The sequence below is a fragment of the Coturnix japonica genome, chromosome 4, assembly GCF_001577835.2.
Source record: "Coturnix japonica isolate 7356 chromosome 4, Coturnix japonica 2.1, whole genome shotgun sequence".
NCBI classification, from domain to species: domain Eukaryota; kingdom Metazoa; phylum Chordata; class Aves; order Galliformes; family Phasianidae; genus Coturnix; species Coturnix japonica.
The window spans coordinates 53,952,041-54,174,136 of record NC_029519.1 but is presented as its reverse complement, the minus strand read 5'-3'; the positions used below and the strand labels follow the sequence as shown (position 1 = coordinate 54,174,136).

Sequence of the window (222,096 nt, the reverse complement as noted above, 5' to 3'; positions counted from 1 at the left end):
CACAGATGACAGCAGAAAATATAGGGCTAATGCTCATCTTAGCATCAGCCTAGAGGTGTTTAGGTTCTGCACGCTGCAACATGCTGCCTGGCATTGTGGATGCACCATGGATGAGACTATTAATGTCTGATTAGTGACCCCTGTTGACGGTGAGTAGTGCCTTTGCTGTCCATGAAAGTGACGGCGCTATGAAATAAAGAAAAGGCACTTTTCACTTTGGGAGCAGAAGTTGGCATGGAGAGTCTGGATCTGCTCCTTACACTGCAGGACAACCCTGAACGAGGCACTTCCCAACTCCTTTCCTCTCAGGGGATGCTGTAGTGCTTGGGGTATCACCCTGACCCCATCTCACTGTAGTTATGACAGCCCAAGGTAAGTCCCACCAGAGCAGGGTTCCTGTAGCAAGCGCATTCATTTGCAGTTGCCTGAACTCTGCTTTTCTCAGTGTTAACTAGAGAAGATGAGTAGCCTTCCCTTTTCCACCTCAGCTCACTCATCTTCAAGTCCTTTAGAAAAATAAAATAAAATTCCATACTAACTTAATCATTTTGAGCAGTTAGAATTCCTGAGCAGGTGTTCCCTCTCTCTGGTTATTGTTTGTGGCTGTGCTCTGGGGGAGAACAAAAGTGTGTAAGCTCTCACAGTCAGGTTGCCCTTATCTCTGAAAATGTGAGAAAAGTGAATAGGGTTTAGATAGACAGCTGCCTTTTCATGCTGGAACCCAAACTTGAATGTCTTGAGAGTTTGCCTGTTGTGGAGGGGGGGGGGGAAGTCTTTTACAGATTTTCATCGCTTCTAGCAGTCTGTAAAGAAAACCATGTGTTCTAGCCCCAAACCTGAATGCAAGTTTGCTCCATTTACTGAACTGATGAGCAGATGGCTTAATACCTGCTCAGTAGGAAGAAAGTGAATTGCAGCCAAAATAAATAGCAACTGATAGTGAAAGGCACATTGCCCACAGCCTTCAGCTACAAACCTGGATGCATAACACTATATAACAGACTCAACAATGGTTGTCTCATCTGAAAATGTACAAGTATCTTTTCTTTTTTGTTTAGCTGTTTCTTTCATCTGACTTATAAACAGTCCTCAGTCTTTTCAGATAAAGAGAAAAGATTTGCTGAAGCTTGTATTTTGTCTTGTTTCTCTAAATATTGACCTTGATTTTTGTCTTTTTCAACACCTATTTGGGTACGGTGTGGAAAAACCTGTGATAACACAAATGAAAAATAATATTGACAAAATTTTCAGCCTGAGGAAGGGAGCACTTTGGATTGGTACCTCTTGGTAGCCAGATGAACATTCCAGTCCAAAGGGCAGTCAATACTCACATCAAAGTCCTGTGAAGAAGGCATCATGTCTTTTGTTTCTCATGAGGAGGGTCTTTTTTGTCTGTATTTTCTGCTGAAACAAACTCAAGAAAGACCCTGTAATGGTTTTATTCTGCAATTCTGTAGATCAAGAGAGTGTATTGGATTTATGTATGGGTAGCAGCTGTTTACTTCTAAATCCAAGTCAGGAATTATAGACCTGGTTCTGCCAGAAAATAAACGTTTACTTTTGGGTTCAGCTAGAACTGTAAAAATATGTATCCCAGATTTCATGAGAGAAGTCAGCACCCCAAGTCACACAATGAGCTGCCATGCAGACCATTGCCATATTCAGAAGAGTAGCAATACCTGGCATTTGTCTTGCCAAGGTGTGCTCTTGGATGTCCTGTCGGTGGCACACTGCACCAGGCAGGCCAACCTGCTGGAGGAGACATACTTAGACAAGTCCATGCTTATAGCCGGGTGAGGATTTTCTAACTCTTTTTAAATGGACTGTGGATGCTTGCCTGTCTTTGCTACAGTTGAAAATCCCAACCTGTTTATTGACAGAGTATTTTCACAGCAGATTTTAATCTTTTTCCAATGGCACTAACCTGCACCTGGGTGTTAGCTGCACACTTTAGATAGCAACGCGTCTCAGGTCATTGAAACTGCGGGGCTGGTGGCACATGGTTGTGCATCACATTTATCTGCTGCAACCTTTCTGCCTTGTCTTATCTCTCTCATGAAATTACATGTTTTGCCAGTATGGAAGCACTACCCCCACCTTGCTGTCTGAAGATTTCTACAAGATACATAATCATTTCCAAAGGCACAATCAGTTTGTCTTAATGCCTTGAGTTCCCAGGGTAGTGCTTGGTTTGAGTCAATGTAATCAAATCTTTAGGATTAAATTAATTAAATCCCTGATTATATTAGTGAGACGTTTGTGCTTCCTGAAAATTTCTTCTTTTTTAATCTTCAGCAGGAGATGGATGTTGTACTGGGGCTTGACAGGTTTGGCAAATGAGGTAACAACTAATAAGAATGGCAAAAGATTTGGATTTTAGATAGTGTGAGGAAAACACTGCCAGCATACTTGCTATCCTTGGCCAAGGATTTGCATTACTTTCCTCCGTAAAATGCACTGCTTACTTTTTGAGGCGTGTTTTTATTACAGGAAAAATATTTGAATGACAGGAGTCATTTTTTACTTGTTTTTCCACTTCTCTGCATGCTCAGTGTTGAGCCTTGGCTTTTATTGGAAATACAGTGTTAATGACCTTCTAGACGTGTGTGCGGTGGTATTTATTTTGGTGTGAGGACAACTCTCTTTGGTAGATAATCTACTCTTCCTCATCTTGGCATGGATTATATATCACACCAATATAGGTAAGGTAAATATCAGTGTTTGTGGACTCATTCAAATGCTGTGGAAGCAAAAATACCACCACGTGTTATTAGGTGAAATGGGGAAAAGTCAACGACTGATCTGTCAAGAAAGAGAAATTCAAGCATTTTCAGCGTAGATTGTGGGCTACTCCATGCCTGGGTCTGAGGGACGGTTTAGGGAATAATTCATAGATGATGCTTCCACTGTCATTCAGGGTTCCCAAAAGCAAAGGTACTGCCCCACAGTCACAGTTGTTGTCCATCTCCCCCAGTTCCTGCAGGTAGTCATAAAGGCAGAAACTGAAGGAAGTATTTGGGGCCAGCATAGGTCTTGGTAGTTTTTACTCATTTATGCAAAGGGCTGATGAAATTTATTCTTGGAAAAAATGGAATTCTTTGATTATGGAGATTTTTGGACATTGTACAGCATTTAACTCTGTATTGCCAAAAAGCACATAGGTCTTGGAAATGATATACTCTGAGCACTGCAAAGCTGGATGCCCAGAAATCTTGTTACGGTTGAGCACCTTTAGGTTCCCTTTGATAAGACTTTTCTTACAGGAGAAAGTTGTTACAGTGCATTAATGTTTTTATTGTGGTTCAGAAGGCAGCAAATGTATTTACTATACAGTGGGCTTCCCTTGGAACAACTCACTAACATAGTTTCCAGCATGTAACAGAAGGAAGAACTTGCTGACGATAAATGCCAAAGAGCCCTGTACATGACATATGCCTAAGACAGAGCATAGCATAGCACAGGTATTAGAGGTGAAAGCTGATGAGTGCAGGAGTTCTTATTTTTGTTCTCAGCATTTTTTATCTACTCTGGTTCAAATGGCTTTAGCATATCCATTATTTCCCTCTGCATGCTGCTACCTGTGCAAATAGAATTGTGCAGTCAGTGCCTCTCCATGCTGCTGGCTTTAAGTGAACTAGCACACAATTTACCTTACATGTTTTATGACCCATTCTTGCAGTGTGCCATTTGCTTTGTCACCCCAACTGCTTTCACCTGGCCTTTCCACTAACTGGTACAAGACACTATTTTCAAGGACTAACACTGGAAAATGAGGGTTGATCACTTAAGGAAAAAATGGTCAAGTGAGAAGGGTTTGAAAAGGATGTGATAATTGATTTGCGATAGTCATAATTATAGTGAATGAGGTTGCACTGGTGTTGCCCATAAAAGTTCAAGAGGCATCTACAACTGTACTCCAGTCCCCATTTTGGACATTCCCCTTGGAGCACTCAGTACCACTCAGACTGTGTGTTGGACGTTCTGAAGATGTGAGGAAGGAACTGCGTGAATGTGGAACTATGCTGGGATGGAAGCAATGTACAGTGTTTCCACAGGAATTTTATGGCTCCTGATGCTGCAGATGCTCTCGGAGCACTGCCAGGAGCAGAGCATGGGCGGCTGTGGCTGAAGCCAATGCAGGGCTGGTCCCGGATGTGCTAAAAATGACTACATGGCAGCAGAGGCTGCAGTGGCCCTTTCCTGATCTGTAAATTACTCACATTGCTGGAGATTTACTTGAGTAGCCAACACTGGGCTGAGGAAACACAGAGCACAATAATTATGACTTTGCGTATGGGGGGGGAAGAACTGCCTGTCCACCCAGGCTACACTTCCCCTCACACTCCTTCGTGTCTGCCCTACCCCAGCACGCCCTTCCTGGGAAACAAAAATAGGCCTGCAAATGGCACAGTGAGAGCACAGCACCACGAGCATCAACGTCTTGCTCTTTCCTGTGCAGGGCAAAGGCTCTCCTTTTATCGTTTTTCTTTCTCTATTCAGCAATGCACGGCAAGCATAAAGCTCTTTCTGATATAAAAGTGCATTCATTGAAGGCATTTAAAAACTGATTTAGCATGACTAATGCAGGGGGGTGGCAGTTTGTTTTTCATCCTATATCATAACCCTCAGTAACTCTTACCTTTTATCTTACACAGAGATGGGCAAATACATCACCATCAAAGGGTGACAGTCTACTGCTTTAAACAGCTTTAAAGGGCTTAATTAAAACCTTTTAAATAGGTTTAGCAAGTTTAAATAAAGAGAAGCATGGAGTCTTTGTCCAAGCAGGCTGGAGTGCTGATGAGCATGCTGAGCACAGTTATTACTTTATGGAGTGCAAATGACATTCTCGTTCCTCTTCAGCACATGGCACTGAAGATATCCACCAGGCTTCACACAGGAGCAGAAAATGCACTGAGGAAGCTTGCAGTTAGGAGGGCTTGGTTGTGGGAGTTTGTGCTTCTGTTACATACAAAACCAAGAAACTGGCCCAGACTTTGGTGGCCACGCATGCAATGCAAGGGCCAAAGTTTCATTTCCTGCCTCTGTTCTGCTCCCACTGAGAGAAATGGCTGTGGCTCCCTCCCTTTCCTTCCTCCCTTCTGTGACAGCAGCGTGCTCAGGAGCCCCACTGGAGGAGGAAAAGGCTGAACCTTAGCAGATCTCAGCATGTGTTGTGCGTGCCGTTAGTGTGCTGCTGAGAGATGTGAATGAAAGAGGGGCAGCAGGAAACAGGGCCTCCCTCCCTGTATTTTGCTTTTAGCACTGCCTTTAGCATCTGACTTCACCTCACAGGGCTTTACCTCAAATGTGACCAATGGTGCATTGCTCAGAGACAGTGTTGTCCTTCTGGTCAGTGCAGTAAGGTTCTCAGGACAGAAAGCAGCAGGCTGGAGAAATGCTTTTCAGTCCTGACACAAATCAGTGTTGTTTGGTTTTTGGAGAAGTGTCGTCTCATAATTTCTGTGTTAACAGAATATTTCTGATGAAAGTGGAGGATCTTAGGATTTTGCCACATGATGTAAAGTTCTCTGCCCTTAGAGCCACACGTCTTGAACCTGCAGTTTTCTTGGCAATGCATTTCTGTTCGTACTAAGTAGCAGTGTGGAATGTGGCAGATTAAGTACCAGAAGCTTCACCTAAACTAATTAAACTGCATTGTCCCACACAGCCTTACTGCAAAGGCTGTGCTGGGCTGTAGAAAGCCCATGTGGAAGGCTTCTTTTTGTATTGGGAGTTAAAGCCTGTGCTTGACCCCTAAATTTAATGTATTTGTGTGCATTTGGGTTCAGTTTGGATGTCTTGAGCGAAGTCTGAGCAGGTCCAGAACTTGTTTTGGCTGCCTGCATGTGGGAGTGATGTTGGTGCAATGGGAGGTTGGCAGCAGATGGACAACTCATTCGGGCAGAGCATTTTCTTCTTTGGAGGATGCTACACAAAAGTGCACTACAAAAGAAGAGAAATATATCTCAAGATTTCAGGCAGAAGGTAGTGAAGCAGGGAAGTGAGATGGATAAGGAGAGAAAACAAATAAGAGTAGTAAGAGAACTACACTGAGTCTGGAGGAAAAAAAAACAACAAACACAGTTAAGAGAATAAAGAGATGAAGCAGCAATAAATGAGAACCAAAGAGAAAATTTAATAAACAACACAGCTCAGAGGTAAGAGTGAGGAGGTTGTATAAGCTGTTTGGCAGCAGCAGTTTGTGGGGAGCTCTGAGAACGTTGGGACCAGCTCATGTTCTAGGCTGGCTTTGCCTTCCTGCAGCAGGGAGGTGAGGCAGACAGCCTGCCCATGGGGCAGATGGAGCAGCCATACAAATAGCACTTGATGGCTGTGGGGGTACTGTGTGCTATCTGGGAAAAGGCCATGATCTGTTTCTGCCAATGTGGAGAGACAAAGCAAGAAAGCAATCTGGACTTCTGCATATCTTGTGCACAATTGCAAAGTCCCAGGGTCAGACAGACAAACATAAAATGGAAAACACCACCTGCAGATTCCACAGTATAGCCTTGAAGCAGAGAAACAGCACATAAGAGCACTGAAAACCTGGAATGTTTCTAGTCCAAATTTCCCGTCTGTTACCTCTAGTTTAATCTTCAGCAGTTGCAATGACAAGCTTATTCTTTTGCTTTTCTTGCCACCCCTTACCTGCACGAATGCTGCTATCATAACTTCCATTGATCTTTTCCTCTCTAGTCTAAAACAAATGCAATTCTCATCATTCTTCCCAAGAGGTCTTTTCTTCCTAGACTCCTGATGGTTTCTACAGTCCATTACCCACTTGCTCCTCAGCCTGATCCCCAAGCTGGACCTATATCTTCAGCTGTGGCTACACCAGGGCTCATCTAAATGTGGAAGGGTGTTCAATACCAACATATCCCTATCAGCCTAGTGCAAGACCAGATCTTTAAAAGTTCAAACTTGAGTTAAATACAAGCTATTTCTGTGGGGATATTGACTTTTCCAATAAAAATTATTTTTTAATCAGATTTAGATACCAAAGCAGCCAGCACTGAGTAATGGAATATATTCAAGACATATTTTGAATAAGTCATTTATATTTAAAAGTGTTTACATTTTGATTTTTCACCATTCACTTTCATATTACCTGTTTCACGAGGCATTTAAAGCTTAGTGCTTTGTGTCCTGTAGTAGCTCGTAGCACACTAACAGCACTGCTGATGGAATATCATGCAGTCTTGCCTGCTTTTTTTCCCCCTGTACTTATTGAAGCAATAGCAGGTGCCTAGTTAACTGAAGTTAAAACTTCTTATCTTAGTTTTCCCTGTGCAGAGTTGAAAATAATGAGATAGAGAGAGGGAAGAGCTGGTGAGAGCTCTGAGCTCAGACCTTGGAAGTGGAAGCCCACATCAAACACTACAGCTTGAGGACAGCTGTGACCACTGGTCAGCTCTGGCTGAGCTCAGGAACTTTGGAACTTTTGAAGAAAGGATGTTAGCTCAGAGTTTCAGCCGGATTATTCTTAGATCCTATTTGAAGACCAGGTACAAATGGATTTACTATTGTTTTAATTTTAGAACAAATGAACTGTCTAAATCTAAGCCAGGGAGGACAATAAAGGCACATCCTCTGAATCTGAATGAGAAAAAAAACAATTACGGTTTCTCTTTCCTCAGATTGGCCTTTTGGTCAGAGGTCAAATGTTTATTGAGCTCTTCTCATTCCTTCATATCTTTTCCTGCTGCCCTTTTGTCTCACTGTCTCTGGGCCTTCCTGCCCAGACCTCCCATCTTCTTCCTGCCTTCTTATCTTCCTTCCACTTCTGATTTCTTCTCGCCTAGCTCTCTACTTTTAGACATGCTTTTCCTTTTCTGTGTGGATCTCCCACTGACAGCAAGCACACCGCTCTTTAATCTACCTCTTGTTGCATCTTAGCCCTTTCGTCACACATCCTTCAGGCACAGGACTTTGCAGGGCACTGACACACCTCTGGCCAAGAGAAGAGAAGGGGCTGTGTGAGGGAGCTGCTACCAAGGACGTGGAAGAGTTTCTCAAATAGCTGCATCTAAATTAGTCTAAAACTGTGCCGTTGTAACTTGTTCTTCATTTGAGGCCACAGACAATCTGACATGAGCAGAAAAACTAATATTCCTCTCTTTTCATCAAGCAACGGTCAGCCTCTATTAGGCCAAAGTTCCACTCTCGATCATTTATAATCCCTTGTTTTTCTTCTTAACATAGCAAATAAAAACATTATAATTTACCATCTATCTCTACTTTTAATCAACTGATGTCCCCCAAATCTTTGCTAACTTTAAGCATTTCTGCGTGTTGCTTTCATCATGTTTGTAAAGTATACTTATTTATCCACCATTTAAGGCAGCAATTAATTCATAAGGCTTCACTATTTTCTACTCTGCTGATCTAGTTTATCTCTGTGACAAAATCATCAACTTGTGGTTTGTATCAAAGCTGCAAATTAAGTTGGTTTACGTATATATGTTTAGTTTTGATTTCTTTAAGTTTTGCTCATAAAGCATTGCAGTGGTCTTTCCACAAGGCCTTGCTGACTTAGAGAAGGAGCTGATGGGCCAGTGACTGCCTTCAGCTGATGTCACAGACATTGTAGTTACTGGGAGATATTCTGCTGAGCCATGTGAAGTGTGTGCTTTGTTGTGAGAACATTCTGATTTGGAGCTATGGCCTTGTATGGGGGGCAATGGTAGCTTTGTCACAAGATCTTAATGACAACAAAGAGGAGAAATATTCAACATTCAGGGTATCTCCCTAAACAATGCCGCTTTTTGGTTTGCTTGGGTAAAATTTGTCTTCAGATATTTCACATGAGGAATATGAAGCATTATTTATATGCTTCATATTCATATTCACTGGGTAACTAAACTGCAGAAAAACAGTATTTTAGATGCTCTTTGCAAGGGTCTGAGCTTGGCCTGACTGCATTCGTGCAGTGGGAAGCAGGCCTGTAGGGAACCAGTGAACAAGTGCATTAGATATTTTTCTCCTGTATTAGATTTGTGACTCTGGCAAGCCTCGGCTGGAGCTCGTGAAATGTTAACAGAGCACAGCATGCTGAGCAGAGGGAACGAAGTTGACTGTTCTGCCCTGCAGCCAGAAGGCAGAAAGCATGCCAGCAGATATTACCATGAATGGAGTCACACAAGAACAGCGATGTGCCACCCTGACTCAGTGTTGCGATGTCTGCGTTACAGCGTGCTCACGGCATGTGGCAGGATGTCACACTCTGAACCAGAGGATTTGGCTATTCTGTTCTTACTCTGAGCTAAGCTCTTCCTCCCTATATAGGTCACACAGTGATGTGCAGTGCTTTGCAGAGAGCCACTGGTTTTGACTTTGTGGTTTATTCACTCCCTTAGCTTGTTAATAAAATATTTTAATATCCCAGAAGTGAGTCTGAAATTTTTCTTACTTGAAAGCAAAACTCAATGTAAGTTATGCTGTTACAATTTTTTTTACAGACAGAAAATCTGGAAACTGTTTAGCTCTTTGTTTGATAGTTTGAGGGATTTTTTTTTTGTTTTCCAATATTACAAATCAAATAGACAAATTTCACCTGCTGACTTGACCTCAGGTTTTAAAGATTGCCATTGTTTATTGCAGTAGAATAACTGGAGCTGGAGCATTGTCCCAAGGGCAATGTGTAAAGTCAATTGCTGCTCAAGGCAACGCTTTCTAAACTGTGTTGTGAATTCTCTTCTTTGCCTCACATACAGGAATCACAGCGATTCTGGAAAGCCCTCCTGAACTGCTTGCAGTAGCCAGGGAGACACTAACCACCTTTAGTTTTCATCAACAGGGATTCTCCTATTCCTCAGCTGGAAACAGACCTTGCTCTTGGAAGTAGTTGTTTTACCTCTACCTGAAGACTCATATCAGCTGTGGTTGTACTTGAGGAGAGGAGATTAAAAAAAAACCTACATTTGTTCCATTTTTTTTTTTTCCCAAACCAGTCAAGAAGTTGTTAAGACCTATTAGCAAATAACCTGCTATTCAAGGGCCACATCTAATGCTCCCCATTTAAGAAACCAGGGCAAAGCTAATAGGTTGAACAGCTTGTGATCACAGTTGTTGCTCCTGCTTACAGGCTTCTAAACTTGATTTTTCTATGAAATGCTTTTTATGAAGTGCAAATTTTACCCAGTTTCTATGAAAGTGCATTATATGCCTATGTAATGATAGGTAGATCTGGAAGATGGCTAGACTAATGTATTCTTTTCTGTGTTTGTTTCAGAAGATGAAATTTCAAATGCTACTGTCAATGCAAATGTTTCTGCATCCACACAAAAAACTGGTAAGAGTTTAAATTCATAGAATCGTAGAATGGATTTGGTTGGAAGGGACCTTTAAGATCATCTAGTTCCAGCCCCCTTGCTATAGAAGGGACATCTCCCACTAGACCAGGATGCTCAAAGCCCCATCCTGCATGGTTCTGAACACCTCCGGGGAAGGGGCATCCACAACCTCACTGGGCAATATGTGCCAGTGTCTCACCACCCTCACAGTAAGGATTAATTTCTACTTCTAAATCTATCTTCTTCCAGTTTAAAGCCATTTTCCCTCTTTCTGATGCTACCTGCCCTTATAAAAAGTCCCTCCCCAGCTTACTTGTAGGCCCCTTTCAGGTACTGGAAGGCCACTATAAGCTCCCCTGAAGAATTCTCTTTTCCAGGCTGAAGAGCCCCAGCTCTCTTGGCCTGTCCTCATAGGGGAGGATCTTATGAAAGACTGCTATTGACTGTATTGCATTTGTGTGGGCTAAATATCAATTCCTTTCACAGTTTAAATGTTGAAAATGGCTGCATTGAAAGTAATGCATCTGAGGAAGATAAACTGGAGATGGGACCGTGTTTTTTGATAACTGAAGATACTGAAGAATCTGTTTTGGAGCTGAGAGCAGTGGGATAATAAAGATGGATACATTCAGTGTTGTTAAAGGAAGAGAATAAGATGCAGCCACAGAAAGTCTGAATGTTTTTCTTATGGGAAGAATGCGACATTTTCAAATTGTGCTGTAGTTCTTTTATGTTTCAAAAACCCTGATGTTTATGTCTATTCTAAAAGCATTTAATAAAGAACCGACACCTCATTGTGAATGAGCTCTTCAGACGTTTCACTGAACTTCCCTTGCAGCTTTTTGTCACAGAGGAGAAAGCAGTAATGTTGTTTATGCCTATGAGCAAAGCATCAGAAGCCCCCAGTGAGGTTACAGCCCGCTGTGGGTGTGGAACAAGCTTCCAGGGAGACTCTTTCTTTGAGGCACTGTTATTCTAGGCAAACAGCCAGCAAAGCAGGAGGAAAGGGAGGCAGTTATATGTTCTGGTGCGGTCATTGTATTTATAAGTACTCCATACATGTGAGAGAAAGTGGCAGGTCATTATTTGTTCCTATTCTATCATATTTCCCATCTCTGAGAAGTGCTAGAAGAGGGAGCATGACAGGGCTTGGGTTGTAGGCAGGGATAGAAATGAGCCCCTGTGGCTGACAGAAGTGCTTTCTGCTTCTGTTAAGTGATGCAACAGAACTCTGGGCAGCTTTCCACCATCTCTGTGGCATGGCCAGCTCTGTAGCCCTCTTCCCATAGCAGTAGCTAACAGATCCCCGCTGCCTTAGGAAGCCCTTACCTCCGCCTTCAGCTCTTGCCCCTCTGCAGGAGGGAGCTTTCAGGAGCTGCTGTAACATGAGTGCTGATTTCAAGCCAGGGATTATCACGTGCTAGAAACCATTATTCCTCTCACTCAGATGTCCAAGGCTTGGCTGCACACTTTGGAGATGGGCCTGCCAGGCTCTTCATGACCGCCCAAAAATGCATACCTTCCCTGCAATGCTAATTGTGCATGCTCTGAGCCCTTTAGAAGCGCTCGTGGGCAAGAAGGGTCTCTGAGAGCCTGACTTGAAAGAGATACTCACTGCCTTAGTGAGAGAAGGCAGCTAGAGGTATGGGATGTTTATAATGGATAAATCAATAAAAATGCCTCTCTTGCAGAGGAGGAAGCTTTGAACACAACCACCTTAAGAGCAACGACACCGCTAGCAACAGAGCTGACAACCACTACAGCCTCAACTATGACCATGTCCATCACAACAAGGTGTAAGTGATGTTTTCTTGTGCTAACAGTCGAGGCTGGTCCGGTGGTCAATTAGGGCACTGAGCAGCAGTGCCCCATGGCCTGGAAATGCATTTATAGATGGTCACATCCTTGGTAGTACCTCCAGAGCCATCGGGCTCAAGTCAGGTCTGATAACTGTGCACAGGCTTGTGCTCATGAGGATGTCCCACTGATGGGGTTGGGTTTCCCTGCAGGGAAGGGAGTCTCGTTCCTGTTGATCTTATATAAAATTGACAACAAATTTTCAACATCCTTCCTTTAATAGACAATACAACTACTTCTGCTAATGCCACAGAAAGTACAACACAGCATACAACTGCGCAGCAGCCAGCACAGGTGACCACTACGGCAAGAACTGAAAGTGAGAACACAACAAATGGTGAGTGACATTCCATGGAGCCATTTCTGATTCACCATACACTGTTTCGGTAAAGCAGTATGGAGCAATAGGAAGATATCTAAGGAAGTAATTTGGATAATGGATTTTGAGCTATGTGAAAGCAGAGCTCTTCTTCCTATCTCTCATATCTCAATGAATCCTTCTGCAGAATCTTACACACAGAGTATCCTAACTTTAATTTGTAGTGGAGGTGATCTGGAGCCATTACATAGGATTTGAATCTTCCTGTAATTGGGAGGTCTGTACTTGGAGGGATTTTCATTTTTATTTTCTTCTGTTTTGGCAAGTATTTCAACAAAAATCATTGGGAAGGGATTCTATTAAAAGAAACCCCCCCAAAAACAAACAAACAAACAAACCCAACAAACCAACAACAGAAATACCTTGCATTAAGCAAATAGTTGGAATAATTTAAGCAAGGATAATAACATTCATATTAACAAAACATAGTGAAAATGGATGATGAATGAACTTACACCTAAAAGTAAGGCTTACTTGTTTCTCAGTTCCCTCACATAAACAGGAAAATTAAAGACACTGCCTGAAAGTCCTCCACAGTGCAGGGCTGGGACAGTCATTGTCCCTGAAATGAATATGGGCTTAGTGAGATTTTTGCTATTAAAATGGGTATAAAGTGAAAGCTGTCTGCTATCTCTGCTCTCTTTTTCCCTTCCACTCTAGCAGTCAGCTTCTCCCTCATTTTGTGATTGGCCTTAAAGAACTGAGGCAGGATTTGATGGTGCCTGTATAAAATATCCAAATTTTCTTTCATGGCACCTGGTTTCTAATACAACACAGGTAGGTATCTCTGCCAGTCTGTAACACAGGCCATCACTTCTCTACCTTCAGTCCTGGCTAGAAGCATCAGCAAATGATCTTATCCACACAGCAAAGATGTGACAGGGCTTCCTGTCCCCACTGCAATTTCTGTGGCTGCTGTCACCTCCCATTACAAATTCAGAGAGTCCTTCCATGCTTTCTAGCCATGACTGTTACATAAGAAGCCAACAATTAGACTTGCCTCCATATTTTTCTTATTTACTAGTACAAGATATCAAAGCCAAGAGTTCACATTTAGCCAAAAGAGTGACCTCCCTTGGACAGTTCAATAATTGCAAATGGTGTCACAGTACAGCAAGTCACACCTGTATATGGGAATTCATGTTCTGGGACGCTCTCTGTTATCAGAGGCTGCCAAATGAAAGGTGGTAGAAGGTTGTGCTCTTCCTTCCCCAGCTGTAGATCAAAGGTCAGCACTCAGGATATTAAATTGCAAACTCTTGGTGGGTTTGGGGATGTGATGCTTCTGATTAATCCTGTGCTTTTCCTGGAGGATGATGTATCATGATACACTGAAACATTAAATATTAGAAAGTGAGAAAAGGAGAGGGTGAAAGAGAGAATTTTCATACCAAACTGCTGATAACTAAGCAATAGGAGGGCGAGGCTAACAGCATACTGCTCAGCTGTCATTGGGTCTCTGTCACAGGCTGCAGGTACCTGTCATGCTTCTGGAATGCCCCGTGCAGCAGCTGGCTGCAGGATGTGCTCAGCAGGAAGCAGCTTCCACTGCTTTTGTTGCACTGCAATTTTTTGAAGCTTTTATTAATGCAGTCTTCAATGCAAGGGGTTTTGCAGGTTGTTGATTTCAGGAGAGAGATGTATATGTCACCTAACCAAGTCCTCACATTAGGGCTTTAAAGGGTTGGTGTTCCCTGTAAAGGAGTATCCTGGATTCATTGACTGGCCGAATGATGCTGTTACAGATGTCTGGTCTCTCTGCTGAACATCTGCTGCTTGTATGAAGCACCATGTGATGTCAGACCTCATTAGGCTGCAGCCTGCTGCAAGGAAGATTTAGAGTACTGTTGGGAAATGGTGAAACACACGTGGGTTATATGTAGGTTAAGTAGAAAATCCTGCTAAGATCAAGCAAGGATACGTGCTGAATTTCAGCTGGTTGAAGAAAATGAAGGGTTCTGGGAGCACAAAGCAAGGAAACGGCTGAGGCTTGGGCAGCAGCCCTGCAGGGCAGCTTCATGTTCCCCTCTTTGATTATTCTTTTGACAAATGCATGCCAGTGTGCTGCCATTTCTCTCATCAAAGCTTCTGTGGGGAGAGTGGTGTCACCTCTGGGGGGCTCTGCCTTGCCGCAGTCATCCTGTCCAGACAGCTATTTTACAGTCTTTACCATTTTATTCTTATGTTGTCATTTTATTCATCAGCAGTGACTGATAGCAGACATACTGCAGGGTGATTTGAGTGCTCCCCCAGTGCAGGTGGGACCCTGATTTCCTGTGGGATACAGTGCTGCCACTGCTGTACATGCATGCAGCAGTTGGGTATGGATGATACTGTTCCCAATGGCTTTGGGTAGAGAAGCCACAAGACGTGTCTGCTTACACCCTTCTGCATCGGGAGCTTGTTCTGCAGCCTCTCTTACCCATGGTGCATTTGATAGTCACCATCTTGCATGTAGTTATGGTGGGTTCTGAGGGTGGACACAGAAATCACCTGCTGTACTGTAACAGCTTGAATTCATCCTTGCTTCCATGGCCAGACGGTGTCTGTGTCTGGACACACCCTGGACAGCAAATTTCATGGCGCAGATGACCTCAATCCTCTACTGACTGTGAGGGAGGGCAGCAAAAAGGCACTTTAATTTTTCATATGCTAATTTTCAGGGATATATTATTTCTCAGACCTTAACAGCACAGAAAGAAGTAATTAACTCCACACTTAATTACAATCCTTACAACTTTATAAAGTATCCCATTACCGTTATGTGACAGTTGTGGCAGAAGCTTGTATTTGATTTATTATTATTATTATTTTTAATGAAGGTAAGTGATAGAAAGCAGGAAGCTATCTACGCCATCAACCTGGTCTCCAAAGTCAGTGTTGTCTTCTGGCACAAGCATGTGACTGTTGGATGGTAAGGATGCGCTTTAAAGATGCCTAAGCTGTGTCAGTCCTAACAACCTCATAGGGATGTCTCAGTGTTTGACAAAGGTTTACCTGAAGGCATAGTGCTTTCTGACCTGAACTATCCTCCATGATGGTGAGGGGGTTTGCCAGGGGACTGGCTCAGAAATCTAATGCAACCCTTCTACTGATATATATATAACTGTAATGATGATGTAACCATATGTCTGTCTGGTTTCCAGCTGTGCAAGTGCATGGAACACAGTCTGCACAAAATGAGAGTTTGAGTGCTACAACTACTAAGATGGGGACTTTGACTCCTACAGCCTCTTTACAAGTAAACACTACTGCTTCTGGAACCTCAGGTATGTTTTGAAAACACACACTTCATCTTCCTATACAAATAGTTCAAAAGATGTAAAATATCTTCATATGCCATGCGCTACCTTCTAATTTGCACAGGGTATGATGTCACCCCGCTATGAAGTTATGAGTGATGGACAACTTCAATAGATTCATAGGAAACTCAATGTCATTACAGAAGGATATAAATTAAGATAATAGAAACCTTATATATGCTGTATGTGGCCACTGTGTAGCGCTGACTGCCAGAGGAGGTCATTGAGATAAATTCTCTGGCTGCAAAGTGAAGGAGAAAACAGCTATGATTTTTACAATTGTTAATAAATCTGTAGGGCATGCTAAGGCACATGACCAAATTAAATGACGCTGTTCAAACTACAACAGTCACATGCAAGGTCAAAAAGGTATCAGTCCTTCCCTGTGCCTGTCTAGCTTTATTGTTTTTCTGAGTGTGTTTTGTTGTATTTATCCACTAAAAAACTCTGTGGCAAATGCAGATGTCAGGTAATGAGGGTGATCATTTATTACATTCCTAGCAGGCTGAATCACTTAGGTTTTCTCAAGGTCTCTTGAGCTTTTACTCAATACTCTGAGCTACACATACATAAGCCCAATAAGGACATTGACTGTGTTTGCATTTCCCAATTATTATTAATGTTTAACATGTCCAGAGGGATAAGAGACTCTTTATAATTCCCTGGTCTGTGTTTGCAGGAGATAACTGAGTGCTCAATAACATTTTGTTGTGCTAAAACTTAGCATCGTGAATGGGTGTTTACTGTGATTCTTCTCATAGAAGATGGGATTGCATAGTATATATCTGTATATTAATATCATATGCTGACTACATGCTAATAGTAATATCATATGCTGAGTACATGCTAAAATGCTTAGAAGCATTTTAGGGAAATTGAGATTTTTTTTCATTTTTATGCTATGGCCACTTATTTAGAGAGGAGTTGTTAATTATTTTCATAAACCTATTCCCCATAATACATATGTTGTGAGTTGTATTTAATCATGGAAGAAATGTTAATGCTCATGCAATGCAAATAGACTATTCGAGACAGTCAGCACAGCTTCACCAAGGACAAATTGTGCCTGACCAATCTGGTGGCCTTCTATGATGCATCAGATAAGAACAGATGACAGACCAGTGTAATCTACCTGGACCTGTAAGATCTTTGACCCAGGCCCACAAATCTTCCTTATTTCCATATTAAAGATTAGATGGATTTGAAGAGAGGTCTGTACAGTGGATAAGGAATTGACAGTATGGCCACAGCCGGAGAGCTGTAATCAATGGCTCTGGTGTGCCCCCAGGTGTCTGTCTTTGAACTGGTGCTCTTCAAAATTTTTATCAATGACGTAGACAGTGGGATTGAGTGCACCTTCAGCAAGTTTGCAGATGACACCAAGTTGAGTAGTGCAGTTGATATAATAGAAGGAGAAGATGTCATCCAGAGGGAACTAGGAAAACCTGAAAATTGGGCTCACTTGAACCAAGTGGAGTTCAACAAGACCAAGCGCAATGATGTTGGGATAACCCCAGATATGAGTGATATGGGAGAAGAATTCATTAAGAGCAGCTCTGTGGAAAAGGATGTGGAGGTCTTGGAGGACAAAAAAGCTGGACTTGAGCCAGCAGTGTGCTCTTGCAGACTGGAAGGCCAACAGTATACTGGACTACATCAAAAAAGAGGTGGCCAACAGGGAGAGGGAGTTTATTATCTCCTTCTACTCTGCCCTTTTGAGGCCCTGTCTGGAGAACAGAGTTCAGGTGTGGAGTCCTCAGCATGAGAAAGACATGGAGCCGCTGGAGTGGGTCCGGAGGACAGCCACAAGATCAGAGAGCTGGAGCTCTTCTGCTGTGGAGAAAAGTTGAGGGAGTGAGCATGTTTAGCTTGGAGAAGAGAAGGCTCCAGGGTGACCTCATTGTGGTCCAGTGCTTAAAAGGATCTAATAAACAAGATGAAGACCAACTTTCTGCACAGCCTGGTAGTGGTAGAACAAAAAGGAATGGTTTAAAACTAAAAGAGGGAAGATTTAGATTAGATAATAGGAGGAAATTTTTCACTCGAAGGGTAGTGAGGCACTGGCACAGGTCGCCCAGAGAAGCTGTGGATGCCCCATTCCTGGAAGCATTCAAGGCCAGGTTGGATGGGGCCCTGGGCAGCCTGATCTGGTAGGTGGCAACCCTGCCCATGGCAGGGAGTTGGAACTAGATGATCTTTGAGGTCCCTTCCAACCAAAACCATTCTGTGATTCTATTACTACCCTGTTACATTTTATGTCTTTTGGCAGATACACGCACAGTGTGGGAATCTTACCATTGGTACACTGCAATAAGGCAATAAATTACAATATTTTTTATGAAAGATTCTTTCTCATAGGCAAATTGACCAGGTTAAAATGAAATTGTAGCACATACATGTCTGTGGGTTCTATCTATTGAATTATCTGTAATATTATTTGTACAATTGCTCTTTACATTTAAAATATACCCAAAAAAGGTTTGCATCTTTTCCTGTGACTGTCTGTGACAGTCATCACCTTATTCAGCTCACTGTGCTGTAAAGCCAATAAATTTTTAGCTCAGAGACTACCCACGGAGCTAGCACTATAATTTCCTGGCTGAGGAAGGAAGGGCCCATATGTCCTGGGGGATTCAGCCTAGGTCCCTGGCATAGATGTTGCCCTGACTTCCCATAATACTGCCATTTCAAAATCACTTCTTCCTGCAGTGAGATTTTATCCTCACACCTTTCCTGCCTCCACTTGGGACTGACCATCTCCTTGTTGCTTTTTTGCAGATTAAATATTGAAGAAGTCCCCTTACACACTTCAGTGAGATAGGTAGCCCAAATGGGTGTGCCTTTAGACCATTTTTGCTCCATATTTTCTGTGTACATTAAAGTCTTCAGGGAAAAAAAAGAAATCTGCCTCCCTATAAGCAGATCTCTCTTTATATGTTCAGCTGCTCAGGGCCAAGGGAAGCCATAGGCTGCACCCTAATAACTTTTAAGGCAATGAAAGCATGAAGTCAGTTGTTTCAGGCTGTACTGAGTCTAGAAGAAGTGCTGACTCTTGCTGCCATGAGATTCTTTCTTTGCAGCATTGTGAAATTTCATCTTCCATAGGGTCTGGGTACATTTTGTTCACTGGAACAGGGGTGGTATGTTCGATGGGCTCATACTGCAGCCCTCAGGGGATCACAGAGCTTAAAAGCTGAAGGTACCCAAGCCTTATCTTCTGTGTGGGAAAACAAATTGATGTGAAATTCACCCAAAACAGAACATTTCTATTTGGTTTTCTCAATGATAATTCAGCTGATTAATCTCAAAACCAAAAGAATATATGTCACTTTGAGACCATTTTCAAAAAAATGTACGTTTTGAAAGGAAATTTCCAATCTGCCATATCAAAAGATCAGGGTGTGGGAGAAGTGCCACACAGAGCTGGAGAGCAACTGAAATGAGTGGGGGGAGCCTGTGAAGGAGCTTGGAGAAACATCAGAGAGCAGCATCGCTGTATTACAGAGGATTGAAGCCAGCAGCTGCAGAGGAGGGGCTGAGTGGGGCTCACCTAGATTGGGGAGGGGAAGAAGAGCTGTTTTTAGCAAAGAGAGCAACCAGCATGCGTGCCATTGAAACGTACACTACTTCAACTCTGGCTGTCATGTATCACATGCCTCCTACTCCTGCTCCACCTCCACAAAGGATTGCTTGTTAATATTTCATTTTCTCCTTTTGTTTAATTTGTGTAGAAGTGGAGATTTAATGGATCTGTCACAGACTAAATACTTCTGAGGAAGTGCAAGTTGACTTTTTATTCTGTGACCTGAACAACAAAAAATCCATAAAGTGGGATGAGTTTAAGTTCATCCACCAGGCTGGTAAGATCAGAAAATCTATTATAATAAGCTGTCAAGGGAATCAGCCTGCTGCATCTATCAATGCCTTTATTGCACTCCTCAAATTGTAAATCCTACTTACCTGATTCACAGAGGTGTCTCTTTGAGAAAGAACCTTAGGAGTAAGACAAGGAGGGTTTGTCTCTTTCTGTATATAAACTATACAGGAAAGCTGGATAGTGGTATTAAGTGGAAATCGCTCACCGTAGCTTTAGCTTCTCCGCAGAGAGGCACAAATGGAAGCGTCAGATAGATGGAAAGCATAACAAAGCCTCAGCTAACACAACTGCAGAACTACAGCACAGTCAGGGCAAGGGGAGTGTTTTAAGATTCTCGATTTTGCTTTGATTTATCTTGTGGTCTCCCGTCTGAACGATCAGCCAAATTTATTCACTTGTTTTGCCAGCAAGCATAGCTCCATATGGCTGCCCTCCAAAAGCAGAAGCAGCAAGCTGCAGGGCGCACAGGCTGTTCAGGTAGCAGAGCTCTGGGTGAGGTGAGCTGCTGGTTCCCCTCTCCATCTGTCAGCCTCCTCACCAACACTGCCATTGCTCAGGCAGGTATTGTCAGATCACCCACTCGTACATCAACCTCTTTATCTTTGTCCTCCTTGCCATACGGACAGTGTTGTACACCTCAATTCTTGTGAGGAGTCTTGGAAATCTTCCTGGATTTTTTATGCAGAATACCCACCCCCAGCTCACAGCCTCAGGGACATGGTAGGGGCCAAGCAGATGGCCAGAACAATACAGCAAACACTGGAGCAAGCAAAGGGCTGCTTGCCTTTCCGTCCTTCTCCCCTAGAAAAGCAGTGCCCAACTCTGCCATCAGAAAAGTTAGCTTTCTCAGCCAAGATGGTTCACTTTGTTTACAAGAGTGAACTATGGCAAAATGCTACATTGACATCTTCAGAGTATTTCTTAGGAGAGTTCAGCTCCCCTCAGAATGGGGAGGGTAAGGCTGAGTATCTTATAGGGACACGACCTACCTGAAAGACCTGACAAGCTCCTCTGCCTGTCTCCATGAATGTCCACGTTGTTTTATATTTGCGTGTTTAAATGTTGTTGAGTGCTCACGTTTTTTTTCCCATGGGATCTCACTCTCTGTAAGAAAGGCAGGGTTCAGCTAACAACTGATCATATCATATTTGGATGTTCCTTTGATGCGGGTGGGTGTCCTGTGGCTTTCTGTGCACCTTTGTTTGACAGGGAGCTATTAACTTCCTGAAAGGATTTCCTTGGCTCTTGTCATTTGTGTTGCCCAAATATGCAGTAAATGTCCCCTAAGAGGTCATCACAGATACCCTCCCTGAGCATGGTGACACTGTGCAGATGGATAGACAAGATAGAAAATAGCTTACATCTCTCCTGAATTTTTGTCAGCCAGTATGCAATAACTGTGTGCCCTCAGGATTTAACTAGCATTGCCCATATTTAGTATGTTCAAGGAGATCTCTCATTGCTAACTTGAAGTACTTGGCTTTTTTCTTGCATGTTTGCAATTAAAGTGTCATTAAAGCTCTGCCACACGTATTACTAGCAAAAATGATTGTTTGTATGCCAGTGGCTCAAGTGATTTCTGTTAATAGATGAGAAACAGCAGCAGCTGTACTAATGTGAACAAGAATTCACAGTAATAGAATAACATCTTTAATCCACATTGCAGCTCCTCTCACAAGAGCTGTCTCTACAAAGCACAGGAAGGACCATGGTGGGACAAGTCCTCCTGAGGAGCTCTCAGGATGAGTTGGATGAGCCATGTTCTTCATGGGTGATGTGCCAGGAACCAGCCTTGGAGGAGCCTGGAGGGAATTTTATGGTGCTGTGAAACTACAACTCTAAGTAAGGAGGAATTGCTGAGGACATAGCACCTGGGGGATGTTCCTCCATGGCAGCTCCAACAACCCAGCGAGAGGCATCCTCAGGCCATGCCCCTTGCTGGGCTCAGGCAAGCACAGAGGTATTGTGCTGCTATGTCACACAGATGGATGTTTTCAAAGACAAGGATGTCTGGCTTCTTTTGGCTTCAGACCAATCACGAGAGAGATTTAATATAAAGCAATAAAGTCATTGTGGGAGTGAGGTTTCTCTATCCTCCAGATGTGAAATATTCATAGACTTTGTAGTGTTCAAGCATACGCACCTCAGCCTAGAGACAAGCAAGTAGCATGCTGACATGGTGTTCTGCACCCAAATTTTCTGGATCAAAAGAAGGTTGCTGCCAGCAGCAAGACCATAAGTTTTGCTCACAAGGCACAGCAAGGTCCAGTTCTTCACTACTAACACCTCATTCCCACTGTTAAGCAGTCTGCTAGCCATGAACACCAGGGTAAATAATGAAGGTCTGTTACTGAGAGATAGCAACACTTGAAGATGTGACACAATTAGGTATTTGAGTTTATTTTCTTACAGAAGTTATTTGTCAGTTAAATACCAGCTCTTCACCCCAGGACATTTATTTGGCTTTGGTAGGAGGAATGTTTTTTGGGAGTGTATAAGTTAATTCAGAATTGTCTGAGTGGTCAGGTCCTGGAACAGGCTGCCCAGTGAGGTTGTGGATGCCCCGTCCTTGGAGGTGTTCAAGACCAGGTTGTACGGGGCCCTGGGCAACCTGATCTAGTAAAGGTGTGTGTTTGGTGGCCCTGCTAGGCAGGGGGGTTGGAACTACATGATCCTTGAGGTCCCTTCCAACCCGGGTAATTCTGTGATTCTGTGTGATTCTGTGATTCTGTGAGTTTCTTGTCCAGTTACTAAGCTCATCAATGGAGTCTGCCAGTTTGTATAATGTGAACACACCCCTTGCTTTCCTTTTTGCAAGGATCTCTAAACCAGTTAATAATATCTTTGTTCTTTCCATTTTCTTTCAGTCCTTTCTGTGAGCACCCTGCTAATACCAACAGGTAAGAGGGAAAGGAAATATTTGGAAGAGGGTAGGAGGAGGTGGAATCTCAGGTGGAACGTGACGCATAGTACATAGAAGGAGATGAGGGATGCTTATGTTGCTGCAGTGCATAACCTTGCAGTGAATGCAACTGAATGCCATGTGGTACCAGGAGATGATGCAAAGCAAACAGAGTGGCAGAATTCTGAATGGTGCAATAGGCAATTAATACAGAAACAGTGTTGGTCAGGGAGCTAGCTCTTGTCAGTGGCTCTCCTTCCTTTTCCAGTGGTTAGAAGCAACAGGTCCCAGGATAAGGCAGTCTTCATGTGCCAGTGAACCTGTAATACCTATTTCCCTTCCCTTGGTCTTGTCAGGGAGCAGTCACTTCTGTGCTGCTCTCTGCACCTCTTGCTGCTGCCACCAGCAGCCTGTCCCACCTGTTACTGTGATGGGTCTGTTGTTGTAATGGATAGTTATTTGGATCCCAAATCTTTCCCTAGCTGGAAAATATCTTCTAGATTCCATTTCCGGAAAGTGGATGGGATGGGCTGAATTGTGAGGAAAATTTAGTGGATAACATTGATAATCGAGTAAATGTTTTTAATACCTTAATCAATTTCACTCATTCAATAGTGCATCCTTTCAGGTACTGCTTTTCCTCAGTGATAGCCACATGTAGTTACAAGACTAACCTGTGGGTTTGCCTTCTCTGCATTACTCATATCCTGGTCATCTAATAGACGGGTAGGAAGATAGCCTTGGAACCCTCAGATTTTCTCCTGAGGATGTACTGCACAAGTCCAGGGGCACACTTTCACGTTTCTCAATGTAATTTGTTTCTGCTGACATTTTCAGTCAGTACTCAGAATAACTCGCTGCTGTGAGAATTGCCTGCATGCCCTGTGTATCTTGCAGTCTATCAGATAGGGTAGTGAAAAGGACAATGGTATTTCCCTGGGAGATCCAAAGCAATCACACAGAATCATGAATTCAGAAGAATTATTTCTGTTACTTCATGATGGCTCATATTTCCCTCCTCACATTATCACCTTTCAGCACACAGCACCACAGGAGAGAGAACTTTAAAGAAACATGATAGGATGTTCAGGGGCAGGGGTCTCAGGCAGTGATAGTTTCCTGCATGTAGCATCTAAATGTCTCAGCTGGGGCTAAATTGTGTAGACACCATACTACGTCCACACAGTGTTGTAAGTTAGAATCGTCTGACTTGTAGGTATCGGGAAAACCAGTATACTAGCATCTCTACTGGAAGAGCTGGCCCCTGGCTTTTCTCTTTTTACTCCTCTTATGTCAGGAGACAACATGCTCATACATATTGGAGTAGATTGGGATGTTATGAGCATGGGAATATGGGCAAAAGGAGAATGGAGAAAAAACATCGCCAAAATATTTAATCATAATGGAGCTGAGTTCCAAATCAACAGAGAAAGGAGGAGTCCTACAGATTTGGGACCAACAGTCACTGTTGGTTACTCTAATTCAGCAGATGAGAGTTACAAATGTTGCCTCCATGAAAGATTCTGTAAAACAGATGGACCTGTCATTTGGAGGTGTAGCAAATCAAAATTGCGGTTTAGTCCTCAAAATGGCACTGAGGAGTTAATTGTAGTGGCTCAGTTAATGTCATAGCCCCCACCCAACAAGCTGAGCCCCTTCTGTCCTTTGGAAGAGCAATGGAACCACACTGGTTTCAATGCATGAGCAGTAGGAGCTGTCTGCCTTTCATTACAACTTAGATAGATATCTTGGATAGCTGATACCCAACTCCAGTTCAGATTAGCACCTAAAGGCAGAAATGCAATCCTCTTAAAAATGCCCCAGAGGCTTTGACAGTCCTTGCTCTCCCCACGTGTAGGAGAGCAGGCAAACACATCACTTTGTCACACTCAACTGTCAAGAAAATGTCCAGCTATTTGTATTGCCCCTCTCTGGACTTACCTACCATTAGTGTTTTTTACTATTAGCAGTGAGATATTTTGGTTCTTCATCTTTTGAGGGCAGGTCTTAATTTCACACACTTATTTGCTTGCTTGTCAAGAGAAGTTGTTGATGTTGACCAGTACCTTAACCTCCCTAACAAATGACTGTAAGTGTCCAAGCAGATGATCCCAGAGAAGACAGCTGTATGACAGTCCATACAAAGTGTGAGTTTGTCCTAAAGCTTTTCCACCCCTCACGCTAAATTATCCAGGTGCTACTTAGGAGACTTACAGCTGTGGAGCATGTCGTGGCTCTAGAACTGACAACGTCAAAATTGTGTGGGGAAGATAATTTTTCTGGGGTGTGGGGGAAGTTGTCTGGAGAAATTCTGATACTTATATGTTGATATAATGTTTCTTCTGCAAATCTAGATTCTGGCAGTACTGCAAACAGTTCCGAAAAAACGAAAGCATTGGAGGATACTATCCATTACTCTAGTGAGTTTCATTACTTTGTTGTCCATCTTTTCAATTTTCAATAGATGAGCGTGGCTCTAGATGAGTGTTGGAGTCACAAAGAAACAAATCAGGCTGAGTTATTTGTCTGTACTAGGCCATAGACCCTCTTATAAACCCAATTTAACTCAGCTTAGCAAGCTGACACCTCTCCCACTGGAAAGCAGAATGATTATTCCCGAGGACTGAAGTCAAAGTGATAAAATAAAAAAAATAAAAATGTGAGTGGAGTCATACCCTGTAAGAGAAGACAAATGGAAATGTGAAAATATAATTTACATACCATTATGAATACTTGTTATATTAATATATTGTTATGAATATGTTATGTGAATATGTTGTCCACAGTGTCATGGGAGGGTGAGTGGGGAGAGAAGGGCTAGGAGAGGGTCCTCTGTGAATTGCTCAAGCAGTTGCTGTTTGCATGGTGCATGTTACTTAATTTTTATTTTAAAATTGCATGTCTCTGGGGCGAGAGTATAACTGCAGATCTGCTATTTCCTACCCAAAGCACTAGCTCAGCATAATACGTTTGATGTTTTTCTACTCTGAACTCGTCTCTCAGTTCTCCCTCTGGTTCTGGAGATGCACATTCATATGAATATTAAACATTAATTGCATAAAGAATCAGTGAAGATGCCATATCAAAATATGGGGCCGGCAGGAGGGAAGATGCCGAGGCTCTGCAGCCTCACTGACATGGGGCTAAACCCAAACGTGGCTGACTGCTGCCAGCAAAAAAAGATAAATGGAGAGAAGCTGGGCTTGGATGTTTCCCCAGGAAAGCTTCTCTTCATGACATAATTCTTTCCTTTTTGCTTCTTGGCTGGGAAATACCCGTCAGGAAATGGCAGATGGTGGGAAATAATAGAAGGGAAGAAACGACCTCATTTAAAAAGAAGATCTTGCATTTTATATCCATAGTTGTAAGTGCTGCAGGGAATGTTACTGAATTATGTAATTCCTTGGTATCTTTCTGGGTTTTCAGTGCTAAAAGAGAAATAACCGCTTTAGTCACTGAATTTCAGATGAGTCTTTCTTAAAAAAAAAAAATAAATAAATAAAAAAAATTTGCAAGTATAAAAAAACTGTTTCTGCAGTGGGGCAGTTTTTATAAACCTTTAAGGCCACCCATGCCAGGAGCAAACCTTGCAGGCAGCCATTGATTAGAATTACACAGGTCCCACTGTGGCAGGTGCTGAAGCCTGGGTGAAGGCATCACCATGGGGTGTGGGGGCTGGGGCCAGGAGCCTCTTGCCATGGTACGCAAGTGCCTGGGCAGAGGTAAATAAGGGATTGAAATGATGTTCTGCCTTTTCTTGCAGGCGTTATCCTGCCCGTTGTCATTGCCTTGATTGTCATTACACTCTCCACCTTCTCGCTGGTGGCCTTGTACAGAGTGTGCAACAAGAAAACTCCAGGTATTTGGTTGACCTTCTCTGACCAAAGGGAAGACAAAATATCAGTGTGCTTGTTATTAAAATGTCTCTGGAGGCTTTTGAGATTACCATAACTAGAGATACTGCAGTAGTCTGACAGGAAACCTTGTATTTCAGAGTATTTTATCTGAAGTGGGAAAGCAGCACTTCATTATCAAAATCAGTAGGAAGAACAGAGGGAGCAAAAATATCTGTGATCTTTTTTGAGAATATATAATGCCATAAAGATTTTTGTTTGGCCTTTTGCAGTTGCAGAGAGCTAAAAGAACAGCTGTGCTAACATGATCAGTCAATTGGATAGAAAAAAGAGAGTGAAAATAAGCTTGGAGATGCTGTTCAGCACAGTCACTTGATGCTCATTTAATCCCTGTTCCAAATAAAAGCAAAGAAACATCATTGCTTTCTTTTAGGAAATACCTGATACATGAGTGGAATCTTTTGGTTACAGGGTATGCATGGGTACAAAATGGCTGAGCAAACAGCACTTCCAGAAATAGTTGCTTTTGACAAATCGGCTAAAACCAGTATAAATTTCACTGCTGTCCATGAAATACTTAAGGTAATGAGGATGTAATTCCATTAGATCTCATTCGCCAGGTATTTCAGAGAGTTACCAAAGCTGGCCACAGGAGAGTGCAATTTTCCATTAAGTGAAAAAACAACCAAACATATCTGAGTCCTGACTGTGAGTTGGCATGAGTTAGGAGCTCTGTGCAGAGCCTCAGCAGTGAAATCACTGGGGCTTGGTATACAAAATCATAGCGGGGTGTGGAAATGTGGAGCAAGGCAAACTGCGCTGCAACCAACTTAGCCAATGGCATGGAAATCAGAGCAAAACAAAACGCAGAAGGTGTGCTGCCTGTTTAGGAAATTACTGCATTTTCAGGGTAAAGGACATTAGGTGAAGTTTGTTTTCTTGCCAGCCTCCCCACACTCAAATGCCATTGCTCACAGTATTGGCAAAGTAACTTGAAAACAAGAGGAGGCAGTGACAGTGACCTGCCATCCCTCTGTGTATGGGAGCTAGCTCTATGCACCCTAGGTTGCCCCACCGCATCCATCTGCCCACATTTGGGTGTAAGGAGAAAACAGGTTTGGTGGATGTTTCTTTTTGGAGAGTAGCCCCTTCCTCACTGACTGAGATGACAGGCCATGTTGCTAGTTGGGCAAATCCCACTGCAGCACACAGGCTGTTTTGTGTTCCCCCACCCTGCCTTCTGGATGAGTTGTTTCATGCTCAAAAACCACTGTCAGCACAGAGATCTTTTGGGAGGATGAGTTAGAAGACTGACAGTTACCATCCAGTTTGGATGTCTTAGCATACTTAATTAATCCTGCAAAATCACAACTAAGCCTTCTGCTAGCAGGAGCAATAGCTATGTTTAAGTGTTTTGCTTAGCTGAGCTCAAATGACCCTAGCTCTGTTCCTTTTTGCAGACAGACAAGAGAACGGCACAGAACAGTAGGTCAAATTTTTACTTTGCATTGCTATGAGATCTCTTGTAGGACACTTGTGAATGCAGCAAATTCTGCATGTCATTTTCTCATCTTTCTCTGCTTAAACATAACAAGCAGTTGCTACTGCAGAACGATGTTTCTGAAAGCAACATGCTTGCAGTTATTATGCAACTGTATGCACGATAGCAGACATCCATGATGGCATATACAGAAACATGCAACTGTCTTGAAAGAGATCCTTTTGAAAAGGATAAATGCCTTATGCTGAGCCCACTTACTTTTCTCCCCCTTCCCTTTCCTTTCCCCCCTTTTTTTTTTTTTTTTTCTCTCTCCTTTTATTCTTTGTTCCTCTCCTGTCATTACATATTCTTCTGTCCCATCTTCTCTCCACCTGCCCATTTGCACAGCCCTCTGTTAAAATACCCAGAGAGGTCATGGAGTCTCCTCCTCTGGAGACTTTCAGAACCCACCTAGATGCATTGCTGAGTGGCCTAAACCAGGTGTTCCTGCTCCAGCAGGGGGATTAGACTAGGTGATCTTTTGAGGTCCCTTCCAATCCCTGACATTCTGTGATTCTGTGAAAATGGTATTGGCATAAGCAGGAGAGTGAAATGAAGAAAGATACATACCAAAGGCTGTTAGGTCTGGATGTGGTGCCATTTGGGCAGGTGGTTTACTTGCTACCCCCTATTTTCCTGAAATCTAAGGTGCTCCTTCTTGCAGTCTGACACAGCTATAAGCCCCGTGTTGGCCAAGAAAGTGGATATCTCTTTCTCTTCCAATTCCAATTACTGTACTTCTTCTGTGGAGCACTGAATTGAGCCTGGAGTTGTGTGAGCTGATCTATCGCATTTTAAGAGAGGAGTCTTTTCAGAGCCACTAACGTATGGTGTTTGCCATCAATAAGACTCATGCACAACACCCTTTGCAACCCATCTCAAGCCTCCAGACCTTGATCTTAGAGTAGTATTAAACTGAGCCATGTGCCAGTGCTGCATGCTCACTGTGCCTTATGTCTTCTGTCACCAACAGGGCCCAGTCAGATAAAGAAGGTGTAAAACTTCTGTCTGTGAAGACAACTTCTGCTGAGACTGGTGAGTGATTCTTCTGTGCCACTGTGTTTGGGGATGTCATTTCCAACAGCAAAACCATCCTCACTTCCTCTCATGTTGAAGTCACTGCAAAGCAGCCAAATAGGTGCCTGTAGAGCTGCAGCACAGCTGCACTGTGTGCAGTCTCAATGTCTAGAAGTGAGAAATACAACTGCTGTAGGGAAGAGCATTTTTTTCTCTTCAGTGGTAAGCGATCTACAGCTAGGTATGTTTGGGAGTAACTAAGGTAGTGGTATTTATCAGTTAGATTTGGGTAGACAAGGATATTTGTCAAATGATAATATTCCAGTAGCCAAAAGGTTTGGGAATAAGTGCTGCAGCCTTGCGTAAAGTCAGCCTATACTTTTAAAATCCTACACTTCTCATAAAATTCTAGTCTTGTCCTACTCTCTCCTGTGCTTCACTGATCCAGTTTGTTTCAAAATGTGCCTGTAATAGAAGCTGGAAGGAGTAAAGGTTACAGTTAATGTACAAAAAAGAAATGAAAATCTCACCGATACAAGCAAGAGATGGAGGTAACTATAGGTTCTACAGGAGCAGAACAGCACAAAATAGCACCGAGGTGGAACAAAATCTGATCTAATCTTATTCCCAGTTATTAAAAATAATAAATATTATTTTTAAAAAATTTAAAGAAAAATGGAACTTCTCATGGTTATTCTTCTTACTGTTAAATATATGGCAATTCACTTTATCAGCTGCATCGTGCTACTTTTGTTCCCACCCTCCCTATTGAAGTAGGGAGGAACAACACTCTTACTTTATCCAACTTTTTAAGGTTTCTTCTTCCCCCAGTGGCATTTCAGAGGTTGCCCAATAGCTGCTTTCCTCTTCTTCTAAATCCTTGATGAGAAATTCCCTGTAACACAAATGTAAATAAAGCTCTGATACTTAAGCAACTGCAATTCAGCCTTGTGATTCTGGAAATTATGTATTTGTACAGTATACATCTTTCAGAATGGATGTTATTCTGTTTTAAGGGGTATGGAACTGTGAGCATGTTTACATTAAAATCATAACATCCTTTCCGAAAGCTGAGTGAAGTCTGAGGCTGGGATTCATAGCCATTTTTTGACTGATTCTGCCCTCATACCACTTTCAACAAGAAGGTAACTTCAGCAGCAGCAGCAGTCCTTGTGTTTTGCAGAGTGTAAATGAGGCAGGACCCAGGCACATTGTTCTTCACAGGATGAGGTCTGATGCTGTTAATCAGCTGCTGGCTTACCAAGTGTCTGAATTTCTTCCACCCAGAGGATGCTTGATTTTCTTCCTTACTGAAGTGTGATGTATGCATGTTATAATTGGAAGGTATGAGTCATAGCCACTTACGAGACAAGATTCTTGCCCTCTTCTCATTAATACAATTCATATTTAAAACAGCTACCACTTTCTCTTGAATTCTAACAGCTTTACAGGTTTCAAAATTAAATCTGTTCACTGAAAATGAAGTCCTGATTTTTCCCAGCTTTGGAAAAATGCTCAACTTCCAAAATTAAAAGCACTCAGAAAGAGAGGCCTGTTTCCTTCTGGAAACATTTCTCACTCATACGGGTATTTTCAAATATGTTGGGGTGCTTGCCCATGTAAATAAGACTAACTTGCTTTGTTAAAAAATCAGGGTTAAAGCAAACGCTTCTTGTACAGGCACAGAAAAGCATGGAAAAGCCTGACTCATTTGATCTATGATCTCTCTTACAACTTCTGAAACAATCGCTTCTCTACATATTTGTTTTCCTTTCTAGATGAGTAAAAGCCAGGTCAACTGAAGGGGGAATTCAGCTGTTCAGTAAGCGTATTATAGCAGCCTCTGGTTGCATGTGCAAACCAAATTATAAAACATTTTGACTAGTAGGAGAAATTTCTTAGAAAAGCCTCAGGCTTATAGCCAGACCCTTAGCATCTTCCTGTGGTCAGTAGGCTGTCTGGTCACCTGAACATGGGCATGCGTATAACAAAGTTCTGCTTTCATATATACTCAAATGAGGTTTTATTATAATTCATATTTTGAAATGTTTACTTCTTACAAACAGAAGATTTTGTGACTGTGCAATTGTTACAAGGAATGTTTAGAAAAAAATCTTATACACAAAGCATGTAAGTATACAACCAGGAATTTGTCTCAGAGAGGTAACCTAGAAAAACCCTGTGTCGGTGTTGTGCAGGCCATGTCCTGATCAAAGCTTGTGGTGAGTTTAGCCTTGTCTTATTTTCTACATCTAAACAACTGAGACAGTTGTCACAATCACCTAGATATGTGAGATACGTGACCAAAATGCTATTTATCCTATCTGTCTTGGACATGTATCTTGATTTGGACTTAGCCGACCTTAAGAGTTCCATTGACTACTGAAGAATCCTTTTTAGAAATCTGTCAGAACCTAATTTCATACTTTAAAAGAAAAAGAAGGGCTCCTTTTTCAGAAGCATAGATGAATTATATTTAATCAAGAATATAATTTCTAATACCTACAATTAATGTGAAAGAATACAGGAAAAGAAGTGTTAAATGTATTTTAATGGAGCAATATCATCAGGGACACTAGGTAGTAGTGAGCTTTATCACTCTTGTTTTTAAAAACTCTTTCTAGAAAGATGACTTCCTAATGACTATGAGCTCTAAGACACTACTCATTAAGAAGAAATCTAAAGCAAAATCCAAGGAGACAAAACCAAACACTTTGAATTTTTCATGCACATTTGGTAGTAAATTGCAGCGCTTGATGCAAGATAAGTGACTGTACATGCAACTTACATGAAAACTCAGCTTGGATATAAATGCTTAAGATACTGAATTGTTTTGAAAGTTTTGCACTAATGTGCAAGCACAGGACTTACTACGGTCATTCCCTGTTGAGTATATAGGCAAATTTAGGTCAGCTCTTCCTAGGGAAAATAAATTATCTTACACAGTACAGAGCCCCAAGAAAATCTACCTGCAAAAGTATTAATTATTCGGGATTCAATGTAGCCCACAGACCTGCAAGTGGTAGAAATATTACTATGAATATAATAAGATGAAGAATTTTATGTGATGACTAAGAGCTCAATACCATCATACATGGTGTTAGTGATAAAGTAATGCCTATCTTGAAGTATTCCTTGCTTTTACTGTGACAGTTCTTGCATATTTTACTGAAAACCAGATATTGATCGCAAAAAAATGCTGGGGGACAGAAGTTCCTTAGTAAAAGAAAGGCTGAAGAATAGGAATTGGAATAAGGCTATTCCATATATATGAATGATGTGTAATAGTGTCATGGTTTTATGGTCATCGGTATTCCACATATCGATACCTGAGTAATGATTTGGCAAGTTCATTTTCTGGCCTTCGCTTGGAGTACCCATTCTAAAATGTATTAAGGGCAGTCCACAGGTTCATTCTTTAGTATCTGGTCTCACAGGAATGTGGCAGGTGACGATATTTTGAAGTTGTTAAGAGTTGTCCTGGTGCCTTAGCAAAAGGTGATCCATTGGGGCATTTCCTGATCCATGTGTGCCTGTGGGCGATAGCAGGGTAAGACATGCCTTTTCTGGTTTTCAGAGGTGTTGTCTGTTCTGCATTGAATGTTCTGGAAGGATATTAAAAGTGTGCCAAAGCTGATGTGGCTTATATTTTGGTGAAGTGTTCTTAGAAGCACCAAGGCTTCCCAAGACACCAGCTGTTGACACAAACAAAAATTCAAGAATTGCTACTAAGTGAAGCTGAGAAAATGTCCCAGGAAACCATGGATATTTGAGAAGAGGCCTGGCCTGACACATGCAAAAGATCTTTAGCTTATTATAATCCTTCTGGAGAAGGCAATCAGTCTGCAGAGGTGCACTCTGATGGAGCTGTGCAAAATTGAATGAACTGAGGATGTAGATCAACTAACATTCCCGTGTGATCAGCACCTCTTCCAATAGCTACTTCTTCCTAACCTGCCATTGCAGTGGATGGTGGCTGAGCACTGAAATCATCACAGAACGAAGTAAAAAACCCTGTTCTTGTTCAGCACGAGAAATTGCTTTGGCAATGGAAATACACATGAAGTTCATCATCATGAGACATCCCACTGTGCTGTTGGGGTTTGGAGCTGGAAAATCCTATGGTCTTCTGAGATGATGAGGCTGAATTATGGCAACTTCATCATTGTTTTCCATAAACTTCCAAATGCTGACAATGTTTAATTATGCTGTTTCATACATCAAATCATTCATTTGACTGTAGTATACTGGGACGAATCTGGAGCTGCTGCAGAAGATTATTCCTCTTCAGTTTCTCTTACGCTGAGCACATCCAAGCATGGACCATGACTTTTAAGCAGGTAAGAAATTTTTGGTATTGCCTTATTAGGGGCTCAACCCAAGCAAGCTTGCTTCTGTCAGAGGTAGTTGGGCTGTGTAGAACATGACCCCACCACGGGGTTTCTCCACATCTGCTGGTAGTTTCATGTCTCTCTCATTTCGTCTAGGAGCCAGGTGCACGCATCCAGCTGTGTCTCTGTCACTGAAGCTTCCCTTGCAGCCTCCTCTCCCTTGCCAGATAAGCAGAGCAGGTCAGCAGAGAGCAGCTTGCTGATATGCTGCATGCTTGTGAGAGGTAAGAGCTGACGTTCCTTCTAATGTGGGGATATGATTTTGTTTATTTATTTTACCTTTTGTGAGTAGTATTCCCATTTTTTTTTCCCCAGCAGGTAGAAAACCTAGAAGTTGCTTCATAGAAAACTGTCCTCCACCGTCAAAGAGTTAGAGCAAGTACCTGCTTCCCTTTCCTTCTTTCTTATTTTCTCATACTTGACATTTTAAACCTTGTATTGTATAATGACCTGAAGTTGTAGTTTCTTTCATTATAGATGCAGAAGAATAAACGTTTCTAGCTTTTTACTTCTTATGGCTTGATTCAGTGTATGTTTACTCACACCACAAAGCTCTGGTTGCACACATTCCAGTTGAGAACCTGGGACAAAACTACAGTCAAAAATATTAAATATTGTGAACTCCATCTGTGGTTGCACTTCTAACTCAGTTTCTGAGCTATGCAGTTTGTGAGGTTTTTCCAAGCAGCCTTACAATCAGAGGCTGCTGAGGATGTGATGATGTTTGTGTCTGTGAAGCATTTGCTAGCTTTCCACGCTGCTTTCTGAGATGTTCCTCAGTCCTGCTGAAGGAGTTTGCAGGTAGTGCTGGGGTTCATGGGTGCAGCTGGGCAATGGGTCCCATTCAGCACTGCCCTCCTGTATCACTGGTTGCATCTCTGCGTGGTCAAGACAAGCATCCTTGTTATTGGGTCTACAGCAGTAGTTTCATATTTTATGAAAAAATAAGTCTTTTCTTCAGAATGCTTTATTTAATTCTTTGCTTTGAAATAGATTGCCTCTCATGAGAGATTTCTCAGCAGCAGATATTATAGTGAAATAGAAGTGCAAGTCATTTCTTTCTTAGACACAGTGTAATCTGAGATGCAGCACAACTTATTTTTTATGTCAAAGCCTATTTATTATATCCTTCTTTTCTTCCAGCCTTCCCACAGAAGTCAGAGTTGGCTTTGCCCACATCAAAGTCTTTCTATATTCATGACAATCCAACCTGTTAACTCTTGTTCATCACCCTGTTCTACAGTGTTTGTGCATTCTAAATAATATATTCAGATTCTGAATCAAATAAGGAAAAAAAAAAAAAGAAAAAGAAAGAGGGATTAGTGTAGCAGCCTTCTGTAAAAGTGAAACAAAGAAATGTTTGTTTCAGAGTTTCAAAACTGATCTTATACAATCTATAATTTCATCTGACTATACGCCCACTAGTTAATCACATACACTAAGATCAGGATGCAACATAGTCAGAAATGAATACACTTCTTAGAGTAAAAACAACAACAAAAAACAATATCAAATACTGCACAAGTGAAATTTTACTCCATCAGAAAGCCTCACATTTTCATCGGGGTGTTTTTGCTTTGCTTTCCTGGTTAAACCTTGAGCTTCACAGAGACCTCAGTATCCATTAGACAGTAGTACTATAGAAAGCAGATAGACAGTACTGTCTACTTCCCATGCACTCAGAACTAATACACTGAAGAGTCAGAAGCTACAAAGACCAAAACAATTCCTAGTCACTCTTTCCCATCCCCCTTCTGTTGAAGAGAGACTCCTTGGAGTAGAACATGTGCAGAGTGCATCCCCTTGTGCCCAGGGCTGAGCCTGGCAGCTACTGGGAATCTATTGCTGGGTCTCTCCAGGGGAAGTATCCTGTGGATGCTATCATGGGAGGCTGTGCATATGCAGCCCCCATTTCTGACAAGAGCTGGCACAAGATGTCTAGGAAAGATGAAAAACAGGGCAGAGGCACGTGGGTGCATCCTCCATTTCATCCTTGTAGCACTCCTAAAACAGAGGTTGTATGTCTAACAGTACTTGATTTTTACAGTAATTTGTCCTATCTCCTTTGGCATTTACAGCATCCTGTGGCAATAAGCTAGGCAGTTTAACTACAGTTCTGTCTGTTGTATTACACTGATGTTTAAAGACTTCACAGTGCCTGTGTCTTTGTGTTTACAGTCTAGTTTCAGACAATAATCAACAAGCAGATGCAACACTGAAGGATGAGAGAGAGTAAAAGGTTTGATAGAAGGATTCATTGATTACCTGCCCAGAAAAACTTACATGTTGGTATCAGTCTAATTTCATTTTCCAAATATTCTGTCAGAGGCTTCTTTCTCAACCTGTGCATCATGTCTTTCAGTTTTTGTAGAAGCACGGGATATATTTGAGGTTGGCTTCTCCCTGCCCTCTGCCAACCTCTCTGAGCTCACAGCTCCTCCTTCAGCAGGAGAAGCCCCACAGTCAAGGCAGGACTGCAGGTAACTTGGGTCGCGTTGCAGTCATAGCTCCCCAGCCAACACTGTTTGGTCACCGTACAAGCCAGTTGCTGCTGGGTCCCTTCGTCTCCTAGTTAATTGTTGACTTAGCCAAACAGACAAATATGCAGTGGTCTTTCAACCTCTAATCATAGAGTGGTTTGACTTGGAAGGGACACTGTAGACCATCTAAGAGTTCCAACCCATCTGCTGTGGGCAGGGACACCTCCCACTTAGACCAGGGCCCCATCCAGCCTGGTCCTGAACACCCCCAGCTTCTTTTGTCAACATGTTCTTCCAATACCTTACCACAAGTGAGTTATTGCCATAATATAAATAAAACAATCTAGTGTCAAGTGACACTAGATACAAGATGCTGTATAGCAATACTAGGAGAAGCTGGCAGTTCAAGTCTCTCTTGATACTTTCCATTCAGTTTGCAACACTAGACTTTGTGTGTGTTGCCCTTCACTGGATGCATAACTCAAAATTAACACATTCTAATTTTCCACTGTTTCTGGTGTCTGATGAATTTTGCACAACCCTTCTCTCTCATCACAGCCTTCAAAACATGTAAGTAATCTGTCTGCACTATTTGAGCACTGCAGTCATGCTGCATATATTCTCCTTTGGTTCAGTTCAGTTCAGTTCTATCATCTGTTCTAGGAAAACACTGAACACAAATGTTTGGTTTTCATTTCCCTCATGGGAAATAAGGTCTAATCCATTGTCTTTAGTGAGCGATGGTTTTGGTGGCAAGTTCGGTTTTCATCAGTCTTGGAATTTATTTCTGTCACTTACAGCTATTTTGAGATCAATAAAAATGTCTTCCCACTTGCAACTAACCTGAATGTTGTTCTTAATTTGCTCTTTGTGATGCAGCTGGATATTAAGCACAGTATTAAGGCACTGAGCCATTAAGCTCCGAAACTGGCCTAGATGCCTTTCTGTGTGGTCTCAAGGCATACTGCAGTCACATACCTAAAAATGTTTGTTACCTGTGTTACACCTGATAAGGGAACATCTAAGTGATTATTTCCTCCTCAGTGCATCATCATTCTGTCTTCACCACCAAGTGATTCACTGGCACTAATTATTGTAGACACCATAATGAAAATACCTTCAGACACATTTGCAATCCCAGAGCCTCCCATTAGACTGTCACTGACAGCACAGGGAGATGCTGACCACAGCAACAGTTGATGGCAGCTCACTCTACCCTTGAGCTTATGTGTTTAGCACCAGAAAATCCAGACAGACTCTGCAGCAGCATGGGACCCAATTTATGCTCTGATCCAAAGCCTATTGGCAGCAATGGGAAGACATATTTGGGGACGTGTCCTTAGACACATTGCTTTCCCCCTGTGCAAAGTATGTGCCTTTCATGAAAGTCTGCCTCAAAGCCCAGCAGAGCAAGCACCTGAGAGTGCAACCGATAGTACATTATTGATAGTTATTACAATTAGAGAATATTATCTTCCTCACGGTAAAATACATCAGTCTTGTCCAAATGTTTCTTTTTTCTTTCTACCAGAAATGTATGCTTTCCCATTCTCTTAAAATTTTGTATGAATTATTGAAGCAGTTGCTAGAGGCCTTTTTAATTGAAATTTAACACCATCAGAACTTCTGAAGCACTAATTTAGCAGCACATTCCAGCACATTATTGCTGAACAATATTCAGTGCTTGTCAGTGAAGTTTATTGTGGTAGGAACACACCATTGAGACCATATTGTAGAGAGAATACACTCTATGACACCCAGGGAGCAGTGAGGATCTACTGTGTGACAACTTTTGTTGCCTAAGCCCAACAAGGAGACAGGCTAGTGTATGTAGTGGCCAATGATGTGCTGCTGCTGGACTCATTAGTCCTCTCCCTGTATGTTTAACTGATGCAAAACATATTTTCTGTTTTTTAGGAGAGAATTCATCTCAGGGGAAGAATAAAACTCGACAATGTGATGATTCCTCTTCAAACTTCAGCAATAAATATGTAAGTTTCTTACTTTTGTCTCAAGTCCTGTAATATTAGTACCTGTTAGTCTGGGTAACGCTTGTTGGTCTTGGTACTGTGACATATAACTAAACAAAAGGGTTAAAAATACAGAACAAAGTGAGCAAGGACTTAAAGCTCAGCTTGCACAGTCCATCCAGAACAAGAGACCTGGGCAAACCAAGGCTATAGAAGTTCATGGCAGCTGAAGAAGCTGCCACCACACAGAGGTAGACCTTTATGGACTTAGCATGTGGCTTTAGCTGCTCGTACCCTCGCTGTAATCTGCCAGTCAGATTTCCTTTCTGTAATAACAAAATTACAAAAAGTAGATTTTTTTTAAAGGCAGTTGTCTATAGGAAGGGAACTTACACATTCAGCAACTTTGGTTTCATAACAAGGCTGTAGCTGTTCCACATTGTGCAAAAGCAAGTACTCTCATTGAGATACTTTATTGCCTTAAATTTCTTGACTGCCAACATGCAGAACAGGCAAGTGTTGGACAAAGCTGGTACATGTACAAGAGCAAGGACCATCAGAGCAGCTATGAAATCTGCTGTTTATTATATGGGTTATACATAACCCATATATATATACATTTTCCTTCATTCATGATCTTTTCCCCTAACACATCTGTCTGTTTCCCATAGAGCTGCTTCTCTTAAAAGGGAAGAAAAGATGAAGGATGTCCTGAGAAAATAGGTGTCAGAGCATACCATGGGAGGGAGTGGGTAGAGACAACAGTGTTGGGTCCAGATGAAGCCCAGCCTTGCACCATCACTGCAAAATAGTCCCCTAGAATGGGTGCCATCATCCTCCACTGAGATCTGATTGACCAGCAACACAAAGAGACATCTTTGAATCTTTTGGCTTGTTCTCATTCCCCTAAGGAATGCCCAAACTGAGCTTTCCTGATGCCAACAGCAAGGATAAAATAGGTGAAATCTGTCCCTTGAATTAGAGCATCAGAATGTAATGTCGCTATATTACTAAAAACCCAGAGCTGACTCTGTGTGGATGCAGGGCAATCTCCTGGATGATGGATTTAGTCCCTGTTATCTGCTCCATGCTGGATTTACTCTGTATTGCTCGCTTCTGCTTATTGTCATATTCCTGAGCAGTCTTACCTGGAACAATAATCTTGAGATACTGTTATCATTTCAGATGTGAAGCAGCCTGGTTTAAGACAACGTGCAGGAACATCCCACCAAGGTTGCAATGCCACAGGAGCTGTGGAGCAGCTGAAGCTTTTTGCCAGGCAGGACACTTGTGCTAATGACCAGCCCTTGACTTCTAAGCCTCAAGTGCCTCCTGTCCCTTCTGGAACGATGTGCTTTTTTGATGGCTTAATAACTGGTATATCATGTGTATTTATTATGTTCTCATATAGTAGAAGCAGGAAAACTCTCAAGAAGGTTGAAGAGCGTGTTTGCATAGTCATTATTACAAGAATCTTCTGCACATGCAGGAAGGAATATGTTAGCATACTTTGTTGAACTTACGGTATTTAGGGTTCTTTTAATTGTATGTAGCAAAATACAAACATGGCCTGACCCTTGAAACATTACTGGGCCAACTGCCACAGTGGAAGTTAATTCAGTGGTTTCCTGGAGACTCCTCACTGAAGCACATGCTTTACTTGTCATAAATGTTTACAGGATGGGATGCCTGGGTGAAATGCTGAAGCGTGTGCTTTATTTCTGTGAAGGGGGTGAATATGCTTTGCACTGATGTTTGTGTTCTTGTTTTGTTTTTTGAAATTCTATGAATTGCTGAATATGGTCCTTGTGATGTAGCAGACAACACAGTTAATTTTTTTCCTGTTCCTTGGCTAGCCACTGCATTGTGCATGCTGTGAATGACTCCTCTGAGCTGAGGTGCACAGTGGGGATCAGCAGGAAAAGCAATTCTGCAGCTGAACCCTGTATTTGGAGTAATACATGAGATTCCTGGTGGCTACCAAATAATGCTGGAAGTTTAAGGAGTGTTTAAGTGATGATGACAGACTCTTAATTTGTACAGAGCTGATGCTGCAAAAATATCAAGTAGTGCTTCTACCTGCATGTATCCTACTCTGCTAGAACTGTAAATGTTCAAAAATTGTATTAATGTGAGCATCTGCTCAGCCCCAATCCGCTGACTCTGGCAGTGTGCTGAGAAGCTCCATTGTTGTTTTGGGGAAAGGACAGGAGACAGTTGGGGTTGCAAATGTGGGGCTGAGAGCCAGGCCAGCAATTTGTGTTGTGATACCATTGATGAAATGCTTTTGAGGAAACTTCTCCCCCCAATTTCCCTCTGTGGGTAGATAAAACTTAAGTAGCAGTATGGCAAGATATTGAATGGATTTGTTAGTCCATATTTATGCACAAAGATAAAGTGTTAATTTCCCTACTTTTGACTGTTGCTCTTATTTCATCAGTGATGGATCTAATCCTCTGTCTTAGCAGCACCAAGAGAAATTGTGATGAAGTTTTGTAAAAGTTGAGAAATGAACAAGGCCTCTCCATGCTGTAGCTAAACTTCTATGGTCTGTTCAGGTGCTCCTGGATCACTTGGGTTGCTGCAAAGCAGAGAAGTTGTGCTTTAGAAAGGTCAGGCCTAAAATATACCAGATAGCATCTGGACCAACTCAGATTCCTGATTGCTGAAGTTTCCAATGAAAAAAAGAAAGCAATCATTGTGCATATTGATGTTGATTTTAAAATATTTCTGTAGCATGTTGCATCCTACTGAGAGGACAGTAGAAAAGACCAGAGAAACATTACAAAAAATATGTGTATGTGTAAAATTCGTTCAGTACATCATCCTCCATGATGTGTCAAGGAGAGAAAACAACTTCCTATTAAAAGTTATTATGTTTATTAAAAGGCTCTACTTTTTCTCTTTGCAGAAATGCAGTTCATTACCTGTGCCAGAGCTGGCCACTGCACTGCACTGCTGTGGCACGGGGTGAGCTAAACACATTGCTGTGAGCCCAGGCACCAGGTGCTCCAGGCATGGCAGGCAGGGGAGGACCAGGTCCAGCAGATGCTCTGAGGAGTGCAGAAAACTGCTACTTCTTGCAAATGGTGAGGGGAGAGAAAAGGGCTTGCTGCAAATCATTAGCTGTAGTACTTGTCCAAAACACCTGCTTGACCCTTTCTAGTCACTAGCATGGCCAAAAATATGTCCACAGGGCCCATAGTGCCCTTATGAAACATCAGCAAAGCTGTCTGTTGCATCACAGAGTATTCCAGTGGGAATACAGGAGCAATGGGAACAGTTTGAAGGCAGAATCCTAGCCTTCCTGCTCCCAGCCTGACCACTGTCCAGTATGGTCTGTAGGCTCCAGTAGGCATTAAGTACTCTTAAAAACCCCACAAGCAGCTCATGTTGGCACACTGGGCAGATGTCCACAATGTGTGCTGGCCATCAGCTGGCCATTTTTCTCAATGTTCCACTTGCTGCACTGTGAGACTCAACACGCCATGTCTGTGGACACAGCAATGTGCAGGCTGCTATAGCACGACTCAGAAAGGTGCTCAAATGCATAGATACCATCCAGAGACCTCTGTGCTGCCCAGGAAGGCTGAGCATTGGGCATGGTTTGGCCCCATGTCCCCTCCAATACTCTGCAGTTACGGGCAAAGAGCTCTCAGAGCCTCCCCAGCACCATCAGTTATGGCTTTTCAATTTCTTCAAATTAGGACTCTATATCTAATAAAATAAGTGAGCTTAAAGATTACTCTGTCAATTCTCAATTGAGTCAGATCTTTTTCCATTTATGGCCGAGGGCAACTCATAAAGCACAGACTTTAATTAACCCCAGTGAATGCAGCGGATATGAAACACCAACGCTCTTGAAATATGGCTGAAAGGTCCTCTGAGTGCCCCCACACCCATCCTGCAAGTTCACTAGCCCTAAGAAGAGCAGAACAGTGCCAAGATGCACTTCAGGACAAGAAGTCACGTACAGAGGGTAAATCCCATTTCTTTCAGCAGCAGCATTTCATCCAGACTCAAGGTCAAGACTTCAGACTGGCTGAGGGCAAAAATAAACCCATGGCTGGCAAAGCCCTTCTCACTACTCCGGGCATTAGGGCAGACACCCACTGCTGGGACCTCATCAGAACACTCCCAGAGCAGCACCAGGCAGTGAAATGATAACTCAGAAACATCCTCCCCCAGTAACTACATAAAACCATTAGGGGAGGACAGGAATACTGATGCTTTTCATCTCCCATTCCACAGCACTTTAAGCTCCCCCAGGCGTGGTGCTTTCCAGTAGAAGAACTGCTGTGTTCTTTTGCCTTTTATTACCATTTTCAACGTTCAGATTTCCTCGTGCACCAGCAGGACACCTCCCTGCCTGGTGTTCTTCTTCTTCGTCCCAGAGCGGCTCATTCTGTCCTTCCCCTCTCCACTTTCCATCCACACGCTTCATTGACAGCACTAAGCCTTCACCACCTCCAATGTCCCACGGCTGCTGTTTGGACAATGTTAAACATCTAAAACACAACACGATTACATACAGCATGGCACAGCAGAGAACAAAACAGCAAAAATCCAACCATGCATGATTCCATGGAGCCCGTGCAACTGTCCATTTCCAGCTCCAGGAGATAATTCAGCTTTTCTAAGGGGTAATAATTGAGTCTTCTGCATATGCTTCAGTTGTCAGCAAGGCCAAGTCATGTTTGCTTCATGCATGGACACACAGATGGGCTGGATTGTCCTCGTGGCTCCTCGAGACTGCCAGCTTTGCACTTTGGGGGGGGAGGGATGGATGGAGGGTGGGAAGGGCAGAGAAAGCTCTGGGGTCCCTGGTTAGAAATTGGTTAGAAATGTTTCTTCCAATCAGTGGATGGATGTGTCACTCTTCAAAGGGATCCCTTCAAGGTTCACTGCAGGTCTGAATTAACCTGTTCCTAATGCTGCTTGTACCTATAGACACCTGGGCACCTATGGCTGGGCTGCAGACTGACACCTGGTACTTGGAGCACGCTGATGAGGCACCTCATAAAATAAGGACAGAGAATGAAGGAACAAATGCTATTACACTGTATCCTTGCTTCCTCTCGTTTGGAGAGCTGCAGTTTTCCTGTGCTCCCTCTTGTGGTCCACTTTCTGAAAAAAGAATTGAACCACAAGGAGGGAAAGGCAGCCTCTCTCAGGAACACCCATGAAATCTGTGGGCTGAGATCAGCTGGTTGTGATGGGCAGCATACGGTCCTCCCACAGCCAATCCCAAGTGGGCACCATGCAGGTGGGGCTGTTTCAGTCTGCAGTGTCAGCAGAATGACGGTGGTTTCTAAAACCAGAAATATTTGATAAATATATATATATATATGTAAATTAAATGAGGGCACCTAACCAGCTGGTTTTCTGTGCCAGTTTTAGGAGCACAATCACTAGCATTCTGCTGCAGTGCTGTGGCAATGCACTAACTGTAACTGAGCCTCAATCATTGGGCACATGTGGGGTGTTTTAAATTATTTTCTGTAGCTGTGTCTGACATATAAAATCAGTTATTTTGCCTATGGAAGTAGTGGGGATTAATGAGGATTATAAACAATGAATCTGACAGAGTAAAATAAGGAAAAGGTAATGGATGTAATTCCTAGAGAGAGCATTCCAGATATTCAAGGTGGTGGTGTTTAGGGAAGGGTATTCAAGGTGGTGGTGTTTAGGGAAGAAGACCTATTTACACTTGCATGGGAAATACACTTCCCCATCAGCATCTGAAACTTGCATGTGAGCCCACAGTTCTCCAGGCCTGGACTCTCATTCAGGTTGATTTTCTTAATGATGCATTAACTATTAAGCAATACATAATACACAGCTAAGAATCACTCTGATGTTTAACACTCGATGTTTTGGGATGTTTTTTCCCCATTACCTCCCCAGTACTTGAAAATCCTGTTGAAAGAACAGAAAAAAAAAATAAAAAAAAATTAAAGGTAGAACAAAAAACATGAAGTAGGTGTGGAGGCTCCTGGGCAGGGAAGCTACAGCCCCTGAGGCATGAAGCACCTCAGCCAGCTGGCAAGATGGAGATGTTCTCAGGCACTGAAAACAGATCCTGTGAGAAGTGTGGGCCTTGCTTAGCCCTGCAGGCAATTAGACCTCTGCTTTCAGCACAAGGTTTCCTTCCAAAAATATGGAGCAGTCAATGCAGTTGGCATTTTCTTCCAAAGCACCGTGTACCTCCTGTGAATGATAGGACAGATTGCTGCCAGCCCACGATGGCACCCTGGGTCTCCAAGCTCCTGTTGGCTCTTTGTTTGCTCTGGAAATAATTCTTTCTTTTCACCAAGAGAGGTAGGTAATGGTACTGGTGATGGTGCTGGTGATGGTGCCGGGGATGAGCCAGTCTGTGGCCTGTCACCAGAGAGCTGCAAGTGACACCTCAGGAAAATGGGGCAAGAGACTGTCACCAAAGGCCCTCAACCCAGGAATGCATATGATCAGGCTGATGTTACCTTATAGTCATCATAAAGAACAGGTGGAAGTATTGTGAAAGTCCTCTCATGGCTACTTGTGACCTAGAGTGGTTTGGTTCATTTTGACGAAGATCAAATATTTTAATATAATTCATTGTAATTAGCGCTCAGTGGTTTTAGGAGCTCATTTCCAGCTCCGGTGAACAATCAGCAGTCACTGGGGCTTGATTTATGGGGAGGATGATGGGAATTCATCTTGCTTTGCCTTCAGCGTGAAAATATTATCAGCTCCCACTGTACAGAGTGAGGGCAGTTTCTTGCAGATTTCTCTGTTATTATTAACATCACTCTTAGTTAACTGGCAAATTGAGTATTTAAGGACAGGCGGAGTTGACTCTCTCTTTTCCCTAGGTCTGGAAACAGAAATAAAGTCATGTTTTAGCTATCACATTCATACCTTTATTTCTTATGTTCAGCGCCTGGAGACTGTTGAGTATGAGGTACTTAGTTATTAATATATTAAACATCTGTTTGCTCTTCTTCTAGCATTTTTATATCGCAAATTATATCTCCTATAGGAATTTCTTTAGCTAAGCCCCTGCCCTTTACGCCCAACATCTTTTGGAAAATAAAGATGTTTGGGATGAGAGGAAGTCCAAATGGTTTTACCAGAATTGGTGATGGTGTGATTTCTTGGTGATTAAAGGCAAACTAAAAAATAACCAGTTGCCAAAGAGCCCATACTTTAAAAGAGAAAATATGTTCTGGGGAAAAGTTGAATATTTGAAAGAATTTAGGGAAATGGACAAAATCAGAGACTTTCCCATCAAATGCATCTTATTTTGTATGTGGAAGTATCTTCAGCTGGCACATCGCAGATGGAGCATTGCTCCTGTTTGCTCTGCCCTCTACCCCCAAGTCCAGACTCTACAGCATCAGCTTAGCTGATGCTCACACATTTTGACCATGCTTAATTCTGATTTATGTTATTGTTGTCACCTTCAGATACGTGTTGCCTTCAAGGCAATTAGACAAAAATGTCTTACTTGAAGCCAAGCACTGCATTTATGAGGCTGTATCTCACACTGCAGAAAATATATGGAAAAGGACTATACTAAAAGACCTTATGGTATCTTACACAACGGATAGAGGGAGAACTGCCTCCACTGCAACCATGTTAAGAAGGGGGCAGCTTCATTAAACATCCAAGTAGATGAACAAATATATTTAAAGGTGCCTCTTGTGTAACGTGAGCTTAAGGGTATGCAATTTTCATCTCTAATTACTTGGCATAGTGTCTTGTAGGACTCCTTTGAATCAAAATGGCTCGCATGCCCAATGACAGCAGCTGGAAATTGCAGCAGTGAGGATCTCCATCAATAACATTGCAATGGTACGTGCCTGTGTGCATGGAAGATTTACAAAACCAATACTGGAAGGTGTCAGGCATATCTCCTGGGGCTAGGATGAATCAGCTCCCTTGACACAGGGAAAGCTCATAGGCAGAAGGATGGCACCCCCCTTCAAATCTTGTTCTGTTTGCTAGGTATATTCATTTTGGCCTTTCTCAAGTATTCAAGAATTCAAGTAGAAAGATCATTCTTGAGTCAGATTCTGCCTTGTTCATTCTCATTTCTCTATTCCCTTTGCCATCCATTAATGGTGCATGGTCAACTTTCAGCAGCCCATTTTAAGAACAATTAAAATAAAATGAAACATTATAAAAACCTTCTGATTGTGAGCAATAACGGTCCAGTTGGTCTGCAGGACAGTTATGTCTCTGATCTCTTATTTTTCCAGTTCTCTGCAGGATCTCAAAGCTCTCCTACATCAGCTTGAAAGCTGTGCAAGATCTGTAGTATGCACAGAACATGAGGAAACTTCTGTGAGTACACTTGTGGGGGAATGTGTATGTAAAGCTCTTTGGGCACTAACCAAAGTCGTATTATTTTTCAGTAAAGTTTACATTGCTTTTTCATACACAAAACCTAGTGTTTGGAAAACTCATTTACCTAAATTGCTTTCTCTGAAGGAAGGTATTATGTAGCGGTTTGTACAGAATTAGGCAAAAATTATTTTTAAGGATCGGGTCACTATGGTAACCACTTCTTATCTCAGAATCAAAAAGCAGTTATGATTGTAATTAAAAAATGTATGCTGCCTACCAAGAATTATTCTGAATTATAATTCATTTTCTGTCTCATATTTGAGTTATTTATACTGCTCCCAAAGGCATTGCCTTTTATTGTAATTCAGTAATGCAGCACTTCATACAGAGAAACTGTTTTGAATAGACTGCCAGAAATTGTGGTCAAAGTCTTCAGCTTCTGAAATACTTCAGAGAAACTCCAGGAACTGCTTTGTGTCCTTAGAAAGGGGAAACAAGAAGATAAATATATCCTCCTTCAAGCTCATGCTTCGTCACTAGTGGTTGCACATCCCAAGACCAGTCATAATGAGTTATAGATGTGAAACCCATGAACTAAGAACTCCCATCTAGAAGAAGATAGTAGGAGAGTGGTTCGGCTCTGGAACAGGCTGCCCAGGGAGGTTGTGGATGCCCCGTCCTTGGAGATGTTCAAGGCCAGGTTGGACAGAGCCCTGGGCAACCTGATCTAGTAAATGTGTATGTTTGGTGGCCCTGCCAGGCAGGGGGGTTGGAACTACATGATCATTGAGGTCCCTTCCAACCCGGGTCATTCTGTGATTCTGTGATCTAGTTATTGACTGGCAGCTCCTGGAGGATTTCCTTCAGCCTGTTCCCTTCCTTTCTGCTCCCTGCACCGGAGTCATGTGTGGATATCTGGGTGACTGCTGGACCATGAGGAGGAATGGCAGTGAAACTATTGCCTTTAAGAGCTATTAAAATGAAGAACAGAAGCACAGAGCTCCAAATCACTCTGATGAAGCTGCCTGGGAGCTCAAAAGGGCTTCCCGAATTCAATGGGAGCAAAACTGGGCTCGTGAGAAGGTGACCTGCTCCAGCTGGCTCTCACAGGCTTAGGCCCCACACTACTTAATGGAGGAGAAAATTGCATTTTTTATTAGATTATATTAAATATTTTCCAATAGCACTAGCTATATATCGCTTCCTCTCTGCTCTGGGTCTGCTCAGGAATGGAAAGCCAAGAGGTTATTAGCAGGATCTCTGGCACTCACCCCTACATTTCATTTTTTGGGCTACAACCTATCTACCCTTCAGCTAACGCATCGCAGAGCAAATATGTGCCGTGTTTTATGTAAATAGTAATAGGTTTGATTGCCTAAGTGTATCTTTTTTTTACACTTTCCAAGAGGGAAAGAGAACAAATGTTTATCTACCCAAAGCCTGTAGTTTTTGACATCATTATTTTTTTGGCTTATTTTTCTCTGATACAGTCGTGCATCCCCATTGACGACCAAATGCTTTCCCTTGGAAATGGATTTACTGCTCAGTGGCCACAATTATTCTAGCAGCACACCCTGGAAAGCCTTTTTAGTGTCTAAAATGAGGGGTTTATTTTTCCTGGTGAGGCAAAGCAGGCTCCTGTTCTGGGGAGGCCGCCAGATTAGGAGTAATCAGTAAGGTTAATGAGCCAGATACTAATCATTTGTATTCCTTTGGAGTTGCTCCATCGCCTCAAATGACTCGAGGTGCAGGGGAAGTTTCAATTAATTAACCCAGGGCCTCCCTTCCCCCTCCACCTCTACCATGGAAAGCCCAGAGGACCTCTGTCCCCACCTGATGCCCTGAATCCCTCCCAGAGAAGAAACAGCAGGGAAAGCTTTGGGTGTGAGGATGGATGGTGTGGGAAGGACTGATGCAGGTGGGTAAGGACGATGTCAGGGTATAAGGAGCTATGGCTGTGGGGTGGTGGTGATACCTCCTGCATGCTTTATCTTCATGGCTTTTGCTCTGGGTTTTCTTTTTTTTCTCTTGTTAAAATGGCTTGCTTCTACTGGAGCAGAAAACAGCTGCTTGGATTTCCCAGTAATGCAGCTTTGCTTCTGAAAATTTTTGGGTGTTTTCCCCCCATCAGGGAAGAGGAAATTAAGTGGTTTATCTGGGCTGATTTAACTCTCTCTGATCTGCTCTTGAAAGTGTCCTCGTCTAAAGAGGGTGATGTGCTTTCCTTTTAGCAACACACGGAGCCCCAACCCCCACTAATGCCATGAATTTCTCAGGTGCAAACCGATAAGAGAAATACTTATAGTGTCTGTAATGCAGTGGAGTGGCAAATGACTTCATTAAGTCTGTAGTGATAATTAGATTAATCAGCTGAAGTGCAGCTCAGTGCAGCACACTTCAGATGTGTGTGACATGGCAGGGGCCACTGCCACCAGCTGGGAAATCGTCCTCAGCCCCATGCATCCTCACCCAGGGGCTCAAGCAAGGTGTCTTCCTGCTCCTTCTGCTCTTTGCAATTAATTCCCTGCTTTAATTAATTCCCTGATGCCATCAATGAGGCCAGGCTGAGCTTCTGGGAGGAAATCACATCTTAGCTGTGGTTTGAGCTGTGGAAAAATGTTCTATTCTCCCCTAGAGCCCCACTGACCTCTCTGACTGAAACCCCACTGAGCTGAGTGTCTGCTCTGGGTGCGTGGTGTTCCTGAGCCCCACCAGGGAACAGTGTGATTCTCACTGTTGAGTTTCTCTTGTAGGGGAAAAAAAACATAGAACAGCAAACAGTGTTCTTCTGTTTGAAACCAGACTCAAAAGGAAATATGCTGCTTTGAGAGCATCTTTTCCCTGGCCGGCTGAGACAGATGCCCTTCTTCTGAGCAAGGACTAACAGGGTTGCTTTATGTTGATATTCAGGTCTTTGTGAAACGTCTTCGGTATCAGACATCACAACTGCGTCAGCATGCCAATGCAAGTGTTTTGACCTCCCACATCTATATCATCTTTTATTTTTTATCTGTGTTTAATTTTATTTCATTTTTTAATTGAGCAGTGTGAGAGACAGACAGTGTATATAATACTCATGGCTCTTGAGGACTTGCAGAGTTCCTGGCTTGCAGCACCTCCACTTGAATTTAGCTTGCTGGAGTCAGGCCACTGTAGACTACCTTGGGTTTTAATTCCATGATGGTTTTATTGCCAAATAATGCATTTGAACATGGTACTGCTTGTGGAGGTTGTCTGCTGCCCTTCTGTGAGATGGCAGCCTCCTCTGCTGTCATCTCATCTTTCTAGTTCTGTGATGGCAGTCACTTGCTGGTGTAGTAGAACCTGAGTGATGGGGCTGAGTGAAGAAGAGGGAGGGATGTACATCTTGGAAATGGTTTCAGAAAGCTTCTTTCTGGTTACTCCCCACATCATGTAAGAAGGGAAATGTGTGTGTCTATGTCATTGTTGCTTATTTTATCTTTTTCCCTCTGAAAAGGTGAGCTGTGTAACTGTGTTGCTGCTATTGCACAAGCACACTGTGGGCACACAACCTGGGAACAGCTGAAAATGCTGAACAGACAAAGCATCCTAAGTCAGTTGTTAATCCTGCTTTATAAAATAATGTAAATAATTTAGTCATGGACTTAAGTACTGTTCTACACTGAGGCTTCAGGACAGAAACTGCTGGATTCTGTTCTTGTGATCAAAACCTTCTTATCTTAACCAGATTTCTATCAGAGCTTGGGCAAACCTCTGACATTGCATTTGGAAGTCTTTCACAAAGATTCCATTGGCAGTAACCCAGACACCAGCATGCATTTTGGGAAACAAATGAGCGTAAACCAGCACTATATGGGAATTATATGGGAGAGGGGGAAATCAGCCAACAGGGGGGTTGGAACTGGATAATCTTCCAACCCAAACCATTCTGTGATTCTATGATACAGCTTCTTTTAAGGCAGACAGCCATGCCAAGGTGAGATATAAATGGAGGGTAGCCAGCAAGAGACAGCCACAGCAAATACTTTGATGTCCAGCTATTCATTCTGGAGAAAAATTGACAGCAAAGGGGATCTGGTCAGTGTTAAGTTCCAGCAGCACGTTCTAATGCTGTTGATCTGACTTCTTGCTGCCACTCAATTAAACAGCTGTTTTACAAGGAGCAGCAGATACCCCAGTGGGATGCTGCTGTCCCGCTCTTGATATGTCTTCTGAACACTAAGCCTGGTTTTCAGTAGCATCTAGGCACTAACCTTTCACTAAGTATTAACTTAATTCTGGACTCATTTGGAAGCTTCAGGAGACCTCGTGGCAATCAGCCTCTCAGGTTACTGCAGCATGGCATGGAAGAAAGAAATGTTTCCTTGTAGATTTTCACTGCATGCTCCTCACTTCAATGAGAGGTACTGACTGATCATTTTGGACAGTAAGCAAGGATTGTCTTTTAGATACAGGTGAAGAAGTTGCAATTATGTGCCTCTCTTCCCTGAAGAATTTAGCAGGATTCTACTAAGGACAAGAGGAATAGCTTTATGTTGCACCAGAGGAAGTTCAAGTTACATTTTAGGAATAACTTCTTCTCTGAAAGAGTGGTGAGATATTGGAAAAGGCTGCCCACAGATGTGGTAGAGTCACTGTCCTTGGAGGTGTTCAAGTAACATGGAGATGTGGCAGTGAGGGATATGGTTTAGTGGACAAGGGGGTGATGGATTAACAGTTGGACTAGATATCCTGGGCGTTCTTTCCAACCTTAATGATTCTATGATTCTACCTCTTTATGGAGGAGACATGAATAATGTGTTAGCATTTTAATGTTCACTCAGCATCAAAAGACACACACAGTAAAGCCAGCAGATTAATCATTTTTCCCCTACTGAAGGTCCTGCCTCCTTCCCCCAATATCTGGGATTTCCCGAAGATCTCAACTCACCACCTTCTCCATCTCACAGTGCTCTTTCAAAAGGATCAAAAGAAACCTGAGAAGTCTGAGAATTATGTTTGTTCACGTCTGTACAGTGCTAAGATGTAAATTTGTTGTGGGTTTTTGTTTTTGTTTTTTTCCCCTAATTAACAGAACTTAAAAGCAATGTTTTGTAAAGTGATCTCTATGGTTGGTGGTGAAAATGGGACTGTTAAGTCCCATATGGATTGGATAGTGGGTCAGCAGCCATGTGTGAGTGCTATTCTGGATCTCATGTTTGTCTCTGCCTTAAAATAAATTAAATCTCTCTCTATTGCTGTTGGTAAGCAGCCAAGAACAGCTGAGCTGCGGTGTTCCCTGCGACAAGCTGTGTGTGCTGTACGTGGCTGGCTTTGCTCAATAACTCCTCAGCCTTGGGCTACAAGACTGAGGTGGGGATGGCTTCTCCGGCCACCAGTAATGACTGTTTCACATGGGATTACTTTATTGGTGGATCTGGCTATGGGATGCGGCATGGCCTTGTTTTGACCACTGTGTTTCTTCATGTGTGCCTTATAGGGGCTCATATTTTCACAGCTCCTTCTGCCTTTTTCTACATCAACTGTAAAACACAGAAATTACAAGAATCATGTCTTTCTGTAAGGAATTTAAAAGATATCCTGTAAAATACTGCTGCAGTTCTCCCAGTCTACTCCTTAGCCTGTGCACCAGAGTCCCATCTGGAGGTACCTGTAAGGCATTTTTCATATTGTGAATAATTCCCCTGTTACACACATGCTGCATCTCCTTTGCTGGCTCATGAAAACCACGAGCTCCAGCTAAATTTTGGTGGAGGGAAAGGAGCAGGATCAAATGTTTTTGGGTAATGAGTTGTATGTGCATTGAATATTTTCCTGATTATGGTTTTGGATAATTGGGGAAATTTTCAAAGTAATTAGAAGCCACTAAAGGGACATGACGCTGCTTCAAGTATTAAGCTCTGATTAACTGAAGTGTGGAAAATTCACACTGAAAAAAAACGTCAAAAACTTAGGGTACCACCTTCATACTAATTAAGCCATTACAGCACTCAGAGATTTGTAGCTTATGCAGCCAGAGATCATCTATTTGTAAGGAAACCTCAATGTCAGAGACTCTGCCATTGCCCTTGGGAAGTCACCAGTGGGGCTGCACTTCTCCCTACTCCTCTGCATCTGGCTTTTGACTTGGTCCTGCTCCAAGAAGATTGATTTTGTCTCACTCTGTCGCCTGTAGGAGTTTTCCCTTGGGTCTGTGAATCACCCTGGCTCCTTCATCAAGATGGGTGCCTTGGTTCCAGATCCACTCCTAAATAGCTGTTGGCATCATGAGACCACCAGGCTACTAGCACGGCCAGTGGAGCCTGAATTGAGGTAATATTTAACTGCAGAATCATTACGTGGCATCTGTAATTATGCAGATTTCTGTGTCTTTGTAATTGTGGTAATAAAAAGGGTAAAGAAAATTGGCCTTTGAATGCTCATCGAATGGGAAAGGTTTCTGCCCAGGGAAGTGGTAGAGTCGCTGTCTCTAGGGGTATTTAGGGGACAGATGGATGCAGCATTTAAGAACATGGTGTAGTGATGGACTTGCAATGTTAGGTAGGTGAATGGCAGTGTAAAGGGGCTTTGGCTCAGAGCTGCTGCACTCTGCACTGCATGTCAGCATATAGGGAAGGGATCAACAGTCCTAAGGATAAGCTGGGAAACTGTTGTAATGGGGGAGGGGGACAAAGGACATCTTCCCTCAGAAATATTTTCATTGCATCAGGGAAACTGAAATGATGTGAAACACTTTGGATTTTATTGGCAGGGCATCCCCTGTGCTGCAGTCCCTTGTGAGCTATGGGCATCCCCTGCACTAAAAGTCCTAAATTCTGTCTTGGAGTGGCTGCCAGTAAGTGTTCTAGGTAGAACACTGACAAAGCATAAGTGCAACGTTCATCTCACATTTGCCCTGCATTAATCATTTCCTAAATACTAAAGGAGCCATCCCATTGTGATTTTCCCTTTTTAATCTGCTGGCAGAGGTGATGTGAGTAATCGTACGTGATGAACTAGGAGTGGAATATAGAGCGGCCAGGTGCAGAACACAGAAAGAGCAGCCCTTTTGAAGCGTGCTGCTGGATACTTGCACCAAACCACTGGTTTTAGCCTCAGGAAGGCACCTGGTGAAGGTCCCAGAGAAAAATCACACAAGAAGGAAAGCCCTGGTGACAGCACCCCATGGATTTGCACATCTCATGTCCCAACAGCCCTGCTCTGGGCCCTTGGCAAGGTGGTTTCTGCCTAGCTTTGCATCAGAGCTGTTTCACCCCTTGTAACAACACAGCTCACTGGCAGGTGGGTGGGTGTGGGGTTTGTGTTGTAAGGAAAAGCAGAAAATCTCGAGGGTATGTATTTTTTTTTTTTCCCTACAAAGCTTTTGAAAGGTCACTGGGGACCCCTAATGTTCGCCTCTTGCAGAAGCACATACTTCAGGGCTGAAGCTGCAGATGCTGCTTTGGGCATCTGTGGGTTTGGTCACGTAGGTCACTCAGTGGTAAAATTACCTTAGTACTCTGAGGTGCAGAGATCCTCGTGCTCTGTTCCATACCAGGGTATCATCCATTCATGCCAGCAATCTTATAAAGGGGAAAAAAAAAGAAAAAAAAAAAAAAAAGGTTCATAAAGAGGGTTGTTTGGAAACATGTTTTGTAAGAGGCACTGAGAGAAATAACTCTAGGAGGTTGTAGGGATACCCCCTAGCCCTAAGATCAACTCAATCCCTGATCTCTGAGCATCACTCCTTCCAAAAAGGCTGTTAGCCTCTTCCCCAGCTCCACGGCATCGTTGTTTTTGCGAACAAATATCAAATCCAGCCAAATCCTCATGTAGAATGTAATGCTTGCAACAATAAGCTGCTCTTTTTCACACCTCCAGCCCCAAACCCAAGAAAAACAGCAAAACCTGCACTTTCTAAGTGGCTTCTAACACACTGGAAGTCAATTAGAGAGATTAAAACAGAGCTGCTAACCACAGGTCTTCATCACTGACACGATGCTGGACGTCTGTTCGGTGCGGTTCCCAAGTAAAAGTGCAGGGAGAGGAAAGGATTTTTTTTAAGCAGCCAAATTGCCTCTAATTAGCAACACAACCGTAGTCAAAACATAATGTGAGGATAATAAATTGATATTTGCATAATGGAAACGCTACCAAAATGTACTTCAAATAAGCTGAATTAGATTATAATTAGAGTTGTGTTTTGGGAAAGAAAATCCTCCTAATTGCCTCTGTATAGACAGTGCCAAGGAGGAGAGGGCTGCAGCAGCAGAGGCGTGGGGCACAGCTGGGGGGGGGATGTGGGAGAGGCTCCAAAGGCAGGGCAGCTGGCATTTATTCTCTTTCTTCCTTTTTTCCTTTTATTTTTCTCTTTATTTCCTCATTTACTTTCCTTTCCTTTTTAATTTTTCCTTCCCTTTTTCTTTTTTTCCTGTATCAGGTAGAACTTCTTCATGGAGAGGATGATCAGGCATTGGAACAGGCTGCCCAAGGAAGTGGTGGAGTTTCCATCCCTGGAGGTATTTAAGAGATGCATGGACATGGCACTGAGGGTCATGGTGTAGTGCTGAGGACTTGGTATTGTTAGCTGACAGTTGGACCTAATGATCTTACAGGTTCTTCCAACTTAAATGATCCTACGATTCTTTCACTTCTCTCTTCCTCTCCCTTTCTTCCTCTCCTGTTCCCCTCTGCTCCCCTCCTCCATTCTCTTGCCTTTTCTGCTTCTCCTTCCTTTCTTTATTAGTATTTTTCAAAACTTTTGTTTGTTTTCTGTCCTTTTTTTTCTCCTGTGCTTTTCTACCCAAACCACACGGAGGCCAAGAAGCATTACCTCCTCCCCCTGCCCCTTCCCCACCAGCTCAGCTGTACTGGGGCTGGCAGAACACTCCCAAAGCAGCTGCTGATGTTCATGGCTGATTTCCTACAGCCAAAAACTACAGCTGAGCTATTGGCACAAGGAAAAAAAAATGCTTTCAGCAAACAAGGATGAGATCAGGACCCCGTGGCTGGTTGGGTATTGGCAGCAAAACAAACCTGTGCTTTGGGTGGGTTTGCTGAAAGAAAATTAGGGGAAATTCAACCTGAAAAGCAATCTGAGTGGGAGAAACTTGTGCCTGTGGGGGAGGTGTTGTAAGGACCACAGTGTAAATGCTGTTTCTGTGTTTCATGGGAAACCTGAGGATGTGGTAAAGAACTGGTGAAGCACTGAGTTGTCATAGGTTGCTCCCACTTCAGTCAATCAGCAGCTTCTGTTGTTGCTCAAGCTTGCTCTTATTTCCCAGCTCTTAACAAAACACTGGAAGGCACTGGATGACAAGTCACCAGCTGATCGTATGAAGCAATGGGAACCAGCAAGGCATACTGCATACTGACCTGGGTATCCCCAGCAGCAGCACTACTGCCAGCAAAAATGTTGTATGGCTCTGCAGAGTGAATGTAATTTCTGTCAAATGAAGGTCTTCCCACAGTGATTTTGAACCGAGGCCACCTCAAGGACGAAGGCAGCTTCCATTAAGATGAATTATATTTCCCCAAAACTGGCATAGTAATGGTGAAGTTTTTAAGCAATGACAGCTGTTACGTGATGATTTTATTTATCTTAACCATAATACTTTTCTTAAACCACTGTTACTTACGTTACAGATGACATCACTCACACACATCATGCTGACTAATGACAACAAAGCTTCAGTCATGACCATCTGTTGCAACAAATAAGCAGAGCAAGAAATAGACACAATACAACCACAGCATCAAGCCCAGGTCAGCATCTGGATCTAACTTAATATCAGCAGATGAGTTGCTATGAGGTGTGATATCCAGCTCATAATTAGCTTTCAATAAAGGTGCAGAAGGCGGCAAAGCTGGTGCAGGTGTTCATGGCATCTTTCTGCTCTTCTGAATGTTCTCCAAAAGTTCCTGAGCTTCTCGGAGCCCATGGGCTGCAGCCACACCAAGGAGTTTCTCCACTTCCCTGAAGGACATGAAATCTTCATCAAGAAAAACTAGGAGTTTGGGGTTGTTCCTATCTGACTTCTACTTAGCCAGGCTTCTATTAGAGAACCACCATTATTGGATCTGAAAGATTCTGTGGAATTCAGTAATTCAATTCAGAAAATTATTTGGTTTTGTTTTGCTTTTCACTGTGATCTGAGCATGTATGTCTAATTACTGGTGATTTCCTTGACCTGACTGAACCAAAGCCACATGAAACTCTTGAAATACATATTTATTGTACAACCAAATACATGAGTCTATCTGATTAATATGCAACAGGGGATCAAAATGAAACATGACGGCTTCAGCTCACAGGGTTTTGCTTTTGTAGTTTGAAGACTGGAGTAAAAAAAAAAACTTCAAGCAAAATAAGTTTAAAAAGAAGTAGGAGTAGCACTGTGATGGAAACTCACTGATCACTTTTGCTTCAACTAGGAGTGGCCCCTGGATTAGCCATCTCAGTGACTGTGCAGAAAGCAGTCTCTGACTGTTCCTCCAGTTGGGCACACTGCAGAGCACAGGAATACTGGAGAGAGTGTCCAAGCCTTTGTGGCTAACAGGGCACTGGTGGCCAACACAAGGGCTTACAGTCTGCTTTCTATGAGCAGAGCTGACAACACAACAGTCAGACCTCAAAAATGCCGATGCAGCTGCATTCATGGGATGCCTACAGCACAGGGCTTCCTCCCAGGAGGAACCAGATCCTTATCTGCAGTGGGAAGGGGCAGGAGCAGCTGGGTTACCTTTCCTCCAGTGCCGCTGTCATGTTGCTCAGAGCTCCCAGTGCCAGGTTGAAGGAGGAGTGCGGGTGGCCCTGACCTGCTGCCTGCCTGAGGGAGGAGAGGAGGCAAGGAGCAGAAAATACAGAAGAAAAACAACATTTGAACATTTCCCTAGCAAGGTTGTACTGCCCCACACAGCATGCTCTCTCACTGTGGAGGTATTTTTCTCACTGTGGAGGCTGCCTGCGCCTCCCAGGGGATGGCCCAGTGACCCCAGAGATCATTGCCAGCTTTGTCCCTGTGCCTCAGTAGTCTTTTCCAGCAGAAAGCTGTGCCATCTCAGGAGTTATATTTTTGCAGCTCACCTGAACCAGTGCATGGCCAGCTCCTCATTTTTTTCCACTCCAGCACCTGAGATAAAGACAAGGCAGTGAAGCCACGGCGATGACATAAAACACAGAGGCCAAACCCAGCATGTAGAGCCACATTTGAGATTCACATGCACGGATATCCACCAACAGCAATGGTTACCTTGCAGATACCTCTGTCCCACAATGTGCTGGGCATGGGGGTATCCAAGGTGTGCGTAGGCCTGCGCCACATGGAAATGAAAGGCCTGGTAGCACAGTGGGATGCTGAGCAGCAGCAGGCTGGCCGCCAGCACAGCCAGCAGCTGCAAAACAGGAAATGTGAGCAGAGAAAGGAGCCAGGGACTGGCTACAGCAAATACTCATATGAGCTATAGAGCCTCATGAGCGTGTTCCCCAAAGAGAAATGCAGAAGGCCTCACACAACCGCAGAAAGTCAAAGCAACCTTTGATTCAGAGCCACTTCCAGCGTTCATTTAGTCTGACAGGAAACGTCCAGATTGAGTCCCAAGTTAATATCACCTCATTTTTCAGCAGTCCTCTTGAAGAAAAATAATTATAAGCTGGGCTGAAGGCGCAGGCCTAAAAGTATTAGGGAAGAACTATGCAAAGTTTCAGTGCAAACGTGCCCCAAAGGAATCCATGAGGATGGTGTGTGAACCAACAGCCACTGTTCATGCCTATTCCTGGAGTGCAGACAGATCTCAGTAGTCCAGCCCCCCTTATGCGCCCTTCCCAAACCAAAGAAAAACAAAGCCCACACTGCTTAAAGTGGAGTGAGCCACAGTTATGAGCACATAGCTCTGTCTCAGATAGCAAGAGCATTGAGAAGCTCTCAGCTTCCCATCCAAATTGCTTGCTGCCATCCCAAGCCCCACACTTACCTCCCAGGTGTTCCATGCCAAGCCAGGGTGCTGCCTGCACTGTGGGGAGGAATGTCCTCCATTGGTGCTGGTGCTGCCCCTTCCCACCCAATGACGCCGTATCAGGGGTCTGATGTCTGCCATAGCTCCCTATTGCCGGGGCCTGAGCACTGCCAGCTCCCTGTCCTCCCTCACAGCTCTGTCACAGGTCCCCTTGCCTGGCTTCACTCCTGATTTGTGGCCCAGCTGCTTGGCTGAGATAAGAGGGATGGACATACAGACTATGCAGCACTGAGTCAGAGACTGTTCTCCCACTGACACCTATTGAAGCCGCTGATATTTAACACTGAGCCCAACAGGATGGGTAAATCATTGTATTGGACAAAAGTTGATGAAGAAAGGAAAAATAATGTGTGGGTTTTTGGTGTTTTTTTTTCACCTGCTTTTCTTGTGAGAAGGAAAGCATTTAATGATCATTAGTGGTGTTGCTCAGCACTGCAAATGTTGGACAACTTGTTGTATCAATTGCATGATCTCCTCTGGTTCTGTCAAGTAAATAGGAGAAGATGTAGCCTCAGGTGAGGAAATTAGACAAGGTGCGGAACAATGCTATCCTGGGACTGATTAAAAGGAGTTTGGCCAGCAGCAGGATGAAGGAGGTTATTCTCCTTCTGCACTCTGAACTGATGAGACTGTATGTTGAATGCTGTGTTCAGTGCTGGGCCCCTCAATTCAAGAAAGACAGGGATCTCCTAGAAAGAATACACTGACAGTCTGCAAAAATGATGAGGGGCTTGGAGCATCTCCTTTATGAGGAAAGGCTGAGGCCAAGGAGCGTCCAGCCTGGAAAAGACTGAGGGGATCTTATCAGTGCTTATAAATATCTAGTGGGTGGGAGTCAAGTGGATGGGGTCAGGTTCTTTCAGTGGTGCTCAGCAACAGAGCAAGGGGCAGTGGCAAAAAGCTGGAACATAGGAAGTTCCATACAAGCGTAGAATCATAGTATCACAGAATAACCTGGGTTGAAAAGGACCACAATGATCATCGAGTTTCAACCCACCCTGCTATCTGCACAGTCACCAGTCACCAGACCAGGCTGCCCAGAGCCACATCCAGCCTGGCCTTGAATGCCTCCAGAGATGGGGCATCCACAACCTCCTTGGGCAACCTGTTCCAGTGTGTCACCACCCTCTGAGTGAAAAACTTCCTCCTGATATGAGGATGTAAATCTCCTTCTCCGGAGATATTCAAAACCTGCCTGGAGGTTTTCCTACATAATTTACTCAAGGGAACCTGCTTTAGCAGAGGGGCTGGACTAGATGACCTGCAGGGATTCCTTCCAAAACCTACGAGTCTGTGATTCTGTGACCTTCTGACAACAAACTGTGTTTTGACTTCACAGCTAAAACACAAGGCACTACCTCCTGCGTGTTACAATTCCCACTCTAAAGCTCTAGTCAGTGTCATCTTCATTGGATGGCAGGTAGATGAGACCCATCTCTTGCAAGGGGCTGACCTTGCCTGGTTGCCTAACATTAAAAACCAAAAAGGTTTTTGTTTTTCTTTCCAAATTTACAGCAAGATGAGTCAGCTTAAAATTCTTACAGAAGAGGAAACCATTCACCCCTCTGCATTTGAGGTAACATTCTTATTTCTTGTGTTGTGCTGCCATCGTGGGGCCAATCTCAACTGCTCAGATAGAGCCACATTACAGTCAGATCCATCTCTATGCCCCTCATCCTCCTGATCGAAGTGCAAGGCATATTCACAGAATGTACATTGAATGGGAAGTTAATACCTGTACTGCAGGGTCAACTGCTTCTAAAACATGCCCTAAGAATGACTGAGGCTGAAGTGCCCTTATGTTCTCTTACCCATTTTGAGTTTTTAGCTACAATTCTTAGAATTTTATAATAAAGGAGAGAAAAAAAAATAGGAGGAAAAAAAACCAACAAAACACCAACTCAGGGAATGATTCTGCTTGGGAAAGAACTGATCTTTAGCTGCAGATCCATAATCTGGCAAAAGCAAACCACTGAGTCACTGTTACCATTGCTTATAAAGAAGTGCCTGTAATGGATTCATCCTGACTCCTGGTCCAGTTCCATCACATTGTGCTTTTATCTGCACAAAACAGGTCTTGGTGCTTGTAGTTCTTCATTGCAGGTGACTATTACTGGGAAAGTGTTATTACTAATTAACTGCACATTATCTATGCGAACCATGCTATTGTGCTGTAACACAGGTGCACTACAGGTTCTCATTTCAGCAGTGAGCTTGAGCCGCTTATCTACAAAAATCAGCTTATACCATGAGGAAAAAATGAATTGGGCTGTCAGTGAAAAACCAGCGATGGCCGTATTATCTGCCTCTGACCAGCACAGACATGATAATCACTCTTCTCTGTTGTGACTTTGGCACAGAGAGAACAAGGGGCAGCTGCAACAGATGAGCATTTTGATTGAAAACTAGAAGTCTGTCATGCTCAGGAGAGCACTACTTTCATATGTTTTTCACATCAAAAGTTTTTCTAGTCACATTGTTTCTCTTTTCCTCTTTGCTGCTCTGTCTGGAAGTGCTTTGATGCTTCCCTTCAGTTGAAAGATGGACACTGAAGATCTCAGTGATGATCTTTTCAGTGACCTAACTAACTGAAGAAACATGTAATCATTGAAAGAATGATGGAGGAAGGTTATTATACCAAAATAGGCCATGCTCCTAGCATGTTGCCAATTCAAACCAAACACCTTGACTTTACCACAGCACACAGAGCCTCTGTCTTGGAGTCTTGGTGGCCGTTTTGCCTCAGGGAAGTTTTCCAGGCTTCTCTATAGGGAAAATAAATTGCTACAGCCACACCGATAAAATTGGCACGTGACTAATTGAAGTGTCCTCTGGGCATCAGTAGCACAGGACAAATTGGATCCACTCTGAGAGTTCGCCAACTTGAATGTTGTTAGAGCAGTGCACACATATGGCTTTACAGGAAAAAAAAACAGTATAAATATCACTTATCTCTGGATGGAGCTCAAATACAGGAAGTGGGGAGGATCAGTCCTCCCACTGCAGGGAGGAGCGAGGCACACAGCAATGAGGCCTTCTGCACAGGGCAATGGGAAGAGTGGGCAAGGACTTGTAGCTGGCACTGTATCTGGCAAGCTCTCACTTTGTTTTGCCTAAATCTCTGGAGCTTCCTTTCACAGTTGTCTAAATATGTACAAGATAAAAATTTATTCAGACCAGACATCACAGCACTATTAATAGCAGATACAAGAGTGTACAATGAGCACAAGCTGGAGCTCACGTCTCTCCAGTAATCAGCATGCACGTGTTGTCTGCCGATCTATTATAGAGACATGTGAAGCCATTTCCAGATACCAGATTAATAAATGTATCTGTTAGAACAAACAACTGCCCCCATTCATCATCACACACAGCATGACAGTGCTACCAGAACACAGACAATGGCCTGACAGTGTGGAGACCTAAGGGAAACTGTCCTTTAAAACACAGCCATGGGCACTGGTGCTGATTCTTCATCCATTTAAAACTGGCAACTAGTTTTGCCTGGAGGTCACAGCCTTATTAAGTACCCAGACTATGCCAAAATAAAAAACACTTCCTGATTTGCTCTAGCTGGATGCTACCAACTAGAAATGCCAGAAAACAGAACTGAAAACTCATACGGTAAGCAAAAACTATGTCTACTGTGTACTTTCCAAATAGAGGAAAATGAATCCTGCAAGTGGTCCAATCTGATCTGAGAGACCTAGCAATGTTAACTGGACCAATAAAGACCAATTACTCTTCCCCACTTAGGACATGCATCTTCCCAACACCAGAAGGTTACGTTATAAAAGCTGGACAACATGTGTGGGGCAGTGTCTGCATCAGGAAGGTGGATGTGGTAAGAGCTTCCTTTGCGCACGTAGAATTGAGGTGGGAGTTATTTGCATTCATAACTGGGTCTAGGTTGCTTTGGGGTTATGCTGGGGTATCTGAGTCAGTTTTTATCTCTTTTTAACTATAAAGAGTGAGTTTAGACTGTGGGGCTGGCATGAAGTTATCTGAGGTGAGTCTCAAGTACTTGACACTTCCCTAATCCTCTATAAACTGCATTCAGTACCTTTATGTTAGCTTAATAATACCCACCCTGGTGCATGCTAAAAGGAGTCACATTTACTACCAGCAAACTTGGGTAAAGTAAATCCTCTGGTGTCGTGCTTCCTTTCCCATGCAACCCAAGCTGCCTGGAGTGGCCGACAGCATGCAGCCACAAGCTGATAGGGATGGAGGTCTGTGGTAGGGATCACCTCTACCTGGTAGGCGACAGTTTCTTCTCTCTCCTTTCTAGCAAATTATTGGAGAGTAACCAGGGAGAAAATCAGTCTTCTCCTACATCCCTGTTACCAGAGGGTTGCATCGCTCAGAACTTAGCTTCTCTTCCCCTAAGGGTAAATCAGTCCTTGCTAGAGGACTTGGGACAGAATCCATTTTTAAAACAGCAAGTGGAATGGAATCTTGACTTCTGCAGGCTTCAATAAAATCTTGGTTTATATTTGTACACTTAAGAAAAAAACAAACCTTTTTTCTTCTTGCTTGCTGAAGGACAGCATAAACAACTAATGCTTCAAATAGAGTCACCAGACAGTTACATAAAAATAAGATCCTGTATGTATGTAGGAGTGCCACTCTCACGTTGGCTCTGCCTCTTTGTGCTCTGCTGCTCTGCCTGGAATTAGGTTTCTACCCTGCAGCAGCAGAAGTTATCACAAAATGCCTGAGCCACAACGGATGGTGAAGACACAGACAAGGCCTCAGGCAGCATGGAGCTCAAACATGACTGAAGGAAAATGGAAAGTTGTGTCAGGAAGAGTAGCCCCAGTTTGTGCTGTCAGCTCTATCATTTCCCATAAATGTCTGTCTGTCTGCTGGAGAGATCCTTGTGTTTGCGACTCTTCCTTGTACAGCTGTTACAGTGGGTCCAGAGGAGGCCACAAAGATGATCAGAGCTGAAACACTTCTATGAAGACAGGCTGAGAATGAGAGTCTTGTTCATCCTAGAGAAGGCTCAGGGGAGACCTCATAGCAACCTTCCATTACTTAAAGGGAGCTTATCAGCAGGACCAAGATCAATCTTTTACATGGGCAGATAGTGAAAGGACGAGAGGGAACAGTTTTAAACTAAAAAGCAGGAGGTTTAAATTAGGTGTCAGGGAAACTTTTCACTGAGAGGGCGGTGAGGTGCTGGAACAGGCTGGCCACAGAAGCTGTGGAACTCCCATCTCGGTGTGTTCAAGGCCAGGTTCACTGGGTCCTTGGGCAACCCGAACTAGTGCCTGATTTAGTGGCTGGCAATCCTGCCCATGGCAGGGGGTTGGAACTAGGCTGTCCCTGAGGTGCCTTCTGACTCAAGCCATTCTATGATTCTATGATATGATTCATTGAATACTGAGGTAGAGTGGTGGTTTTGTAAATAGATTGGTATAGTCATGGCAGGTTGAACTTTCAAGGAGACAACTGGCTTTGACATACAAGGATTCCTCTGAGATGCTCGCAGATGAATCGGGTATCCCTGGGATCTATGGTATAGTGGGATGGCACAGCTAATGGTCAGTACTGCAGAACTGCAGGAGGCAGATCAACCAAGAGCCCCTGTGAATGAGCTGAACGGGTAGAACGCCTTTTTCTGAAGTGAAAAAAATGCTGATGGCGTACTGTAAATGTTATCTGAAATAACATGGGGGCAAGATGTCTTGTCAGGGAAACACAGACATGGACCTGAGTGCCCTGTCAATGCACTGCATTGTCGCAGTCAAGAAGAGACCTGAATTTGCTTCGTGGACCAAGACCAGGAGGTGTGAGGTGGGGCTGCCCTCAATACCGTGTGCCTCTTAAGATGGAGGTAAAAATAAAACCCAGTGCATGCGTGTGTCGATGCCATGAGGGCACCTCTCCCCCCCCGGCCCCTACAGCCACTGGATGTGACACACAAAGGGTGGCTGCCAGCCGTGGCAGCGTGACAGCACACATGTCTTTAGAAGCAACTGGTCTGTGCCAGCTGGGGCTGATTCCCAGGCAGGTTACGGCCCCACAGCCGTGTCCCCGACGCGTGTGATGGCGGCTCGCTCCCGTCCCCGCTCCCGGGGCTGTGGGCGCCGCTCCCGGTCCCGCCCCTGCAGCGCCTCCCCCCACCGAGGAGCCTGTCCCTTTAAATGGGGGCGGGGCCTCCCCGGCTGCGACATGGCGCGCGGCCGGCACCGCCCCGTGCCGCCATTGGTTGTCGCTGGGGCAGAGCGCCGTGCCTCCGCCCGCAGCCATTGGCTGGCGGCGAGGCCGGGGTTCCCGGATGCGGGCGGCTCGGCGGTTATAAAGCGCCGGGGGAAGGCGGGAGCGGCCGCAGTTTGAATCGCGGCGGGTCGGGGCTGGTCGGTTCCGTCGTCCGGACTCGGTGTTTGCGGGGCGCTCTTTTCCTCCTGTTTATCGCTGCGCGGCGGGCCGAATCGCGATGGTGAGGAGTCGCGGGGCGGGGTTGGGGCTGCTGGGCCGGGTGGAGGCCGCGATGGCGGAGGTTGAGGGACGGTGACCGTTAGATGAAGGGGGAGGGGAGGGGAGCGCAGGCCGGTGGGCCGTGCCGCCACGGGTGTGTTTGTGGCCGGTAGGCGGCGGAAAGGGGCGATGGGGGGAGACGGGGGGGAGGAGGGCGGCGGGGAGGCGAGGCGCACGCGCAATGCTGCCGACGGGGACGGGGGGGCTGCGCATGCGCAGAGCGAGCGGCCGCGCTGCTGAGTGTGGCGGGCAGTGCGCAGGCGCAGCATCATGAGTGGGGGGGGTTGGGGCGAAGCGTGGCGCATGCGCAGTACGGTCGTGCTGCTACCGCGCGGCTCCGCGGCCCTGGAGTGAGGTTGGGGGTGGGGGAGCGGCGGGAGTCAGCTCACGAGTGTGGTTTCGTCAGGCTGGTGGCAAAGCCGGGAAGGACTCCGGGAAGACCAAGACTAAAGCGGTGTCACGGTCTCAGCGGGCTGGGCTGCAGGTGAGAGGAGTGGGGCGTGGGCGAAGGGGAGGCGGGATAGTTTGTGTATCCTGGGCGTGCTGTGTGAATCCTGCAGTATTGTGTTATCTGAAGGAGTGTAAGGAGCTGTCTGGCTTGATCCTGTGCTTTTAGACCTATTACAAACTTCTGTGGCTGGGATAAGAGAACTGTCTCAGGCTTTTGCTGCTGCAAGGGGTGGTAAAGTTGGGATCCAGCTGTAAGAGTGAGCTGCCCGGTGCTGCAATAGCATTCTGTACTGGGGCATTTCTGCCATGTGCTTTGCAGCAGTGGGCTTCTTTCCATATGTCTGTGGTCAAGCTTTGCTTTACTCATGTTATTCTTGCAGTTCCCTGTAGGCCGCATCCATAGGCACCTGAAGTCCAGGACTACCAGCCATGGGCGTGTTGGAGCAACAGCTGCTGTGTATAGTGCTGCCATCCTGGAGTACTTGACAGCTGAGGTAAAGCCCCTGGGAGCAGCGTGTGCAGGGTAATAACTCCACAATGACAGGCTGAAACTGAACTGTGAGCTCTTCATACGTTTTGAGCAGGTCCAAGTGTCTGCTTCCTCAGTGAAATACATGCAGCTGTTTTACCTGTCTAAAATACAGGATAAAAGTCCACAATTTAGAAGAGGCACAGAAATGTGAAGCATTTAATGTGCATTGCAACACTTCATATCTGCTGTAAAACACTGTTCTTGGATAGAACTAAATCCAAAGCTCCAAAGAAGGAACCCTTTAGAAAGCATTGTGTGCTGTCTCACCAGCACATTTGGGTAGAGAATAGCTAAGTCTATGCGTGTGGTAGCATTTGATATATCTGACTTGCTTCAAAAATGCCTTTGTCTTCAGGTTCTTGAGCTGGCAGGAAATGCATCCAAAGACTTGAAGGTGAAGCGTATCACTCCCCGTCACTTGCAGCTTGCAATTAGAGGAGATGAAGAATTGGACTCGCTCATTAAGGCAACAATTGCTGGTGGTGGTACGTAAATCTCAGCAATGTTTGTGGCAATAAGTCTGACAGATAAAGAGGGAGCTTAATCTGACCTTTTTTAAGTGTGGGAGATGGTAAAACTGAAGAGAACTAACATTGTTTTAATTGTTTCTCCTTAGGTGTAATACCACATATCCACAAATCTCTCATTGGAAAGAAAGGACAACAGAAAACAGTCTAAAGGATCCCAGGTTCCCTTGTTATCTCAGGACTCTAAGTACTTATTGTCCAGTGTTGGTGATTCCAGTGGACTGTATCTGTGAAACACAGTTTGGCCTTTTTGTAACTTTCAGAAGCCGAGGCTCGCTTGAGCTTTCTCAAGAAACCAAATTTCTGCATTGAAGTCTTAACCGTATTTAAGTGTTACCATGGCTTCAAAGAAGCTATTGTATTTGCGGTGGGTTCGGATTGAGATGACTGTTTTTAGATTGGTTCGACTAAGTAAGTAAATGGCATTTGACGAAGTAAATGAAATGGTTGGTTTTGTACAGACTTTTCATCCACTAGAGTGGAAATATTCAATAAATGGTATATGAACACTGATGTGTCGTGCCCATTAACTATACAATAGTCTACCTCAGTCACGTAGCTCTTGAGCAGTTCTAATAACTGTGGTCCTGGGAGCTGTACTTGGAATATCCATAACAATATTCCTAGATAAATACCTTGGTAAATATCATCTAATGTGTCTTTGAGCAAGAATTGCTCTAGTTCAAGTTAGCAGAATGGAGTCTGGGATACACATCCATTCTTTGGCTGTGAGGCCTCTGCTGTTGGAGGGCAGCTCTGCTTGGTGGCCATTGTGTGTGTGTGGGTATCCCTCAATGAGGAGGAAGGTGAGCTGACCGCATAGTGGTTGATGTGCTACTTCAGCCCATTGCTTTTCTAAGTTCTGTTATTCTGCTCTTACGGTGTCTGGGTGCTGAACTGCACCTGTTGAGTTTCAGGATGGGGTTGTGGTTTACTACACGAGCAGCAGTCTTGAAGTATATCAAAAGGACTTTTAGTGCACCTCCTTTAGCTCTTCAGATTCATGACTTAGAGCAGGCTGCTGTCATGAAGATGCTCCTCTTTGCAGAGGTTGCATTCCAGCATTGAGGGCTGTGAGCTTTGTGTGTTCACCAGCAGTGCATTGCTTCCACCAGCCCTGCTGGATGGAGCAGGCTCCTGGCGTTTCGCAGCAGGGCCGTGGAAGGTGCTGACCTAGATGTCGTGCTCCATCCTCTGAAGGGCTGTTGGCTGCCGCCCCGCTGTGTTCCCGCGGTGCAGCGGTACTTTTCCACGGCGGCTCGTTCCGGGTCCGGCTGGCGGCGCTGTGCGCGGCCCTTCGCTCCGTGCCGAGCCGCCCCCGGGCCGGCTGTGGGCGCACGCGCGGCGGCAGCCCGGAAGGAGGCGGTGGGCCGGGCCGGCTGCTGGGCCGAGCCGAGCTGGGGCTGCGGGACCGGCGGAGCGGGGCGAGGCGGCGGGATGAGCGTGTCGGAGTGACGGCAGCCCTGGGCCGCCCCGCTGCCCGCGCCGCTCCGCTCCTCGCTCCGCCCCGCCCGGCTCCGCTCTGGCTTCGGGCCCCTTCTCTCTGCGCTGCGGCGGGCGGAGGCGGCGGAAGGAGAAGCCCATGGAGGGGAACCGGGACGAGGCGGAGAAGTGCATCGCGATCGCGCGGGAGGCGCTGGAGGCCGGGAACCGCGACCGCGCCCTCCGCTTCCTCGGCAAGGCCCAGAAGCTCTATCCCACCGAGACGGCCCGAGGTGCGGCTCCCTCTGCGGTTGGGGGAGCGGGGACTCACCCGGGGGGTCGCGGGGGCCGCTCCGGGGGGTGCTGGTGCGAGGGGGCCCGGCGCGGCCTGCTAGGGCTGCTCGGTGCGCTCGGCCCGGTGGGAGCTGTGGCCCAGCAGGCGGGCGGAGCGGCATGGCCGTGCGTGCTGGGTCAGCCTGAGCCCGTGCGGCTCCGTTAGAGCGGAGCTCCAATCCGCGCAGACCCGGTTAACGGCGGCGCGCCTCAGCCCGAGGCCTGGGCTGAGTGGTGGCAGCGAGCCCTGCGCTAACAGCTTGCAGGGGTTTTCTTGGCATTTCCCATTTGGCTGCACTTTGGCTGAGTAGGAGGGCTTAGCCTTCCTCGGGAAAACAGGGTACCTCGTTCCCTCACGATATAATGGGCTTTTCAGACTCTTCTTTGCCGTGACTCCAAAATAGTTAACATCTTTTTGGCTGTTGTAGCATCTAGAAACAGTTCTTTAAAAGGGGTGATGCTAAGGTTTTGGTGCACATTGTGCAGAGTGCTCCCCTGTCCTGGTGTCTCTGGCAACCTCTGACTTGTTGCCTTCCTTTCATTCTCAGCATGGTTGTCTGTGCTACCAAAGGAACAGGGAACGCTTTGGTGCTCTGTACTGACCTAAGGGCTTTGCTACAGGGTAATAGACGGCTCAGAAAGCTTCCAGTTGCGATTTCCAGAACTGTGAGGCCTGTATCTTCATTTGATGTCAGATGAAGAGATTCACTGAATGTTTTACATCCTCTCTTGTTTTCCAACTCCTTTCCACATGCAGGCAATGAGCCAGGTGTCCCCGAAAGACAGGATGGATGTTGCTGGTACATCTCCTGAAAGAAGCTGCTTCTTTGCTTGTAGCAAGTGTGTGGCACTTTTATTTTCTAGTCACTCGGCATCATGCTTTGCTGGAAAATGGAGCAAGCAGGAGCTTACTGTATCCCTTCCATTTCTATAGTTTGAGATTACGACACCCATGAAAACACATTTAGCTTTTTGGAAGCTGTTCTGATCAGGAGGCTGAGGATTTCAGTTCTGCTCCTACTTGTGATTCACTTTGAGTTCTTGTTTGTTGTGTTTTATTTTAAAGGATTGCCACTGTGCAACCACCATTTAAAAGCAGTCAGTGCAGGAAATAGATGGCTAATTAGGCTACTGTCTGTAGGACTCCTGCTTTATTCACTGTGGAAATGAGCAAAGTATGTCACAAGGTACAGATGTGGTGAAAAGAAGATGGTCTTGTAGTTCTGATAACAGACTGTAACCTGGGGATTTGTGCACTGACACTAAATTCTTCGCCGTATTTTTCTGTGACGTCAAATAAGTCACTTTGCTCTGTTTCCATCAGTGATGGCTAATTGTGCTTCGTTTTTCAGGTATTCTGCTTGAAACGAGGGCCTGGGTTGTGGTGGCACTTCAAACTCCATCTGAAGCTACTGAGAATTGCAGCTGCCATAGTACCACTGCAGGAATCAGGCTCTAGGCCTCATTTGAACTAGGTGCTTATGAGTTAGGGGACTGTAAACTCGCAGTGTCTCTGTGCTTCCAGAATAACACTGACTCATTTAATTTTAAGTTATTGAGGCACTTAGAGCTGTTACGAGTGCCATAAGCTGCAAAGGCACAGGGTATTCTGTTCTCTGGACAGGAGCTGAAAGTGGCACATTAAATTCAAATCAGAATTTTGTGGTGGCAAAGAATAAATGAAGTGACCATTATCTCATTGTCATGTCTTATATTGAAGTCAGGGGTCCACATGGAAAAATAACCCACGTTACTTCATTAGATAATTAAAATCTGTGTCACAGAGCATACCCAGGAGAAATAAACAGTGAAGACTTTGTGATCAGTCTTAATTCTAGCACAGTTTCTTACTTTACAGTCATAGTAGATTGATTTTTACATGGTGAAAGGACAATATGGAGGAGTTCTAGTTGTCATTGTGCTCCTCCATTTTCTCTTTAGGGTATGTATTAGAAGGGACTTATTTCCAGTTTCTCACTTGAGTCTCAGGCTCACTACAGGGCGTCCCTTTCACTTTTGGGAATGGTTGCCCCCATTTCACAGATGATGTTCTATCTGTGATAAAAAGCAGGAGAATGGTAGCGCTGAGCTTTTTTCACTGATGAGAGCTTCCTTCTGAACATATTATATTTGATTACGGAAGGGCACGGAGCAGAAGGTTTTAATCATTGTCTCTGAAATGACACTACGCACAGTTTGGTTTTGACAACATCTGCATTTGAAGTGCATTCAGCACTAATTTGGTCATCAATGAAGTTCAGTTTTGCTAAACAAAGCCTGAAATCCGCTGACCGCTGCAATGCTATTTTAAGGCTTTACTACCGTGAAATGTAAGGTCAGTGCTTGTTCAGTAATACTTCGCTAATGACTTCACAGGAACAGTGGTCATGTTGACGTCACTCTTTGGTAGAAAATGGATTTGAACTTCAGATGTACAGTCAAAACTTAAAGTTTAATTATGATTTCTGTTAGCGATTCATCCCACAGCTGTGTGGAAACCAATTACTTGTCTGGAAAAGTTTTATGAGTGGATTTAAATATAACAAAGATGATGCTCTTTTCAAAGATATGCTCTGCTCTGTTTGGAGCCTTAGGCAGCAGGTGACATTAAGGACAGCTTGATTTTTCAGCACTTCTCAGGATTGCTTGCATTACTTCTGATGATGCCTTTAAATGCTTCATTTTTTAGGGTGTTGCATTAGTTCAGAATTCAACAGAATTCTTTCTGTTAATGACAGTAGTTGTGGAGTCAGATGATGCAAGCACCTTTCATTCAGAAGTAACAGTACACACAAGAGAGCCTTTATACTGGGATGTGAGATTCATCGTCTTACCTGCTAAAAAGAAATCATTGATTCCTTGTATATTCTGTTCTAAAACACTTATGTGCACACTGAAGTAAGGCAACTATGGCTCTCCTATTTTCAAGAAACCTTTTTTCTTTGTAGTGCAAGCATCCCCTCAGTGTACAATCCAACATCTAAATGCCCACCTCTTCTTTATTTTGACAGTAAAAAATCTTATCAATGGATGCATCTTGCTGAGGCAGGTACGAATGCAAGAGCAGCTCTGAAATCAGCCGACATCCTCGCTCAGGCCGTGTGTAGCTATTTGTCTGCCTTCAGGATGCTGGGCCCAGTAAGCAGTAAGGAGGGAATTCAATAAAAGCAAACAGTGGAGGGTTTTAGGTAACTCTTAGTTGGCTATGAAATACAGTATAGTTTGCTTTTGTTTTCTGTCTTGTTCCAAAAGGCTCCCTCTTCCATAGATATACGCTATTTATTAATCTTTTATCCTATGCTATGTTTCTTGTGCAGTGGTACTGGTTGAGATGTATTGGTAAGGTGGATACCCCCAGAATGCAGGTTTATATCCAGAAATAAAAAGACAGCTCCTGTCTGATGATTTATTAAAGATGCTCTATCTGAGATCTCTTGGATCACAGAAGGGAAGAAGATTTGAAGGTCTAGCAAAGCATGCTGGCTTTCAAAATTCAGGAGTCAAAAACTGGGTATAGTTGGCTCATCTGGATTTCCTGGGGCAAACAATAGCTTGAATTTCAGCTTAGTGCTGCCTGAAAAGGATATAGAGCATCAGTTCATGGCCACCAATGGCTCAAGTTGCAAATATCTGTATAATGTAGCAGCTGACGTGCTGCTTCAAAGAAACCTCTGATAGGGTGCACTGCAATTTTCCAGTCTGACAAACCTGTGTCTTCATCGTTCTGATTCTTATCATTCCAGCCATGACTACGTTATCAATGCTTTCCTGAGACGTAGCAGTACTCAGTCTGTCTCCCACATAATGGGATAGGTTGTGAGTTAAGTGGTTCATTCTGCAGCTCAGGGCCTGAGCCCATGATCTAGGCTGTTCTTTGTGGGTTGCTGTCTTTGCGCTGTTTGGAAGCTTTATCAGTGCTACAGAAAAGCAGCTTTTTTGTTTTATTATTATTATTATTTTAATCTAGGATCACAAGTGTTCCCCTCATGTCTACTGTTGTTCCACAGTCAGGGTGATGCCTCAGTCTTGTTATCTGTGTTCCATTTCCTACAAGCGTGTACATGTGTTGTCATGTTTGAATTTAATCAAGTCATCTTTTGTTTATGACCTTATCTATAGATACTGAGGCAACTCCAAGGCTGCTTGCTAGGAAAGATAAGGAGCTGAATAGTCTTGTTCTTCTTAGCAGCTGCCTATGGAAGCATATAACACATGCAAATGATTCCCCGGGTTTTGATGAGATGCTGCAGCCTTTCCCCTGGAACAGCATATGTTGCTTGTCTATTCATTACAGAGGCTTGTGAGGGTGATGAGCTGCAAAAGATCAGGCTGTTTGCCTCTATCACCCTTTTTAAGCTTACCAGTGTAAGTTATGGGCCAAGGAGCATTTCTTACAACACCGAGATATCAGAGTTTTAGTCTGCTATTGGAGAAACGTTTCTCCACTGTCATCTTCGCATTTGGTATTAGTGAGGTATGAAAACCCATTGGTGAAGTGCTTCAAACCTTTTATTTTTTAAGAAACACTGGGAACGGATTATCAGTTCTGTTGGAGAGTTTATAATTCTTGTTTTCATGATCTGTTTACCAGACTAATCTCACCAAATCTTACTGTGTCATCAATATCAGTAAATTGATTCCCAGGACGTGTTTGTCTGTGTGCCAGGGGACACGACTGGTCTCTGTGTGGAGTAATTCTCACATTCTGTGGAGTGTCCGGTTGGATCTCAGTGTGAAGCAACTAAGTTTCAGCTTGTAACTGTGTTTACTCAACTACTTTGATGCTTTCACTGCAAATAATGGGTTTGGTATCTCTTTTGAAAGCATGCAGAGCTGAAGGACCTGGACATGCTCTCTCCAGTGTTACCTTGTCAGGGATGGAGGGATGTCCAGTCATGGATTTTGAAACTGTTCCCGTAGTTTTGCCACACAGAGGGGTTGCAGGCTGGCTTCGGGTGTTTGTGATACAAAGTGATGGTTAACAAGAACGGAGGATGCAGCAGCTAGTGTCTTAAATTGAGGTGCTCACATTTAAGATATGTGAGAGCCCTGACTTAATCGCTAATGCTTATAATGATGCTATGATATACTGTTGTTTTATAGTTTTGTTGGAAGCTATTACGAAGAATGGAAGCACTGCTGGGGGAGGCGCTTACTGCCGAAAACCAGCCAGTAGCAATGATCAAAGTAAGCCCAGTAGCACGAAGGAGGGCAATGCATCTGCTGCAGGTGAAAGTGGAAAAGGCTACACCAAAGACCAAATGGAAGGAGTATTCAGGTATGGTCTCGCTTAATACATCACTGCTTTTCATTCTGTGTGTTGTGTACCCATGCTTTCAGGTGTAGCATCTGAGGAAGCAACAGAAAATAGAAGCTTAGCTGAGAGTGGTTGCTTCTTTGGAATTGTAATTACAAGAAAGTGTTACTGTGTTCAGAAATGATAAAAGCAAGATGATGCTTTACTATATGAAGTAACGTGGATGATTTATAAAATGTACTCAAAATAATTAAGTACATTTCATGGTAAATGGATGTTGTGATGAAAAGTCTAGTAAAACTTGTGGGACAGTGTTACTATTAATTATTTTTATACTCACCTGTTTAGCTTTGCACGGCATGCTCACTTGCAAAGCTAATCTTGCTGTTCAGGCTGGTCGTAGACCAGCGTTAAAACTGTCTTGTTCTGGAAGTATGGTGTTTCTTCTGAGATGCACTGAAGCACGTAGTCTGAGGTGCATTTATAGACTGTCTGGACTTCATGCAGCCTTATGGTATTAAGAAGGGGCAACAGCAGAAAAGAAGGATGCGAGAGAAGAAATAAAGGTCAATGGAAATGTCCTTTTGAGACAAGTGGTTCTTAAGTCACGTTAACATTCCACTCTTCTCCATAGGAGTGAGAAAAATATTGTTTGGGGTGTGCTTTGGTTTTTGCTAATGAAATATTGATCTAGCCACTCTAAAACTGCACACCTCAAAACTTACCTCTGCTTTCAGATAAACATAAATATTTTCAAGAGAGTTCAAAGAAGGGAAATCCAAAGGTCCCTGTTTCCTAGTATGTGTAGACTGGATGACCCGTTGTGCAGAATGGACATTTGTGTGGTAATTTTTTGATGTGACGTGTGTTGGTTGTGTTACTTACTATCTTGGGTTCTTTTCCTGATGTGAATAAGGAAAAAGTTGCCCTTCTTTGTTGACAAAGCAGCAGTGCATTCAGTCAGAAAGAGAGAACAGTGTCTGGCATGATTATAGTTGTTTGTGTGGCTATTTAGTAAAAGTTTTCATTTACAGTCTTCTCTCTGCTTCATTGATACTGTTGACCTTCATGGTACATTTAAGTAAAATCTGAGTAAGAGTGTGAATTTTTGACCACTGAAATATTGACTGTGATCTGTGTGCGTGCAGATGTGCATGTGGACACATGGAATGGAATATCCAGCAAGGAGTCCTTCTGTTAAATGAGGCTTAGTGTAAATTAAGACATGTAGGCACGTTTTCAGAAAGCTGCTACAATTATGGCTGTATTACTGCCAGTATTCATACACCCGTGACATGCCATACTGAGCTACAGTCTGCTTTGACATCAGGCTGCAACTTCTGCTTTTTATTTGCTTGTTTATTTATTTTACCAGAAAGTTATGTTCCCCATTATGTCTGTCTTGCCTAAAACAATGCTGCAGAGCCGGCTTTCCTCCATGGTACTTCCTTCCAAGATCATAGAATCATAGAATTATCCAGGTTGGAAAAGACCTTGAAGGTCATCAGGTCCAACAACAACCTAACCAGAACCCTAACTCTAAAAACTCTACACTAAATCATATCCCTGAGCACCACATCCAAATGACTCTTAAACCCAATCAGGGATGACGATTCAACCACCTCCCTGAGGAGCCTATTCCAGTACCTAACTACCCTTTCTGTAAAGAAGTTCTTCCTAATATCCAACCTAATCTTGCCCTGGTGCAACTTGAGGCCATGAAATTACTGAACTTCTACTGCTGGGGACAATTTTATAAGCATAACATGTTTTTTAAACTAGTCACACAGACTGTCTCTTTAAGCAAGACCTGTTTCTATAGATTCATATTTTGATTGGGCTTTTTAGTTGGAAACGTGACAGTCTGCATCTGTTTTTGCTTCATCAGACCCCAGACTTTTCCAATTAAATGAAACATGTCCCTTTGGGGAGGATATTCTTCAGTGCCAAGCTTGCCACCACCACATGCTTCTGCCATGCCATAGCTGAGCAGTTTTCAGACCTTTGAATTGGTTACAGAACTGCAGTGTGAAGAAGGTAGTTTCAAATTGTGTTCTGTGTTTGCTAGCAAACTAAGAAGTCTTGGATTATTAATATTACTTCTTAGTCTTTCTATTAATTTCAATCTGTCAAACTGTTGTTTTCTATGCCTGTGATTTGAAAGACGGTTGTTAACCTCAGATATTCTTCTCTCTAGAAATTTTTTGTTTTGTGTTAGTAATTGAATATAGACTGAGAGAAAGCACTGGAGATGTAACTACACAAGCACTAACGAGCTCTAGGACAGGGGAACAGCGTGGGAGCTCTCTGACTTGGATTGGTGTACCTGGAGTTGGCCAGCAATCTTATGTTTGCTTGTCAAAGGAGATTTAAGAAGCGTAGTGAAGACACACTTGGAGCAGTGTCACTAATTAATCTGCCTTACTTTTCAGGGTTACTCTAGCAGTGCAGATAAATATGAGTACAAACAAGCACTCGAGTGCTGTTTTTACTTCTTTTCCGCATACACAGGGGACACTGATCACTAGCAAGCTGCTGCAACACTTCTGTAGAGCATTGCATGAGCTTGCAAACAAGTTACTCGGCAGGGAGAAGTGTAAGATGCAATACCTTTCTACTGGTTGCATAAGGGCATTGGAAGAAATGAGCTCACTAATTCAGTCTGACAGTTTGAAGGTTGAGGTATTCAAAAGCACTCTTTTTGGTTTTTTTTGGTCTCTTAATGAAATGCTTTGAAAATACCATTTTTATGCCTGCATCTTCATCTTAAATGCATTTTGTCCCCAAAAGCTGGATCGAGTAGCCTTAGCACTTGAGGTGACCTGCAGATCAGAGATTCAGAAATATGTTAGGACCAGCTGTAGACTTAATGTCTTTTTAGAGCAAGTGCTCTGGAAGTCTTTAAACAAATCCTATCTGAGCAATGTCAGCTTAAGTGCACAAGAATCACATGCCTGACAAAAAACCAGCCAAAACTTGCTTTTGGCTTCTGCAGTCTCTTACTTAAAGCTCTTCCTTAAATACTCAATGTAGGCTGATGGCATTTTTTGCTGAGATAAAGAGATGAAACCTCTGTGTAAGAAAGCAGATGTAAACCTTTTTCTTCTGGTTAACTGTAGAAGTGCTGATCAGGATTACAGTTGTCAAGGAGTCCTTATTTATAGTATCTACCTTCTCATACCGAGCGTGCAGAGACTTTGGAAAGGCTTTGTGGACTAGCATGAAATTAAAAACAATAAACAGCAGGCAATTGTTTTTTGGTTTTTGTTTTTTAATGTCTACTGTGTATTTTTATGCTTCCAAATTAGTTCTCTGTTGTCTGCATGATTTGAGGGAAAGAAAAAGAAGCTGTGGAGCTATAGGTAGGTTGCATACTTCATACAGGTTCCTTTTAAATGATCTCAGAGATCATACGATGTCCAGTGCTGCTTTTTAGTAAGTGAACTGCAGCGTATACTTCCATATTGGTTTTTTGATGAATGAAAAAGAAATGCCATGACTAGTAATATGCTGGAGTTGCATTGCTGTTTTGTGAAAGCTGTGTAGGAATGTTGCTTTTCCCACATTGCTGGTGCCTGCCCCATTAGAAGAGCAGAAGAATGAGATGCTTGTATTTGGATCTTTGAGCTAGAACCAGAACAGACTAATATAGGAATGGGTTCTGTAGGAACCTTGCAAGGCAGGGTTAAATTTCATCTAGTAATGGTCAAGAATAATCAGCAACTTGATAGGAATTCCTTATGTAAACAACACAAAGAAATCCCTCCACACATTTCATGGATCAAACTGTAAGGAATGCGAGCTGTGTGACCAACAAAAAAATGCAGACCTTCTGCAGACTTGTGCATGTTGAGCACAAATAGATACACCGTTACCTTTGTAACATGAGGTCGGGAAGGTAATTCAAATGAAATTATAGGTTCTTGAAATGAAAACAGCAGATAAACGCTATCACAAAGCAAAGGAGTCAGGACACACCTTCATTTAGGCTGCTACAACTACCTGGAATTGTTGACGTATCCAACTGAATGGTTAACATTAAATAATGTTAAATCACTGTCACCAGGTCTGTCATGTATTGTTGAATCTGGGTGTAAAATGGAGATCTTAGACTTCTGGGGCATAGGAGGGGTATGTTGATACCAGCTTGAGTTCCTCATCAACGCTGTGATGACCCCTCTCTTTGCAGTCTAAAAGCATCATTTTCAGACTACATTTCTGCCATCCACACTATGACTGGCACATTCCCAGTTCAGCTGCAAGACGCCATTTGCATCAGGCTTGCTGAGATCACTGGAAACTTGAGCCTATGCAGAAGTTGCTTTGTGTTTTACTGTATTTTTCTGTTCACTGGTGGGATCAGAAGTCAGTCAGTGTAGCTTCCTCTTGCACCTTTCCTCATTGCTAGTGTTCATGCTTCTGCTCACTGTGCTGCGCAGTTTGGGTTACCATCGGGATAAAGAATTGGCTCCAATCAGGAGTTTTTGGAGATTGTAGTAAAAATAATTGTTGTTTGAGTTGCCCGTGCACACGTGCACAGAGGTTTCCAAAGGCCCTTTGAAATACATAGTAATTCCGGCAGTCAAAATTTGGTAATGACTGATCCCTGCAGATATTTGATATGGAAATGTAAGCAGGTTTGGTTAACCTGATTAAAGCTGCTGATTCTGAGCTAATCTGAATTGTAGATTTGAAAAGCGAAACAAAGAAGCAGAGCAATTGGATCACATCGTTTTGTAGGCACAGAACAGGTGCTGGTAGCCCCGGAATTTCTGCTGGGGAAAGCAGACATTTGGGGCTTTTCTCTGCTTTCAGAGCTTGGGGAAGAGTTCAGGAGCAGACAGACAAGGCTGTTCCAGCACCTAGAAGTGGGTTTGACCACAGGTTTCTTGTCAACTGCAATATGGAATAGTGGAGTTTTCCCAGTCGTGCTGAGATACCTCAGTCAGCAGGCTGTGGATGAAAGCAGGCCATCACTTGCTGTGATGCATTTTGAGAAGTCCACTTTGAAAAAGTCAGATATTTTTTCAGGAACATCAAGCCCTGTGCTCCCCTAAAACTGCCAGAAAATCTGTTCATCGGGAGGACATTGCTGGGGGGTGGCGATTCAGCAAGGATGGAAATCAGCTGAACAACGTAAGTAATCTGAGAGTGATCTGAAACAGAAGTCATCCAGCCAGGAATCAAAAACACAAGAAACACAATTCCCCAAAATAAAACAAATCAACACGAAGCAGCAACCTTGAAATAGGCCAGAAATAAACAACAATAGTTGAGTACTAAAGGGGGCAGTTCCTAAGCAAGTGATGTGTAAATTGCAGTTTTAAAAAGAAACATCTGTGTGGGGCTTACATACAAGAAAATAAGCACTGAGGGCTACAGTGCCTTAAGAGACCAAATAGAAACAATAGTTTGAAATGTACCTTTTGGAAAGCAAGTTGCTCATGCTGAGATTGCTGCAGGAGAAAGGTTTTAGATGCAGATAAAAAACACAACATCAGTGATCAGCCTTTTCCGAAACAAATGCTGATTTTCCTTTAAGCTTTCCCAGCCTCTGCTGGTCTGTGATGTGTGGCTGGGAGTAGGATTCGAGTGGGAGGGGGAAGAATTGCAGGGGGGTTCTGGCAGAATGGAGAATCATACCTCAGTCTGCAGTATTGCTTGGCTTAGAGATAGTGGTGATGGATATGTCCAGTAAAAATCAAAGCTCAGAAGTTGGGCATGGTTTCCACCAGCTCTGAGCAGCTGGAGAGAAGTTTCTCATGGGGATGGTGGCAGTGTGGGGGAAGAGGACTGAAGCCTTGAAGAGTCCTTGCCAAGCCTATGGTCTCCATCTCTTTAAGGTGAAGGAAGGAGGCAGTGTGCCAGGTCCCAGCTGTGCTGGAGAAGCCTGGGTAAGAACTGAGCCATTAGCATGTTGTGATTGCCCTGACTTCTGCTCAGCAAGAGAAGCTGCTGGTGGCTGTTGCTGACTCTCTCAGTGTAGGAAACTACAATTATAAGAGTAGGCAATGACTAGATACCAGCTACTTGGAGACCAAGTAACCCGGCTCTTGAAGCTAAAGGTGAACGGATCTGTGGATAGTACCAAAGTTTTTGCTTATTGTACAAATTAACAAAGGTTTCCAGTAGTCAGAGTGTAATTGAATATATTTGCTTTCCTTTCCACTCCTTCTTGGTGATGGATTTGCTGTGTTGTTTTTAATTAGCATTATCAGCATCCTAACAGGAGCTTATTAAATGTTACTTCAATATGATGAGCTGTATTTATTTCACAAGATGTTCGTGTTCCAGCTGCCCGCATATGTTTCCTTCAGAGCTCTTGTTCTGTGGAGATTGCTGTAAATGCTGACAGTGTTTGAATGCTGAAAAAGGGATCCCCTCAAATGAAGCTCGATTTGCTCAATCTGTGAGCTCACACGATGACCACACACGATGGCGTGGTTGTAATTCTGATGCATTCCCTTAATTACACAGTCCCCATTCTTCCCTGAAGCTGCCAAATGCTGACTTACCCTCTTTTTTCCCACTTGGCTACTCTGTGTATAGTCACTGTAACACTAAACCCATATTTAGGTAGAAATGTGTGCATTTAAAAGAATGTGGACGCAGTTACAGCCATGTGAAGAGACTCACGCCAGCTTTTTAAGTAGTTCTGGATGTAATTTGTTGCTCAGACCAGCTCTTTCCTTCCGTTCTTCACCACACGTTAGCATGGGCCTCATTGCTGCAGCACAGTACTGTGGTGCAGCCTTTCCTTTTTCTTGAGTTTCTGAACTCTTCCCCAGGTAACTTTATTTACTTATTTCTAATCAAAATGTAATGAGATTGGTCAGTTCATCATACCTGCACACTGTTAATGTCCTCTTTATCCCCTGTAACTGCAGTTGTCCCTTGCTGGTATTCTAAAGCTTACCAAATCGAGGTTTCTAAGAGCTTTAAAGCATTCTACATTAAATTTTTGATTAATTAAATCTAATTACAGGAACTGGTCTTGCTTTTTGTTTTTGCTTTAATTTATTAGCAGCTTGCTAAGATTCAGGTGCCTTCCTAGTATTATTTCCCTCACAAGTGACTGATGGAACGATGCTATCCCTTGCCATTCGTTTGGAGAAGGGGAGATGTTTGGTTTTGTTTGCATTGTGCATTTACTGTTGAGACTGAAAGCAGGCCTTTCTACCTGCTAGTTCTGCAAAATAAACTTAGAATCTTTAGTTCATGTGTTATTAACAGCAATATGTGTGTCATTGAAGATAAAGAACTTCTACAGCAATTGCAGACCTTTGTCTTACAGCTTCTGTAGCTGCACAGTACAAGTAGAATGAATGTAATGTATGCACTAAGGAATTCTGAGTACAATACTTTACCGTCTTCAGCGTTGAGCTTGTGCAAAAAGGCATTCTTTGTTACTTGGGGGGAATACTTTTGTGTGTTTTGTATTGAAAGTGAGAATTGTACTGTATACTGCATCAGTGTAATGTATGGCCTCATTTGTGAGCGTTCTGACGTGTTCCTTTTTGCATCTTTTTGGTCACTCTATTTCATTTTCTTTTGCAGTATAAAGAAGTATAAAAACTACTATGAAGTCCTCGGGGTATCAAAGGATGCAGGTGAAGAAGACCTAAAGAAGGCTTATCGCAAACTCGCTTTGAAATTTCACCCAGACAAAAACCACGCGCCTGGAGCAACAGAGGCTTTTAAAAGTAAAATACCATTTTTACTTCAACTTTGTTTGATGATTGAACTCTGTCAGTTTAAAAGGAATTCATCTGCACTGGTGGATTGTCTTTCTATATGAAATTGCCCATGTAGTGTTTTGTAGCTAATATTAAACTGACCTTTCTTATCCAAGGAAATGTTTGACCTTTATTATCTTAGCACACACGTAGAATTTGAAATGGAGTTGAGTTTGGTTTCAGAGGATTGAGTGTAATTTTCAGGTACAGGGAAAGGATACTAAAACCTGATTCGTGACATCCAGTTGCAGTTTTTTGCTGTCATTCATTTGCACTAAGTGCAGTCAGTTGATTCTTACTGTCAGTTCAAGTTGGTTCAATATCAGTAGGTATGGTGTGATTATTCAGGTTAATTGTGGAATTATAGCATTTGCCATTGCTTTGGCTTCTGCAGTACTTGCATCAAGAATGGCTATTTGGGTGACGAACAGTAGTTATGTGGAGTAAATGTCAGTCCTTGACAATGCATTATTATTTTTCAGAGAGACAGTAGTACACTTAAAAGGACAAGTGATACTTAGTGCTTGCTGTGTTGCTTTAATTGGATATGGAGCTTATAGTGAATTGCTGTGTTATGAAACTGATTTCTAGTGTAAGCATTGATGTTAGCCTGTCAAAATATCCTGACTGAATATACAAAATGGCCGTGGGTATACGTAGTTTAATATTGCTGAAATGAAAATAATTTTACTAGGTATACACTTGAATCTGTGATGTTGGTATTTGAGACTAATAATAACTAAGTTACCTTCTTTACCTTTTCCTTATAAATTCTTGTATGCAGAATTCCTTGTGAGTAACTTTCTTTTTCCATACAGAAGCACTTACTCAGACATGCCCATGAGTAGTTCCCCTTAACTGTTTCTTTGGTCAAGATTTACAGTCTGATAGTCAGACTATAAGGCTGCCAAGCTTTGCCCTGTGCAAGGAGAACTGTGCAAGAAAAGCCTTTCGAAATGAACAGGCTTGAGTCAGATACAGATGAATCAAAATATGAATCTATAGAAACAGGTCTTGCCTAAAGAGACAGTCTGTGTGATTAGTTTAAAAAACACATTATGCTTATAAAATTGTCCCCAGCAGTAGAAATTCAGTAATTTCATGGCCTCAAGTTGCACCAGGGCAAGTTTAGGTTGGATATTAGGAAGAACTTCTTTACAGAAAGGGTAGTTAGGTACTGGAATAGGCTCCCCAGGGAGGTGGTTGAATCGCCATCCCTGGTTGTGTTTAAGAGCTATTTAAATGTGCTACTCAGGGATATGATTTAGTGTAGGGTTGTTAGAGTTAGGGTTCTGGTTAGGCTGTGGTTGGACCTGATGATCTTCAAGGTCTTTTCCAACCTGGGTAATTCTATGATTCTGTGATAATTCCCCCTTATTAGAAGCATTTTAAATAATCTTTGGAATCTTAGAAGTTGATGTCTTACTGTTTTAGCTTTTATTATCATCAGTACTTTGGTCATATTTGTGCTCTTGGACTCAGTTTCGCTTTTTAGTTCTTAATGGCTGAGTGCCTGAACGGAAGAGTTCACTGATGAAAAATTAATAAATGCCAGCACTTTTCTTGCATTGATATTATTGTCATCTTGTATGGCTGTGTAAGTGCATCATTTAGTTTGCCTTTAAAGGTGCCAGATGAGTTTCTAACATCCAGCCTAAGGAAAGGTTTCATAATAACATTTGAGGAAAAAATACTTTATTTGAAGGCAAGATCGTATTAGAAAATAGAATTGAGTTCAGTGTTAAGGCCCAGCCAAGTACTTTGTATGATGCTGACTAGTACTTCTCTTGTGTTAAAGAACCTTCCTTGAGGTCTTATTTTAGATTAAGAAGTTTGTGTGGAAATAATCACTTTTAATCTCTTTGAATCTCTTTTGTCTTTAAGTCTTTTATAAGCAACACTTTAAGTCTTGTATTAAGCAATAGTTGAATCCGTTTGGAGTTAGCATGAAATAATAAAAAGCAAATAGAAGAGCAGTATTTCTCACCTGATTAACATTTCATAAATCTTTAACTGTGAAAAAAAGTCTTGGTTATTTTTATTGACAATTATATCCTTTACCAGATTAATGCTGTAGCAATATTTGGTGTTATTAGTATATCTGAGGTGCTCTCAGGTTTCATTTCTTTGTGTTTTCCTCTCTGTTTCACAGAATTATTAATGATTGTTTCTAAGGGCATCTTCAAAGGCACAAAGCTAAGACTCATTAGTGGTTTTTTAGATTCAGTAATGTTGAAAGCATCAATTATTCAAAGCCAAAGTCTTACTTGCCTGCGTTGAGGTGATAATGCTGCACCTTTCACAAGCTTCTAATGACTGAAGGCTTTTCAACACAGAAAACATCATCCCTCTACCTTGTGTGGATGGGGTGCAAAATAAGCCTTTTTTGGAGAGACCTGGAGGAAACCAGAAAGGTCTTAGTGAACATACATCCAACTGAAGAGTATTCATTGAGTGTCAATAGAAGATTTCCTTAAATCTACAAGAGCTTTATGTCTATGCGCAACAGCTGGGGTCAAAGCTTGGGCGGCCAACAGACCTTGTGGTCTTTTCACAGTGATTCTTCCTGTACCCACCTGGCTGAGTTTGTCCCTTTCTGCTTTCAAAACTGAGGTTGGTCATGTGTGATAATGTAGCACAATTGGAAGCCAGACTCTCCAAATGTTGAGGCCATATCAGCCATCTCAGGAACGTACAGGTTCTCGTAACGCATTCATACTGCTGCTATGCTACAAAAAGCAAGAGATGCCTCAGACTCCTGTTGTACTATGGGTGATTAATAACGGACAGCAAAGGACATCAGGCCCTGCCTGTTCTTGACTTTGAAACTGTGTTTCTTCCTTGCTTCAGAAATAGGAAATGCTTATGCTGTGCTGAGTAATCCAGAAAAACGAAAGCAGTACGACCTCACGGGCAGTGAAGAGCAAACATGCAGTCACCCCAGCAATGGTAGATTCAACTTCCACAGAGGCTGCGAGGCTGATATTACTCCAGAAGACTTGTTCAACATGTTTTTTGGAGGGGCATTTCCAACAGGTATTTCTATTCATCAGCATAATAACAGGGATACAGTGGTCTTTCTCAGTGGCATTAGAGTTTTAGACATTCCAAAACAGTAAAACTGCCCCACACCCCCTCCCATCTCCAGCTCTAATCTGCATTGATTAGTATTGATAAATTCCCAGAACGTGAGTTTTGAGTTCTATAGAATTTCTGTAGTGAAATAGTAAATCACTTATTTTAGAGCCTAAAATACTTAAACTATTTTGTAATTATAGGATGTCTTAAAGCTGGTTTATTTTATGTATCATCATGTGACATTAAACTCTCTGTGTTGTTGCTCCTATATTGACCTCTTAAATAGTTTCTTTTACATTTCAAATATGGCTATTTCTTTCCATAGGTAGTGTGCACTCATTTTCTAATGGTCGTGCTGGCTACAGTCATCCTAATCAGCACCGTCAGAGTGGACATGAGAGGGAGGAAGAGAGGGGTGATGTATGTTTAAGCACCATTGATTCTAAACTGTGCATTGATATTTGCTTGTAGTTGCTTTCAGTAGAGTGATTGTGTAGCAACTCTGTAATACAGAGGAAAATTTATGCGTATCAGTTACATATTTGAAGGTGTTGGCAGGTGACAGCTGCAGTAAATAAAGACAGCTTTGGGAAGATAGTAGCATATTTTTGTAAATCTATTGTGTACCATTGTCATGCTAGTGACTGGTCACTAATCCTTGCTTCCATTTAAAAGTTGATTTAGGCTGAAGTAAGAATGGTGCTAATGAATTATATAGAGACTCGTACAGTTATATAGGACTGTGTCGATGAGACCAAAACATCGAGTGCTTGTGGCTGAATTTGGATATTAATTTAGTACTTGCTTGTGGCTACATGCTGATCAATGAACTCTGGCCGCATCGCACCCTATGAATATTGTGTATGCACTGGAAATTAAGGTAGCGCTTAATGTTTGAAGCTTTTTAGTTAATGTCTTATAACAGCCTTTGATACTGAAAATAGAAAGTTGTGCTTAGAATTAAATGTTATCAGTCATAACTGCTTACTTGGTACTGGTTTATGAGATGTCTGAATCTGTCTGTTTTTTTTCCCTCAGGGAGGTTTCTCTATGTTCATTCAGCTGATGCCTGTTATAGTGCTGATCCTTGTCTCCTTGTTGAGCCAGCTGATGGTGTCTAACCCTCCTTATGCCTTATACCCAAGATCGTAAGTAATGTTCAATTACCTTCATTCTAAACGGGGAAGGACACTGTAACCACCCTATCCCAGTTAGAAGCTTTTTAGGGGATCTTCCATTAGTCGGTCCTCTGTTTCCCACAGCAAGGGAACAGAGGGGAAGTATAGATGAAGCTGAAGTGAAGCAAAACAGAACTTTTAAGGTTAGCGCTAAGAACATGCTGTGCAAATGTAGCAGAGGTCAATGGTGCCTGAGTTTAGCACATCTTTTAGTATGAAACAAAGGTGTTTGCATTTCCTGTGTACTTAATCAAATCCTGAAAACTGCTGAGGCTCATTATTCTTTTAGGGGTCATCTGTGCTTATAGCAAGCAATGTGCTTGAAGAATGCTTTCTCTTTCTTGTTCAAGTTTTGAACTAGATAAGGGCTAGAGAAACTGTCTGTCCCAGGTGATGATAAAATAGTACATCCCAGTTTTCTCTCAGAGGATTCTGATAGAGAAATTTAACTGAATTTAACTGAAGGATGTGTATGGCTTTTTTCTTAAAGAAAGTACCTTGTGAAGATACCAAGCGTGCAGTTTGCTAGCAGACTCAATCCACACACAGCTGTTTAATGGTCCTCAGTTCCTCCTAGAGTTCTCCCCCTCACTACAAAAGGCTTCTTTTCTCCTTTATAGCTCTTTATTTGCAGAATATGATGTTCTCTGCATCTAAGCTATTACGATGCGTATTAATGCTTACCTGCCAATCTGTTTATGGGCAGTCCTTGATTTGTGATCCACAGAATGCCAGCAGGAAAATGGATTTGTCATGGATTGCAGTAGACAAATAGGAATGGAGATGCCTGTATTGGGTTGTCTCCTGGTTTTTGTTGGCTTCTTTTTCTGTTGAGTTGGAATGAAATTTTCTATTACCAAAGCTTACTATTTGGTAAGCTTTACTATATGGCTAAAGGGGTATGAAATAAGACTTACTAAACAAGTTATTTTCAAGACCAAGGATGAAAACACCAACATTGTGATGCTTGGGGAAAGGTGGTCGTTTTCTTCTCTGGAGGATGACACGACCATTCATTTCAGCATTTAGCTTGAAATGGCAAATTCAGTGCTGTGCTGGTAATAGCGATATGTTTTAAAAGTGAATTTGTGGTATAAAAACATGTAATATCTGTTCTGTCCCTGCCTCCTTTTTCTTTGGCAGAAGTACAAGGCAGACCATTAAAATGCAGACAGAAAATCTGGGTGTTGTTTATTATGTCAACAAGGACTTTCAAAATGAATATAAAGGAGCGTCATTACAGAAGGTGGAAAAGAGTGTGGAAGAGGATTATGTGTCCAACATTCGGAACAACTGCTGGAAGGAGAGGCAGCAAAGTAAGCCTGGTCATTTCATGAAATAATGCATTATTCCATATTTAAAGGAAAAAAAAGGATTATCTCCATCAAGAATGGAGCTTGTATTGTTCATATATCTGGAGAAGAAAACAAGGTGAAAGGTTCCCTACTGTTTCTCACTTGTAGAGGTGTCCCAGCTAGCGTCACCTAATAGTGTGGACCAAGAAGAGAAGTTTACATTTAGTGACCTAGCTATTATACAGAGATGTTACTGGGATATGGTATTTGTGTTTCCTCTTGTATTTCTCTTATATATATATATATATATATATATATATATATATATATATAAAGTCCTTGACGATGCAAAGCGGCCCTACCTTTCCATATGTAAATACATAATAGGAAAGATATGATGACTGGAGAAGCATCTGACTCTAATGTAAAGAACAGCAACTGCGTGAAAGTGGTGACTGTCACATTGTTTTCTGTTTGCAATTTACCAGACAGTGATAATTACCCAAAATGATGTAAAAGAAAGCAACCCCAATAGATTGTCTCTATTTATAGAAACAAGTGACATTTATTTTTACAGATTTAAAATACTTATTGTGTTTGGAAATTTTTGACAGCTAGAATCTTCTTTCCAGTGTTGATTGACACTCTGGAACGAATTAAAATGCAGAGCAATGTCAAGCTGTTGAACATCAGTATAATACAGAGAGCTCCTAATAATAGCTATGAACGCTGGCAATCTGAAGCAGCATCTATTGAAGTAATAGGCTTAACATTCAGAATGAATTGTGGGGCACAGGCAAGATGCTAGTTCTGTAATTGGGTGCTGCTGCATGAAGTGTGAGGGTGCTGGAAGGTTATTACTGTGACTGCTAGAAAAGATGACGTGCTTGTGGAGACAGTGAAAGGAAGCCTGTAGTGCTGCTGTTACATGATATCTGTGGGTAGTTAGAGAGAAAAAGGGTGAGGATTAAACCCGAGTTGTTGTGGACTGCTCTGAGAAGGAATGCACAGCATGTACAGAGCATTCAGTTTTAAACCTGAAAAGTGTTTTCTCTTTTTCTTTTCTCATAAAGAAACAGATTTACTTCATGTATCGAAAGTTTATCGAGATGACCGTCTCCGAAAGAAAGCAGACTCCATGTCCATGGAAAACTGCAAAGAACTCGAACGTTTGACCAGCCTCTATCGAGGAGGATGAACTGCTTTCGTATGCATCTCTCCTGTAAATTAAGAAGAGATTTAGTTTCACCGTGAATGCTGGAAAAGAGGGTGGATGTAAAACTCTACTGTGTAGCTGTTTCCAGAAACCTTAAGCTGAAATATCATGTAACGGCTTCTTTACCTACTGTGAAATATAGGTAACTTTAATTGTCTAGATTTTACTTCGAAGCTTCTGTGAATTCTTTCAGCAGAGAGAATAGCTTAGAAAGGATGCTATACTTGTAGAAACTTAGTCATAGTGGTTCTCCTCTAACATATTTGCCATGTAAATATCTGTGGAAAGAACATTTTGTGTATATACGAGTTAAATGACTTTCTATTTAAAACCTCAGAAGTTTAGTTCCATACAACATTTTGTCTCACCGATGGAATAAATAGAGTCTGGTTACATCACTCCAATTCAGATGTCGAGCGTGTGGAGTTGGAACGAGGATTTGTAATGTTTTATCTCTATGTAACATCTTCTAGGCCCGCCAGCTTAGAGGAACTGGGTATTTTTAAATATAACAGCATATATTCCTAATGGTCTGCTGGGCTGCGTTCATCTGGTGTAGCACAGCAGTCAGTTGTTGTGGTTATTTTAGTGTTTCTAAGCCATGCTGAGAAAACTGAAGGACTGCACTCAGCTCTTTGCCTGGTGACTGTTGTATGCAGGTTCTGTACTGACCATGGTAAGCATTGCATCTAGTGCTCGTGGCAGCTGTACTGACCATGGTAAGCATTGCTCTTAGTGCTCATGGCAGCTGTACTGACCATGGTAAGCATTGCTCTTAGTGCTCGTGGCAGCTGACGGTAGCTCTCTCATTTGGTATCCAGTGCTATAGTAAATCCATACGTATGGCTAACATGCATAGAGCTTCCTTAATTGTCACTGGGAAGACAGAAGAAAACGTGAAGGGAAAAAAAAAACAACAACTTATTTATTTTTTTCCTGGGAAACTTCCATTTTCCTGCTGTGTTTTGATTTGGAGATAGATCCTGATGGTGACTTGTCAATGGGCACCACAGGTGGAACAGAGACATCCAGCTGAGCCTTGTGCCTGTCAGTTCTTTGGCCGGTTGTTTCAGTGCTCACTGCTCGTGCTGCTGTGCTCAGAGCCGCGTCACTTGTTCAGGGCTGGAGGTAGAGGTGGTTGGGGTGTTGCAGGTCCGTTTATTTGGGCCTGAATGCTGCAGGATTGACGTGGAAATGATCAAACACACTGTGCGGCTCCTCCATCCAGCACCACGTACCTCAGTGAGTTACTCCGGACCCGCAGGTGGCGCTGTGTCCCGGCGCCGGGCGGTGCCGTCGCCCCGCTGCCGTCCCGCAGTGCGCACGCTCGGCAGCGCCGGGCCCAATGATCCGTGCCGAGTGAGGAGGCGCTTCGCGTCGTGTCAGCTGACGGGACTAAGGGAAGTGCGGCCGGGGCGGTCAGGTACGGCAGGGCCGCCAAGGGGGATCGGCCACAGCCCGCTCTGCTGCCGCGGCGGGGCGGGAGGAAGAGGCCCTGCCCGGCCCTGCCCTCCTCCGCTCCGTGTGCCGCCGCTGAGCGGGCGCCTCTCGTCCCGTAGGGCCGCCGAAGGGGCAGCAGCGCCGCGAGGCCTCCAGCCATGGCCGATGTAAGCGGGGCGGGGCGGTTGGGCTGCGGGGGGCCGGGATGCGCTGCGGGTCGTGTCACGGCGCTGTCTGTTCCCGCAGGACCTGAAGAGGTTCCTCTACAAGAAGCTGCCCAGGTAACAGTTGCTCCATTCGCATCTCCCCCTCCGCCTTGTGCCGCTCTGAGCCCGCCCTGCCGCTTCCTTTCACGTGCCTGCCCCGTGCGCGGCTGTTGGTGGCGGTGGGTCAGTAGATGAGTCATATGCAGCAGCTGTGCCCTTTGTAATTATCGCTTCCTTCTGCAGCGTCGAAGGTCTCCACGCTATTGTGGTGTCGGACAGAGACGGGGTGCCTGTCATCAAAGGTAACGGCAGTGTGCAGCATCCAGTGTGCAGCATCCAGCTGTGTGTGTGCTAATTCCTCCTGGGTTTGGTACCGTCATTTCTAGCCCATCTCAGTCCTCCTTCAGGATCCCTCTGCGGTGCAGGTGAACTGGTTTAAGCACAGCAAGGTTCGGTGTTGCTATTTGGTGGTGTTTCTTAGTGGTTCATAGTACTTATGCAGCCAGCTGGACATGCACATCTCCATCCGCCTCCCCTCTGGTGGCTGTTTGGCAGCAGTCAGTTCCCAGAGCGTGTCCCACAGCACTGTATGTGGGATGTGAACTGGAGTGCTGTGCTGTGGTCACAGGTCACCTGCAAGGCATTAAACAATCTGCTGCCCTTGAAGACTGTGCTTGTTGTGAAGGCACAGGCGATGTCTTATGTGTTTCTGACACCACGTAGCTTTTGGGTTTGTTTGTGATGCAGTCATTGATACCATGTTAAAGCAAAAACTTTCTTGTTCTGCCCCAGTTGCCAATGATAACGCACCAGAACACGCCCTACGACCCGGCTTTCTGTCCACGTTTGCCCTTGCAACGGATCAGGGCAGTAAGCTGGGACTTTCCAAGAACAAAAGCATCATCTGTTACTACAACACATACCAGGTGAGTGACCGCAGCCTGGGGCCGGAGCTCCTCGTGTGTTACCATGAGCATCATGGGAGAGAACATGGTGGAAACTCTGCTTGATTTCCACTTGGCTCTTGGTGCTTTAATTCCCTTGTTAAAGCTGGCTAAGCTACATTCTTGCGCTTTATTGAACTCTTAAATGCTTCTCAAGGCTGAGAAGGCTGGCGGGTTGAAGTTGGTCGAGTTTTCTGTGCAGCTGGCGACCAAGCACCAGCAGGTGGTGCTGCTGATGTGCCTTCAGACTGCCACGAAGGGCTTATGTTCTTTTTGCATAGGGTATTTGTTTATTACTAACACAGATAAACGAGCACGTGCAGCTCACTTAACAATTAATATTGCTGTTAGAAGGACTTCAAGGTAAGAAAACGCTGAAATATCTACTTGCCGTTCTTACAAGCTGGATATTTGCACTGTGAGTTTTTTGTTACCTACCCAGTGTCTGCTCATAAGCCTGCCTGCCCACTTGATACCTATATAAAGGAGCTTCCACAGAGCACTCAGCTTCCTGCACTGTGCTGCCAGCTTCATTAGCACGTTTATCTGTGGCACCCACTGTGTGTTGGCTGAGGGGTAAACTGCTTCTCTCTCTTGCAGGTGGTGCAGTTCAATCGCTTACCTTTGGTAGTGAGCTTCATTGCCAGCAGCAATGCTAATACCGGTACGTCTCCAGGTGGCTTTAAATGTTTGCAGTATTTTAAGCCCCGAATGTTTTAAATATTTGAAAGTAAATAGAGTTTTCTTCAAGGTGCATTAACTTTTCTCCTTAATGTGTCGGAATATACTGAAAAGTTGGGAGATGCACAGGTAAAGACCCATAGATTCTGGGTGACCTGCTGAGGTTATGATTCCATTAGAAATGCTATGGAAAACCATTCCTGAGACTTGGAAGCTTTTGTAAGAGTGCTTCTCTGGTTTGTTGTTTGATGGATGTTGCGTCTCTTGTCTCTTCCTAGGGCTGATTGTAAGTTTGGAGAAGGAGCTCACGCCCTTGTTTGAAGAACTAAGGCAGGTTGTTGAAGTTTCTTAACCTGATGGTACAGTCAGAGCGCAGCGTCCATCTGCAGCCCCATGGACAGGAAGATTGAATAATCCTCAGTCCAGTAACACGTCTCAGAAGATATATCACAGCTCCTTAGTACACTAAGTAAAAGTAAATTGTACATAGTGCTGAATCTGAAATGATCTGCTGGTGTGTTGTAGGCGGATGTTACTTTAGACCACGCTTCTTGTGTAGTGCAGTGTTGGAGACCACCAAATAACTCCCATGGAGTTTAGCTCAGCCAACTTAACCACGTTAGCACAGTGCTCTTGGCTCAGGTGAGCAGCCCACAGACCTTTTGCTTTACTGAGCACCAGGCATACAGTGGGGTTTATCCCCAGACTGGCTACCACAGCTGGTAACAGATGGATTGGTGTTAGCAAAGATGTGGCTGAAGGAGCATCGTGAGAGCATGGTTGCTAGCAGCAATGTATCAGTACAATCAATCAATATCCTGTCTTGTTGGCGATGCTTCGGTCAAAGAATCTGACTAATGTGGGTGTTGGCTGCATCCTGCTTTCACCGAGATTGCTTTTTCTATGAGCTGTTGCTTTAGGGGTTTTCCTGATGCCCACAGGAAAGCACACGAACCATGTTTCGCTTCGTGGGGTTTTTGTGTAACACAATTGTGAAGTTCTCATGCCTTGTAGTCTTTGTGTGGATTCATCACGGGTGACACTCAGCTCATTTACCCCTAGGTTTTCCTAAGTAAATAAATATAAATAAAATGTATTTTTAAATGACAGAACCTGGTCCACTCCTCTGTTGCACCACAATGTAGCACCATTTCTGTGCAGAGAATGGGTTTCTTCATCACTTGTAAGCTAATAGAAGCCAGGAGCTCACAGGTAAACAGCCCCAAGGCATCCGTGTGGGTGCTTGTGGCAAACATCATTCCTGTTCCATCCAGGGAGAATCTCTTGCTGTTGTTTCCTGCTCAACCTGCCCAGTGCCCTTGCCCTAAATGCTTCCTAAGCCAACTGAGTGCTGACTCTTGCTGGCTTCCATCTGTGGCATCACGCACTGAGCTTGTTTCTGATGTTTTGTAATGTGTGAAGAGGAAGGTTGCTTCTGTGGTTGCACTTGGAGCTTCATTCTCAAGATGTTGGCACAGGAGAGCAATGGTATGAGAGAACATCACATCTTTCTTCTAATGCTGCCCTTATTGCATGCCGAGTTATATCAGTGCTTTATAACTAAGTTGGAGATGCAAGTTGTTCATTGACTCTTAAGGCAGAAAGGAGGACTAATGTATCTTGCAAAGCTTTAACGATACACTACAGAATTACAGAAGACCTTTGTTAGTTTTATAATGACATTTTATTCAGAAAACAGTGTATAAAAATATTTACAAATATTTTGAATTAGAAGTTGAAATAAAACGCTATTCCTGTCCAGAGCTGGATTTTCCTTCTACTTTGTTGTTCTACTATGTTTCTACTCCCTTTCCTCTTCAGCTTTCTCACAGTAAAGGCATCTACTGAACACTGAGCTGCTGCTGCTGCTGCACGATGTCCAGGGAAGAAGGTTTGCTTCATCAGATGTGACTGTTACAGAGCGGGATCTCCCTGCTCAGCCCAGCTCTCCCAGAGGAGCAGCTCAGATGGGAGAGCAACAGCAAAACTTGCTTTCAAAACATAACGCCTCTTTCCATCATAGCACCAAAGCATGAGGCTTCTGCTTCTGAACTCCGGGGAGCCACACTCAGGTGTGCTTGTGTCTTCCACAGTGCACATGGAGATGCTCACCCATTATGCAGAAGACATACTCTTTTAAACGCACACTTATATGTGTGGTTTTTTAGTGTATATCACGCTTTCCCGTTGCTCTAGTTCAGTATAAAGCAAGCAGTGCTTAATTCTCGAATGCAGTCATGGATAAAACCTCTTATTGTATAAACCGAGTTTTCTGTTCAAAGGGAAAAAAATACAAAATCTAGCTCATTTTCAAAGGGGAGCACAGCACTCAATGCTGCTAAAATGCTGGTGGCTGCCACCAGCAAAGCCCCATGCAGAACTCCATCATCCACCCTCAGTGGTGAAGTGAGTACGTCTGTGATTAGTTAATGGGTGCCTCAGTGGCTGAGCCTTGCAGACATAAACCACGTGCATCAAACCAACACTGTGATTTTGCAATGGGCTCCACACGACTCAGCAGCCTGAAAGCAGTTAGTCAGCTGTACAGATCCTCTGTGTGCAGAGCTGGATGCAAACGTCTGCATGGGGGCAGACACACGTGCATGTGCCCTCAGCAGGTAATGAAGATGTAGAACCATCTTCCTGTGGCTGAGGGGCAATTCCTGCCCGTGGAGTGGAAGGATTAGGGGTGCAGCTGGGAACTGGAGGCACTGTGCTGCTCCACTTGCTTCCGTATTTGTGACTAGAACAGAGAAGCAACCCATTACTGTTTACCTGCACGTGGATGTGGGTGAGTAAAACCAAGCTAAATAATGATTTTTTTTTAAGGAATTAAGTCTTCTTGTTTCCTTCAGGACCCAACGTGTGCAATCTGTGCTGTTCAACACTGTACACCATCTACATGGTGACAACTTTAACAATGTTGATTCACTGCTTCTTTGTAACAAGCCTAAATATCAAACGGCATCCCAAAGTAGTAAAGCAGGTTGGCAGGCTCATACATTTCATAGACATTCCATATTCCAGTCTAGTTGGCCTGGAAGCCAGAGTAACACTCTCTCCGTGCAGATACTGAGCCCTGCAGCACTGGTGTGCTCTAGCACTGAGTTTATCATGGCAGTACCACAGTACTGCTGCACAAGGCACACTGCCATTTAACAACACACACCACCTTACCAGTTTCCATCGCAGTATTTTGATCCACTCATCTGCTTCTATTCCAGTTTTTGCACACAGGTAGTATGTTCTTAGTGGGAACACTAAGCTGTAAATAAACAATTAGAGCTGTTTCTTGAGTTGCTAGAGCAAGCAAGTAGTTCCTCCTAAAACTGAAACCAACAGGTTTGCCCCACAACTGGCTGAGACAGAGTAGGGCAGCAAAGCTTTTCTTCTGTACAGTAAAGGTTGCCGGCAGCACTTACAGTCTACAGCTCAGGGATGTGCTCCTGGGGACCCCATTGGGATCCAAGTGCCAGCTGGGTCACCTCACTAAGAACCACACACCTCAGTGATGACTATATGCATTTCCAGGATTAGAAAAGGAGCGCCCACAAAATGTGAGCCTGCCCTCTTTCTCCCCATCATGAAAAATAACCTTTTTCCAGCGGTAGTCTGGCAAAGCCACGCAGAACTGACAGAGGCTGTCATCAGATTTGGTAAGATTAGGGCTGGCTTCAGGTTTAACAGAGCCTTCAAAAGCACCCAGTGGTTCCAGTTGAAACTCCTGGCTACTGTGACCTCCCCAGCACAGCACACAGTGCAACTTACCAGAAACAGTTGACTCTTTCTTGGGAATAGTCGAACTGCACTGCTGAGCATTCAGTTAAGTCGAGTGCCCGAATTGGTTCTGTGGCCTTTAAAATAAAATAATTTTATAATGGGAACACATGAAAATGGAATATAAGGCTAGTTCAGTTCATCTCCAGTGTACATGGACCTTTACAGGCGCTCTGGGTTTCTCTGAGTAGAGACATAAAAGCTACAAGCACTGGGAACCCAAACCAGATAATCAGCATCAGTGTAAAGTGGGAGGAATTGAGCCTAATGTAAGAAACAGTACAGCAGGTTCAGATCTGGACAAACGATAGAGGACACCACTACTGCAGGAAATCAGAGCTAGATGCAGGCTGCTAATGAATCACTTGTTATAACTGGTATCCAGCTAAGGCTCACAGAGACAAGGAGATAGATAGCTACACATCTTATCAGTTCTAATCAGCTGCTGGAGATGTAATTAATTCCAAAGAAGCTTTAAAAGGTTGAAGCTGAGTAAGGAGGAAGGTAAAAGGAGAGCTGAAGTAGTGCATGCATGTGGCTTTCTGCAGACAGGCCTAGAAGTGTTTGGGAGCAGGGATGTGTTCCCTTAGGAGTTTCATTCTGTCCAGCTGTGAGAGTCCTTTTGATTTGTTTTTCTTAATCTCACCATGTTGAACACCTTACAAGAGGTGGCTGAAATGGAAGAGCTGTCTGAATGCCCTCACCAACTCCTCTGGTCCTTCACAAGCTGTATGGAGTGTTTTCTCACCTTTCCTTATATATTTCTGTTTCAATAGCTGGTGTTTGCATGCTATGTTATGAGAAAGCTGCACCTGCTGAGGTGAGCTAAAAAGTGCCAGCCCAGAGCTAGCAGTGAACTGTGCAGCACAAACAGAAGCATCAACAGCTGCTGGAGATATGCGGGAGAAGCCTGTGTTTCTGACCAAGATGTGTTTGTGACAGGTAAGTCACAAAGACAATTCAGACACTTGAGTGCTGCCCTTGGAAACGTTACACTGGAAGTTGAATTCCAGGTGGCTTTAACTGAAATGAGCACTAATGGCAAACCCTGTGAGTACTATACAGCTGTTTGTAGATGGAAATGTTTGGGGAGAGGGCAGCTGTATGTCGTTGGGTTCAAATCTGCAAGATGTTTGCCTGGGCTGTGGGCAATAGTTTGGCTTCACTTGCACACAGACTTGCTCTGGAGGTACTGTAAGGGTGGAGGGACTCTAAAGGTAGTTCTTATTCTTACTCAGTTTAAGTTAAAAATGGAACACAACTATAAGGATGAACTTTTTTCACAGATGCAATAGGTCAGTCTTTGTGCTAGGCAGATTGGTAAGAAAGAATTTCCTTTAATTGAGTTGTTTATGTAAACTGTGCAACCACTTGAACTAAAAGGATGAAATCAAGGAATGCAAAATACACTTCTAGTATTTACAGAAGTACTTCAGTAGTACTGTTCTCTGTCTGTTAAAGCTACCAGTGAAAGCTGTGCTGGTAGCTTGAAATCCACTGAAAAAGGAAACAAAAAATTCATTGTAAAGAGCAATTCTGACCTGTAGGTAAGACTGATGGAGCACAAGAGATGGTTTCTAATCAGAAAGATGCAAAATCTAAGATGCAAAACTTACTGACTTGCTCATTAAGGTCATCAGCAAAACTCTGACTTTGAAAGGCCTGACCCTTCTGTCTGTATGGGAAGCTGTAACCTGGTACGCTGTGATACATATGCAAGAAGCCAGAAGTAGGAGGATGTTGCGGCTGCCCCTGTACAGGTTTACAGGATAGAACTGGTGCTTGCTACTTACTGTCTGGTCTTTGAAATATTTAAGTTCATTCCTATGCAGTGTAAACCACCTCGTCTTCCAGTTCTGAAAGATCAAGAAGGGATGGTAATTGTCTTGTGAAAATTTAATGTAGCACTTCTTAGGAAAGAAAAACCTTTCAATCTGTTGACTTGCTCTGCTTTATGGTTGAGCTTTGCTGTTGTTCAGAAGACAAATTATTCCTCCCCACAGGGAAATTCAGGCCAAGCTCAGCATTCTCCCTAGCTTCTGCGGGCAGTTATAGAGTAAAAGCAAGGAATAAGAGGTTTTCTTACCTTGACAATTTTGCCTTGTTTTATCAAATATCCTTCTTTCGTACCAAGCTGTGAAGTAATAAGGGAAAGGACTGGGGTTAGAGACTGAGCTCTGCTTCCATTTCCCACATCCTTCTCTGCCTATAACCATATACAGGAGAGCAACTTGTCCTTGGGAAGTTTCCTGTAACCACTTGCTCTTGTCCTTGTTGCTGAGTGCCCTGTTCCTCACCACTTGGATAAACACCAACTTTGCCTGACTCCAGAGACAAACTCTTCTACCATGCCTTTCTATTCAAGCTTCTCGCCTGAATCTTGTCCACTAAACGAAGCAAAATATATGCAATTATGGTTGATCTTTATTTAGTGAAATTGGTTGTCTGCCTTGGCATGTTATAGCCAGAAGTACCTGGGGTTTATGTCAGTGAATTACTGCCATGACAGGGGGGAGCAGAGAGGGAGAGGCCTTTTACTGGTTGTATAGGAAAGTTAAGTTTCCTTAGAGGTTTAAGTGGAACTCAGCTGTGAATGGTTGGATCTGGGATACACAGTGTTTCTTGTATGTACTTTGTTAGCCTGTACTAATGTAACTCTTCCTCTTTAACTTCGAAAAGTTAGTAAGTTATTAGAATACTCTGTGTTATGAGCCATACTGTTCTGGACAAACCACCTGTCTTGCTTAAATAGGAGATAGGGATTTAAAGTCTCTAATTACTGTCCAAGTGAGTCATGGATATCAGAACAGATGGTTCAAATGGATATTAAGATGTTCTCTTGTTTCTCACGCCAGGAAGCCATAGCTTCTAACATGACACTGCTTTTTACTAGGGCTGAGAGGCTCTTCTCTCTCTATTTTGGGTGCAAGTCTGTGTTAGAATATAGCAAGCCATCCTTCTGCTTTAAGCTGAGATGATTATAAGGTAATAAATCCAAATAAGAAAATGCTAAAAACAACAACAAAAAATCAAATGTAACGTGCCTACCATAATACAGATACACTTACTCAGTTGTGCCACACTCAGTTTGGGGTTTCCCTTTCCAAACGTGTCCCCATCTGTCTCTGAATATTTTTGAATATACACTTCTTTTTTCTTAAAGCTCATTTTTTAACTGATGTAGGGAATCAGAGGCGCTGTCTCCTTCATTCCAGCCTGTACACTGCTAAAGGCTTGCCAAAACAAGGGCTTGCTGCACATCCTGACATAGGTATTGTTGCTCGCAGCCTGACCAGTGCTGTCAGAAAAACATAATACTTCTCAATCTGGTCGTTAGAATTTGTTTTTTAATTCCTGATAATATTACTGGTAAGACTGCATCTCAAAAGGAAGATAACTCAGGAGATCTAAAACCCTTGATATATTCTTTGTTTGATGGTCAGACTCACCTTGGCCTGCTGTGGACAGCACTGTCAGTCTCAGAGGCAACAGCTGTGAAAGGCTTTATTTGTCTGTTTTTAGCAAGTCTATTTTGCCTTATCTGGTGAAGACTTCTTGCATTTCAGAACACATGCAGTGATGAATTATCAGCATTACTATATAGCTCTCTCTAGCAATCACAGTAAACTCAAGCCACCAAACACCTTTCTTTCCGGAGAGCAACTTACTGAGGGAGCATTTGGAACAAGATCATTTTCTGTCCTTCCTGTCTGCATCGCTGTGTGAACTCGGACGGACTCATAAATAGATGGCTCCTCCACTTCATGTGGATAGGGATGCTTCAATACAATTAAGGTTCCTGGAGAGAAAAAGAGCAGGAGTGAGTAACATGTCAAGACAGTCTTAGAAAGGAATTGGAAGTAGCCACCTGCTTGTAGAATGGGTTAGTTTCCTAAAAATGATAAAGTTGTAAGAGCTAGCATTTCCCTAAGATCTCAGTAATACTGCCTGCACAAGTTCTGTGTTCACAACAGTGAATCTAATACATATTCCTCATAGAGAGGATCCTTCCCCAAACAGGAACAGCTAAACCTTCTAATATCATTTTTAAAAACATACTAAATGCTGTGATGTTAGCATTTTGTGTTGATATTGTTAGTGGTTAAGCAGGAGGAGTGCTAGAGGTGGTAAAGACTTGGGTTTGAAACTTGCAGGTGATTTGAGTAACTTAAATACAAAATCAGGTTTCAATTATATTTTGTAATATGAAGGACAATAAAGGGAAATAGAAGCATGATTTTTTTTATTTTTTTTTTAACCAACCAATACCTGTTCACACACACATGAGTATATGCAGCCACGTTCAGCTTGCAATAAGTCAAAAGTCAAAACTGGTTTAATTCTCCCTGGTCTTGCAGGGAAATAAATGCTTTAGCATCAATAAGAAAATAGAGACACATCCTATCACCAAGCTATAGAAACTACTCCTCATCTGTGGCACAGACTCTGTGTTACTGTATGTATGTTGGAGGCAACGATCCCTGCTGCAGAACTGGCTGGACTACTTTAATATCCTATTGTATGTGCTTTCTATTAAGCTCTCTGTGCCTTTTCTCCATAAAAGATACTCGTACAGAGTCATTTGGTAACTGTGTAACAATAGTAACAGATTCTCGCATTTTGTGCATGATATCTATATCTGAGAAGAAACATATTAACCACATGTCAGGTTTGCAAGACTTTTGTTTTTCTTTCTGGGTAACAAGTCAAAGCATTTGTATGTTTTGAAAATAACTTAAGGAGAATGGATAAACAAAGTAAATGGGTAACAACAGCAATCTGACCTTTCACTCTGAATATAGACTGAAACACAGAAACATGACACCAAATTGTTTTAAGACTTAGTGAAAAGATTCAGCTTGTCAGTCCAGGAAACAGAACATAGCAGTCTCAATTTCCTTTTAATTATCGCTAGTTTAGGAGGAACTGTATGCAGAAAAGAATGTTAGTGTAGCAGTGTGGAGTGGCAAACAAAACTGTAGTAAGATGAGGCATGTGGGCCTGGAAGCACAATCCTGCAGCTGTCCCAGTACAAAAGAACTGCTGTGCTCTACAGACCAGTTTAAAGTTTAAGTACTGAACAAAAAGAGCCTGGTGTATGTCTTCATTCAGATACACAACTAGTGGCAGTGAGACAAAAGGTGGATGGAAGATGGTGAAAATTCTTACATGTTCTACCTCACTGTTGCTGTCTTATCAAACCCTGTCCATAAGAAAGGTGGGGATGAAAAGTATTCATGCTATCTTGCTTTGCTCTCATTCCTGACCTCAGTCTTTCTCTATAAAATTGTTTGTAAGGATAACAATGGATAAGAAAAACTGGTCCAACTACTTTCTGCTCATGCCTGAGCCAATGAAGACTTGCACAGAGAAAGCTTCTTTTCACTGAAAGGAAGTGTGGCCTAAGAAATCTGACTTCTGCTGGCTCTTTGGCAAGCCTGCTGTATGTTCTTGTGTTGAACTGGTCAGTTTGCCATGATGACACTCAGCTGAGAATGGGCTTTGATGAGCCCCTGCCCCCTTCTTAGTACATATCAGTTATCATCCCACAGTGTGTTGTCGTTCTCTTCTTCTCTACTAACAAGTGAAGGTAGAGGATTTCTTGACATGTTCTTCAAATGCCCTTTTCCTGCTGTGTAGTGTGTTCAACTTATGTTAGAGGTTTCACAGAGCTAGCAGAATCCAGTTAGGAGCTTTAAAGTGGCAAGTAAGCCGTTTGTTCAGAAGTATCAATCCTGTCCATACAGACTGTGTAACACCCAAGCCTCATTTACCAATGTCTGTAATACGTGTAGTGATGGAATGGGGAAGTACAGCCTTGTCATCTGGAATCTCTACAGAGTTAGGCCTGTAGGTGCATGTCTGATTTTGCAGGAAGCATTTCTTATTGGTGCAAAGAGTACAAATACAAACTGTACTAAGCACACTTAAAAAAAAAAAAACAAAAAAAAACTTAATGCTCTGAAATACAGAGTGCAATATTGAGTGTAGCACTGCTTTATATTTGTAAAATATTTTATAAAGCAACCTTCAAATTTAACGCTTATGATCCACTTGTGTTAGAAGAATGCTGGTGTTTATTTACTGTGTGATGTATTTCAGCTACTGCACGTGACCAGCATTTAGCTGGTCACTTTCACAGTGTTACTAATTATGTATGAATTATTTGCATACATTTTTTCCATGGGATACTAACATTTTTGACACTAACTTGTACTGACTGATTGCCAGCTCTTGCCTTTGAAGCTAAATGTGAAACTGGCACTTCTGTGCTAATACACATCTACTTGTTGTGGGGTCCCAGCCTGGCTGTATTGAGTTTAAGTCTTAACTCAGGTAGCATGCTGGCTGCTCATGAAACCTGTGCTTTTCTCTCTAATTCATGTGATGGTGGGATGGGATCAGCAGGCTGAAATGCTGTAAACAGAAAGAGAGATAACAAAGGGCACGTTTCCTGCGGGAAAGTGGAGCATATCACTTACTTGACTGAAGAATGGTGGAGCAAAACAATTTCAGGTTCTTTTTCCACTTATTCTTTTTGGAAGATTTTAACTTTATGCACAAATGCGTGTTTTTCTCACTAGCTAAACATTCTGCTTTGGTTTTGTCCTTGATAAGAAGGTTCAGCTCCATCCATTACATGTGTGTTTTCAACAGCTTCCTTGGGTTCTCAGAGAGAAAGCACCATGTTCCCAACTAGCAAAAACTCAGAAAGGTTGCATGTACTTTGCATACTTGAAAGTGTTTTTGAAGTGGGATATCTTAAATATCTCAGGAATTTCTTTAGTGGTACACTTTACTTACATTTCTGCCTTATAATGCATCAAAAACTCCTTTTACTCAGATCTGTATAAAGCGTGCCTACAAGTATGTTTGTGAAAATGCAGAGCTCTACTTACCTGTTTCACTTCCAATTAAAGGTTGATTTGCAAAATGCAGGACTAATTCCTTCAAGCTGGAAAATTCATTAAATCCAAATTTGAGTGAGGTTCCTGTATATTCAATGTGAAAATGTTTCACAGAATCTTTACCCCTGCAACAGAAAAGGAAAACTTGTAGAGGACTTGTGAAGGACAGTTGGCATGTAAAACCCTCAAACAGTAGCTTCTACTACAGAAAATCTAACACAAAATCAGTCTTAGCAGTAACACGGCTCATAGTCAACGCATCTGAGAATCAGACTCAATAAGAAAACATGATTGCTGCTTAACAGATGAGGGTAGCAAAAGCCACAAAAGACCAAGATAGTCAATCTTGTCACAAATCAGTAAGAAAACTTATAAACAAGATCTTCAGGTTTCTGTGTAAGCAGGTTTATGATCTTCTTTAATCTGTCTTCAGTCCTGATGGTTTGTCTCTACTATCTGAAGTACTTGCTTTACTTTTCAGGTGTCACTGCAGTCTCACTCTCTGCTTCATTTGAACAACAAAGGCTTTACAGTTTATCAGCTCTTTCCTCAGGGTTGCACTGGGTTGAGCTCTGTCAAATATGAATCAGGGTTCTTTTACTGTCAGAGAAGTAACAACATTTGTTTATGCAAGCTGGTGATATTTAGAGAAGTGTGCAAGGCTTCACTTCCTGGAAGGGCACTTATTTTGATGTCAGAAGTCAGTGAAGCGCTCAGAGCAAGCATCTTTTCTGTGAAAAGTTGACTTCCGTTAATATTACTTGCATCCAAAGTGGTCCAGAGAGAAGTCTGGCTCAGGAAAAATGCATGTAGTGAATATTCTGACAAATTTTGTGAAGAAAGGGGGTTTTACAAACTCTTTTCTAATGTTTTTTGGCACTTTACAGAAGATTATAATTTCAAACTGGTATTTCTCTTTGAACAGGAGTTAGAACGTGCCTAATAATCTCTCCTGTGCATTGTCCTACCATCAGCTCAGACACAATGCCTGCTAGTCAAGTGCTGACTCTCTAGCTAACAAATAGCTGCTGCAATGGTTTGTTGCAATTACAGGGTCTTTTCATTTCACCTTTTCATTTAATTTTACAGGAAATACAATGTTGCAATTAGAGCGATTTCTACTCCATTTCCTTCTACTCCAGTTCCTTTTTAAAGTTGGCTAATACAGCTGGGAGATAGGGTCTCAGGCAGTACGTGATCTCTCTCCTTGTCCTCTTCTTACAGCTGTCAGCTAAAACCCCAAGGGCTGTCTCTTACAAATGACAATGATGACTGGTGGAGTTTCTTGAGAGGTAAAAAGGGAAGTAAAGGAATTTTAGGAGATAAGAAAATGAAAGCTATAATTTCTAAAATGGCTCTTCCTGTAAGACATCAGAACAAAACTGGATCGCTTGTTCCAAAATGAAGCTTTAAAACAAAAAAAAATTCAAAAAGCAAATTATACTTACAGCAGAAAATAAATAAATGAAACATCTTAAAACAATGATTAGTATTTCTAGGGAGCTGTACCACCATGAAACCAGTTTAACAGAGAAAGAGACCAACCTCCAGACTCAGGTCTGGAATTCTCTGCATACAGTGAGTGAGCAACTCTTGATCCTTACTACAAGAGCTGTATAGCAGATTAAAACTGGTCCAAAGTAGAATTCTCTAGGTATTATAAGCCTAGAACTTGTTAAAACAGCAAATATATTTTCATTAACACTTCATCTTTCATCTCCTATTAGAACAATTTATGCTACATTCCCACCTACGAGGGTTGTGAATAACCAGCATCACTGTGTATCCAAGTGATTTTAGTTTAAAAAGTTATGTGATTCACCAAAGCTGTAGTTTCAAGGCCCAGTGAGGCAGAAATGAGCATGAATGCAATAGCTTAAACACTCACCAGAGATTTAATATATCATATGATTGCCAAAGGTTATGGATGTATTTAAGGCTGGTTACCTCAATGCAGCTGACACACAGCAACTACTTTGTGTGTCTAATGCACATGTATCTCATGTTGTCTGCATAAAACACTGGGGCTTCTCTGCTTCTTGACCTTTTAAGGATTCCTCCAACATGATTCAGCAGTGAACTACTCAGGACAGGCTAAGTGTGCTTTGTACTGGTTGTGTCCTGAGCTGACATAAAGTGCTGAAATTCTGATGATTTCAACAGCCCTATTTCTGTAACTGGGGAAATACTAAATACTACCTGAATCTGTACGCTGCTGGCTAAAAATCAAGCCTTAGAACAGACTGGAGGAATAAAACCATCCAGCAAATCACTGGACTATCTGGATAACAGTTTCAGTGATCCAGAAACTGTGAAGTTATAATCAATTAATTCTTAAATTTACTATTTATGACTCTTTCTTCACTGTATAAGTTTTTGACATCTATCAGGTGTTTTTTAAGCTCTCGTTAGTGTTATGCAGAATTTTACAATACAAACAGAATATTTATACCAATTCACAAAACAATCTTTTTTTCCAGTAATAATAGTTCATATTTTGGAATAAATGAGAGCCCTTTCCAAATCCAGTGCATGTTGAGAGTATTTTATTCTAAAGTCATTCAACAGAACTAGATCACTAGGAACGTATATTCAAATAGTTTGGGTTCTAGAATGAAATCTGAAGGTCATATCAGTACATGAGATGCAAACATACATGGGAGTTAAGTGCAAGATCTTTGAAGTGCCAGCTGTGTAGCATCAGGTAGGTACCATAAGATAGATGCTTCTGTTCAGACCCTACCTTACAGAGAGGGAATACAAATCTTCCCTTTCGTTACTCTTCCTCAAGAGATAGCTTCCATCCTTCCCATTGGAAAGAAGCAGGGCTTCTGCTGCGTGTCGAGTAAGGTTATAATGATACCACCTGGGAAGACACAAGGCATTTAAAGCATCATTCACTCTGTTCTTAGCTGATGGTTTCTGCTGAGTTTTGGAACTGAGTCAGAGAAAGAAGCAGCACTGGAGCTAATTCTGCCACAACTGAGTTATTCTTCTAAGAGGCAAACACAAGTTGCAAAGAACTGTGCCCCTTTCAGCAGCCTCCTTTTGACAAGCTTACAAAATGGTCTTTGTTGTAACTATGAAATTATGCTCTTCCGTATTTACAAAGAGCCGACTGTGCATGTACCAAGAAATTACCCAGATGTTCTCTAATAAGGTGGAAGCAGTTCTGGGGATATGCAGGACCCTTTGTCTAATTTCAGAATCTCTACTTCCTGATATATCTATACACTTCAGTACGTTTCCTCTTTTGGGGCAAACAAGGAACACTTGGAGGGGGAAAAAAAACACCATAAAAAATCTCCTCCCACACTCTATTTTCCACAACTCAGTTCATCTGCACAGCTATTATCTGCAATTAAGCAGATATGCTTAGACTGACACCTCCATATGAAGCACAACCTTTTTGGAGGAAGGAATGAAGGAGAGGAGAAGGTAAGTCAGCAGAATCTGGAGTGAGAATTTGGAAACCTTGCCATCACTGTCACTCAGCTGTATGTGATCTGAGCAATGCAACAAAGCACTGAACACTTGCTTCATTAAACTTCATATATTTCTATGTATGAAAAATTCCATGAGGAATCCACATGGAATGTTCTGGAGGAAAAGAAAAAAAGAATGTGATGAAGAGCACACAGTGCTTCTTACAGCCTCATTTCTGTCCAGGCTGACTTGGAACAGAAATGTCTTATTCCTTTCAATAGAGAAGGATCTCATTAGAACCACTCCTGCGACTGGTCACAGAAAAAAAAGGGATGTGGCTATGGAAAGCTAAAGTCCTAATTCTCTAAAAGAGGCTGTGGGCGTATATTAACAACGACTACAGTACACACACCAGAGTTTCTGGTAGAGAAGGAGAGAATGCGGTACCACTAATACCCTTCCCTTCATCCATATGGGAGTGGTGCTGCTTTCCTATCCTCTTTCTTAAAAACTGTGCCTGTAACTGTGAGGACAAACTCATCGCTATTTCAGCTCTTGATCTTCAGATTGACTGACAGCAGATGTTGGATCACAGCACGTTCTGGTGTTCATATTGCAACAGTCTTCAAACTGAAATGATGTGTAACTGTACACTCTTTTTTCTTTCCTTTTCTGTTCATCAGAAGCTGCCACTTATCATGGCATCTCCCACAAATGTTTACCTCTGAATTTAGATGGCTGCCTATCTGAAAGGCCATCTGGTTGATAAATGGCTTTATGAGAGATTTCGGACTGTTTCCACCCTGTGGGGAAGACAAGATCCATGTGAAACTCAATACAAGGAGAGTATAGCTGCTTTGGCTCTAGAACGTGCTCTGTGGACCATCTACACAGTAGAATAAAATAATAAGTATTTAAAGATCAAACTGTCATCCTCTGAAACACCTGTCAGCCAAAATCTGCTTTAGGATTAACTGCCCAAGTAAGTAACAGTCAAAGGTCAGATCTGTTCTGATGCAATGAGGATCGTATTGGCACGCAGGGTAGGCAGGCTGTACAGCTGGGAAGATGACATTGTGTTTTGAGTGCAACCTCATAATGTGTTTTCTCTCACTTCTGTGAGAAGGAAACACTCAGAGAATTTGTAAGTGGTCATTTTTATAAGGAAGATCATTTATAAGTGTGCTGTTATCTTATTCCCAAGAAGTTTTCTTATGAAGAATTTAAAGTAGAAGTCAATCAGCTTTATAAAATGGACTGTGATTCCTACGTCCCCTACAGATCAGTTTTTACACACGGTATCTGCCTTTTCCAGTAAAGCTATTGGCAAAACAGCTGCCCATGGAGGCGGTGGAGTCACTGTCCCTGGAGGTGTTCAAGGAGTGTTCAGATGTTGTACTGAGGAATAGGGTTTAGTGGGAAACACTGGTGATAGGTGGATGGTTGGACTGGATGATTTTGGAAACCTTTTCCAACCTTGGTGATTCTGTGAGCCATACCAATATTTCTTCTAAAACACTTCAGCCCCTGTAAATAGGGGCTGGTGAATGATGTTACAGCCAGCATCAGGAGGATTCGATTTTTAACAGTATTGGAGTACACAAGAAACACACCCATCTATGGCTGACCTAAGAGTAAGTGTTGATGGATTTGGCTGACCCTGTTCTAGTTCAGTTCTGTATGCATATTGTTGAACATCCAGTAGAATCACTCACTTTTCCTCATAGTAAGAATTAAAGATACCAAGCAACAGTAGTAAGCACAGCAAGAAGTTTTGGTTGCCATTTGTTTTTCATGTCTGAAGTGATGCCTCACTGATGTATGTTTCGCTATCAGATAAGAGCTGTAGGCAGATGTTTGGCTCATTTTGTGTGCCTTTATCTGATTATGCTTTTAAGTAGTTACAACCCAGATGGAGTTTGACGCTCTGTACATTTGGTTCACTCTTGTAAAAGATCAAACTGTCTTTTTCAGAGATTTCAGAGATTTCAGAGTTCCTTCTTGGAAACAGGAAGGGGATTCTCAATGTTCAGCTGGGTTATCCTGTGGACAGCACTGTGACTGCCTAGGCTGCAGGTGCCAAGCAGAAACACAGCAAAACATGTCACTTCTCATTTACTTCTAAAAGGGAACAAAGATCTTAAGTTCTTCAGCAAGTGGATGTGATCTAAAAGTGTTCTCAATAGGACTTCATCCCTATGTTATTCAGAACAGCTATTTAATCCTTTTTTTTTTTCCTTTGGTGGAAGATATTGGAAGGTTTGGCATGTTCCAAGGTATAAAAAGTATCCTCTACCATAGCAAGTTGAATTTTCTTAATAAATTATATACCTGTCTTAATGAAGTATTCCCATTCTTAGTTTAAGGAGCAGGACACTGGACTTGATTTATCTCATTTGGCTGCACATGACGCTTGTAATTGGTTGACAACCGGACTAGAAGATCTTAGTGGTCTTTTCCAACCTTAATGATTCTATGACAGTTCAAGAGAACCTAGAAAAGGGTGGGAATGCCAAGAGGAGTTATAGGTGGCAGGCAACCAAAAATGGTGGGTTTTAGAGATCCCTTCCCTGTGTCACACTGAAATTTAGTATTTCAACGTGTTACACCTAATCACGCACCCATGTGAAGTGCTTTGTTGGACTGAAAGGATACCAGGTCTTAGGAACAATAATTAAACAGAGAAATACAAGGAAGTGACTTCAGTGCATCCAACCTTAACATTCATGTCTTCTATCTGCAGGTTTTTTCTAGTTCAGCTTCTGCTTTTCACTTCTATTTTCTCTCTCCACTCTCTCAACCGACTTTGTTCTGATTCTTACCCACTTTCTTTGCCAACTTTCTAACCGTTTTAATTTTGCTCTTGTTTACATGAAGAGATACAGATAAAGGAAAGAAATCTTCTGACCACTTGCCCTGTCCTGCTCATATCAGTTCCTCAACCCAGAACTGAATTTTATCATAATCTGATTTAGGCCTGTGATATAATTTATTTTCTTACTAAAGCAAAGTATGAAGAGCACTGTTCAGTCACACAAATGCTACCTGTTGCAGTATTGTCAAACCAGGAGAAGCATAAAATCTGTGCTACAAGAGATGAGAAAGAACACTGAAATTACAAAGAGAAGAAAGCTACAAGAACTTTTCCTCTTCCCCCCATCTTTTCTTTCCTGAAAGACAGAAAATTCACTAGTATCACCAAAGCCATGTTGAGACTGAAGGTATGTTACCAAACCAGCCTGCAATTACACAGATGACCAGACAGTCCACATTCTCATCTCTTGCACAAGTACAAGGAATACAATGAGGAATTCTCTGAACTCATGTTATATGTGATCAGCTACATGAGGTTCATGCTGAAATAGAAAATATTTTAGTAATAAATGCAACTGGAAAAAGGGCTGACTCCAGTCATCCATGCAGACCTCATAAGGAGAATCATGTCAGTTTCTTTCTCCTTTAAACCAATATACATATCTCTTGAAAAGCTTCAAAGCTCCCTTTTAGAGTCCGTACACTTAGAGAAGTAATTAATGAGGTAATGTGTTTTTTAACAAGTGTTTTGATTTTGATCTTCCTTTCGGTGGTGGTTCCACCTATGAACACCTTGACAACGATGCTGACAGTATTCTGGATTTCCCCTTTGAGTTTGACTATCTGACCACTAAACCTCTCAAACAGTGCAGAGGGCTCCCAATAAACAAGGTACCATCTTCCCTCAGACAGCATGAGCGAATGAACAGTTTAAAACAGGGAAGAAAAACGCCAACTCCATCACACTTGAAATCTTTTGTTTTCATGGAAAGGCCCCAAAAGTTCACGTTAATAAATACTGAGGCTCTTGAAAGCAGTGATACAACTTGATAAACCAGCTGTAGATATGCCTAGATCTCTCGGTGACTAGGATTACTCCTAAAGATAACTTGGATTGTTAATTTTTTTCCATTGATTAGTGATGGATGGTATACTCCTAATGAGGACAAAATAAGATGAGGATTTGAGTATATTGACTTTATCATTCTCCTTCCTGCCTTGCTCTCAACTAAGCAGTAATTACAATGTAATTCAATCTAGACAAGCCCAGCAAATACCAGATCCTCCAAGCCCAGCAGAGTGTCAGATGAGTATATAGTACAAAACCTATCTGCATGGCCGTCAACTTTCCGTCCTGATAACCAGCTGATCTGGTAAACTGAGATTATTCTGTCACCCATATCTTTCCCCTTAAAACGCTTCCCTTATCACACTTCTTCAAACCTCCTCCAGCTTCTTTGAATTCTGCACAGCGAAACAGAAGGTCTAAAATAACCCACTTCAGTTTGCCCCAATAGACAGACAAGCATCAAAGCTGCTCCCCATTTGAACGAGTCCTTTCTCTGTTGGTCTTTACTATGGCAATGATATATATTCCTCACTGGAACTAAGACTCGGTTGTGCTAGATACTATGTCGGATATAAGGGAGCCCATCACTGTCATAGCACCAGAGACTAACGTTAAGGGGGGAAAATATTGAATGTTAATGTCTGGGGAGTGAAAAAGTACTTCCATTGATATCTTTTAGACCGTGTTAGGTTTGTGAGATTTTTTCCTCTTTAAAAAATAAATAAGTAAATAAATAAAATTCAACTTCACGCTAGAAAAAAAAGGTTTTATCTAGTCATCTGTAGGGAGTCCTTGCTTGGAATTGCTTGTTCAGTTTTAGTTCATTTAGTTCAGTGCATTGTATTAAGGGGATGGCTGGTACTTTGTAGAAGGATGAAAAGTGTATATTTTCCTCTAAAGCAGAAATAAAATAAATAAGCTTCAGCTTAAAAATGGATCTGGGTAGCTTTCTCACTGAGTTGTCTTTTCTTCCTTGTACCACACTGAGCTGCAATCCCATGGGCCCATCAATTAGGATCAACATTGAAACAAGCAAAGCAATCGATGAGCATAGCTCACTGGTTTAGATAATCTCAAGCCATCTAGTCTAAATGAACAGAAGTTTAGCAATTTGGAACCACATTTTTCATAGCAGTTGCAACTCAACCTTTTTTTTCCCCTGAATTTTTTATTTTTTCATGAGAGAAATCTTACAGCTATGCAGGGAATGCAAATAACGCACACTGGCTACCATTACAAAAGTGACTTTACCTCATTGTTAGATGCTTCAACAACAGCCACTTCATTAACAGGTGCTTTCAAATATGGAAAACGATAAGCTGCATGGAGATGGCAATTCCAACTCTTTGCAGCCCAAGCTCTTCACTAAGTGAAGATCTTTACTAAGTGAAGATCTTTGCTACCACAGACCCTTCCCTTCCTGGTTGTGCAGTGCTGCTCCCCACCCTCTACTTCTTCCCCTCTGTGACAATGCTGTCTGTGGAAAAACTTCTGCTAGCCTTCTGGGTGTGGAAAGCAAAACTATCTGGAGCTGGCAAGTGGGCGAGCCAAGTCACCTGGCCAGTGGTGGGAAGGGAGCTGGACCCACAGCAACCTGCGGCTTCTTTTTGCTGCTGGGCTTTGTTTTGGGGTGAGGGTGGCACCTTCCCAGGGTGCCTGCAGCTGAAGCCAGGGAACAGCTTATTGCCCCCCGGGCTGTGCTGCTGGCTGACCAGGGCCCAGCACGCCTGGAGAAGGCGGTCCAGCTCTGGAGGTGCTGCCTTGGATGCTGGATGAGCAGGTGGCCAATGCCCCCCAAAAAATTCCCTTCCCTGGTCTCACATGGGAAGAACAGCACAAGAAAGGTCTCCCTGATGGAGGGGAATCTGCCACATCTTGGAGGAGCCACAGCCCCCTGGTTATGTTTGAAGCACCTGCCTGTTTTGCTAATAGTTTATACTTCACACCTGCGGCGTGCCAGCATCCTCAGCCTTCCGTCCCGGGGCTGAGCCCTGAGGGGCGCTCGTTATAACACGCCGCCGTCCGTTTACCCCCGGCCGTTCCGAACGAAGCCAGAACTAAGGCCGGCTGCCCCGCGGCCGCCATTTTGCGCGGGGATCCCCGCGCCCCTCAGCCGCCCCCCGGTCGCGGGTCGGGGTGCACATGGACGCCATTTCGGTGCGGACCCCCGCGCCGCCGCCGCTTACCCCAGCGCCCGCAGCTCCTCGTCCAGATGAGCGGCCGGCTCCCGGCCCTCGGTCATCGTCGCACCCGGTGACACCTCGTGCCCGCGGCCGCCTCCGTGTGGCGCTGGTAAGTGCGGGCGGTGCCTCCGGGCGGTGCCGGCCCCTCAGCGGCCGCATCGTTTCGGGGAGGGCCGGAGCGGGGCGGCTCCGTGCGGGCTGTACTACAGCGCTGCGACCGTTCAGCCCTCAGTTTCCTGAGCTGTTTCACGCTGGTAGCTGCGTGTTTGGCGATAACTGGTTTCTACGGCGACTTGTCATTCTTCTCCGCGTGAATTTTAGAGAGATCCCGCTGGTTATCTCTTAGAAACAGCAATAGGAAACTTAGGAAGTTTGCAGTTTCTAATCGTGCTTTCCCTGGCTGCAGGATTTTCTTCTCCTTTGCCTGACCATTCATACTGTCAACGAAGCATTCAGCTATAGACAACTTCATCAATTAACTTTTCCTTCCCTTACTACCTCTGCCTGCATTTGTCCCTTCCTCCATCTCTTAAAGCCTATGATCTAATATTCTCTCTGGTAATTTGATCCTGAAGTCTATGACTTTCAGATAAATAGGAGCTTTTGACATCTCCATGGTTTGCTTATATTTGTTTTGGTCTCCTATTCTGAAAGCTGCTTACTTTGTTTTCAGTAATGCTTCTGCCGAGTCCACTTCAGGTTATCTTGTTTGCCTGTGTTACTAAGAGAGTAAGAGAATTAAAAAGACAAAAAAGAGATGACATAAATTCCAAACAGTGACAAGTCACAACTAAATTTTAGCAAGTTCTAATTATATCACAGGTTATCTTAACATTTCAGCCTTCATACCAGAAGGTATTTTCCAGTCCCCCTGCATATTCTGTGCATTGGTGGCTGTGGTGGGTGAGGGTTCCCCTCTCGGTGCAGATGCTTCCTCTTACATTACATCTGGGAGTGCAACATTTCCTCTTTGTTTACAGAAAGAAATGAAAGTAGAAACTGAACTGTCATGCAGCATGGATCTGCCTTCTGTTTAATCGGGTCTATGCAGGTTTGGTTTTTCTTACATGCTTTAGCCACAAGGCAGGAAGGCTCCACATTGCCAGTTCACATTTCACAAAAGCCAACAGGCTGTAGTGTCGGGGTGTAGGTCTCTTCCCAAGCACAAAATCTTCACGCATTGCATTAGTGTTGGCTTTGAGCGCTGCACAGAGCAGACCTGTAGGTAGCAGCAGTGCTCCAACACTTGCTGTGCAGCCCTGAAAGGAACAGCAGAACAAAGCGTCTGAAAATTAGCACAGGGTTTTCTTTTCTGCCTCTTCACACCTTTCAGTGATCATAAAGCAGAAAGTGTGATGCCATTCAATAACAGTGCTTTGAAATCTTCTGGAACTGGCTGTCTTCTTATAGGTGAAAAAGAAAGAAGAAAAACAAAAAAACTATCATTTTAATTCCAGGTCATAATTAAAGAGAAAGAAAGCTACGGCCAGCAAAATGGGAAGGGTAAAGTCAATAATGATACTGCTATTTATGTATTTATTTCTTGTCACTCTAGGGTATTACAGAATTCCATCATTACAGGCAGACTTTTAACTTCACTGACGCTTCCCATTGCAGCTGCCAGGTCTGACAGGCTGCCAGGTGCTTACTGTTAGGACAGGTCATTTGGAGAAGACATGCCTGGGTTTGGGCAGAAATTGCTGGATCTCTGGGTGAGATTGAATCACCTGGGTCCTGCAGGCCATCAGATCCTGCCATTACAACGGTTCTTCCAGGTTTTCATGTTTTAGCAGAGCAACTGCCTAAATAATGTCAGTTTATTCAGAATTTAGTTGAGTAAGTCATCATCATCATCTATTCAGATAAGTGTAATTCCGTGCCTGGGCTCCAAGACGTATTAATGTAATAAAAGAAGTATTTGGCTAAGAGAGCTGTGCAACTAATAAAGTTGATTAAGAGGCATGAGTGCCGCAGAAGTGCACTTAAATAACTCCAGATACTTTACAGAACTTGGCAGGAAAAAAGAGAAAATTCTATTTATTTTTTTCCATCTACTCTTTCACCTCACCTAGTAATAATCTGAGCAGACAGCTTTGAACCACCCAAACAAATGCTAAAGGAAAATCCATTACAGGAACTGTGTGCTAATCCTTCCAGTGTGTTCACACACAGTATGCACACCAATGCCTTCTGCAATTAACTTGGCTGCTTTGAGCTTGGAGCGCTTATTGAAAACAAGTCATAGCGTTTGCTTTGCTGGAAGACACCTGATGCACTAAGTAGCAACATAGTAATGAGTTTCCTTCATAGAGCTGGAAATGCCTGAGTTATATTTATTTATTGCCAGTTTCAACACACAAATGATGCCAACTAACCTGACTTCATCTGTGATCTATTCAGACAAGAAGGGCAGAATGGAGGGGAGGAGAAGGATGAGAAGTTGCCAGGGTACTTAGGGGAAATGAGATTGAGAAGAATTCAAAGATCACTGTAGCTCTGTCAGGATCGGGGCTCATTCTCCAGAACACAGTGAGAACAACATCCACCCAGGTACAGCAGATGATGCCAGAAGCCACATCCTCCCTCACTGCTGCAGATTCCCTCCAAGCTAGGGTGGACACAGCCCCACCACCTGCAAATATGCTCACATGGGCAACCCCAGAGATATTCTGTTAGTAATTCATCTTTTTAAGTCTCTCGGCTCTGCTCTTAATTAAAAACAAAACCAACCAACTTCGCATTCTCCACCCTCTTGAAGGTGTGACATTTAGGACCACGCACAGTGAGCACTTCTAACCTCGCTACACTGTCTCCTGATTGATCTGTTCTAGGAAATACAGCTGCCCTTTTAGAGGAAAGTAGGAAGGATATTTTTCCGATCTGTGAACTTAAACAGGGACACGGAGATCAGTGAAGGAAGTTTCCCCTGACTCTTGCCTTTTCTTTTCCTGGTCTTTGCTTGCTGTGTCAGTACCAAGAGCAGGAGCACGTATATTTTGAGATGATAGTAGGAGATTAAATGCCACTAGCTGAACAGCTGTGTTGTTGCACGTGGTTCAGTTTCCACAGATTTAATAGCATAGATAATGACGTGAAGATTGCATGTTCCCACTTTCAATTCTACAAGGAAAACCTTCTAGGAACTTTCTCAATCCACTCTTTGGTGCACGTGTACGTGTGCTCGAATCCTTCAACACGTTTTTCAGGTCTCCTCAGAAATGGTTGGAGTCTCTTTAAAGCTTCCCGTATGACAGCAGAGTTGTTCTCTCTAAGCAGGACTGTTACAGCTTTAAATTCTGGGTTCAGATAGCATAAAATGTGTGTCTACACTATCAAACTTGATGGCCCTGTCCCTTTATGCAGCTACAAAGGGATACAGGGATAAACCACGTGTGAAATGCTGAGAGCTGAGTAAAAAGGAGCTCAAATAAAATTGTGCTACATCAGTAGCATTTGAATGTTGTATAATTTTGCATGTTAGGGTGTCTGAATAAGCAGGATACCAAGAATCTGGGCCTTTACTTTCTAAGGGTAATGATTGTGATTGTAATGCCTTTTCCTTGCAGGGGAAACAAGGGTTAATTTGCTGCTCACATCTGTGTAACAGACACCCAGAAGGCATCTTGCTGGAGTTATGGATGCCAGGCATTTTCCACAGCCTTGTCAAAAGCTCAGTTCATTGCCAGTTGCTAATTTAAAGCTGCATATGCCCTATGGCAGGACATTTATTTTTTTCTAGAAAGGGTAAAAACCTCATCTTAGAAAGGATGCAGATGCTTTATGATTAGTATTTCACGGACCCTAATCAGTTTAGCTGGTTTTCAATGCACTGCAAATCCTGAGTACCGATCACTTCTTCTCTTACCAGCAAATGGCATGAATGACCATTTGCACGCCATCAGCGGTTTCATCTTCCACTTTGTGTTGAGGCATTTCAGCTACTCTAAAAACCAACACTTTGTCACATTAGCACCCAGGGCTCAGGTTATAAATAGAGATCCTCTCCCGAGCTCAGCCTTACCTGAGGCTCTCTCCATCTGTGAGTGCTGTGAGATGCGGTGCTGCATGTATTGTGCTGGGCATTGCTGCGCAGGGAGGAGCTGTGGTCTGGTTTTCACACACAGCGTCCTCTCCTCTCGATGCAGAGCTGCTCACAGACACGAGAACAAGTGTTCTCATGATTTTTCTGAGCAGGAAATCATGTGTAGGCAATGTGGGTAGGGTTCTGTGGAAGCAGGATGGTTGGGAGAGGCAGACAGTCATGCTGTGCTCTCACTCAAGCCTTCAAAACACAGCAGCAGTGTCCTGCCATATGCATAAACTGCAGGTAGGCCCATTTTTGCGAGTGCGTACAGTCAGCCAAGTAGCACAGTAGGTGGTAATAAAAAATCCCGCATGGCCGTGTGGCTTTCCCATGGCTATTTATTGTAGCATGGGCTGCAACAGCTGCGCTTGGATTCCACGTGACATACATGTTTGTCCTGTGCCAACATAGCAGCCAGCCCGCCAGGGTCTTTTATTTACGCTGCGACTTTCATAGCTGCAATCTCACCCCGCTTCGCCTGTTATAATTAGCCCTCAAAAACCAGCGCAGCTAAACTTAACTCCAGTGTTAAAATCCTCCAACTGATTGGCATAAACAAGTCAGGTAGCGAGTGACCGGGTGGGCTGGTTCTGGTGTGTTCTTGCCAGTGTGACTTTGGCAGAGTGGGAGGGCTCTGTTTTGAAGTGGGCAAAAGTACAGCTTTCGGGTCATGGTTTCACTTAGCAGCAAAAATGCTTTCCCTCTTGGCTAAACTGAAGACAAGAAACTGTGCAAGGAAGACAGACTGTTGGGCTTATTTGCAGCTAGGCGGCCAACAGCTCTGGTTATGTTACCTTGCAGCAAGTTAGGGTTTGCTCTATCTGTTGCAAAGTGCATGTCACTCAGACCTTGTCAGCACCGTGGATGTGCTCCAAGTATAGCCACTCATCTGATTTCATTGCAGGTGGGCAAAAGTAATTAAAAGTCCCTTGTATTCTGCTGCACTGAGGGCTGAAATATAAGCCGTGCTTGAACAAAGTGAAAATTTGCCTGTGGCCCAAGAGAAATCAGAGAATATCTGGCCAAAGGGAAATGGAGTATTGGTCGGTTTTGAAGAGGGAGAATTAAGGAGATTGAGATTTCAGACACAGACCCGGTTCTGCAAAAGAGTGGAGGACACTCTTAGAAGCATGAGGGCCATGTTATAGATGAAGAATCTCCTTGTGAAACTCCAAAAGTCAACTTGCACATCTGCTAAATAGAGAAGATCTCTTTCTTTCTAAATTCTGAGAAACCATAAGAAAGATATAATACCTGGAACTGGAATTTGGGAGCTCTCATTGGCCATATTTAGTTCTTGGCATTTCTCTGATTTTACACTTTTCTATGGGATGTTTTTTCAAACTGATGAACATTTTTCAAACTGACTTAAAATATATAGTGTGTGTATGTATGTGTTGCTACAATTCAATCTAGATTGAACAAAAACTGTGACCCCCTGAGAAGCTGGGCACCATTGAACCCATGGCATGTTTTGCCAATGGTAAAGTAGCATAATAATAATAGATGCATGTTCATAATACCGTTCATCAAAGGTGAGGTGCACATGTAGCATACCTTGCAGTTGCCTCACTGACATACAAGTAGGGATCACACTTGCAGCATTTCCAGAAAAAAAAGCGGAGTCAAATACAGGGATGTGAGGAGGTGATTTCATTGGTGCCAAGAAGGAAAATGTCACTTTGATTTTTTTTGTCTTATCTCATGGTTATATGAAATAACTGAGGTGGCAGTAGCCCCCATCAGCACTGTGCTTTGCTTCTTGGGATGGAAGGTGAAAACTGCTTATTGGGGTGATGAGTGATGAATTCTGCTTGTGGATTTGTGTTTCATTGCACAGTGAGAAGCAGACTCGACTGGCTGCTCGGTGCTACAGAATGTAGTTCACATGCTGAAAGTTTCCTTTCCAACCTGAAGTGCATGGAGTGTAAACTGTCCTCCTTGCAAATTCAATTGCTCAACACCAGAAAACACCATATGATTTTATCCTGCTCTTAAATTCTGGTTTCCTTCAACATTAGAAATACATAGTAATAAAATATATTGAAGCTGTCTCAGGGCTACACATGCCACTGAGATACACATCAGCAGGGGAGGAAAAAGGAAATCTTAGATAAGACAGGTTGGCATATTGCTCTTACAGGGGTACAGTCAGCTCCTCAAGACTGATACGTGTCCCTACCTATAGGATAGCTTCATCAGATCTTTCATGATCAAAACCCATGGCCTTAGGAAGCTCTTGTATTAACAAGCTGATACAGGAGGTATGTGTCAAAGAGTTATTCCCAAAATCGCTGCTGTTGATACAGTGTGAAGCCAAGGTCTTGAATAAAGCTGGCCTTGATTGGACCCACCTTGTTAATGTCTTACAGAAGAACTTGGAGCGCCAAATTAGCCAGGAGAGAGGGTTCTGGACCGTGCTGGAAAAGGAGTCACATTTGGACGAGATCCTGTGAGTTGTAACAGCGTGTTTTGGCTGGACTTTTGCAGATGTAGCTCAAGTCACAGCGAGGATGTAAGCTGCTGCAACCATCCAATTTCTTCACAACAAATAAGAGCCTTAGTAGGTGAGAGATTCTTGTGAAACTCATACCATTCTGTGAGTCTCAAAAGCAGAATTGGGAAACCCAAATCTAGCTCATTGCCTTACATGAGAGAATCTTTCCTGCTTATATTTTATTTGAAGGATTTCATTTGGTTCTAAAGGACTGTAATTTATTTATAGAGAAGAAAGAAGTCAATTTGCAAAGGTCAAAATTCTCACTGGTCTCACTGCTGAGGGGCCCTGTTCAGAGACAGCTAAACCGTCCTTGCCATTTAATGTACATTGGGAAGAAGCTAAACGTGTCTGAAAGATGCACACCCAGGAGTTTTCCCTATACAACCATCTCCATTTTCCTTTGATTGCTTATGCTTATATTTAAATGGAAATATGTTTTGAGCTGCTGTCTTAAAAGTCCCATGGCTAATTATTTTAGGTAAGAAAAACCCACATCTAGTTTTTTCTCTACTCTGTAAGATGTGAATAGCAATTCCAGCTTCATCTTACTGTATGTAATAATGCACTTTGTCATGAGCAGATGCTCAAACAAAGAACCTTGTGGGCTCAAACAAAGCACGGGAAACAGGCTCTGAAAGGGGGAAAAAGAAAAATCAGTTCTTCTAACCTTCCTGGCCTCCACTCGATGGCAACCTACGTCTGCAGGCAGCTGACAGAGATGCCCTGGACCAGTACGTCTGTCAGCTGCCTTGGCCACCCGCCCTCCTTACCCACTCCTTGGGCTTCCCTGGCTATCACCCTGCTGTATTTATACTGCACTACCCAGATACTGCAGTAGTCACCAGGGTATAAATACTGCTGGACAGCCATACATCACACTTGTCACTGTCCTGTCTGAGTGTGGTGCAAATACAGTGTAGCATGTGGGTCTCCCTTCATGTAAGGGAAGGTTTTTTGGCTACATTTTGACAGTGCAACTTCTTCCGCTGCTGAACTCCCACTTCAGGACTTGGTGTCTGTGTGTAGATTAAGGGCAGCTAGGAGAATATGGGGCAAAAGCCTTGAGAACAGTGTTTTGTTAAGCTTTCTTACATGTTCCAATAGTACTGTTACGTCTCAGGAGAGCACAGGGATGAACAAATCCCATAGTGTCCCATATGCACATGTTGTCCCTCTGCTCCCATTCAGGAAATGGAGAAGAATTATATGTCTGCGACTTGGTACAGACTTTTTGAAATGCTTGGGCTACTTTAAGATCCTCTATATAGGAAAACATGAGGCAAACTTCAAGCTAGAGGAAAAGAAATAATACAGACTTCTGCTTCAAAGCTCCATGAACCTCCCCGAGGGAGGTGAATACAAAGCACTGTGTTTTCATTGTGGAGAAAAGTCTCAGCGTCTGAGCTGTCAAACATGTAAGGCTGTTTTTTCCAGTATCACTGAAGCTGCTTGGAGTAAACAGTCCATTGGTTTTTGCTCTGAGGCATGTGTGCGTGCAAGTTGGACGATGATAGTTTAGTTTCTGAGCTCCTTTCAGATTTCAGTCTAGTTTGTAATTTCTGGGGAGGGTTTCAAAGAGACCTGAAACTTCTGAGCGATACTTAAAGACTCATTTTGGTAATTGCTCAGAATCCCCTCATTTCCACTTGGGACAGTCTTGCAGCTGTCCAGATGGGCTGCTAAGGCAGCCTGTCACCTAAACTTAAAGACCAGACTGAAATTTGTACAGCTGGTGCGAGCACATGAAATCTGAAGCCAGAGGAGTGGAAAACATGGAGCTGTCTTTTTTGGCAAGGCTCTGTCCAGTGGCTGCAGAGTTGTACAGTTTTTCTCTCCATCTAGTCTAGATTTTTTTTAATTGATTTTTTTTTATTTAATGAGGAGGAAAAGGAAGGCAGGATTTCACCTAGCAGTGATGCTCTCTGGGCAGATACTGTATTGCAGCAGTCACACGTTGTCCCTTTGTCTGGTGAGCAGGAAGAGAAAATAAAGGCCGTTGCTACAGGTGTAATGGATGTAATTAGCTGATGATCCAGCCCCCCAGCCACATCACTTTGGGCCATGAGAGAGGGCAGGAGGAAGAGCTGGGGTGCAGAGGGGATACACAGATGCCTTGTGGAGTACCCAGGAGCTCCTTGTCTGCCTGTTTTTAATGAAGCAGCCCCCTTTGCACTATGCCAGTGCTCTGCCCAAAGGTAGCAGGAAGCCTGCATTCTGAGTCCAGCCAGCGTAAGTTGTTCATCAAAAATCCCACAGGCACCAGCTTTACCAGTGAGGGAAGAAAGTCTCACCCTCTTGCCTTTGCGTGTAAACATTCTTGGAAGAAACTACCTGGCTGGCATTTCAAGTGTGTCCTAGAAGAGCAGCGAGCAGGTGCCAGAGGCAGATTCCTCACACTGCTGGATCATGGGGCTCTGAGGAACTTCTCCCTTCTCTCTCCCTCTTGACAGAGACCCAGTCCAGCAGCATGAGTAGCTCCATCTCTGCTATAAATTCCTGGTTTTGTTTAAAAAAAATGTGGTAGTATTCTTAGCTATTCTCACTTCTGATTTTAGCTTTACAAATCAATTCCATAAGTTCTTTAGCTCTCCCTGATGGCACCAGCTTTGTTGGGCTCCTGCAAGTACCTGTAGCCTCATTATATCTCAGGTGGTGCCACCATCATAAAAGCAGTCATCTGCTACCGCCAAGAATGAGATGCTCTACTCTCTGCAGGTGGATTAATGGAACAGAACAGGGAGATTGAAGCCTTTAAGCTCAAGAAAATAATAGTGGCAGGAGAGGTGAGGGCAGAAAGTGGTGGGATTCTCTGAAGGGGAAACGGAGAAATAGAGACTGATTGTGACATTCAGTGAAACTCAGTTGTACCCAAAGAGTCTGCAAGAGAGGCTGCGGTATTAATATCTATTAGCATGTAAAAGTGCAGAATCTTGAGAAAAAATGAGTGAAGTCTTAGGTGGGACCTCAATAGATTCACAAGCAAATAACAATGGCAGGTGTTGAGTGCTGTGGGCTGTTAGATGATCGTTTGTAAGGCTGGCTTGGGTTTTCTTTGGAAGAAAATAGTCTTCAGCTTTGTTGGTGTTGGTTTAAGAAAACAAGTGGGTAGAAAACATATTCATTACTTTAGATAAATTAAATAGATCTTATTCTGAAATTATTGGGTAGGAAAAGAAGTGGTTGGAGAATGCAAAACCTTGAATGGGGAGATGAAAGGCGGGTAGTGAAAAAGTGAGCTTGGAGGTGAGTGGCAGTCCTGGCGGGTACGGGGAAATATAGGAACGCTATATTTAAATAGCTTTCAGTGTTTGTGAGTCATGGTATAAACAGCTGCTGCTGTTTATAAAAACAAAACGTGAATTTGTAAACACATTGATCTGTGGGTTCCTAATGCAGCTTAATGATAAAGGATATCAGCTGGGTTTGCTTCTTGTTTTGAGTAGGTATTCGTATTGCCATTTCTGGAATGGTAGTAGGGAATGTATGTGTTTGTTGTCTTCTTTAAAAAGATAGTGCTGTTCAGTTTTGATTCCGGGTGCCTTTGGAGCACCACCAAGGGTGTAGTAAGTGATTGCATATCACCACATGCAACCTGTGATGGAGGAACTGGGCCTCTGATGCAAATTTGTAGCTTACAATGCTGTGTCATTTAACAGGAAATCCCCATGTAGGGGTGTATGTGTAAGTGTATGCAAGAGAAGGAAACCAGTGATAGGAAAGGGTCATGGGACACTGCTCAAGGTACAGACAGACTCCTGTGGCCTTCCTCTCCTGGAAGGTAGCAGGCTGCTGGGTGTTTGGAAGATGACTGATGCTTTTAGGGAGTTTGGATGGCAGAAATGGCCTTGGAAAACAGGGCCTGCACAAAGCTTTGTTTCATACATACTTGTAAGTCAGGAAAAGGGTAGTGTTAACTAATTCAGTATGAGAACAGTACATAGGATGTAACTTTGTGCTGCAGAAGAACTCATCTAGGAAGACCAGTCACTTTTAGCAGAGGGAAGTAACCATCTTGTTTTTCTCTGTAGAGAAGTGCCATTGTCTTGTCTTGTTTGCTTCATGAGCACTAAGGCCAGGAGCAAGGGGTGCAGGATTTCTGAAGGGCAAGGAGGGCAGAAGCACACAACAGCACCACTGCTGAGCCCAGCAGCCTCACCCTCTCACTGTCCTGCAAGGAGAAAGTACGGGCTCTGAGAAATCGCTTCCTTCCATGAGATCTATGCATCCACCCACTCAGATACCACTGCTCAATTCCACAAGGCCAGCGAGATATTTAAGGGCAGCGTATCGCCTTTCCTTGGAGCTGGGTCCAGCAAGGCACAGGAGGACTTCTCACTGAGGTCCCAGCCCCTGGGACCTGTCTGCCCTGTGGGAGTATTTCTGTTTCCATGAGCTTACGGCAGAAGGGCAGCAGTAAGTGCTGGCATATAAAAGTATATGTTACGATGCTGTAGGAAAATTCAGGTCACAGGAAACTTCTGGGGATCATCTAGTTTAACCTCCATCTGTAGTACTATTGCTCACCTTATCTATGCAGGACTCAGACTATTTGCTAAATAATTTTTATCAATGCAGTGATTGCATCGTAAATATCTTGTTATATAATCATGGCAAGCAAATGTAATGATAAAAATTGCAAGGAGCAAGAAGACAAAGTGACATCAGAGCTCTAAGCCCTCAGCAACATTTGAGTTAAACCAAATCTTTGTATCCTAGATGTTATCCCTGATATGTGCATGCTTGCATCCTAATTATCAGCTAAGTGTTCCAAACATACTGTGCATCCAAAATCAGTTCTGTAGACAGAAAATATACTGCCTTAGTGAGGAAAATAGTGTTGTTTGTGTTGGATTTCCAGATCTTCTTCTCAAAACAGTGAAAAGAATTCTCTTGCCTTCAGCCCATTACTATTCCCCCTACAGCAGAAATGTTCTCAATAAATTAATTTTAAAAAGCAGTCTATCAGCATAAAGCATGCCCCAGGAAGCCCAAAGAATCAGACAAGAAGGATCCAGGAACAACAGAGCCATGGTCTTAACCCTTATTTCTGTGGTGGAGCTCTAGGGGCAGGGCTGCTGCATGAGCCATGTTCTTCTGCTGAAGAGCTGCATGGGAAAGGTGATGTCTAAACTCAGGTAGCTCTGAATGACATGTAGCATAACCAGTGTGACTTCTTCCCCAAGGGACATCTGGATATCCAAAAATAACCATGGCATGACTTGTGTTTTTGGCAAGATGGCACTAATACCTTTCAAATTACTCTGTTTGGGAGAAAACAATCACCCTGAGGGCTCTGATTGCGCAGCACCTGCTGCCTCACAGAGTTTATTTGTAGTGTGAATTCTCAGCAGGTCCTGTGAGGACACCAGTCCATGTCAGGCACCGGAGGCCTGGCACAAGCAAAAGCCTGGCCTTGTATGGACTCCACCTGGAAGCCCATCTGCTGCACCAGCAGTACACTTGTTTTCTTCCACACCTGCCATTCTTCCTGCAGGAAGCAAGCACTACTTGCTCATCAAGTGAGCACTGCTGACCTCAGAGCAGTAGGTACCCGCCTCTGCCCATCTACATGCCAACACCTGGTGCTTCAGGTCCCCATTTCACTGCACAGAAGTGAAGCACCGTGCAGTCTTTGCCACCCTGTGGTCCGTGAAGGGAATGAGTGAGGTGTGGTCCCATCCATGGTCTTAAAGAGCAATGAAAGACCATTTCTGTATAAAGGCATACACGCTTTTCTCATCAAAAACACAACAATAATTGGACCATCTTCTTTTATTAGCAAAGAGCCTGTATATCTTATGTGATTACTCAAAATACCAGCAGTTTTGCAGCCATAATCTTGTCTTCAACTCTTAGTGCCTGGATTCCATTCTCTTCCAAAATTATTTACAACAGAGCTAGAAATGTAATTATAAATGCTTCCACCTCAGAGCTGCAGAAATATGGCATTTCTAAATGCCCTTGGAAATGAACAGTGCTTCAGAGCACTAAATGTTATCATAGCAGCAGTTAGCTAGGCTGGTTTGCTGAACAGCACCAGGCATATTAAGAAATACGTTGGTACTGTGAGTTCCTTAGGAAAGGGAGGAGAAAACCAGTTCCAATGTGATGTGACTCTGGATTGAGGAGTGATACAGCCATGCTGTGGAAGCCCTGAGCTGGAGGATGCTGCCCATTGGGATGGATGTTACAGCAGGTACAGCCCTCTTGTCATGCTCTGCTGCTGTGCAGTGAGTGCTGGATCTGTACAACCCTGGGGTGCCACAGCCCTCACTGCCTTGCATGGTGTGGAGATGTTCTGAGTGTCCTTGCCTATCTCCACTTACGCTGTTGCTCACAAGCCCAGCACCAGAGCCTCTCAAATCAGGCTCCCATCCTGACACGGGACAGCTGCAGCTTCTCTCTGTTCCCCTCTGCCACCTACAGCAGTGAAGCACGGTTGGCACAGGTTCTACTCTCCTTGAAATTCCCAAATATCTCCTGTCCCGGGTGAATGTGACCCATCCAGACACTGATCAGACATCTGCTGCCCCAACCCTCCTCTGTGCAGCATTTCAGTGTGACTGACTTCAACCCCCAAGGGCTTTGAACCTGCTCTTCCTGACCCAGATCAGTGCTGCTAAAATATGGTCACAACAGATGTCTCCTCAGCTCCCTAGGTGTCAACCTACTTTGTAGGTGCCTTTCAGCACATCTCCCATGTTGCCACTTAGCAAGGGAATCTGCAAGGTTGCTGCAAATGCTGGCCTGTTGCATGGGCAGTGACTGTCACAGAGCACCTGTTCTCTATATGGCAAAGATGTGTGATTTGGGGAATCTGCTAACTTACCAATTGTTCATCTGATATGCAGAGGTATTTTGTGAGTTTGCTGTCCTGCCATCTATGTTAGTAAGCTGTGGTACATGTGGGGAAAAAGAAAATTGCATGTGTTGTTTTGCAAAATGCCTCACTAACCTCAGAGCAGCCTGGATGTGGGGTTGTAGTTCATTCTGGCAGTACAGCTCTTCTTAATGTCTGCTCCTGATTGATTGGGTATTTCAATTTAAACTTTGAAATTCTGAGATCAGGTGTCTTGTTCTGGGCTGTCATCCCTTCCAACTTCATCCGTTCTGTGATATCTGATTTACAGTGAATTTCTATCAGGATGCTGGTAGGTTGGCTGCTTCTAGCTCACAGTTGTGTGAACATCCAACAAAGGTCAGAGTATTCTCACTGGTGGCTACTAGTGCCCTTTCTTGGATGTAACTGATGATTAGTGAAAGCACAGCCTCCATTCCACTCCAAATGCTGAAGTGAGAGGTGAGAAGGTATTGTTCTGGGTACTTCCTCCATCTGACAGCTCCAAGAAAGCTCTCTGTAGAGAGAGCTCACTTTTCATCTGAAAAGGTCACATGAGCTTCACACTTCCCAGATTTTATTACTCAGTTTTTGACATCCTTCCTGATGGCTCTGTCACATCATTAGCTTGAGCTCTTTGTCCTTCATTAGCAGGGAGCACAATGTTCATTTTCACTCTTTGTTCCCAGTTGCTACAAAAAATCCTTGACCCTCCAGATGATTGCTGGCTGCGCTTGTGGTTTTGTATGAACACACTGTGTATATCCACCGCATGGATTAGAGCACTGTGAAGCAGCTTGGTGCTCATACAGCAGAGCCAGGAAATGAGAGAAGTTTCTTTAGCAGCAGCGGGCACTGAAAAGGGCTAGGTAAGGTACAGCCATCTTCAAAGATAAAACTGACCATTATACTTTTATTCTGACTTACATGAAACTTCCTTTGGGAGTATTTTGCAGTCAAACTCCCACTGAAACTCGCCTTGTACGTTTTACATGTACTTTGTCTGAAGTCTTACTATGAATTACTTCTCTTGCTTTGTGCAATGCTCTGACCTCTCTCCTAGACATTTTTGCAAGTAACCAGTGAAGCGCAAGGGCTGTTCTGCAAATGTTCACTCACCTGTGTGCATTGCCATCATAAACAGTGCAGCTATCACATCCTCTGCTTAATGCTCATGTTAGCACTAACATGACATAAAATAAATTGCCTGTAGAAGATACCAGGTCCTTAAGACAACAGTTTTCAGATGTCTCTCTCACCTTCCAATATTTTACTGAAATATATTTCAATCCTGTCCAGCTGACAAGGAATGACAAAGATTACTATTATGGTATCTCCTGCACTTAAAATTAAGCTGAGGAGAGCTGTTAAAATGCTGCTTGATCAATACAAAGTAATGAGCATTTGGTTGTGTTTTCACGCTGGTCAACTACTTCTCTTGCCAAAGCAGTTTTGCCTTGTTCTGGCGTCTGGCTCACCTGGTCAAGGTGTAGCACCCAGATAAGAGCAGGAGATCTAGTCTTATTTCTTTAGTTTGATAAAACAAAGATCAGGCTAACCTTCTCTCTCTGTTTTATAGGGGAAATATATATACATATAGTTTAAATGTTATTTTCTATTCAATTTTAAAGTATTCTGTTCCGCATTGCTGATCGGCCAACACAGCCATTAAGTATTGCCAGAACACCCAGTATTGAGGCAGATCAGATAATCTATATTGTGGTGAGACAGATGATCGGTCAGGAAATAACAACCATATTCTCTAATGTTTATCTCCAGGGCGGCACTTTGCACAGGAAGAGCAGCGAGGCTTTAGAACTGCAGAAACTTTAGGAGGCACTATCAGGAATATGAATAGTTCTGCTGATGTTTCCTATTGCTCTTGTGCTGTTTTTTCTTCTAACACAAAACAGCAGTATTGAACCTAAATCATATAGCACAAGAGGAAAAGCTATTTCTTCAATTTTCATTATTTTCCTTTTCGGGATGCTCTTAAAAATATCCCGAGTTCATTTTTAATGTGTTCTTACTAAGCACTTCTTCACTACTTCTTGTATTTAAATTCATCTGAAAACAAACAGACATGGTTGCTTCCAGACCATTGTGCCTTCATCTCTCTTGCTGCAGCTCACCATGACAGTATTGAATTTTGAGTTGCCCAAATTTTGGGAGCAAAACTCACTTGTTCAACAGAGGAATGTAGTGACCTTCCCACATACCCTCACACTGAGGCCTCTCTGTGAAAGTGCAGTGACTTGTCTTCAGAGGGTATCGATGCACGTGGGGGCGAGAGAGCTTTGTACGTGTATCCGTGTCTCGTCCGCTTGGCTTTTGTGCCAACTTCAAAGCCATCTGCTCGAGAGTAGAAAAGCCTGCCTAACAGACTAAGGCAGCTGCCGCCACAGTTTTTGCATGCTGATCTTGCAGCTTCTTCCCCTGTAACCTTGGATGACCATCTCTTCTAGGTAAAGAGGGATAACATTGATCTCTGGCTCAGAATCTAATAAACCATTTGTTTCCCCTAAACATACTCTACTAATAATATCAGTCCTGGTTCAGGGATGGGTGAAATCATGTGAATAAGAACCTAGCAATGTACACTGTAGGTTGACATTGATCTTTTGACTCAGCACTGTGTTGTGCTATGGGCTGGACTCCCTGTTACTGCACAGCTTCTCTCAGGTTGCCATCCTGTCCCAGCACCCGCCTTTTCCTCTCTCTGACCACTAAGAGCAACTGTGCAGCACAGATGGGATACATACTAATACAGCTTTCTAATCAGGCACTGCCTGGTTTTGACCTCCATACTGAAATGCCTGCCCAGCTCAGTGTATCCCTGAAGGATGTACAGAGACTTCAACTGGAAGTAGCGGTTTGTCTAAAATGATCGATGCATGCTTCCTTTTATTGGCCAGTGATAGAAACTGATAACTCGGTGTTTTACACTTGCTTTATATTGACATTGTATGACTCACTGCAAAGAAAAGTCAGCAGACTTAGACCTCTGCTATACTGGAATAAGATCTGCATGGACCGCTCCTTTTCCTGCATGGCGATGAACATGCAGTACTTGCATGCATTTGAGTCAGAGCTCAAGATTTCATTCAAGCTAAACGTACCACTGTGGCATTGTCCGGTGTGTCAGTTTCTGAGCTCATATATGACTGTTCTTTTTCCAGTACCAACCAATTCAAACATTTTCATTTTCATTCACCAGAACTGCCTAAAACATGGAATGGTTTTCATTTGCTTTCTCTTTAGCAATGTGGACTTGGTGAGACACCTGATCCTGTTTCAAATGGAGTAACCCATACTTAACACTGAAACCCAGTTACTGCTTTCAGTACCTCACATATCTCTGTGAGACCCTAGGAAGTCTCAGTCTCTCTGGAAATGTTGCTTTGCTGCTTTTCCTTGGAAATGGGAAGTGAGCTGGTTTATTCTATGGTCACCTGAAGAAGCTGCATGCACCAGGGTGACTTGTCTGAAGTAAGAACTCAACTGTTCCAGGCTTCCCTACCTTGATCTCTCTCATCCTGCCAGTAACATCTCTGTGTCTTCAGCCCTAACTAAATTTCCTTTCCTCTGCTGGAAATGGCTGGGTTGGAAAAGGATCTTAAGGACCATCCAGTTCTAACTCCACTGCCCTGGGCAGGCTTGTCACTCACTAGATCAGGGCCTGACCTTGAACACCTCCAGGAATGATTCTCCATCTTGTTGTGGCATGAATACCACTTGCATCAGCAGTTATGACTTACTTAGGAACTCCTGCCTGCACCAAAATACAAGATTAGAGGTGAGGGCACACCCATCCTTGTTGAAGAGTGCCACCTCTGCCTGCATCCCCACCAGAGTCCTTGACCACCATGGTGCCAGAAGAGCATGGCCCCCATGGGGTATTTTTGGCTTTCATGGATGAACATGTCAGCATTTTTTCACAGAAGTCATCAGAGCAGCCAGCATCTGCCCCAAACTCACTCTGGGCACATAGAGCTGTGTATGAACTGAGGAAGACGTGGCTGGCTCATGCTGCAGAAGGGAGGATTCCCAGGGTGGCACGGGCAGAGATGTGGCCGGCTCTGTCTGGCCCAGTGACCTGGATCACAGGGATTTCAAAGAGCTCATCGCTTCCCAGGGAGTGCTTGACACCTCGCAGCATCAGGCTTTGCCTGCTGGGAGCCCTCCGAGTGCTGAGACATCACTTGCATTATCCTCATGCTGCGACAGAGGAAAAGAGTAGACATAAAGAATTTCAGACTGGATAGAAGAGAAAGGAAGAGGATTTTCATCTGTTCCTGATTTTCCTAAACCACTGTTGATTAAAGGAACTGTGGGAAAGACAGAAGTATACAAGCAAAAATCTAGCATAGCTATAGGCAGAGCAATAATAGATCTGACACACTTTGAGGCTGAAGCTTGAAATTGCAGTTTAAAGAAAACTGCATTATTTTTCAGCATGAGAAGAACTTCCAGACTGATGAAGGATGTGTCCTGGGGCTCACAGCCTTCTGAGACTGATTCACTCATTACACAAGAGTTAGGGCAAAGCAAAGCAAAGAAACAAACAAACATCTAAAAAGAAAAACAAAAAACCAACTCAGACCTCGTGTTAATATGGCTTCTGGAGGAAACAGTGTTCAGGTGAGAGAGAGCTCTCTACCTTGCAGGTGGAAAAGCACTTAGGCTCTGGTTAGACATACAAGTGCTTATCCTTAGTGTGCCCTGCTAAGGTGGTGCAGGCTACAGTTGTGTTAATGTTAAAAGCATACACTAGATTATAAACTCTTCTGGTCAGATTTTCTCCTGTGCCATAGTAAAGAAATGCAGTTTCTCTAAGACAAATTGTGTTAAAGTTTGTGTAACAGCTCTACCATTTCTACATAGGTCACTCCAAAAATAATGCCTCCTACTTATATCCACAGAAACAAAGAGCACAATAGCACTGTCTGATGGAGCACATTTTCAGCTACAAAGTACTGTTTTTCATCATAGTCACCAGCACTAGCTGATTCACGTGGATGAGCTGATTGAAGCACTCTTCATTTCATGCTGTGACAGCTGTGCATGGCCATCCTCAGTGTGGCTTGTCCTTCATGTTGCTGTTGCCAAATTGCTGAAACACACCACTCACCGCCTCACTGTGCTCACATCCACTCTTTGGTGTCCATAAAGGTTGAGCAAGCACTGATGAATGTCAACATATGCAGTTTCTCCTGCATGGAGGAATTCAGTGACACACCTTTGCTTCAGATGTGCATCCAGGTCAGACACCATTTTGTCAGATTGCCCCTCTCCTGCCATCTGTCACACAGCAATAAAATGTAATGGGATGTTAATGGGAAGGCTCAGCCTCTTTTGCCATACCACCAGCATCTGCCTCTGATGTCACAGGCCAACATAATAAAATAAGGAGGTATTACTTTTAGATCAGCCCTTCATATTTCTGAGACTAGCTGTTAGGAGCCTATGTTGTATATTACATACATTTTGCAAAGCATAGGCATTAAAATGATATAATTTTTCAATTATATGTGTTGCAAAAAACTCGTAAAAGTCCTTGAGTGTAAGATCACAGCATTATGCCATACCTACCTAAATAACCTTTTTCACCTCAGTTGTTCAACAGCATGGAGAAATACTTAGTAAGTAAGGATCTCTTAACTCACTAAAATTTGGCAGGACCAAAGGCAAAATTCAAAATAATAATTAAAAAACAAAAAACTAGTCCAATTTAAATAAATCCCTTGTTCTAATATTACTCAGCTTCAGCCAAGCTATCATTTTCCAGCCTCATAAAACTGTCATGTCATTAGCATTTTGGGATCATCTCCTTATAAGCCTGACCTTTACAATGGATTTTACACCTGGGTTTAAGAATCTCATTCTTACTTTCCTCCGCAGGCTGCTGCCTGAGGTGGGGTAGGAGTCAGCAGCCACTGTGACTTGTAACTACTAATTATGCAGCCAGTGTCTTATATATAATTGTTCAATCTGTAAGCAAAGCGAGCTGGTAGAGAAGCACAGACCTACAGAGATGTAGGTATGCGTGTGACCTTAATTCTGGACAGGAGATTGCACACAGTTCGTAATGGTGTTTATTGAACTCTCCTATATATAGAAACTCCAGCCTGGAAGAGGTTTTGCTCTGGGAGCTGTTTGATCCTCCTTTTCATCACCATGTGGTGGCAGGCACTTGAGCTGGCTTTTACTGTAAGCCCAGGCAGAAACACCCCCAGGCTGCCTGCTGCACGGCCCATGGTTCCATGTCCAAACATAGGCCCCCTGGCAGGAGGTGGGCACGATCAACACGGATTGCTTTTCGCCTGCCCCTCCGAACATGCTGGTTGAACCCTGTGAGCAGATTAAGCCCAGTCCAGTGCTGGCCGTTCTCCATAGCATGGCAATTTCGTGCTGCAGTCTGAGGATACAAGATCCTCAATGTTTGGCTTAGGTACACATTTGGCTGTAACAGCTGCTGTATGGAAAGATGTTGTTGTCCTCTGGGAGGTAGTTGATTGCATAAAGGGCTGATATTATTCAATTATCTAATGTAGCCTGGATGCTTATATTTCTCATCCTAAAGTAAGGGTAGTGTCAAGTTCAGACAGAATCCTTGGTTTACCACCTCCAGATCTAGGAAGGAGACTGGTTTTGATCCTGAACCTCTTAGCCCAAGTCTACCTCTATAAATAATCATTTTCATGTAATTGTAATGAATGGTCATAAATCAGCTCTGTTGCAACCCCCAGCTTGGCTGATAACGCTCAAGGAAAGGTCACGGTTTCAGGTTTTGTGGCAATCGCTCCCTCAGCTCCAATAATCAGATACATCTGCTGGTCTCGAGTTACCCGATAATACTGTACAAAGAATAGGGTCACTGCTGAAAGTTCATCTCAAGAGGTTCGCGATGGGCAAACTGAACCGGCAGAGCCGGATAGTGGGTGGGATCCTTTGGGAGAGAGACCTCAGCAGACCTGGGAGAAGGAGTAGAAAAGCTTGGGTTAGCCAGTGTGACTTCAGGTCCTGTCAAAAAACTGGCATAAATGTGTAATTTGTGGGCCCTTGAGGGGTCTGTATGATTTCTTTTCAAAATAGGGCAAGAGGGTGTTGCGGAGAGTACTGAAGTGGCATTAGGCTTTGGTACAGCATTATGCCCTTGCAGCAAGCAGGGGAGCAGTGTATCAATGAAGTTGCAAGGTGAGAAATGACTAATTGGCTTATGTGTGAAGAGTAGTTGCAAATACTGCATCGTTTTTATTAATAGGGAACTTAGAGGGGCAGAATATTCACATTTGTTCCAAATTATCATTTAAAGTTCAGATAATGATGGGAAAGCATGCTTACAGCAGGGCATGAGCTGATGGTGCAGGTGATACTCAGGCATGCGTGAGCAGGTCACAAAGACAGCCCTCCCTACTTCTCAGCATGGGTGAGTTTCTGCCTTGCACACTGCAGCCAACACATTGTGCCACAAAGAAAGTCCAGAAGAAAGTCCTAAGAGCAATGAAAGGAGGGAGATCTAGTAGGTATGTCCTATGGATAAAATATCAGTGAATTGGAGCTGTTGGGCCTAAAGAAAAGTTGGGAAGATACACTGATCACCTTCAAATGCACAAGAGGCTGAAGCAGGGAGAGTGGAAATCATCTCCTCCTTCCACCCATAGCAGAAAGGATAGGTTTATAGCACAGCTCTGAGTGCTGGGGGCAGGGGCAGCCGAGCTCCAGAGGAGATGGCGGGGGAAGCTGTGAAGCCTCTGCAGCAGACATTTGTCAGTGCGGGCTGGACGGCTGCCTGTTGGGATGTTCATGAGGGCAATCAGCTGTTTATAAATACTCGATTCCTTCCTGCAGTTTGTGTGTGCTATTGCTGTCCAGGTGCAACAGCCACCAGAACATTCTCCTGCATCCATGACACTGCAGACACAGTTTAACATTCTGTATGCAAAATTCAGCACGGATTTAATTTAGTTCATCTGGGTAGCGGACACCCCATATAAATACACAAACTCATATTTAGCCTGTATTCGCAGCACGGCTGCAAAATATCTAAGAAATCCAAGCTCGTTCTGGGATTACTTTTGTGCTTGTTTGGTTTGGCATGAGATTTTAGGGGCTGGAAGAGAAGGGTGGATCTGTTTTAAAAATATATGCATCTTCTGCAGACCTTGTAAGGTATCCAGGGGGAGCCGACTATAGCCAGGGGCTTTTTTTGAAGGAGTGTTAGTTGTCTAACAAGTGCTTCAGCCCCCGACTCTTGCAGGGCTCAGTTACACAGGAGCACATTACAGAGCACCAGACACAATCCTTTCTCATCCTGGAAGGAAATGCAGCCTCCTGCTCATGGGACCTTCAGCCCTGCAGGCTTAGGGGCTTGAAACCCACCCAGCCCTGGGATTTCCAGCCCCAGCAGAGGGTCTGGTTTGCACCAAAACTCAGGGGGTTGCCAGCTGGGAACCCACACGTGGTTCAAATGTGCAGGTTGAGGCTTCAGAAGAGCCCCTGAATCTCTCCGACAGACTCAGGATGGAAAAGACCACTTGGCTTGTATCGACAGTGTGTAAGAGAAGAGGCTGGCCCCTCACATGCTGATTTTCACTTAGGGCTCGGTGCTGTATCAGCCAGGCCTTTGCTAAACTCAAAGAGGCACTGTTTTAGTGAAAGCTCCAAAACTCAGGTTTTTTTCCCCCCAGTTTCCATACCAAAGTGCATTTGTGGGGATTGTATTTTCTTTTCTTGTATCTGGTTGCACTCAGAGATTTATAACGTGCGCCGGGCTTTGCTGCTATTGCTAAACCACAAGTGCTGCTCCTTCTTACAGTGGCCCTCACTCCCCCCCTCCAGTCACTATTTCTGAGAGCAGATCAGGATGCTATTTTTGATTTTTTTCTCTTTCAGACATATCTAAACTCCAGCCAGAACAACTTGTTTCACTTCTAAAGAGAAGAAAGGCGATGCCTACCATAGGGCTCGTTTTGACAGCACACAATGCTACAGAAAAAAAGATAAATCACCAAGAGGGAAACCAAATCCAGCAGTATTCAGGTTACTATTCAAATGAGATTGGTCTGCCAGAACGAAAGCTTCCTCCTGTGCTTGTATAGTTCTTCACCTCTCTCCAAACCTACAGCAAATTGAAGGCTTTTGCTGTGCACACGGCAGGCAATGGGACCCTTCTGTAATTTCCTTATTTTCTGCAAAATCCATCATTTCTTTCCATGCAAGACATTTAACCTCTTCTGCGGGCCATCTTCACTACTGGAACAACTTCTTTTTCTCTGTGCAAGTAAAACTCTTTCTTTCAATGGTGACCTGATTTTATGAACTTATTAATGAACCAATTACTATTTGCTCCTCTCATCTCCAGGGGTTGCTCTTCTAAGCTGTTCCCCTCTGCTTACTCCACCACCCCTCATGCACGCTGCTGCCCTGGTCCCAGCTCAGGCTGCAATACCCCTGTGCCTCCCACACCTCAGCGCTGCTGCAGTCTCCCTCCCCTCACCCAGAACCTCTTTATTCTGCTCTGGTCCCTCTTCTGAAATCCCTTCTCAATCCCCACTCTGCTTCCCTGAGTGATGGGTTGTAAGGTGTGCAAACTCAGTCTGGAATGTTTCCATCAGCTTTACTGTGGCTGAACAGCATGTGTTAGCTTTGTAACAAAGAACTTAAAGCTGCAGACTGTTTTAATGGTAGGCATTTGATACGCAGACTTTATTTGACTGTCAGGACAGGTTCACAACTGTTTTCAATTTGGAAATCACAGACATTGGCACCTTAATGAGTCAGAGATAAAGGTGAAAACAAAAGAGCACCATATAAAGTATTATAAAGGTGATGTATTTATTACCTATTTCCAACATTATTAAGTAAAATTCATTAGATTATTAATTGGAGATTAATATGAGATGCTTTGCCAGATTTGAGTGAGAAATCGCTATTTGTGAGAATACAGGATGGAGATGCAGCTTTCCCATTGGACAGGCGGCAAACAGGTCTCCCACATCACTTGCTGTAGGCTTTGTCTGCCAATAGCAATAGATGCAGACAGTTTTTAAGAAAGAAATCCACATCTTTCCAAAGGTGCTGCTAATGAACTTTGATCCTCAGACACAGGAAAGAAATTCAGCCTGTGCTGACTCTTCTAAACTCTGTGGTTTGGTTTTTCAAAGGATACTTTCTTTGTTTGTGCCAATAACCTGACAGCTAAACAAACTATGGAACACATCAGATCAGGACAAATGGTCTTTTTCAACATTTTCCACATCTTGGCCACTGTTGAAAATAAACAAGAGCTGCTTGTTTTTGGATTCTTGAGTCAGTGAATGGCATTGTTGCCTTTCCTGAGTCTGAGCTGTGAGTTATCAGTGTCTGTGTGCCCTGGCACCATGGCACACATTGACCGCTCAGCCACTCACACACACTAAACTTTACTTCTTGATCCATTAGGGAAGAAAAATCACTTTGAACGATCACAAGCTGAGCCTGATTCCCTGAAGCAGGACAAGGAGAAGAAATCTGGGTAAGGACCAACTTATGTGCTATACACACTGCATGGTATGCCCAGGGATTTGGAGGCACCTCTGAAATGGGCTCAGCAGAAGGCGACACAAAGGTAGCTCAGGGGACAGGCTGGGAAGGAGGAATTCAGGCTGACCTCTCAGGGAATTTTGCACCTTGCTCTGGGCCAGGCACACAGCAAAGTAGCTCTGTGGGCTGGAACCATGTCAGGGCAGAAATTTCTGAACCACAAAGAAAGAAAAAAGTAAAAGTAAAAGAAAAAAAAAAAAAAGAAAGAAAAAAAAGAAGAGGAAATCCCTCTTTCAATACATGGAGGACACTTAGGCTGGATGTTTGCTTTTTTCAAGGGGAATTGGGGTTGGGGTGGCTGTGTTTAGCCTGGCACACCTTGATGCCAGGGGAAGGTGCTGGTGCAAATGCCCAACACATGCACATGTTCCTGTATGTTGTAAGCATACATGTGTGAGTGCTCTGCTATGGTCTTAGCCACTGCTGTTTTTATGCAATTGAGTGAACCCAATTCAAGATATTACCACAGGAAAACAGAAAAAACATGTCTTGCCACAGCTGGAAACCAGACCTTGGAAATGCTCATTTTGGTGGGGATCTCAGCCGCGGTCTGTGAATAATGGTTACAGCTTTAAAATGGAATTGCGCAGGTTTCAAAACTGAAGAACTGATCTATGGGGATGCTGCAAGCATCAGGACGTGAATGCCAGCAGAACATCCCAAGGGCAGGGCTAGGAGCACCAGGAAACCCGTGCTTTGGTGTGGAAATTCTGGGGAGAGGGCTGGGCCTCACCTCTCCACCGCATCACCCTCGGTGCACGAAGCACCCGGGCAAGTGCAGGAGCACGACCGGTGGTGTTGTGTGGGGGACTCTGACAGCCCTGCCCCAGATGAAATGTAGTGTCAGCCGAGCGTGCAGGGGTTTCTATGGCTCCGAATGAATCTCGGCTGTTAGCTACATCCTATACCACAGGACCGCTCCTAGGCGTTGCTCGCCGGCCCTCCCTTGTCTCCTAGCGGTCTGACAGCTCGCCATTCCCGTCCACGGCGATTTTGGGAAGGGGAGCCGTGCCTCTGCGGCGACCGCTCGGCGAATCGCTCGGGTCGGGCTCAGAAATGCCCACGAAACGCCCTTCGGTGCCGGCCGTGACTCGCGGGGCTCTCCGGCACCCGACAGCACCGCCGCTGCCGGTGCCAGGCGTTTCAAACAGCCATTTGTCCCGCGGCACGCGTGACGCCGGCTCTATCTATAGGCGGGGGCTCTCCCAGCCGCGCCCCACGCCCGGCCCGGAGCCCCCCCAAAGCCCCCGCCGCCGCCCGGGGGGAGCCGGGCCCGGCCCCTCCGCCCGCCCCACCGAGGGGAGGGGGCCGGATGGGCGGCCCGCCCGCCCCTTCGGGCCACTGACGCGCCCGCCAGCCCCAGCATGGACGCTGCCGGCCCGCAGCCCGCCGGTCCCGAGGGACGGGGCCCCGGGAAGGAGGAAGAGGAGACGGCGGCGGCGTATGCGGAGGTGTGCGGCTCGGCCGGAGCGGAAAGCGGGGCCGCGGACGGCGGGGCGGCGGTGGCCACGGAGGGCCCGGCCCCGGCAGGGCATCGCCCCGAAGTGGCCGCCCCGGGATGCGGCTCGGGGCCGGGGTCTCCGTCCTCCTCCTCGTGCCCCTCGGCGGGCAGCGCCACGGGCGGCGGCGGGGCGGAGGAAGCGACCGCGGCCGGGGGCCAAACCTCCTCCTCCTCGTTGGGCTGCGAGAGCGACGAGGAGGCCGGCGAGGGGCGCGGGGCGGGCGAGCCCCCCCGGAGAGCCCTCGGGAGCGCGCACTACATCAGCACGCAGGAGATCCAGCTGAGCGAGGTGGACCACGATATGGACTTCGACGCGGGGCTGGCCGCCCGCTGGGACTTCGAGGACGACAACGTGATCTACTCCTTCGTGGACTACGCCTCCTTCGGCAGCGACGAGACCCCCGGCGACACGCCGACGGAGGAGGACAACAGCTGCTACCTCAGCACGACGCCCAGCGAGCGCACGGCGCGGGCGGACAGCGCGGGCAGCGGCAGCGAGGCGGCGGGCGGCAGCTCGGGCAGCGGCACGGGAGCGAGCCCCGCGGGACACGTCCTCCTATCAATCAAAGCGGCCTCGCGGGCTATAAAGGAGTGTAGCGCCGCGCGGGAAGAGCGCCACGCGACCTACGGCGCCGAGCATGAAGGCGACATGAGCCTCCGCGTCGCCGCCGCCCCGGAGCGCGCGGCGGCCTCGGGGCAGGACGCCGGCCGCCAGCACGCCAAGAAGTTCATCGCCGTCCCCGCGCGCCTGCAGACGCGCTGCGGGGCCAGGGAGGCGGGCGGCTGCTCCAGCGGCGCCTCCAGCGCCGTCAGCGAACTGGACGACGCCGACAAGGAGGTGCGCAACCTGACGGCCCGCGCCTTCCGCAGCCTGGCGTACCCCTACTTCGACACGCTCAGCCTCGGCTCCCGCGCCTCCTCCGCCTCCCTGTCCGACCATGCGCTGGGCGTCAACCGCTGGTCCACCTACCTGGACCTCAAGTGCGGCGCTCTGGGGCCGCGCGGCGCCGCGGGCGGCGGGCAGCTGTGCGTGCGCTCCGGCAAGGCGCCCAGCAGGGCGCTGCAGTTCGTGGTCAGCAAGCTGGACGGGGAGATCGCGCACGTCGAGGCGCCGCCGCCGCCCCGGGGGACGCTCGGCGTGCGGGAGCCCGGCCGGGCCGCCCGAGCCGGCGAGGAGGAGGCCAGCAAGAAGTCCAAGTTCGCTTCCAGCCTCCTGAAGAACGTCATCTCCAAGAAGATGCAGCTGGAGCACGAGTTCAAGATGGAGCGGGGCGAGCTCACCGACACGTCCTCGGCGGGGCCCGGCGCCGCGCCGCCCGCCGGCCGAGACCCGGAGCCCGGCACCGGGAGCGGAGGCGGCGGGCGGCCGCGGGAGGGCGGCGTGCAGCGGCAGAGCTCGCGGCTGTCGGAGGGAGGCTCGGAGCACGGCGCGCCGCCTCCGGAGGAGCCGGGGGAGCGCGGCGGCGGGCGGTCGCCGGCCCCCAAAGCGGCGACGCCGCGCGAAGGGAGCCAGGAGAGAACCGCGGTGGAGGAGGGGGCCGATGCCCGGCGGAGCGGCTCGGAGGCGGCCAGGGCCACCTTCCTGCGCAGCCAGCACAGCGCCTTCAGGTCGTGGAAGGAGCGGGAAGCGGAGAGCAAGGAGGAGCGGGCGCCCGGCGGCAAGGCGAAGCCGTCCCCGCGGCCCGAGCCGGGCGAGCCGGCCGCCGGCAAAGCCACCAAGATGTCGCGCCTGTTCGTGCCCGGCATCCAGCACGCCAACAAGGAGAAGGAGCCCGCCGGGCAGCGTCCCGCCTCGCCGCCCGCCGCCAAGCCCCGGCTCCCCGAGATCAAGATCAGCCTGGGGCCGCCCGCAGAGCCGCCGTTCAGCATCGCGCAGCTGCTGACGCCGCAGCTGGCCGCCCGACCGCCCGACACCGGCCTCAGGGCACCGCGGCCCGACGGCTCCGACAGGGTGCCGCAGTTCCTGGTGCGCGACGTGCGGGAGGGCAAGGGCAAGGCGCAGGCTCCCCTGCATCAGGTGCGGGACGTGCGTAAGCTCATCAAAGGCTCCCACGGCGGCGATTCGGCGGATGCCGGCAGCGACAGGGGCAGCGTGGGCTCCGAGCAGGGCGGCGCCGAGCATCGGCAACCTGGCTGGGCCGAAGCGGGAGGCAAAGCGGCGGCAGCGGGGGGCCGGGCGCTCGGCTGTCCGCCGGAGGGCACCGTGCTGGTACATCGCACCTCGGGCCGCCTGCCCGTGGCCACCATCGCGCCCAACAAGAGCGACCCGCGGCAGCCCTCCGTGCTTAAGATCGTCGCCAAGTCGGCCGCGCCCTGGAGGCACCAGGCGGCCCCGGCGCCCGCCGAGAAGGGCCGCGGCGCGGAGGAGGACCCGCGGGAGGAAGGCAAAGCGGCGCCGGTGCAGAACGCGCTGGAGAAGCTGACGGCGGCGGTGCGCAGCATGGAGGAGCTGTACAGCTTCAGCAAGCGCGAGTGGAAGCGCAAGAGCGACCCGCTGCCCATCACCGGCAGTCACGTCCTGTCCCTCATCGCCAGCCAGGAACGCGACGCCGGGCCCCGCCCGCCCCTCGCCGCCGAGCCGTCGCCCAAGGCCGAGGAGCCGTCGAACAAGGGCCCCGGCCCGACGGGAGGAGAGCGCCTGCCGCGCCGCGCCGCCAACCCCGCCGCCGCAGCCGACAAGGTGTCCGCCAAGGCGGCCGCCTTCGAGAGCCTCGCCCGGCAGCGCCAGCGCGGCCCCGCGCCGCCCCGCGCCCTCCTCACGCTCCGGGGCTCCGCCGCGCCGCCCGCCAAGCCCCCGGCGGACGGCGGCGTGCGGGGTCCCTCGGCGGCGGCGACGGCGGCGTTGGCTCCGCGAGCCCCGCGGCTCCCGGCTCCCGGCGGCGAGGGACGGGCGGAGCCGGAGCGCGGCACGGACTGCGAAGGCTACCTGGCCCTGCCTCTCGCCGCCGCGAGACCCGGACCCGCCCCGGCGGCGGCGGCGGGCGGCGGCCGCCCCGCCCCGGTGTCCTTCGGCGCCGCCCCTCCCGCGGGCGGCCCCGGGCTGCCGTCCGCCGCAGACGCCTCCGCCGCCCCGCAGTCCCCCGACGCCGCGACCGCTCTCTTCCCGCCGGCGCTGCCGCCCTTCGCCGCCGCCCCGCCGGCTCCGTTGTTCTGCTTCTCGCCGTCCGTGGCCGAGCCGCTGCCGCAGCGGCGGGTGCTGCTGGACGTGAGCAGCGGGCAGTACTACCTGCTGGACGCGCCGCCGCAGCAGCCCGTCAAGCGCCGCCTTTTCGACCCCGAGAGCGGGCAGTACGTGGAGGTGCCGGTGCCGCCGCCCGCCGTCGCCCCGCTGCCGCTGCCCCTGTCCCCCCTCGCCCTCAACGCCGGCGCCTTCGGGGCCGCCTACATGCTGTATCCCGGGCTGCTGCCCGCCGCCGTGCTGCCCGCCGGCGCCCTACAGCGCCCGCTCTCCCACCCGGGCAGCGAGGGCAGCGGAGCGGCCGATCCTGGCAGCCCGGCGGAGCCCGAGGCCCCGTACTACGTGCCCGGGGGGCAGGGGCCGGCGGCGCGGCACGGGACCGCCGAGGCCAAACCGCTCGTCAGCATCGCGGCGCCCGGCGGCGGCCCGCGGCTCGTAGCACCGCCCTCCTTCGACGGCACGACCATGCGGCTGGTGGTGGAGCACCGCTGAGCGCCGGTGAGTGGCGAGCGGCGGCGGCTGGGGCGGGGTTGTGCCGCCCGTTAGCGCACATGGTGACAACCTGAGAACGGGGTTCACCTCTTCCATTTGGGTCGGAGGGTATATCCAGGCATCGGGCATGTGTTGGGTTCTGCCTTACTTCTCCCCCGTTGTCGTGTTGGATCCTCTTATAAACTCAGCAGTTCTATTTGTTCTCATAACTTCGCTGTTCCCACCTGCTTCTTTCTCACTTTCATTATCTGCCGGAGCTCAAAAAGCACCTGGATGACATTCAGATGCAGCATCTGGCTTTTGGGAGGTTTATGTTGAGGCTGGGGTTAGGCTCGATGAACCTTGTGGGTCCCTTCCTACTCAGGATGTTCTATGATTCTGTGATTCTCAGAGTTTCCTTTCTTATCCGTTTGCCTTCATCTTTCTGTCACATCTGTGGCTTTGCTTGGGGTAGGTTTTCCCCTAACAAGAAACTGTGATGCAAAAGCAGAAGTGGCAGTTATGTGTTTCACACAGATCCAAATAGGAGCTGTCGGTCTGATTGCTCTCATATCAGGTCAGGCCATTTGTCAGATTGTGGCTTTGAGAAGCAGCCAGATTCCATTGCTTAGACCTGGCTTTGGCAGGCAGGGATGACACGCTGAGCTGGCTGCGTCCCCTTTCTTTCCTTCTGAATTGAAGCTCGAGCTGTACTTTGTCTCCACTCCTCAATATCTTCCCATAAAGGACATCTCTCCTTTATTTTCTTTTTCATAAACCATATCTCACCTGGCTTGGCCTCTGTCCCCTTTTGTCAGCTCAGTTCTTAGCTGGATTTTCCTGCTGCCCTTTTTCTTTCATATGGCTGTCAAAACAGATCCTGTTTCCAAACTCATCTTTTAGCCCAAAGTTGCCTCAGAGATGTTACATAGCCCTCAGCTTCACACCACCAGCAGCGCTTCGGGGTGCTTTCCTGTGCCAGCTTTTAGGCTTTAACTTTGCAAATGCTTGCACACGTGGTTATGGGTTCTTTCACTTACGTGCATTGTGCTGGGTACTGTACCTGACTTTCAAGGCCTGTAAGTAACTCTGGCACCTACACTTCCCAGCTGTGTATAGTTACTGGTGCTGCTAAAATCAGAAGAGTTGTCTGGCTATCCCAGACTGAGCACTGAGCAGTTAGATATTCCCGGCCAACACAAGCCTTTGCTTGGAAGTCCCTGGTTGTTAACAGGCTTTGTACTCTTCTGGTGTACCTGCACAGGGCTCCCCGGAAGGGAGTTAAGGCAGTGCGTGCTTCACACCCCACACACTGGGATTGGTTCTGCTGAAAATACAACTATACTTGACTGTAGATTCACAGAATCACAGAATGGTTTGGGTTTGAAGGGACCTTAAAGCCCACCCTGTTCCAATCCCACCTGATCAGGCTGCCCAGAGCCCCACACAACCTGGCCATGAACACTTTGTTTAAAATCTTGGGATGCTGCTGCTTCATCCTTGGCAGTAGTTTGGGGGATTTATAGGAAGAATACTATAGCAGCGAAGGACACGCTGCGTGCTTTCCTGGAGTAGAAACTATTGCTTGCGTATTTGTGGCAGTTCTCTAAGAATCTAATTCTTATTAATGGGTTTTTTAATTGCTTACAGGGCTGAGGAAGAAGGATCACTCTGCTTTACCTGAAACACGCCTGGTAACTCCGAAGGCTCATCCTAAAAACTGCTTCTACCGTTTTCAGATGTTTTTGCTTCATACAAAACAAGTGTGTCAGTTTCTTGTTTCCTCGACGACAGCAAATCACTGCTTTATTTTCTGCACAGGTGTTTTTGTATGGAAGCTGGTCTGCAGACTTTGTACGTGGCTGAAAGTGGTGCTGCTGCTGCAGCTGTTTGTAATACGGAGTGTGCAGATGGAGCTGTGTTTGGGTTTGGATCAAAGCACAGTTTTCTCCAGGTGCCTGCAGTGCCTTGAGATTCATCAGTGTAGCCACATGGCTCTTGAAAAAGAAATGAGACCCTCAGCTCTCTGCCACTGCTGTACGTTACAATCATCCCCATAAGTTTTGGTGCCAATGTAAGATCAGATCTCTATTTTGTACTCTATAGTTATGCACTTTGAATTGCAAACAGAGAGAACTGTAGTGTTCTGGTCATTTCTAGTGTTTATTTTTTGGCGTGGTTCAAAAGAGATTGTGTAAATACCAGAAGATATGTTTGATTGCTTTCATTTTTTGTTTGCTTCTTTGTACTGTATCGAACATCACAAGTTGCCTTAATTAGCAGTGTTGAAATACTGGAAAGAAGATGGATGCAATATTTGTAGATCTCAGTTCTAAAGGTGGCATTTATTTTGACAGCATTTCTTTTGCTTTAAGGCTGCAGTATCTTCTGTTTCCAGCTGCCACATTGCTGATACCCCTAGTGATTCCCCTGAGAGAAACTTCTTTGTTCCAGTTCCATTCACACACAGTCATTTGACAGTGTCTGTTGGGTTCACCTGAGGGCCACATCCACGCTCTCTTTATTTGCTAAGAAAACAGTTGTCTTTTAAACACTCCATAGTCACTCAAAATGCTTTGACTTGTGAGTGTGTGTTTGGTGTTGCTCAACAACTACTTTTTCTCTGTGAAAGAGAATTATGAGCATTTTAAACTGAGTGAATAATTTCTTCCCATCACTGTTAGAACAGAAAAGATGTGGTGGGTAGGCAGCCAGGTGCCAGCACTGTGTGAAACATGGTGCAAATTGAATAGCACAGCTGCTGTGTTCTTATGTGCAGGAGATAGATGCTGTCAACTTTAATGCTCTTGTTATTATAAAGTGAATGTTCAGCCAAGCAGTTTGTAATTTTAAGCATTTACTGGGCTTTCTATTAATCATATATGATCTCTATTTTCTAATGCAGAATTTAGCTATTTTTATGATCTTTCTACATGCAAACCAAGTCTTTGGCTGTGCTGATTTATTTTACCTGGCAAAGTATTTTTTTACACTTATTTTTTCCCCCCAAATTGTCATTTCTACGAGTAACCTGCAAAACACAGAAAAATCGGCCAGAGCTGTCCTTATGGGTGTGAGATTTTGTTTGGCATTGCCCTCAGGATGAGATGCGCTGCATGGACACATATAGTGACTGATGTAACATGGGTCTTCTCATTTATCTCACTGTTATGGAAATCTAATTAAAAATTATATATTTTGACCCTTTTTAAGAGCTTAAAGGGCCCGACTTGAACTCGTAGCATGTAATCTTAAGTTCCTGCATTTCAGTCATTTGCTTTGCAGTTACAAGCCTTAACTTTTGCTGCGATTCTGGCTAAATGCCTCTTCTGGAAAATGAATGCTTCTTCCCCTTTCCCTTTACTCAGTAATTTGGTGCATGTTACCAGTAGACCATCAGTGTTAAGACAGTGCTTTGGATTGCAGGACAGTGCAGGTACCAGAGTAAGTTGTCCACTGGGACAAAGACATGTATGGTGTGTACACTACAGTATTAGCATTCATGTTTAAAAATACTGGCGTGCTACCTTTTCTTATATCGGTGCTCAGAGCGAAGTTTCATGTTGCAGTTTACAAGGTAGAGGTTTGCACACACAAACTCAGGGTTTACAGTTTTACTTGGTGCACTTGAAGGGAAAAAATGCCTAGGAAACAAGTGCCCGGGATCTCAAAATGTAGTTGTTGGAGGAAAATTTTGTACTTCTATTTTTTTTTTTAAATTATTTTAATTGCCTGTAGAGATGGAGGTGATGACATGAGGTGATACCGACAGCTACTTCATTTTCTCAGGGGAGATTTCTTCAGTAGAATGTATCACTTCTAATGTCATACAGTGTTTGCTACATTTTGTCTGTTACCAAAAGGTGCCCATGCTTGCATGGAGGGGTGGGTTTTGCAGGGAGCTGAGCTGCCCAACCCAGCCCAGCAAAGCCCTCCTACACCCTGGCTCTGGATCCCCATGGAGATTTGTGAGATCTTCCCGGGGCCGTGATGGTTTTTGGCCTGACAGCGTGATGCTTTGCTGAGCTGGGCTGGGAGTGTCCAGCAACTTGCAGGGCCAGACCCCTGGTTCTCCACACTGTGTGCATCCAGCCTGGGCTTAAGCCTGGCACACAGCAGATATTGCTAGAAAAGACAGGTGGAAAGAAATTTGGGGATGTGGTGCTCCTCCAGGATAGCCAGGGGTGAGTTTCTCCTGCTGATGGAGTGATGCATAGCTATGTACCTTGGGTGAGAGGCAAGCCCTTGGTGTCGGGGCCTGTGAGCTGCTTGTATTAGACGTTTCACGGTGCAGTCGCAGCATATTGCAGCTGAAATTCAATAGGGGAAGGCCTGCCCACCACTTTGGTTCCCTCTCATCCCTGTGGCAAGGTTCAAGGCCTGTTGCAGCCATGAGTTTTAGGTTCAGTGGGACTGGAGTGATGCGTGAATGTGGCTCTGGTCCTTCACAGCAGAGTTGGTTTCGCTTGGGTAAAGTGAAATCCCTGGTGAATGATTTAAAATGTATTTATGGGTTGCGTGTGTGGTTTGTTGTTTTTTTTTTCTCCTGTCTGCATTCAAAGATGCCTCTGCTATTTAGTGTTGATGGCCAAAGTGTCATTCCTAATTCTGATAAATTACCATTGACTTGTAGCTACCCAAGAACACATACAGTGCTTTAAAAATACTTGGTTTTTTTCCACCTTTCTCTGTGTTTTTTTTTTTTCTTGTCCCTCTTTTTTTTTTCCTTTTTTTTTTCATTTTTCTTCTTACGTTTTCCCCTTTTTATGGGGATGGGTTCTCAGTGTAAAGGTATTTAAAAGTGCATGTGTGAAGTAAGGGCAGTGATTGCTAATAGAATGTGGGTGGTATGTCTGATGGAAGAGCAGTGGGTTATACGGCAAATAGGAAAATGCCATGAAAGCATTGTGTGGATAACGTGGAAAAATAAAGCTGTAACTAGAGAAAAATGGACTCTGAGCTGCTTCCAACGTAAACGATGCTGTGGGAGCACGCAGCTGAAGCCTGGAGCAATCCTGCTGCTGAGTGCCATGAGCCTGGGATGTTCGGGTGCCAAGTGTCTCCGGGACTGCACACATCAGGGACACCTCGAGATGTCGGTATCACTTGAGAACAGACTGGTTGGAACTGCCGGATACCGAAGGTTGTAGCTGAATGAGTAAGCATTTGTATTATGGGTGGGCTGGTTTGTTTTGTTTTGTTTGAATGTTATGACAAATAAAATGTATTTTTCAGTAAAAGATACCCTTCAGATGAGCCTACTTGGTCTTATTTTTTCAGAGTCCCTTTGCTGTCCTGCAGAATGACTAACAGGGGCACTGTTTGGCAGAACAGTAGAGAAGAAAAGATTTCATTGCAGAGCAAGTTAAAAACCCCGTGCTTAATGTCCGTGAGCTGTCACAGTGTCTTAAATCTTCAGTATGTAAGAGGCAAATTATGTAATCCCTTATGCTATATTTTAATATATGCATTTTGTTGTGTATTTATATCTTTATGATCTTTTTAACCACATGTCTGAGATAGATAATGGAATGCAGACTGTCACCTCATCATTTACAAGTTATAAAGTCAGGTATCTTTTACGAATCTGCCATATCACTTCAAGACAGGAAGATCTGGGATAAAGAGGAAATGGATTAGGGAAAGCAGGGCCATGCGGCCTTGTCTCAGCAGGAGCAGTCTGGGTGATCTTGGGCTGCCAAGGGGTGACCAGAAGATCAAGTGAAGTGAGGGAGAAGAACGGAGAGAAGAGGTGTCAATCACCTTCAAATGAGGAGAGCATGAAACTGCAAAGGGAACTGGGGTTGTCAACAGGAAAATTTGGGTCCAGCTCTTTTACTTTGCGCTAAGAAGAGTAACCTGATTGCCATGCAACTTTGTGAGGTACTCTTCCCATCACTGCCAGTTTTGGATAGTAGGTGAGTCTTTTAAGCTAAAACCTCTACAAAACAGGTCAGAAATAGGGATATATGGGATATATCCCTATAGGGATATATAGGGAAATGAACTCTCACTTGTCCCCAAAGAGCCCAGTCTTGTGGCTGGTCTTCATCAACCAGCAATGCATCTTATAGTATGCGAATCCAGATACTTCCAATTAATCCTGCAAATCAGGTGAAATATTTCTGGTATTTACAAGGGGTTGGTGGGGGATATCTTTGAGTTCCCAAATGGTCTTCAAAACATCACCGGTAGGAGAGATTAGACCAGAAGGTAGAAACACAGTATTTGTTGTCAGAAGGAATGGGAATCACGCAGGAGTAGAAGCAGTTTCCTGATGTTAAGTTTAAACAAGCAATCCAGGATAAAACAAGTGGTGTGTTTTGGAGGTTTACACCTAGGCACTGGTGTCCACTCTCTAAAAATGATTAGTCTTTCAAAGTTCCAGGGAAAAGTTTCACAGTCTCTTTTGCAGATGAGTTATTTTTGGAACTAATACTCCAATTCGTGAATTATTATTGTTTATTTCTGTCAGTTGCTTTTGATTGGTGAGGATTCAGCATTAGCGCTTCTAGATATTTCAGCATAAAATGATCTTCGGTTGCTATCACTGCCAATTATTTAAAAGTACATATGGTAGTTTGTTGAAACGTATGTTATCTACTCTCCATGGTTTGATAAGCATCCATGGTGTTTGCTGTGGTTATAACCCTAAGTGTGTTTTCTCTTCAAATGCAGGATTAAGCAATGTATTAATTTCACCTTATTTTAGAGGACCGTCAGTTTTGTTGTTTCTGTAGCTATGGAGCCCACGTAAGTAAACCATTGCCTTCCATTACCCAGCTGTTGGACTAAGACCCTTCTGGCATCCCCATTATGTCCAGCTGTTAGGGTCAGATAACTTCAGACACAAATGTATTGCTGCCGTATCCAGGAGTAGCCACGAGGATGTTTATCACTTCTGAAAGAGTAGAACGGGCTCCATGTAATTTAGTTTCAAGGGATGCAGTTAAAGCTGTGAAAGACCCCAAATTACCTTTTCAGGCTCGTTGTCCTAAGAGCTATTTTCAGTAATGCAGATGAGCCTGCAGTTTTTCAAGAAGCTTTTCAAGAAGCTGTTCTGAGGTTTGATGAATAGATAGAAAAAATAAGATGCACAGATCAGTATGTCCAGGAGATTTAATGTATTTATGTTAAGCAGACCTGTGCATAATTATTTGAGAGAAAGGCAAACTTGATGTCGTTGGCCAAATACTTGGCCGTGGCTGGATTGACTTTCATGATCAGAAAATACTTTAGTAAATGTTGACATGGGAGGAGCTGGTAGGTCACACCTCTCCTGTGGGCACAGTCGAACAGGCACCTCCAGTGTGTGGTTCATTTTGCTTGGGGTCTGCACCACCCTCTGGACCTGCCACCATATCTTTTTGACTGTGTTGTTGTGTCCTGTGTGGCGGGGAATGAAATAGTTCCAACTGCACCCGTCAACACCACTTCTTCCCAACGAGAGTGTATCCCAACCCAGAAGGTAACAGATAAAACCGTGAATGAAAGCAAAGCAATTTCTTAATATATATACTGTATTTTTGCCTGCTTTATTTATGCTTTGACTAGAGCTGTGTCAGCACGGTCAGGAAAGACAACAAGCGACTCAGCTCACTTATAGTTTGATTTCTGCAGGTTGGGTGCTCTTGGTCTTTTACAGCATGAAAATGCTTGGGATTTTCTTTCATATTCTTGTAGTACATTTTTTGCCATGGCAGCCTACGGGCTTTTTGTTTTCAGGCTTTTTGCTTTATTTTTTGTCATGAGCACTCACACACTTTGTCCTGCAAAAATTGCGTCAGATGGATACTGGGATATTCTTTCTTAATCTGCAACTCTGTTACAAATGTAAAACATATATATTTTTTTCCCCACAGTTTTTGTGAAGCCACTGCTGGAACAAACAAAAAGGTCCGAGTATAAGTCATTTTATTTGGGTAACTTGTATGAGTAGTGACAACTTCTTTACATTCAAATACAAACCTAACTAACTTACATAGAATAAGAAGTATTCTGTCTCTGCCCAGGCTTTGGTACACTATGCATTCAAAATGGATTTCTTCCAGGACCTTTTCATTCACATAGTTTAGAGTTGCCTCAGTGGGTGCTTGTTCTCTGAGCTACACCTGGCTTGATTACATACAACAATGTGCATTTTCAGAAGGCAACCTCGGAGAGCAGCTGGTGTCAGCTTAACTCTGCTCCTGGTGATAACTACAGAAATTATACCATTGATTTCAATTGGAACAGAATTAAGGCAACTGTGAGTACTTTTGGAAATGTTACCAAACATTTTTAATCAATTGCACTTAACTATAGCAGTTAATTAAAAAAAAAAAAAAAAAAAAAAAAAGATAAATAATGATACCAAGCACATTCTGACTGCTTAAAAAAAGGGGGGAAAAGGGGAAAAATCCATTTAAAATCATGTAAAATAAAACCCGTTTTTTTGTAAGCAGGCAGTATTGAGTAACCAGGAATTCATGGTTCCATCTGGATGTTAACTGCATTTGAGTATCAGTGAGGATTGGTCATAGGTCTAAAACACCCAAATGCTTTCAACTACATTCATAAATAATCAGTCATTTATACATCATAATTTTTCTTACTACATGTCAGAAACATGGACTTCTGCTGGATTTGTGCTTTTGGCACAAAAAGCACAAATAAAGAACTACCAGATTAGTCTTTATTAGCCCTGCTTTTCTTTTCTTTTCTTTTCTTTCTTTCTTTTTTTTTTTTTTTTTTACAAAAGTCTTAAATATAGGTTATTATGTAAACACTGTGCACACACTGGGAGCCTGATCCTGGCCTGTTGAAATCAATGGCAAATTTCCCATTACCTGCAGTAGTGCAAGATCAAGCTCCAAGTTAGTACGGTACATACCAGCCTAAGTCACTGAGTGAGCCATGGACTCAGGACACCAAAAGCTCAAGGTGCCCATTTCAAAACCAGCTGCCTGCGGAATCAGATTCAGTGGTGAAAACCTTCCTGCACATATTGGAGTTTTCTTGATGGAGAGGGTATTCACAGCCTTCCAACATCTCTGCTTTCCCTCTCCTTGCAGTGTACCGTCTGCCAGAGGGTAGGCTCTCATACTTGGTCACAGAATGCCTGTGAAGATATAATGTGGTGGTCTGGCATTAGCAGATATATGCAAAACTGTGCCCTGTAGGTGAGACTAGACAAAAATACTTTATGTACAAAGTTACACCACCACAATGTATGGGTATAATCCAAAGATGTTTTAGCATCTGTAGACTAAGACATACTTAACAGACTCTTAGGATTTCCTGGACATCCTCGAGTTCTTTAATTCCTCTCAGGCTTACCACCTTTTGGATCAGAAAACACTGCATGGACATCCAGCACAGGCTCTGTAAATGTTATTGCCTCTAGGTCTTAGCAAATAGGGATTAAGAAGAAGTAGTAAACGAGACTTCTCACATGGCAGTGCAGCTAGTACTTTTTGGCTACCAGAAGGCATCTTTCACCTTATTGTCCAGTTGTTTGGATCTCAGGAAAATTGATGCCGTAACAAAATAATACAGCACATAACAGTTATGAGATCTCAACACATGAGGTACCTTTACTGATGCTAATAAATAGCAGATCATAGCGAGACCTTTCAAGTTCATCTGGTTTACAGCTATACGCTTACTCTCAATAATGGAAAAGACAACTACTGTCAGCAGCCTTTCTGGTCACCATCAGAACTGATTGTACACTAGAGACCAATGTCCTTCACATCAATTAGTTGATTTGTTAAACCAAAGTAGAAAAAGTGCAAATGCAGAGCAAGATCAGTGATCTTCTCCAAGTCTTTCTGAACCTCAGAGGTGAGGATTGGGAAGAACAGGTTAACAAGTTGATGTGCATGAGAGTTTGCATTGCACCTGCTTATGTTAGGCTGGAATTTGCCCTCAGTTGTGTATCTCCCATGGCTGAGAACACCAAAAATTCCAGATTGAGCAGCTGGTTGGAAGGATGCCTCATTAATTGTATCTGTTAGTTCTTACCTGAAAGGAGAGCCAACTCTGTCCATCTGCATACACACTAAGAACGGGTACTGTGAAAACTGCACCGTAGAGATAAAGTCTAATGCTGTTTCGATTTCCAAAGTGGTATCCACACCAGTTTTTAGAAAGAAGGAATCCACCTCAGCATTACCAGCTACAAACATGGCTATCCTGCAAATAAATTCAGGCATTGCAATTAATTCAAAACACATCAGTAAGGAGATAAATTGCAAACACTCCTGACATCTCTACACTATATTTTCCCTCAGAGGAGCCTGCTTCAGATAAATGTATATAAATTCAGAAGAGACTGGTAGAAACTGGCATTTCCCAAGTGAAGGAGAAAAGAGAACTACCAATATTCTCCATGCACATAACTGTTATTTAATTTCAGCTCATCTGAAAGGTCTTTTATATTCACATTTTTCTCATTGGAACTACGGGAGCTGAGAAGCATGAACTTTATAGAACTGCAGCATCCGCTGGGGGGTATCTCACCTGTTCTTGACGTTGGTTTTGGACTCCCTGTACCACAGGCTGAACTCCATCCCTCCTGAGATGTCAATGGCCAGGCCCCCTTGGAAGTCTGCACTTGCCCTCGGCCCAGATTGCAGCTGGAACTCCTGGAGGTGTGAGGAAGCACAGGAATATATCCCTGTTAGTGGCTGCAGATATTAATGGTTTCCATCCTGCCTTTTGTACTACTGCCAGCAGACTGCTGGGAAACCAGCTCACCTCTTGAACACCCCCAGGGCCGGTGACTCCACCACCTCCCTGGGCAGTCCATTCCAATGCCTGACCACCCTTTCTGAGAAGTAATACCTTCTAATGTCCAGCCTGGATCTCCCCTGCTGTAGCTTAAAAACATTCCCTCTGGTCCTATCACTAATGACACGAGAGAAGAGGCCAACCCCCAGCTCGCTACAACCTCCCTTCAGGAAGTTATAGAGAGCAATAAGGTCTCCCCTGAGCCTTCTCTTCTCCAGGCTGAACATTCCCAGCTCCTCCAGCCTCTCCTCATAAGGCCTGTGCTCCAGACCCCTCACCAACTTTGTTGCCCTCCTTTGAACATGTTCCAGGGCCTCAAAGTCTTTCTTGCTGTGAGGGGCCCAAAACTGGACACAATATTTGAGGTGCGGCCTCACCAGTACTGAGTACAGGGGGACAATCACCTCTCTGCTCCTGCTGGCAACTCTGTTTCTGATGCAAGCCAGGATGCCCTTGGCCTTCTTGGCCACCTGAGCACACTGTTGGCTCATGTTCAGCCATTGATCCATACCCCTTGGTCCATTTCCTCTATGCAGTCTTCCAACCAGTCCGTCCCCAGCCTGTAGCGTCACCCGGGGTTGTTGTTGCCAAAGTGCAGGACCCGGCATTTGATCTTGTTTAACCTCATCCCACTGCCTTCAGCCCAGCTCTCCGGCCTGTCCAGATCCCTCTGTAGGGCCTTGCTACCCCCAGGCAGATCCACACTCCCAGCCAATTTGGTGCCATCTGTGAACTTACTAAGGGTGCACTCGATGCCCTCATCTAGGTCATCAATAAAGATATCGAAGAGGAGGAACATACAAGGATACTGCTTCCCCTCTGCCAGCTGATTGTCTTTTCATCCCAGGGTTTACGTGTCTGTAGTATTCCCATCACCTGCACGCATTTGCAGGTGTGTGAATACTTAATTTTCTCCCTCTTTTTGGTGTTCAGGCTCCTTAAAAGTCTCTCTCCTCCTATCTACTCAGTAGCCCAGTAGTTCTAGCTAAGGCTTTTCCCAAGGCTCAAGAAAGTAGCAGGTAGATATAGTCTTCCAAACCCCTGTAGCAGGGAGTAGCAGCCGGTGGGGCCTTATTCAATACTGAAGTTTTCCTTCTGTAACCAAGAACTTAGAGCTGAGGTGGTTGTCACCTCTTTTTAGGGTAAACAATCAATCTCTTTGTTAGAGCCAACTTAGTAGTCACTTGCTGCTGAATTGGGCTTGAGATTGTACACAAGAATGTAATGGGCTGGTTGTTGCTTACAAATCCAGCATGCCTCCAGTGAGCACGGTCATTGTGGGCTCTCTTTTCTTACTTTCACATAGGTAAAAACCATGGCTTGGGAGTTTTGTCCTTCCAAAACCAAAGGCTGTTCTTCTACTGATTGGAAGTAGTGAAAAATACTTTCTAAGTTAATTAAAAAATCCTTGTTGGTCTGTTTAGATGTGGCTATAAACACCACTTTATTTTACTTGGCTTTTAATAAGAACTGTATTGGTCAATACTTGATAATGAATGAGGCAGGTAACAGAATACATTCTGACAGGGACACACACAGCCAGAGGAGCAGATACTTTAAATGCATTGTCAAACTTCACCTAAGAATATGAGAGTACAACTAGCTTGCAATGCTGCACAACTTGAGTCTTTAAAGGCCTTAAATTCTGCAGACCTTCAGCTAGAGCTAAGTCAAATTTGTCACTGAAACTGGCAGCGAATCTAGGGAGCTCTGCTCTTATGTTTTACTAGCTCATCTATTTCCTTATTTAGAGGTCAGCACTGTCCTTTGCCTCGTGTGCAAATCCAGGCCATGCTGATGGGAGGTGTAAATCACAGGGACCTAGCCTTCTCAGGAGCAGTATTTTCCTGTCCCTTCCTATTTTAAGCATTGTGTGTCATTTACAGTGGAAAATGTCACCTTAAATACTGGAATTGGTAGTTAGTTGCCATTTAAAAAGCTGATATACTTTGTTTCAGTAAAAAAGTTTCTTTATATTTTACACTGATAGCACAACTGCATAGAGACTGCTGGAAAAGGCACTTCTCTGGGACCTGGCTACCTTCCACTGGGGTCTGGCTTTTGAATGGTTTCTCTGACCTATTAATAAAGTATTTAATTTCTCTGTGCCTTTGGCAAGTGTGTTGCCTAGGAGAAATATTAGCACTGCTAAACTTAATGCAGGTGACTTTGGAGGCTCAAAAACAATTTTATGAGAGTTGTTTATTTTACAGAGGCCATGATAGCTTTTGGACTGCTATTCTTAGCTGTCAGACCGCACTGTGAGAGCCAGCAATGGCTGTAAAACACTGCCTTGAGTTACACGAGAAAAGACGTTACAGACAGTGGGCAGGAGTGTAAAATCTTGGAAATCACCTCTCCATGAGAGGATTAATTACTGGGATTACTGTAGCTGTAAAGTTAAGGAGGAACTTACGTAATAGATTTCAAAGCACTGTAAGTATAAATCAGTTTTGGTCTTTGCAAAATTATCCACCCAAACATCAACAGGGGGACAGCACTTTTCCAGTATTTAAAAATAACTTTTCTCAAAAATCATGCTGCACTGTTGTAATCATGACAGAGTATTACATACATTATTTTCAGACAATTCAGTGTCTCTGTTTTTAAGCTCAAGTCTTGGCTTCCAAGCCATCCTTTTACTGCTTGGTTTCAACTGCACTGTCCCTGTCTCATGTATGTTTTTTGGCCTGTGCTGAAATCAACACTGTGGCCAGCTGTGGCATGCTGAGTTGTGGTATCACAGAGCAAACACTTTTTCACATGCCTACTTTTCATCTCTGACAGAAGACAAATTCACATTTGTCTTGGTTGCACACAGCATGAGTTTGTAAAACAGCTTGTATTCTGGTCAAGCGTGGCCAGGGTAAGTGGAGGCAGTACTCAACCATCAAGAAGCTAGCTTTACTGTGGCTCTCTTGCATTGCTTTTCCTCAGTTTCAGTATTAGGTCATATACAGTTCCAGTCTAGCAGTGTTTTCTGATTCAGTTGTAGTCATGATTAAAGGATTTTCCAGGTAGGAGCATCTCTAAGAAAGCTTAACAGGGCTATTTGTAACAGTTCAAACACAGTTGACACTGATGCTGTTCTGGAATGTCATTGTTAAACCATACTTAGAAAATCACTTTATGTTTAAAGAGTCACTCAGCCCAAAGCTGTGTTCAGTGGTTTTTTAAACATTTTTTTTGCCTTTGTGGGGCTAGAGGAAAGAACAAGTGCCTTTCTGGTTGTAAATGCTCGCCTTTGGTTGTGTCCACAGTTTGAATCCTCAGAGACCTAGGCAGCAACCTTGCTAGTGACAACTGAAGGGAGAAAGCAGGGTGGGATTCTGTCTAATCACAGTGCTGCCCAGACTCCCAGAGAGTCAGTGGCCGACTGAAAATGATACACTCTGATATTGCTAAAAATGGCATGCAGTCCCAGCAATGATGTGCTCCAGACTTTTATGAGGTTCTCTAAAGATGAGGAGTGGAGAATCTGCTGGCTGGCAGAGCTCTCGGGGTGTTCAGCCAACTGATTCTGCCAGGGTATGTATGGAGCTTGATGCACGCACAGCAGATGGAAATATTTAGTTCTGTAAACACCATGCTCGTATGATCATCTTTCTCATTTCTGCAGTCTGTTTGTTAAACAGGCCATGGTAAAGATTTGCCCCATAATCTGTGTGTGAGGTTGCTATTGGAATGAGCCTTAGTTTGACAATTTCTTCATTACCTGGGAAGCTCTCTAGACTTATGATATCCTTGTAAAGAGGCTGAGCTGGGTTCAGGATGAGGAAAGCTGTTCTGAGCAGGGCATGGTTATGTGTCACTTTGATTGGAGTGGATTTTCTTTTAATCTGCTTTTGGCATTTTCTTTTGCCAAGAATTAAAGGGGAACCAACAGCCATCTGTCAGGTAACAAGGTCATCTCTCTGCACTTTGGCATATATATTACATTGCCATTAACAGCCCCAAAGTCAAGCAGTTCTTTGAGTATTCCAGTTCATGGAGTAAAGCTTGAGAGGTTTCTTGAGCCCAGTGTTACAGTTAAATCTGCAAGCTCTAAGGTGACACTTGTTTGGAATGAGCAGAAATATCAAACCAAATTCTGGCACTGCACTTTAACATGTCTAGACACTTAGTCCACCAATAATATTAGATGTAGTTTGTTATATCTGTATACGAGTCTATATTTAAGCATAAAAAGAACAGATCATTTGGGGTGACAATTATACAAAAACTGTGTAATTCCCATTTTCGTTCTTGTTTTAGCCTGGCTGTAAGCATATGAAATTTGTACCTCGTAGCAATGTTCTTTGAAGGTGAGTTAGCTGGGAAAACTTGACTACCAGTGACTCATTAATTCATGACCTGACAGTTATTGCCTCATTGCATATAAGATGTTTGGACAATTTTTGAAGAGTAAAACTTAGAAAAACAAGAAACTGTTGGAGAGGAGACAACAGCTTATAGTAATATGAGTTTTCTGCTCTATCATTTTCTCAGTTGGATTTGGTTTTAGTCAGCATTACTGTGTTTTCCAGAATGATATCTGTTCTCACTATTGTACTAGATAGCTTTTCATGTTGTTTCATTCTCCTCTTTCATATTTATAATTTTTCTACTGCTTCCAAACAAGAGCAGCCTACATAGTATTGATGAGATTTATCAACACTAGAAAGGGAAAATAAGATGCTCTGTGTGCAAGGCAGAGCACTTCTGTTTAAGAGACAGAAAAAGAAGCAAAACATGCTATTAGTACCTGTGAGTAGTCTGTCAGGAGGATAAGTCCTTTCACGACGCTAATGGGATCTCCAGTTGCTGAGAGCATTTTAGACATTAAATCACCATATCCTTGGAAAAACGTAACTGGCCTGAGTTGGACATCAAACAAAATAGCTGACATGCCAGCAAAGGAGTCCAGGTTCTCCTCGCCTTCATCAGGAGTTGCAGCTATTATGGACTCTAGACCTTGAGCTTCAATCACCACCTAAGAAGTAACAGTGGTTCAGAATCAATGAAAACACTGCCTAACAACCATACACACTTTTTTTAATGTCTAAAAGCCTAACTCTAATTAGTTGTAGATTAAAAATTATGAGGTTATGACTTAAGGGAACAAAGTGGAGCAACTAGAGAAATGGAAAATAAAATCATCATCTGACTTTGCCCACAAGTGCAAGCTTACTTTTCTTTTCATCAATTTTCCTTTACAAGTGACCATTTTGCATACACGTTCCATAGACACAAAGATTTTTGGTGCAGTTTTTGTTCTGTAGAAGTTTAGGAGGAATATAATACTGAAGACACTTGCCAACATTCATTAAATGCCAAAATGGAGATTTCTCATTGATTCAAAGGAGTTTGAGCTAATCATTCTATTTCTATTTTATGTTTTACCCACAACACAGGACTTTTACAAACTCTCTGTGCTTTTACTAAGTATATCAGATAAACAATATAGATTTAACCAGAGATGGTACATGGATATATCATATAGGATGGGACACCTGTCTTCAGGTTTAAGGCATACATGCATTATTATATGGTGCAATTTTTTTTCACTGTAGTGGACTGTTATCTGGCCACTGCAGCAAACATTATAGTCCTAAGCATTAACTGAATTAATTTAGAAGTTCTAGGAAGAAGCCCATATGTGGGCTTATTTTTTAAGTACAGTGTGGCTGTTACCTGGCCAGCATGAAGTTGAGCATTTCTGTCAAAAACACGGATGTTCAAGTTGCTTCTCCTTAAAATGCCAGAGCCCGAATAGAGGATGTCCAGGCTGTACGTGGATGATATATCAGGACCACCTTAATTAAAAAAGAAAGAAGCTACCTGTGACTAAACTAGTGGATTAATCAGATGTTTGGGAATAAAAGCAGGGTTACAAGGCAGTTTCCTTGTTACATACGTGTAATGTAGCCAGAGTAAGCAGAGGAAGATCCTGGTTTGGAGAAGCGCTCATAGTTATGAGAACGCATGTCCTTCAGAACTTTCCGAACTATTTTGCTGTTGGATTTTGAAACAAACAGACAAACAAATAAAAACATAGACCCAAAAACGATACAATAACTAACATGCTACTCTTCTTTACAAACATCGAATCTGAGAACGCATCTTTCCTACTGGGAAATTCACCCTCTAGTTTTCCCATGAAAGAAAACTAAACATGCCTCTAAGTCTCTCCTAACCCAGAGCTTCTTCTCACACTGGAGCTACCCTGCGGCCATAGATAGAAAGACAAGCAAATGAAGGTCTTTCTTGAAAATTAATATTGTTGAGCAGAAGAAATATTTTGATTATTTTCCTCCTACTACTGTGATGTTTAAATTTTTTCTTATTCATCAGTTCTTGAAGATCTAAAAGCAAGAGTCCCACCAGAATTACGTTGGACAGAATTACAATCAACAGGAGAAATTTCCTACAGCTATGCAAGTTAGAGGCCTAATTCCAATTTGTACCTCTGAAAATGGAACTAGCTGTTAAATGAATGTCACTGAAATGCACAAGTTTATTCTGAAATATCCATTCTAAAAGTGGCACAAAGGTCAAGCATTCTCTTATACTGCCTTTAAATTTTACAGGAGTAACTAATAAGAACCTGTGTTTTTTCATGTGTCCACAAAGGTGTAAGAAATCAGTGTGTTCATTTAAACAGAATTTAATGTACCTTGAAGGCTTTTCAAGCTGAAGTATATCTTGGATTATGGAGAGCATGTACTTGTTCATTTCCAGAGGCAGTTCACCTATGGAGAGCAGGATGTTTTTCACTTCCATGTAGGATGGGTTACTGTTCAAGATGATAGCAGCTGCAGTGGTTCGTACTGTTTTTTCATGGACTTTACGATTCTGGTGGTATATCCTGTTCATTGTTTTCTTCACCTGGGGAGGAAACAGATTGTTCAGACAGTGCTAGATGACTGGGCAAAGTAAAGCTTAGAATCTCATTTAGAATATCATCTCAAGCTTTGTCCATAGCTAAGGCTAATATACTAGGATATATTTTCAGCTCTCCATTCTTCATAGTCCTTTTGGAATGCATGAGACATGTTCACAGCTCAGTGACCAAATGGAGAAGTGGATATCTGCTATGCTCTCTCTCAGTGCGATTCAAATACAGTCTTCCACATGGATTATGACAGCAGGGCTGTAAATAAATGGGAGTACTAAGATCAAAATACTATGTCAGTAATCAGATCCAGAGAAAGACTTATTTGAGTGTTAAGGAAAGATATATTAACATTAAAAAAAAGTCCTGCAGCGTTCACTTTCTTGTTTGCACTTGTGGTGGGTTTACATCCCTGACAAGATTTTGAGTCATCTTTGTTACATGGAAAGCCATGTAACCGAGTGACAAATTGGCCTCTACTATGTGCAATGCCAGGGCAGCACCCTGACAATTCCAGCAGATTTGAAATGGGTTGCAGGGTAGCACAGCACAGGCAGGACTTCTGCTATTTTGAATCGTGTCTCTTACCATTGTGGGCCACAGCTATTTCACTCTTTTCATACATCATCTATTCTCCTGGGTAATATGAAAGCATAAGAACAGGGATTACACATGTTCCTGTTCGTCTCTAATGTCTCCTGCATGTCACAGAGAAGGCAGCTCCCTTGCAAAGGAAGCTCCAATTTGCGGATTTCTTCCCACCTTTAATGGTTGCATCTGACTCTGGATCAAAAGGCTAAGTAGCACTGGTAGACCGCAATCTGGGATTTGGCAAGCAAAAATGCATGGAGTTTTCTGGCTAGAAATGAAGCACATGTAATAACTTCCCAATGAATAAAAATGTATGGGATTATCTTTGAAAGTGAGTCTGACAAACGTATTCTGTTTAGTTACACTTTCATTAATACAGTCTCTTGCACTTCTTTTCTTGGGCAGTGTATTTCCTTACCTCGCTGGTGAGAAATGAAGGATCATATCTCTGTAGGGCGGTAACAGCAGCATTGCTGGTGTGCCCCTCTTCTGACTCTGCATACTTCAGAAGCAGTGGAATCGCTTCTGGAAGGAGCGCATTCTTCAGTGCCAGCAGGTACATCCTCACGTTGTCATCTTTCCTAGGCTTTTCCAACCTACCTAGAATCAACTTCTTGGCTTCTACAACAGCCTAAAGAAAATAAATAGCATGTTTAAGTGGTAGCCATAACTCCACCTCCTTCTCCCTAAGAAACAGGAGCAGCAGGGCTGACAGATTAGGCAGAGAGTAAAAGTTTTGTTAAGCAAGGGAAAATTGGGAGTAATCCACAGGAATTGGGAGATATTAAAGTAAAAAGCTGGCAAAACAGATGGTTAAAATAAATTACGCTGTTTACTAAACACGTGAATTTATGGGCTTATTTTAAAACAGGGAGGAACATGCTGCCCGTCTCCCTCAAGCTCTCCCAGTAACATCAGCAGGGTTTGTTCACGTGTGCTGCAGACCAGAATTCAGCCAACAGCGAACAGCAAATATTTACCGGAAGCTTGCAGCCGTCTCTGTCACACAGCTTTCGGATGAGTTCTCCCATGACAATGACAAGAGTTTCTCTGATTTCTTCATTTGCAATATCACCCTTGAACTTTGACTGTTAGGCAAAAGAAACACTGTTAGTCCCGCTGTCAGAATATCACGAGCCACATGACAGTCATGTAGTGGGCTGACTGTGGGCATTAGTGCAATACAGAGGCAGTGATCACTAACATCCTCAACTCAAACTAAGCAGAGCTGTCATTACATATAATAACCGAGTGCCCTTTTTCCATTCAGGTGCATTTAGTGTCTCAAATAGCAGAATTCACTTTGAAGCCTTCTTTTGCTTTGATTTTTAGAAAAGGAATACCAAACAGTGGCAGGACTTTGATAAGGCTTTTCATTTCTAATTGTTCTGCTAACACTCAGAATAATGTTTATTTTCCAAGTAGTAGATGTTGGTAACATTTTACGAACTAAACAGACTTTCTATCTGGATTTTACAGATCATATATGTTCCAGGATATCTGTTTCTGGTACACTTTGAGGAAACCCTGGAAGGGGTAATAAAAGGAAAACTGGAAGCAGACCTTTTTCCTTCCCTTCCCCCTTTGACAGGGATGAGGCTCAAAAGTAGTAACTTCACTGCATTTGTTTGGACATTTCACTTACAGTCAAAGTTCTCAGGAGCATTTCACTGGGGTGAGAAGCAAATCCACAGGCATATAGGAATCGCTCCTGCAGGACAGAAGTGCTTGCATCCTTAAAATCAAGAAACTCCAGTATGGCTTCCAGTGATGCTGGCGTCTGAGCAGAGGTTATGGCATCCACTATCTGTGGACTACAAAGATATGGAAATTAACATACCATTGTAATGAGCTAGAAATTACTGAAGGACTTTGCTGCATGCGGAAAGAAGTTAATGTGATGACAGATCTGTTCATTCCAGGTAAGAGACAGAATTTGTTATACTTTGTGGCAAAAATTATGTCCCTGAATGCTTCCACATCAAAATAGCAGATAGACTCTAGGAAGTACTCGTATCCATGGATAAAAATATTTGAATTTATGCAAATACAGGATAAGGTTATAAACTGGAAGAAAAATAAAAGTGTTTTATTTCAACTGAAACAACTGGCAACTTGAGAAGAAAAGGCTTCTATGCTACCTTCTGTGCTTCCTGAGTTACTCACTGGGTTATTATTTCTGTTGTCAACTGCTATAATTTGCTTGAAAGATGCTGAATGTGCAGTGGTACTCAGAAATGATTTTCAGCTCCCAAGTTTAGATGCACATGTTGGTCACACATAAACTCCAATCTAAGGACAATATCCAGGTATGAACCACCCCCCTTCTCTGGTATATTTGCTTGTGAAAGAAACCAATTTAAAGTCGAGAACAAATTAGAGTGTTCCAGAACTAGCAACAGGGATGAGAAACTGAAAGCTAAGCTACAAAGCATGTTTGCTCTGCATCGTAGTTATATTCTTAGTGGCCAAATAATGTGCTGCATATGTATTTTATTACAAAAATAAACACAAACTTTAAACAAGCAAACAAATAAAAAAACCCTTCTATTTTCCTGTAGATAGTACTGAATACTGTTTTTGTAATGTTAAGACATTACCGGTAGAACTGAACTTGTTTGTATGCAACTTGCTCTTCTGCAGGTTTAAGTAACAAACACTTTGAAAGCTTATTCCCGATGACTTACAGGAGTTCTTTATTTTCCGTTTTAATAATCTGAAGTATCTCCTCTTTTGTAGCTTTTCTGATGTTCTGAATGAAGGATAAAAAGCTTCTTGCTGCTTCAGCTTTGGAAAGCTTTTCAGGATGCATGTGTTCTTTGATGCTTTTCCAGTGTTCAGAAAGCTGCAAAATAATTCATATTTTGTCAAATCTCCCAGTACAATCAGGTTTGGAACAAAACATGATTATTTAGACTGTCACTGCAATAAGCTGACTATTTTTCCTTTGTAAATGTACTGTGCTTTCTGATCTGTATGATGTTTGTCTTTTGTTACCATTTTCTTTTAAGTCAATTTTTTTCTGAAGTAGGAGATGGACAATCCCCATTTTATAAGTTAATCATATTTTGTTACAACAAGGTAATTCCTGAAATGATTTGTGTGGAACAGGAGTAAACATCCTATAAGGAATTTCAATTTCTTATTCATAAAGCTGCATAAGTTATGAAAGGATTTGTGGTAAGTGTACAAAATGGTAGGAAAGAAAATATTAGAATAAGTATCTGCTTTATCATATCTTGTTGCTATATTTTTTCCTCATGCTACATAGAATCATAGGATCCATAGAGCTGGAAGGGATCTGTATAAGACAAGTAGTCCAACTCTCCTGCAGAGAACAGAGACATTCACTGCTCAGACAGGTTGCTCAGAATCTGATCCAGTCTGGCCTTCACTGTCTCCAAGGGCTGGGCTTCTACCATGTTTCTGGGCAATCTGTTCCACTGCCTCACCATCCTCACTGTAAAAGACTTTTCCCTTATATCCAACCCAAATATCCCCTCTTTTATTTTGAAACTGTTTCCTCTTGTTTTGTCACCACAGACCATACTAAAGAGTCTGTCCCCTTCCATCTTGGAGCTCCATTATAGGTACTAAAAGGTCACTATCAGGTCATCCTGAAGCCTTCTCTTCTGCACGATGAACAGCTCCAGCTGTTCTTGTAGGAAAAGTGTTTTGTCCCTTGGCTCATTTCTGTGGCTGTGAATGTGGATGTGTTCCAACAGGTCCATGTCTCTCCTGTGCTAAGGACTCTACATATGGATGCAGTACTTCAGGTGAGGCCTCGCCAGCACAGAGTATAGGGGCAGGATCACCCCCCTCAACCTGCTGGCCAGGCTTCTTAAGATGGAGCCCAGGATATAGTTGACTTTCTGAACAGTGAGGGCACACTGCTGGCTCATGTCCAGCTTGCCATCCATCAATACCCTCAAGTTCCTTTTGTCAGGGTTGTGCTCAATCCTCTCATCCCCCAGCTTGTATTGATAGTGGGTGTTGCCTTGGCCCAAGTGCACACCTTGCACTTGGATTTGTTGAACCTCATGAGGTTCTCCTGGGCCCACTGCTCAGTCCTGTCTAGATACCTCTGGATGGCATCCTGTGTCTTGAGTGTCTCAACCACACCACACAGCTTGGTGTTACCTGCAAACTTGCTGAGAGTGCACTTAACCCCACTGCTGTTGTCATTTATGAAGTCCTGGCACTGACCCCTGGAGTCAATGATCTTCATCCAGACATTGAGACATTTTCCACCACTCTGTAATCGATCCTGCAGGCAGTTCTTTGTCCATCAAACAGTCCACCCATCAAATTCATATCTTTCCAATTTGGAGAGAAGGATATTCTGGGGTACCACATCAAAGGCCTTACTGAAGTCCAGATAGATGACATCAGTGGCTCTTCCCTTGTCCATTGATGCAGTGACATCATCATAGAAGGTCACTAAGTTAGTCAAGCAGGATTTGCTCTTGGTGAAGCCATGCTGGTTCTTCCATATCACCTCCCTGCCTTCCATGTGCCTTAGCACAGCTTCCAGGAGGATCTGTTCCATGATCTTCACTGGCAAAATGTGACATTAACAGGTCAGTAGTTCCCAGAATCATCTTTTACCCTTCTTAAAAGTAGATTTGATGTTGCCTTTTTTCCAGTCCAGGGACTTCACCTGACTGCCATGACTTTTCAAATATCATTAAGAGTGGCTTGGTGAGCAAACCTGATTTTTGCTCACAGTAGGAGGGACATTGCTTCCCCAGTCCCCTCCTTCCAAACCAGTCTTTCAAGGGCTGTGTGATGAGCAGTTATCAGAGAAGACTAAGGCAAAAAAAAAAAGGTGTTGAGTACCTTATCCTTCTCCTTGTTTGCTGTCACCAGTTATGTTTCTGACCCGAATGAGCCAACATGGTGCCAAAGCACCTGAATCTGTCCTTCCAGCTGCGCTCCCATAAGAAACTGGTGCAGGTACTCTGACCTTTTCTCTCTCACTTGCCTGTACCTCCATTATCTCAAATTATCAAGAACGTTCCTTGGTGAAAACTCAGCTGTTCTCTGTAGGAGTGTTTACTGCAGTTTTCCTGAGTGCCCCATGTGACCTTTTCTAAAATACTTCCCCTCTTCATGGGTTTTGTGTTAGGCAATAACATTTGAACCCGCCATCAAACAGAAGTATCATTCAGCAGTACAGAGTGCAACTGCCATCAACTGTAACAAACAATAATTAGGCAACAGTGATTGAGACATAAGATATTTCCTGGAGATTAATAACCAGCTGGGAGGAGATCATGTTCTGAGGCACAGATGGATCTGTTAACCTCAACTGGTGATTAGTGCTTAGCACCAAGGTCAGTGTGGCTATTATAAACTGAAATGGGATAAACATATGGGGCACTTTCTATTCTCTCTTTTGAAGCTGCACCATAACCCAGCAAAATTTCTCTAACTTCATTAATCTTATTCTTTTTCTGTGCAGAGCTCAGTTCTTTTGACTGCTCTGGGTTGGCTTAGCCCATAGCTCAGGAACATGAGACAGAAGGCCAAGTCTTCTTCTTTTCGGGATTCTCTAACCAGTCAACTGCTACAAGGAGCAGCTGCCTTTTGCTGAAGTGACCATGACTTTAAAAAACAACATTCACAGCTGAATTTAACAAGGAGCTTAATTTTTCTGTTGTGAACACCAAGATGTTTGGATTGAATAAGCCAGAGATTTAGGCTCAGATGCACACACCATGTGCATACATCTACCAAAGCTCAGACAGGAATTGGATTCTCTGTGATCAAATCACAGCAGTTCTGGGCATGCTGGGAAAATTCAGGCCAAGTAGAGATGCCATAAATTGAGAAAGACTTGATTTTGACTGTCAGTGTCTTACCAGCCTATGCAAAGGTCCCTCAGGTTAGTTGAGTGCAACCATTGAGACCATATGGTACAACACAGCTACGTGGGTTGCTAGCAGCATCCCTGCAGTGCTGCAACTAAACTCATCAGCTTGCCTTCTGCAGGATGTGCTCCCTCTGGCAGTGTGTTGTGAAATATGTCTGGAGCTGACTGTAAGCAATCGGGATGTGTCTTTACTCCATGGGCATGGCATGGAGATGAACATAATGAACAACTGGGTTGGTATTTAGACCTTCATCACACATTGCCAGCAAATCTTCTTCCTTCTACTAAAAACAATGTCAAGTAGACAAGGGAACACTCCAAATGCAAATGTTGCTTCCCTACATTAATTACTTGAGCAGTGAGAAGCAGCTTCTCACATCAACTACTGCATGGCTTATCCTGTGGGTCTAAGCACACACAGCCCCAAGCCAAACTTTTCAAAGGTTGTCAACACAAAACAGAACAAAAATAATCTCCATTGCAGAGGGGGCAAGCACCTGTTTCTTGTAGGAACCTCGAGCATAAAGAAATTTTTAGGAGCCATGAACTCTTCTGAAGAGAGCGTGCTTTATGATGATGTCTAAATTTAAATCTAGGTCTAAACTTAAATGGAGATGTTGGTATTAATCTCACAGAAGTTAGAACTGCCACCTGTGCAATATGGATAGGAATGGTTAATTTACTAAATTCATATAACTAGAGACAAGGCTCTTTATGATTTGAAAATGGTAAAGAAAACATAAATCTGCAGGACATGTCATGTCAACATGGCATTAATGTATACTATGATATATAAGTACCAAATGTTATGTTGCTGCTTTGGATACAGCGTTCTGTTTATAGACCCCATCTTTTCATAGCAGTTACTGTAAAATACAGTGAGAAAGCAAGACTTCATTCTCATCGTGCCATTAGGTTTATAGCTCAGTCCTCAGGCAGTGCTCTGGAATTATACCCTCTGTTTATTATCTTGGTCTGGAAATTATCTCTATAATCATTATGACAAACAGGGTTCCAAGTGACAAATTGGACAGCACAAACCCTGACGGGCAGAATCTGGGGAAGAGCACCTGTCCCTGTTCTGTTTAAGACCCCATGGTGTTCCCTACTCAGAACTGCTTCAGCACGCATGCAGCATCACTTACTATTTCATTTTCACCAATCTATTTTTTAATCTTCTCTGCAGCTCTACAAGCTTTAGACAAGATAAACTATTGCAGTACAATTTTAGTCCCAAATAGCTAGTTCCAATATAGTAAGGATTTTGTTCTCACAAGGAATCAAGGATCAACATTTTATGTGCTGGACAGAAGCCTTATCTTGCATATCAAAAATTGACAGTCTTTAATTCAGTACTCCCATTCACTTCTAAACTCATTCCACAATGATAATAGCATCAGAACCATTTGCTAACAATCACTGTAGCAATTTCTGTTAGTGTTTATGGTTCATAATTTATGTATTTTATCAAAACAGAAGATGATGCATTAAAAGTAGGTTCTTGAAGTACAAAGCTTTTAGTAGATTTAAATGTTTAGGTATGAAAAAATTGGGAGTTTAGTTTGGTTGCTTTTTTGTTTTGTTTTGTTTTTTTCCATGGTGATAGAGATGAGAAGAGTATTGAGCTGGCTAAGAACACTACAGCCCCAATATATATATATATAAAATATATAAAGCACCTATAAAGTCTTTTAAATAAAAGACTTCTTTCAGGGTCAAGCAGTTAAAATAGGCAAGTATATTGCCTGCCTAAGGAATGGCTGGCTGCCTTCAATTTCTAGGAGCAGAGAGTTATCTATAAACACCATTCACCCATCTTTGTAGTCATTTCCCACCCCATTAACCAGTGGAAATAAGTTTCTGCCAACTCAGGTCTGGCAAAGATGAAATGAAATAGAAGAATGTTGCATTTCCTAGTAGTGTGAGAAACACTTCACTTAACCTTTAAAGACATCAAAAAGGCTATTTTTAGAGGTAGCTATTAAAGTACCGTGGTGGAGCACCATTGCATCACTACAGAGCTTCCTGCCCTGGGTACCTCTTCCAGTGGACTACTTGGACAGAAACTTCTATTTCCCTTGACATCCAACAAGTCTTGTATTTACTTACTGAAGGACACTTCTTGCATTCGGATTTGACTGTCTCTGCTACTAGAGGCAGGGAAATGTAACTGGAGTCCAAAGCCTTGATAACACCAGCAGCCTGCTTCCCAGCAATCAGCCCAGGGCCAGATTCTACCGATTGCAGTTCCAGTCTCTGCCTGTGTATCCATACATTGAAAACACCATTAGAACTTAAACATTTTGAAGAAATGCAGAAATCTTACGTAGAAGAAATGAACAAACACAAGTCTTCACAGACCAACAATACAGGACACAGAGTTTTCAGATTCACTTTAAAATGATCAAATTGTGGGTAGTCTCTGGCTTTTTTAAGGTAACAGAAATATCTAATACTGGTAGGATTCTTGCTAAAGGTACGTGCCATAAAATGTGTGACCAACAAACTTTCTGAAGCATGGATCTATAGTGTCTGGAAAGCCATGCACGATAATGAAACGTTTCATATATTTTTTTGCAACAAGATCTGAAAAGTGGGATTTTGATTTTTTTTCTTCTTTGTGTATTTGTTTTTAATAGCATAATACTAAGGAGGTGCTTGAACAATTCCTCTGATATGAGTAGCTCCAAACTTTCAGTGTTTTAGAATCCAGGGTCAGACGCAGATCTAGCTTTCACTACTGCTTCCTTTCTATTCAGACTTTTTTCCTGACCTTATGAACTTTCACATAATAGAAATGAATATCCACCTAAAGTATTTCTTAGCAATGAGAGGACTCAGAAACAGAACTCACACAGAAGTAATGTGTTTTTAAAAATATTTTGGCCAGTTTCAGCTGCTTCAATTCATTTATTATGGGTGCCATTATTTCCTACCTGCAGAATGGGAGAGCCTTTAATCAAAGTTGGGCTAGGTGCCATAAGAATACAAAAGAGAGCTAAATTCTACCCAGAGAGTTCAGAGCATTAGATCTTAAAGCTGTGAGACAAACATATGTAATCTGACTTGAACCACAAATCCTGTAACCATCAATGACAGTCAAATTTCCCAACTTACTTTGAAACTATTTTGGCACTTGTTTTTCGTCGGGAATTCAGAAGGAAAACATAATTCTCTTCTGCCTTGATGGATTTAATGAAACTGTCTTCCAGCACATAAATTGTGGCAGATGTGGCTTTTGTGCTGACATCTAAAATCTGAAAGTAATTAAAAAATAAACCAGAAGGAAGGCTGATAAATAAACAGCAGACTAGGAGAAGATCTCACAGTTCCAAATCACAGCAAAGTACACGATGAAATATAGTAAGATGAACTAAGTGCATGTGGGTTGATGGCATCTCAAGCTAATACTGCAAATAAGGAACTCCCAGGTTTTCACAAATTCCCTCTACCACAAGAAGCCACTCATTTTGTTACCATGTGTTTCAGATTCAATATGAGAAATAAAAAAGGTGGAGGGTAGGAAGCTGTGAAACAGGCAGTAGCTGGGGAAATACCTGGTAACCTTTAGATGAAAATATACTACAAAAAAGATCAGAAGTTTTTCCAGGAAAATCAGTTATCAATGAGATTGCCATATTCACATATAGGGAGCAAAACTTGTAGCTTTGCTTGATGCATTTGTAAACCATTTGAAGTCTTCTTGGCAAGTGTGAAAATCAGGAATTCTGTCACTGTGTTAAGCTAGTTTATAATCAGAGTATTTGCTATATTTAGATTTATCTGAGCTGGGGAGGGTTAGGTTCTAACACAGAGAATCCCAATGTCCTCAGCATGTGTTCAGCCTGTACTCAGCAGTAACCACTTCAGAAAGGCAGCCACTAGTAAGGAGGGATCATTGAGGCTGTAGCAGGACTTCAGGTGCCTGGACAGCACATCTACATTACACCTGGGATTACTCTCATGCATGCACAGCCAGAGTCCATTCAGGAGCCAGCATTTTGGCCAGCATTTATTGTGTAAGCTGAATGCTGTGAGGTAGCAGCTGTGAAAGAGGTTACAATAATCACTGTTTGTCCAAAAATCATGTGAACACATTTGCTAGACTCAGTACCAGCTGAGGTGGTTTAAGCATGAGAAACAATTCCCTTTCTCCATGTGGGTATTACATATGAAACTTGTCCTAGGAGTACCCCAAACAAACACATAGAATTTGTTTTCTGTAATGCCAAGAAAGGCCCTTTGAAAATATGGGTAACAGCTAATAAGGATGTATTTAAATTAGGCAGAATGGATTTTGTCTTAGTAAAGAAACTATACCTGGTTGTGGCTGGTAAATCCCGTTTTCTCTATTTCACAGGAGTCCAGAGCTTTTATTTTAGTCACTTGATCTTGCTGCACCTGGTAGGTAACATTGCATTTCCCAGATATGTCCACCTTGGGGGGGAAAAAAAAGAGATAAACTTTGTGTGGATACTTGGTTCAATTTTAAATCAACTTATCTATTGAACTGAGCTTAGAAATCAATTGACTGTTTAAGTTGGTTTCTGTCCGCATTCTGCTAAATTGATAAAAATACTTGAAATCAAAAGGATTTAACCAATTCTTTAAGCTGCTTGCAGTGACTTGGCTTGTGTCACCAGATTGTCTTCTCATCTCCAACCTCAAATACAGTCAGAGGGCTGGTTTCTACCGCACTTCATTCCTTCTGAATCCAGCTGGAGCTTCAGCGCTGCCTTCTAGATCAGAGTGGGCTCTGTCTGTTTCCCTGATGATTATCTTGCCAGATATAGCACCATACCTCACGAACACTACCAGAGTGCATCTGTAGCTGGAAAAGGCTGGCCAGACCTCTCTTCAGATTTTGAGTAAAACCAGGTTCATTTTCATATGAGTAGAAGTTCTGGACCTGTAGGAATAAAAAACAAGTATGTAACAAATGCAGTTAAATGAGAAATAAAAAGTTCTAATCCTTTCCATTTAAAAAAGCAACATCTTCACTTCTTCCAATTGGGAAGCTGAATTTGGACCTCTGGTTCTTAGTTAAGCAGAGGTTACAGAACCTCATGATAAAAGTACAAAGATTTTTTTAAGGGTTCAGCTGTACCTAAATACGGGTTCAGTGTTGTGAGCATCTTTCCGGCCATTTAGGTGAGAAACTGGAATTAAGGTAGAAAATGTTACACAGTTTTAAAAGTTACTCATTTTTTTCTACATTGAGCTCAGATAATTCCTTCTCACTCGCACATACTATCTGCTGCACTTTAATCACAGGCTCAGAAAAACAATGAATCATAGATAAATCACAGAATCACTTAAATGACGTGTCAAACACATCACAACCTTTGAACTTCAGGGATCAACTGTTGTGCTTGAGCCTCCCCTTTGGCAAGGAGAGACTTTGCACCTCCACTTTGCATTCAAGGTGCTTTAAAAGTGCACTTTTTCAGGGACTGTAAGTCAAGTCAGCATGTTATCTCAGGGCAACCCTGGAAAGTGAAATCACTGTGCCAGGAATGAAAGTATCACAGCACAGAAAAATCATAAAAGGAGTGTCCCTGTTATTGAGAAAAATCCCAGGTTTTTAATGTCATATCTTAGTCTTAGCAAATGAACTGCTTCTACCCATGTATTTGCGATGCTCTGAGAGCAGATGTATTGTAACTGTGTTCTTTGGACACCTCAGCTCTCCGTCAGGGATGTGTACGGTTGGGAGCCAGTGCTATCCTGTTTCTTTTTCTGTTGTGTAAAACTGATGACAAGGCTGAGTCTGAAAGTTACTGAGTAGACTTGATAGCAGCTGCAATGCAGTAGGCTGAGCTGGTGGCCAGAGTATGTACTCAGTGCCTATTTACAGCAAGAGGTAAAGATCCTGTCAGGATAGAGTGTCACAGCCCTCACTGTGCTCCACAGAAGCAAAAAGGGAGCATCAACCTTCATCCTTCCTGCTTTCTCACTGCCCCTCTACCAATGTCCCACTGACTCAGGCTGCTGAGGGGAGAGCAGGACTGTTGGCTTAATGCTCCTGGCCGCCAGCAACGGGAGGGTGGAGGAGCATAGGGAGCTGTCAAGGGCTGTTGCTCAAACCTTGATTCTCTCTGCCTCGAGTGCAAGGAAACAAGGAATGGTTCCACAGGAAAAAAATGTGGAGATGCATGATTCTCCTTCTGAACAAGACTGGAATGCTGAGAACTGCAATTGAACATGGGCATTCCTACAGGGAGATATTGTCTCAGTGCTCTTCCAGGGCAGGCTGTAAAGCTCAGGCACCAGCTGAAGTGCACTTGCACACACTCTTTTCCTTTTGATTTTTGGAGTGGGTTTCCCAGCAGAGAGACAATATGAGGGATTGTTTTCAGAATCAGACTCACTGATTTGGGAACACTGAAATTGCAGATGACAATGAAGTCAGTAAGCAAGCCAGAGAGGTGGGTAAAGCAGTCAGGCAAAGATACCTGATTAGGGTTTAAAGAAATTAACACCACTCCTCATAGACTTGGTACTACCTCCCCCATTACATACTGTATTACCATTTTCATCTTCATGACTTGGATAAAATCCTGGCCTCGATGAAGTCAATAATGAAAAACCTGCACAATGACTGTGCATATATCTGTGTATGTACCCATAAATATGTGACCAAGATGCCATTTACTTACATACAGTGCTCAGAGTGCACAAGGCTTTAAGGGCCCCTTGTGCAGGTGAATTATAGTATGTTTTAAATTACTCTATTTTGTACAGAAAGATAGGACACGGTAACATGTCAAGATCACTGAAAGGATAGTGAGTCATTACATTCTGCATGTCTATAACAAAAGATTTGCCCCAGGTGCCCAGAGTGATTGCATATGAACTTTGAAAGACAAGGTCTTACTTTTCCACGGCCTAACTCAAGCACCATGGGCCTCTGTAGAGCTTGCAGATATTCCTTCCCGATGATTGTCTCTGTGCTCTTTCCTTTGAAGATGCTTTTATCAGATGGACGTTCATTCACATTTTCTACTCGGACATCTCTTAACTAGCAAAGTAAAAACAGAGAAAATTAATGTAGAGAACACACTAGTATTGGCCTAGGATAGGCTGAGTAAACCAAATCACTTCAAACCTAAACAGCAAAAGCAGTCTATACTTAGCAAACATAATGATTTTTAGCTAGATCTGAAGATTTCAGCATATTGCCCCTCACATAGGAGCTTGTACAGAAGTTGTTTGAGGTTAAAGAAACTTTCTGAAGCAATTTCAAAACACAGGAGACATTCTGAAGCTCTGGCTAAGGAAGCTACATATATTCTTGTGAAGTCTTACTCTACAAGAAGCAGCTAAATGGAGAAGCTGCTTTTAGTTGATGACAACATGGTAGAATCAAATATTTAGCTCACCTTCTGAAAACAAGTTCCTCAAGGTTAGATTAACAATTAGATGATAAAGGCAGGAAAGGTTAGGCATGTTCTAAGTTACATAATGGCACTAATTACCATAACTTTGATCAACTGGTCATCATCATTTTCAGGATTTCTCCATAAGAGGTTGACATCCACACCAGCAGAAAACCGGTAGCCTGCACTTTTCTGCAGGGATGCTTTAGCCCGATCAACATAGACTTCAGCAGTGTAAGCAAATTTATATAATCTATCATTACTTAAGCTTGGCCCAGTAGTGTGCCCTGTTTGAAAAGGAAAACAAAATCATGTTAGAAATGACTAATACATCATGACATCTGAATTCCCTCTAATAAACACCCTTAGAAAAAATTAAAACATAATTGTCCACAAAAGATTACAGGGGATCTTGATCCCCTTGTTAACAGAGATCATGCCAACAGAACAGTTGTATTTTCTTAAATTGACACTAGTTTTATGTATACAAGATAAGAACATCCACAAAATCCTTTGGTTTAGCTCCATACTTACAGAAGTAAAAGAGAATCAGGCTCTTCGCTTTGGCTGTGTTATCATAAGAAATGAATGCAAAATTATTTGTAAATCAAAATGTCTTAATTACTCGTGCAATTTGTGTGCTTACAATTTGAAATGTACTGAAATCACTTGTTGGAGCCGATAGAAATTGTTCTCTGCACCTCTAGCACATTTAATGGGAATCTTTCAGTTGACAGGTTTGCCCAGGGATGGTGTAAGTGTAGTGAAGACATGGAGAAAATATAGTATTTAGATACATTAATTAAGACCTTTTTTCTTTAAAATAATTTATTATGCCTGTAGCTGTGATTCTGCTGCTTATTGATGTATTTTAAGGGATATAAAAAGTCAAAACCCAGCATAAATGCAAGTTGTATATCTACTGTATGCCTGGATTAGCAACAAACTGGAGAAGCTGTTTCCCAAGGATTCAGTTTCAGAGCTGTTAGTGTAAATAAAGTCTGCAGCATACGAATGTCTTATTTTTCTTTTCTTCTGTAAAATTACTTAAAGTGCCCCGTGTCTACATCCCTTCTTATCTTATTTTCTCTCATGCACAGATCTGTGAGGAACGTGTAGCACTACAACATTAGCCTCCAGGCACAGGCATTAAGACTGTGTCCCAAGAATGTGGCTGAGGAAAATCAATTTCAAAAACTGTGCTAAATAGGGTACACGGGATATTCCTTTTCACTGCTTTCAGGGGCTTCCCCCTCTGCTGTGGATGGCTACAAAGGTCTCTTCCACACAAGACAAACTGATGAACTCAGTTTGTAGAGGGAAGGGAATGGAGGAGGAACTGGCTGTACACAAAGTGCTGTTACATCCACAAAGTAAACACACATACAGTGACCTTAGGTGCTATCTGTAAATGTCGCAGAACTAGCCTCTTGTACCCGAGTGCTGCATCGCTGAAACCAGCAGGGCTTTCTTTATGGTGTTCAGTAGGTATAAAGCAGAAACAAAAGCTTTACAACACAATTAATCAAAGAAAAGCCAAGTGTCGTCCTCAGGGAGCTGCATCTCTGTCTTATGATAAGTACAGGAAAAGAAAACAAAGAAAAAAAACCCAAATCTTAAAGCATGCTGTAACATAATCAATGTGTTCAAAGTCCCTTGCAGAGAATTAGCAGGCTATCTTGATTTGTGTCATGGTCCTCAGTGTTTTATCTGACTCTGCTAAATAAGTTTCAAATCACTGTGTCAGTAAAAAGGAAAACCAAAGTATTTTCTTATTCCACTGTCAGAATTTAAGTCCCTGGCAGGTAGGCAGTGCGGGTCCATCATGGCTGGATGGACACATTCTGCAGTTCTCAGAGTCCAAAAAGCATTTTTCCTATGGTTTTGCTCTCTTTTTTGCCCCATTCCCACTGACATCATAGCAGTATGTCAAGGTTAGCTTTGAAGAACCTGCCAGTGAGGAAAAGAGCAACCCCTCTGAGTCTGATTTGTGAGCTGCATAAATTGACAAAGACACACAGACCCAAACTGGCTGAGGATTTACGCCAGCCAGAGATGTGGCACTGTTATTTTGGTAATCCCAAGGGAAACAGCCCGTATGTGTGTGGGACCTCAAAGCTAAGGCTACTGATTTTGTAGGGAGGCTAAAGCATTAAGGTTGGCATGAATCTCTGTTGCATTTTTGGGCAGTCTGCTTTAAATAGAAAAAGAGGAGTACAAACCTTCCTTCAGGACGCTGTGCCATCTCCTAGCCTCCTCCCTTCACCCTCTGCCCTTACTCCTATCACCTCTGAAACCACATCGCCTTTGGGAGCAGAGGGTACTCAGGGTATGTGCAGGGGATGGCAACCTTTCAGGAACAACCCTGCTTCCTTGCAGCAGCTCTGAGCAGGCTGCTTCCTGCATTGAAATATCCTTCACAGGCAGCAGAAATGGCAACACTGGTGATTTAGTATTGACTGAGGTTGACAAGTGCAACCCGCTAGGTGCTTTCTAAAGGCAGAGGATGACACAGCCTTATCTAAGCATAAAAGGTGGGGGAAAAGCATGTCCAGGAAAATTGATCCGGGTGCTGAGAGACATAAGTCTAATTAGTTATAGTGGGTGTTTGTGCTTTTCTCCCTCTCATTTTTCAATTAAAGGTAACTTTCACATATCCTTTTCCTTCTCCCACAGTTAAACCCACTGATTATTTTTTTTCTTATTGACACAGTTCTTCTTTCTTCCTCTCTTTCAGCAGTTTCTTGTCCCTGTCTGTAATAGGCTGCTCCCTCCTGAAGGAAAGAGCTGAGCAAAGGACACAGGAGGGCAGTTTCTTGCAAGTGTCACAGAAAAAATGAATAACTGTAAAGTGTTTCTTGGAGGTAGAACAATACCAGGTTCTGAAAGCTTTCACCATTCCATATGCAGACAGTGCTCAGGGCCCCTGGGCTGAAAGCGCATTCAGTTGCAAGACCAGCTTCACTGATGGCAAAGCATGAGCCAGTGGCGGATCATGGCAAGAGAAGAAGCAGAGATGAGGCAGTATTGAAGGCAACCATGAGGAGTCAGCAGTTATCCTGGTGGAAATGTGGATGCCAGAAGAGACAGCTGGATAGAGTGGTCATTTGAAGAGGCAAGGAGTAAAATTGTGCCCAAGGGACAGAAACGCACTGTCACTGCCTGGAACTGGCATTTAAAATAGCAATACTAAACACACATGCTATCTTTCATGAGAAAATCACTGGTACTATTTAAGAAGAAATATTGCTACAGCTTTCTGATGTAAATCTTAAAAGACTAATCATCCATACTGCCTTCAGAGGCTTCTTCCCTTTCTATTCAGTGGAGGTCTGTGATCCTTGCAGCCCTTACAGCCATTTGCATTTGGGCTGATGGCAAACATCTCACTGCTGGAGGAGGGAGGAGGAGCGGACATAAAGGCTGTCTTGGGGTCAGAAGTGCATGCTTTCAAGGTGGAGTGCATAACACATAGTTTGACTGGTAATGTTAAGTGTCTGTCAGTAAGGGTAACATGCCAATTCTATAATTAAATCATGATACTGTATAATACAGAAGGTTACACTGCATGAGTAGAGACAGCTGTCAAGTCCTGTGCCGTTTATTAATACATATGGCATGCACAGCATGTGTGTCTCTAACTACTAGCTGGCTCTACCTTCATAAATTATATTTGCCACTGTTTCTGATATTGGATAGCTTCAAAAAGCAAACGCCATCCGTTTATTTGAAAACTGGAACTGCAGTAGGAAAGTTTCATGTGTGCTGATCTAGCTTTAGCGTTTCTAAAAGGTTGATGCACGAAAAGGCAAAAACATTCTATCCTAATCTGAGCTCTGTCACAGAGGCACTAAGTGGCCTTCAGGCCAGTCATTCAGCTCTGCACAAGATAGATGAGACCTTGCAGGGCTGATTGGAGGACAAACTAGTGAGCAAATGCTTGCTCACTGCACAGGGGATGTAAGGTGATAAACAGAACTTCACATCGGTAAGTTCTGATTAGTTGATGTTACAAGAAGCTGGGAAGAGCAAGCACCAGAAGTGTGGCACATCAGTACCAGGCCATTACTGTCACTTGACAGTTTAATGTGAGTTTTCTACTGCAAGAGGAACCACCTGCAAACTTCTTTGTTTTATAATTCCTGTCATAAAAGGGTCTGGAGGCAGGCAGGAAGGTTGCTGCTCTATGCTTTCCCAGACATGGTGCCTGATAGGAGTACTTCTCCCACCTTTTTAACAGTTTAACTTGCAGCTGAGTGCTCCCCTCCTTCTCTCCTCTCCCTGTGAAGGACATTCGCATTCAATTGAAAGAACAGACCAATGTACAGGCTAATGCTGTAAGATTGCTGCTCCTGTAAGACTAATGTCAAATTGTCCACAAAGGGCCACCACCAAAAGGCCATTTTCCTCCTTCAGTACACTGGTGCTGCTGGAGCAGGCAGTCTCCAGATTTCATGCCCTTGACCTTTATGCAGGACACCTGAGTAAAGGCCTGCTCCATGGGCCTGTGCAGACACCCAGGTTTCCGTGACTTATTGCAGACCAAGCTCCCAACTAAATTAACGGGATGTTTGCTACTGACTTCAGTGGTAGCTGAGTCAACTGCTTAGAAATGAAACCTGGACAGCTCAGAGCAGTTCCTGGCTCTGGTCCACTGGAGCACTTCTGTATGTCTAACTTAACAGTCCCCCTCCAGCTGGTGCCCCACAGCACGTCTTGACTAAGCAAGGTCAAGATCCGCAGTTTCCTGGTTTGCACCAGTGCCTGTGAGCACCTGAAGACATCACCTCTTCCCTCCCTTGTGTTAACATGAATGCTACCAGCACCTTTGTAATTAACAAAGGTGTTTGGCAGTACTCAAGTACAGCTGAGTAAAGATGTTCATGCATCTGTAGAAAGACAGTTACACCTTGGCTGACCTACCTTTAACGGAGGCTGAATACGTGGAAATGATGCAAAGGAACAGCACGGTAAGAACAATCATGCTGGACTGCCCCGAGCTCCTGACTGCAGCATGAAGTGCAAAAGCCTCCAAGTAGGAAGAGAGCCTCCACGGAGCGAACTGCTGACAATGGAGCAGCGCTTGCAGAGGGACCTGCCGCGCCAGCCACTGTGTTTATCTAGATGTAGTAAAGGTCAGATTCCAAATTCCACACTCAGGTACTAAGTTCATGGAAGGACTTCCAGTTAATTATTAAGAACTGGGGTAACCAGGGGTTTTTACCTGTTTTATTGATTACCTCAGCTTTCATTTTTGAATGCCCATGCAGCCACATTGCTGAGCAGTGGAGGTGGCCTCCAGGCCTGGTAGAACCTGGAGCTCCCTCCCCTCCTCCTCTGCTTTAACAAAGGTGTGCTGCTGCCAGGGGCTGAATTCTTACTACTGTTCTCCAACTTCATGTATCAACTCTATGAGCAATCCCAGGAGCAGATGCTTTGTAAGGGTCTGGGAGCAGAAGTACAAGGGATTTATCACTGCCATGAAAAAAAAAAAAAAAAAGAAATGATGCTCTGCTAAGGAGACTGATGTGTGATATCAGTTCCTTGGCTTTTGTATTGTATAAAAGAAACTCTCTTTTAGCAGTCCCTTTATTACTTCATCACAGCAGCAGATTAGAAACTGAAAAGCTGAAACAAGCCAGCCACTCATCCTGAACAGGGCAACCAGGCCCTTCTTTTTTCACCCATATTTTCCCCTTTCCTCTTGTTGGGTTTATCTCTCAATAAGCTCTCACCTGACTAATGCACACGTTTCCCCATTTCCTCTGAGAGCAAACCCCAGCCCATCCCACAGTCAGCCCTGCTGCTGGAGGGCTCATTAAGGAAACCCTTGTCCCTTGGATAACTGCGTGGCAGCGTTTCAACCCCACGCGTCCCTCAGAACACCTTGCACACCAAAATCTGCACCAGGACACTCTCTCTCCCCCAGCCAATGAAGTCCGCTTCTTTCCGCATTGGGAGGGATCTACTCCTGCGTGTTCAAGTAGGGATAAAATATGTATAAGAGGGATAGATACCCACCAGCCATTATCGTGCTCTCTTTCCATATTTCAGAGGTTATTATAGCAAGAGATTATTTTCTTCTCCGGCAAGCTAGGTCCTGTAAATAGCTCCCTGCCACAAAATGACTTCTCCACTATAGGCTGGAGTGCTACTTGCATTGTCATTACATTACAGCCTTGGGACTTTTGGCTGGCTGCTAGCTACAAATATCCCAACTAGAGCAGTGCTGCCTCAGGCTGTATTTAACTACTAGCAATACCATTTCTGTAATCAGGTCTTCTGTATGAGTGAAGGACTGTTAGGTGAGAACAGCCTTGGATAGCACAAATGCCTCCTTCATTGCCTTGTGCTGACAGAGAAGCCGGGTACAGTGGCTGCAAATGTCATGCAATGGTGAGAAGCAGCAGAGCCACAACTTGTTCCCTCCTTCATATCTCCATACCTAGTGGAAGCCCCCTGGAAGTTCTCTGCAGTCTGTGTGTGTGTGTATGTGTAGAGGGAAAGAGGAAGGGAGGGATTCATAAAAGCAAGCCTTGTTCCTGCTACTCCCTGGTTTATTAGGTACTCTGCTTCTCAGGCTGAAGGGACTGGAGGCACAGCCTCATGTATACACCAGGGAAGGTATCTAAACAGTGCCCAGAGCAAACACGGGCCAGATGGGGTCACCAGGAGTCACTTCCAGTCTCTATGGATGCTCCAAGAGACAGATTTTCCCTGTCTGAGTATATCCCTGACTCCCTAAGCCAAGTCCTTCTCCCAGTCTGCAGGAGGAAATGTCATCAGGAGGACATACACTTTCATACTGCTGTTTCCTTGTGTGCCGCCCTAAGCTCTACACTTATATTTTCTGCACGCTGTTCTACTGCATGTAAGAGTTAGGTAACCTGTGTGTGTGTGTGTGCATTTTTGCATTCCAGCTGATCTTTCTGCTGTATTTGGTAAACAAGAAACTTCTTCCTCCTCTTACACTTACGGGACATGGGAAATGTATGTTTTCCCTAAAATGAAGCTAAAGGAAGAAAGGCCTCTCTTAGGACCAGAATATCAGAGGCCAGATCCCCTCATCATTTCAATTGGTGTAGTCGTTTGTACACCAGCCAATTGTATGCCCGTTACAGAACTAAGTATCTAACCATCGCGTATATGCAGAGAAACAGTGTTGTGCACTTCCATGTGCATGTATATTTATATCTAAAAAACAACATACGCGCATTCAAAGCACACTTGGTGTAGTCTTCGGATACCTGGGAAAGGGGAGGCCTGAGCCTCTTCTCAGTTATGCCAAGGCTAAATCAGCTGTGACTTCCTTAACATCAAGTGACACCCACTTAATAGGTCTTGCACCCACCAAAGTCCACTAAAGGCAGAGGTTGTGGGATCAGCCCTTTAATGGACACCTCACGCCATGCTGGCATATGTATTAGGGTCAAAGTGTATTACTGTTGCTGCGCATTATCCAGAGTCCAAACAATAAAGCTCATATCTTTATACGACCTTATAAAACTAATGAGATTTCCTCACATATTTCTGGGGCTGATGAAACATTTTTGTCTTCCTTTCACAAACGCTGATGTGACACTCATGGTTCTTTCCTCAAACCGTGTGCACCAAAGCACCTGGAGCCCATCTTTGCCCTCCAGATAGTGCTGGGGTGAGCATTGCTCCCAATACATCCTGCTTTCTGCAGGGAGGGAGACGCACAGCCAGACCTGGTGTATAAACCTAGATACTAATATTAACATAACCAGGCTTTTAAATAGACGCAAGGAGAAGCGAACGCAAATCTGGTTATTTATAAAGTAATGTGGGAAATAATCACAAATGAAATCAAATATTACAGCGAATACCCAGCATGAACACCAGCTAAAGGTCAGCGTCTTACAGTAGTGACCCCATACAGTGCTGTGACTTTAATTTAGCTGCAACAAATCCGAAACCAGCACCGGGACTGGAGCAGTGTGTATATCTGGAAGCAGCGAAACCCGAGACACACACACAGCAATGCGGACGGAGGAGAAGAGCTGATGGCAGCACCACTCTCCTGTTTGATGCAGGCACCCCATTAGCCACAGGCCAACAGCCATCAGCATATGGAATTAGGCTGCCCAGACTGTGTTTTCTCTCATAACCCCATGCTCCACTATTAGCTCCTATACCAGGGCAGCGTGTTCACAAAGCGATCAGGAGGGGAAGGGACGCTGTCCCGGCGTGTCGGCACCAGGCTGACAAGAGCCGGCTGGTGGGGGCTGTTAGATGTGGAGCTGGAAGGAGGGCAGCACAGCTCCGGGGGTCCGGCTTTAAAGGGAACGGGGGAAGGAGCCGGGGCGGATCGCATGCAGCCCGGAAGAGGCGGGCGGTGACCGGCGGAACTACGTAGCGGGCGTCCGCTGCCTGCTGGGGGTTGGAGGCCGAGCGAGTGCGGCCTGTCGGGCGGATGGTGGTGAGCGGGCCTGGGGGGACCGTACGGGGGGTATCATGAACCGGCTGTGCTGAGGGGAGCGGGTGAGATGAAAAGTGGGTTTTCATGAGGTGTTTATCGAGTGTATGAGATACAGGTCAGTAAGGCAGCCAGAAGCTAATGTCATCGGGAGCACCGACAGGAAGCACCATGCCCCCCGATGCACCTGAGGTGGAAGGAAAGGTGAAGTCGTGTGACAGGCAGGTAGAAAGGAAGGAGGGCACAGACAACATAGAATGCATGGAGCCCATGTCCAAAAGGCAGCGGAAGAAGCTACTGAAGCAGAAACAGTGGGAAGAGCAGAAGGATCTCCGTAGGTATGGCTCTCAAAATGGCTTTATTAGTGTGTGCTAATTTGTTGTAGTCATAATGTGTCAGCAGAATCTGTGCCTAGATAGCTCTAGTAAAGCAGAGTTTAAAGCAGTACTCATAGTCTGCTCCATCTAAGTATGAAGAAGCTGTAAAGGTTTGCATTTCTCCATGCTAGAAGTGTGCCTCAGCTTGAAGCAGACAGGAGGAGGGCTTCAAAACTGCATGTTACTGTCTTGTCGGGAGGGAGGAATCATCACATCTATTTGTCTTTCTATATCCAGAACATCACAAGCAGAGTTGGGGTATTGGTTTCATGGTTCTGTTAGCACAGATGTGAGCAACAGAGAGGAATTAAACTACCACTGTTGTGGGCCATCCACCTTCATCATACAACTGTGCATTTATGTGCATAATGTGCACTTCAGCAGCTTTGGCATCATTTTTCATAGATTTATCTATTTGTGTAGGCAGAAACGGAAAGAAAAACGCCAGAAGAGGAAATTAGAGCGTCAGTCAAAATCAGACACCAGTATTGAAGGGAATGACAGGAAGCGTCTGCGAAGGGAAGCTGTTCCCAGTACACTGCGCCTCATTGTGGACTGCAGCTTCGATGACTTGATGGTTCTGAAGGTAAATCAGATTTGCCCATCAAATGCAAGTGTTGGAAGATTCTCGGGTCGCAGCGTTGATACAATATCAGAACAGACAGTAGCGGATAGTCAGCATTTCTCAGGTTGTGATGACTTGCAGAACTGCTCACGTCAGTTGCAGATATTCTCAGGGTTTGGAATGTACCTTGATGTATGTTTGCTGAAGATTCCGATCACATTCATGGAGATGTGGTGAGCTGGTTTGATTCCAAAGCACAGGAATATAGAGACAGTTTGTGCAGCGTGTTCTCTATGAAGCTGTATGCAATTCTGCTTCAAAATGATTTTGCTGGAAAGGTGGTAAATGCCACATCCAATTACTTTTTCCTTTGAAATTGATGTGAGGCTTCCACATCCTTAGAGAGGATCCATGGAAATTAGATCTCTTAGCATTATGAGGGTACTGAGCTTTTTCTCTTAGGTACACGAGAGGTGATTGGGACAGGATGGCTCTGGTTAAGACACTTGATCTGCCATTTCGAGATCAGAACAGCTTTACTCCTACAAGGAACAAGCATTACTTTGCAGCCTTCTTTATGAGTGCAGCCTACAGTGTCTAAGGCAGACGTCTTGCCTTGCTTTTACCCTGAGCCTTTCTATTGCTCTGACTTCACTGTCCTGCAAGACTGTGTGAATTAGAGCTTTTGCAAAGCCCATCTGTCTGCTCTTTGACTGTAATGTGGGGCATGTGTAGCACTGACTGAGCGTTGTTGTAGTGCGGCAAATCTCAGTGATTCCTAAGATTAGTTTTGAATGTTTAAATGTGTACTTAAATCTCGGTGATTTTGTTTTGTTTGTTTCCTTGAACTATGTGAATCGAGAGCATGCATAGAGGTGTTTAAATACACTTTTGTAGATATATTTTTCCATGTCAGCAGAATCCCTTCTCAAAGGCTGCTCCTTCTCTCAGGGTCTGATGTCCGCTCTATGTCAGCAGTCATTTTTGCCAGTTAAAAGCCTCCTTTTTCTCTCTTTAGCTTCTGGCTCATGGTAAAGCATTTTGTGGTGGTCTGTCTGAAGGACTATGTAAAACAAATTGTGTTGTATACAGGATGTTAAGAAGCTTCACAAGCAAATTCAGAGATGTTACGCAGAAAATCGCAAAGCATTCCATCCTGTGCAGGTATGTTGAAACAGAGTACTGACTGTATTGCCATGTACAAAGTGTGAGAAAGGCAGTTGTAACACAAGTGGGCACAAAATGTAAGCTTTGTATTTTTTAATAAGAAAGTTACATCTATTTTAGCTGATGAATTTTCAACCCAAAAGTTATAGAAATACACACATAGAAGGGTATGTGCCTGTTGGTGCAGTGCTGGATACTGGTGTGCCACTAAAGCAGCGCTGATAGTCAGTTTTGTCTATGGCACATACAGGTGGAAAAAAGGGACTGTGTGTGTTTCTTTATGTTCCTAACTGCATGAGCGTGGTCTTAGTACCACTACCACTTTTAGCTAGATAGTAAGTGAGTGTTTTAGCTAATACTTAGGAGAAGAAAAAAACTGTACAGTGGGAAAACAAATTGACACGTTAACGATTTAGTACAGTGTACCTTTTGTTTGTTCTTTTCAAAGTTTTACTTGACCAGCCATGGAGGACAGCTGAAGAGCAACATGAATGAAAATGATAAAGGATGGGTCAACTGGAAGGTGAATATTCAACTGTTTCTATAAGAAGGGAAAAAGAAATCTTCCTTACAACTGTTAGCTGGGTTATGTATTGTGAAGGACCAGTGCTTTGTCTATGGTTATTTTTTCTGTGACTTCAGAGCAATATTATATTAAAGTGAGGCTCTTTGTGCTCTAAAATAACATACCTTAAGTAAGTCCAGGAGTGCTTGTCTCGATGAATCTAGATTTTATTTTAGCTATAAACACTCCACACACAGTCTTCATTTCTTCTTCTTGAACAGATTCTGTTCTCTGATAGACTGCTTGATTCAGGCAGCCCTGACAGTCATCTGTATGGCAGGGCTCTTTTCTATTTTTTATTTTTAATTTCTTATTGGCAAGTGCACTGCTTTGAAATAATGAAGTGATTCCTCTGTTCACTTCTCCGTTATACCACCTCTCAACACTGAAGTGTTCTTTAGAGAAATGGCTTGATGTAGTGTCAGCCTCGTCTTGGTTTTCCTTGTGTCTCCCTGTTAAACAAGCATTCCAGCAAATAGGAACACTTTGTGTGATTGAAGAATGGTTCCACTTGGAGCAAATTTTGTGTGATCATCAGTCTCCAAAGGCACAGAATAAACGTCTCATATCAACTCCAAAGAATTTAGTTGGTATTTAGTTAGCATTTGCATCTGGTTTTGCTCTTTTGGAAAGGTGGTCTTGAAAATGACTGGGATCCCTATGGGATGTAAAGTAAAGCTTGAAGGGAATCACAAGAACTTAAGGTTTTGCAGAGTTCTTCTGTGATTTCAGAAAGCTTCTCAGTGACTGTTTTACAGGCTGGTGCTTTAGGGAGCTATGGTGGGTCTGTGGGTTATTCATGCAGAATGCAATCTGTACTATGGGATGCACTGAAACATGAATGAGGGGCATAAAGCGACTCTTGTTCAGTCTTGGGTCTGTAAAGATTTCCCAGCAACTCATCAGTTAAATGTAGCTTTTTAAACTCCTTTTTTTTAGGATATCCAAATTAGAACAGAGCACTATAGTGAGCTAATAAAGAAAGAAGACCTCGTGTACCTCACCTCAGATTCCCCAGATGTTCTCAGTGAGCTTGACGAGAGGAAGGCGTATGTGATTGGAGGGCTGGTGGATCATAATCACCACAAGGTAAACTGTGGGTATGCTTCTTTACAGTTCTTGTATTCACATCTTGTTTTACATCAATAACACACACAGACAAGCTAACAAAAATAAATATTAAGAAAACTTCTTCAAAACAATTTCATTAAAAACTTGTTGGAGAAATGAGAAAACAAAACTGGTGGTGGTATCAGTGACTTGTGTGCCAGAGTGCAGACATGCTGAGACTTTTTAGGATTTATTCTTTTCATTTTAAATATAGGAACGGAATTAATAACACTGCTCAGCTTACTGAGGGCCATATTTTCAGACAGAAGGGTTTGGTTTCTGTTCATGCACTTGTGTGTGTGCTTGTATGTGCACGTGCCCAAAAATAGATGAAGAGCAGCGCTTGAATCTTTAATGTCCTCTTTTAATGAGTTTGCTTGTCCAGAGAATTTAGTGAAGTAATGCAAATGCCTCAGAGATCTGGTTCCATAGCTGCGCATGGGACCGTGCTGTGTGAACCTGGGAAGTCATGGAGAGCGCAGCTGGGAAATTAATGCACTGTTACTGCTTTTCTTCAAAGAAACCCCGATGTCATTTCTGGTGACATGGTGAGGCTTAAGATTCATTGCTATTTTTTTTAGCATCCCAAGTGATACTAAAGCAGTTAGTCCACAGTTAAAGGCTAGGAGGAAGCTAAAGCAAATCCCTTATGGTCATTATGCTATAAATGGTTACTGACTTTCCAAAGCTTTTTGTTTCTTTGTTTCTCAGGTACTAAATTTGCTTTTCTTCCCCCCTGTATTTCTTCCTCAAAAAACCAAAGCAACAACAACAACAAAAAAAAAAACAGTTACTTTAAACTGAGTGACTTTGTGCATAAGCTCAGGCTTGCCTTTGAAACAGGCTGTGCCCGGCGTGTTCTGGAGCTGTGTGACCAAATCTTGTTTGCCATCCTCTTGACTATACATCATAGAGTGACATGTGTTTGAGGTGGTGTGTTTTCTAGAGGTAATCCTTGAAGCAGGTACCATCTTACCTGGGTGGGTTTCTGTTTTTATATATATTCTACAGTGATAGTGAGGCAGTACTGGCAAAACTCTGGACAGAAGATGCTGATTGTAATCTTATCTGTATGTGCTGATATGGAATTGTGGTTCTCAGTCTGGTTGTTTTTATGCCTTTCCTCCAGGGAATCACTTACAAAAAAGCTGTAGAGCAAGGAATTGGTCACGCACAGCTCCCTCTGGGAAACTTCGTGAAGATGAACAGTCGCAAAGTGTTAGCAGTCAACCATGGTGAGTTGTAAAATACAGAATGATTGTGCTATTACAGGATACACCTGCAGTGTTAAGAATATGAAACCTCAGAATGTGCGCTGTAGTGAAAACTTAACTTGTTCCATGATTAATTTTGGCATTGCTTCCTCCCCAGCCTTATTTCTAGACTTAGTGGACAAGTGAGTAAAATGCTGAAAACCATTCCACATACTTTATTTATTCCATTGGAGCTTAAGCATATGTGATGCTTTTTTCACCTCTTCTGGCAGCTTTGTTCAGTTGTAACTGCTTAGGTACATGTATGGTGACCTCGTCTGATGAAGCAGTGCTCCATCTGTTGTGCTCTCATAACTGCATTTTTACTTAGCTTCCTGGTTTTGGTTGAAGTGTACAATTACTCTTTAACAAAGCCTTGACACCTCTTAGTCTTCCTGTTCTGTTATTATTTTTCAGTGTCATTAAACAAAATACATGGAAAATAGGGGCCACACAGACCAGTGTGGGGATTTCTTTTAACATGGGATGCAAGTTTTCATTTTGCCTCACTTTGTGTTCATTTAGTTTATTTGTCTTGCCTTGCATCAAGTTGGTTATATTATCAACACCTTGCATGATGGCTTTAATTTCATGACTTTAATTTCATGAAAGGGAAGTGATTGAGATGTGGATTTGAATGATAATTAAGATTATTTAAATATAAAGCAAGTGGCTTCTAAAACTTCATCTTCACACATCCTTTATATGGGCAGTAGCAGCTCTTAGTGCTACTTATTAGAAGCTCTGCTAGCTGGAGTTTTATTGGAGAATTTTTCTACAGTAGTCTTATACTGACCTCTAGTGTCAGCATTTTTGAAGGCTATTTTTTGGGGGGGGGGGGGAAAGATGGCTTACATTCGCACATTCATTTATTTGCTTTATGATATTGTGCACGTTTCTTGTGCTAGACTTCTAGGCACCTGGTTTTACTGCAGTTTAGTTGCTGAGATGTCATACTGTGTGGGATTGCATTCGCATACCCTTCTAGAATATTTTCAGGTTGTAGCTGAAAAACACGTAACACACAGACCATTTGTGAGGTAAAGGTTCTGCTATGGCAGTATTTGGCTTATGGATTTTAGGCAAGAATAACTCCAGCACTGCCAAAAGTGGAGGGACCTTATGGTTTAATTGTAGCCCTGGTCCATATTGTAACCCTAATAACACGAGCTAAGCTTAAAAAGACAGTTTTCAAGGGAGATGATACGAAGAAGATGAACAGAATCAAGCTCTCTCTCAAGCCTCGTATAAATTTCGTGCACGAGAGAAGCTTATTTGCACTGAGATTTTTTTTGTGTTTTCCTTAGAACACGTCTTGTTGGTACTGTAATAGCTCACTATTTTTGTTTTGCTTAATTTGACATCTAGGTGCCTGCTCTTGGTGCAGGGATTGAAGCTAGAAGACCAGAGTAGGGGATAGATGAGACTGGGACGAGACTGGGACCTGCTTGGTCCCTATGGAACTGCTATTAGTAGTGGTGAATTTGAAAAATCTCACAGGAGAAGAAATTCTTTTATTAACTTCCTTGTCAGTCTTTGACGCACTTAAATTGAATTGGGGCCCTCTGGTGGTGAGAAATCGCTAGCGTTGTTAACAGCAGAGACCATGTGCTGCTTTTCATTTATTTGCTTATTTGTACCCTTTGTTGGGGTTGTGTCTCTGTATAGTTCCATCAGTGTTTCAGAGCCTGCACTGCCATGTTATAATGGCATGAGGAACACATATACCTGTTCAGGTTTGGATCCCAAAGCTAATACACTTTAGTGTATGTTACAGTACCATCTTGTTCCATTCCACTCTGCACTGATGTCTACTAACTGTTCCCATTGCCTTTTCCCATCCTTGCTAAATGCTTCTGTTGCTATTGCAGCATATTATGGAAGCCTCTGTCACCCTCTTGAAGCCTCTCTCTTTCCATCAGTTCCAATTTTACTGTGCAGATCAAGGAATTTCCAAAGCAAGGCTGTTCCTTGTATTCCTCTTGTTTCTTGAGCAATCATTTTTGCTGCAGATGCTTTCTGGAGTAATGAAGAGTGTTCTTAATGTAGTCCTTTGATAGGTCAGACTTTCGCAGTACTTCCAAGGTAAAAAACCTGCTCAGTAAAACGGCCATCTATGTCAGTGTCACAGTGTCCTGTAATCTGGGCATCCTGGCAGGCTGTCTGGGAAACCTGGATCTAGGAAACCTCTAGTAAATGCGATGCTTTTCTGTAACTTGACTCTCAGCATCAGATCTGTGCAGCTCCTCCCCCATAGCTCCTCTGATCCTATCTCATATGGTGTCACCTGGCATCAAGAACATTTGCACTGGGTGCATTCTTTGAAGTCTGCATTCTCAAGTGTTGTTAGCACTATTCCTGTAGCCTCAAGCTTGAGAAACCACCCCTGCACCCCAAGCTTGTCAGCCATGTCTGGTTTACTTCCAAGCCATAGGACCTCTACTGCCTTACCTGCTGCTCCAGAGCTACAATCTATGGATGTTAAGAGTTTTTTGGGGGGACAACCTGGGATTTTTCTAAATAAGAATTTGGTGATTACGTTTGCATATGACACACTTTAGGGCTATTGTCAATTAGGGAAAGTTTTGGGAGGTGAAACAGAGAGGAACTGGGTAACAGTATGGTTAGTATAATAGCAACAGCAATAAGTTTGTATTATTAAGGAGTGCTGAAAGGGGGAATAATGAGAGTTTTTGCTTTAAGCTCAGATTTCATCAGGTAGAAATGGAAGATAAAGATTATGAGGTTATAATATGTTCTAGGAAGACTTTTTGGGGCTGCTTGTGTGTTATAATTTAGGAGGGAAGCAACATTGTTGTTAAAGCGCATCCACAGGAGTATTCCTTCCTAACATGGGAAGTGTAAGTGTCGGTGTAGAAGGCACTTGTGAGACCTGAAGGACTGGGGGGATGTTCCTATGTCCCTGAGAGGGGTCAATTCAAAGTGGAGCAACTACAGGGAAGTGTCACTGTGGTAACTGAGAATCTTTAGAGACTTCAATCAGAGACTGAAAGTGCTTGGCTTTGAACTGCAGCAGTATCAGAATTGCCACTTCTGCTTTTTCCTTCACTTCCTCAGCTTTACCCAAATGCATGTAAATATCTGTAAAAATAGATTTGGAGCTGTGTTCCTATCAGCGCTTCAGTTTCTTTCTTATAAAAGAGCTGATAGTCTTTCTTGACTTTGCAGTGTTTGAAATCATCCTTGCATACCTGGAGAAGAGAGACTGGAAGGAGGCCTTTTTCAGTGTCTTGCCGCAGAGGAAAGGGGCAGTTCCATTGGGAGAAGCCAATGATTCATCCCAAAATGCTCTGTTTGAGAAAGAAGGTGAAGACAACGACTCAGACAGCAGCTAGCCTGAGGAATAAGAAGATGGGGTAACACTGGGACATGAAGCAGTTAAGCTCTGAAGATCATCTGCTTCCCTTGTGATACTTCAATTGTCTCAATGCTTGGTAGCTTTGTAGTTGGGTCACGGTTATTCTTGGACAGAAAGGGTAAAACCAAATGCAGTTTTTATCCTGAAACTTCTATATTAATAGCTTTAAAAAATAAATTAATAGTAAATGCAGAATTTATTTTGTTTACCAAGGAAACTATGTTATTTATGGTGTGGTTTTTTTGTTTCATTTTTGTAATAATTGCTTGGGTATATTACCTGAAATACTTAATCATTGTTTTAATCTGTGCATTTATCTCTGTTGCAGTTCTAATCTATGAATTACAAACAATCTTGTAACCTCAAAACCTGTACCACTGGTGCCTGTTGCAAGGTGTTTGTGAACACTTAAGAACAGAAGTGAACAGATTTTCCTGAGCATCTCAACAGACAGTCACAAGCAACTGAGCTGCCTTTGTCAGCTGAGCCACTCTGATTTGTAGTGGCATTTTATGAAATTATTCTGATGGCAAAACATTTTTGTTTCATGAAGGAATTGTATGCAGCCCAAAATGCAGCCTGTCTTGCATTGCAGCAGTGAAATCAGCAAAATGTGCATATTCTAAAATCAAGCTGTTGCAAATCCGAAGCTTTCCTATCTGCGGATAAATGCAGACCGTGTTCCTGTACTTGCTTTAATCTACAGGATGTATGAATGATGGCAGGATTTGAGTGATGCCTACATGTAAGTGATTCCAGCAGATTGGGAGTGAGTAAGTACCTGCAACTTAGAGGTCCAGTATCCCACTTAATGCAGCTGACAGTAGTTGCCTGTGGTACTGAGGAGACATGTAACCAAATTGTGACCGACACAGAGCAGGGGGAAGCTGAATTTATGAGAGACCTGGGCAGTGATTGCCAGCAAGTTCTGAAGTTGGTAGGATTTATACGGCCTTACAAAACAAGGAGGTGCTGTCTGGAAGTGTCAGTTCACTCCCACTTCCTGTTTAATGACACATTTAACTTCAAATTAGGTATGCTGCTTTTGTAAAACTCCAAGTGTTGCTCCATAATATCACAGTAGTGATGTTATGACCAATCGTTGGGTGTTCAGCCACATTGCTTGTCTAAATCACTTTGGTCTTCATGTCCTTGTTAGTGCCTTTGCCAGTAATTTCTGTTGCTGTTGCTGACCTTTTCTCTGATCACACTAACCTCGTTGGTCATACTATGCTGATGTCTGTGCATCTTGTTGCGCACTGTCTCTACAAGATGCTGTCCTCAGGTTGTGTTAACTGCTGTAGATGGGGCAGGAAGGGCTTGTACTATGTGACGTCATTAACTGCACAGGATTTTGTTCCAGAGCTAGGACAGAATTATCAACACTGATTGCAGTGCAAAAGCGTGGAGACCTGTAACCCTAAGGCTGGGCATATCACTTAGAGAAAGCTGCCTACACAGCAGCAGTGATTCCAGCTGTTAAAAATGAGAGATGGCTGCTGCCGTCCCAGGTCCAAGTAAATCCCTGGTAAGAGACAAGTATGAGATCTGAGCTGAAGGTAGTGAATGATGAGTGCCATCAGTTGTTTGCTCAGTGAACAAGTTATATAGTGCCAATACTCAAATGTATTAGAATACTGAGGGCTTTTTTGTGGGGGTTTTTTCCCTGAAAACTCTGCAAATTTGCCCATATTTTGTTACTTCAGTGAAGTGTTTAACTGTTTTCTGTTTTAACTGGTCGCTGCAGTGATTTATTGGGTGGGCTCAATCCGCAGTGGCAGTGTAACCTCTGCAAAGGAATAGGAATAAATCCTTGCAGGAAAGATTGGTTTGCAACCCGAGCAGTTTGTGAAGCATTTAGAAATGTTTGACATTGATGCATGACTGTTTAAATTAGTGTACTGTCTGATTCTTCTCAGTAACAGAGGATGGTTCCAAAAGGCTGCAGACTCCCAGCTGTTGGTGGTAAGAGCAAATGATAGTTCTGAAGATGAGGCATCTAATTTTATTGCAGGACAAAGAAATGCAGCTGCCTCACCAGAATAGTCTTACAAGGATCTCCATCCTTGCTGTGCCTTCGTGTTTGTAAGAATCTGTTTCAGCTCTTCTAACTAGAGAATCTATGTTGCCAATATAGCAGGGAAGGAGTCAGGACAGGTGCACAGCATGACTTGTTAACACCTGTATTAGGCTGTAGCCTGTTGATCTGGTGTGATTTTTGCCATTCCTTATCCTCTAAACATAAATGACTTTTATTCTTGTCTTACGATTCATGTTTGAATTTGTTTGCCCTTTGTGCTCGCAGTCCAGACGGCCAACCGTATCTTGGGTTGCATCAATAGAAACATGACCAGTAGGTTGAGAGAGGTGATTCTGCCCCTCTATTCTGCTCTTGTGAGACCTCACCTGGAGTACTGCATTCAATTCTGGGCTGGAACTGGGTAATCTTAAAGGTCCCTTCCAACCCAAACCATTTGTTTTCAGACATCTAGCAAAAGCAGTAGCTCATGGTTTTGAAGGGAAATCACTTTGAAGATGCAGTTGATTGAAACTAACCTTGCAAACCATCTCACTTAATGGCTCTAACGTGTTTGCTCAGTAGCCTGCCAGCTTCATGGAGGAAACATAACTGTGCTTTTGAAAAGCTGTACTGAAGTTGTTGCTTTCATTCTGGTTCTGTTCAGTAATGAGTCTCCAAGTTCTCTGAGACTTAATTAAGCTTTTCAGGCTCAATTAACGCAGCATGATGCTGAGAGACAGCTGATAAGAAACACTTAGGGCAGAGATTTATGTAGAATTAAGGCAGTGTGAATGTGGCCCAAAAGTACACACACAGATATTGTTACTGTTCACTCAGTGTATGGTCACTCAGCCCTGCTGTTCAGTTTTGCTTCTATTTGGTTCACAGCTCTTTTGTAGTGTTATTACCTTAGACACAAGGGAAATTTCAAAGCGCGGTAGAAGGAAAGGAGGTTTGTCTTGTACAATATAATGCTTGCCAACTCCTCCCATTTGAAGCTGTGCTCCCATTTGCCATGCCCTACAGGTTAATACTGTTGGACAGCTGTAGGGAAACGACATATGCCGAACATATCCCAGAAACTGATACCCATTTAAATCATTTTGTACAAATGAGTTTCTGCATCTGCGGTACGAGTTGACAAATGCACCTGAGCAGCAACTGCTCTGTGCAAGAGGTTTTTCACTGGCTGCTCACAGAGTTGGGACTGTCACCCAGATCACAGCACGCTCCTGTCCTGCAGAGAGAAACAGGAATGGAGGAGGCAGCATCTGTTATGGTAGAAATGGTTGGACATGATGACAGGGGCTGTTAGAAGAGTAAGCTGAGCTCTGCACAGAGCTAAGCTCCTTTTTCCATAGCACTGTGCTAGGAGAATGTCTCTCCCCACAAACAAGCAGTTGTTTTGAAAGAGCTTATTTTCACTGAATATTTTATTTAGAAAATCAATGGAACTGTAGCTTATTTATCAGCATGCTTTGGTTTTGTGAGAATGAACTGACAGAGGTGTGTTCGGAGCAGATGAAATCCAATTCTTCCGCTTTCACCGTTCACACGACCTAAGAAAGGGCCAGGTATTTTTCTCACTGTTGTCCGACTTTTCAGTGGCTTGAGGTTTGCATGGTAGCTTTAACATTTGGTTTGCCCCATGTGCTGCAGATGCTAAAATCTGTGATGCTTCTCTGCTAATGTGGAGATATGGAAGTACACCGTGGTTTGCTGTCAGGTAGACACCTGCAGTCATTCCAGCCACCTTTTGGGAACCCAGAGACTTTATCTTTTTTCTATTTAGCTTATATCACATGTACCTATGCAGTATGATTTGAGAGCCAAATGTAAGGAGCAGAAAATAATGTTAAAAGGGAATCTGAACAGATTTCTTGACATTTTTTTTTCCTAATTTTTTTATCTGCAAGTGCTAAGAGGGTGCATTTCTGTATGTGAAAATGACTTGTAACTGCATTGATGGCTATGAAGTCTTGGGCCTCCCTTGGAGGGGGGCTGTCTGTTGTTTGCCTTGCTGCAGGGCAGCATGCGAGGGCACGTCTCTTTGTTTCCATTGCCGCCCATGGCTCTTCTCTGCAGACGGTGTGTCTGCATGTGCTGAACCTCTGTTTCTCATTCTTGAGGACAAAAGATGGTCTTTATCCATTTCTGGAAAAGATGTGGAAAAAGAAAGCTGTGTGTTACAAGGTTAGGCTTAGGATTTTGGTAGACACTTGAGAAAGGATGCCCCTTCTGCATCTCCAACAGCACTTTGAAGGAGATATTGATGCTTCAAAGGTTTTTTCTTCTGTCCTTGTACTTACAAAAGACCATGTTTCCCTACTCCTTCAATAAGTTTAGTAACAGCAGTAAATGCATTGAAGCTGCTGTGCGTGGCTTTGTTAAAATGATTAGGCATTCAGGGGCTGACTTTGGTTGTCTCTTAGTGTTTCAGAAGGGATACAAAGAGGCAGTGGTGGAGTCTGTTGGAGTTCCAGTAATGTTTGTTTCCCTTGGCTGGTTGGAGGGTTCAGAAGGGGGCTTTGGTAGCCGAAAAATACTGTCACTGAATTTGGGCCCTGCTGCAATGATAAGAGCTGAGGCTGCTGAATATTCACAGTCCCTGTTCTGTAGCATCCTGGCACATGGCATCTTAACATTTATAATGTCCAGTACTTACCGGGTTTGGTGTTTTGACTTGCTGCTGATCCGGTAGTTGAAGGCCTGAATGAAAAAGGGCAAAAGTCAAACAGTCTAAGTGTCTCAGCAATATACAGGAGACTTGCCTTGTTTTTTCTAAGTGCTTTCAAGTGCTCTGAAAGCTCTGTCCTGTTGCTGTAGTGACTGCGTTTTTATCAGAGCGTGTGAGCTCTTTTATAGTTAGGAGTGTTTCTGGTTCAAGATCTGCATGATACACTTCAGTCACAAAATTGCATTTGCCTCAAAATCTAGAGGCAAAGAAAACAAAACTTCTAGTGCGGTTTAGCTTATCCCTCACCCTAGCAGCCTCGCCACACATTTTACCTGCTGTTTGTATCTCCTTCTGGACCTCCCTGAGAAGGAGGCCGAGGCTTTAGCGAATTCTGGGTATTCGTGTTCTCTCCTGCGCCTTCCTGCACTGCATGTGGCTGGTTATTCAGCCCGTCTCTGTCAGTCAGTTCAAAGTGTATCAGTCTGGACACTAAGACTTTCTCTGCAATTGGAAAACAATGGAGAAAAAACACGGTAAGTACTGGAAATGATAACTGTTAAGATGCCATGTGCCAGGATGCTATTTATGTTATTGCTTGCTGATTTGGATGTTCAGAGGTGAATTTGAGAGTTCCCTTACTTGGGATTTTTGAGGGACTTAAGGACATGAGGGTAACATTTGTTTTCTGCCTTCCTGCAGCAGCCCAGAGTGCTACTGAGAGTGTGAGGTTTTCCAACCCTGAGGAAAACCTTCAGTCTTCTGAGACCTGAGTGACTGATCTCTGTTCAGAATAGCCACATCTGGACACACGTCAGTGAGTCCTTCCAACTCAGCAATCCCACACAGTTCAGGCCTGTCAGAATTGCTGGGGTCTATACAAGTATGTGAGAGACTGTTCCTTTCAAAAATGAATGCATGCGCTTGTTACCTTTTAGACTTGCCTTTGAGAGCCATTCCTGGATCTCTGTAAGCGAATCTGTCTGGAGAACATGCTTCAGTTTTTCAAGCACCTGGGAGATGTACAAGATAGTTACCATGAAGAAGGAGAAGCTGATTGGCAGCATAGTTCTGCTGTGCGTGTTAGTTCAGCTCTAGTAACGTGAGCATGCAGAGATTCTACAGCTACACAAACTGTCTTGCAGAGCAAAAGCCAAGGACAAAATTAAGTCAGTAGAATCCACACTGGGAAAAATAAGTCTGTCAAATAATGTCTCATGCTATCCTCGAGAAAGCAAAATGTATTGCATCATTGGAAGCCATGTACTGCAGCAGTCACATCTTACCTTTATTTCCCCATGCAGGAAGCTTAGGTCAAAATCTGCATCCTGCTGGACTTGAGGGCCGTGACTGGAGGTGGGGCGTGCAGAGGAAGGCTGGGAGAGACTCTGGAGGACTCCCTGGGTAGATGCAGGTTGTGCAGAGGTTTGGGGTCGTTTTTTCAAAAGCTTTTCCAAAGTAGAAAACAATCTGTAAGGAAATGCCTTGGCTCCGTTGAAGTAGCAATTAAAGGCAATGTGAAATATGTCTTACAGTGATCCCCAGAAAGGATGTTCAGCAATAAATACATGTAAAACTGTTATTTGGCCGAATATGGCCAGAAATAGGAAATGTATGGGTTAACGATTAGAGGTTTTGTTTCTAAGAGCACAGGGGAAGGCAGAGAAAAAGCAAAATGCACCTCACGGTTATTAGCAACAGCAGTCTTCTGTGTGTGCCACCATATGGCAGTATCTGGCCATTGGGAAGTTATTTTGCAGCCAAAACAGTAAACAAATTGAAGAACTGTGTTCTGAATGCATGCAGGGAAGTAAGAGAGGCTCTTTACTATGCCCATGTAGGGAATCAAAGAGCAGCATTTAGGCAGAAAAAAATGAAAATAGGAAAGTTAGAACACAGTTCTTATTTTTAGCATCTGAGTAATGCCCTCTGTTGTTCAGTACCAGCACAGCAGCATTTGTGTTCTTTTTTTCCTACCCTTGTAATAGAATGAGAACTTGGCAATCAATTGGCTATTGGACAGTCACCTATAAAGGTGAGTAATTAGTTAAGGTGCAGCTTGAGACTAAAGAGCTATTGCAAGGAGAACCTTTTAATGGCGTTTATGAACACAGCTGCAAAGTCAGATGTTACTTCTACAAAACGGTATGAGCAGAAGTAAAACCATTGGCAGCTGAAATGTGAAGAGTCTTTGTGTTAAAAGGGCAGGATTTATCTTGTTTGTAGAATAATGGGGTCTTTTCTCCAGCACTTTGAGACAAAGTGAGTTTTAATTCCTGTATTCATTGGATTTGACCATTTTTCTTGCTAGCAAAGCACAGTGATATTACAGAGCTGAAACTGATAAGAGGGTGATGATTAAGTCACAACTCTGTCTGATACTATATCCCTTACAGGTTCTCCCCATATCCCTCTTTTTGGGTGTCTTTCTTCCTTAGCAGCCAGAGATGAGTTTGGTTTTGCAGTATTCAGAAGTGAGTAGGAGAGTGCTGAAATTAAGAACTATGGTGGTTTGTTGGTTTGGTTTTTTTCCACTCACCTTTTCAGGTAAATTAGGGCTATTTTGAGTCCTTTCTGGAACATCTGCAAGTCCTTCTCCGTGCTCTGGAAATCAACAGGCAGAGTGTTTTCTCAGGTTGGAAATAATGAACATAAGATCCGCCTTAGGTTGCATCTGAGGGGTCCCTTTTAATTACAAAAATGCACTAGTCATATTGTAGAAGTCTGTATTTCCTTCCTTTTTTGTTTGCTTTTACTATATCACATAGTACATCAATGTAGTTGTTTGTTGGGCTTCCTAACAAAGCTGAAGAAAGTCCTGGAAACCATGTCAGAGGTGTGTGCTTGTGGTATTATGTAACTGCTATTGCAGAATGTTGCTCACAGATGCAATAATTGCTGATAATAGTGAAGTTGTTAGATATCTAGTAAGCGTAGAATGTTTAAAACCTATAGAGATGCCTGTGTAGTCAGCAGGAAGAGATTTGTTAAGATGGGAAAGGTAGGAACACTTGCCTTTTTAATGGATCGCCCTAGGTTCTGTTTACCTGGGCCTGACCTGTGCTAACACAGTGCTGAGACCTGCTTCCACCTTTAACACTTTGGGTTCCGTTGCTGCTGTGTAATGCAGCATTTGGTGCCCCTACTCACGTGCTGCGCACTGTGAAGAGCCAGGCCCTCTTTGTATGAAAGCCTCAGGCCTTGGAAGGCAGTTGTTGGCAGGTGAGTTGCCTCTGGCGTTTCCATTTAGCACACACTCTCTGTCAGCTTTTTGCTTGCAGATGGCTGTTCTGTCAGCGTATAAGAGTTCCTCAAAACAGCTGTCTCTTACAGAACAGATTGGACTGTTGTCTAACCCTGTGCAAAAAAAAAGACCACCAAAACAATACAAGCAAAAGAGGTGGCTACAGTCTTTACTACAGTAACTGTTTAGAGGCTCTAAACAGTTGACCCGCAGACTTTTAATCAATTTCCCTGACTATTTAACCAAAGAAGTGAGTTTGATAGCACAGCAAACAAAAGGTGTTTAAACAGTGAGTAAGCGTGGCATATTTCAACAGGTGGCAGAGAGCCATAAGCATTCTGCTCCAGAGGACGGCGTGATCAAGCTTTGCCTAACAGATACAATGATCCAAATAAAATCTTGGAGAGCAGTCAGATAGAGAGAAGCAATGATAATCAGGAAATAAGTATAACTGTCGTGTCTAACTTAAGAAGCTTGTTGTCTTCAGTGGGAGTAGCAGCAGTTAATGAAGAGCTAGAAAACTCCTTTCTTAGCTGGAGTTTTAAACCAACCTTTATTTTTATCATTAGTCAGACTGAACTTGGCATGAAATAGAAGCAGTTGATAAGTGTGTTTCGGAACCTCGATTCTTGTAGGTACCTGACATAAGACCAATCTGAAGCAGAAAAAAATTACAGCTTAATGTTATTCTGCTGAGATTGAAAGCCACCAAATTAGGGTTAATCTGGCTAAGCAATATAAGTCAGGTTGCAGAAAGAGATAGAAGTATGTACAGTATTTTTATGTATTTTATACATATATTTACCTTTTAAAATATTTTGTATACTTAATATATTTTAGAGCCTGAGTTTATGTGGATTATCTATCTGCACACAGAGGAGCACAAAACGTTGTGCATTTTAAGCTGTGTGCTCAGTATCAAGGAAGTCTTGGGGTTTTTTTTCCTTCAAAGGCATTCATTCTGAATTGAAAGAAATTCAGCCTTTTCAGAAGCAGTTTGGTCTACATCACCCTTTGTACCTGATTGCAGAAGTTTTATTACAAACTCGTCAACTACTGATATGAACCCTCTAACAATATTTACTTATAGTTCTTAAGGAGCTCAGTAGAGATTTTCGTGTCTCCTTTATGACCCTTACATATCTTCTGCAACGTAAACATGGCCGTGCATCAACAGTTTTCTTTCAGCCCGTGACAAAAAGCTGTCTTTGTACAAAACACTCAAGCTCAACTTCAGAAACAGAAGCCCATCCCTAGAAGTGCTGTTTATTTTGCTGATGTTCACGATGTGCTGATTTTTGACTGTGTTCCTTTCAGGAGCAGGAACAGTAATCAGCTACATCTGGCATGCAGTAAAATAGCACAGCATTTTTAGAGTACGAGATTAGCACGAAGTACCGTGTTGCACAATATGTTGTTCCTGGAAAAGTATCAGAACGATGTAGGTGAGAGTGAATCAGATTTAAACAAAAACAAGTGAGAACATGTCTCTGTAAGTGTGCAGCCTTTGGCTTTTGAGGTACACTTGTGAGCACAGAAGGAAAGAAATTGCTCTAGCTTAAATGAAACCCCAGGCAGGTGTCTTGTGGAAATAGTTTTAGTGTTAGAGTGTAAAGAATGTGGTGCTCCTAACTTTAACACCATCAGCCTGAGATTATTCATCACTGAGAACAGGTAAAGACAGCAGTGGAATGAAGAGGGGGCAATAACTGTGTGTGCAGAGAGGAGAGCGTTCGGGGCACATTTTAAGGTTGGGAGCAACACAGAGTGTTGTGCAGAGGATTTTAGGAGAATGTTTTCAATCTCTGAGTAAGCTGTCCTTCACTGCTCTCTATGTAATGTATGCTATGCTATCATGCAGGTGACACTGCTGTCATGGTAGGGATGCTGCTTACCCATATTGCCCCCAAGGGCTCTTAATATTTTGGCTGTGACTAATCAGTTCCAAAAGTGGCATTTCTTACTGAGCTGTGATTCTTATTTTAGGTACATGAAATGGGGGAATTGGGTGCTTTTTTGGATCAGAAATGCTCACATTTCTCTGTGCTTGCTAGGGTTGTCTCCTGAGGTTGTTACGTGATCTCTGAACAGCTCTTACCTGGTATGTGGCAAAGCATCCGAGGGTGGGGGGTGTTCCTAAAGCAGTATGTTACCCGTGTGCCACTGGAGTGAGAATAGTGCTTGTAGGTATTCATTGTGTAAGCTTTCTTATTCTCTTGCAGAGTGTCTTCCTGTAGAGCAGGTTGGCTCTTACGCTCTCCAAATGAGGTCAAGTGCTGGAAGTGAAGAACAGGAATTGACATAGAAAAGTAGAGGAGTCTTCAATTACTGTTTTTCTTTTAAACATTTCACTGTTATTTTATCTCATCCATGAGCATTTTGGAGAATCTGTAAGCACAGGAGGGTGGAAATGAGCTGCCTACTGCTCTATGCCTAAGTAGTTATCTCTGACAACTAGTACTGCCTGTGGACTCTTTGAAGCTGCTTCTGTTGCCTTGCTGTTTCTGCCTGGGAGCTCAGCTGCCCATTGCCACGTCTACTGAGACCCCTCTTTGTAGTAACAAAGTATATTGAAGCAGGAGTAGGTTGCTTTCTGGCTTGGGAAATGAAGGGACAAGTAATAACAGCAAAGGAAATGCAGAGGCCTTGATTTCTGAAGGTGGTGTATGCAGAGAGAAAGTTGTATTTCTCTAAATGCTTGGTGTCTGCGTCTAGATTTTGGGTTTAGAAGTTGACTAATGGACTGATGGCTGTTTTTACCGTTACCTTTATTATTCTTACCTTCCATGTAGTACAAATGACCAGTGTTCAGTGCTCTTTGCTCCTGCCTCCTTGGTTAGAATATCTACTACTGGAACATCTTAAGAACATCATAAGAATGGTGCTGTATTTAAGGCACCTTGTGATGATTCAGAATCAAGTTAATAAAAAATGGAAAATTAACCTTTAAGGGCTGCTCAGCCACACAGGCTGGGAGCAGAATAAGCATCCATCAGTTATCTGTTAGGGTAAGGAAGCAGTGTGTGGTTGCTGTTCATATTTTAAGGAATATGACGGTATGGAGAAAAGAGGATTGGAAAAGGATGAGGACATCTTTTCAAGCAACTCCTTACATGGTTCCGGTTTTACTCCATAACTGTGTCTGACTTAGAAAAAAAATGACTGAGTGAAGGGAGGGATTTCACAATGTGTGCAGAAGGCCATGAGAAGTGAGGTTGCTCCATATGAAAACAAAAAGTGTAACTCCCAGAGCTGGAGCTCTTGTGTGAAGGTCATTGTGTGCCCTGACAGTCAGCCAAGGAGAGGTCAGTGTTTGTCCCTTGTGACCATTACAGTCCAGGGCAAATGGCGGTGGTGGGAAACTGGCATTTCACAGGGATTTTTTTGCATCTCATGGCAAATCTTTTTCTTTTCTGTACACACCTGGGGCACGTGGGCTGCATGAGGAGATAATGAGACTTGCACACAAAAGCTGAGAACAACGATGCAGAAGACAGGAAGGTGTGAGCGATTAAAAGCCTACCTACTCAGTTATGTATGGTTTGCAGTACCATTTAGTTGCCGTTCTGATCACATGCAGCAATACCAGTACACTGCAGGTTCCCTGGTGTTTCCTGCAGACCACTGACTTGCACAAACTATTTCTGATCAAAAACCCCAATCAGTCTGCCAGATAGCCTGATTTCATGGCAGCCATAACAAATGTACTTGGTGCTGCTCACGCTCTTTGATACCACTTAGAGTGCACTCATTAATTTAATCATTTTGGCACATAACTACTCATAAATCGATTGATTAAAGTCAATTTTTACCTCACTACCACATTTTCTTTTACTGGAGCTCTGCTGGCTTGTTCTAAAGTTTTATGGAATGAAGTGAGAAGTCAGTGTTTATTGCCTTCTCCTAAATAAAACATGAACGCCAATTTCAGAGCAGAACTTTTGGTTTGAAGCAGTTGCCAGTTAACGCCATCTTCTATAATGATGGGTAAGTATTTGATGGGCTTGTGTTATTCTTTATTATTGTAAAAGTGTTTAAATGAAAAACTTCAGTTTTAGCATGCAGAAATGATAGACTGTGGAAAAAATATGACATAATGGATTGTCATAGAGAGTTCAAAGTTCCAGTTGAATTCCCTGCAATAGAATGTAATGATTTATGTACTTTTCCAAAGCCTTTTGTCTCTGAATTGTAGAGCAAATTGAACTTTATTTTTTGTTTGTAGCACCGCATTTAGTAATATTTAACTGGCCAACACAGAAAGAGGAAAGAAAATTGACTTCTGATTTTCTCCAGCAAGAAAGGAAATTGTCTTGTTTTCAAGGATATGAATCATAAGCAACATGCAGCACTGGTAACCTGGGAACACTGGTTAGCTAAAGCTTGCCTGATCTGCTCCCTACAAATGTTAGGTACTGACTTTCAGAGCAGCCGTTTTGCTGTGATTTCAGTAAAGAACGTGCCTTCCATTTGGTCTAATTTCTATGTTAAATAATTGTTGATCATTGTACTAGGATTGTTCACCGTCAGGCACCTGTCTATCCAAAGGCTGCTTTAAAGGCTGCAAAAATAATGCCTCTGTGCCATTAAACTTTTATGTCTATACTGGCACTGCAGTCTAGCCTAGCTTTCATCTACACTCAACATAAATACCAAAATAGAGCAGCAGAGAAGTTGATAAGAATTGGGTTTTTGTAAATACAGTGGGACAACATAGAAATACTCTTTTTATTTTTTTTCTTTTTTTTTGGGTACATCTTTCTGTAGATGGGATGCAAATGAACAATTCCTGCATCTCCTGACAAAAAGTAAAATATACAGAACTTACGGTATTGGTTGCAGTGGATCGGTGGACTCATTGGAGTAATGTGAGCAGCTGGTTTGTATTACATCGGATTGCATTTGTTTTCTTAGTAAGCATTGATAATTCTGATTTAAAGATAAATAAATTGGCAGACTGGCTTTTCCAAAGCCCTTTTATATTATTTCCCATTATGTGTTATTTACTATTACATGGCCATAAACTTAAGATTAAATGCTTACTAAAATAGCCTATAAATCAAGTTATAGGAGTGGAAGATACTTTCTCTTCCTGAGTCTTTCTGCATACACTACTTATGTTTGTATGTTGGCTACATATAAAGGATGAACTGTGTCTAAGTAAAGTTTAAAGCCTCACTAATTGTTTAAAAACCTCAAAGTGTTACATAAAGTGATATTATATAAAGTAATATATAAAAATATATAAAGTATACTTACATAAAGTAAAGTATTGCTGGTACAACATGTTTTGGGGAATTTAGGGGTGTTTCTTTGTCACAACGCTGTGTTAATATTTAAATTAGTAAAATGAAGTGTAGTGGTACCATTAACAATGCTACTAGCTAGCACTGTTGTTATCATACTGCAGATAAAATCATAGCCAAAATGTGGGTTATCCTCGTTATGTCCAAAATACATACTTCCTTTGGGAAGGTGTGTACAGTAGTTATTTAGAGCGGTCTTATATCTGACTCCTTTAACAGGCTTGTGAGAGACAATGTAACTTCACCTGTTGATTGTTTTACATCCAGTTCTCAACTCTTCTTGGGAAGCATAGAAGAAGTTGCAGTGTTGTAATGCGCAGGAAGATCAAACTACCTGAGAAGCAGCGCTGCAAAGGGCCTCCTCACCACCATGCCAGGTTGGCAGTTCCCTCCCAACCAACACCAGGTTAACTTCCCTCAGTAGGCAGCAACCTTCCTTGGGTAGGGGTTTCCAGCTGAGGAGGCCGCAGTCTGGCTTGTGCTGAGCAGCCCACAGGAGTGGTGAGGGTTGGAGACCATGGAATCCCTCCTGTTCTTTGTGACACATCTGAGCTGCACACGCTACCGTGGAAGCAACGCGGCCTCCTATTTGTCTCTCATTAGCCAAGAGTAAGACTGCGTGTCCCACACTACAGGGACAGGGGACAGCACAGGGGCTAGGGCCCAGCTGCATGTTTTGTGTTGAGTATCAAATCATGGAACACTGAACCTGAGAGCCTGTGAAAGCAAGCCAAAAACAAGAGGCACTGCAGCTTCTCCACATGCCAAGGCTTTGAGCCTATGCCCTGCTCCCAGCATCTTGAGCAATCTGACAGAACAACACAAATAAAGCAGTTTCTGCAGCATACTTGTGCATGTCAGCCCATGCTTCAGTGGCTTTATGTGTGTTCCTATTTCTTACCATCTTCTTCTTAAAGACCATTTCCACCTACACCTACAGAACAGAAGCATTCAGTCTTGCAAAGGGAAGTAGTTTGTGGCTTCCGTTCCCTGAAAAACTTTTCCAAGGAGTCAATGTGCCAAAAAGTAAAGCTGAGGAAAGTTGTAAGGGAAAGGAAAGGAAACAAAGGGATCAGTGGATAAACTGAAAAGGAAAAATAGATGGGAACTTTGGAAGAAGGGAAGAAAGGTTATATATAACTGTCTAAGACTTTCTAGTCCAGTCTGTTCCTTAAGTTCTTTACTATTAGAGTGGTGAAGTGCTGGAATAGGCTGCTCAGAGAGGTTGTGGATGCTGCGTCCCTGGAGGTGTTCAAGGCCAGGTTGGATGGGGCTGTGGGCAGCTAATATTACTTGTGGAGGTTGGTGGCCCTGCCTGTGGTGGGGGGGTTGGAGCTTCATGATCCTTGAGGTCCCTTCCCACCTGGGCCATTCTGTGATTCTTTCTTTTGAGTTTTCTCTAGGAAGTACAGGTCTCCAGTTCTTGCCTCCTTAGGCATTGTGAAAGAAATCTGCACGTGATACAGGAATGAATACCACGGTGTATTGGGTGTATTTCCACACAGAGCACATGGAACATACTCTACCTTGAAGGCCCTGGGGGAGTGGGGGGGAGAACTTGGAAGCTTCTTTGTACAATTGATTTTTGTGTTGACATTCTGTGTTATGCTACCAATCTTTTAATAGCACCACACCTCACAAATTCTAAACGTGACAGAACAAGGCAGCACCTAAGGTGAGTGGTATCACATTTTCCTAGGGTTTCTCAGCCACTTACTTTGAGCTTTTTATCCGTCACTGCACTCAGAGATGTATGGTTGTGTGGGATGTGTAGCGACTCAGAGAGCAGATGCTCCTCTTGCTGGGTGAGAAATGAGTCCTTCTAGTTTATTCAGGTTGCCCGTCTGTATGCATGGTCTTTTCCAGCCAATGTGTCAAAGTTGCAGCATGAGGTCTCTGGCTGACTGGTGGGGAGAGGGACTCAGATCAAGGTGGTTACAAGCCCACATTCAAGCAGCTTAATGAGAGGGCACAGGCTAAACTGGCCCATTTGGTATGGCAACAGAAAATTCAGTCATGAGGATTAGCTGCGTAATCTTGATGTTATGGTAGTAAGTTGTGGTCAGTGTATTACTGCAAGCAGACACAGGAGAAAGCAGTTGTTACTTCTGTAGATATAATGGCCCAGTTAGTGTCTATCTGTGAGCTTCACCAATGGAGGGCTTATCTGTGAGTCCTCTGCCTTCGATGTGCCATGAAGATCATACAGTTCACAAAGTATCTCAGCATATCATGTAGTATCTGCTGTACTAAGGGCAGTAATAACTGATCAGTAGAATTATCATAATTCAACATATTTATGCTATTAGGCTGCCTATGATCTTTACTGAGGGCAGGTGAAGTTTCTGTGTTGCCTGTACTAATGTATTTTCAAATCGGTCGAGATGAATTATGACCATATGTATCATACTGTAAGGGACCTGGAGGTAGGAAGAGATTAGTTTCAGAAGAGAATAGACTGTATGGATCAATTCCCTGATGCCTGCTGTGCCCAGGGATGAGTCAGGTCACCATTTCCGGACTCTTGTTAGCCTCTTTCCATAGGAAACCTTAAGTCATGAATCTTTTAAATACTTTAGCAGGGACTCATGATGTCTGCTCCTCTAGCCTGGACTACACTTGCATCCCTAGTAGGCTGGAGGTTCATCTCTGAGGCTGCTGGAACATCCTGCTGTCTCTGAAGGTTTACCTGAGGTTACAGAAGTCTGGAACTTAATCTGGTCCACTGAGTCTGCAAAAGATACCCCACCACACCTGCACCTTCACTTGTGATCTCTGCTCACAACCTGTGGGCAACACAACCCCTCACACCAGGGCACTGGTACCCAGAGAAGGTGAGTGTGTGGGTGTGTGAGGAGTGACGGGGCCTGGGTTTGCTGGTATTGTTGGATCCAACAGGTCGGGCAATCACTTGCAAAATCAGCAGGCTGTTGCATGTGTTAAGAAACACGTGTCCTCTCTCTTCTTTTGTTTTCCAGTCAGCATGACTAAGCACGTAGTCTTTGGTCACTGATCACTGAAAGCCATTCCAACAGATCAATAAGTAGCCAGATCGTAAAACTTAAGGTATCAGAAGAGCAGACAGAGCCACAGATTGACAGCACATGTTTCTTGAGCAGCTTGCAAATGTGTTTTGATACACCAGCTGAGCTCTTAAGAGTGTTATCAATATAATTCAGCAAAGGCTTTGTGCTCCCTTAACCCTCTGTTTTTAGTTCAGGAGCCACTTGCCCCTTCTCCTTGCTCCCACAGTGCCCCTGAGAGCAGTAGGTTTGGAAGGCAGCCTCCCAGAGAGGAAGAGGGGAGAGCTTCCAGCCAGGGCTTGTACCTTCTTCCCATGACACTGAGACCAGCCTCGATGGGCTGTGAGAAGGGTGGGATGAACAAGACAAAGGGCCTGGAAAAACTGTAAAGATTTCAGCAGATGGGTGGCTCATTTTCTTGCTGGCACTTTAGATGTGTAAGGGGTGGGACTCCAAGCTCAGCAGCTTGGCTAAATGTTAGAGCTACGTGCTTGCAGAGGCATTTTGTAAGACCAGCTTCTCGGGCATTGGGCAGGACTGTGATATCAGCAGCTTGACTCAGCACAAGAAACCCGTGGGAGCAACAAAACAGACGAGCCGGTCAACATGAGCACAGCGGGAAAAGTAAGCGGGATTTTTTACAGGAAAAGTTCCTTTGCTGCAGCTGAGTGATGCATTTTAAACACAGTTTCTTTGCAGGGGCACCATAAATACCAACGGGGTAGTATGAATGACAGTTTAGGAGAAAGCTGGTGCGATAGAGATGCCTTTCCTTGCAGATCACTGTACTCTCCTAGGAAATGGCTGCTAGGCTCTTCAAGGCAATAATTTCTATTTATTTATTGAAATAGTGAGACAACAGAATAACACTAGAGTAAGAATAATGTTAATTTCAAGCTCCGATTGACTATGTTAATATAAAATATAATGTAGTAAGTATTCAGACAAATTAATGTATTTATCAGCTGCACCACTTTCCCCTCTGAGATCTCAGGCTGGTTCCAACTATTTCTAGCTTTTTTTCCATTTCATGTAAGTTTATTAACACTTTGTCTTCTTTAGAAAACATTGTGTTAAGTTTTAGGGTGTAACTGTGCATATGTTACGAGCATCAAACAGTGGTAAATTCACCCAGTTCAGTTCTCTGTTCAGCCTTTGCCTGAGCACAATAAGGTGTTGTGGTGGAGCTACCACACTTAGTTTTCAGTGTATTTCTCTCTGAGGCAGTATGCAAGTTACCTTGCAGTTTGTGTGACCATGCAGCACGATCTTCCTCCTCTGTAAAAGGGTGTGTTTCTACAGCTTGCTTTTCCTCTGCTGCCACAACTTGTAAAGCTGGTAGAAAACATGAGTAGAAAAAAATATGCTGTGACTCCGGTTAGTGCTTGTCATAATAGCTCAAGTGTGCTGTTGGCTCATCTGGGGGATCCTGTTACAGCTGACAAAAGCTCATGGAGAGTCACCCCTAGAACACAGCCTAGTTAAGCAACATCTAGTTGTATGAGAGATTCATTTGCTTTTAGCAATCTGCAGCTATTGGCTATCTTTGCCCTTACAAACATTGCACATGCTTTGTGTTTGCAAATTGTGAAATCATTAGTGAGCAATGGGCAATAAAGTTCTTTTTCTCTTTTCAGGGAGGTTTTCTTGAAAATGTCACCCTGTAAAATGCAATCTTGTTTCACTTGTAATTTGTTGGTTTTTTTACTGGAAGCATTAGATTTAGTGCAGACCTCTCAGGTCTCTTTTTCAAAGCTCTTGCTCTTTCCCACTTTACTGGCTACCAAAAGTGCAGTATTTTACACTGCAAAATACCAAAGCTTCTTATTGTTCTTTCCCAGAAGTGTACAACACAGCAGTGTCACACTGCATGGCAGGGTCCTGAGTCACAAAAGATACTTGGGCACATGCTGAACTTCTGGTGTCATAGACTCAACTCCCTTCTGTTTTGCTCTTAAGATAACAGCACCCGAGCACTTGCAGTTAATACATCTTACTTAATGGAGTGACTGCTCCCCTTAAAGGAGATGTGGAAAAATCTTATTCCATGATCTGTAGCTGTGTGAAGTTCTGTGATGAGAAGACTACACCGCAAAGGAACAGGAGCAAATAACAGGGACAGAGACACGAACAAAGTTGGACATGATCCTGGTTACAAAACAAACCCCTGACTTATGGACACTGTCTTTGGTGTTGGTTCTTTTATTTATTTTTTTCCTAGCTTTCCCTCTCCCCCAGATACGAGCAGGAATTCTGCCTGTACAGATGTTAAGAATCTGTCTTAGTGTGGTGACAACAGCCTCTCCCATTTTCTTTGCTCTTCTTGCAGGTTATTAAATGCAAGGCAGCGGTACTTTGGGAAGCGAATAAACCATTTTCTCTTGAGGAGGTGGAGGTCGCTCCGCCAAAAGCTCATGAAGTTCGCATCAAGGTATATAAAAAGTTTTAAAAAGAAGTGTTATGAGTTGCATTTAATGTTGCTTAGACAGTTATCTCTGTAGCTTCATAGGATGTGGTCTTGGAAAATATTCAGTAGATAAATGGTTACTGCTCAGTGAGCTCCTGCTTAAGCCCTACATCTAATCATGTGTCTTTTTTTCAGTCAGGTTTTCTTGTTTGTTTTGAACTTCTTTCTGCCTTGCTTTGGATACGTGCTAGAAAATTGCATTGTTCTGCCCAGCACTCAGCAGGACTCCCAATACAGGGATGCACAGCAAGCATTCACAGAGGAGTCTTGCTTTGTAAATTAGAGACATGCAAACAGTGAAGATCAGGAGTTGAGCAATTAAATTAAATCAGGAGTTGAGCAATTAAATTGAGCAAGTAAAGTAAGTTTTTCCCCTTAGTTTTATTGTGTGCATATGTAATTTTGGAGAGAAACAAGGGAATGCTCTGAATGTATGATATAACTTATGTATATGGCATGATGTAGTGAAATACTGAAACATTTCCACCTTTCTTCTAAATCAGATTGTAGCCACGGGGATCTGTCGCTCTGATGACCATGTGGTGACTGGTGCACTGGCGATGCCTTTTCCAGTAATCCTTGGGCATGAGGCAGCTGGTGTCGTAGAAAGTGTTGGGGAGAAAGTAACTTTGTTAAAGCCAGGTATGAAACAGCACTGAACACAAAATCTATGCTCAGTTTGCAGACTCCTGTTTTAGTTGAAGCTTATTGCGTGTGAACACTTGTATTGCAGAGGGCTACCTATGTAATTCACTTTTAACACCTCTGTACTTCAAGTGTCTTTGTTTTCACTGGTCACAAGTATGAAGTCTGTCCAGAGTAGGTCAGTATATATAATAAGTTGTACTAGAGATCTCTGTTTTAACAAAAATACATATTTTAAATTTCAATTACAGCCCTAGCTGCTTTTTCTAATAAGTTTTGGTTCCAGAACTTGATGCATCGTTCTGTTGTGTAACGCCAGATACTGTGTGCTTCCAGGTGAGCCGGAACAGCAGCATGGGCTCATGTATCCACACACCACCCCCACCTGCCTCTGAGTTCTGAGGAGAAAAAAAAACCCAAAACAAAACACCAAGACCTGCAAAGTCGTTTTAGCAGAATGATTACTATGCCTGCATGTTGCTCATGTAGTGCTCTGAAGGTCAATTTCCACTTTTTAGTGGAAATCAGAAACTGGCCTTGAACACGTGGAGTATTGGCCACATTTTAGAACTGCCGAATTACAAATAGATCCACAGCAGAGGTTGTCAGTTCAGGGACTTACTGTACTTCATTGCTGTGAAGTTATCAGACATGCATTAATGATGTCTGCTATGTCAGAGAGAGGCAGTGGAAGGAAATAAGTCCAGCACTGCACTCCTACCTCACTTTTTTAGGAATTAAAGTACTTGTTTTATGTTTTTTACCTGAATGCTTCTTGTGTACCTGTTTGTTTAATCATTACTGTTTTCCTTCTAGGAGATGCAGTTATTCCACTCTTTGTTCCACAGTGTGGGGAGTGCAGATCTTGCTTAAGCACCAAGGGCAATTTGTGCATTAAAAATGAGTGAGTTTCCTAGGTTACTTGTAGCCCTTGTTTCAAAACTGACCACGTATGACAGATCTCATTTGCCATTATGTCTGGTTATCTTTCAAACAGTCTTTCTTCTTCACCTACTGGATTAATGGCTGATGGTACCACTAGGTTTACCTGTAAAGGGAAAGCAATTCATCACTTCATTGGTACAAGTACGTTCACTGAATACACGGTAGTGCACGAAACTGCTGCAGCCAAAATAGATTCCGCTGCTCCTCTGGAAAAAGTTTGTCTGATTGGCTGTGGATTCTCAACCGGTTATGGGGCTGTTCTGCAGACTGCCAAGGTAAGCACCATAGGTGTTTCTGCTCTGTTCAGCATTGTGTGGCCTGTGAGCAGGGTGCCGGCATGGCAGCCAGCAGGTGTGTGCTCTTTATGCTGTGTTCAGGGTGGAAAGAAATATCAGTTCTTTGCCTTCCTTAGTTCCTCTAAGGTATTTAGAAGTCTTTAATAGGAAAAAAAAAAAAAAAAAACAATAAAAAACCTTATTGCAATCTGCTAAGTTTTCTTTCAGACCTCTAGCTTTATCACTCCCCCCAAAATGTTATGGCAGCCAATATATTTTACAGTAGCTTTAGGCTTCCTATATTCTGAGACTTTACAAAGTAAATTCAAAGAATCTGTAGCAGTACATGAATGAGACTTTTTACAGCTGTCACAATTTCCAGTGGAGTGATACTACGGATCTTAATGCCACTGAGCAGCATAAAAATGATCTGTCTATAAACTTGAAGCTGAATACTGTAATGAAAATCTAGTATTTGAAATGTATTCTAGGGATAATTTATCTTAGCAACATGTAGGATAATAGCAGTGTAGCTGGCTACTGCAGTAGTTTACATGTGTAAGCAAGTTTCTTCTCAACAGGTGATCTCTAAGTTACAAGTAGATTAGGTAAAAACATAGTAAGAAAATGCAACGTACTTTACATGGACTGTAATAGGATGCCATGTTAATGTAGGTAGAACCTGGCTCCACCTGTGCAGTCTTTGGCCTTGGAGGAGTTGGCCTTTCCGTTGTCATGGGCTGCAAGGCAGCTGGAGCGTCGCGCATCATTGCCATCGATATCAACAAGGACAAGTTTGCCAAGGCCAAGGAACTGGGAGCCACTGAGTGCGTTAACCCTAAAGACTTCAAGAAGCCCATTCATGAAGTGCTGACTGAAATGACTGGCAAGGGTGTGGACTACTCCTTTGAGGTCATCGGCCGTATTGAAACCATGGTATGCAAACAAAAGATGTGATCAAAAGAAGCATTAAGTCATTAGCTGTCTCTTCTCTAGCCCACTGAGCACCAATAGTGAGGAGCTGAGAACCACTGGCAAAGTGTTAAGTTAACTTGAAACCTGTGAAGCTCAGCTATCAGCCACTGAGGTGCAGGGACAGAAGCATACCCTAAAACTTAGGAAGAGGAACTTAAATGTATTACCTAGAAATTCTAGTAGAAAAGGAATAGATGCAGGGTGACTTGATTTCACATAAGTCACTACACTCACTATTGCTTATCCAACAGTGTCTTATCATTAATAAGACAAAATTAGAAAATAGAACAAACTAAAACATACGAGCAGATACAATGGTGTTAGCTGCAGAAAATGATTGATTTGGAAATGCAAGTTGATCCCCAAGAGAAGGAATCAAACTTTTGTGCCCCAAAGGCAAGACTTGCATGACACTGTCGTGTCCCTCTGTGTTTTAAATGCAGACTGAAGCCTTGGCCTCTTGCCACTACAACTACGGAGTCAGCGTGATTGTGGGAGTGCCCCCTGCAGCACAAAAGATTAGTTTTGATCCCATGCTTATCTTCAGTGGCCGCACCTGGAAAGGGTCTGTCTTTGGAGGTGAGGACTTGGAAAAGTGATTTGGTCAGTTTGTGAAACTTGTCTGTTAACTTGAATCAAAGGGAGTAGATTATTGATAGCTGGACTGCTACTATTGATTACTAATTTACTAACAAAGTAGCACAAAGAGAATTTATGAATGTATGGTTACTGAAGAGTGGAGGAGAGAGAAAAAGAGAGAGGGAGAGGGGAAGGAGAGGCACAAAAATGTCAACAATAAAGAAAAAAGAAAAAGCAAACAGGAGAGTGAAGGAAAAACAAACAAAAAAAGGCAGAGAGGAGAGGAGGCCTGAAGGATGGGAAACTGGTGTGTGCAGAAGGAGGAGTAGATAAAATGAATTTAGGCGTGTGATTTAGGGAATGAAGCACCAATAAACAGGATGAAACCGTACTGGGGAGGAAGGGAGGGGCTTTTGATTCTTTTAAGATTCAAATGTCAGAAACTTAGACTTGTACCAATACAGTACTTGCTTGATTTGTCATACAGACTCCACTCCACTGTAAACTAAATGCACTTAGTACAGCACTTTCTCTCGGCACGCTATTTTAAAAAGGTAAAGTTATACTGCAGTGTTTCATCATGCTATTCTGCTGTAGAAAGTTTATCTAAGAATTTAAGCCCCTGTAAGTTTTATCTATTTTGACTAGCATTTAATGGTTCATTATCCATTGTCTGTGGTTTTCTTTCAGGCTGGAAGAGTAAAGATGCAGTGCCCAAACTGGTTGCTGATTACATGAAGAAGAAGTTTGTTTTGGATCCTTTAATAACCCACACCCTTCCTTTCACTAAAATCAATGAGGGATTTGATCTGCTAAGGACAGGGAAGAGGTAAACTCTGCTTAATTGTAAAAGTTGTTTATAAACAACTTTAAGAACTGAACAGTGAGACAGAGCATGACTGACTCTGTGTCCATGAGCGGCTGCTGTAGTAACAAAGGGTAGCAAAGTTTTAGATTTTGAAATGTATTGGGTACTTTAGTTCTTTCCAGAGATTTGTTCGTAGGTTGCAACTATTCAGCTCTTCACTCCATTTCTTTTTTCTTCTTTTTTTCTGTCCTTATATCTGTTGTAATTGTTATTTGCACTGATTTCAGTTTTTAGTGTAATGAACAGGGGAAGGATGGGGATACCATCACTTTGCTAAAGTACTGACAGCCTGAAGACAGAGTAATTCACCCAGTCATTTATGAAATGAAACATTTCAGTGGTTACGGGATGAAATACCTCAGCATTCACAGTATATCATATAGAGTATGCAAGAAATACACTACAATGCTCCTATGATTATATAGCCAAAGTCATTGGAAAGTTGGGACTAGCCTTTAAAGCCCTGCAAGAAAGTGAATTACCACCTTTCCTGACTGCTCCTGCTCAGTGTACACTGTCCCTGTACATTCGATAGGCCTGCTACACTCCTGCAGGTGAGAGCCAAGACCTACCTGAGGAAAATAAAATTTCCAGGCCCCGCAAAAAGAAAAACAAATAGCCTCAAAAAGTGAACGGGAATGCTCATAACATGGTGGTAGTTTTTTTAGATTTGTTGTGGCAGGTGTCTCTATGCTGACAGCTTGCTTTGAACGCCTTCTAAGGGAAAGAAAATGCTTTCCATTCCAGTGCTGATGGTCTCACTACCCTGTTATCCCTTCTTTTTCCTCCTTTGATACTGAGTGTATTTAGCTTGCTGGATTTTGCTCAGCAATGCACCTGAATAGCAGCAGAATGTGAGCACGTACCAGTCAAGACAATGAAATCAACAGGACTGAATCAGAGCTCACAGTGAGAATAGGCCCATTTCCTCCTAGGGGATGTACCAGCCCACAATAAACTTCACCATCCAGAAGCTACCTTTAGAGCCATTGGGAATGGGAGGGATGTACCTAAGGAACCCACACAGTATCTTCTTCATCATTTTAGTACAGCTGGGGCTGGGGAGGGGTGGGCTACTCTGGGTGTCAGTGATAGTTTTGCTGATGTTGGCACAGGGCCCTTTTTATAGTCACTAATTTGTCATTTTATATTGCAGTATTCGCACCGTCCTTGTATTATAATTTTCTCGATGGCTTAGCAGCAGTGCAAACTTCATTCTGCTCCAGTACAACTGATACAAATCAGGCATTTCTGAAAGCGTCACCACTGCCTTCACTTAAAAGGATCAAACTCAGCATCAAGACTTCAAGCAAAGCACTTAGAATGGAAATAATAATCTTTCATCCCATCTTTTGTTCTTTATTACTGCTTTCTATGCCTATTTCTCTTAATATCCAGTAATGATATTACAATCTGTGCTGCTGGAACAGGTGTTATGAAAGGTTTGGCTTGGTTTCTGACCTTTGACTGTGAATACTGAGCAATTGGGAAGAAACAAGTGACAGTTGACAGTCTGCAAAAGATAAAACTAAGAATCTTATGGCTTTTTCTGTATTTGTAATCTGGAAACAGGAACAGAAGCAATTTCTGTTCAACCACCTCACTACAAAACCTGTTTCTATATCTGACCAAACAGTAAAGAGAAAAAATTAGCTACTATAGTGCCTGAACCTCCCCTAGGGCACCTCTGCACCATTCCAGTGCATCCCAGTGGCTGCCAAAAACAAATACAGAATCCAGCTGCTTTCAGCAACCTCAAAGCGGGGACAGGATCTGTGGACAGAGATCTTGTAAAACATGGTCAATATCGACTTATCTTTTTAAAGAGATTATAGGCATTTCCAGTAGTTCTAAGTACACAAGGGCAGACTTACAGGGCTTGCTCAATAGCTGGGTAAAGGAGACTGAAATAAGGGGACAAAGAAAACAACGACTTACACGTGAGTGTCAGCAGAACGAGTTCTTGAGCAGCCCCGCAGGGTTAATGATTTGAAGACAGGTTTACTGAGAGATTAGACCTATCAGAAGGAGCTGCTCAAACATTTACGTTCCTAATAAACTCAGCTTGCACAGCAATTAAAATCCAAACATCAAGGATTTCTTTCTGTAGCATTAGCTGCACAGTCAGGTCCAAGGAGTTTTGTAGACCATAAAAGCAGTCTAAAGCACATTCAGTGTCCATTTCTGCTGTCCTAAGTGCCCACAGGTTGGGAAATGCCAAGGGCTTAGACACCCAACAGCAGCATGGCAGAACTTGATCACCGCCACACAGATATTGGGCTGAAACAGCAGGGCAGATAATGTGTGAGAACCACAGCATGAACGGGATCACTGACATGTTTGCTCAAAAGAGAGGGGAAGGGCTTCAGTTCTACTTAATTGATCCCCATCTGTAATAACTCAGTAGAAACAAGAGTGGAATATTGTCTCAGTTCTCAGTGGCTTCTAAAAAACATTTTCTGTGGAGGCAAAGCTTTTCTCTATCAGCTGAGGTGAATCTTAATCATGAGCTCAACAGAAGGAAAAAAACAGTTTGATTAAACCTAGCTAGTGGGAATAGAAAGTAATTAATTGGCCACCAATGTACACCGTTGTTTGGCTGAACTGGTAGGGCTGTGGAATGGGCTGCCCAGCTGTATTTCACAAAGCAAAAGCCACTGTCACAGCACAGGGCCGCAGTGCCTCAGGAGACAGCTTGACCAGCTGTCAGGCCCATTAGCACTGCCATTCTGTACTGCGGAAGCTAGAGATCATGCTTGGGTTGTAGAAGACCTTAAACATCATCAAGCTCCAAACCCCTGCTGTGCTCAAGGTTGCCACCCACCAGACCAGGACCCCATCCACCCTGGCCCGGAACACCTTCAGTAATGGCATATCCACAGCTTCTCTGGGCAGCCTGTTCCAGTGCCTCTAAATAAGGAACTTACATCTAAAATCCATCTTAAATCACCCATCTTTTAATTTCAAGCTATTTTCCCTTTGTCCTATCACTGTCAGATTGTGTAAAAATTTAGTCTCCCCACTGCTTATAAGAACCCTTCATCTACTAGAAAACTGCAGTGAGGTTTCTTCAGAGCCTTCTCTTCTCCAAGCTAAACAAGCCTAGCTCCCTCTCCCTTTCTTTATATGAGATCCAGCAGCTCTGCATCCCTCCTTTAGTGGGGACCCCTGACCCAGACACAGTACTCCAGATGGGACCTCACAAGGGCTGAGTAGAGGGAGACAATCACCTCCATTGCCCTGCCAGCCACACCTCTTTTGATGCAGGCCATGGTACTGTTGTCCTTCTGGGCTGCAAGTGCACACTACTGTCTTATGTCTGGCTTTTCATCCACCAGGACCTTCATATCCTTCTCCACAGGGCCACTCTCAATGGGCTCTTCTCCCAGTCTGTACACATATCTGGGATTACCCTGACCCCACTTCAACACCTTGCACTTGTTGCAATTAACTTCATTAGGTTCTCATGGGCCCTCTTCTCAAGTCTGTCCAGGTCCCTCTGGATGATGTCTCTTCTTTCTGTTGTAACAACTGCACCACTCAATCTCATCAGCCAGTTTGCTGAGGATGCACTTGATTTTACAGTCTAGGTCACTGATGATGAAGCGCACCAATCACAGCCTCCATCTGGACATGGAGCTGTTGACCACAACCCTCTGACTGTGACCATCCAACCAATTCTTTTTTCACCAAATAGTCCAGCCTCCAAATCTGTATCTCTCCAGTTTAGAAATGAGGATGTGGTATGGTGCCATATCAAAGGCCTTGAAGAAGTCCAGGTAAATTACATCAATTGCCTTTCCTTTGTCAACCACTGCCATCACTCAATCATAGAAGGCCACCAGGTTGGTCAGACATGATGAATCGTAGAATTCCTGATCCCATCTCTGCACATTCAAAGGGAATCTGTGCATTCTTTACAGGCAAACAAGTCTGCTTCCACTGCTTATACATTTCCATTTTTTCCTTCAACCTGAGTAGCAGTTCCTTGTTCAGCCATGCCCAATTCCTTCCTCCTTCCATTCAGTAATACCTAGCAAGGGAATAAAGTACAACAAAATTATTCAATTCAGTCATGATCAAAAGCATGCAAAATCCATTTTAGCTGTCCTAAGAGCCCAAAGGTTTGAGAACACCAAGTGCTCAGGCTCCTGACAGCAGCACAGTAGAACTTGATCTTCACCACACAGATGTTGGGTTGAACCAGCAGGGCTGGAGAACAGCCTGCCCAGCTGTACTTCCACAGCCACACAACAGGGCCACTGAACCCCAGGGGACAGCTCAGCCAGTTGAAAGGCACATTAGCAATGCCTCCCTGTGCTGGGGAAGATTGAGAGTGCCCACATGACTTGCAAGTTGGGTTTTGGGCCTCTTTTCCAATGGCAAGCACAAGCTCCCACTGCTGACTTCACTGTATCATGTTTTACAGTTATCTTTTACGATTTGTAATTATTAATCCTTTCACAAATAGTGGGGGCAAACTGCAGCCAGGCCACACAAACCCCGGCAACAAGTGGTGTCTAAGGAAGCCAACCATCAGTACCTCGCTGCTGCTACCCACCTCCTCCCCCCTCACTAAACTCTCAGCGCCCAGCCCCGTATCCAGGAGAACCACCTCTCCCACTCTCTTCTGAGCTTCCTCTGGCCCTCCTCCAGGACTCCCAGCATGCCCCTGCCTTGCCTACACCTGCAGCCAGCGGTGCACAGCTGCACTCAGGGCTTCCCCGCAAGACACGGGTCCGGACGGACAGACGGCACCAAGCCTCCATCCTCTGCCACTGCTGGACACAGCTCCTCTCAGACCACATGGCCACTTCTGGAAAAGTAAGGGTACCTTGCTGCCTTCTTTCCTTCCCCCCACGCACTGAGATACCCTGGGAATGGCTCAGCCAGCACACCTGGGCTGCAGACCATCCTTTCTCTGACTTCCCTCTCTCACTCAAACCTCTCTGAGTTACACAAGCCTCTGCTCCCATATAGCTGCAGAACATCAGTATCTGCGTGAGGCAGTAGCTTACCCAGCACGGGAAGGGGGGGCTTCTCACAGCTTTCTCCCACTGGAAACTGAGTAGCTCTTTTGCTATGAATGCTGCCTGGATGCCAGCAGCTTCTCTGCTCCACACTCCTTCTCCAGGATTGCGCTGTGACACTCAGTATCCTTCCAGAAGTGCCTAGGTCCTCTCCTCCCCTAGGGAACAGCTTGCAAGAGGGAGACCACAGGATCCCATTAAAAGAACAGGATGCTGAACTGGTCATTGGAAGGGCACAGGCCAGGGCAGAGTTAGCGTTTAGTACTTCCTTGGAGCTGAGCTATTGACAGAGTTTGACAGACCATCAGTTTACTTCTTTTTAATCAGTTACTCCTTCTCAGAGGTGCATCTTCTCACACAGCCTCACCGCTTCCATTCTTCCAGGTTATCCGATGCAGAGCTGCAGTTGCCTGGGCAGCGGGCAAATCACTCTCTGTTGAGGAGATAGAGGTTGCACCTCCAAAGGCACGTGAAGTGCGTGTCAAGGTAAAAGCATGTTTTAATTCTTTATTTCCCTCTCCCATGGAAATTGCTGTTCTTGTGGATATACTGTTTGCCTGGCATTGTGCGGTCACATGTTCCTTGCATTCTGCACTGCACATTATATGTAGATACTGCAGTAAAGGATGTTACTGATCATCAGGGTTTGTGCTTGGCTTCTGGTTCATCTTACCATGCAGCTCAGCCCAGATCATGCTACTCCCTATCCATACTATTTCCCACTTCCCACACCTTTTGTTTCAAAAGAGCATCCGGGAAGAGTTGCTGGAGATTGACATAAACAAAAAGATGCAGAGAAATAACCAGAAAGAACTATAGGAATGAAACTGTGCAGTTTTGCCACCTGAGAACCAATTACCATTGACAATAAACATGTCAGCAAAGTCCCATTCTTACCAGGCTCCCATGTATGACAGCTATGTTACACTATGAGCACTGGGATAAAATACAGCAACTTCCACACTACAAAATCCAGTGAGTGGTGCAACCCATGCTGTCCCTTGATCATCACCGCAGATATCACAGCACTAACGAGAGCTGCACTTATTTATTTATTAGGAAAAAGATTAATATTTGGATTAATTGCAAACAATTTTTTGGATGTGCCAGCTTGTAGACAGAAGCACACAGATATGTACAGCAATGCTCTGAGAGGGTGGACCGCTGTAAGTTACCAGTAACCATTCAGTGCCCTACGTGCCACAGACCTCTCCCCAGCTTTTGGCACCAATGATATTCAGGTAAACAGAAAAGAACAGTCTCCACTCAAATATCAAATAACAACTGCATGGTGTAGCACTTTGCACTCCTCAAAATTACAACACAACGTGTCTGACAGTCACTTGGGAATACCCATTCACAAAAGCCAGAGACATGCCAGCAAAAAAACCTCCATAGCCCTGCAGCAATGCACAGAGGAAAGCCATACAAAGCATTCAGCATGAGCTGAGGACCTGTGCTGGGCTTGAGCACAGAGACACCAGCACAAGGCCGTAGCACCAACTCGGGTGGCACCCACAAAAAATGCTGCACCAGCTTGGTCTTTTGAAAGCCTGTTGTTTCATCAGCTCATCCAGTCTCTCCACTCCAACAGATCGTGGCCTCAGGGATCTGTCACACAGACGAACATGTTCTAGGAGGTACCTTTCCTGTTGTAGAATTTCCAGTCATCCCAGGCCACGAAGGAGCTGGGATAGTGGAGAGCACTGGAGAAAGGAGTGACCTCTGTGAAACCAGGTACCAGCGCATGCAACCAGGACTCAGCTCTCAAAGTCTGTAAGGCTGCACAGAGATCAGAATTTCCCTCTGGCTGCACACCAGTTGTGCTGCACTGTCACACACACTTTCCTCATCAATACACAAAGTGCTTGAGGCAGGCTCTGAACAGGTTTCTGTGGACAGGGAAAGCAGAGAGTTCACAGCAGGGTGCTGTCATCAGAAAGCTCATCTGAGGTACGCAACAGGATGCTGACTTAGAGGCACTTAACACTGAATCTGCTTTGTTCCAGAGATAAAGTCATCCTCTTTGGAATTCCTCAGTGTGGAGAATGCATCTTCTGCAAGAAATCCCGACTCCAACTACTGCCTGAAATCACAGTGAGTTTGTTTTCACCAACCCTTTGCCCAAACACACTCAGTTGTCATCAGTTCTGATACACACAGTATGTAATGAACAACACATGCATGTGCTTCCAACAGCCTCACTGAACCACAAAACCTGCTACCTGACAAGACCAGCAGGTTCACTGCAAAGGGAAACAGATCCACACTACCTCTGGAACAGCACCTTTGCAGAATACACTGTTGTGCCTGAGTTCACCCTGGCCAAGATAGATGCTGCTGCACCTCTGGACAAAGTCTGTGTGCTTGCCTGTGGTTTTCCCACAGGATACGGGGCTGCCATCAACACCGCCAAGGTTGGTATTCAGACGTGCTGAAATTAAGCACCCCACATCCACTTTCACATCCTCAAAAAAGCACAGAAACTTCCTCCTCACACAGGAGACCAACCCAGCCCCCATGTCATGCAGGTAAAACCCGGCTCCACCTGTGCAGTCTTTGGCCTTGGAGGAGTTGGCCTTTCGTTGTCATGGCTGCAGCAGCTGGCTAGGCGTCGCGCATCATTGCCATCGATATCAACAAGGACAAGTTTGCCAAGGCCAAAGAGATGGGAGCCACCGAGTGCATCAACCCTAAAGACTTCAAGAAGCCCATCCAGCAGGTGCTCACTGAGATGACCGGTCATGGTGTGGACTACTCCTTTGAGGTTGTTGGGACCACAGATACCCTGGTACGTGACATTTTAGCACATCCTCCTTCTCAGAATCACATCAGACTAATTCCATCACAGCACATGGTATCTTGTGTGCTGACTGCACTTCAGGCCATTCTGCTTGGGGAGAAATGATCCAGGAGGGTCAAAATAAGTACAGAGCTTACCAAGGCTGGTGTAGAAAACAGCCTCTGTTATTAGGTACCAGGGAGTCACCAAACCTGCAAGAAACTGAAGCATTTATGATCAATTCATCTGCTGTGCTTGCCTGTCCCACCAGATTGCTGCCCTGGCCTCTTGCAATATGAACACTGGCGTCTGTGTGTTGGTTGGAGTAACCCCTGCTGGTTCAACAGCTCCCATTGATCCTTTCCTTCTACTCAGTGGGCGCACTTGTAAAGGTTCTCTGATTGGAGGTAGGAAGCCGGGAAAGCAATTTTAGTCATTTTAATTTTCTCCTTCATGGGAACTCCCAGATGTCACTGGAATAAATACACTCCAGGGACACACACATAATGCTTTCATTGATAATGCAATTATATGGTTCAGCAATGCACTCAGTTCCATCCAAAACGAACTCCACCTAGTAGCTGTTTATCCACTTGCCTCTTAAATATTATGAGGATTTCAAGGTTGGCAGCAACCCAGAAAGACTTCTTTGGAGGCTGCAGATGTTAAAGCCACAAGCGAAAAAAGAACAGTGTGAAATTCCACATCATGAATAGTATTCCACACAGAAGAATGGGAATCATAGAACATTCTGTGTTTGAAGGTACATGTAAGACAGCATGTAACAATAATAAATCTGCAGATATTTTATCAGCTTTGCTGACCACTTTAAACACTCAACCAACTCCACCAGGGTCTCTTTACCGAAACATCATTTTTCCAGTTATTCACTGCATGCAATTTTCTCCCATTTCCAGGATGGAAAATGAGAGACTCCGTCCCCAAATTAGTTGCCAGCTACTTGGAGAAGAAATTTAACTCCGACTTGCTGATCACACACACGCTGCCGTTTGCTCAAATCAACGAGGGATTTGAATTGCTCCGTGCAGGCAAAAGGTGAGATCCTGATTCTGACTAGAACGAAGATGCACAGCAGCCTTGAAGGTGCATCTCTGTCATCATGTCAACTCAGCCAGTAGCACCACTTGTAACTCCTGCCTTCCATTTTTCCCTCTCCAGCATCCGCACTGTGCTGCTCTTCTGAAGGACGCGATCAGGGCAGCATGAATGCAGCACACACAGTCCAGCAGATGCCCCCCTGTGTGGGCCTTCCCTCCCCCATTGCCTTTCATGGAGTGTACAGACAGAAGCACAAGGATCCTGTCAGCTGTGCTGCTTCTGCCAGCGCTCCTGCGCCCATCCTCTCCTGAGAAAACAGTTCTATAAATAAAGGCTGTCTTACAAACTCTTCCTGCAGAGTGCTGTGAAACAATAGGTGCTGATGTTTCTGAGCTGCACATTCTTTGCACACTTTCACACCAAACACCTCACACACTTTTGCACGTGCACGTCCACCTCGGCCAGTATCTCATCTGGCTGAATGCTGTGACTCAGACCAAGGGACAGAGAGCCCACACTGCTGCCAGTCTTTCCTCTCTCAGGATCACCACGTGTTTCATTCACTCCATGTCACTTGCTGACACAGTCTGTCATACCCAACTTTCATTTCAACATCAGATCCCATCTGCAGTGACTGGTCCCATCTACAATAATGTGGATTCAGTAGAAACAAGAGTGGAATATTGTCTCAGCTCTCAGTGGCACCTAAGAAAATATTTTCCGTGGAAACAAAGCCACTTTTCTCTAACAGCCATGACGCAGCTAAATCATGAGCTCAAGAGAACTCAAAAAAGGTTTGATAAAACCAAGCTAGTGGGGATAGAAGGGCCAGAGAGAGAAATTGTCCAACACGTGCCAGATACATGGTGCTTCTGAGGCACTTCTATTGCATGTATTTTATGGAATATAACAGCAGTCTTCAGGGTGAAGGGTCAAAAAAAACAAATCGAAACAAACAAAAAAATATAGGGAAAAAAGTACAAAAAACTTCTTCAGATATGTCCTGTTCAAGAGCATGCAGAATCCATTTTAGCTGTCCTAAGAGCCCACAGGTTTGAGAACACCTGACAGCAGCATGGCAGAACTTGATCTTCACCGCACAGATGTTGGGTTGAACCAGCAGGGCTGGAGAACAGGCTGCCCAGCTGTACTTCCACAGGGCTGAAACCACAGTCACACAACAGGGCCACAGAGCCCCAGGGGACAGCTCAGCCAGTTAAAAGGCACATTAGCAATGCCTCCCTGGTCTGGGGAAGCTTGAGAGTGCCCACATGACTTGCAAGTTGGGCTTTGGGCCTCTTTTCCAATGGCAAGCACAATCTCCCACTGCTGACTTCACTGTATCATGTTTTACAGTTATCTTTTACGATTTGTAAATATTAACCATTTCACAAATACTGGGGGCAAACTGCTGCCAGGACAAAGGTTTCCCCTGGCAACAAGTGGTGTCTAAGGAAGCCAACCATCGGTACCTCACTGCTGCTACCCACCTCCTCCCCCCTCACTAAACTCTCAGCGCCCAGCCCCGTATCCAGGAGATCCACCTCTCCCACTCTCTTCTGAGCTTCCTC

The 222,096-nt window shown here is 43.6% G+C and overlaps 11 protein-coding genes, 3 long non-coding RNA genes and 1 pseudogene across 27 annotated transcripts in view; 10 read left to right on the top strand and 5 right to left on the bottom strand.

Moving 5' to 3' along the window:
* Nucleotides 1-40,752, top strand: part of EMCN (endomucin) — a 48,522-nt gene extending 7,770 nt beyond the window's left edge. For 3 of the 10 annotated variants that reach the window (XM_015862124.1, XM_015862126.2, XM_015862125.2), the window contains exons 2-13: nt 10,235-10,294; nt 11,987-12,091; nt 12,376-12,489; nt 15,678-15,800; nt 22,578-22,610; nt 24,967-25,032; nt 26,376-26,471; nt 27,927-27,951; nt 28,980-29,041; nt 35,777-35,894; nt 37,812-37,885; nt 39,050-40,752. In XM_015862124.1, coding sequence (XP_015717610.1) covers nt 10,235-10,294; nt 11,987-12,091; nt 12,376-12,489; nt 15,678-15,800; nt 22,578-22,610; nt 24,967-25,032; nt 26,376-26,471; nt 27,927-27,951; nt 28,980-29,041; nt 35,777-35,894; nt 37,812-37,839 — 830 coding nt within the window. In that variant the 3' untranslated portion in view covers nt 37,840-37,885; nt 39,050-40,752. The other 7 variants (XR_004306987.1, XR_004306986.1, XR_004306985.1 and 4 more) reach the window with 7 other exon arrangements.
* Nucleotides 40,753-55,726: 14,974 nt separating this feature from the next.
* Nucleotides 55,727-58,784, bottom strand: LOC107313626. The gene is made up of 4 exons (XR_004307098.1): nt 57,409-58,784; nt 57,243-57,288; nt 56,899-56,985; nt 55,727-56,132 (listed from the first exon to the last, which is right to left on the bottom strand). It is a non-coding gene; the product is annotated as an uncharacterized LOC107313626 (long non-coding RNA).
* A 5,670-nt stretch (nt 58,785-64,454) lies between these two features.
* LOC107313649 (histone H2A.Z) lies at nt 64,455-66,679 on the top strand. Its single transcript, XM_015862089.2, has 5 exons — nt 64,455-64,619; nt 65,064-65,141; nt 65,488-65,601; nt 65,995-66,124; nt 66,256-66,679. The coding sequence occupies exons 1-5, from the start codon at nt 64,617-64,619 to the stop codon at nt 66,315-66,317; spliced, it is 387 nt and encodes a 128-aa protein (XP_015717575.1). The 5' UTR covers nt 64,455-64,616; the 3' UTR covers nt 66,318-66,679.
* Nucleotides 66,680-67,518: 839 nt separating this feature from the next.
* Nucleotides 67,519-88,209, top strand: DNAJB14 (DnaJ heat shock protein family (Hsp40) member B14). Its single transcript, XM_015862083.2, has 8 exons — nt 67,519-67,881; nt 73,025-73,199; nt 80,736-80,881; nt 83,765-83,950; nt 84,318-84,412; nt 85,031-85,140; nt 86,314-86,486; nt 87,539-88,209. The coding sequence occupies exons 1-8, from the start codon at nt 67,749-67,751 to the stop codon at nt 87,661-87,663; spliced, it is 1,143 nt and encodes a 380-aa protein (XP_015717569.1). The 5' UTR covers nt 67,519-67,748; the 3' UTR covers nt 87,664-88,209.
* Nucleotides 88,210-88,990: 781 nt separating this feature from the next.
* On the top strand, nt 88,991-92,061 carry LAMTOR3 (late endosomal/lysosomal adaptor, MAPK and MTOR activator 3). Its single transcript, XM_015862091.2, has 7 exons — nt 88,991-89,104; nt 89,241-89,288; nt 89,368-89,402; nt 89,571-89,629; nt 90,120-90,253; nt 90,872-90,935; nt 91,231-92,061. Exons 2-7 carry the CDS (start codon nt 89,280-89,282, stop codon nt 91,302-91,304), a joined length of 375 nt encoding a protein of 124 aa, XP_015717577.1. The 5' UTR covers nt 88,991-89,104; nt 89,241-89,279; the 3' UTR covers nt 91,305-92,061.
* A 556-nt stretch (nt 92,062-92,617) lies between these two features.
* On the bottom strand, nt 92,618-111,267 carry DAPP1 (dual adaptor of phosphotyrosine and 3-phosphoinositides 1). 3 transcript variants are annotated; one of them, XM_015862084.2, is made up of 9 exons: nt 111,133-111,263; nt 104,381-104,503; nt 101,629-101,762; nt 98,398-98,528; nt 96,816-96,863; nt 96,523-96,585; nt 94,721-94,806; nt 94,130-94,217; nt 92,618-93,695 (listed from the first exon to the last, which is right to left on the bottom strand). In XM_015862084.2, the coding sequence occupies exons 1-9, from the start codon at nt 111,186-111,188 to the stop codon at nt 93,636-93,638; spliced, it is 789 nt and encodes a 262-aa protein (XP_015717570.1). In that variant the 5' UTR covers nt 111,189-111,263; the 3' UTR covers nt 92,618-93,635. The 3 variants fall into 3 exon arrangements, with proteins under 3 accessions (XP_015717570.1, XP_015717571.1, XP_015717572.1); XM_015862085.2 differs by lacking the exon at nt 111,133-111,263 and adding an exon at nt 110,893-111,078; XM_015862086.2 differs by lacking the exon at nt 96,523-96,585 and having other exon boundaries at nt 111,133-111,267.
* Nucleotides 111,156-133,859, top strand: LOC107313651. Its single transcript, XR_001555114.2, has 2 exons — nt 111,156-111,238; nt 133,447-133,859. It is a non-coding gene; the product is annotated as an uncharacterized LOC107313651 (long non-coding RNA).
* Nucleotides 133,860-136,435: 2,576 nt separating this feature from the next.
* Nucleotides 136,436-145,536, top strand: C4H4orf54 (chromosome 4 C4orf54 homolog). Its single transcript, XM_032444435.1, has 2 exons — nt 136,436-140,312; nt 141,936-145,536. Exon 1 carries the CDS (start codon nt 136,500-136,502, stop codon nt 140,304-140,306), a length of 3,807 nt encoding a protein of 1,268 aa, XP_032300326.1. The 5' UTR covers nt 136,436-136,499; the 3' UTR covers nt 140,307-140,312; nt 141,936-145,536.
* Nucleotides 145,537-147,803: 2,267 nt separating this feature from the next.
* On the bottom strand, nt 147,804-176,886 carry MTTP (microsomal triglyceride transfer protein). Its single transcript, XM_015862082.2, has 18 exons — nt 176,701-176,886; nt 171,877-172,064; nt 171,276-171,419; nt 169,200-169,307; nt 168,719-168,835; nt 167,516-167,655; nt 166,508-166,658; nt 161,211-161,368; nt 160,169-160,337; nt 159,504-159,611; nt 158,942-159,154; nt 157,714-157,925; nt 156,955-157,052; nt 156,732-156,853; nt 155,803-156,030; nt 150,789-150,913; nt 150,291-150,461; nt 147,804-149,385 (listed from the first exon to the last, which is right to left on the bottom strand). The coding sequence occupies exons 1-18, from the start codon at nt 176,759-176,761 to the stop codon at nt 149,217-149,219; spliced, it is 2,682 nt and encodes an 893-aa protein (XP_015717568.1). The 5' UTR covers nt 176,762-176,886; the 3' UTR covers nt 147,804-149,216.
* A 3,340-nt stretch (nt 176,887-180,226) lies between these two features.
* Nucleotides 180,227-189,001, top strand: TRMT10A (tRNA methyltransferase 10A). The gene is given in 8 exon segments (XM_015862132.2): nt 180,227-180,555; nt 181,018-181,180; nt 182,178-182,226; nt 182,229-182,323; nt 182,775-182,849; nt 183,831-183,980; nt 185,131-185,236; nt 188,444-189,001. Coding segments are annotated over 8 exon segments (1,002 nt in total). The 5' UTR covers nt 180,227-180,358; the 3' UTR covers nt 188,611-189,001.
* Nucleotides 189,002-190,291: 1,290 nt separating this feature from the next.
* C4H4orf17 (chromosome 4 C4orf17 homolog) lies at nt 190,292-203,041 on the bottom strand. 3 transcript variants are annotated; one of them, XM_015862129.2, is made up of 9 exons: nt 202,212-203,032; nt 198,670-198,847; nt 196,478-196,684; nt 195,867-195,931; nt 194,614-194,775; nt 194,259-194,340; nt 193,663-193,831; nt 193,319-193,362; nt 190,292-192,807 (listed from the first exon to the last, which is right to left on the bottom strand). In XM_015862129.2, the coding sequence occupies exons 1-9, from the start codon at nt 202,548-202,550 to the stop codon at nt 192,623-192,625; spliced, it is 1,431 nt and encodes a 476-aa protein (XP_015717615.2). In that variant the 5' UTR covers nt 202,551-203,032; the 3' UTR covers nt 190,292-192,622. The 3 variants fall into 3 exon arrangements, with proteins under 3 accessions (XP_015717615.2, XP_032300396.1, XP_032300395.1); XM_032444505.1 differs by having other exon boundaries at nt 202,123-202,329; XM_032444504.1 differs by lacking the exons at nt 193,319-193,362; nt 193,663-193,831 and having other exon boundaries at nt 202,212-203,041.
* A 2,341-nt stretch (nt 203,042-205,382) lies between these two features.
* On the top strand, nt 205,383-213,306 carry LOC107313657 (alcohol dehydrogenase 1). The gene is made up of 9 exons (XM_015862103.2): nt 205,383-205,524; nt 207,230-207,331; nt 207,871-208,009; nt 208,829-208,916; nt 209,010-209,232; nt 209,908-210,168; nt 210,651-210,786; nt 211,477-211,615; nt 212,811-213,306. The coding sequence occupies exons 1-9, from the start codon at nt 205,507-205,509 to the stop codon at nt 212,833-212,835; spliced, it is 1,131 nt and encodes a 376-aa protein (XP_015717589.1). The 5' UTR covers nt 205,383-205,506; the 3' UTR covers nt 212,836-213,306.
* Nucleotides 213,307-213,601: 295 nt separating this feature from the next.
* On the bottom strand, nt 213,602-217,069 carry LOC116653368. Its single transcript, XR_004307034.1, has 2 exons — nt 216,673-217,069; nt 213,602-215,687 (listed from the first exon to the last, which is right to left on the bottom strand). It is a non-coding gene; the product is annotated as an uncharacterized LOC116653368 (long non-coding RNA).
* Nucleotides 216,104-220,876, top strand: LOC107313658 (alcohol dehydrogenase 1-like). Its single transcript, XM_015862104.2, is given in 12 exon segments — nt 216,104-216,478; nt 217,069-217,170; nt 218,279-218,421; nt 218,694-218,748; nt 218,750-218,781; nt 218,884-218,931; nt 218,933-219,101; nt 219,216-219,267; nt 219,270-219,475; nt 219,738-219,873; nt 220,384-220,522; nt 220,646-220,876. Coding segments are annotated over 12 exon segments (1,125 nt in total). The 5' UTR covers nt 216,104-216,460; the 3' UTR covers nt 220,671-220,876.
* A 418-nt stretch (nt 220,877-221,294) lies between these two features.
* LOC107313628 overlaps nt 221,295-222,096 on the top strand; it is a 15,452-nt pseudogene continuing 14,650 nt past the window's right edge.

Bases quoted from the DNA above. Each gene is read 5' to 3' on its own strand.
- LOC107313649 (XM_015862089.2), top strand. The intron at 65,142-65,487 runs GTGAGAGGAGTG...TTATTCTTGCAG, and splicing joins CTCAGCGGGCTGGGCTGCAG to TTCCCTGTAGGCCGCATCCA. The intron at 65,602-65,994 runs GTAAAGCCCCTG...CTTTGTCTTCAG, and splicing joins TGGAGTACTTGACAGCTGAG to GTTCTTGAGCTGGCAGGAAA.
- DNAJB14 (XM_015862083.2), top strand. From the start codon at position 67,749: ATGGAGGGGAACCGGGACGAGGCGGAGAAGTGCATCGCGATCGCGCGG. The intron at 73,200-80,735 runs GTATGGTCTCGC...TTTCTTTTGCAG, and splicing joins CAAATGGAAGGAGTATTCAG to TATAAAGAAGTATAAAAACT. The intron at 80,882-83,764 runs GTAAAATACCAT...TCCTTGCTTCAG, and splicing joins AGCAACAGAGGCTTTTAAAA to AAATAGGAAATGCTTATGCT.
- LAMTOR3 (XM_015862091.2), top strand. The intron at 90,254-90,871 runs GTGAGTGACCGC...TCTCTCTTGCAG, and splicing joins GTTACTACAACACATACCAG to GTGGTGCAGTTCAATCGCTT. The intron at 90,936-91,230 runs GTACGTCTCCAG...GTCTCTTCCTAG, and splicing joins CAGCAGCAATGCTAATACCG to GGCTGATTGTAAGTTTGGAG.
- DAPP1 (XM_015862084.2), bottom strand. From the start codon at position 111,188: ATGACCGAGGGCCGGGAGCCGGCCGCTCATCTGGACGAGGAGCTGCGG. The intron at 96,864-98,397 runs GTAAGTTGCTCT...ATTACTTCACAG, and splicing joins TTGTTCCAAATGCTCCCTCA to CTTGGTACGAAAGAAGGATA. The intron at 93,696-94,129 runs GTAAGGTGGTGT...TCTCTGTTCTAG, and splicing joins AAATACTGCGATGGAAACTG to TCACAAATACGGAAGCAAGT.
- C4H4orf54 (XM_032444435.1), top strand. From the start codon at position 136,500: ATGGACGCTGCCGGCCCGCAGCCCGCCGGTCCCGAGGGACGGGGCCCC.
- MTTP (XM_015862082.2), bottom strand. From the start codon at position 176,761: ATGATTGTTCTTACCGTGCTGTTCCTTTGCATCATTTCCACGTATTCA. The intron at 169,308-171,275 runs GTAAGACCTTGT...TTATTCCTACAG, and splicing joins TTGAGTTAGGCCGTGGAAAA to GTCCAGAACTTCTACTCATA. The intron at 156,031-156,731 runs GTAACAGCCACA...GTTACTTCTTAG, and splicing joins CTCAACTTCATGCTGGCCAG to GTGGTGATTGAAGCTCAAGG.
- C4H4orf17 (XM_015862129.2), bottom strand. From the start codon at position 202,550: ATGCAGCTGGGCCCTAGCCCCTGTGCTGTCCCCTGTCCCTGTAGTGTG. The intron at 198,848-202,211 runs GTAGTTTGATCT...CTTCACTTCCAG, and splicing joins TTTGCAGCGCTGCTTCTCAG to CACTTGACCTCATTTGGAGA. The intron at 193,832-194,258 runs GTAACAAGCGCA...TTCCAATTGCAG, and splicing joins CTCAAAGGCAAGTCTAAAAG to AGAAAGTCTTAGTGTCCAGA.
- LOC107313657 (XM_015862103.2), top strand. The intron at 209,233-209,907 runs GTAAGCACCATA...ATGTTAATGTAG, and splicing joins CTGTTCTGCAGACTGCCAAG to GTAGAACCTGGCTCCACCTG. The intron at 210,787-211,476 runs GTGAGGACTTGG...GTTTTCTTTCAG, and splicing joins GAAAGGGTCTGTCTTTGGAG to GCTGGAAGAGTAAAGATGCA.